This window comes from Canis lupus, chromosome 15 (genome assembly GCF_011100685.1).
Source record: "Canis lupus familiaris isolate Mischka breed German Shepherd chromosome 15, alternate assembly UU_Cfam_GSD_1.0, whole genome shotgun sequence".
Taxonomy (NCBI): Eukaryota; Metazoa; Chordata; class Mammalia; order Carnivora; family Canidae; genus Canis; species Canis lupus.
This window is the reverse complement of record NC_049236.1, coordinates 20958264-21246621: the sequence shown is the minus strand read 5'-3', so window position 1 is coordinate 21246621 and position 288358 is coordinate 20958264. Positions and strand designations below refer to the sequence as shown.

The window sequence follows — 288358 nt, the reverse complement described above, 5'->3', positions numbered from 1 at the left end:
TCACCGGGGAAATTCAAATCAAAACCACAATGAGAAATCACCTTATATCTGTTAAAATGCCTAGAATCAACAAGACAAGAAATAATAAGGGTTGGCAAGGATGTGGGGAAAAAAGGAATACTTGTGCACTGTTGGTGGGAATGGAAACTGGTGCAGCCACTAAGGAAAACAGCATGGAGTTTCCTCAAAAAATCAGAATTGCCATGTGATCCAGTAATTTCACTGCTGGGTATTTATACAAAGAAAATGTAAGCACTAATTTGGAAAGATACATGCAACCCTATGTTTATTGCAGCATTATTTACAATAGCCAAATTATGGAAGCAGTCCAAGTGTCCATCCGTAGATGAATGAATAAAGATGTGGGGTGTGTGTGTGTGTGTGTGTGTGTGTGTATATATATATATATAACATATGTAGTATTAATGCTAAGTGAAATCAAAGAAAGACAAATACCATATGATTTTACTCGAGGAATTTAAGAAACAAAACAGAACAAATGAACAAAAACAAAAACAGAGAAAAAAAAAGAAAATAGTCTCTTAAGTAATGAGAAGAAACTGGTGGTTGCAAAGGGAGAGTGAGTAGGAGGATGGGTGAAATAGATAAAGGGGATTAAGAGTAGCTTATCTTGATGAGCCCTGAGACATGTATAGAATTGCTGAATCGTTCTACTGTACATTTGAAACTAATATCCCTCTATATGTTCTCTCTCGCACGCATGCGCTTTCTCTCTCTCCCACGTATCATGCCTTTCCTAATTTTTTATTGGTCACCCATAGGCCTGTGCCTAGCTGGGTGGGCTCTAGGGAGGGGGTCACTATTCACCAGCTCCCTCCTTGGAGAATGAGAAAGCCCTGCCCTAGCCTTCCAAGTCAGAGATCAAAAGGGCAGGTGTAGACTTTCTCAGGTCAGCATGGTGTAACCAGGTCAGGGCACAGGTAGGGATCTAGAGCCCAAGCTTTCTACCTGTCAGCATAGTTGTGTTTGGACAGCCTTGCTGTCATCCACATTTTGGGCTTGATTGTGTCACTGTCTGGCTGCTACCCAGTGGGGCTGATTTCCCCCACGTTCATCTGTGTACAGGAAGTCCTGAACAGCTGCAGAGCTTCGTCCATGGAGCACCCACAAGCAAATCACTGACAGTGATCTCGTGAAGGACATCCTTGTTATGGATGATAAAGAGGCCCCTGTTGGCAATGCCCTCATCTTCCTTCGACATACCATAATCTTGTGACAAGTTTCTGGTTACATCTGCCAGCAGGCATGTTCAGGGGGTCCAAGGCTCCTTCCCTCTTGGGAGTGTTGATCAAAGGCCAGGTAGGTAAACAGAGAGTGGACAGAGACCCCAGCAGCTTCCAGCCTAACTTGCCAAAGTGCTCAGCATGTTCTCTGAAAGTGATCTTCAGCCAAAAGATGATGTCCAGTGCGTACAAAAAGAGGACCAAAGTATCTCTCTCTGTAGTCAGAAACTTCACCTCCTTGAAGGTGCCCTCCACCACAAAGATGGCTGGAAGTCTGGAGTGGGCTTCCCATGTGTATGTTGTCTGAGGCCATGACAAAGCTCCTTGAACAAGGACGGGTCATGCGGACTAGCAGACTCCTGAACATGCATTTCAGTGCCCCCATTATACTTCAATTAAAAAAAAAAGAAAAAATGCTTTCTATCCTATAAATCATTCTTATTAACACTGTATAGGTATTAACACAAGCCATCCTTTTCTATTTTTACACCTTTTTTTTTTTTTTTAATAAGGAAAGCATGGATCTTGAGTCATTCTCAGGAAATTTCAACAACTCCTCAAGTTAATACCTAATGGCTCATAAGTAGTATCTATAATAACTGAATTATTTTAGAATGATGACCACAGTTACTATGATTTCGGTTATTTTAATTTTTCTAAGATTTTATTTATTTATTTGACAGAGAGAGCGAGCACAGGCAGGTGGAGTGGCAGGTAGAGGGAGAGGAAGGCTGAGCAGGGAGGCTGATTTGGGGTTTGGTCCTAGGAGCCCAAGATCATGACCAGAGCTGAAGGCAGATGCTTAACAGACTGGGCCACCCAGGTGCCTGTTACTATGATTTTAAATGTATGATTTCTAGGTAACTTTGAGTAAAAGCTTTCACAACTATAGTCTGATTTCCATGGGTAGAATACAAGTGATATTTATTTTAACTAATTCTCCACAGCTGACCTTTTTTGCAATGGAGAATGTAAGAAACATCAAAAGAGGGACACCTGGGTGGCTCAGGGGTTGAGTGTCTGCCTTTGACTCAGGGCATGATCCTGGAGACCCAGGATCGAGTTCCACATCGGGCTCCCTGCATGGAGCCTGCTTCTCCCTCTGCCTGTGTCTCTGCCTCTCTCTCTCTCTCTCTCTCTCTCTCTCTGTGACTATCATTAAAAAAAAAAAAAAAAAACTCAATCAGAGAGGATGGTTCCTATAACATAGTCTTAGCCACAGTTGGTTGTTCTTATTTGCAACCAAATTCCCTGATAATTCAATCTTTAAAGGATTATGAGCAGAAAAGTGGCAAGGAGGCATTTGCAGTTTAGGACAATTTGTCTGGCTGTGCTGTGCAGTTTATAACATGAAGGAGGGTGGCTGGTCAAGTATTCTAGTTCTGGGAGTCTTCAATCAGCCAAACTAGAGATGCTAATGGCTACCTACAGTGGTGGCACTGGGTAAGGAGAATAACCATGGCCTTGAGGGACATTGATGGAGAACTTACAAAAATATAAAGGAGTTAGGGAGGATGACAAACAGTGGCTTTCTTCATTCCTGTGAAAAACATTTACTGACCAACTTCTGAATATACATTATGGTATATAGGCAACTATGTGGAAGGAATAATAGAGGGGCAGTAGTTAGGATTTTGTAGAGAGCAAATGGAGTCTCTGATGTCAAGCAGGAGCTTGTGTCAAGCAGGGGCCAGTGTCAAGCAATGACACAAGCAGTTAAGGTACTGCAGCTAGGAGATATCACCCGGACCCGTGTCAGCTGACACCCCAGAACTGATTAGGGGCAGAACCAGAGGAGGTCTGCAGAGACCCAGAACAAATTAAATCCCTTTATAAAGGGAAGGATTTTGGCAGCAAACTGTCAGACTCCCCAGACATGACCCCTCTATGTTTGATCACTTAAAAAAGGCGACTGTCACCAAAGGCTCTGCCCAATGGATCTCCGAACAGAACTGAGATCCTTCACTGCTTGAACATGAGAAGCAGTAGGTGCCAAGAGCTGACCTGGACCAGATCGAGGCCTTAGCTCCACTGTGTGCCCATGGACTGACTTCACATGTGGTTCATTAGCTTCCTGTACCCTTCTGTTATCTTTGTTGTGTGGCTTGTCTTCTGTTTTGTGTGCTGTGTACGAAGCCAAATTTAATCACATAATGAATTGCCATTGAGCTTGGAATCCTGAACCTGCTTTATCATAGTGATTTAACTTTATGATTGAATAAAGTTGAAATTGTGGCAAGACACAACTCATGTGTGTACCTTCATAGCGTGCTCGTGAGAGATTCAAATAAGCAAAAACCTTTTTCAAAGTGACTTAAACAGGAAGGAAATTTGTGCTCATTTATCTGAGAGTTGAGAGATAAGATTATTGATTTAATCTAGTAGCTAAAGTTAAATCTCCCTGATATTTGCTTGACTATTTCATCTTGTTTCTGTGCCTTTCCTTATTGGGATGATATGAATAGGATTAGAGCAGTTTGGAGCCACAAATCTGTGCCCAAAAATGTTTGGAAGAAGCGGGTCATCTCTTTTTGTATCTGTCTCTTAAGGGAAAGTCCCTATTTTCCTACAGGTACAGAAAGCTTCTTCTCCTTCATCACTGTTGTATATTAGGGCATGTGTCCATTCCTGAAATATTTATTGTGGCTAGAAAATTACGTTGTGACAGGCTTACGCATGAGTTCCTCTAATAAGACTGATTAAGGAAAAAATATATTATAGTAATAAAAGGAAAGAGTGTTTATTACAAATAAACACTATTAGCAATTTCAGGGGACAAGATAGTGATAGAACATTAGAGTTTTTTTATCACAAGAGAATATTACAAATAACTTTATACCAATATATTTGAATAGATGAAATGGTCAATTTTGTATAAAAAATAAGTTACTAAAATTGACTTAATAAGTAGAAAAATTGAATAGACCAGCAGCCATTAAAACACTGAACTGGTTGAGGGGGACTGACAAAAACCTTTCCCTAAAACAGGCAGTAGATCCAGATCATTGTATCCATTTTACCAGATGTTAAAGTTATTAGTAATCCTTATACTACCAAATTATTTTAGAAACAACAACAAAAAAACCTATGGAAAACTGTCTTACTCATTTTATGAATCTAATATAGAACATATGGGAATTAGGCAATGGTATAAAAATTAAATTATAGTTAAATCTCACCTTTCAAAAAACATGAAGAAATAATAAAACAGAAATCAAATTCAACCCAGTGTAGTATTTAAAAAGAACTAAAAAATACCAAAAATGTTTATTCCAGGAATGCAAGGTTGGTACAAAATATTTTTTTAATTACCAATTCAATATAAAACACGGATCTATTAGCTGAAAGATCATATGATGAGAAAAAAATAAGTGCTAAAAAAATGGAAAAACTAAGCACCCGTTTATTTAAAAAGGAGTCAACAGGAATGTCTTTACCTGATAAAGTTTAACAAAAAATCTATAGGAATATTATTTCTAAAAGCAAAATGCAAGAATCTTTCAAAACAAGTGTTTTACTATCATTCAATTATTGAATACTGCATGGGATGTCCTAGCCAATATGATAACTCAAGAAAAATAAATACGAAGCATACGAATTTAAAAAGAAGTCACAAAAAAAAAGTCACAAAATAGTTGTTATTTACATAGAACATCCAAGACAATCTTAGCATTCAATCAAATAGAGAGTCCAGTAAGTTTCCTGGGGACAAGATCAACATAATGAAATCATTAGAATTCTTATAAGTAAGCAATGATAAATTAGAAAATGCTATGCAAGACATAAACATTCACAGTAGCAGCACAAATTACATTTCCCTTTAGTACCTGTTAGAAGTAAATTTAATGAAAATTGTGTGACACATCAAAGAAAAAATATAAAATATTAAAATCCACAAAGGTATATAGGTGGATAAATAGATGAGACTCATATTTATACAGAAAGCAGACATGTCCATATTGGCCAGTTTTGGGTGGTGGGCACACTACTATGTGTTATACTACTTGTTGCACCTTACCTTGCTGTATTTTTTGTGTGTGTGTGACTTTTCAAAACAAATCAATAAAAGGAGTTTCATGGTTCTGAAGAGAAAAATACATTCTACTACATGAATCAATAACATAAATTTCCTATAATGCTTTTCAGAAGTAAAAGTTTGACACGAGTATTTCATCCCTAGAACTGAGGCAGAAATGTTTTGTAGAGTGTCTGCCTAAAAACATTTGCTGTTTGAAACCAGGAAATATGGAAGTCTATTCAAAAAGAACATAAAAAATAGGATGATAGGATTAAAGTCTTAAATAAAAACTACCAAAGTGGTCTTCATTAAAATGATTGTCAATACAGAGTCTCAAGTATACAATAAAATTGTGATAGTCTTATCTCATTCAGAGAGCAAATCAAGCTAATGTGACTGAAAAGTGTTTATGAAGCAAAGTGAAGAAAGTTTTGAGGAAAATAATATTTTTCAAGTGTTTTCCAATGTATTTTTTAATAGTCTGTATTTTATTCCTAAGTACTACATTCATTTCTGCTAAGACACTAAATCATACACATCTTCTGTCTGAAAGTTGTACTAACACCTTTCAGTATATCCATAAAACAGAATTATTTTTTCTTCAGGAATTAGTGAAAGACATTTTTCTCATCCTAGTGCCGAATATTATTAGATACTTGATGCTTTGGGATGATTTAAATTACTTTCGATAAGCTCAAGATACAGTTTTACCACATTGCTTCCTTGAACCAAAAGGAGAGAGAATTGCATATTAGCTTTATCTTCTCACTAAACTAAATTAAACTAAAATGGGAATGATACCAATTTTTTTAAACCAAAAAAAGAAAATAAAAACCATATTTGGGGGTCAAATATTGGTATGTATGGGAACCTTGAATTTAGTTCTCCTCATAAGAGCCAGGAGCTTGGAAAATCATTGGGGGTTAAATAGAGGATCCAGACAACTTCATGGCAATGAACTATAAATCCTGAATATTTTCCCACCCGAATATGTATCCTATTGTCTCAACTATTAAAATTCTACATATGATTAAAATCCAATTTAAATTTTATTGTTTCTTAACGTTTTCCCACTTGATTAAAATTAGATATGATCTCTGCCGAAAAGCTGGTTTGGGGGTTTGTGTGAACCATGCTTGGAATAGTACTCTGCTGGATTTAGGAGAAGAACATTCAGGTTATCTGGGTCAAGCCTCTCTCCAATGAATAAATGATGTTACAATGCTGCCAAATAGGCCAGCTTCTGCTTAAACACTGCTAAGTGCTTACAAACCTCAGCAGATACTTCACATGGCCCATCTAAGACACAGTATCTCTACCCCTGCTTCTCCTTACCCAAGCCAGAAAGCTAAGGAAGTATCATAAAAACACAAATCCAGATTTACGTAAGGAGAGACGTTATTGAGAACGACTATTTCATTAGGAAGAACTCATTGGTCACAGAAATCTAGAAGCATCTCAAAATGAAACAGAAAAAAAGGTTTTTCTTGTAGAGAGAGGGGTAAGCAGTAAGTAAAGAAAGTTAGCAAAAGAATGCAGAGTGAGCAGACTGGGTATTGCGTGTGGCTGGACAGACAATGTCTTGTCTTGGGCAGCTACTTCTCCCCCACGCTGAGAGGGGGACGTGTTCTGCATTTTGGTGCTTGCTTAGGGGGCAAGCTGACGCTCAGAACCCTCTAAGGAGAGGGAAGTCGGACTGAAGTTTGGCAGAAACAAAGCTATGATTTAGAAATGGTCAATTATGATCACTGGGTGCGAAACAATAATGTGCATCTGGAAGATGGTTTTGTGATGTTGTCCTGGCTGTTGAGATGAAAGAAGATTATTTCTGCTTTTGTTTTCAGGATAAAAAGGGACCCGCTTGGCTGGCAAACATCTTCCATAGATATGACGCCTACATGTGGAAAGCAATCCAAAGAATATGAAGAAGAAAGCTACGAATGAGGAGAGACGGTAGGAGCCAGATCACTTGGCATCATTGAGTCGGCATAAATGTCTAGACTGAGACTGCTTTCTGCAAAATAAATAAATAAATAAATAAATAAATAAATAAATAAATAAATAAATTTAAAAAAATGCTGTTAGGTTAAGTCACAATTTCTGTTACTTGTAACCAAAGACGATCTTAACTGATAGGAAACACATATTTAAGAATCTAAGCTTTTGGCCAAAAAGCAACGCTAATACATTTTTTTTTTTAAGATATCCAAAATCGCCATTGTACTTTTCTTTTTTTTTTTTTAATTTTTATTTATTTATGATAGTCACACAGAGAGAGAGAGAGAGAGAGGCAGAGACATAGGCAGAGGGAGAAGCAGGCTCCATGCACCGAGAGCCCAATGTGGGATTTGATCCCGGGTCTCCAGGATCGCGCCCTGGGCCAAAGGCACGCGCTAAACCGCTGCGCCACCCAGGGATCCCCATTGTACTTTTCTTGAAAAAGTTTTCACATTTACAAATCCCCAGTCCTGTGGATTTTCATTGATTTTTTTCATACTTATTTTCAAAAATTAAATGAAAGTAAACAAATACATGTATCTTTACAAGAAGCCAAATTTAATGTGCGCATATATATGTATGTGTGTGTCTGTGTTTTCATTCTGCCTTTTACATGGTAAATACTCTATAAATATTTTTGAGTAATTCCATCAAATTTCTAATTCTGACAAATTATACACATTGAGAGGATTTGGAAAGCTCTTTTAGTTTTAGTGGCATTTCAAAACATCACCACTGTGCTAATAGCTACGTGACAAGAATGAACTAAAACTAAATATGGATATCTCTCTGAAAGTCTTTTTTTAAAGTTAATTGAATTATTTCAATTTGCATTAGCGAAGTACAATATTTAAAGAAATCCTATGGTGAAACCTCTTACAAACGTAATGTCTCCTTTACCCATAACTTATCTGCTGGGTTTTTTAATTGCTCTAGACAGAAACTGGAAGACCCCAACATTCGCTGTTGTCCATCATATAAACATTAACCAGGATGTCAGCAAACAGTTTGAAGAGCGTCCAGGAGTCAGAGGAGAGGCAAAGGGTAGCTCAGGACAACTCTTCCAATAAAAAATTCTACTAAATGAGGTGATTTTATCTGGAAGCAGCTTGATTCTACCAACCGACTTTGCTGAGGGTTGGTCTGGGTGCCCCTTTATGGTCCATGTTCATCTCCTAAGTAAATCTGTATCCCTCTTGGTTTACTAAGACCCTCCCTCATCATAGCCATAAAGTTTCACTTTTTGAAGTTCACTAATTCCCTTCTATCAGATCCATGTGCACTTGAGGGTGATCAGAGTTGCAGCAGATAATAAGACCTGACTGGAGACCTGAGGTGCCTACGATGGAGTCTCCTAGGATCTGTAGAATGTTATATAAGGACAATGAGAAAGCAAAGACCAATAAAATCAATAAGTCACAGAGATGGAAAGTATAGCATAGGGAATATAATCAATACTATTGTAATCACTTTGTATGGTAACAGGATGGTAACTACACCTACACTCACAGTGGTGAGCATTTTGTAATATACACAATTGTCGAATCACTATGCTTTACACCTGAACCTAATATTATATGTCAACTGTATGTCAATTAAAAAAAAAATGCTCTCTACCCCACATCAGGCTGTTTGATTTGCTTTGGCCAATGTAAGTAAAACTGACATGTGGTTTTTTTTGAGCAAAATATTAGGATCCTTCATGAGGCTATGCCATTTTTCATTTCAATTTTTGCCTGTCATAGGAGCTTCATGTACCAAGATGTTAAGGCCTGTTTTTCCAACTTGATCCTAGATTGAAGATGTGAAGTAGAGTCACAGCCAAACTGAAGGTAACATGTAACGTGATAAAAAAAATTATTATTATTTGTTGTTGTAAGCCTTTGAGATTTGGGGGTTCTTTGTTATCAATCTAGGCTAAGCTGACTCATACAGAGCATTATTCTAAAATGGTAGGAATAAAAGTTAGAATGTCTTAAAAAAAAATAAAAAAGGAGGCAAAGACCAGATAATATATCCTATTACTGTCATAGTTAAACAAATTCCCTTAGGAAAGATAAACATCAAAATAAGTTTTAAACGTGGCTCTCAATAGACTCATTATATGCTGAATGAGGAAAAAAATAATCTAAAGAGGGATGCTATGTTATTATATATCAAAAAATTATATCTTTCAAGTGTAATGAATGACAGCAAAAGGTTAACATTGCCCATTACTGGTATTTAAAATATATTTTAAAAGGCTTGTAATTAGGAATTCAATCATTCATTCATTGATTTATTTGAGAGAGAGAGAGAGCTTGCACGCATGAAGGGAGGAGCCGAGAGGGAGGGAGCTGACCTCAGACTCTTGCTGAGGGTGGATCTCTACCTGGAGCTTGATTTCATGACCTGGAGATCATGACCTGAACCAAATGCAAAAGTCAGGTGCTTAACCAACTGAGCCACCCAGGTGACCCTAGGAATTCAATTATTCACAAGTAAATGCATCCTTCCCTATTTTGTGTGGCCAAACACAAAATTCATTATATTTTAGATATAAAACATTCAAACATTTTAAAACATTTTTTAAAACATTTTTTGGCAATTCACTTTGAATAATCCATTTTCTTTAGCAAAACTTCTGATCATGAAATGCAAAATTAAGCTTCATATTAGGTGCTAAATAAAAGACAATTCACTGAAAATCTCAAATATGTGTAATACTGAGTCTTCTATCAATGTATTATACTCCTCTTTATATAAGGACACAAAGCAATACAAATTATTGATGGTAAAATTTTATAACATAAAAACTATCACTAAAGCCTTAATTTTTTTAAAAGATTTTATTTATTTATTCATGAGAGACACACAGAGAGAGAGAGAGAGAGAGAGAGAGAGAGAGAGAGGCAGAGACACAGGCAGAGGGAGAAGCAGGCTCCATGCAGGGAGCCGGATGTGGGACTCATCCCAGGACCTCAGGATCAAGCCATGGGCTGAAGGCGGCTCTAAACCGCTGAGCCCCCCAGGCTGCCCTCACTAAAGCCTTTAAATAAAACCATCCTATATTGGAAAATGTTTGATATTTGAAACGCATTCAATTCTGGGCCCTTTCCTGGTATTTATAAGTAATTCTTATCTGGAAGAAGAAATGTGTTTCTTATAAGGTTTTTATAAAGAAAGGGCTAGATTTTTTTTTATTGTTTTTTTAAAACAATACTCAACTATTATATTGATGAAGTTATAGTGCAATTTGGTGCCCTGCATTTTGGCCAGGGTTTTTGACCATAAGAGCTCTGCAAATCAAGTTTATATGATGTTTATTGCCGAGGTCTGCAGATGGAGTTTACGGAGGAACGAGACAAAGAAGAAAGAATTGGAGGGCAACTAAAAAAACCTACCTGTGGAACAATATCTGTATATTTAATATTGAGCAAGGGATAATGCCTCTGCCAAATCTGCGATGTTTTTGCAGATCACCGGCAATGATTTGAGGAAAGGGAACATTTTTGTATATTCTGATTTACTCATTATCTCTTCAATTCCTCTCAGCTCTGATAGCTTTGAGAGAGCTAGCAAAATATGCTATTTGCATTGAATAATTACAGCAGGAGACTTGAAAGTGTAAGCATTGCTTTCTTTCAAAGTAGAGGGCACGTCAAGCCAAATGGGTCATGGGGACTAATCCAAACAGTGTCCTGGCTGGGCTGGCTGGCTGACCCCAGCTTCCCTTGGCTCCTGCAGAGCCCTTTACACTGGGTGATTGAGGAACTGGAAAATAACAACCGGTCTTAGAGCAATTCAGAGTTCCTTCCCATGAACACTAGAGGAATGTAATTTCTTTCTCTGAGGTTGTCAAGATTTTATGGGCAAAACTTTTTTTTTTTTTTTTCTTTTTCTAGCCTCTAGCTCTAAGGCCTGCTCTGTTACCAGTGTAGGAATCAGACGTCAAGTCAGATACCCCAAGACCATCCCTCGAGTTCTCTAGTAACTACTAAGGTGCTGCTCCATGTTTTCATCCGTTTACTCTAAACTCCTCCAACCATTATGGTTCATGATTAGCTCCTTCAAAACTTCCATCCTGGGGCTGGACTTGAGCTCAAGGTCCCTTATAAAGAGAAAGAACTCAGCAAACCAATGCAATTTTAGAGCTGAGAACAGGCTGACATTCTAGAGCTTGCATCACTGAAGCGGGAAGGCTCCATGTGTAGCAGTGTTTCATCTAATAATAATATTGTTTCCTCAAAGAAAAGAAAGTATAGGAAGGCAGTGAGATCATACCGAGGGGAAAACCACAAGTTCAGGAAAAGAGAAAATAAAACAGAAAATCTAAGTAAAGAAGGACGAGACCTGATTTAATGCTAGCCTATCGATTTCTAGACTGCTCATCTGAACTGCATTTCCCAGCAAACTCTTCTTGCTTAAGAATCACAATTCCAATTGATTTCGAAGATTATCTTAGATACTGAGTATGAACAACTAAAAGCTGACTTTAGCTCTCCGTATATTTGGATTTAGCAAACATTTTGTAATTAAGTTCTATGAACAAAATAAATTAATTCTGCTTTGTCAGTCTCTTTTTTATTATGGAAAAACAGTAAAGGGTGAAGTAATATGTAAAATGCCCAAGTATAAACACTTCTAATTCCAGAACCTGTTTATAAAATTGCATTGACCAATACAAATGACATATTTATTTTTGTCATTTGTATTACCCTGCATGGCTTTTGCAACACTTAAATTTTCATGCAGAATTCTTGTTTCTTATATTTTGAGAACAAATATTTTAGTGTTCTTTGCACTGGAAATCAAATTCAAAACTCCTCTAGTATCTTACAGTAAAATTTATTTCTTTTCCTTCCAACACTCATTCTTCCTTACCAATATCTATATGAGACATTATACATATAATTAAATATATAATATTTTTCTGAGACATATGAATTCATATCATGGCATATTAGGAGAGCTCAACATTTTGACAAAACACAAACTTTTTTTGAGAATTTAGAACAAACATTAGTTACCCAATAACTGATAGTCAATAATCTTTGAGATATAATGGCTAATAAAAAATTCTAAAAACTTAAGGCATCAGAAAATGTTTTAAAATGACTACTATTTATGTTTCCTAAAAATATGCTTTATTCAAACAGAAACGTTCCATTCTGTGCACATGAAAAAGTCTTTCCTGATGAAAGTTTAGCATCAAATGCTTTTTACTTGCAGCTTCAAAATCACAAGTGTCTTCAATTTCTCAGTACAGTGGAAATAGCAACAGGAAATGGATATGATTGTGAATTGACCTAGTGAGGATCAGTGCAGGTGTTTGGACTCTCTTAAATGAATGCTCATTGTAAAATTCAAAATGACTAACAAAATAGCAGAAAATGCTAGATTGCTCAGTTTTTTCAAACCTATGTTTTCTTCACATGGATATGGACTTACCATCACTGGAGTTCAGGAGCTCTGAGATACGTAACACAGGCCTAAAAGCTCCATTAAAAGGTGTCAAGTTTTTCATGATTATTTCAAGAGATGAAACATGAGGTCAAAATTTTAGAAGGTTCCTCCTAACTTTTTGGTTTATTTGTTATTACTATTTTCCTTGATTTTTATCCGTTCTCTAGTATCTTTGTCAAGGGGTGATGCTCTGCAGGAAGGGCACAGGACAGCAGGAGTACTCTGATGAATCAAGGAAATGCAGCCACTGGGGCAAGCGTTCTCCTCATTGGTTGCATGGCGTCATTGAGAAAGCCACCCAGTCGCTGGCTTTTTCTCTATCCAGGTACATCTTGATATAGCCATCAACCCATCGGTTCTATATATGTGCTAGGAATTAACCTCTGGCAAAGAAGAGCAAGGCTCTGACCGACAAAAATGGAAAAATCATAAAAGATGACAATAGAAATACATTATTTTTTTTAACTTTTTGTTTACTTCAACATCCTCATTGGAAAACAAAATGAACCATACATGATATTTACTCAAAGCATTCATATTATCCATAAAGATATATCAAAGATTAATTTATTGCTACCAAATTAATCAGGTGTAGGATTTATACCTCTCAGTTCTGCAAATAGATGGCGTATTCAAATATTCATTCATTCATTCATTCATTCATTCAACAGTATTTATGGATAATATGTTGGTTCATAGAAATTCTTCTGTGTGCTGAGCATAAAGTAGTATATCTCCTAATACCAAAGACTTTCTATGTAGAAGAAGAAAACAGAAACTATGTAAGTTGACAAAGAGAGATGGTAATTTCGTAAGTGCCCTGATTGACAATAAAACCTGATGCTGCAACACAGTGCCTAAGATAGGAGGGAAACAACTTTAGAGTATTCAAGGAAGGACTTTCTAAGAAAGTAGCACCTGAGTTGTGCACTTTGGGTTTTCAAGTTCCCTTCTATACCAGATTGCTTTAGGTGCAGGGAATTGGAGTTTCCTACCTATGCATATCTCATAACACCCAGCAAATTGCCTGCTTGGAACAAATGCTTGTGAAGAGGGCAGAGATGAGGAGGTGAAGTCCGTTCTCTATCCCATATTTTTTAGACAAATGAAGGAGAATATGTACAACCAGGAGAGAAAAAATTGGAAGCGCACGGAATCCTCTCCTTCCCCAGGAGGAGAGTGACATATCTAATTGGTTCATTAGGGAGAAGAACCTAAGCCTGTCAATCCCTGCCCTGGTATTTCTTTCTAGCAGTTTCTCAAGATGCACATTTTCTCTGCTTTCTGAAAGCAGTCTCTGCCTCCATCAAGGGGAGGCGTCTGCATTTCTGAGTATATGGATTTTATTCCGAAGGAAAAAATACAAGGAAACCCAGTTGCAGACCCGTATCTGAAACACATTTTCTGTTTCAACTTATTAATAATAAGGCTGTGGTATTTTTAGCTCTCTCTCCTCCTCCATCTTAAAAAAGCAAAACAAAACTCAAGACTGCTTAATGAATGAACAAATGAAAGAGTATACATCAAGTAGAGGTTATAACCCGCCCACTTATCTCGGCCTTCTATGTGGGCTTATTAAAATCACTGCTCTTGGAAGATTGAGGAAATAAAGCAAGAATCTAAATCAGTAACTTCTTAGTAGAATTGCCTCATCTGGCAGCCAAGATAGCCACAACAATGGGGCAAAGATATGTTTTAATTTTTTTTTCTCCAAACTAAAGACCCTCTTAACTTGAAAGAATAGAGGTCTGAGTGCTAAATATCTTTGCAACCAAGATTAATGAGAAGTTACACCAGGGAGAATGCTTTACATACATAAAGAGGTAAGTTCTATGCATTTCTAATCAGCCAAGTATCCTCATTTATTTCAATACAACTTTGTGTGCCTGAAGACTGATATTTGAGAAGCTAGGAATTTTAAACACTTCTTTAACTCATTAAGAAGAACTTATTGGATCTTATTGGGGGGGGGATCTTTTAAGAAATATTTGACATCATCAAAATTAAAGTTATTGAGGAAAACATACAGTAATTCTCAAAAGCAATGTACTTGTTAGGAATAGCTCCTCCAAGAAAATTCCCAGCATCCCATCTATGTCCAACCAGTACATTTCTAAAATAAAGACCATGAGTCACACCGAAGAACTAGAATCCTAAATTCATCAGCAAAGCAAAATACAAGGGAAAATCACTTTGTTTCATTTTAAAAAGTGACATCCAAACCTTTTCTTCTAATTCTCTTAAAGATTTAATGTTTTCTAGTATTATTTCTTTTCCAGAGTGGTCATGTCTTCCTCTATAATAAGCATGAGATGATTTCTGGGAAGGAGATTGTACCAATATTATTCTGTAAGAATATAGCAATTACTTAACAATTTTACTGTCACTGGAAAAAATTTTAAAAATAAAATCTTTGCTGCATACAACTCAACACCCTCTTATATCCCGCAGGACTTTAATTTAGATTTTAATTCATGTATTCCACCCTTTAGAACTTTTTCAATTTCCTCTTCATGAATTCAACATTTTTATTTGAATATACTGGAAGGGAATTGAAGCTTAAGCCATTGTGGTCAGGTGCGATTATGGTATTAACCACCCATGCACGGGCTCACCTATTAATAATTTCTAGTAACAATGGAAACACCACATCATGGAGGTTATTCCATCGAAGGCAGGCTTCCTTCAGCTGTGATCTCACCATCTAATCGCATTTTTCACAAGTTATTAAAAAAAAAACAGTGTTGGCTAGATGGAAGCAGCCCAGAGCTCCACTGAATCTTAAACTATCACAAAGAGGCAATTTATAGTTGTTAGCCACTTGGCATTGCATGAATACCAGATTGTACTAAAACATTACCTCTCAATGGTTCTCATAAATTTCCATACCACCACATGTTGTGTACAAATGGTTACATTCAGAAGTCTATGAGCACCCATCACCGGTTGAGTCTTGGCCTAGGAAACGGGTATTTTGGCAGCTTTTGATCAGAAAAAGTTATCCCAAATTTATCACATTAAAAGGAATTTCCAATGAAGGAAAATTCAGAACTGGTAATACCTCCAACTCACCCATCTATACTTTAGTACATATGGTCTAGGTTCAGCTCATCCTCTGATACCTCTACACAGGAGCACAACAGAACTCTGACCTGCTTGCCCATGGGCTTGCCTTCTGCTTCGTAATGGACAATCCCAAGGCCATTATGCTTTGATACTCTTTTCTTTACCTTCCCAAAGTTTACATGGCAAAAGCAGTTCTTCTATTCTTCTAGTAACACCACTATCCTTTTTTCTCTTTCCAAATAATGATCTACTTTTCCACTCATTACCTACAGAATGAATTATGCACATTTTGAAAATATGAAAAACAAATTAACACTTTGTTAGACTTAGTCTTTCAGACTTGTCTAAAAAATAATAATATGATATATTCTGGTAATTATTCATGTCAATAATGCAAGATAGATTTAGGACTTATTTAAAAAAAAGACTAATTAAAACAGAGTAAATAAGTTATCTTTTACTTGGGAAAGGCAGGGAGGGGGCTATTTTTCCATTCTTCTGGTGTTTGCTTTCTCATGGAGAGGACTCCAAGAGGGGAACGTTTCTAGTCTTTCTCTGTCCCATCATTTATTTCTCCCAAGGTGTAAATAATGACTTAAAATTATTGGTTATTTTGTGATGAAAAACTGGGGAGTTCAGTCACTTCCCCTTCTCCTCTTTGGAGCCAGAGTGTTTACAAACAAACACAGACATATTTGTTTTGTCTCTCTATGCTCACGCCCCAAGCATGAAGGCCTGGCCCCAAAGCCAGAGTTAACTGTGGCTAAGTCTATCTAATTCTCTGCTTCCATATTAAATATCCCACCTTCCTTCAGATATAAGCCACCATCTGCAATATCAGTGTTATCAATAATGCTGCTTTACTCTTTTGTCTTAATATCTCAGTTGTTCAGAACTCAGGCAAGGAATTTACTTTTGTTTCTTAGGCTCCCCAAACCCTAGATTATTTGAAGAACCACAACAAATTAAGTAAAATGTCATGATACCACCTACTGCAAGGGATAACACAAAGATCAATGGAGTAATCAAGGAACTTGACAAACACCCATTCTTTTCTCATGTTATTTTTTTCCTGACCTAGCAGCGTATCATATTAGCATAATATGGCAATTGCCTGAATCACCTGCTCAAATATATAATAGGACATTAATATTTGCAAAAGTTAATTTTATTAACTGCAGAGCAATAAGTCCATACGAGGTAATAGTCAAATGATAATTAATAGCTAACACTTTTGAGTGCTATGTGAAAATAATTCTGAAGACATAATATCTTATTTAAACTTGAAAACAGCTCTATTAGGAGCACGATTATCATCTCCACTTAGAAGTGTTAAAATTCAAGCATAAAAAACCTTTTGGAGGATATAAAGCTCTTTCAAGATTGAAAGCCAAGTCTGTTAGATCTCAAGGCCCATGTATTCTAAAATCATACTGTATACTGTCTCCAAATCATATTTTCCAGAATATTCTGGGAAAACTAGAGAATCACTTTGAAAATAAATGCAACTTCATTCAACTTGTTTTTCTTAAGATTTTATTTATTTATGCATGAGAGACACACAGGGAGAGGCAGAGACCCAGGCAGAGGGAGAAGCAGGCTCCCTTCAGGGAGCCCGATGGGGGACTCGATCCCCAGGCCCCAGGATCACGAACTGAACCAAAGACAGATGCCCAACCACTGAGCCACCTGGGTGTCCCTGCTTCATTCAACTTGTATTTGCAGTTCAAATCTCAACAATATGCTAAAACACAAGTGCATTAATCAAAAACATGGCACTGCAAAATTCATAGATTTTATTAGATACCCATTGTCTTGAAACAAAAGTTTTGCCTAAAAGATAATACGTAAAAGTGAGGGGATTCTTCAGGATTCAAGGAACAGAGCTATAGGGAGATCATGTCAGTAATTGGAGATCCATCCTCAGGACACATAGGAAGGTAAAAACTAGAGGAAGTAGTCCCAACTGCCATGTAGTCAAACCTCATGCAGAACTGAGATGCTTGCTGTTCAGCATCTTATAAAACAACTTCAGCAGCACCTCAATGAACTCAAACATGTGACACCCTGACTTGATGGTGATTCAACAGCTCTGTTTCTGTTTCTCTCTCCATGTGCTGCCTTTTTTTTTTTTTTTTTTTTTCCCTATTCTGCTCCTAACTGCCTTTAATCTTCTCCATGACTTCTGCTTTCTGAAGACATCAATTGCTTCATGGCTTTCCTTACAGATGAGCCCAACTTAGATCATTGGCTTTCTGACTCGTTCAGAGTCAAGCTATCATAGGTTGATGGATTATTGTTTTCATGCTTTTGACTTCACCCTTCTCTAATGCTGTATAACAAGCAATTTTCTTCCTGAAGCAGACTTTCTTCTGCTCATCCTGAAACCTCTTCTTTGATGTCTCATCATGTTTGATCCTAATTATTTCAAAGAAAGACAATGCCTTTGATGATATCCTTACTTGCTTAAGAGGCATATAGATTTGCTCTAAGACACAGTATGTAGCCATTTCATTTAAATTTTTTCTACTCCTGTATCAGTCCATCAGTTTTTCATTTTGTTTTCTTTTAATCATTATTGATGATGTTGCCAGCTGACTAGGGTAGCACGCACTGGTGTTAACATCCTGCACAGTGACACAGTTGTAAATACATGATATAAGCATTATTATATCATAAAATTGGAAGGTGCACGTTGAACCATCTGTGGGACTTTTTTCCTCAGGAAATATCATGTTCTCCTCCACCACCTTGGGTAGTGATACATTCCACCTTCCTGTCCAGAGAGACAGTTGTTAACCTTAGTATCACTTGCCCCTGACCACAGTAAGTGACTCAGGAATGCATTCACCCAAACCAAACCAATCAGAGCCCTTTGCCCGAAGGCTAACAGTTCCTCTTTAGAAAAAATTCTCTAATAATATGCTTCCAATGTTGTTCACTAATCACTATTTTTATGACAGGGGAAAAAATTGCCTACCATAGAAGGAAACAGAATCAGAAGACAAGCAAAAAGAGAGATGGGGGGGAAGACAGGGAATAATTTCTGATTGTGGCCAAGCCCCGGTTCTTTTTTTTTTTTTTAATTTTTTTTTTAAATTTTTATTTATTTATGATAGTCACACACAGAGAGAGGCAGAGACACAGGCAGAGGGAGAAGCAGGCTCCATGCACTGGGAGCCCGACGTGGGATTCGATCCCGGGTCTCCAGGATCGCGCCCCGGGCCAAAGGCAGGCGCCAAACCGCTGCGCCACCCAGGGTTCCCCAAGCCCCGGTTCTTATTCCATAATCCCCCAGAAATCCCCAAGTCCTGAGGTTGTTCCTTTGTGTTGTGAGCTACTCCAGTGCTCTTCCAATAAATCTTTTTTATTGCTTAAACTTATTTGTGTGAGGTTTCCATCACTTGCACATGAAAATGCTGTGATATAGTATCCTTCTTAGACTATCATACATATGTGGTCCCTGATACAGAAAAGCCTGAGTGTGTGTCTCAAATTCTCTCCGGTATAAACCAGCTTTATTTAACAGACTTCTCATTCAAGGTTACTTGAATGTGCCTCTAATTCACCACGTATAACACAAATGAATTCATCCTTTATCCCCCAAGTACTATTCCTATGTCACTTCCTTTAAAAAAAAAAAAAAAAAAAAAGATTTTATTTATTTATTTGTGAGAGAAGCTCAAGCCAGGGGGAGAGGCAGAGGTAGAGGAAGAAGCAGGCTCCCCACTGAGCCGGGAGCCTGACTCCGGGCTCAATCCCAGAACCCCAGGATCGTGAGCTGAGCAAAAGGCAGACGCTTAATTTACCCAGCCACCCAAGCGCCCCCCTGTGTCACTTCCCATGTGTTTTCATTATTCCTTCAGTTTCTCACTTCCTATTCATTTTCTCTGGCATAGCAGTGCAAATTTCTTATATAAACCTGTGTATCTGATTTCTTTCTCCTCTGCCTTCTACATGCCACTTTCCACAGTTATCTATTTATACATCATTTTGAGCAACACTTCTCAACTTCAGATGAAATTTTAAAATCTGTACAGTAAGTCTAAACTTTTCAAGTCTAAATCCAAGGCCATTTTTTAAAGGTAGGTTTTTTTTTAATTTTTAAAATATTTTATTTATTTGACAGAGAGAGAACGTGCACAAGCAGGGGGAGCAGCAGGCAGAGGGAGACAGAGAAGCAGGCTCCCTGACTCTCTGGGGTTCTATATCAGGCAGAGGGAGACAGAGAAGCAGGCTCCCTGACTCTCTGGGGTTCTATCTCAGGATCCCGAGATCATGACCTCAGTCAAAGGCAGATACCTAACCAAGTGAGCCATACAGGTGCCCCAAAACTCAAGGCTATTTTTGTGGCCTATACCTATCATTTCTACCTAAGCTTTTACTGTTTTCTTTCATCATTCCCATAGTTATCCACAAAATGTCCCCTAGTCACATATTTATGTTTCTACCTCTGCACCATCCATTTTACCTAGGATGCCTTCCTATTTTCATCTTATTTTCTAAGCTTTGTCAAGCTCTGTTTTTTCCTTGGAGGATGTGTTTGCCCAGAGGCTAGATAAACTAATCAAGAGGAATCGAAACTAAATGTGATAAGGGAGGAGAAAAACATTCAGATAAATATGTAAATCAATTTACTATGGAAAACAAGTAGCTAAGATATTCAAAGAAGGAAAACATGGTGGGAGGTGCCAGCGAGTCATATGAGAAAACATTGGACCAACAACCATTAATTATACTTATAATCTCAAGTGCAAATATGTATTTTTGTGCAGGTCCCAAGTAAAGTGAATTTTAACTTTTAAGAAAAAAAATAAAATCAATGGGTAGACTTTGTAGAGCTTTATAGGAGGGAAATACAGTGTTAGAAGGACATATAGACATACAAAGAGTGGCATGGTTTTATGTGGCCTAGAAAACCATTATCTTAAGAGGTAAAGATTACTAAAGAACATCTAGGAGATGATTTTGTTTTTTAAAAGAGCAATGATTATCCCAATGAGATTTTGCTATGGGGTTAGAGGTTGGATCACAGGGTTAGTGTTGGAGTTTCGGGTAAAATTAAGATTAGGGCCATCAATTGGGGAATAAGAAACTTCCTCAGAAGTGAGACTAAGTAGTATGTTCAAAGACTCATTTCACTCAAAACAGTGTCTTACAAGTTCTATATTACTTTGCTGAAAATTAAAACTCCCAGAGAGAGGAGGAATTATCCAAGGGAAATTATTTAGAAGCTAATTATGACCAATAAAGAGGATTAAATGGCAAAATGAGTAAGATGCAAAAGTTGAAAATGATGTTAAAATACCATGAACATGTTGGCCTGAAGAGAGCTGGCATGACTGTATTAATGGCAGACACAATGTGCTTTAAGACAGGAAGCACAATTAGGAGATAAAAAATGGTCTCTACATAATAATAAAAATAATACTGAACAGGAAAATATGACAATTTAAAATCAGCATATACCTAAGAATAAATCTCAGAATACATTTGAGATAACTATCTAGAGAAATTAGAAATTCTGCTACCATAGTAGGAAATTTAAAAATATCTGCATACCTCCTTCAGTAATTGGAATATTCAGCAGAGAGTCAGCAAGAATATAAAAGATTTGAACATATTTATTACTATATTTGGTCTGATGATACGTATATATGACCATACATACCAAGATTTAAGACTACACAATTTTTTCAGGCTCACATGATATTTTTATAAAAAATTATCATGTACCGAATAATAAAAGAGTTTCAAATAAATACCAAAAAATAGATAATATGCAGAACACATTCTTAATGATAAAGCACTTCATTTAGGCATACGTGATTTTTAAATAACTTAAGGAGAAAAACATCTGAAAAGTATAAAAATATTTTTAAATAATTCAGATTTAAAAATAATAGAAATTGGAATATATTTAAAATACTCAAATGTAGAAATAATGCATGTTTAAACTTATTAAACAAGCAAGGGCTTTACAACTGTACCTCAGTACACAACCTTTCAAATGATATGAAAGCTCAAAATAATGGATTGCAAATTTTTGCCCAAATTCACTGAGTTGAAACTCCCTACTAAAAATCCATATCTGTATACCAGGAAAAATGTTGAATTTATACACCACCGAGGGCCATAGAAGGCAATTGGCTTCAGTCTAAACTGGATTGTCCCCCAAGGATAGTACTTTGATCTCCTGTTATTTAAAAAGATTTTCCATAATCACTACATATTCCCACATATTCCTTGGGCAGGATGGTTTGCTTGTACTGGGCAACTTGGCACAGTACCAACCCGGGTCCAGTTGAAATTAGTATCTTTAACCTACTGTTTCATTATTTGTGTTATGTAACATATATTATGTATACATTACAAATGTCATTTGTATCTCATATTGCATCCTTATTTAATAGTGAAAATAACAGAATAGGGGATCCCTGGGTGGCGCAGCGGTTTAGCGCCTGCCTTTGGCTCAGGGCGTGATCCTGGAGATCCAGGATCGAATCCCACATCGGGCTCCCGGTGCATGGAGCCTGCTTCTTCCTCTGCCTAGGTCTCTGCCCTCTCTCTCTCTCTTTCTCTCTATCATAAATAAATAAAAATTAATTTAAAAAAAAAGAAAATAACAGAATAAATGGTTTTGGATGTTTTCTATTATACAAAAAGCCTTGTATTAAAGTTTTAGTGATATGTGGAGAAACTTGACTGAGGGCTTTGGATGGCCTGGGAATGCATTTTTTTTTTTCAAGATTTTATTTATTCATTCATGAGAGACACAGAGAGATAGAGAGAGAGAGGCAGAGACACAGGCAGAGGGAGAAGCAGGCATCATACAGAGAGCCTGACATGGGACTCGATCCAGGGTCTCCAGGATCACGCCCTGGGCTGCAGGCGGCCCCAAACCGCTGCGCCACTGGGGCTGCCCCTGAGAATGCATTTTTGTGTACCATTTAAAAATTGGAATGGAATATATGAGAATGTTCAGCCTAACATATTTCCAGGTACATATTAGATATTGATAATAAAGATGCCCATATTAACATTGTATGAGGACAATAAAACCTTAATACAAGTCTAGATACAAACAACTGAGGGGAAAAAATGCAAAAATTTTATTTCTGAGTGTAGGTATAATAATCCTACATAAAATATTGTCAGAGAAAATGACGCAAGGTACATAAAACATAAAAAACATAAAACATAAAAACATCATATAATTAGATTTATCTTATACATGCAAAGATTATCTTATATTTGAAAATCTAACTATGCTAATAGATGTAAGGAAAAAAGAACATAATTGCAACCTATTAGAAGGTACCTGACCAAAAAAAAAAAAAAAAAACTACAGAAAACATTATGCTTAAAAGTAAAACAGGAGAAGCATTCTCTTTAGTCACTAGAAGAGAAGAATCTCACATTACCAATGAAGCAGTTATCTACTGCTGTGAAACAAACTGTCCCAAAACTTTGTGCTGTATGAAAACAATAATTTACTAATTCTCATGATTCTGTGAATTGATTGGGCACAGATGGGATGACTTGTCAATTCCACAGAACTAACTCTCTATTGGGTTTGCTAACATGGCTTTAGTTTGGGCTGAAGAATTCAAGATAGTCTCAATCACATGCCCAGTTCCTAACCTAGGAAAGTTGGGTCCTCTCTCCCTCTACTTGTATGCTTTTCTCCTCTAGGGCCTCTTTCCCTGTTTAGGCTTTCATTCTCTAGGTTCTTTCTCTCCATGTGGCCTCTTTGGTGGGAATGCTCAGGCTTCTTTACATTCTATCTCAAGAATTTCAAGGGAACAAAAGCAGAAACTACAAGGTTCCCTAAAGTATAGGCTTTTGACCTCAGACAACATGATCTCTGCAATATTCTATAACTTAAATTAAGCTAAATGCTAAGCCCAATTCAGTGTGGGAGGAGATTACACAAAGATATGAATATAGAGAAGAATTTGTTCATGGGGCATCATTTTGTATTAATCTATCACAGCCATTTCAAGTTTGTATTCAAGATTTTATCCATCACATTAAATGAGGAGGAGAAGCATGATAAAGATGATAATGATGATGATATTAAAGATTGGGAGGAGACTTATTCAAGAATTACATGATTGTAATTCTTAAATATGCACAGGAAATCTAGGAGAATGAACAAAAAACTATAAAACAAAACCAATACTGCCAATATTGGAATATAAAATTAGTATGTAAAAGTAATTTTATATACCATAAAGAAACACAAAACTTTTAAATTATTTTAAAAGATCTAGGGGATCCCTGGGTGGCTCAGCAGTTTAGCACCTGCCTTCAGCCCAGGGCATGATCCTGGAGACCCAGGATCGAGTCCCACATTGGGCTCCTTGCATGGAGCCTGCTTCTCCCTCTGCCTGTGTCTCTGCCCCTCTCTCTCTCTCTCTCTGTGTGTCTCTCATGAATAAATAAATAAAATCTTTTAAAAAATAAAATAAAAGATATATACATTAGCAAAAAGTCAGCATAAAGTATATAAGAATATCCAGCAAAGATATTCAAGACCTATTTGAGAAAAATGAAATTTTATTGACTAACATTTAAAAGTACCAAGTAGAGAGAGATTGCAAATAGAGGATTCCCAGTATCATAAAGCAAATAATTTTTTCCAATATTAATCTATCAATTTAATGAAATTTTAATGAAAACTACAAGATTTTCCATGAGACCTAATAAGCTAATTTTACAATTAATGTTCAAGAGTGAAAAGCCAAGAACAGTCAAGACAAATATGAAAAGGAAGACAGAAAAAAAGAGAGAGAGAGAGAGAGAGAGAGAAGGAAGACAGACAAGAGTCTTGCCCTACCATATATGAACACCTAATAAGAGATATTTATTAAGCCAATGTGCTTATAGGGATATGTCATAGAGACAAAGGAAAACAAACAGAATAGTCTAGAAACATGCATACATATTTTACAAAATGATAAAAATGTCATTAGTACGTAGTAGGAAAGAATGCATTATGATCTTGAACAATCACTCATCTATAAGGAAAAAATATATAATTTTATTTCTAACACATACTGCATAGGAATATAGCTTTAAAATAGACTAAACATTTAATTGTATAAAGTAAAACATTGAAATGTTTCTGATAAAAGACAGGACAAATATTTTTAAGATTCTGAGTAAACAGGAAGCAAAAAGCACAAGGAATAAAGTGAGAGACAGATAAATTGGATTACATTAACAATTAGAAGCTCTTGCAGATCTAAAGACACTCTAAGAAATAGAAATGACAAACAACAGTACAGGGGAAAGCATATGCGATGACTCATCTGATAATGCATTCTTATCAGAAAATATTTTTTAAACCTTCAGATTAATAAGAAAATGAAGATAGAGGAATGAGAATACAATATGGATAGACAATAAGGACGGGAAATCCAAAATGTCCAACAAATACACTAAGGGTTATTCAGTTTTTCTGAAAATGGCAAATTAAAAATGATTTAGTAAATCTTAAGCCATCCGAAGATTATTACAAGTTTTTAAAAGAGTAGAGACATTCATATTATGCTCATAGAAGTATGGATTTATGCAGTTTCTTTGGAGAGGAATTTAGCAATATAAATTTGAAAGTGTCTAATGGAACCTTCACACATTTACCCTCGGAATATATAGACAAGAATGTTTCTTCAGGTTCATAACAGCAAAAAAAAAAAAAAAAAAAAAAAAAAATGGAGTCCAACATATCAAAGCAGAAGCATAAATACATTTGGACTACCCATACATAGAATGGAAGAGCAAATAACTGTAAAAATTGATAAAATAGAGCTATCTTATAAACACAGATAAATCTCACAGATACAATGTTAAGAGGGTAAAAACAAAAGTAAGTTGCTTGAGGGCTATATAACTTGATACCGGTTATATAAAATTTCAAAATAATCAAATCAAGCAAAATAAGTTTATTTGTTTAGTAAAACTATCTTTTAAATGATTTTGATTAAAAACTATATTCAACACAGTAGTTAGCTCAATTTCAAAAAGATCTTTAATGTTTTGTTTCATAATCTTGATGGTAAGCCCGTGGATGTTCTTATTGTTATCTAGACTTTTGTGTGCATGCCCTTGAAATATGACAAATGTTCATAAATAATGCAGGAAATTTGAATTTGGCAAATGATGACCTTCTATTTTTATTTATTTATTTTTAAAGATTTTATTTATTTATTCATGAGAGACACAGAGAGAGGCAGAGGGAGAAGCAGGTTCCCTGTGGGGAGCCTGATAAGGGACTTGATCCCAGGACGCCAGGGTCACGACCTGAGTCAAAAGCAGATGCTCAACCACTGAGCCACCCAGGTGCCCCAAGATCTTCTATTTTTAAAAAGAAAACAGGGATAGATTTTTCATTCATTTTCAACAAATATTTGAAATATTTTTTCAACAATTACAAATATTGTAATTCCAATATGTGCCAGACAGTGTGCTAAACGCTAGAGAAATATCAGTGAAAAGAAAGATGCCTTCACTGCATACTTGGTATTTATAATCCAAATATTACATAACCTACCGACAGTCAGGATTTATGTGGTTCTGACTCAAAAATTTTTTAGTGGTTAAAGTGCTCGTGGCTTGTGACAAAATAGAACAAATCATACCAGGCTAACTTCATTTATTTAAGGCTAACTTCATTTCTTTCTTTTAAGGGATTCCTCTTAAAAGTACTCTGCTTTGATCTACTAACATACTGTTGTTTTGTTTGTTTTTTAATGGCATGGGCAAAGTTATAGATGATATGTTTATTTCCATTTTTCCACATGCAACTTGAAGAAGTAAAAAACATTAATATGCAAATACTAGTATACCAAATTAACCAAAACTATGTCAAAATTCTATCTTTTCTCCCAAACCACACTGCCTGTCATAAATTTACAAATACTCTCATAGCATGAATATATAGGCTCATATATATACATATATATATACATATATATAAAATCATTATCTAAAATTCATGATTATCAATTGCAGTGGTTTAACTGGTTTGTCCCAACCAGTTCCAACTACGTTGCAAGATACATGCTTACAACAAAGATAGATCCCAAGTTTTCAAATGATTTTCTAAAAGAGCAAAGTGAGTATATACAACGTGTATCTCAGCAAAGAATATATTAATAACTGTTACTTCTGCACACATTATATATCAATGCCACTTTCCTAGTGGCTTGGCTTTTGATCATAGCAACTTATTAAGAAAAATTTTGCAAAGGAGAGAATTGACCCTTTTATTATTATTTTTTTTAAGATTTTATTTATTTATTCATGAGAGACACACAGAGAGAGAGAGGCAGAGACACAGGCAGAGGGAGAAGCAGGCTCCCTGCATGTGGGACTCAATCCCAGGTCTTCAGGATCAGGCCCTGGGCCAAAGGCAGGTGCTAAATGGCTGAGCCACTCAGGTTGCCTAAGAATTGACCCTTTTAGTTAGTTCAACAAAAAAGAAAAGATGTATCAGAGCAGACATTGTGGCAGTGCATAAAGCATTAGCGCCTCTGACACCGAACCAGGATTTGAATTCAGGCTGTCTCAACGCCACAGTCCACACTCTTAACTATGCACCATGGACAGCTGACGTGTTGTACGGCTCCACGTATCCCACACTTACGCAGATAGGAGAGTCTCTTGGAAGGCTTGTTAAAACACAAAGCAGCCCACCCCTGCAGGTTCTCGAGGTCGGGTAATCTGCATTTCTAAAAAGTTTCCAGGTGGAACTGATACTACTGATCCTTAGCCTACGGCTTACGGGGTTAAATTGGCTTGCTGAAGAACTTTAAAGCAAGAGAAACTTTATGAGCCTAGCACAGAAAATTACAATCTCACTCCAGAAAAGCAAGACGGAACAAACCCATCTATTCCAAGATGGAATAAATCCTATGATTACATGAAACCCTTTCCCAAATCACTGTGGTTTATAGCTCAGAGACAACCACAACATGGTTTACATGATAATTTAAAAAGCTTTTTTTTTTTTTTTTTTTGGCCTGCCAAGATGCAGAGAAAAGGCACGCATACTAGGAAGTATTTTCTTATGATGGTTCTACAGTGAAGATGAGGGTGACAAGACAATAAGCATCCAAACTTCTGGAATCTTTTGGGTTTTGGGGCTCAACTCTGTCCACCATCTGCTTACAGGTACAAACTCGAGAACTAGTATTTCATCCAGGACACGTCAGCTCAGGAAACAAAATGGGCATTTTATATTCTAATAAAGCTAAGCTTCTCTCACACAATTTGGTTTCTAAAAGAAGAAGCTAATTTGGGGGAAAAGTGCAGATCTTAGCTCCAGAGACAAGAGTGGGGGAGGTGGCGTTGAAGGAAGCCGGAGCATCGCATTAGTCAGGGCCTCCCGGGCCCAGCCTATCCGGAGAAAGACAGCTGCTTGAAGTTCAGCACCAATTAAAGATTTCACAGGCTTTAGTCACTTTCTTTTACAAGAACATTCGACTTGCTTACTTAGAAAGTAAATCAATGGAATATTTTGTTTAAGGGGGAAAAGAGCATATGCTGCGAGTCTTTTGCCATAAGAAGCAAATATTGGGAGAGATAATTTTCAAATACAATGGCAATGTAGTTTGAAACCTCTTCACCAAGTGTCCACGGGGTGTGTCCCTGATTATTTGTCAGCCTTCCTGCAGTCAAGTTCTCCACTTGAGAACTTGAAGTTTCAGGTCTTAACGATGTGATTTTTCTGGTACGTTTTATCTTCAGTTCTCTGCCACGTCTTGGGACATAGTGATTTCTCAGAAGTTAAAAAGTTTGTTCAGATGTGTTGCCATTTCTGTGTTGAGAAGGAACTCCTCTTGGACCTCTGTTTCCCATATTTTCAGGAACAGTGAAAAACCATATTTCTTCATGTTTCTGCTCATCAAAAATCAACATAAGGGGGTGGGGAGTGTGGAGAGAGAGGGTTTAAGCAATAATTCATGTTTCCAGGCTGTGTTGTTAAAATGTTTTTGTTAGCTCTTGAACCTGAGGCTCTTGCTCTGGGATACAAAATGCTCATAAGTCACGTTTTTATTGATCCATATAAATGCATACCTCACAAGAAGCCTATGAGAAAGTTAATGCTCATGCTTAAAGGAGGGCAACGTAGCTACCCACCTAAAGACCTTCAGTCAAGGGTCTCTTTCCACTCGATTCCTTAGACAGTTCAGAATGTACCCAGATGATTTCTTTTGTAACCTGGTGACAAAGCCCATGAGAGAGAGAGGCTGTGATTCCACTGCATTAAGTCTGTTTTAATTTGTCCCCTGTTAACCGAGCTTGGAATCACTATCAGGAGAGGAGAAAATGCCTATTTAGGAATTATTTGTGCTGACTACTATGTCTTAATTGTCTTTAAACTGCTCTGCTGAAAGATTCATCTTGAAATAAATATAATGATACAAGTTTACATGTGGGAGTCCAGTAAATATTTGTTTTGAGGAGCCTGCGGTATTCAGGACAGATTCTTTGGGGAGTCCCTGGAAGAGCTTTAAATCCAAGAGGGGAAAGATTTGGAGATAGATTTTGAAGGCCTCCTTGAGCCCATGGAGCTATTTTAAGTCATGGCAAAAAATAGCCACACTTCTATATTCAGGAAGTTTCAAAAATTATTTCTGTGCATATTTCTTGCATAAGTACTAGAGGAGAGAATCTAAGAAATATCTGATGGAGTTAAACAAGGACTTCCTGGGATGCCTGAGTGACTCAGTGGTTGAGCGTCTCCCTTGGGCTCAGGGTTTGACCCCAGGGTCCTGGGATCGAGTCCCACATCAGGCTCCCTGCCTGATGTCTCCCTCTGCCTGTGTCTCTCTGTGTCTCTCATGAATAAATAAATAAAATCTTTAAAAAGTAAAAATAAATAAACAAGGACATCTTAACTAGCAAGGAAGGAAGATTTTTCTGAGGAGCCAACTTTTAATTTCTAAATTAATAAAATCAGCTGAGAGAGGGGCAGGTGGAAAGGATAAGGAAAGCCATGATCCAGCCATACAGAGAACATGGGGTGTGAAGCCCATGAAGAAAGAGGCAGTAGAAAGAGTTTGAGACATGGAATAAAAGTCACTGTGGGGTGGAGAAAGCAAGGGCGAAGAAAAGCGTGACACAAGGCTGGGAGGGAAAGAAATTTAAAAAGTCAAAAGAAGAAAAAAAAAAAAAGACAAAAAGCAAAACAAGAACAAAAGATGAAAGTGACCAAAAAAAAAAAAAAATAACAAAAAAGAAAGAGAAAGAGATTTTGAAAACAAACAATAGAGATTCAACAAAGTAAAAAAGAAACAAAAAAAATTAGGCTGGGAGGGGCCAGACCAAGAGGGCTTGTTGGTGACATCGAGGAGCTCCCCACTGTGCTCCCGGAGTGATAGGGGATCACTGAGGGCTTTAAGCAAGGAAATGGTATCACAGTATTTATGTCTTTCAGGAAACCTCTCTCCATGCTACGTGAGTTGATTGTTGGGTAAGAGTGGACGCAGGGAGGCCACGAAAGAGATTTCCTTAGCCCAGCAAGGTGAGGGTGCTGGGCACTGATTTAGTGGGATTGAAACAGATAAAATGCTTGTTTACAGAGGAAAATAGATGGAACTGAAGAACAAGAAGGAGGTCTCAAAGATGAGGCCCACATTTCTGGCTTAAGAAATGGTAAGATAGAGAAGCAAGAACTTGGATCAAGAATGGGGCTTATGTATTTATTGAATACTTACTACGTGCCGAGCACCATTCTAGATACTTGGACCTGACATAGAGCCCCTGGATCCAGCATAGTAATAATGTCTGGTGTTTGTTGAGCTTTTACCAGGACCTAAGCACTCTAATACATACATATTCACTCCACCCTTAATTAGTCGTATATAATAAGGACTATTTTCTCCATTTTGAAGATGAAGATGAGAAAAGTGAGGCATAAAATGTTTAAGGAACACATTGTATGTAGTAAATTCAGAACTGAAACTAGGCACGTTGGCCCTAGAGTTGATAATTTTTATTTTTTATTTTTTTTAAGACTTGAGAAAGGAGAGAGGGAGAAAGAGCACATGACTGGGGGGGGCGAGAGGGAGAGAAGCAGACACCCCACTGAGCACAGGGCTGGATCCCAGGAACCTGAGGATCAAACAAGGGTCATAGGGCAGCTGAGCCCCCCAGGCACCCCATAGCGTTGATGCTGTGAAACACCGAGCTATACCACGGAGCAGAATGTGTCGTTGCACAAGTATGTACTGAGCCATTAGATGCAGCAAAGGCCATTCTGTGCTCTCCAGGTCTCCAGGAAGGACTAGTACATGCTACAGTGGACACTATATGGACACACAATTGCATAGTCTCCCAACTGCAGCAGTCTCATCGTACAAACGTGCAACTTTTGCCAAGTCAAATACACGGGGTTGACACCAAAAGGGAGAGAAGAAAGGAAAAAAAAAAAAACAAAAAACAAATCCAATGTGGAAAAAACAAATTCCAAAAACAAATTTGCATGGAAGTTTTCTGCTGCTGTTCCAACCAACGGAGGTTACCCCCCTCAGGTCGGTGTGAAGTGGGAAAGGTGACTCTCATGTCAACTCAGTTAGTCCCAGTTCCCAAGCACCTCCACAGAATGTGCACTTCTCCCAGAGGTGAGTGTGATTCTTGTGTTAAGGCTCATGCTCCACATCCCCAAATAGAACTACTTCATCAGGTATGCATATGGAGGAACGAAGGCAGCTTGCCTCACTCTGTTCTGAGATATCACATATTGCCAATGTGACACCTTCTAAAGGGACGTCGTGCTAGATTGTGTGGTGGATCCCATTTGTGCTGAAGATTTTATTTTTATTCTCTGTTCTTCTCTGCAACTCCCAATAATAGCGCCTACACCCCTACTCGGTGCCTGTGACTGGCTGAGTCTTTCCCAGTGGAAGCAATCAATATACTTCCCACGGTCATCATCTTCAACCTTAGCCATGTGACTTGCTTTTTGGACAGTGGGACATAAGCAGGGGTGAAACTTCTTACAACTGAATTTGCAGAGCCATCAGATGGTTTCCCCTTGGCTCTCTGATCCCCTACCACAACAATAGCATGTACCAGAAAAGGACTGATCCTGCAGTCTGGTTCCCAGAAGGAGGGAAAACTCGTGGGATCAACCTGCAAGTAAATCGAGTCAACATCTACCATGAAAAAGAAACAGGTGTTTAAACTGCTGAAATTTTGGGGCCATTTATTACTGCAGGACAAGATGGTCCAAATTGACTGACACAAACATCCCAAACTGCTTTTGCTTAAACTTGAGTGTATGAGGATTTTACTTTAAATTCACCTTGAGAACCTTGAGAAATTCACCTTGAGAACCACGAAAGATGAAACTCCAGGTACTTTTAGGGAGTTGCCATTACCCTGCTTCACTCCAGGGCTCAGATCTCATAGCTGAGGTCATTAATGGAAGGTCTACAAGCAGAGAAGTTTCAGCCCCAGAATGATACACCGTGTTCTGGGTTCCCTAAGAAAGCTGAAGATCTTCAGGGGGCCTGGTCCTAGACCCCTATTTTGACCACCAGCTCCAGTAACTCATTCTGAACATTTCCCATTCAGGTCTTCTGCATGTAAGATTAACACCCAGGCGTCCCTCTCATTTCTACTTTTACAGACAAATGTCTCACTGCCTGCCCTGTTTCTTAGGCTGGAAACCTGATTTTGCCTTTTTCCAGAGGTAATGAATGTTTTCACTATGAAGTCTGTGCTAACTCACTGTGTACACCTCCATAAACTCCAGGTCTTCCATAAACTCCTGGGTTTTGCTGAATTTTACTTAGTCTTAGTATCAACTAACCTGAATCCTTGTCAGTAACTCAGCCTTTCTCTGTCTCTCTCTCTCTCTCTCTCTCTCACAACACACACACACACATCCACAGGCCACCAATCACTATTTCTGGATGTTTTCTCCTCTATATAATATCTGGCAATGACAAAAGGTATCAGTAGCACTAGCACAACACACCCGAAAGACCAGCTCTCCATGAACTCAGGATGAATAACCCAAGACAGAGAAGAGATCATGAAACTTTTTTCCCTGATGCCATATAACCTAGTATAACAAGATGGCAGTAAAATGACAATAAGGTCCCTTGATGGGGCTTGAGCACCAATTATCTGAACCCTTGATTGTTTTTCCATATACAAAGTCCAGTAAAGAAATGGCCGTGTAGATTTACCCAAGGAAGGAAGGAATGTGTCCCTAAGAGGACCAATAATTTGAAAGTAAACAAAAAGTTGTAAGGAAAGAAGCCCATCTGAAATTGTCATTTTGACTTGAGCTGTGACAAACAGAGTTCTGCTCACTGCCTTTCGGGACATCAAATGGAAAGAAAGTGACTTTTTCCCTTAGCATTCTTCTAGTTTTCGTATGCCCATCTTGCTTATGAGCTATGTTTTTTTTCTTAAAATTTAAACACCCTCTTCCTCCCGCCCACAAGATAGAATGCCAAGTGCTGTTCTCTAATCAGCTATTGATTTGGTGCCATCTGTTACCTACAAAGCATGATTTCAAGAAAAGCAATGGTGTGGCATCTCCTAGCTTAAAGTGTTCTAGCCAACCTCTTCTTCCAAGTGCTAGACATAAACCTGTTTGTTCCCTGTCTGCCACCCTGATTTATGATTTGTTATTATTTATAATTTATATCTAAACGAATTTATAAAGTATAACAGAAATTTGCAGGGCACCCGAGTGGTTCAGTGGTTGAGCGTCTGCCTTCAGTCCAGGGCGTGATCCTGGGGTCCCGGGATCGAGTCTCACGTCGGGCTCCCTGCATGGAGCCTGCATCTCCCTCTGCCTGTGTCTCTGCTTCTCTCTGTGTGTCTCATGAATAAATAAATAAAATCTTTTAAAAATGTTTTTATAATAGAAATTTGCATTGGGGCAAATAGGTTGAACAGGTTTTTAAACCATTATTTTCCTCAGTCAGGAGGTTCTTATGGGCATGCCAGTCACCCAAGTGAGCTTTCTAATAAACATCATTTCTTGTAACTTTTTCCACTTATTTCTGGCATTGCTAATTCTTCTACCTCTCCCTCTTTGGGTAAAAAAAAAAAAAAAAAAAAAAAAAAAACAATGAAGAAAATCTACACTATTCTTTAATTTTAATGCCACCATTTATTAAAAATAGTGTGCTATTAAAGGATATGCTTTAACTGCTGGTCAAAATAGAAGTTTGCTATGACAGTAGCATAGGAATAATAATTACACTCATTTTAACCATGTAGCAATGAGTGAACTGAACATCTGTATTATTTCACATGATGCAATTTCTACTTTCCTAAATCTTTGGTCTTTCCCTTCTTTGTTTACCTAACCATCTATTTACTTTATACACATTTTCTCTAATTATGTTCCCTTTGTTTTCAAGCAACAGGTATATCGTAAGCCAAAACAGAAAGAAAAACTGGGATTTCATTATACTCACAAACATTGTAATTTATTGGACACTCAGAAACAGAAACCAAAGTACCATGATATCTAATGGAGACCATGACAAGAAAGTCATAGATTAAAAAAAAAAAAGTCATGGATTGAGATGACGATCTCTTTCTCCCAGGTCATAATGTCTACAACACATAAACACATATATATGGAGTAACATCTATGTGCCAGGCACTGTGTGAGCCGCAGAAATGAGAAATTAGACATTAACCAATTATTTAAAATACTTTAAAAATAGAAAAACTCTTCAGGGTAGAAATACTAGATGCAGAGCTCAGTTGAGTTTGAGAGTACAGTAAAGTCTTCTTAGAAATGGAATTGAGGGGGCCCCTGGGTGGCTCCGTCGGTTAAGCATCTGCCTTCAGCTCAGGTCATGTTCCTGGGGTCCCGGGAAGGAGCCCACATCAAGCTCCCCACTCAGCAGGAATCCTACAAATTTCTCCCTCTCCCTTTGCCTGCTGGTCATGCTCTCCCTTTGTTAGATAAGTAAATACAATCTTAAAAAGAAAAAAAAAATGAAGTTGAGGTAGAAATCTTAAGAATAAACAGAAGGTAATCAGGCAAGTGGTGCTAGAACTTTCAATTAGTACAATTGTGTGTTGTCTAAATTGATGTCTGCTTCATTCTTCCCCCTGTGCAGTTTTTTTTTGGCTATCTCTGCATTTTGTACAGACCCAAAATATAAATGACTTCAAATCTGGAAATTATACAAGCATTAGGCTGTTAGAGGCCAACTGTTGTCTCTCAGAGTGAAAAATCTAATGGATTTAGCCTGATCTATGGAGGATTTGGCTAATATTAGGTGATGCCATCAGTCCAATTAACCTGTGGAGAGGGATTAGGGGAGGGAAGGTCTTGAAGTAAACGGCTGTGGTTATCGCCAAGTCTATGCAAGAAGGAAAAGTAAATTGCAGCAGATGAACTGATGGACATAGTGTAGAATACAGATCTTTTTGCGCACACATGCATATGTGGTGCCTCCTGGGCAGTGCTCTGTGTTGCTTCTCCCTGGTGGTGAGCAGTTCTGCATGCCCTAATCCAGCTCTCTCTCTGATTACCGGGCAGCATGTGGCCGGAGCTGAGGTAATGGCCAAAGGCAAGAACAGATTGTGGCTATTGAAATAAATCCAACTTCCTTGGGGAAGGTATTCCTGACCTTGGCTTGACTGGCTATGGTCTCGACCCCTGCATAAAGCACTATCACGGTTTGAAAAGAATTCTGTTGCGTGCTACCCGATGTGGATGCTCACAATGAAATTACCAGGATTGATCTAGTAGTAGATTGTTGCATTCTAGAGTCAGACAGACTCCAACTTGAATCCAAATATGGTAAAATTTACCTAACAGGGTTGGCTAACATGGGTAAGATTCGTCTTCCCTGAAATCGAGATAACAATACCTGCGTACCAGTTATGACTTCTGTGGGATAGCGTATAAAATAGACTACCCACAATAACAGTGGCTTAAACACAGATGGCTAAACCTCTCTCACAAAAGAATTACAGATATAAGCAGTTTGCAAGTGGTTCCAGAAAGTTCTCCAGAACCCGGGATCCTTGATCTTTCTACTTTCCCTCAGGCTCAGCACTGGCTCCCGTCCTCAAGCTGCGATGGTCCATGCAGGCCACTGAGTCATCAGGAATCATCTCTGCATTCCAGAGAGTTAAAAAGGAGAAAAGGAGAGCGAGAGGGTGGGCTCAAAAGGAGGATCTCCCAATGGCCTGAAGTTCCGCACAGCAAATCTGTACACACGCCGTGGGCTGGTACTCGGTCAGGTGGCTGCACAAAGCTGCAAGGTGTCCCTTAGCTTGTCACTCGTGCTCCAATTGGAAGCTAACTCTCACATGGTTGGGTGAAGGTATCCGAGGACAGATGAAAATGATACTCTCTGCTGACTTTCCTGAAATTTTCCCCATTGTCCCAGTTAAGCTACAGCACAATAAAGAGGAAGTTTGCTTCAAAAAAAAAAAAAGTGAATACAAAGGAGATCAGGGGAATGAGACTGGTTGGCAACCAGCCCTCTGCACCCCGATGCTCCCCACAGAATCACAGTGCAGACCGAATGAGCATATTCAACGTGTCCTAACACGTTCAGCTCTGAGCACAGGGCCTAATGCATCGTCAGCACCCCGGAGCCAGCCGACTGCCAGGGAGGTAAGACTCTATCATCTAAAACTTATTAAAAAGGAAATTATCTATACCTCTGGAATATGCTAATTCCCTCCTTCTATGTGTACTGATTACATTTTAAAGGAAATGATTTTAAAAAGTCATAGATTATGTGGGGAAAACAGGTTAAGCCAGCAGTTAAAAATCATGCTGAAAAAAAAAAAGTCATACTTTGGAGGTTGCATAAATCAACACAAACCTCTTGAATAAAAGATCCAAAAGCTCAGAAACTGTAGAGAACTACATATACGGGAAAGGAAATGGTTTCCTTGATTTCTAGAATGTGTCTCAATAAACAACTCAGACGAGATGATAATAGAATGTGGGTTTTTCCTCAATACTTCACAGATTTTCACACAGTTGAGCACAAGTGCTAGTGTGGGCGGCCGACGGAGGGGAAGCAGTGTGTTCCTGTTCTTCCCCAGACGTCTTCAGGCTCTGCTCGCTGCCTCTCCTCCGTCTATTTTCTCCATCCTTCCCCTTTCTCTCTTTTTTCTGCAAGACTCTGGGTCCTTCCCCCGCTCCCTTTGCATCCTCCCCTGGGCCTGCTCTGTTGTGCTACTCTGAGGTTTGAGGCAAATCATAATCAATGTTTTTTCTTCTTTTCTAGAGTATGTACATCATCGTGAATCACTGTTTCCAGGCAAGTGCTGATGCCAAGTTCTCTGAATGCTAATTCTCGCGTTCAGTGCCCTCTCGAAAGTAAAATGGAAATCAACTGCTAGAAACATGTTAGAGATTGAAGACGGGAGTGTAGGTAAGCGCACAGCACGGTAGGAGGCCTGGAGCAGGTGACTGTGTGCTCCCGTAAGAATGACGATCGTCATGAAACTGGGGACAGAAATTCTACTGCCAAGCCTCTGGTATCTGCAAAATATTGTCGTTAAATAATAACTACATTACCATGCTGTTAGGTCAATGGGGACTTTCCACGTGGAGCCAAATAAATAAACAAAAGCTCAAAAACAAATATGCTACCTTTGATTATCTTTTGGGTGAATTTCAGTCCCTGGGAAAATACTGCAAATTGTCCAAAGTCTGTCCTTGTGGCTACGGCCCAAGAGCACTTTCTGTTTGATGAAATACGATGCTTGCTCTCGGCCTTCCATCATTTAGTCTAACTCAGAAATAGATGGTCTCTCTGTTTAGTTTTTTTTTTCTTGTATCTTGAAATTATTTCCTTGTTGTTCATCATTCTCTAGACAGAATAATCCAGACTTTGTCTGGTAATCTATACAATATCAGTCTGCATTGAAAAACCTTTAGTCTAATTAGTGTGGATATGTTTATCCTTTGCCTGACCATCTGACATAAAAGCTCCCACTCATTCCCTTCCTTCCAGGGCACATATGGTGTTTTTCTAATAATCCTCTCCCCAAGGCACTGACATATTTTGACAGATTTTCCCTACCTCTCTCAAAAGCGAAGGTTCTTAAACTGTTTTGGCTGATGGAGGTTTCTGAAAACCTGATGAAAAAGCGCTATTTGGGGTTGGGGGGAGTTTGGGGGGAGGTTCACACATGTTGCTATAGACCAAATGTGTCCCCCCCCGCAAAAAAAATACCTATGTTAAAATCTTAAATCCCAAAGTGATGATATTCAGAGGTGGGGCTTTTGGGGGGGGTTGATTAGGTCGTGAGAGTGGAGCTCTTGTGAATGAGATTAGTGCCCTTATGAAAGAGGCCCCTGAGAGAGCTAGGTTACCTCTTCTACTAGATGAGGATAAAACAAGAAGCCTGGGTTCTGGAAAAGGGCCCTCACCCAACCACTCTGATCTCAGACTTCCAGCCTCTCAAACTGTGAAAATTAAATGTTTGTTGTTTATAAGCCACTCTGTTTACGGGACTTTGTCACAGCAGCCTGAACACACTGAGACCACGCTTACTTGCCAAGTGGTGTTTCTACCTTCCTTTTGCCTGTGTTTTTTCCCTACAAGTCATGCCTTTCAAAGACCAGCCCTTTAAGTCTCACAAACCTTCCAACTCCTTCTTGGGGTCCATGCTCTGATTTATTAAGGTCCACGGTTAGCATTTTTAGACTTCTGAGGGAGGCTGTATACTTCTGGCAGTAGGTTTGGATCAACTGTAGGCTCATTCTGGTTCCCACCCTTTCCCTCCACAACGGTTCATGGTTTCCTTTCCTTACTGAAAGGCCCTGGGGTAGGAGGTGCTAAATGGCCCCAAGCTGGAGTTTCCTGTTTTGGCTGTCTTAGAATTTACCTGAAGTTTAGTATTCTCTTTAAATTATGCTGAAGGTGTTGTTTTGGTATAGGTTTATTATTCCCTCCTTGTTGATCTGTGTTGTTTTAGGAAGAAATCCTAGGACACAGGGACACGAGCAGCCACCCTTGTCTTCAACGGTCTGAAATTCCTCACTGATAATTCTGTTCCCAGTGAAGGGCAGGTTGGAAGAGAGGCTGCAACATGAAAAGGTTCACTTGGAACTATTTCAGTGGTGTAAATAAAATATAATGAGGGCCCTGATCAACTCTGGAGACAAAGATGTGGTTTTATTTTTTATTAAGTATCTGGTAAGTGTGAAGCAGAAGGAAGGAAGAGTGACTGCTAGGCTTCCAGCTTCACCATTACAATCATTGTAGAACAATTTGGAGATCAAGAAGACGGGATGGGGGCAGATTGGGGCAGGTGGGGAGTCCAGATAGAAAGAATGTAATGAGTTTCATTTCAAAACCAGGAGTTGGAGATGCCTGAGAAATATCCAAGAGAATTTGCTCCCTGGGAATTTAGAAATAGAGAGCACACAAAAATGTTACAACTAAAGATAGAAAACTGGAAGTCCATGGCATAAAGCTGATAGAAGGAGCTGTGCTCATGTGCGAGGTTTACCAATGAAAAGAAGGAGGAAAAAGTATAGAGGAGGAAAGGGTGCCAGGATAACGCCCGGGAAGGTGCTTGCACCGCCGGCGCAGGCCACGGAAGAGGAGCCAGGGGAGAGATCTGGAAAAGAGTAGGAGGCAAGCCAGGGGAAACCCCAGGACAAACCCTGTCCATCTTGGAAGTTGGGGGTGGGCTCAGTTTCTTGGTGGAAGACCATGTTGTGAGTGCCGAACAGAAAATAAAGGAGGAAGTGAAGATATGAACACCAAGTTGCTTGAAGACTAAAGATCAATTGAAGTTGTCAGCATTAGGTTATGGGTGATGTTTGCAAAGAACATCTCCTACGGGCTGGTGGGGGGGTGAATGTCAGGCTACAGTGGGTTGAGGAATGAGTCAGAGGTGAAGCACTGAGGGTGGGAAGTGTAGACCTCTCATCGATATTGCCTTATCCACAGCAGGCCCTGAAGGATAAAATAACAAGGGTAGTTGAAATCCTACACCTAGTGGTGTTCTCATAACACTGAGCACTCCTGGCCTGCGACACTTCCCACCATGGGTGCAAGGATCACTTCTTCCACTTTGAACTGGAAGTTCCTTTACGTGGGAACTAAGTATCTACGTATCTAAGTCCTGTCTGTATCATGCAGAAGAGGGCACCTGTGACGAATTCAGTGAGAAATTGTTGGCTAAATGAGTGAGCCTAGACCCAACCGTGTTCCAAATCCCAGGCATAACAGTTAGTCCTGGTTTCCAGGTGCCACTGCCTAGAACGGTTAGCCTCCAATTTGAAACAATGAAGAGATGCCCGACTCGTGGCTTATTTTATGCGATGTGACTGGCAGCCTGGCAGCCTGGGCCGAGGAGCTATCAGGACGCGCCGGAGAGGCCCTGACAACCAGCTGGGTGTGTACGTGCCACTCGGACAGCTCTTCTCTAAAAGGGCCTTGCCGAGCCTAATGTGCTTTACCATTTCTCTGTCGTTGTACAAGTAAAGAAAGGTTTTCTCATCTGTAACTACCCACAGGCACTTACCTAACTTTCTTACTGCTCTCCTCAGTGCTCCCAGGCAAACATCCCCTGAGTCTATTTTGATTAATAGCTTGGTTTGCGTGGAGTGTCTGATTTGCAAGCATATCTCAAAGTGAGACTCCAGCGTGGACTTCCAGGTCTTCTCCACATCAGCTCTGTTTTGAAAGGGAGGCTCTGACTGAGCTAAGGTTCAGAGAACACTGAGCGTGAATACAAGAGCAACAGCATGTACACAGAGCCCAGAAAGGAAGAGAAAACAACCCAGAACAAATGTGCCAGAGCTTGGTTTTTAAGAGGAAAAGAACCAGAGGACAGATGTGGACCAAAATATCCAACGCAAGATTTCGTAATCCTTCTTTGACTTTCACCCCAGGTGTGGCTTCCTATGTAGGCCAACGATTTTTTTTTTTTTTTTGAAAGCCAAATACAGAAGTGCAATTGGAATGCTTCTAGTTATGCTTGTGATCTACACATCTAGAAATGTCTAATTTGGCCAGCTGGCTGTGGTGGTCTTAGCCTTAATATATGCATGACATTGGCTTGGATTCCTCAAATCTCCTAGGATTATCTGGGTAGAGACATGGAAGGCCAGCTACATTTCTCCCTATCATTTTAGCTTCCTCGTTGATCTCAATTCCAAGCTATGTCAACTGTGCGTACAGTTCTTTGGTCTATACTCCACAGCCACACACAAATACCTTTATCTTCCCAAATTCCTCCAACCCAAGATGACAAATATTTCAGATTTTATTCGAGAATTCAGAGGCTACAGTGGGAGAGGTGGGTTTATGTAGCTGCACAGCAGGACAAACAACTTAACATTGACTGTTAGCCATCACTGGCCTTAAATGTCCTTGCATTTACCCACGGAATTTGTGGTGACCATTTTTTTTCTGCTAGGATTTTAGCTTAGCACCATGTTGCTGCTCCTTTCTCCTCAAACCAAACTCACTCGCCCACAGCTCTCAGTAAGAGGTTTTATATCATTTTCTGCTGTGGAACAGTTTAGCTAGCCCTCTGTTTCATTGCAAAACATCTGCTCATGCCCAAAAGGGCCTCATCCTCATATTTATGACCAAACAGGACTCTTCTTTCCCTAGAAGGAGTTCTGCACCAGTCTTTAAAATAATGCAATTTTTCCTCTCTCTGCTACTTCAAAATAGAGCTTGCATGCTAGGGCTCTCCCTGTTATGGAAATTACATACTTCTGTCATCATATTCTCATAAACAATTTAAAAATGGAGATATAAGGATTTATTTTGCCTCTTTTGCTTTTGTTCCCAAAGGATTTATCCTAATCCTTCCCATCTTGAGCTACTCTTTCTCTAAGGAGTCCCAACAAAATGGTTAAAGGAGGAAAAGTGGAAACCTTTAGTTCTGAGCATGTTCCCTGCAGGCCCCAGCCCCCATCTTGGTTCCCTGCATCCAAAAGGCTTATTATACTCCTGTGCTGATTAATTTTATGTGTCAACTTGCCAAGGCCACTGGATGTCCAGACATTAGGTCAAACATAATTCTGGTGTGTCTGTGAGAATGTTCTTGAATGAGATTAGCATTTGAATCAGTAGACTGAGTAAAGCAGATGTAGTTCATAGGATAGTTGCATCATATTAGTCAGATTTATGACCTTGTCATTGGCTTTATTTGAAGATTAAGTATGGTTTAAGGAGATATGTATGGGTACCAACTTGAAAAGGGATGTATTTGTGATGGTTAATTTTCTACATCAGCTTTTTTTAAAGCTTTTCACTAACATTTAATTTTACTCATTTTATGTAAGCAAATTTTATCAACCCAAACAAAAATACTGAGTATATTTTGCATCTGTTAAAGCAATATATTTCTATTAAATAAAGGGTTTTCTGAAGCACACATTTTTTTTAAATTTATTTATGATAGTCACACACAGAGAGAGAGAGAGGCAGAGACATAGGCAGAGGGAGAAGCAGGCTCCATGCACCAGGAGCCGACATGGGATTCGATCCCAGGTCTCTAGGATCGCGCCCTGGGCCAAAGGCAGGCACTAAACCACTGCGCCACCCAGGGATCCCACTGAAGCACACATTTTAAACCAATCATTGCTTAGACTCCACAGAAAGCTGCATTAGGGTCTTAGAATTTCTTCCTGGGAAGACTGTGGTCACAATACCCAACACTGCAAACGATGCACCATTTTTAGTTTCTAAGGAACAAAAGATAAAAAATTAGATTGTATAAAATAGATTGCATTCCCTAAGGTGAGTGGCCTTCATCCAACCAATAGAAGACTGAATAGAACAAAACAGCTGTAGGAAAAGGTACTACTTTGGCCTGACCGCTGAGATGAGACATTGGCTCTCCCGTTCTCAGGCCTTTGACTCAGATAGAACTTAACGTTATTGGTCACCTGGGTCTCCAGCTTGCTAACTACAGATCTTGAGACTTCTCGGCCTCAGTCACATGATCCAATTCCTTATAATAGATCTCCCAACTTGATATATAAATAAAATCAGGTTCTCCAGAGAAACAGAATGAGTAGGCTCTATGTATGTATCTATCCATCCATCCATCCATCCAATCCTCCTGTAGGCAAATCCCCTCTCTCATTATAGGCTATTCAGGACAGATGTACTCTCAAGTTCAGAGTCTATTATGCCTTCTATAACTTCCTGATTTATGTTCCTTTTCTTTTGTGCATGCCCGTGCTAAGAGATACACATTTGTTCAGAGTAATTGTCTCAGTGAGAAAATGCTATTTCAGGGACGCCTGCATGGCTCAGTGGTTGAGTGTCTGCCTTCAGCCCAGGGTGTGATCCTGGAGACCCGGGATCGAGTCCCACATCAGGCTCCCTGCATGGAGCTTGCTTCTCTCTCTGCCTGTGTCTCTGCCTCTCTCTCTCTCTCTCTCTCTCTCTGTCTCTCATGAATAAATAAATAAAATCTTAAAAAAAGAAAAGAAAATGCTATTTCCTAGGCACTGTTTGGGTGCTACACACAAAGAAGTGAACCCGATGGACCGAAATCTTCCCTCACATAACATACATCATTGGGAAAAGATAGAATGAGCAAAACAACTGGTCAGTTAATTACTACACAGTGGTAAGTGCTACAGAGAAAATGAAAAACAGGGAAATGAATAGAGAGTGAGGATGGGAGCAGCAATTTTAAATCGTGTTGTCAGAGGAGGGCTCACTGGCAAGGTGACACTTAGGCAAATATCGGTGTATTTTCCTATTGCTGCTGTAACAAATTGTCACAAATCTAGTGGCTTAAGGCAACACACATTCACTCTGTTACAGTTCTGATGGTCACAAGTCCAAAATCAGTTTCACCAGGAGGAAATCAGGGCAGCAGGAGGGCCATGCTCACCCCGGAGCCCCTAAAGAAGGATCTGTTTCCTGACCTTTTATGGATTCTAGATTACATTCCTTGGCTCAGAGCCCCTTCCTCTGTCTTCTAGGCCAGGAGTATAGTATCTCTGGCTCTGGCAGTCACATTGCTTTTTCTGTATTTACTTTCCCTCTGCATCCTCTTATAAGTACACTTATGATTATATTTAGGGCCCATTTGGATAATTCAGGATAATCCCTTCATCCCCAGATCTTGAATTCAATCACATCTGAAAAACTCTATTGCCTTATAAGATAACATTTGCAGATCCCAAAGGTTAAAAACTGGTTATCTTTAGGGGCCACTAATGAGTCTATGACAGGTAGTAAAAGAGCAAGCCATGCAAATATATGGGAGGAGATCTCTCCATGAATATAGAATGGCAATTACAGAAGTCTGGAGAAATGCATGTTCCCATGTATTCAAAGAATAGGAGGGAAACCAGTATAGCTGGAGTGAAGTGAACAAGCACAAGGTAGCAGATGAGGTCAGAGAAATAATGAAGAGGGTCTAGTGACAGAAGAGATAGGTCAATCACCCTTGTGAGCTCATTTTAATTTAACTTAATTTTTTCCTTAAAGGCCCTATCTTCAAATAGAGTCACATTCTAAATACTGGAGATTTGGGCTAAGAAAATAATGCACCATCACTGAGTGGGACTTATTCTAGGAATGTAGGGTTGGTTTAATATTAGAAAATCTATTAATTTTATATATCATTATATCTAGGGGAAAAATTATGATTACCTTCATAAGTGCTGCAAATACCTTTGACAAAATTCAACACACATTATTTTTAAAAACTTCAAAGTAAGAATTGAAACACAGATGCTTTCTTAAAATTTGTTTGTATGTGTAAGTAAGAAGTAATAGCTTACTTCTTTAACCTATTGTCTTATTTAAAGGGGAAGTACTACATGCATTTCTACTATCTCTTCTACTAGCTGATATTGTACTAGAAATATTAGTCAAAATAATTATACAAGAAAAGTCAACAAGAAACTAGGAATAAAGAAGTAATCCAACCTCTACTTATAGGTGATAGGTTAGTATACCTAAAGTATACTTGAGAGAATCAATGATTCGGTGAAGAAACAAATATTAAATTAACATAAAAAATCAATAACCTTCATATACACATGTAATAAATAGTTAACATAAAGGTAGAAGAAAAATCCATTTAAAATAGCATCAAATAAAATACACTATTTAGGAATAGATCTGACACCAAGTGCATAAAATCTTTATGAGGAAAACTATAAAACACTCCCAAAAGTCACAAAGGTAGATTTGAAAAATGGAAAGACATTTCCTGTTCTTGAATAGAATGCCTCTATATAGAGAGGTCAGTTGATTTATAAAATTAATGCAATCCCTATAAAAATGCAAATAAGCTATTTTTGCAGTTGGATAATTTGCTATTAAAATTCACATGGAAAAACAAACATGCAGGAATAATATGGAAAATATGGCTAAAGAAAATTTATGAGGCGAGGACTAGGCCAGTAGATATTAAAACATACTATTATAGAGACTCTATAATTAAGAGTGTGTTACTGTGCATTTCTAGACAAATAGATCAGTGGATTAGAATAGAAAGTCCATAACTGGACACAAAAACAAATGGAAACTTAATATATGACAAAGATAGCATTACAAATCTCTGAGTAAAGCTGGACGTTTTTAAATAAATGGTGCTGGGTCAACTAAAGAGTCATTTGGAAAAAAAGATAAAGTTAGATCCATATCTCACACCGTAAACAAGAATAAACTGCAAATGAATCAGGAATCTAATTGAAAAATGAAACCAAACAAATAATAAGAGAAAGCAAGATGAATTCCTCTTTAACCTCATTATAGGGAAAGGCTTTCTGTGGCTCAGTATCCAGAGGCAATAAGAAAAGATAGGTTAACTTGACAGCAGTTGTTGGTTTTATTTTTCTAATTTGCATGAAAACAACAACAACAACAACAAAACCATAAACAAAGTGTAAAGAAAACTAACCAACCAGGAGAAACTATTCACAATATATATCACGGACAAAGGGCTAACATATAAATAATTCTTAAAATTAAGAGGAAAATTACAACAACCCAATAAAAATGTCTCCTCAATAAATATGTTAGAAGTCTACTCTGAAAATATTCCACCAAGAATAAACACGTATGCATAAGGTCATTCATTGCTGCACTGTTTGTAGTAGCTAAATATTAAAACAACTTAAATATCCATATATAGGAAAGTGGTTGAGTAAACTCTAGAACATCCACATGATGCAGATCCTATGCAACTGTAATATAAGCATTAGGAAGACATCTACAAATTGATATGGAAAGCTCTCAAGGATATTACTGTTAAGTGAAAAACACAAAGCATAAGATTATGCTACCAGGGGATATATGAAAATACACATTTTTCTGCTCCTTTGTGCAAAATAAGTGCTGCAAGGACAAACCAGGAACTAAAAAGAACAGATTACCTATAAAGAGTAACAGAAATGGGTGGCAAGAAGGGGGGAATTAGGAACAGGGTAGCAGGAAGAACTGAATCACACTTCTCTGAGTTTATTTTTTAGTACGGCTCTAATGTATAGACCCATAGGAATGCTTCACCCACCCAAAAAAGAAAAAGAAAACCATCCAGGATGAGGAGGAACCCAAAATAGAATATAAACACTAACAAATGAACTCAATTATCTGAATTATATGAAGAGCAACCACATTCATTTGCAGGAAGGAAAAGACAGGGAAAAAAGAACTAACCTATATAACTTTGGACGCTGCAAGGTCAAAAGAACATACAGTAGATAAGAGCCAGGTTGGAGTAAGAGGCTAAAAAACAAAGGAAGAAAACTAATAATGAATGCTTGCTGGTGGACTGCCAAGTCAGTATCTTAGTGAAAATGCATGGTTTGTAATATATATACAACTAGATACATAAATATAGATATTTGAATATGACCGAGTTAGTATACATATACGTATTCCTTACCTCTCTCTGAAAATAGGTGAAAAGCAATGACATCCCAGTAACAATGAGCAGAAGAGTGCCTAGATGCGGTTACTAAACACTATCCTTCACTAAAAGGAACCAGGGATCCTTGGAGAAATAGTTGGTTCCAGGACTGGGGCAGTGAAAATATAAGATGAACCTGAAAATTATGTGGTATCAGATAGTATGAAAGTGTTAAAACAAAAATAGATGGAGACTTGTCAAAAGCATAGGCACCAATCTAAAGAAGTTTCTAATGACCAAACCCAGAACAACTTGAGGCCCTCCTCACACACACACACACACAAAAGTAGTATTAGATTATAACCCATAAAAAATAAATATCTTAAAATTAAAAAGGGAATTATCATATGATTCCACTTATGACTACTTAGCCAAAGAAAATGAGGGGCGCCTGGGTGGCTCAGCAGTTGAGCATCTGCCTTCGGTTGAGGGCATGATCCCAGGGCCAAAGATGGAGTCCCACAATGGGCTCCCTGTGGGGAGCCTGCTTCTCCCTCTGCCTGTGTCTCTGCCTCTCTCTCTGTGTCTCTTGTGAAAAAATTAATAAAATCTTTAAAAAAAAACAATGAAAATGTAAATTCGAAGAGATAACATGCACCCCTATGTTCCTTGCTGCATTATTTGCAATAGCCAAGATATGGAAGCAACCTAGGTCTCCACTGATGGGTGCATGGATAAAGAAAAAGTGGTATATATAACAATTGGAATATCAGCCATAAAAAAGAATGAAATCTTGCCATTTGTGACAACATGGATGAATCTAGAGGATATTATTCTGAGTGACATACATCAGACAGACATATGCTATATGATTTCATTTATATATGGAATCTATACAACAGAACAAGTGAATAAACAAAACAAATCAGAAAGAGATTCACAGACATAGGAAACAAACTGTGAGTTCCCAGAGTAGGAGAAGCTGGGGAGAAGGACAAAGTAGGTGAAGAGGATTAAGTACAAACTTTCAGTTATAAAATAAATAAGTCATCGGGATATAGTGTATAGCATAGGGAATGTAGCCAATAGTATTGTAATAATTTTGTATGGTGACAGATGGTAACCAGGCTTATCAAGGGAATCCTCTTGTAATGTATAAAATATTGACTCGCTATGATGTACACCTGAAACTATTAAGATATTGTATGTCAGTTATACTTCAATAAAACAATCAAAAGAATAAATAGTTCTGGAATAATAAAAAAAACCCACAAGTCCATATTGATACAAATCAATAATCAAAGAAACACATTAGGAAGAAAAGATAGCTCTTTAACACAAAATTCCAACTAATAATATAAAGAGAAATATGAATTCATCATTAGCAAACACCACACTAATAACTTTTTGCAGACAAGATCAACAGGCAGACGCTAAAATTATTGGTCAATGTTTGAAGGAAAAGTAGATTTGCACATTCTCAGAGTAACTCCCGATGATATTTATTAATTGCAAAGGAAAGATAATAACTTTACAGTAAAGGAATCCAGCTTCTGCTGGATTATTATTTTATATTTATTTATTATTATTCACTTTAAGCAAGTGATCAAGGTCAACATCCGTAGCAATCAAACACAGCAACATCACGAACCCCATGATACGAGGTCTTGAGGAGCACATATCATTTCTGTGGTATGTTTGCCAAAAACGTATACCTTCCATCCAATTATGAGAAAATTTCAGACATCCGTGAATTGAAGAACATTCCACAAATCACTGATTCATAACCTTTGAAAAGGTCAAGATCATGAAGGACAAGGGGTCACTTATGAAAGATAAGACAAGACTGAGGAACTGCAGGAGACTAAGGAGAAATAAATTTTTAAAGTAGAATGGGATTCTGAAATGGAATTCTAGAATAGATGACATCAGTGGTAAAACTGGTCAAATTCTGATAAGGTCTTTAGCTCAGTTAATAAGATTATAGCAATGTTCACTTCCTGGTTTTAATAGTTGCAGCGTGGTTCAGGACTATAAAGAAAAGATGTACGGAAAGTCTGTGCGATTTTTGCCAATTTTCTGTAAGTCTAAAATTACTTCAAAATGTATTTTTAAACATTGTTGGGCTTTGATTTATCTCAACAGCAATGTCCAAAATAATCTAATTGTTTTTTTCTTTCAACCCTTAGTATTGGAGTTATCCTAGTGACATATCCTAGAAGAGCCTGGTGCTTCGGCTTCTCCTCTAAGTATATACCATGCGGTCACATGGCTACCTAAGGCTCTTGTCACCGTTCAGGTCAGCCAAAGTGCGGCTCTGCTTGGTTGTAATCAAAGAAACATAACTGACACTGACTGGCTAGTTTATGAGAATGATTTTTCAAGTCTATTTTCAAGGTTTAGTTTTTCTATTATACAAGTGGAAAATGTATTGAAAGAAAAAAATTTTAAGTGAGTTCTATATGAGCTTTTTTTCCTTTCATTTCATATAAAATGCTCACATCCTGTCATCATAAGAGTTATAACAAGCCTTAACATTTAGGGAAATTCTTCATTACAAGTACAAGGATGTAGAAAGAAGAAATGGTAATAGAAGACAAAGTTGACTTCTGATGATAATTTTTAACTGCTTTCAATTTTAACATGCCACAAACCAACTTTCTGTCTGATTACACTTGGAAGCCTCTTCGGTACTAAGTCCTATAAATCTAGGAGTGATTGTCAAACAGTGCAAGGTGCTTCCTCACTGGGAAATAACTATTTCCTCATTGTGAATCTTCAACCCTAATTTTCTGGCTTGTTTCTCTCTTCACTCCTGTCTCTGCATCTCTTGCCATCTACTGGGCCTCCCAAACCTCTCTATGGTAGAGACCAGGATTCAACACCATTAATTTTTAAAAATAAGAGTTAAAAGACCTTCTAACTCTGAATCTGCAATAACAACTCCCCTCTTCTGATGTGGATCTGTATCAGAATGCAAATATATTTAATGACAGAGCTAGTTCAGAACTAGGCAAAACTGTGAAGAAACTGAAATTTATCTACCTTTCATATCCTCCTCCTCATTTTTTTCACTCAAATATTCACTTATTTATTTATTTGAAAATTATATGTAGAAAGAGAAATGAGAATACCTCCATTAGAGCTTCATACATTGATAGGAAAACAGATAAACAAGCCAATATGGTAACATATAAGGGCTATAATGTTTATATGAATCATCTTGATTTATCGATTTTGTAATTTTTTTTAGAAGATTTTATTTATTTATTCATGAGAGACACAGAGAGAGGCAAAGACACAGGCAGAGGGAGAAGCAGGCTCCATGCAGGAAGCCCGACGTGGGACTCCAGGCCCTGGCCCAAAGGCAGGCACTCAACCACTGAGCCACCTGGGGGGTCCCAAATCTTCTTGATTTAAACAACAACAACAATCTGAATAAAGTAATAAAGTATGTGCCTTTAAATTAAAAGTATTTTTTTTTTAGCTTAAACCAATTTAAAAAGAAAAAGGAAATGATGGTGTAGACCTAGCAACCACAATTTAAACTCTTATTGAAATTTGTTTTCTTCCTGTGGCACTATTTCTTTTACCTTTCTTGTACTAATCATAGCACTGTGCGCTTTGTCCAAAAGTTATCTTCAAATAACTATTTTCTCCAACACTTTTGTGGTATGCTGTGTATTTCTTCTTGTTTCTTAGCACTTAGGATGTGCTGTCTACACTGAGAATTCTTGATTGCCTGCAAATAATTCAAAACAAAACAAAACAAAAAATCCCAAATCTTATTTGGTAAAACCATTTTGGTTTGATGAATCTAATCAAGCAAAAGTATTGGGTTGGCTCTCATGTTTAATTTCCTGTTTTCTCTAATAACCCCTGATTCTGTGGTGAAGGGCAGAGGAACAAGAAGAACGAGGACTGTTATTTATTTTCACTTGACATAACTCACTTTGCTGTCAGCATGCAATCTATAGCTGTCTGGAAGTCTAGAATAACTCCTAAAGTTCTTTCCTTGGGTTGTAGCAGTTCCTTGAAAGCTATAATTTTCTAAGTGCTGGTTCTGCACTCCTGGGCACTTGCCAGATTAATGTGTTATCTATTGGTCATGGTCATTAAGTGATTATTTTTTGGAATAACAGATTGATGAGTCATCCTTGGATTAAATAAAGAATTAATTCTCCTCTGATTTTTCTATGAATTACTAATCAACTTCCCTCCTTGTTTCTAGTCCACGGAGATGCTGAAACCCATATGTTATAGTCATTAGTACTATTCAATAAATAAGAGAAACAAACTTTTGTTGCATTAAGCTTCTACCATTTGGGGATATTTATTACTGTAGCAGGACCTAGCCTGTCTTTACTGGTATACTGCTGAACTTCATTTTTTTTTTTTTTTTTTTTTTTTTACTGCTGAACTTCATAATTGAGGACAGTGAACATAATATTTTCCCATCTAGGAGCGAAAAGTGAAAGGTCTAGTGGCAAAAAAGAAGAGTAAAGAAACAACTTCATCCTGGATGAAAGTATTCAATCTTTATTCATTCAATGGGTATTTGAGTGTCTCCTACGTACCAATCGGAAAAATGGAGATCAAAAAGGAAGTTGCAGCCCTGTCCTTATTGAGCCTATGTAAAGTGTTATGAAGAAGCCTACAACGCTGCTTAAGTAGATGGTGGTTATCGTGCTCAGAGTCACAAAATGGGGAAATTTGGACTGGTTGGGGAAATCAAGAAAGGCTGACTGAAGAAGTTAGATGTATGCTGAGATAGGACTAAAGAAAATGAATTAGCAAGATACAGAGATGTGAGAAGTGTTCTGAACACAGGGGTCAGCATGTGCGAAGACCTAGTAAGGAAAGGATGAGTGGGAAGAACTCAAAACAAGGCTAATATGATAGTTGGCGAGTGAAGAAGGGATGAAGTGTGATGAGATGAAGCTGGAGGTATAGGTAGTCCATGTTAAAAAGTTTTGTCTTAATCTTAAAAGTGCCGCAGAAGCTGTTAAAGAGTTATCGAGGGGGTAATGGAGAGGAATGTTTCAAAAGAATCATGTGGAGAACCAATTTGAGTGACTACCAGTAGAGATGAGGTTATTATAAGAGTCTAAATGGAAATAGAAATGATGGATTCATGAGAAATCTGAAAGATAAGTATCAGCAAGGCTCAATAATTAATAGGAATTGGTGATAGAAAGAAGTAGGAATCAAGAATAATTCCTAGGTTATTGTCTTGGTTCCCTTCACAGAAATAGGGCAATAGTGACAAAGCACCTGTAGGGGAGGAGAATTTCCCTCCTCTATCCTCCTAGGTTCAACGGCTGGCGTCCATGAATCACTACTGCTAAAAGACAGATTAACAAGAGAAAATACAAGCTTCATTGTGTAAATATGCACAAAACTTCACAAAGAAACATGTGGCTCAAGGAGGCAGCCAGATGACTGAGGTTTATATACCGTCTAGGTGAAACAAAGGAAAAGGGGGCTTGGGGTTCTGGGCTATGAAGGCGAGTTATGGGAAGGGGAAAGAACGAAATGTATCCTAAGTAAGAGTCGCAAAATATAGTATGCACGGAAGTCTCTCAGGTAATAAAAGTTGTCTCCAGGAATAGCTCCCTTCCTGATAAGGAGATTTCACAACAAATGGAAATTTTCTTTACAAAGGGGAAATGTATATTCTTAGACAAGGGAAGGTAAAGAGCTTTTTCTGCCTCAGTTCTTAGTTGCCTTTAACTCAAAATAAATCCAAATGCCAAAGGGGCATATTTTGAGGTAGCATATTCTCGTACCCTTCCTGCCAAATTTAGGAGAGCTAAGGATGAATAGGAGGTACCACTGAGATGTGCAAGAGGAAATGTCAATACTATTTAATACCATTGACTCCGTTTTCTCCAAGACACTTTCTTCTCTTGGTACCTACCTGGTATTGTTCCTATCTTTCTGTAATCTTTTATTAAGTCTGTTTGCCTCTCCTGAACACTAAATGTGGGAATGTCCCAGAGCTCTCTGTCCTTGGACTCATCTCTTTTCTATCTTACCCTCTCCCTACAGGATCTCATCCAGTGGCATGGCTTCCCATACCATCTATACTGTGACGACTTACCCATTTGGAGCTAACAATGCAACTGATGAATTATTGAACACATCTGAAACTAATGATGTACTATATGTTGGCTAATTGAATTGAAATCAAAAAAAGAAAAAAATAGTCTACATAAAGTCAGAAGACTAACACATTTTATTTTTGTAATATACAATAATGTGCCATTAGTTAAGAAAAAAAAGTAAATGAAAGTACTTCCAATCACTGCTTGCTTCAAAAAAGAAATCTCAAATGTTGTGTTATCTAGAAGTTGGCATCTAGTTCACAAAAATTTTATAGGTTTTCTTTCACACGCAAGATCTCTTACCTGTCTACCTTCCACACTCAAACATACCAGGGCTTCTTTTATGGTCCAAAGAAGAGGGAGGGCCTTAAACTCACAAATAAACACACTTTAAAAGGCTATTTGAAAAGGAGTAGTCAGCAGTCATTTGAAAAGTGCTCAAATATACAGTTGAAGATATGGGGGGGGGGGATCACTTTTTTTTTTAGAAGATCAAGAAGAAATATGTAATTGAACATTATTTAAAAGTTTAAGATGACTGAGTAAATACAACATATTATCTTTTTGTTATTTTAGTTTGTTTTAATTTTTGAATTGGTTACATGGACTCCTGGTGATTAAAGAGGACCTGATTTCATAATATTCAGATGTGGTTACTCTGCAGAACTACAGATTTATGGACACAACCTCCCCCTGGGCTTCTCTGCTGGGGTGTATCTCAGAGTCAGCCTGTCGAACCTGAGCTCCTGCTACCCACCAACACCTCCTGCACGTGTTGCCACTGCAAGTAACAGCAGCAGCAGCATTTCACCTTTACATGACCAAAACCTTTGGAGTTGTCATTGTTCAAATTCTCTGGAGAAGCAAGGCACCAATAGGACAGAAAACATATATATAAGGGGATGACATGGGAAGCAAAGGCAAAAGATAAAATTAAGTTTCCTTGCTACCTATGGCCCATTGGCAATCCTTGAAACAGGTAGTGTGACCTTCCTCTAGTTGCTCAGCTGTCTTGACGTGGAAACTTTGCTAAGAGCAAAAGGCGCTCTTAGCTTAACATTACCCCAATCCCCCAGGATCCTGTGAGTCTACTCTAAACATGCAGAAATTCCTTTGGAAACTTCCTTTATCTCTATCCCCCCCAAGATAAATGTTAGCAATCATCCTCCAAGCATATGGTCCACTGATATATATCTGAAGGTTCTCATGACTGAGGTTTTATTAGACAGTGATAAATGACCTTTTTCTAATAGCTAGCCCCTTCAAGGTCCTGGAAACCTTGCTTCCAAAATTCCCTAGCTACTCATGGTATCTTTACCTTCCTCCCAACTTGAAAGTATAAAATCAGTCATTAGAACCCCAATGCAGCCCTTTGTGTTCACAGGTCCTGTCCCCACGCTTTAGTAAAACCAGTGTTTGGCACTGTAGATGGCTCAAGAATTCTTTCTTGACCACCTCAGGTGACATAAGAGGGTTTTGTTGTTGTTGCTGTTTTTAAAGATTTACTTATTTGAGAGAGAGAGAGAGAAAGAGAGAGAGAGAGAACATAAGCAGAGGTAGTAGAAGAGGGAGAAGCAGGCTCCCCACTGAGCAGAGCGCTTGATGTAGGACTTGATCTCAGGACCCTGGGATCAGGACCTGAGCCGAAGGCGACACTCAACCTACTAAGCCACCCAGGTGCCCTAACATGAGAGTTAATTTGACTAAAATACAAAGTTCAAGATAGAAGCAATTAGTACGAGATGAACTTGGATTAGTTTGCAGGAGCTAATTATAAAATGTCTTATGGGAACTTTATGCCAGATGATGGGGAGACACTGGAAATTTTAAGAAGAGAAGTGGCAAGGCCTTATTTTCATTCTAAAAAATAAAACCATAAACTGCAACTTAGACAATGTAGTAGAGGGGGCTAGGGAGAGGAGTTCCTGTAATGATCTTTCCTACAATAAGCTAGCTCTCAGGGTTACTGGATCTTCTTAAGGAGAGAGACACAAAAGGGTCATTAAAGGTGGGAATCCACTCCTACGTTAAATATGAACAGAAACTGTGAGGGAAAAAAGTGATGTGATTATAGGTTTCTAAGTCTGTGTTGCATTGAAATAAAAAGTCATTTTGAAGTAATAAACAAATATAATTGTAACAATGATTTGGGTACACGTGGGAACTGAGGAACTAATTATTTTCCCCTTCTAAAGTGCCTACTGCTGTTTATCAAGTTTGCAAGATAAATGCTTTAATTCATTACATTTACATAAATCCCCTCGCAGCGCCTTCTTTATCAGCGCACTTACAAAACGAATGGATTCTCTAACACTTTCTAACTTTTTTCAATTAACATGCTTACATTTGCAGTTTATTAAATTCAGTTTTTCTTCAGTTAAAGTATCTTATCAACTTATCACCAAAAAGGATTCCAGAATCAATCAGAATTTGAAAACTTAATTTCCGCCCTTATGAATAGAGTCCACCTTTTCTCACCTTCTGCATGAAACCCACTGCTTTCATTAAATCAAATCCAGTAACTTTGCCCTTGGTAGTTTTAGCCTCCATAAAAGAACTGAAAAATTAAATAGCAAGTTGGTATAAAAGCTTGGTTTATCATGAAGAAGACTGAATAATTTTTTTTTCAAAAAAATTAAACTCTCCGAGCATGAGTTTCCCTTGATGTGAATTCTCTTCTTCCTCAGAACACAGAACTTAGTGATTTGTAATTACATTACAATCAAGAAACAAAATTTTGCCCTTATATAGTGAGTATATATTGGAATAATAGGTATCCATATGCGTTTCTGTCCTCTTCTCTAAGGACCTCCTATAAGAGGATAAAGTAGCATTTGAGAACCGGGAGGAAGAAGCAGGAAGATACAGTCATAACTTTCAGCACATGAAAGAACAGAACAGATCTAAGGTGATCTATTGTACAAAGAGCTCTTAGGCACCTTCAAATATTGGTCTGGACAAGAGAACAGATGCTTCTCTTTGGATACAGAGTGACTCAGATTTGATTTATTTGGCTCCTGTTTTTATCCATTTCTAAGCCTTCTTCTGGGTGTAAAACCAATACCACCCACCTGAAGTCTGATCCCCCTTCAGCTTACCTAAATTTTAGACCATTTTCTTCCGAAGTGTCAGCTCCTGACATCCCTTTTCTTTCTTTTCTTTTCCTGTCATCCTTTTTCTTAGAGCATTTACTTGATTCTTTCTCTGACCCTTTGAGACACAAATTTTTTACAACCTGAGAATGCCCTTCTCAGACCTGTGAGCCTCCTTTTCGAAATGTCATCATCAAGAAAGAAAGAGAGAGAGAGAGAGAAAGGTCTCAGTCTCCCAGTCCCTGTGGGAGGACTAACTTCACGATAAGCACCTCTTGGCAAACTCAGAGGGCCCAATCACATGGACCTGCACGGTCCTCTACTACTTCGGCCCTCACTCCAGCGCTTAAAAACTCTCTCACCTTTTGTTTCAGTGAAACTTAGTTCATTCTCCCTCTCCTATCGCAATGACTTTGACTCTTATTATAATCGTCTTGAATAAAGTCTTCTTTACCTCTAGAACTCCATCGGGTACAACTGGGTTTGACAGGTCACAGGCTGATGTTGTGGAGACAGTCACAGCCCTGTTTGGGCATAGTTTTAAGGGTTACATCCCCAAGGGCACCTGGGTGGCTCAGTGGTTGGAGGTCTGCCTTCAGGGCATGATCCCGGGGTCCTGGATTCGAGCCCCACATCCGGCTCCGTGCATGGAGCCTGCTTCTCCCTCTGCCTGTGTCTCTGCCTCTCTCATGAATAAATATATAAAATCTTTTTTTAAAAAAATGGGTTAAGTCCCCAAAGGAACAAGAGTACAAAACTGGAGGTTTAGAGTGTGTGTGGCGGGTGCGTTAGTTAGGGAACATCTTTCCCTTGGTTTCCCCTTCTCATCTGCAGGAGTTCCTGTAGATAACCCCCTCACCTCTAGTCCTCCATTCCCCTCCCCTGCCTGCCCCTCCTCCCCTGCAGGGGATGCCGAGTGAATTGTTGAAGAGGCAGCCTTGAGCCTCAGAGATCTGCTGACTATAAGGCCAACTTGGCCTGGCAGCCTGAGAAGGAGGAAAGTAAGCATTACATAAGTGTTTGTTAAATTGATCAACTGAAATATAAACAAATAAGGTTCAAACTCAGGCAAGAAGCAGGTAAATCATTTTTGACACCTTCAAATGCTATTTTTCAGGTCAGTGCTTACAACAAATTGAAGATACTACACTTCTAAATTCTGTTTAAAATACTTAAGGAGATTTAATTAAGTTGCTCAAGGAGTCGGTTAAGAGTTTAAATCATTAGACTTGAGCTAATCAATATTAATTAAAGAATAAGTAAAAGAGTCAGGGTGACTGTTCTTTCCCAAATATATTTTTTAGATTTATAAATGACATGATAAAACTTGCAGAAAATACCTTAAAGACCGATGGAAAATGTGGTTTTAAAATTTGTAACCTTAAGAAATTGTCAATTTAACTGTAAAATGTAAAAGTGTATTAACTGACAAAAGGCATTCTAGAAACTCACACAAACTATTAAAATAACTTACTACTAATTCCAATGTCTCAGGGATTATTTTGAACAAGCAGGACTGCAGATATGAATGCCACTAAAAGGTCAATAAAAGGATTTTGAATATTGACGATGAGGGAATTATTTGTATAAACTTCTTTAAAAGATTTTATTTATTTATTTATTTGAGAGAGAGAGAGAGGGAGAGAGGGAGAAAGAATCTTAAGCCAACCGGGCGCTGAGCATGCAGGCTGCCACAGGGCTCGATCCCAGGACCCTGAGATCACAACGTGAGCTGAAACCAGGAGTCCGACGCTCTGAGTGAGCTACCCAGGTGCCCCATCTGTATCAACTTCTTTGGATAGTTTTTTGAAAAAGAAACCAGCCATCAAAAGATATGGCCCTTTAAAATAAACCTCCTATATTCTAAAATAAGAGATATTAGTTGCTGTTTTTAATCTCTATTTATTTGAGCAAGCACATTGTTAAAAACAAGACGACAGGCCAAAGGTGGAGCCCTTTATGCCCCCCATCCCCACATCAAGACTTAATCAGTTTCAGCTCCCCCAGAAATGGAATCTTAAGCCAGTCAAATCCACATCACCTGCTCAGCATGCTGGCTGGGTAATCTGCCTCAGAAGATGTCATGATCCCTTAATGGGAAGGGACCTTGCAATCACAATCCCCTTCTTTGTCTAGGAGCACTTCTTGCTCCCACTCTGTTCTGCCTATGGAAGTCTTGCATTCTGGACAGTCCCTTGGAGCCCCTTCCTGTCCCCTAGGCTGCATGCCGCCTGATTCATGAATCACTGGATGAAGCCAACACCATCTCTAAAATTTACCCAGTTGAATTTTTGCTCTTTAACAACAACATAAAATTTCAGTAGGTCCTCCATTACCCAGTGACCCAATTCTACACATGGGTAGAATTTTAATTTTTAATGTTGTCGAAACAAATGAAAACAGAGCCACTTAACACCAGGAATGAAAATGGAGGTGGCAAAGGCAGGCACATTAAAGAAAGTAAAATTTAACCTTACCTAACAGAAGTTGCAGAAATTCATGGCTTTTTTTTTTTTTTTTTTTTTTTTTTTGGAAATCAGTAGAGGACACGTGCCAATCCCCGGCTGCCAAGTCTGTTCACGCAAGCTCTGGACTTCCTGGTTTCCCTACCTCAACTACCCTGATCCAAATAACCAATCCTGATCCAGCAACCAATCAGCGGGAAAGTCGAACAATTTCCACATTTGCTCTGTAAAAACTCCTTCGTGTGTAAGCAACTCAGAGCTCATTGTCCCATAGTCTTGAGTTTCGACCAACTCAGTGATCATTGTCCCCATAGTCTTGAGTTTTGATCAACTCAGAGCTCATTGTCCCCATAGTCTTGAGTTTCGACCAACTCAGTGATCATTGTCCCCATAGTCTTGAGTTTTGATCAACTCAGAGCTCACTGTCCTCATAGTCTTGAGTTTCGAGGATCGCAGTTTGAAAACCTTGCAATAAATTCATCTTTTTGCCTTACTCAGTGTTCAGAGCTCGGTTTTTGATAGTGTTTTATGGCCGCGAGACACCTTTATACCAAAAATAAGCATGATACAATTGTGTGGATTTAGAGAACTGCCACCTAACTTTACTATTTTAAATGTTTGTACGGGTAGAAGGCATTATGCTAAGTACCTTAACCTGACCCAGTATTTCTATTCTAGTTGTATTGATACACATACAAAATAATACTATTAAAAAAAAAAAAAACCTGAAATAGGAGAGCTACTCTGTGAAGCACAGTAAGATCACATCTCTCACCGGAGTCCCCAAAGACTCAGGTCGATTTGCTTTCAAGTTATATAACAGGTAGGCATTGATATGGCTGTGATGCAACTGTGATGTTTTATATGTAACTAAATGCCCATGGTCACATATGTGACTTCCCCGGTTGTCAAACTGTCCCTATGGGAAAGAGACTATATTTCAAGAAGATTTAATTTACTCTGTGAGCATCAAGAAATCATTTAGTGAAAAAACAAATGGGAACTTCCTCTACTCAGACTTATGATGCAGGTCCTATTGCTCTGAGTAAACACATCACAAAGGTGGTTATGTCCAGTTGTCAAACTGTCCCTATGGGAAAGAGACTATATTTCAAGAAGATTTAATTTACTCTGTGAGCATCAAGAAATCATTTAGTGAAAAAACAAATGGGAACTTCCTCTACTCAGACTTATGATGCAGGTCCTATTGCTCTGAGTAAACACATCACAAAGGTGGTTACCATGTGAATGGATGGAAAGATGAGAAAGCTACTCGCAACACATTCAAGAGGAAGAACCTGGGGAGACTTCTCAGAAGCTAAGTGAAAAATAGGTTGGGGTTTAAGGGTAATTAAAGAGAAATAAAGTAAGCAAGAATGAAAAATGTGAGGAGGTGAGGAGGTGACAAGGCCAAGTGGAAGGAGATGGTAGACAGAAGGCTTTTGCAAATGGCCTCAAGGGAGGAGAAGAGCTGGAAGAGGAAGGTGGAGCAGTGAAATTCCCAGGAGCGAGTTTGGTTGCTCCCATCAATAACAAGAGGAGGCATTTCTCTAGGCCATTCCACCACGGAAGAAGAGAGGACGCTGGAGGAAACAACATGGCCCAGGGCCAATATGTTTCACCTGGCAAGGGTTGACCTGGCCCTGTGAGCTGTTGGGAAGAATGGCAGCTGAGGGAGAAATCCAGACCTTTTTATTTTTCATTAGCTCAATAAAAACCAGGACACAATCAGCATAACAAAAGGTGTGCGGATCACTTAATAGAATTCTACTGCGCTCATCAAAGGCCCTTCTCTCTTTAGAAGTCTGTTAGAGGTCTTACAGAGCTAAGGAAAGGCATCATCAAAGGAGCACTTGCCCTCACCTGCGTTAGGGAAAGCACAGGCAGGGCCACCTGCCGGATATGCCAGGAAGTGCAAGGAGAGAGGTTCTCCATTTGAAAATCCCTCCCTTTGGGTTTGCAAAAAAAAAAAAAAAAAAAAAAAAATCAAATTCCCCTTAGCAGAAGTCATTCGGGTTAAAATGTAAGTCAGCTAGCTAACAGGAAAAAAAAACTAGACTTATTTTTTTAGGCAGGATCCTCATCTCTAACGGTAATAACACTGTAGATGGTAATGTGGGGCCATCTTCTCAGCTTTTCTTCTTTGTAAAGAACCCGAATTAATAGGAGTCGGATGGAGAGGAACATTTTGCTACTGTGAACCTGCCATCCTGATCATGGCTCACTGGACGAAGGAGGAGATGGGATCCAAGCTAGGACCATCAGGATCTTTTGCTTAAGCATTTACACTGGCATACACAGAGATTAGCAATTGCAAACTGAGATGAAGGAAATAGCTCTAGGATTTTTTCCTCAAATCTGAATTACGTAGGCACCACTTTTTTTTTTAAGATTTTATTGATTTATTCATGAGAGACAGAGAGAGAGAGAGAGAGAGAGAGGCAGAGACACAGGCAGAGGGAGAAGCAGGCTCCCCATGGAGAGCCTGATGTGGGACTCGATCCCGGCACCCTGGGGTCATGACCTGAGCCAAAGGCAGATGCTCAACCACTGAGCCACCCAGGTACCCCATACAGGCATCACTTTTAAGTGAGGAAAATATGGAATTCCAGCACGATCATAACATTTTTTTACAACACAATGTAATCATCGATAAGAATAACCTTATATTTGTATTTATAACCGCTATCCATTTATAAGATCTAAGTTACAAATATAATCACAATTATAAATCAACAATAGTCAAATTAAGATAATAAAGATCATATGAAGACAATGCTGTTTTGCTTAAATTATGGAAAGCTCAACATGTTGTGATAATGAGCCAATTTTCCCCGTGACTGACCCTAAGTGAGATAGTACCTTTGAGGTGATGGGTTGATGTTACAGACCCCATGTCATGTACCCCTTGTTATAAAACGAGTTGACTTGGTTCTTTTATCAATAGCCCTCATCATTTAGAGCACCACTGCCTTTCTGGAACCCCATTAGAAACATCCAAATTCGGGCAGCCTGGGTGGCTCAGCGGTTTAGCACCGCCTTCGGCCCAGAGCATGATCCTGGAGACCCAGGATCGAGTCCCACGTCGGGCTCCCTGCGTGGAGCCTGCTTCTCCCTCTGCCTGTGTCTCTGCCTCTCTCTCCTCATGAATAAATAAACAAAATCTTAAAAAAAAAGAAACATCCAAATTCCAGGTCTTAAGTGAAGCACAGGAATTGATTTGCAGTATTTGGTTTTAAGATGATGGTCCAGATGATTCAGAATGTGTTGATTTCTTAAAAAATGATCGTTGCAACAAACATCTCAAATATATAAATCCAAATAAAAGTAAGAAAATATATCCATGTTTTCCTGAGCCTTTGAAGGCTCATTGCTCCAGAGCCACACTGTCTCGTAGAACCTTCTAAGATAATAAAAATCTTCTGTATCTGCACTCTCTGATACAACAGCCACCGACCACATGTGGCTATAGAGTTACTTATAATGTAACTAATGTGACTGGCAAATTGAATATTAAATTTTATTTAATCTTAACCAATTTAAATTTAAATAGCCATATGTGGCTGGCAGCTGCTGTAATGGCCAGCAGCTGTACTTTTTTTCTGACTACCTGTCAAATGTTGGCTTTCCAAAATATTACTAAAACAACTTTTTGCATAACGAATTACTCATGCAATTTAGTAGCTTAAAACAACCAGCATGTAGTTGCTCGCATAGTTTCCACGATGCAGGAATTTGAGAGCAGCCTAGCTGAATGTTTATATGCAATATTGATTAAGAATATTAATTATAATTAAATGACATCAATTCTTTCATGCATGTTTCATGTAAGTATTAAAACAGAGCATAGAAATAGTTTGCCCTAGTCATATAGCTGGTCAGTGACTGAGATGGGATTTGAATCCACACAGTCTGCCTCCAAAGGCGAGACTTCTGACTGCTACACTCTTGGGCTACTCTAAGGGGGACAACACAATCATCTCCAAACTTCCCCCTCTAAGGGGGACAACACAATCATCTCCCTGTGCACAACACAATCATCTCCAAACTTCGTGCCCTGACCTGTGGAGCCTCCACAATCTAGCCCACAACTTTTAGCTAATCCCATAACTTTAAGCCTCATCAACTCCAGCCTCCCCTCCCACGGCCCCCCAGAGTACAGGGCCAGCCTGCTTTGCACCCCCTCTGCACCTTCATGCCTTCTAAAACTGGAAAACCTCGGGGAATGAAGGCAAGCTCTCAGAGAAACCAGCGCAGGGAAGCAGCCGGCCTCCCAACTGCCAACATCTGAATTCTGAGGCTGTAGAATCCAACTTTGACAATGTGATCCTTCAGACTATTTCATAAGTGTTTATTTAGACTCTCCGCCCAAGAACAAGGAAAAGAAAATTTAGTGCCGAGCTGTGTGAACATGGTCCGACTCTTGGATAATTTATTTTTTATGACAGATTCCATTTTCTGCGGCTGGCATGATTACACGGGAATGCATTTGTCCACTGGGAGTACATTTGTGTCTTTTGCATGGGCTAACTCAGTGGCAGCATTTAATTTGTGCAGTATTATTCACTTATCAGCCCAAAAGACAGTACATGCTCGGAATCACTAAGTTATTGAAATGTTATTACAAGAATCAGTCTTGAGAGGCAAAAGGAACATTAGTGTGCAGCTTGAGATTGTCTCATTATCTTTAAAGTGCAGATGTCATTGAGATGATTAGTTTCCTGGATAAATTTAGGCTTGAAGAGGTGTGAATATGTGCTGTGTCAGAAATGTTGTGCTGCGTATTATTTATTGCACAATGCACCTGTTGGAAACTGAGAGAAGTGCAGAGTGAACCTGGGTGGATATACCTGCCGTACGGGCTGGGATGTAGTCCGTTGAACAGTGCTCCTCTGCAAGAGATCGTCACTTGTCAAGTCTCTCCAATGGTCCTAATGGTGGAACGTGGCCCAACGTTGCTAGAAATTTTGATTTTAAGAGGAACCAGATTTCTGGATATCGATATGAAATACCCCGATGTCTGAATGTTGGTAAGCGTGGTAGGCATCTTTCTAACAAGGACTCCTAATGACTCTCTTCTGTTATGGTCCTTTTCCCTTAGAATGTGAATGGGATCTGTTACAGGAATGAGCTACTATTACTCCCTTGACTGTTACATTACGTGGCAAAAGGCTGATTATCTAGGGAGGCCCAATACCATCACATACTATCAAAGGGAGAAAGCAGGAGAAGGATGCCACAAGTCTTTGCTGCCCTTGAGGCTGTAAAAGACCACACCAAGGACTGAGAAACATACAGATGCTGAGAGTTGCCCCAGGCTGATAGCCAGCAAGACTATGTGGGACCAACGTCCTACAACCACAAGGAATTAAATTCCGCCAATGACTTGAACAAGCTTGGAAAAGACTTCTTCCCCAGAGTTCCCAGGAAGAGCTCATTGCAGCCAATACTTCCATTTTGGTCTCGTGAGACCCTGAACAGAGAACCCAACTGAGCCCAGCTGACTCATGACTAACAGACTCTGAGATAAATAAATGGGTGTCAGTTTTGGTTGCTACCTATGTGGTCGTTTATTACCCAGCGATAGAAAAATAATATTTTTATTATAAATTGTAAAATAATAGTTGTAAATTATTTTACAAATAATTGTAAGCAATTAGAACTATTTACAAAAAGCGTTAGTAGGTCAGTTAGTGCGCATCTCCGAGGCATTGGTTTGCAGGCTCTAGTACAGCTACTGTGAGGTGAGGCAGTTCAGAGGGAGGAGGGTCTACAGCGGCCCTCCCTCTTCTAATGGAACAAGCTGTACTCTGTGCTTCTTGTGGTCATCCCTTAAAGGGTATCGTAAAAGAAATGAACTTTTGATTTGACATGCAAATAAAAATGGCCACGATTTGGGTGACGGGCAAAAGCATATGTGTGAATGCATTAACTGAGATGATTCATTGGCTTTGTGGGTATTTTCTGTATTCGGTTAATGATCATTGAGGTAAATAAAGAAGGGAAACGTCCTGAACCTTTTTTCCTAAAAAATGAATTGGGGGTAATTGTTTCTTTTGAACTCTCTCTTGTCGGCCTGTACAAATCTGCTCCATTTATTCTTGATCAAGGGTGTATTTTTTAAAAAATAGATGGTGACTATTTGCACCCCTAAAGGTTCTCCACTTGAATACTAGGTAGTGAATATGGGCAAGTGCAGGAATTCCGGAAGAGGTAGTTTCTGTTTTGGCAAACAAGTTTTGGAAGGTTATCCCAAGTGGCTCTGGGAATAAATTTGTTCTCCTTGCGTATGTAACATCCTTTGGCTAACGTGTTTCTTGAATGTAAAAATGACTAATCAGGAACACCTGTGTGGCTCAGTGGTTGAGTACCTGCCTTCAGCTCAGGGTCCTGGGATCGAGTCCCCCATCAGGGTCCCCGCAGGGAGCCTCGTCCCTCTGCCTGTGTCTCTGCCTCTCTCTGTGTGTCTCTCATGAATATATAAATAAAATCTTTTTAAAAATAAATAAAAATTACTAATCAGTAAGTACCTTCCGTTGCAGGCCTTAGAAGGCTCCCCTGACCTATTCAGCAGAGTCAACTGAACACCGAGCGTGTTCAAGATGCGTGTTGTGGATAGAGAGCCGAGGACAACGCTGGCTGAAAGGACGCGCTGGCTCCCTGGCTGCCGCTACCTCACTACCTCCTTTTCTTTTTTAATCTTTCTGTTAAAAGATGTTACCCAGATTTCCTGGCTATGCACCCTGCCCCCCTACCATACCCGCAAATACCAATTCAAAGTCAGAAGACAGCTAGACTTGCTCAGTGCGGGTGAAAAGCTGGGGAACGTCAGTACACCCCCCACCCCATACCTAGTCCAACTGTTTGCAGAGCCCCTGCCCAGGGATGCTGGGCAGCTGGATTTGCACACAAGCGGATTTGAGACCATTCTGCTCTCTTTGGCAGAGAAGTGTGACCTGCTGCATATCTTACCCAGCACATAGGTCACTCTTGCTCTGGGCAAGTTCACGTGAAGGGCTTTTAAGAGCAGGCTGGGCCTTGGAGAAATTTTGAGGGTAACCTGGCTAATACTAATAATCTTTACATGAGATTTTTACAAGTGCAACTGGTTTGGCCTCTGGTTCATCACCCTCAGCCCTTCACACCCGCCCCCCCCCACTCTTCCTTTGCAGCATACTAGGCCTTTATTTGTATAAAGCTCTTACCCTGGGGGTGGAGATTGGGTGTGGACCCTGCAGGTCTTCCCAGGTGGAATTTCTATTCCCTTATGGCCCAAGGCAAAAATGTGGGGAGAGGAGGAAAGTTTCCCTTTCATTAGCACTTAGAAAGTCTTTAAAATCAGCCATTTGTTTACTCAGTGGAGTCCTGAGATAATGGATGTTCATGAAATAAAATGTCTTAACCATAGAGACCAGAGATGATTTTTACTATCTGTTTGGGAACGCTAAAAACTTACATAATATAACTACCACACTATAATTGTTGTTTCTTTCTCTTTTTAAAAAATTTATTTATTTATTCATGAGAGAGAGAGAGGCAGAGGGAGAAGCAGACTCCATGCAGGGAGCCCGATGAGGGACTCGATCCCAGGACTCCGGGTTCATGCCCTGGGCTGAAGGCAGGCGCTCAACCGCTGGGCCACCCAGGCATCCCTATCATTATTGTTTTTGGAATTTTCCAGTTAGCGTCTTATGCACGTGCACATGAAATAAGGCCTGCATTTAGCTACCTTTTATTTGATTGAACAGTAGGACTTATTCTGGGATTCCTCTTCCTCTTCAGTTTAGGTCCTACTTTGTATATGAAGAGTAATACAATGTAAGAATTTTTTTTTTCTGATACTTTCCGAAAATTGGTTTATACTACTTTGTAGAGATATCTGTATATTATTAACACATCATAACATGCCAGAATTCTCAATTCCTTGACCACAAGATCTTTTTTTTTTCTTTTTTTCTTTTTTTCTTTTTTTCTTCAAATTAACCCTTGGGTTGATTTCTCAATGGAAGGTAACAAAGTAAAATTGCATACAGCATTTTCCTATGGTATGTTCAAACTCCTGTTCCACTTTTGCCTTGTTGATGTTAAAATCTGCAACTTGACCTTTCTCTGAAATTAATGGTCACACAGACACTATAGGTCAGGTTCTAGCAGTATCAATATTTGCTTGGCCGGAAAAATGTTTTCATCTGTTTGCACATGATCTATTTTCCAGTTCTCTGAAGGTCCTGCATATCTTTTTGCAATTCATTCTGTGAGGAGGAAATTTCCAGAGCAGACTGCAAATCCATGGTGTCCTGCAGGAGTGTCACAGGAGTCACTCTCATGTAGTTACCACACCAGCTGGTCACCTAGAAACTTTCCTCCCCACTATTGTTTTATGCTAGTGGCATTTTACTTTCAGGCTGGCAATTAATATAACGTTAGTATCCATTATAATTTCATTTGATAGGATAATGAATTCATTTCACTTAAACCAATAATAATTTTGAATAGTTAAAAAGTATAATAATTTCAAATTTTGAGTGTGCCACCGGTATGACACGCATCTTTTTCTCAAGCTAGTTAGTGAAACACTTGGTTGATAGTGAAAAAAAGCAAACAGCTACAGAGGACAGTGTAAATATTTAAAAAAAAAAAAAAAAGGCTAATGACTGTGCTACCCTGGCAAGGGGACTACTGTGTTCTTTATAGACAGCCCTGTGGCTTCTGCAAATGAACCAAATTTCTAGTAGCAGCGCTTAAAAAAAGATGTAGTCAGGGAAATACGGTTTTTCAGATCTTGGAAAGAACTAATCACTGAACTTTAGTATATAAGAAAAAGAAAAGAAAAACATTATATTTGAGAAATACCTATATAGGTTTCAGGGTTTCTAGGAAACCAGATTAGCAATTAGAACGACGTTTGGTGAATAGCACATGTGGGCAAGAAAAGGGAGTCGTCCCCGAGGGATATTTTATGCAGATTAGGAAAAGCCCTGCTGCTTCTCTCTCATTCAGTAAGCAAGTCCATTTTTAGTGTATTGGTAGGTATTTTTCTCTTCTTCTGTCTCCATCTCTGAAAACATTCTCTCTTTATATTTATATATATTAATATTATTGATAGCTTTGCAGTGAAATTCTGATCTTGCGTTGAACTCATTCTGCTATTTCAAATATCTTTGAATGGTTACCTTTCTTCTCCTTCCTCTTCCTCCTCCTCCTCCTCCTCCTCCTCCTCCTCCTCCTCCTCCTCCTCCTCCCCCTCCTCCTCCTCCTCCACCTCCTGCTCCTCCTCCTCCTCCTTCTTCTTCTTCTTCTTCTTCTTCTTCTTCTTCTTCTTCTTCTTCTTCTTCTTCTTCCTTTTTTTTTTTTTTTTTAATCTGGAGAAGAGAATCATTTCCTGCCAGGCAAAAGGATAACTTGAGGTAAGTTCCTTCCTTATCCAAATGTAGGATGAGGAGGCATTCTTTTGTCCTGGGATTACGGAGTAAGAAATATATATAGAAATCTGGAACTCAATTTTTAACTTGATGGTAACCATCCAAAATTTAAACCTAAAACTCCTACCCAATTTTTTAAAGAAGATTTTATATATTTACTTGAGAGAGAGAGAGAGAGAGAGCAAGCTAGAGAGGAGGAGGAGAATGGGGCGGGGATGGGGGATGGTGAGAGGGGAAGGGGTGGACGGAGAAGGAGAAGCAGGCATCCTGCTCAGCAGAGAGCCTCATGCAGGCTCCATCCCAGGGCTCCTGGGGCCCGACCTGGGCTGAAGCACATGCTGAACCCACTGAGCCACCCAGGCACCCCTCATGTTCAATTTATATTAACTATTTTTGGAGCAACTTACCTATGTGAATCTACTTTTTAACTATTCAAAAAATTTTTTTAAAAAAAGATTTATTTATTCATTTTAGAGAGGGAGAGAATGCATGTGCCCTGGAGCAGGGGAGGGAGGGGCAGAGGGAGTGGGAGATAAGCAGACCCCCTCACCCCACCCCTTGCTGAACAGGGCTCCAGCCCAGGGTCCTGAGATCATGACCTAAGCCAAAATCAACAGCTGGACACTCAACCAACTGGGCCACCCAGGCACCCCCTTAACTATTCATTTTTTAATTCCCAATATAGATCAAGTTCTTCTGATAAAGGCTGTGTCCAGATTGACATGTGCTATACGTGTAAAATACATGCTGGATTTCAAAGGCTTAGTTCCAAATATAAAATACAAAATATATTAAAAAATCTTATTAAAGATTTAAAAAATCTTATAAAGATCTTATTATAGCTTGATCATTTGGTGCAGTGATAATAACAGGCATCATCGGTTGGGATGCTAAAGTACATTGTTATAATCAGTTTCACCTGTTTCTTCTACTGCTCTCAGCATGGCTTCTGAAAAAGTTCAGATTGTGCATGTGGCTCTTTTTACCTAAGTTCTGCAGTCGCCCAGAATATGAAGCCACACAGTGAGCAAACACAGTCCTTGAGAGTTTCCTTCCCCTGAGAAACCCCTGGTATTGGAGAAGGCCCTCCTTTAGCTTCTAGGTAGTGGCCAGACTGGAGGGGTTATTCTCAATCACCAGGAGCCTGAGGCTGGCTGTTCATTGCGCTTGCTTTTGGTCTCAAAAGTCCAACTAATGCCAGATTTCTGGGTAGCATTTCACCATCATTATCTGAGCTTCTAGCTCACCGGCAACCAGCCAACGGGACTGCCCTGTGCCCACACTTTGTAGGTAACCCATGCAAGGGCCAGACTAGGGAATGAGAGCAGCTAACCAGGACAGCCATTTGCCTTGGAACTTGCAGCCCACCTTCAAAGAGGGGCAGCGGGAGTGGGAGATAAGCAGACCCCCTCACCCCACCCCCTCGCTGAGCAGGGCTCCAGCCCAGGGGCCTGAGATCATGACCTAATGATGTTAGGCAAACGATCATTCGCCTGCACTCAAGCACTTTATGGGGGATTTGGTCCAGCTTCTACACCTCGGACACCACCCTCTAAAACAGCCCTACTCAGCGGCCTCACATCGGTCACACTGATTAGGACCGAACTGAACACAACTATTGAAAACACAAGCGCTCAAGTGTTCATGGATGGGCTGTGACTAGACTTCGAGATTTTTTTACCACTCCCTGAGAATATGGTTTCTGGGAACTGATAAATACACGTCACTTGCATCACGATGTCGAGAGTGGCTGCTGTCCTGCTACACTGGGGACATCAGTTATCCATCAGCATCTTTAGAGTATAAAATCTAGATGAACGCAGATAACAGGTTAGTCATCCCTGAAACAGTCACAACACATGACAGATTTCTGACTCTGAAATGTTTTTTTTTTCTTCCATTACACTCCTCTTTTATAAATGTCGCATTAAATGGGCGGAGACAAATTATGCAAATTGAAAAAGACCGAAATGAACTCTCTGGAGTTTCAGTCTCAGTCTTCCTCACTTGGTCAAGATCTTTCCTGTGGGAAAACATCCCAAAATGAAATTCACAACTTCACTTCTCATTTCTATGCTGAGGATTCCTATTTTGATCTTTTCAGCCCCCACCTGTCTTCTAGGCTCTAGCGCTACATTTCCAACTGTTTTATCCGTTCCCCCCAAACCCCACACATTTAAATTGCACTATATATAACTGAGTCATGTTCAAAAACTTGAAAAGCAGAAGGAAAAAGAAAACTTGGTAGAAAGTATGTAGTACATTACATCTAAAGGGAAAACAAATCCTAAGCGGGAGGCAGTATTTTGTCTCTACTGGATTACACAAACCCTCAGGTTATCCACTTCCTTCCCTGGTCATCAGACAGCTTCTAATCAATCTGGCTTCCCAGGAAGCTCCTCACCTGTAAAAGTAGTTCTTGAATTTAATGCTTTTGTTTTACAGATGCTAACATTCTGTTGTTATCTCCACATACAGATATTTTTATTAAATATGTGTATTGAGAATACACTATAGTCTAAGTCCTGAAATTGCATGATAAGTGGCATTAGAGAAGCATATAAGATCTATACCTTATTATGTAAGATAATGATATGTAATGCCTAGAAAAGCAAATAAAGTGGATTCTTGACCTAGTCTGAAGGACCAGAAAGGCTTATCCAAGGTAATAGCATTTGAGAATGCATAAGGGCCTTGGGGTGAAAGGAAGTAAAAAGAATTATTGTGAAAGAAATACTGTTCCAAACCCAGTTTGCGATAAAACCTTATTGCTTGATATAATTAGTAATCTCCTTATTGAATAAACTAGAATTCTGAGAATTGCTTAATTATTTATGGGATAAACATTGGTCTTGGGAAACCGATCACTCATGCTTCCGCCTGACAGTCAAGAGTCTGCAGACCTTGAAATAAACATTCTTTTTTGCCTAATCTATATAGTCCATGCATGCCCTCTACTAGAAGAGACACTCCAGCTGGCCCACTAGAGGTTGTTCCCACGCAGCAAGATTATAATCAAACTGGCACGTGCTCATAGCTAAGTTACCTAGGAAGTTGTTATGGTCTCAAGAATTACTTCTAGGTCTACAATTAGGTTAATATCATGGAGAACAGAACCACAACGGAGGCACTGGGTCTGGTGAAAAAGGAAGCCAAGGGATAAGCCAAATCCAATGGAGCAAGGAATTATCCTTCGGTATTTAGATCTTATTCATAAACACAAAATATAAAAAAGATGCGGGGGTGATCGCATTTACATTTTATAAAGATCAATCTTTCTATGATATGCTATCTAATGGGAACATAAATGTGAGTCACAAATACAAGCAACATATTTAATTGTAAATTTTCTAGGAGCCACAGTAAAAAAAAATTAAAGAGAATCAGGTGAATTAACTACAATACTATAGTTAATATAACTCAATACATCGACGATGTTTTCATTTTAACACGTAATGAGTATAAAAAATTATTTACTAAAAAAAAAATTATTTACTCCGTTCTTCATCACCTTCACCTCCATCATGTGTTATCCTAGAATATTAAGGTGAATTGTTAAAAGTTCGAGTGACAATGGAAAGGCTTTAAAAAAAAATTTTTTTTTATATTTTATGGAAAACGTGAGAACTTTCATTTTCTTCTAATAAGATCATAGTTCAGAATGTGCTATGTTTAATTTCTGTGAATACGTTTTCTTATTGATGAACTCCTGCATAAATAAAAGATAATGGGTACTTCATGAGGAGATCCTCCAACATCATTATACAGATCATTTTCACTAAATTAAAAATAATATTGCATCCAGAAATGCAGTATTTTACCTGTTGGTGCCTCCTTCCAACCAAAAAAGCAAAACACAATTGAAGCTTCTTTTAAACATCTTCATTTTTCAAAGACATAGAATCAACATTTTTGAGTGTGGCTTATTTCTTATAAAAATTTTGGGGTTTTTTTCAATGTGAAAATCCAAAAGGCTGAAATAAAAGCACTTGAATTTCTCCAAATTCAAATAGGATTCATTTGATCGTTTAATTCTATCAGTGTCTGAAAACACTCTTATGAAGAGATAGTATAATAATCCCATTTTACAGATGAGGAAACTGGATGAAAGACATACTTTTAGCAAGACTCTAATATTACCTTGAATATAGTTACAAATTGAATCCTGAGAATATTTGTCATACTACTGATATAATTAACTTATTATAATGACAGTGTCTTACAGCAGCTAATATATATTCAAAGTTTCCTGAGTGCTAGGCAGTTTTTTTAAATGCTTTACGGATCCAAACCTAATCCCCCAATTGCCCTACAGGTGGATACCCTTACTAGCTCCATTTTTTAAAAGATTTTATTTATTTATTCATGAGACACACACACACACACACACACACACACACACACACACACACAGAGGCAGAGACACAGGCAGAGGGAGAAGCAGGCTGCATGCAGGGAGCCCGACGCGGGACTCGATCCCGGGACCCCAGGATCATGCCCTGGGCTGAAGGCAGCCGCTCAACCACTGAGCCACCAGGCGCCCCAACTCCATTTTTCTGAATGAGGGAATTACATGAAGAGATAAATTCTTAAAAAATTTTTAATAAATTGAAATGCTTCCCACATTGTCATTCTCAAGAATGTTTGAAAATAGCCTCGAGCATATTTTATAATTATTAGTTTGTAATAATGGTTGTAAAAGCAGCTGTAATTAGTGGAGGGCTCTGTAAGCGTTGGGCACTGCTCAAGGCATTTGCATGTAATGACCCACTTGATGATCATGGTGATCTGCTAGACGGGGATTCTAGTACTCTCACTATTTGAGAGAAGAAAACAGGCAACAGGATGTGGGTAAATGGGCCAGAGAAGAATGACAGTGGCAGGACTCCTATCTGCAGCCTGAGAGTGCACGTGTCAAAATTGTATTCAAGTTAGTGCTTACCCAGAGAGGCTGAAATGGGGAGATTTCCCTCATTTCCCAAACTGTGAATGAAGAAACGAACGCATCAATTTTGGCTGACTGACCCATTTTAATGAATGCCTTTCTTTTCCCCCTTCTACAACTGTTCTAATTTAACAGTTTTCCTGTCCTAAAAACCAAAACCCTGCTTGTATCATCCAAATATACATTCTAATTACTGGAGTTGGAACTCAAGGTATTTAAAAAAAAAAAAAAAGCCTAATTTTAAAGGGAGTTTTCTTTTTATAATCTCTATTAAAAAGTTAAGCAGCACCCAAAAATTACCCTGCCTTAAATAATCTTCTAGAGCTAAAAGTTTGAGGATTTAGTGAAATATAAAGAAACATCTGATTAGTTGATTTAACTAAGTCACATCGACATTCTATTTTATATCAATTCGTATTTTATAATCCAGCACTAAGACTAGTGAGAGTTTTCTAAAAATTCTTACTGTATACATTTCATTAAAAAAAAAATATGTCCCGGGCCTTAAGTTTATGTATTTACTAAAAGCTACGTGGTCCTTTCTATAGAGTATCTAAAATAAAAATTCACACATATCCCCATTGATGGCGCATTAATAGTTACAAGCACCATTTTAAAGCTTGAGACTTTTGGTGCACAATCATTCAGTTTCTCCCCATATATGGACGCCACACCTTGTTGTCAATAAATAATTCCACTTTAATGGCAAAGTAATAATTTAAACAGATACAGGGTGCACATTTGCAAAAAAATATATGCAAGCTGGTTTACAAGCTAGAGGAACAATAAACCAATAGAAAATACATCATCCAGTTAAGTCCATTGACACCAAGTACTTATTATTGGGGCTTTACAAAGACTACAAAACTTTTCAGATGATTTATTTCACTGTTTCTGCCTATTTACATGATATGTTACATCAAAAATGTACAAAATATAAAATGTATACAGACACATGTTTCACAAACTAGTTTAAGTTGTAAACTAGGTGAACCTACTGGGATGTATTGCAGGAATTTGTGTTTATGATCATGTTTGGACTGTGTTTCTCAAAAATGGCAGGGAAAGATTAGCAATTTTTTTAGATCACATATTATACAAGGGCAACCAGTCACTCATCCAGCTACATATATTGATGTTTTACAACAGTTTTGATCCATGTTCGAGGCTTCAAAGTCAGGGTGACAATTCTATGTGCATAAATTCAGTTCAGATTTCCCTTAGGGCAATAGCACCGTGTAGGACCTGTGGACTTAGTGACACTCTGAAAACTGCACAGATGTCTTGTGCTGTTATTGTTCTATAGCAACTGACCCACGGGTGGTCACAGAGAGTAGCACCAATTGCCCATCCTGAAAGCAACACATCTTCACACGCTTAGAACACGTCTACACCATGGCCTAGCCCTTCGGTTCTAAAAACTCAAAACCCGTCCTCTGTGAGCGGTGGTAACTTCTCCAATGATTCCCATCGGTTTTCATGCACTCTCTTTAAAGCCTGCCACAACAGATGCACTTTCAGACTTTTTTTTTTTTTTTTTACTTTTCCAAGAATGTATCGGCTTCATGAACAGTTTTGAAGCATGCTCACTCTAGCACTGATAGCTCCTGCATAGTCATGACAACTGTAAATACAGGACAAACACACCAGATAATAATAGCTTGGAGGGTCTGCATTCTGTATTTGTTTGCAATGTACAGGAAATCTCAGCAAGTGAAACACCTCTTAACACCGACAGGATTAAAATACATTTTTGTGTGCGTGTGTTTGTTTTGATTTGTGCAAGTTTTTAAAATTATTATTTACAATACCTACCCAGTAGACTGTGCAAATCTAACCTTCTCTTACAGTATAAGCGCTTCCTCTTCCACAGTGACTTCACTGCTTCAGTGTTCTTTAATGCTGAATTTCTCATGTACAATGATAGCAATCAAAACAACATGCTCCAAACTAATAGTAACAGGAATCATAATCACAAAAAGAATAGGGGAGGAAAGCCAAATAGTTGTGTCCGTGTTGCATCTAGCACTTCCAGCTCTGCGGGATGAGATTTCCAAATCTCCCTCCTTCTAAAACACCATTTGCCTAGAACTGGATGGAATTTAGCCACATGTCTTAGCTTTTAAGTGACGGTCAAAGAGGGTTTCTGGGTTACTTGGACATTTTGGAGGACAGGCAATCGATTCTCAAGGGTAGAAAAATACTGATTTTTCTCCTATCCAATTCTTCCGGAAACAAAACAAAACAAAACAAAACAAAACAAACCAACCCAAAACAACCAAACCAAAAAAACCCCAAAACAGATATATAGAGATGAGAGGCTACTGTGTGAACTGGTGTTGCTTGGTTATAAATGAAAAGACAGTGGAAATCACCGACGGTTTAGGATTTAAACCAACTGTTAAACTGTTGTAGAAATCTGTTTTAAGGCAGTGAGACAGCACCATAGGAAATGTTCCTTCTTTCACTGAAAAGGCTCAAACAAGTAAAGCCCTAAGAAAGCCTTTTGTCAGTGTTGACTAATAATTGGTATAAAACTCTTGTTCGGGGAGTGGGCCGGTGGTTTCAAAAGACCACTGTGGTAAAAACAACCTTATAAAACCTGTGACTCATAGACGAGGAAGGTGGTGGAGCACATCATGCGAACGTGGCAGTTAAGAATGACACTGGCACGACTCCAGCTTGCCATAGCAGTGTTTTCCTGGTGGTCGCACATTTCCGGCTGTGCTTACGGAGGACTGGCCTCTTGGCTTCGTTTTGGAATGGGGTGAGCGCACGACACAGATCCCACTGGGGCCCTGTGACCAGCACCGTGTGGCACAAAGGACGCTTGGACGAGGAAGCAGGGGCCCTGCTTGGGGGGGTGGTGGGCGGTGAGAAGGGCCCCTCGAGGAAACAAAAGGAAGGGACAACAGAAGGGCTGCATTGTAAACTTTTAAAGAGGGACAAAATAAAGTCCAGTCTGGCTATCCCACGTGCACTCTATTCGGTCGCCCTGTCATGAGGGTCCTTCCCGGTTGAGTAATGGAGCCGTGCAGGGCCCCACGGATATAAAAACGCCTAGAAATAAAATAAAGTTAAGCTTCCATTTCCGTCGAGCATCTTGGCGGTTCGGGCTTCCTCCTGCTGCCTCCTGGGAGACCACAGCTCTGGGGCAGGGCCCTCGACAGGGCGCTTTCGTACTGGCAGTGGTGTAGGGACAATACTTTGCCTCTCAGGCCTTTGGAAAGAGCGTCAGTCTTTTCCCCTAACTTTGTTCACCCTCTAGAGGGTCGATTCCAGGGACGAATCCAAAATGTCTTCATGGTGGCTGGTGCTATCGCTGTCACAGCTTTGGGTGCCCGAGTAGTTGGCTGCTTCTTGGAGTTTCATTAGCATGTTCATCTGCGGAAAGAGAAAGACACGTGGATGTGGCAGCGATGCGGGGAGCGGCCCTGCCTTCAGCCCCCTCAGCCCGCGGCCCTGAGCCCTGCCAGGCACCCTGACCTCCCAGCCAAGGGCCATGGGGACATGACTTTGACTTCCAGCTGTCGTCTGGGGCTCCTCTACCGGCTCTCCCACGCACACCCCCCCAGCAGCAAGCCATGGGGCCAAACGGGGCCTGGAGAGAGTGCTTTGATGGGGGCTTGTGACCCAATGGGGCTCCGGCGGGGAGCCCGGGGAGGGCTCATCCCAGCTGGGTCTGGGCCCGCTGCTGGACGGCGAGAAGCTGACAGCAGCCGGTGGCACCTGCAAGCCGTGGACGTTCACGCACACGCTCCCCCGGGCCGGGGTGGGGGGCAGGAGCACACTGCACCGCACCTGCTGGCTCGGGGCTGGCCCCGGGGAGGGGCGGGGAGCAGGCCCTGGGTGTCTGAAGAGGGAGAGGCAAAGAATCGCTGTCGGATTTCTGGCTAAACTATAATTGATAGATCACTGAACACAAAAGCCAGCTTCTGGAACAAGAGCAGCTGCCCCAGGCTCCCAGTTGAGAGGACGGTGGTGATGTTTGTTCCAGGGAAGGGGACACACGCGTGGAAGCACCCGGGGAGAAGGGCAGCCAGCTGCTTCCATGTATCACAGAACAGACGGCGGCCGCCTTGCTTGGCTGCTGCTAGATCCGCGGGCCCACCGTCAGAGAAAGAAAGATGGTTTAAAAGCGGATTGTGGAAAAATTGTTCGACGGTTCTAGAAAGCGCAGGAAAACCGGCACACGTCTTCAGCAAGGGAAGAAGACGTGTCTTCCCGTCAAGGGTTCCTATTCATTGTAATGATCTTTATATTGTTGAATGCATAGTAATTTTATTATTTGATAAAGTAATCCAAGTTGTTGTTGTTGTTTTTCCAAATTAGAAAAATAGAGACTCTGATCCAATAAAAACAACAAAAAAAAATAAATCTCTCTCTATATATATTAAAAAAAGGATTCTTTGGTCATGTGTTAGGGCCACGCGTGCTTGGGTGCTCAGTGTAAAATGCGTGTTCAATAAATGCTCGTGAAATCAATGATACACTGGTAATCCCCAATTTTAGCATGCGTGCCTTTCTAAAAAGAGGCTACGGTGATAGCTGAGTCTTAAGGTCATTTTAATATTCTTCAGGACAATATTTTTCGACACAACGATTAGTCTAACTCTGAATTTATTAAACGAGCTGCACACAGATACGGGATGGAAGTCGCTGGGACGACCTCTCAAACCCAATGAGGCAAAAAGCCAAAAGTCTCCATCGGCACCTGCTCCCCCCCCCTTCTCTCCTTCTCCCTCTCTCCCCCTCAGGCCACCCCCCTCACAATTATTTTGCCTCCCTCCTTCGTGATGCCAGCTCCTCCCTCATTAGTTGCTGGCCGCATGTTCAAGCATTTGGGTGAAGATAATTTGTAGAACACGCTTGTGTGCTGAGCGTCCTCTTGCTTTCCCGAGAGCAGTAGGCATTGTGAATGAGGTCCCTCTGAAGGGTCACGCTTCTGACCTCGGTCACGAATGCTGGAAATCACTTGGACGCTGAGTGTTGTAAAAGTTTTATGGTGTGATGCAAGTGTCACTAAAGTCTTAATCTTTGCAAATGGTGCCATATAATAAATACGCTTTATTAGAATAAGTTCCAAGTCTCAGGTTCCTAATAAATGTGCGCACGGGATTTAGTTTGCCTTCTCACGGCGTTGCTTTGTGCACTCAGGTCCCGGGGGATTACAGAGGGGCCAAGGTTACAGATGATCCAACTGTCACTGCGACAGATCATTATTCTCTGCAAAACAATGTCCCTCCTCTCCTCTCTTCTCCTCCCTCCCCTCCTCTCCTCTCCTCTCCTCTCCTCTCCTCTCCTCTCCTCTCCTCTCCTCTCCTCTCCTCTCCTCTCCTCTCCTCTCCTCCTCTCCTCCCTCCCCTCCTCTCCTCTCCTCCCCTCCCCTCTCCTCTGCATTCTCCACACCCAAAGTCATGTATATAATGTCTATCATTTGTAACACGCTACGCAGGTCCTTATCACCCCTGCTATTTGCCAATCTGCTGGGCTCCCAGCTTCCATCTTCTCTTCTTTAATCTGTCTTCTGTTCTATTACCAAAGCAATGTTTATAACCTGCAAATCTAGCCAAGGTAAATCCCCTGCCCAAACACCTCCAGTAGCCCCTCATTATCTGTGTGATCAAGTTTTAGCTTCTCACAAAGATAAATAGGCCTCGGCCTCTAGTTTTTCTTGCCCTTCTTATTCTAATCCCGCCATTCTGCATAGAGCCCCTGAAGTCATCATTTTTGTTATGCCGTTCCACGGTTCACCTGCCACTTCCTTAATTTTGGATGTTCTCCATGTAACCACACGAGGAACTTCTATTCACCCTTCTAGAGGCAGCTTAAGAATCTCCTCCTTTCGGAAGCTGTCTCCTAATCACTTCCTCAATGGACTCCCTCTAGTATGACTCTACCACTATTTTACTGTCATTTATATGGGTAGATGGCTCTCTCTGCTAATGGACTGTGAGCTTCCTGAGATCAGAAATGATCTTTTATTTATCTTCTGGCTACCGGGTCTTAGCTGAGTACATACTTATTAATAGTTGTTGAAATAGGGGATCCCTGGGTGGCTCAGTGGTTTAGCGCCATCTTCAGGCCAGGGTGTGATCCTGGAGACCGGGGATCGAGTCCCACGTCCGGCTCCCTGCATGGAGCCTGCTTCTCCCTCTGCCTGTGTCTCTACCTCTTTCTCTCTGTGTCTCTCATGAATAAATAACAATCTTTTAAAAAAAAATACTTGTTGAAAGAATGAATGAGTTTGTTGATGATGAATAAAATACTGTGAGATGCACCAAAAACTTGTATCCTTGTTCATATCCAAAAACATATTTCTGACATTAAATAGTGGATTTTTCCCAAATATTTTTGATTTAGATTGGACTGCAAATATATTTTCACTTGATGACAGTAATTATAGATCTATAACAAAATAAAAGCAGATAGAATATTTATTTTCTTATCAGAATGTCCTAAAGATTTACTTTTTGATAAGCCTTTCGCTTTTTAACATATCATAATCCCTGTTTCTTAACATATTTAGTTGAGCAGCTGTTTAAGAATCAGATATTAAAAAAAAATTTTTTTTTTGATTTGACAGAGAGAGCGAGCGAGTGAGCACAAGCAGGGGGAATGGGAGAGGGAGAAGCAGGCTTCCTGCTGAGCAGGAACCACTCCCAGGCCCCCTGGACCCCTGTCCCCCCCAATCCCTGTTCATACGGAGCTCAATTCCAGGACCCTGGGATTATGACCCGAGGCAAAGGCAGACGCTTAACCAACTGAGAGACCCAGGTACCCCAAGAATCAGTTTTTTTAACCCCAATTTCCACTCAGTATGGGAAACTCTGGAGCTCTTTTCCATACTAGAAGACAAGAGCATTCAGAGCCAGGGAAGAATGCTGGATGGGTTTAGTTATCAGGACTGTGGGAATTGGGAAGTTGAGGGCATTCCTTAGTGGTCTCTTACTCTATAGTGTAATTCTCAAAACAAACTCTATAAAGCCTCTCCTTACCTGGAACAGATACAGTAAGTATATCAACACTGCAAAGTGAAGACTAGAAGTTATAAAATTCAGAGGTGATAGCTCATACTTGTACCCTGAAGTCTATATTTGCTCTGTTAAATTTTAAACCATTCTATCAGCAATTAATTAGTACTTGCTCCCAATTATGCTGCATCCAAACCAATTCCTCCACCACTGTTAATTTTAAACTATGTAGGAGCTAAAGGGCCAGCTACCTGTTATAGAAATAAAAGTCCAGGTTCTTAAGGATTTTATGGTCTAGAGTGAAAGTCCAATATCAGAAGTCCTATATTAGAGTTCTCTGGAATCAAAGCAAGTCTATGTATATACCCCCATGACTCTATGGAGCCCTTTGAAATGTTTAACAAACTTTTTTTCATGTGTGCATTTTGCCATGGAAAAGATCTTAAAAATCTATCAGTTTGTTCACATGTAACCCTCAAAACATTAAGACTGGTCAGGTGAGATGATAATGTATATATGTTGGGTTATGGGTATAGGAATATCCCATAAAATACCAAGTCATTTTATGTTCTTGGGTATTGTCATAGGTTATGATTTTTAATCATTTCCTTTTTGTCTGTTTTAAATGACATAATGGCTGTTATTTCAGTATCTTTTCTTCTTGTATTGATTGTGCAAGTCCAGTGATTTCTTTAGCCATAGAATGGTAAGCTAATAAACGCATTCTAACTGACCCCAATCTATACGGGTTCATCCGTACATATGAAAAAATACATAAAAAATAAAGTCTTCTTTTTAATAACACCACTTAATAGTCTCAGAAAACTCATAGTTTGGAGTTTTACTGACTTTTTTTTTTTTAAACTCATAGAGAGAGAGAGAGAGGCAGAGTAACAGGCAGAGGAGAGGCAGGCTCCATGCAGGGATCCCGACGTGGGACTCGATCCTGGGTCTCCAGGATCACACCCCTGGCTGCAGGCGGTGCTAAACCGCTGTTCCACCGGGGCTGCCCGTTTTACTGGCTTTATTAAACCAAATAGAACTGCAAATTAAGCAAGAGAGGCACAATCAGGGAGAGTAACTTCCCTTTGATTTCCAAGTCAGTTTAGTCTTCTCCACCATAGGCAACAACAGACTAATGGTATATCTAGTCAGATTAGTTGATATATGTAAAATATTCTTTAGTTCTCCAAGTATACATTATATTCTTTTTTTTTTGTAAATTTAAGAATGGAATTTGGTTTTCTCTTAAATACCTAGTGAATTGAGTCATGTAATGTTGAAGATTTATTAATTTATTCATATAATTTTCTGCATAAAAAAATAAAAATTATGGTCATAGAGTTCAGCCTGGTTTTAGTGTTTCTAGGTTTTTAAGCATATAAATTTGGTCTTTCGTTTTAAGAATTTCACCCAATGAAAGCAGGCCAAAGGCAAAAGAGTTAAAGTTGACTATATATATCAGAACAGCCCCAAATACTACCGAAGAGAAATAGTTTTAAAACAAATGACTGAATATTGATGACCACACACCATACTAAGATGATATTAGAAGAATCATACATCAGTTTCTTACCAGAGGATCCCCTTCTGTGTCATTTTGTGGAATGTGCTTTGAGGTTGTGGCTTCCTTAGTGGATATGCAGCCCTCATACCCAACATCTTCTGGTCGCAACTGAAGTAACGCTGGACCATCCTGAGGCAGAGACGCTGAACTCCATGGGTATGTGTCAAGCACCCACTTTGAGGGGTCTTCCCAAGGTGCCCGTTTCCCATACATCTAAAAAATGATCACATGTTTAATACGTATAGAATACATTTCTATTCAGTAAAATAGTTGGCCGTTAATTGAGTGATTCCATTGCACATTGAGTTCTTATGGGACTTTCCAGGTAATTGTGTCCATATACAGTTTTCCAGATTCCAAATATATGTCTGTCTACATACTCTCTTTAACCTCGAAGGAGAAGCAAAATAAAGAGGAACATCTAGAATAGATGGTCAGCATTTGGGCGAGAGTAAGAGGGAGGTTTATTTTAAATGCATATAGAAATCACTGCCCACATTTATCTTTATTAGTAATTCTATAAACCAAAAGAAAACTCAGTTGAGAAAGAAAAGTTCCAATGATGGAGAATTGAAAAAAGCCACGCTAGACACTAAATAGAGTTCTCTACTAAAGTGCACTTTGGAAAAATGATAAATAAAATCATAGACCTTTTCTCTGCCAACCTCACTCTAACTCAAATTTTCTTTGAAAATAAAAATACTTTCTCTGATAATCATTTTCTTTGCATTAATTTCCTCTAATAATCTCATTGCTTCCTGTAGAAACTCTTTTTAGGTGTTTATTTATAAGGCCAGAGGTAAAAGAAGAGGAAAAATGGGAAATGAAAGCATTAATGTTGTCAGGATTCAAATGCAAGCAGAGTCAGTAAGAAAGAGAGGAGAAAGGCTAGTTAAAGTACTGGGAGTGAAGTAGAGGGGACAAGATGAATATAAGTTATGTTAAAAGGTTCTAAGCTGTGGGCACATGGCTGTGGTTAAGCATCTGCCTTTGGCTCAGGTCGTGATCTTGGGGTTCTGAGATCGAGTCCCGTATCAGGCTCTCTGCATGGAGCCTGCTTCTCCCTCTGCATGTCTCTCATGAATAAATAAATAAAATCTTTTACAAAAAAAGTTTTTAAGCTGGAAGCAATCTTGAAGCCAAATTAGGCAGGGCACACTGAAGAGACAGAGGTGGAATGGACTTTGTAAACAAGGACTTTCTTTTCTAAAGAAAAGCTAAAATGAAGAGAAGAGAACAGTAACATGGGCAAACTAGTCCTTTGATGTACTTCCCCTCTGCCTTGACCTACTCTTTTGAGGCCAATTCTGGTTACCTGGTGCCTATTTGGTCCCAGATAGCTTACTGTGAGGTGTTCTACATGGCTCATTGTGGTTCAGTGAGACAAAAGCAAAATGGTGGACACTGACACCATGAAAGGCACACAGATTGCTTTGGAGTTATCTTTTGGGTTTCTCCAGGAGGAACTGAATGAGTTTGTGTCAGCCTTCCTTGAGAAAGAGAGAGAGAGAGAAAGAGAGCAAGCGAGTGAGTGAGTGCCAGGTCCTGATATCTGTGTATCCCTTGGGAGATGACGGCAGGGGTAACAGTTCTCTTGTTTTGGAGCAAAAGTTTTCCCTCAGTTAAGAACCTACTTTATAGAGCTATAAGATATAGGCTGCTTTACAACTTAAGCTAATCGAAGGAAATGTGTAATTCTTGGAAAGTAAATGTTACAAAAAGAACATGCAGGCTAGAATCGACTGATGCCAGCCTTTTAAAGATTCATCAAGGATAGTAAAATTGGAATTGACCAATAAAATGCCAAATAGGCCCAATTCTGTATTTTGGTGTAAAATAGGTATTATAGAAAATAATTGAAAGAATATTTAAATATTAAAATATTATAAAATATTGTAAAATTATAACATACAAAATATGTTAATATTTAGAATACTATAAATTGATTGTTGACATTTCAATAAAGGTAGAATCACCAGATTAAAAATCAGAATCCTTTGTATCACCAGTTTTTTTTTTTCCAATTAGAACATCTGCCGGAGAGTATTCCCCATATGTTTCCTCATCAAAGCATTCATTTGAAAAGAGATTTTCTACTCCTCTCAACTCGGATGTTCATCTTTGCAATCAGGCTTTGTTTTTTCACTTCTTGCTCCAATTCAAGGTTCTTTGTTACCAGTAGATTCAAGGGAATAGTTCAAAACATACATGATTCCTTTTCTTCCTTTTCTTACAGAAAACATATATGGACGGCCCCAGGAATATCACCTACCAACGGACTTGTGGCGGAGCACATCCTTTAGTAGCAATGAGAACTGTCCACCCGCTAAGGGTTTTCCTGTCTTACCTCTCCTGTGTTCTGGATGTCCCCCCTACACTCCCTACATCGTGGCTGATTCAGCACTTACACTATCTTGCTCCTTAACATCTAGAACCACAGCAAGAAGCAAGACATTTTTAATCCCTCTTCAAAATAGTTTTGTTTTAGTCTGGGAAACTGATATTACTCTAGAGGTTATACTTTTGCTTGAATAGAAGCTGTATAAAATTATCATTCTCAGGACAGTGTTTTATAAATAATATTAATTTAATTGTTAAAAAAGGAACCTATGCACTTTTAAAAAATGAGATTTAAGAGCTAAGTATTCTTAGATATTACTGTTTTTGAGTTTGTAAAATCATCTTTTTCTTTATATGTACGAGTAAACAAATATGAAATAAAGAGGATTTTATATGTAAAGACTTGGATGATAGCTTATTAAATACTGAAACTATCTGAAGAGGACAAATAATTTATTTAAATATTAGTTTTAAAAATTATGACTTCTAGAATGTTATAAATGTTATAAATATTCACAAATTTCTTTTTCATATACAGTGATTGAAATTGCGAGACTCAACTCACATCTTGTTGTTGATGTGAGTTTTGGAGGAATCCAGAAAATGGATACGTTATTCTTAAAAAATAAAAATCTTTGGTATAGTCTTTTATTTTGTTGGAACTAAAAGAGAATAAATGATCAAGACCCATGTTAACATGCCTGACTTATAAGATAAAGAAATGTCCAATTAACTAGCTATCAATTGACTGCTATTACCTACAGCAGTAAGTTTGTTTGGCCTTAAATGGGTAGTTGTTAGAACAAAGGTTTTCTCCTTCTCCTACATATTTAGTCTCAGAACAGAATACGTAAATAAATAGTTATATACTAGTTGATCTTTAAAACCTTACCAGCATCTTTATATAGCTCATGCCTTCAGTTTTCTGTTATAAATACCCAGAGAAAAGAGCATTTTTTTTTTTTTTTTACTTTAAAGGACGATTTTGCTTGTTTTTAAATAGTAAAGAAAATTGAGTACGATACCTGAAGACCTTCTCTCACTGCTTCTAGAATGTAAGGTACCAAAGAATAGTTCCAGAGGTCCATGAACCATACTCTAGAACCTTCTACATCCATAGGGCAAGGAAGGAAAAGTCGGGGACCTAAGAAGAAGCAAACCATTTTGAGAACCATTACGTTTAACCTAAACACATAAATAGCCAGACATCATTTTGAGGGATTTAATAATATGTCTTACAGGATTCTTAAACAATTATAATCTTGACCAGCTTGATTGTCACAAAGTATGTTTTACTGGAGACTCAATCTACTGAACTCTCCTTCCTTTTACCCTAAAATCTTAATCTAGAACGTAACATATTAGAGTTAGGAGAAACCTTAAAGGTCATAGTCTAGTTAACCTGCCCCATTTTATAGATGATGAAACTGTGCTGAAGTAAACTGCCAAATATAAAATATGTCATTATTTGAAGAGTAGGACTCAGCCTTGGCCTTCTGATCTCAAATGTAAAATTCTTCTTTTTCATTTACTTTGTACCTTTAGTGAGAGTACATCTTTATGATCCATCACAATGGGAAAGAGACTTTTATACACTCAATTTAAGAAAGATTAGGAAAATAAACATCTTTATGGCAGCTAAAGAGAAGTAATTCAGTTTTGCCTTAATGAAAAATATGAAACACTTCAATTATCCATGAAACACCCAAATTACTTCTAACTATAATCTTCTCTCACAACTACGTTTGATGTGAGCCATTGGCTAAAATTTGTTTTTAGCATAAAAAGAAACTTTAAACAGATACAGTGTATTTCAAATGTTTACTTGATTTTTAAATATTTGTATTAAACTCATGTGATTTCAGTCAAACCTTAGTAAACCACAATTGTCAGCCAAAATGAATCTAATCAGACTTATAAAGCTTAGAAGAAGGCAAACTTTCAGAAGGAAAAAAAGAAAACTTAAATCTTTGGAAGCCTGAAAAAAAAATTAGCTTTACTTGTTATTTTCTACCATCCAATCTGGCCATCTTTACCACATACTCTTAGTTCCTGGAAAATGGCATATTGCAGTTTTGGAACTCACCAATGGTAACATCAGAAGAACTGTGTGTTTCCAAAAAACTGTTGAGATGATGCCATGTCTTAGGAATCCAATCTATAATTTTTACTAAGTCATTATTGCGTATATTCCTTTCTATTTCCATCTCTATCAGTTTCCTTCGAAGATATCTACCTAAAAATCCTTTCACTGGTTCTGTGTGGTTTGCGCAGAGCACCCACCTACAAAAAGACCAAAAAAAAAAAAAAATTCAGAAATCTTTGAATAAATTAAGTTTGGAGTCCAGAGTATTCTCTTTTCCAATATAAATTAAGAATATTCCTATTTCAATTGATGGCTCATTTTAATGATCAAAGGGTTAGGAGATCTATTAGCATTAGAGGTAGACAAAATAACTAACTTTTTAAGCTAAAGAGAAGCTCATGTGCGTCAGAAGTGAGTGGGAGTATACACGCTGAGTACTCTTTTGTAGGAGAATCACAAATCCTGAAATAGGAACTCTTCACATTCCTCACACTTTGAAGAAAAGTGCTCTACTTTAGCTGGTGACATAGTGAGCAGGACCAACATTTCTTTCCTTTTTCTTTCTTTCTTTCTTTTAAAGAAACACTTCTGATTACAGGTGGAGGATTACCAAATGTCTGCTTGAGGAAGTGTCAGAAGAAGTGAGAATTATTTTCACACCACAGGTCACCACTGGCAGGATGTGTCAATGTGCAAATGGAAAAACACTAATGTAACCGAAAGCAAACAGAAAGAGACAACACAACAAACAAACAAAACATTTCATTTCATTTCTCTTTACCTGAAATTGTGATGCAGCTCTAGATTTGGTGATGAAGAAACTCCCTGATTCATTGTTCCAATAATATATGGACTGGAAAACAAAATAACATATGCAGATGTGCTGAAGGTAAAAGATATCAGTCTATTAAAATGGTCTTAAAAAACAATTTAGGTAAATATGGATACTTCCATTTTAACATTAGGTTAGAAGGGTAATTTTGTAATGCTAGATTGAAAAATGACAAAGATCATTGAGCTGGAAATTTTGATTTGGGGCTCTAAATTCAGCTCGGGCATCCTAGGAGAATCATTTTACCCTCTGAGCCTGAGTTTACCCATCTATAAAATAAAAAAGTTAGATAGAATAATCACAGAAAACTCATTTCACTCTAACATCTTATGACTCTTATTATTATAATCAAATTCATTCATTTTTCCTCTTTTATTATTTCATAGAGATTTTAAAGTTTCTCAATGACATTAGAAAATTTGTATTCTTGTTTCAATGCCCATTTCATGATCTACTTTTAACATTTAAAAAATCCCTAGTAGAGATTAATTGGGATATTGCATCAGTAAAACTAATATTTAGGTTGTTCTTATATGTCCTTCCTTTAGAGGCCATACTATAGTGAATACTTAGTGGGTTTTCAGATTTCTTTTATACCCTACTTCAATCTTTGCTTTCATTATAAATAATTAAAAATTAGACTCAATAATGGAGAGAGATATATCTAAATGCATTAAATTTATCTTTATAGGAAGGCTGAATTCAAACTTTGATGTGGAGGAAAAAAAACAAAACCAGAGCTCTAGACCTTCATTTTAATTCTTAATTTCTTTGATTCAAACATTCTGTCATTGATCTTGGTCTCCCAGACCTTCAGCATATCTGCAGAAGCTAATGCCATCATGTAAATTATGTTTTCATAACAGTTGCCTGGGACATAATTGCTGAATGAATAAATAGATGTTCCAAGAAATGCACAGGGATTTTTTGGGAAATATGTTATAATATTAATGAAGTCTTTAAAAGGTATAACGACACAAGAAAACAAATCTGATGATTTTTTCATATTTCATCACTCAAAATATTTCATAAGCATACCATTTGTTGTATTTACAGTTGAGAAAACCATTGAAGATATCACTCAAAGAGCCCACATGATGAAGATTATCAAGAATTATTACAACAGGGAGTTCTACACCATTATTATCAGCACTGCACTGTTCAGCCAGGTTAGCTAGATACTGTTGCAACTCCTTGAAAAAAAAATAAAGAAAACAAATACATTAATGATTGAGTTTAAACCACTGGCAAGCAACTCACAGTTTAGGAACAGTACACTTTGCCATCCAGTATCTCTGATTAAAACCTACAGGTCATTCCACTGATATAAAACAAAGCAAACACATATAATGCTGAGAGGATGTATTTTTTAAAGAAAAGAGCTAAGAGAAAAGCCAATATAGAACAGCTGCAGCGAATATAAAATTGTGAAAACAAAAGCATGTTTCTCAGTTGTTGTCTCCCTTTAAAAAAGGCCAAAAAAAAAAAAAAAAAAAAAGCAAGTGAGAGTTTTGGATATGAGCTCTTATAACCAACCACAAATACGGAGACTTCATTCTTGCTTTTGGTATTACAATGATAAAAGTGGATTTTAGCAAACCTTATAATTTTCCAGTATAGAATAAATCCAAAATGGCACACCTAAGTTTCCACTAATACTTTAAATGTTTTAATTGCAATTCATTTCAGTAGGGTGCATGAAACCATAGCCCAAGGATTTGGATATAAGTGTGGTTATTTACTTATTTATAACCTGCATGCAACTTCTGTGATTTTAAACAAAGACAAAATTTGTTATATTCACTGGGTCACTTGACATTAGCATTTAGCATTTCTTGAGCTTCTTCTTCTTTTTTTTTTTTACAGGTATTATTCTTTTCTAATAGCTTTTAATCTAAATATGATAACCAGTTTGCTGATTGACTGCTCTCACAGATGGGTAGGCCAGGAACACAATTAGGTTTCTTAAAAATATCCTAATCAGTAGAGCATTTCCATAATATTTGCATACTTACAATGACATTTTCAATTTGTAAATCTTGCTCAGGGTTAAAAAACAATTCCATGATTCCAATTTCTGGAATCTGCCAGGTGAATATGTGAACCACTTACCCTAGATGCCACCTCCCTCTGTCTGTAATACTAATTATATTTTTATTTTTTCAAGATTTTATTTATTTATTGACAGAAAGAGAGAGAGCACCAGCAGGGGGAGTGGCAGGCAGAGGGAGAGGGAGAAGCAGGCTCCTTGCTGATGGGCTCCATCCCAGGACCCTGGGACCATGACTTGAGCTGAAGGCTGAGGCTTAACCAGCTGAGCCACACAGGCGCCCCTATAATACTACATTTAGAACTAAAAGCAGAGAATGATAAAAACATTGCCCAGGGTTTTGAGGCATTTAGTAATATATTCACTTAAGTTTAAATATAAAATTTATTAGAAAACTAATGCACTTTTGATCTTACATTGAACCAATCATACTGAATAAATATAACCTAAATCAAAGAATTCAGAAAAATGTTTAAACTAATGAATGCTCTGGAGAATTTCATTTATCTTAGAACACAAAAAATGGAATTTATACCAATAAAATAACTATATTAAGTCATGCATTCATTTATAAAATATTGACCGCCTATCTTCTATGTTCATAGCTCTAGACAATCCCCTGAGGTGTATAAAAATAATGAAGCATTGTTCAAGTTAGTAAGTTTAATGCTAATTATGAACTGAATCAACTCCTTCTGGGTATAGGGGTTAAAAAGTATTCCTTTGTAGGCATTAAGATTATCACGTTAGGCACTAAAATTTAAATATGATAAATCATATGAATACAATATCACAGTATATTAGGAGCTATGAGAGGCCAGGAGAGGAGATTTTGCCTAGGTGGTAGGTATCAAGGAAAGCTTTCTAGAGAAGGAAATGCTGGAGCTTGGGAGGGTGGTAGGTACATACATAACTAATAAATGTACAAAATACAATGTAAAATATCCCTTGAGAGAGGTTAAACAGAGACTTGGCCTGTAGGAGGAAGGAGTAATTCCAACCGGGGGATCCTGATGAGGTGAGGTGAAATTTGAGATGAATTCTGAAAAATGAGTTGAATTCCAAATGATAAGTATGCAGTTATCGATCCTTTCAAAACACCGTTAGCAAGTACCTGTTATGTTCCAGGTACTCTGGCACTAAGGATTCAGAGATTATTTCTCCATTCCAAGAATTTAGAGTTGAGAAACAGAAAGGCAGGTCAATAAATAAATGAAATGCACAAAACACTATACAGAAACTTAAGAGAGGCACCTAATCCAGACTTGTTCAGAGAACAGGGTACTGGGGACAAACTACTGAAGTGCAAGTAATAAAGAGTGAAAGCTGGAAGGTATGAGCATGTGATGTGTTTGGGGAAATGAAAAGCATTCCATTGTTGCAAGAGAAATTGCACATGGTAGTGCTGGCTGTAATGAAAAAGAAAATAGATCTTGAATCCATGCACAAAAAGTTGGATCTTTCTATATAAACAAATGTGAACCATTGACACATATTTTTTTTTCAGTAGGGAAAGAGCAAATTTATTTATCAAAGGAAACATAAATATGAAGGAGATGATGGTTAATTAGAAACGGAAAAAGCATTCAGAAGCTTATTGCCCAGAATAGAGGGTTATGTGTGTGTATAAAAAAAAACAAACAAACTGTGATTCACGGTTAAAAAAAAATTAAAAAGGCATACATCACAGATTTTGTTCAGAGCATGTAAACCTTACTTGTACCAATGGGAAAGACCTGCTGACGGTAGGCTTATTTGCTATTAACCTTTTATTTTTAGGAGTAGGTAATGTTTTGATGCTTCAAAATGCAAGAAGAGCTTTTCAAATAGAGGGGAAAGAATAATCAAAGGCATAAACACAAAAAAGATGTGGAAGGAAAGAAACTAGTAGCATATGTTTTGGGAATATAAATAATGTTAAGTAAATTGGAAAGAAGAGTTTGTAATCCTGAATGATTTGAAAGGTTACTGGACTTTTCCTGTTGGCAACAAAGAAACATTGAATGTTCTGTCTGGAGTTCTGAGTAATGTAGTTAGAATCATGATTTCAAAGTGTGGTAAGTATATTGTAGAGGAGGAAGAGAAACCAGTCAAGAGAATAACAAAATTGTGGAAGCCAAGGAACATTACGGGACTAAAAGGATAGTAGAGGCGTGGGGAGATTTTTGACCCAGTATGAAAAGCAATAGAAAAACGTTGCGGATTTAATGCAGTCAGACTTTAATAATGAAAAGATATATTTTCCAGGAGGTGAAGGGATAAGTCAGAAAGAGAGAAGGATGATTTAACAGAAGTTGTGAATCAAGAAGTTAGAAAATCTCAAGAGATAAAAGAATGTTAACTTTGATGGGAGGGTGGCGATAGAGATGGAAGGAAGAAGATGGATTTGATGTTTTTTAGAGTTGAAACGGTTTTCTAAACATGTGTACTTAGCATGCTAATAGAAACATACGTGTATGCTAAGGGAGGGGCCTACTATTCAGGAGAGTGGGCGTGGCTAACGGGGTCCAATTGGAGTCAATACACGATGACTCCAGGGGGGTCATCCAGGCGAGAACAGAAGAATGTTGGGTCACGGTTTCATTTACTGGTAGGTGATGGGAAAATAGTGGGTGAGACTGAGAAGGAGCTTGCTAGAGGGTAATAAGGAAATAGAGAACGATAATCATGAAAATTAGAGGAATTTCTGAAAGGGGAAGATTACCTATAACAATTTGCTATACCTAAGCAATAAAAGAGAGAGACAGAGAAAAGATGCAAAGGGCACTGAACTTGGTAATTAAGACATCACTGAGTGATTCTGGAAAAGTAGGGCCATTTGATTCTATCAGGATTCTCATCTTGAGAAGGGTAGTAGACCTCTTTGGGAGTCTGATGAAAGCTACGGACCAGGTGTACGTGGCAATAGGCATACACAAATAATTTTGTCATGTAACTTAAGAGTTTTTCTCGGATCCCTTTGAAATCACTTTATGATCCCCACTGTAACTTAATAGAGGTTAAATCTTTGATTGAAGTACTGATACATTAGCATTAAAAGTTTCATGTCTAAGATCTAATTAGGCAAAAGAAAACAGGTATATGCACCAGATGGACACTGATAATGAGATGAATCCCATACTTTGAAAATACACAGAGAACTCAGGAGTCAGAAAAGCTGTTGATCATTGCCTTCTCCGGTTTTGACTGTAGACATATCAAAAATGAATCTGCCAAGACCAGTTTTTTGATCTTTTCCTACCCAACATTCCAAGTGTTTTCAGCTGGCCACATATTATTTACTAAATCCATCTCTAGCCTTCTGGGCCTGCTATATCAAATGTCACAAAGTGTAATCGCTTATGTGTACTGCTCTTGATCAAAATATTCCAGCTGGCAGCTTGAGGGAGGGCTTGAAGAGTAGGAAGAGGGACAGGATGCAAAACGCAGAGCAACCAAACACATAAAAAGATTTTTTTCATTTGATGGTTTTATTGTTCTTTTTTTTTTTTTTTGAATCAGTAAGTGCTTTTTTGGCTTTGTCTCTTCAGTGCTATCTATGGCGTAGCATAATGCATGTCAGCCACTGCACAGCTTCATTTTTCATGGACGGGATTTATTAGTTCATGCCTCATTCACACTTTCCGTTAGTAGATCTACACAGCTAGCAGCTGTCCCTCAGACAATCTCAACTAGTCATCCCTATTCCTTTATACCATTCTCACCTACCGCCGCCCACCCCTCATCACAAAAAAGCAGAGCAATAATAAACAAATAAAAACCACTGTGGATTTTCTGACAATTTGGCAAGAATTAGGCTAAATTCTCTAGCAACAATTGTACCCAGCACTATTGACAGCTCATTCATATCTTACAAACAGAAAGAAACAATAAACATCTGTCAGTTGTATTTTGTGCTTCCTTGGTGCCGAATGCCACATGATGTGTCCCTGGGTTTTTTCCTATTACTGCCTCCTAGCATCATTAATTCTGTTCCAACACTCTTGGCAATGCTTTATTTTTCATTATTATTTTGTAATAGCAAACATTATACTGACCTATTTACGACACAAGTGATTTTATTCAGAAAAAGAAGAAAATAAAAGTGTTGGTACTATTTGGTCATATTTTTTTAAGGTTCCTATTATAGTATTAAGAACATCTCCAAACACTAAACAACTTTTTAACTGAAATAAAAAGAACCTGTATGTAACAGTATATTTGGGGTGAGGCAAATTTTATAAGTGTAAGTAATTTTGTAAGTGTAAATTTTATCAGTATAAATTAACCAACTGTATCATACCATGTTCAGCTACATCCTAATGAAGCCCAAATCTGTCTACTTGATTCAAAACTTGATTTTAAGTGATTCTCAACTTTGTCAAAATGACACGGTTTTCTGTAATACATCTATTCTTCTTTTACCAACCACTTGCTTTTTTTTTTTTCCCCCACAAGGAAGTCACTTCTGAAGAGCTGTCATGCCAACATTGGGGGAAGTCCAAGGAACACACGGAGGATGGCTAAGGGACATAATCCTTTCATCATTCTGGCTGAGAAAAAAAAGAATGGTGGTAAAATGCTTTTTAAATAACATTCTGAGGAGACTCAGAATTCACAGGAGGCATTAAACATGTAGGCTGAAGCAAACCAACGACTACGCTCTTAGTACTTCTGCTTAGAGAAGATTCAAATATTCAGCCTCAGGTTACGTGTCTCTATTCAGTTGAAATGAGAATGGGTGAGTCAATCACAATTTGAATGCTGCCGTGTTCCAAGGGAATATTTGGAATTCAGGTGCTATATTTGTTTAATTTTTAAGAGGTCCTAGCATGTTGTTTGTACTTCATTGTTCTTGAAAACTACAGTTTTAGACAAAGGTCTATGTGTGTGTTTGAGGGATGGGTCCATATGGGTTGTGATAGAAATCTTTATTGAAAGCAATTAAACGTTAATTACACATCTTATTTCTCTTTCTTTCCCTCTCTCTCTCTCTCTCTCTCTCTCTCTCTCTCACACACACACACACACACACACACACACACTCTTAGCTCTTACCATGATCCTACTATTTTTCCCATATTACAGCTGGGAGAACCAAGGCAAAGGAAATTCCACAATCTGCCTTAGATCCCACAGTTGGTCACTGACAGGGACTTAATAAACTCCATTAAGAACATTTTTTATTGAGAGACAATTGACATACATCGTTGTACAAATTTAAACTGTATAGCATGATTTGATTTACACCTATTGTGAAATGATTACCATGAAAGATTTAGCTAACATCCATCTTCTCTTATATATCCCATAAAAAAAAAAAAAAAAAGAAAAGAAAGAAGAAAAAAAGGCCAAAAAATTTTCTTGTGACGGAACTCTTTGAATTTACTCCCTTAACAACTTTCCTATACATCATACAGCAGTGTTAGCTATGGTCATCATGTTGCCTATTATATCCCAAGTAATTATTTATCCTGTAACTGGAAGTTTGTACCTTTTTAAAAAAAATATTTTATTTATTTATTCATGAGAGACACAAAGAAAGAGAGAGGCAGAGACACAGGAGAAGCAGGCTCCATGCAGGGAGCCCGATGTGGGACTCAATCCTGGGACTCCAGGATCATGGCCTGAGCCAAAGCAGATGCTCAACCACTGAGCCACCCAGGCGTCCCAAGTGTGTACCTTTTCACCATTTTTCTACAATTCTGGTCCCCCATCCTCTGCCTTAGGTAATTTTTTTTTTTTGAGATTCCACACAGTGAGATCACAGTTATTTGCCTTTCTCTGACTTAACTCACTTAGTGTAGTGCCTTCCAAGCTTATGGATTTTGAGGCAATTGGTAGAATTTCCTCGTTTATTTATGGCCAGATAATATTCCACTGTATGTGTACATACACATATACACATACATATTCATCCATTCATTTCTTTATCCACTCACCCATCCATGACACTTAGGTTGTTTCTAGGTCTTAGCTTAGCTAATGCTTCTATGAACATGGTGTGTTGCAGATATTTTTTGAGTTTGTGTTTTCACTTCCTTTGGATATATTCCAAGAAGTGGAATTACTGGATCATACGGCAGTACTACTTTTAATTTTTTGAGGATCCTCCATTCTGTTTTCCATAGTGGCCGTACCAGTTAGCAATCCCACCAACAGCGTACAAGGGTCCCCTTTTCTCTACATCCATACCAACATTTGTTATCTCTTATCTTTTTGATGATGGCCATTCTAACAGGCATGAGGTGATATCTCACGTGGTTTTACCTTGCATTTCTCTAATGACTAGTGATATCGGATATCTTTTCATGTACCTCGTCTTCTCTGGACAATGTCTATTCAGGTCCCTTGTCCATTTTTTAATTGGGTCACATGTTTTCTTGTTATTGAGTGGCATGAGTTTTTTCTATATTTTGGATTCTAATCCCTTATCAAATATATATGATTTGTAAATGTTTTTCCCATTCTGTAGGTTGTCTTTTTCACACTTTGCTGATGGTTTCTTTTGCTGTGCAGGAGTTTTTAGCTTGATGTATTCTCGCTTGTTTATTTTTTATTTTGTTGCTTGTACTTTAGGTGTCATATCCAAAAAATCATTACCAACACCCATGTCAAGAAGCTTTATTTCTATGTTTTCTTCTAGGAATTTCATGGTTTCAGGTTGTATATTTAAGTCTTTAATCCACTGCAAGTAAGTTTTTGTGAGTAATGTAAATATGTGTCCAGTTTTTTTCTTTTGCATGTGAACATCCAATTTCCCAGCATCATTTATTGAAGAGACTCCTCTGAGTATTCTTGCCTTCCTTGTCCAATATTAGTTGATGATATAGGCATGGGTTTATTTCCAGGTTTTTGATTCTGTTTCAGTGTGTCTGTCAATTTTATGTGTCTACTGTTATGACAATACCATACTGTTTTGATGACTATATCTTTATAGTATAGCTGAAATTAGGAAGTGTGACGTCTCCTGCTTTGTTCTTCTTTCTCAGCATTTCTTTGGTTATTCAGTCTTTTGTGGTTCCATATACATTTTATGAGTTTTTTTTTTTTTTGGCTTCTATAAGTCAATTGGAATTTTGATAGGAATTGCATTGACTCTATAGATAGGTTTTAGTAGTATTGACATTTTAATGACATTAATTCTTCCAACCCATGAACATGAAATACATATCCATTTATTTGTGTCTTCTTTAATTTCTTTCATCATTGTATTGTAGTTCTCAGAGTAGAGATCTTTTATCTTTGTAAATTTATTTCTAAGTGTTTTATTGTTTTTGATCCTACTATAAAATGAGATCAACTTCCTTATTTCTTTTTTAGAAAATGCATATTTGTGTATAGAAACTGATTTTATCACATCCTGCAACTTTACTAAATTAATTAATTAGATCTAATAGGTTTTGGAGAAGTCTTTAGGATTTTCTATATATAAAATCATGTCATCTACCTATAGAGAAAATTTTACCTCTTCCTAATTCTGATACATTTTCCTCTCCCACTTCTGCTCCCTCTCCTTTTCTCCTTCTTCTTCTTCTTTGCCTGATTGTTCTAGCTAGGACTTCTAGTACTATGCTGAAGAGAAGTGATGAGAGTAGGCATCTTTGTCTTGACCACTGAGTCATCTAGGCGTCCCTAATTTGTTGAGTTTTTATGAGCGATGCACTTTGTCATATGCTGTCTCTGCGTCTATTGAGATGGCTATATGATTTGTTTTCTTTCTTTCTATTAGTGTGCCATATCGCACTGATTAATTTCTGCATGTTGAACTATCTTTGTATACTAGGGATACATCCCATTTGACCATGGTGAATGATCCTTTTAATGTGCTGAATTTGATTTGCTATATTTTTTTTTTTTGAGAACTTTTACATCTATACTCATCAGGGATACTGCCTACAGTTTTCTTTTCTTTTCTTTTCTTTTCTTTTCTTTTCTTTTCTTTTCTTTTCTTTTCTTTTCTTTCTTTTTTAAAGATTTTATTTATTTAGAGGCAGAGACACAGGCAGAGGGAGAAGGCTCCATGTGGGGAGCCCGACGTGGGACTCGATCCCGGGTCTCCAGGATCAGGCCCTGAGCTGAAGGTGGCGCTAAACCACTGAGCCACCTGGGCTGCCCCAGTTTTCTTTTTTTTTTTTTTTTAAATTTATTTTTTATTGGTGTTCAATTTACTAATATACAGAATAACCCCCAGTGCCCGTCACCCATTCACTCCCACCTCCCGCCCTTCTCCCCTTCTACCACCCCTAGTTCGTTTCCCAGAGTTAGCTTTTCTAGTAGCATCATTTCTAGTTTGGGTAATAGGATGATGCTGGCCTCATGCTGGTTCAGATACTCATGAAGTATCCCTTCATCTTCAAATTTTTGGAAGAGTCTGAGAAGGATTGGTATTAATTCTTCTTTAAATGTTTGACAAAATTCACCAGTGAAGTTATCTGGTCCTGAGCTTTTCTTCTTTCTCGGGGATTTTTGTTTACTGATTCAATCCTCTTACTAGTAAGAGGTCTATTTAGATTTTCTATTTCTTCCTGATTCAGTCATGGTAAGTTGTAAGTTTCTAAAAGCTTTTCCAGTGTGGTGGCATATTGTTGTTCATACCATTAAGAATGTTTTGTTCGCTAAACTACGTGTCTGGTTTATTTCAAGAATCCAATTCAAATTTTGTGAATTGCATTTATTTCTGAAAATTTGTAGGCCTGAAGTTTCGGAGAGACTGGGTTAGTTTAGATCATCTAAACAGGCTATCTTTGGAAGAATAACATGACCCAGTATCATGGATTCCATCAAGGTATTGTCTATAACAGATGCAGTTTCCTAAGAGAAGCTGAGGTTGAATTGATTGAGAATGTAATGAGTACTTACAGGCAAAAATATTCTAGTGTTAGGAATATGTTAGGCATTCACTACTTTCTTTTTAGGATTCTTTGTTTTACTTATAATATGTGAAAGTACTGGCTAGGTTTTATAGCCCCCTCATGCCTATTTAATAGCTGAGAGTGTTCAAGCTGATTATTATGGTACATTAGGCCTTAGTTGATGGCAAAATGAAATACGGTTCAATTTCCTAAGGTTCTGAAGCAGAAATCCTATAGAAGTAAAATGTAAGCAAATTGCTACTCCCAGAATTTCTGCCTAGATTATTCTAATCATCCCCACATCCCCATTGTTGTAACACCCCAGTTAATTCCCACCTATTTAATATGACTCAGGTCAAGTATTGACTTTTTATAAAGCCTTAATTCTTCCAGGAAGAGTTCTATTTTCCCCTCTTGCTTCTACAGAAGAAAGGATAGACCTTTTTCTACTCCAACCCTTCCCAAATGGATGTGTAAGAGAAATCAGACAATAGAGACTGTCATTTTCTTCTGTGTATCCCCAATGATTGGGAAGTATCCGATCACTGAATGTTACTGAATAGCCGTCTTGCTTAAATTCACAAAACAGGGTTTAGTCACCCACCAAATTTTAGTTTTAGTCAAAAAGATGGTGTGTTTCCATGTTCAAAATGGGTCTTACACAATCTTATATCTTAATTGCTTAAAACAGTTATGGATAAAGAGCAAAGGTTCTCTTAGGAGTTTGCAACTTACCTTACTTGACTTGTGGTCCACATTAAAAGTGGCAATTGCATCTTCTGTTTTTTTCCTCCCAGATTTTGTTATTACATATTCAGCAAGTTTGTTTGCTAAATAGGTCTTTCCAGTACCACTAGGTCCTGAGAGTATAATTCTGTGATGCTCCATCAACAAGTTAAAGTACCTTTGGGTAATTGGTTTAGGAATCAGTGTATCAAAAACAAAACTGTCCAAACTGTTTTCTTCTACTCCTGAAGGAAGAAACAAAGGGAATAATAGCATGTCTTATTGTTCTACAGAAGTTGGTATTTAAAATATAGTGCTAACCCACAACAGAGTTTTATGAGTCATAGGAATGCAGGCCTTGTAAAATGCCTTTCTTGGTATTTCTATCTTACAACCACGTGTTGCCATTTTAAGACAAAAAGGCAGAGCGAACATCCAAATGAAGGTAAGCTATTTCCTTTTGTTCAGGCTTCCCTCCCCTACTTCATGTTTCCCACTTATGTTTCCAGAGAGAACTGAAAGAATTACTATAGATTCTATTATAATATCTTTCATCTCTTTGGGGGTGGTAGGTTTGTAGAACTTAAATGTAAATAATAAAATGTGTATTTTTTTCCTTTTTCTTCCTATTTTCTCCTTCTTTTCATTTTCTTCTATCTCTCATTACAAATCCCAGCTGTACACTTAAGCTTTTGAAGAACAGAAATTGTGATATCTGGCAAGGAATTAAGAAATAAAGCAACAGAATGTCCTTTTACTAACCCAAGCACCTTAATCACAAAATCAAATGTTGGCAAATTCCTCTATTAATCTAGTTTATATAGATGGGCTCTGACTCTTTAACATATATGAACAAGGAATTATGGAGACAAGTATACTTTAGATATTCCGTTTGCCTATAATTAATCACTTCATCCAAAGCAAACAGATTTTCTTACCCCCAATTCCTAACATCTAGTCTCTATCCCCAGTGGATATTTATTGGGTATGCATATTTTAAAATCAAAGATACAGTGATGAATATATTACTTTTTGATATGCAATGAATTATTTGAATCCTCCCTAAATGAAAGATGATAATGGAGAAAACTGAGAGATTTGAAATTCCCTAAATCGCATTCCTTTTTCTTGAGTCTTGGAGAATCTTCAAAATTACATCCCAAGTTTCACATCCCAGAAATCAAAGAATTTCATTTACTTGGATTTTAGTGTTCTTAGTAAGATTTTAGTGTTTTAAAAGTAAATAATTGAGGTCTCTTTTCATACTAAAACTATCAACATGGTTAGCATAGTTTCCAAATATGAAAATGTAAAGTGAAACTAGAAAGGAAGAAAGGAAGAAAGAAAAAGAAAGAAGAAAGAGAGAAAGAAAAAGAAAGAAAGAAAGAAAGAAAGAAAGAAAGAAAGAAAGAAAGAAAGAAAGAAAAAGAAAGAAAGAAAAGAAGAAACAAGTTGGCTAAAACAATACGGTTGTGTTTTTCTTTTCATTTTTGTTTTTACCTTTCAGGTTCACAGTAATGATGTTATTATCTCCAACAAGGTATCCACAAGGCAGCAGTTCAGGCACTTCTAGGCTATGGGATCTAATTAAATCTCCTATACAGTAGCTAGCAATGCAGTCAGAGCTCAGACCAAGGCTAGTGGATGTATCAATTCGGAACACATATTCCTAAAATGATACATACAAAAAAGGAAGTCAAAACAGAGATTCAACTTATCTACAACAAATACAAAACTCATGGGGATATGAAGCTGGCTGTCAAGACTTTTGGAATGGATAATAGAAGAATTATTAATATCACACAGCAGCAAATAGAGAAAGCTTTTCTTACTCCTTGAAATGGAGGCAAGGGAAAGCATATATGTTTACATTATTAAAGCTAAAGGAAACATATAAAATAAAACATAATCAAAAATTAATATCAAGATACCTTGTGTAACTTACCTTAAAGAGACGTCTAATTACACCATCTAAGACATCCCACTTGGTTTTTCCACTAACACCAATGGATCCTATCAAATATGCCTGAGACTTCTGATCCTAAATAAGAATAAAAAAAAAAAACCCACAATAGAATCCAATTATATATCTTGTTTTATTACCACATTCTCTACTAAAATATATTAATGTACTAATGATTAAGATTCAAATGTTTATTAAGCCTATGGGTTTTATTATAACAGACATGTATGGTATAGTATATAAAATAAAACATACCCCAAACAAACTAAACAAATAAATGAAGTAATATTAAATTCAACAAGAAAGAAAGAGATGAGATGAAGTGGAATGGTTTGGAAAACTGATTCATGACCTGTTTGGTAGTAGGGAAATAAGTCTTTTGCTTTGATGCAGTGGGTGCATTCTTGAAGAGAAGCAGCTTGGTAGAAGGGAAATAGTGGCAGGTATGGAAGAGAACTATTTCATATGAACCCTAGAACTTCATCTCACTCATTTTGTGATCCTATCTTTAAATCTAAAATTCAATTTTTTCATTTGTTAATTTAGATTGTATCTAAAATTGAATCTGTCTTTTTTTTAAGATTTATTTTATTTTAGAAAAACAGAGATAGAGGGAGGGAGGGGAAGAAGGAAAAGGGGAGAGAGAGGGAGAGAGGGAGAAAGGGAGAGAGAGAATCTCAAGCAGACTTCTCATTGAGCATAGAGCCTGACATAGGGCTCAATCTCACGATCCTGAGATCACAACCTGAGCCAAAACCAGATGGACACTTAACCAACTGTGCCACCCAGGTGCCCTTAAAGTCTAATCTGTCTTTTAAAAAATGAGTTATCCGTAGTAGCATGGCATTCACATATTTATAAAACAGTTCCCATTTTGAATTTATCAGAAAATTCACTAAAAGAACATGTCAAGGAATCCTACAGGACTCATTTTATCAAGCAAAGAATCCTTTTTCAGTATAAAGAATGGTCCCAAATTTATTATTATTTTTTTGTAGGATGCGATTTTGAGGACTTTCTACATACATTGGACAAATAAACAATTCAAGATTTATAGACAGTGGAGCCTCTTTTACAATGACTAGAAATGGTCACGTAAAGTAGTGCTCATGATGCCAGTATATATAATTAGCTGGTTGATGTGTTACAATCCTGAGTCTAGTTGCCAACTGTATTCATCCTTAAGAGGGTGATAGAATAATCACTGAATCAGATATTAGGAGACAGTGACTATGCAACACACAATATCTGCTACCTAATTTAAAAAATGTGACTTTAGGTAAGTAACTTGGATACCTCAGGGCCTCGATTTCTTCATCTGTAACATTTACCTCTATAAGGGTAAATGATTATTACCATTATTTAGATATAATCCAAGTTAGAAGCCAATACCTTTTTCAGAAAAAGTTAAGAAATTCACAGAACACCCTTGTGATTTTTTTTAGTACTGTTATGCACTGAATGTTTGTGTCTCCCCCAAATCCAAATGTTAAAGCCATAGCCTTCAGTGTGATGATTTTTGGAAATGGGACCTTTAGGAGAAAATCAGATTAGGTCAGTAGAATGGGACTCTCATGATGGGATTAGTGATCTTATAAGTAGGAGAGGAGAAGGAGACATTTATCTTTCTCTCCCCAAGTACACACACTTTAGAAAGGACATGTGAAGACATATCAGAAAGGTGGTTTATCTGCAATGCAATGAAAGACTTCTCACTAGGAACCAGATCAGCCGGCATCTTGATCTTGGGCTTCACAATGGTGCTAAAATAAATTTTTTATGTTTAAGCCACCCAATATGGTATTTTGTTAAGGCAGCCCAAGAAGACTAAAAACAAAAAACAACTTTCATTGTTCAAAGACATTGTTTTTTAGAATCATTGTAAAAAACTAAACTTGTTTCCCAGTATCACTGTAACTCAGTCAAAATGAATGCTCATACAATGTAAGTAGCTGGTTTTAAATCAGAGATAGTTTAAGCTTCACTGAGACTATTACAGTCTTTCACATGAAGACCCACTTGGGAAAATCAGGCATACATCTACAGCTCAAGCAGAAAGTTTGTGGCATTGGAATTCTTTGAATATTTTCTTGGGGTAAAAATTCACAAGTGCTATGTTACCTTTCAAACTTCAATACTTCAATTATTTTAAAATTCCAAATAAGCAAAAAAAAAAAAAAATCCAAAGAAGCTTTTGTTTTTTGCTAGATAGGAAAAAATTCAGATTCTTACAAATTTGTATTCTTGGCCACTCAACTACAAATTCAGCTCGAAATAATACTTTTAGTTTTAAAAAAGGACTTGAATCACAATTTGACAGCAACATTTGATTCCAGAAAAGTTAAAATGTTTTCCTTATCAGCTAAGACTTTGCTTAAAAATGATATATACAAGTTGCATCAATGGAATTGTCATATGAAGTTCAGTAAATACATCTTTCCAATGCCTAGAATGTTCATATAGCTTATAGGCTCCTCTTTGTACAAAAGCTATATTGACAGCTCTGGTAACACATTACTACACATCATAAATATCACCTGTATTTTACAGGTAACACCAAACGAATTTAGACAAGATGTTTATGTCAAAGAAAGCAATGTTCCTTTTTTGAAGTTATAGGAATGAGAATGGTTGACAACCAATATTGTCTTCTGTGAATGAACGGGATGCATTGAGACACATTTCTACCTATATGATGGTGTCATTTCTTTTGAGTCCCTAACTTTCATGCTTTTATAACATACTAAGCCAATGCCAAGACACACGCTGATGACAGTATATTTACCAGGAGAAATATTCAAGTATAAAATACATTTGATTCATGGTCACACTCATTCTTTAGTAATAAAGAATTTAAGATTAAAGACGTACCTTTGCTCGGCCGTAGCCCTTGCTTATGGAGACTATAATTTTTACACTGCGGCCGTCTTTGTGTCCAGTTCCATCACCAGCATCATCCAGCAAGATATCTACCAAATTTTCAAAGAAACACACACACACACACACACACACACACACACACACACACACACACCATGCACACAACAGAGTCACATTAGCTTGGAATTGTTTATTGTCATTGTTTTCTCCCTCATAGTTTTATGTCTTTCAGTGGAAATATTTGGCCTTTTGGTTTCCCATTCTAGCCTAACTGGTTTGAAAAGTCTCAGCTTTCAAGAAGATGAATTAGTGTGGTTGGGCAGAAGGTTTAGTCGCAGAATTTATTTCTGTCTCCAGAGATCGTCACCCACGTGATGGGCCATTGCCTTCAGATGAGGAAATAAGGAGTTGCTTTCTCTATTATACCCATGTCTGAGGAATACCTGAGTAATATTCAGTTATCGTTGTAGCTGTGACAAACGAAAAGCAATTTGATTTTTCCATCCAACGTAAAATATCCAAGCTCAATACCCATGTAAATTACAAATGCTAAGGGACTGAGATTGGCTGTCAACTGAAATTATTTTCAAGCATTTGGCACACATCCAGCTATATTACTGCCTACCTTATATCTATAATTATTAGGGACTGTTATTGAATTTCAACCATAACATTAAACTTCCCTATAGGAGTACATTAATTATCACTCTCTAGTACCTTCATGCTTGTAGTTTTAAAACCAAAATAGTATTTCTAACAATCAGCTAAGACTTACAGAAGCCTGACAAAGCTAGCTAACCTTCAAAGCACCAGTCTTTAAATGTAATTAAAGATTAATTTTCAAAATATACTATATGAGATTAACGTCCATTTTGGATAATTATTAATGTCAACTATTCCACATATGTTTTCCTTTGACAATAATGTTAGTATAATAGGGCCATGTTGAATATGAATACAGTGCTCTGTGGACAAAAGAAACTCAGTTATGTGCTAAAGAACACATGTGTCTGGTGACAAGGGGCCTCAATTACTCTGACTGTAAATTCATAGAGATAAGGGCTGTGAATGTACTAGCAGAGAAACGATAACTTAATCAAATAGCTTCTGAAAATGGAATGGTTCTATTATCTTAACAATTAAGAATATGCAATTTCACAAAGGAAGGAGTAAAAAAACATGCCCTAAGACCATAACAATAAAAAAAATCAACAAAAATCAATCAATTCTGTTGATTCTATTTTGCTATAGAAATAGCAAAAATTTCTATTTTTGCTAGAAATGTTTAAATCATCAAAGATAATCCTTTCACTAGAAATTTAATTATTTTACCAGATTAATATGCTCACAACCTCTCACCTTTTTGCTTATCTCAGTCAAACTAGAACTCTTCCTAAGTGTCATTTATCCTCTTGCTCTTTTTCTTAGAAGTATAGAGTGGCTTACCGTGGGCTGCCTACATCTAAATTTCTGGTCGGCTGTGACCAAATTATCTCTTTAGTACTTTGCTCAATTAGTCATAAATGTTCATAAATACTCAAAGATATTTATTAAACCTAAATGATACCAGGAACTGTGCTGGGCATTGGGAAAGAATACCAAGGTGAGAAGCAAAACAAGTTTCTTGCTCTTTTGGAGTGTACATTCTCAACAGGGTAATTTCAGAATGTGTTAAGTGCCAGAACTAATGGGGGTGAAGCAGTGAAACAGAGTAAGCAAAGGAAGGCTGCTTTACATGGCTAGGTCGTCCTGGAAGGCATCCTTGAGGAGGTGCTCTTTAGAGATAAGACCGGCAAGTAAAGACCTAGGGAAAGAGGTCCAGAAAACAAGAACAAATGCAAAAGCCTTGATGAAAGAGCTAGGTGTGTTCAAGGCTCAGATGAAAGCTCTGGGGGGTAGGAGTGTGGAGATCAAGCTGAGGGGGTGGGAGGAGAGTAGCAGGAAATGATATTGAGGTGGGTAAGGGCCAGGTCAAGAGCGGCCCAGTCCTCCATTGCAAGGCATTTAAGGTGATTTCTGATCTACTTCTTTGCTCAAATTTGTTCTGGAACATGTTATTCATTTCATGTTACGCTTAGTTTTAAAAACTGTGCTTAAAATATGGAATTTCTTCTGACAGCAGTGAAGTAAATGTCACCATTAACGAACGAACAACCGTCCTTGGTTTCTCACATGTGGTTATTTACAGTAGAATGAATATAGTAGGGAAAAGGTCAGGCACTGGATTCCTACAGACCTGGGTTCAGATATTAGTTCTGTCCCCTACTAGTCACATGATCTGGAACAAATTATTATTGTCTCTTTCCTAAGTCTTGGTTTCCTCATCTGTAAAATGGCCTCAAACAGCACCCACGTCATAGGGTTGCTGAGACCATCAGAGATCATGCCTTTACAGCATTTTATCCTCAGTGTTTAACAAGGTCAGCGGTTCTAACCATTATTCCTTTCTCCATGTGTTTATTATGACTCTTTTCTCTTTGCAGGTCAGCGGTTCTAACCATTATTCCTTTCTCCATGTGTTTATTATGACTCCTTTCTCCATGTGTTTATTATGACTCTTTTCTCTTTGGTGGGGAGGAGCACATCATGACTCACTCTGTCTCCCCTTCTTCCCAACATATTGATAAGAGGGATCACCTGTGAAATAACTCCACGAAAAAAAGGGAAAAATAGCAAATTTGAGGTAAGGGCTTTCTGTGGGTTGGTTTTGTTTTGTTTTTTTGTTTTATGGAAAATATGTTATGGTCCTCTGTCAATACTCTGAAGGAAGAATAAAAAGATCTGCCATTCTGATTATAATCAAGTGAAAGTCTCACATACACACACAAAATGAAGGTTTTTCAAGCTTCTGCCTTTACTGGATGTATAGAAATACAGAACTAAACATTTGTCAATTATTCACTCTCCTGCCTACTGCTCTCCTTTTTTTTTTTTTTTTGCTCTCCTTTTTTAAAAAAAAAAAAAATCATGGACCCTAGAAAGTGTTTTTGCTAAAAAGCTCCAATGTAAAGGTGCTTCTGATTTTTAATTTTAAAGCCACTAAACAAGAGGGAAGGCAGTGAAAACAGTATCCTAGTCATGTGACTTAATTTTTTGTTAGTTCAGATATAATTATCACTAATGATAAATAATTAATGAAATAAATATTAAACTGAAAATAAATAATTAAATGGGTAATTAAAAAGTACATTTTTGAAGCACCTCCAAAAAATCTGCCCCAAATTCTGAATCACAGACATCCGTATTTTCAGTCTGATGAACACCGACATTGTCTATTTCATTTATTTAGCTTATACTTATCTTTCTGAGTTTTAGTCTTTCCTGGACATGAATTTCAGTTTCATTTTTATTTGGCTTCTATTTCTAGCATACGATTCTTTTTTTTAAAGATTTTTATTTATTTATTCATGAGAGACAGAGAGAGAGAGAGAGAGAGAGAGAGGCAGAGACACAGGCAGAGGGAGAAGCAGGCTCCATGCAGGGAGCCCCACGTGGGACTCCACCCCAGGTCTCCAGGATCACGCCCTGGGCCGAAGGCAGCACTAAACTGCTGAGCCACCCGGGCTGCCCCTTGGCTTCTATTTCTAAACTATCTTCAGCACTAACTATGCCTCTTTTAAACCTTATTACATATCCATGAGATGAAACAAGATCATATAACAAGCAGTGAAATCCTGCCATTAAGCCACCCCGTAAGGCACAAGCCCATGTCTCTTCTTAGGAGTCAAGCCAGGATAAGACAGTCACTGACGGCCTTTGGCTGTGGACCCTCACTCACTTCTCCATCAGGTTCATCACCAACAAGCCAACATATAGCATATTGCTCAGGGCTCCCGGAATCTATACATTTGAAGTCTTCGTTTTTTCTTTTTGAGCATCTTTTGAAGAATTTACATGATAACACATTACAGACAGTTTACACATCCAAGTTACTATCACAGCCTCAATGTTCTATTTTACCAAATGATTTATCATTTTGTTTAATTGTGACATCTCTCTGTTTCTTCCTGGCTACTAATGTTTGTTTTACTTGATACTTATTCTCAGAAATCATTCCCTTTCCCAAGTACCTGCCAAATGTCATATACAGTGTGTTTCTGAATTTCAGGGAGTTCCTACTTGTCTTTTAGTTCCCACTTGTCTTTTCTAAGAAGAAAGCAAGTTATACATTTGAGCCATTCATTTTACACTATGAAGGGCAGATATAACAGTAGAATTGTCAATATTCTCACTTTTTAGAAAAGATGTGATTAAAAATGTCATCAAATTCAGCATGCTGTGTCTCTGTGTCACTTCCTCTTCTATATTTTTGTGTAATTTAAGACAAGCCGGAAAGAGCTATATAGTTGTATAATGGCATCAAAAGTTACCCAGGAACATGTATATCATTGGTTTCCAAGCGTCATCTGGTGGCTGTGCTCTGCAATTACTACAGATCTTCGCGTAAATCTCTCCTAAACTAAATCTTAACCACCTAAAATGATTCACTGCCACAGGAGCATTTACACTTGATAACTGAATAGTTTGTCACATACTAAGACAACATTATGTCAGATGATTCTATTTGCAGTGAAGTAAAACCATCATTAGTTGAACAGTAACAGAATCCAGTGAGTTCTTTTCGTTTGTTTGTTGAACACTTAATAAAACTGTGCCCTGGGTGATGTAGTGGCTTTATGTTCTCTCTAGGCAACATCATGCAAGATCATCTGGTCAAATTCACCAATAGATCCTGATACACTCATAAATGGGCTTTGTACACTGAAAACACTCTAAAATTGCATGCGATTACTAGTATTATACTCATAAGTACTAATGATCACCCCTGAGGATATTATTTTTTTTTATTGTATTTGTCATCATTCTGGAAGAAACTTCTCAAGCACGTCATTTTTTCACATGACACGAAAACCATATTCTCCTAAGTCTTTCACTCTTTCACGGAGAATGCTCTTTAGACGTTGTAACAAAGTAGAATAAATTTTTTAAAAAAGAAGAATGGGGCTATTTCTGAGAATTAAGAGTGCTAACATTTTTACGAGGGTAAGGTGAGAACAGGGGTGGGTGGGCTTCTGCAAATCCCAGCCCCTTCCCCTCCCACTAAGTCACAGGCAGGTGTGTGCACAGAATTACCTGAGGTAACAGACTCTGTGATGTTCAGATTGTTTAGAGAAAGTCCTAACGACTGCCGTGAAGATGAGGAGGATGTGCTACTTGAGGACTCTGATGGTGGGCGAGCAGGCTTAGCTGTGTTACCAGTTTCTGCTTTCAACCGGTCATTTTCTGCCTTCAGCATTTCAATTTCATTCTGTTGTGAGGATAGAAAACATGAAAAAAAAAATCCAGCTAGTTTGAGTGAGAAAATGGCACCAACTCTTTTATCACAGCTGATTATTTGGTTTATTTAATTAAGCATGTGGTGGTATGTTTAATAAACAAATATAAATTATGAAAACAGGACTTTCTCTACAGAAGGAAAACCAACCTATTCTCTTTCTAACATTCATATATTTATATATCCACAAATACAGAGGCACTAACCATTAGAATTTTTTAAAAGTATTTTTAAAATATACCATATATTTGAGGAGTCTTCCAGGACTTGATCCCATTTGAATCAAGAATAATAATGTTTAGAGAGTTTATAAAAATTTCTCGTTTTATTTTTTTAAAAGATTTTATTTATTTATTCAAGAAAGATAGAGAGAGAAGCAGAGACACAGGCAGAAGGAGAAGCAGGCTCCATGCAGGGAGCCCAACATGGGACTCGATCCCGGGTCTCCAGGATCAGGCCCTCAGCCGAAGGCAAGGGCTAAACTGCTGAGCCACCCGGGCTGCCCAAATTTCTCGTTTTAAATGTACTGTTAACATCTCACAGGTAAATAACACCATCTGTAATATTCGGAACTCACAGAGAGTTGAAAACCAGAGTAAAACAGAAACAATAGGAGTCAGGTGATTTAAAATTACTTCAAAATCCCAACTAACATCTGAAAAAGTTTCTGTTCCTTCATACTGGGGCATTAGGCTCATAAACGCAACCAAAACCTTTGGATGAACATACACAGTGGCAGAGAAATCTGCTCAACAGTGAGCTTTCATTTTTTCCGTCATCTGTGGTAGCAGGCGATTACCAGTTTACAATAATAAAATGAAAACTTAGGCTGAGCACAGACTGGTTCTGAAATTAGCCTTCAGATGCTTCCCCGAAATACAAAAGCCTTACTTGTACAGATGGCATTCTACATCACTTTTACTTCCATATTTAGAAAGCTTGTGTTAAATTCCTGTAGTTTCCTCATTGCTTCCCCCCCTCCCCCCCACTCTTCCCAGTAGAAAACAGGTAAGGGCAACTGAAAGTCAGATTTCAAAAGAGCGGAGAACAGCCAACACCAAGGTAAATCATGGAAAAGTGAAGATGGGAGGCTTGTAGTAGTTGCTCGACAAACTCCGCTCTCAAGTGAATCCAGTCACTAGGACAAGGGTCTTGAACGGCCCTTGAGTGCAACTGGCCAGTCTCGGTTTGACAAAGCACTCCAGTTGGTATGAAGAAATGAGGTGCAAAGATTGAATAAACTAAACTGTTTGTTTCCACAGTGGGCACAAAAGGGAGATTTGTTTTTAGAATAACCAAGAGTGAAAAGAGATAGCATTTTTAATGTCTCTCGTTGGCCCCTGGAAGGTGTTTCGCTACTGACCTGCATCCGGTTCATGGCTTCCCGGATCTGGTCAAGATGATGAGCAGAGCTGAGGGCCTCCAGTCGAATATCTGTTAATTTTAATTCCTTTTCTCTGAGCTCACTCTTCAGCTGCAGAATGATCTCGGCCTCAGCCTCTGTGCATTCACAGATCCTGAAGAAGGAAACAAACACAAAATCAGTCCTGGGGGGTAGGGGTGGGGGGAGCCAGAGGATCAGGAAAAGCAATGATTCTTTTAAGGCTGAACTGCAACATTATCCAGCAGCTAGCTACAGAGGTTCTTTGCTGCTGGCAAAACCTAAAGAGAAGGATAAAGAGTTTTACAAACGGTAACACATTCACAGGTTCAAAACTGAAAGCAGTAGCTTTTTTCTTTAATCCTTTCTTCCTATTTTTCTGAAGTTTAAAAACAATGATTACTGAATACCAAGTACTCTTCAAAATATCCTTGTTGTTGATATTCGGGGGGCTGCATAGCATTACACTCTCTCATTCTACCATTTTTTAAGAGACTTACATCTCTATTTGCGACTTATGAAATATTCTTTTTTAAAGCAGTTATGATGTTCTTAAAACATTGATCTCTCTCTTTTTTTTTTTTTGAAAAACTGTGCAAAGAATGACATTATTTGCCACGACACTGTCTTCAAGTTACCATGAAAAATCCAATATAAATATTGTAGAAAGTAAATCAGAGAGATTAGTTTTGGACATTTAAATAATGGATGAGTGTTACATAATCCTCCTGGTAGGCTCAGCTGATTTAGGAGATCAAAAAGCTAATGAAGCTAAATGACAGGTTTCAACCCATGGAAGCAGGCTCGTCGAGGGCTAATTGAAGGTCATATACTTTACTTCCTTATTATTTTGTGGTTATTGTCATATTGTGGGCAGTTTTGCAGGAAACATGGTGCAAGAACCTGTTTTATATTAACTAATAGCTTTCCCATTTGAAATGTGATGACTACGTCACTGGTTACAAAATGATAGTGCTACGTTCCTCCTCCCTATATACATGATGAAATTATCTGGGACACACAAGCATCTTAAATGGTCCCATCAGTGGTTCTGTCCTACACGAGTCCTACATTAGTCGCCGTCGTGGGCATACAAGGACATTTGATTTAAATAATATATAAAGCAGAGGGCCACCGTGTCACAGTGCATGTTCTGCATTCTAAAGGTCTCGTTCATTCTTGTCACATCGAATGGTCAGCTCCTATAAAAATGCTATGCCAGACTGTCTAAGGGAATTAAAGACAAATGGATTACAGCTAGGTTTTAGGAAAACAAGCTGGACCCCAAAACCAGAAAGACAGAGGTGGTTTTTATCACTGAAATGCATGCGAGCGATTTTAGAAAGAGCAAAAGCAAACACTGCTTAGGTTAGGACCTGGATCTTGGCAAGTTTCATGCATCACACGCCGTTTTACCGGGATCTATGCTTGTAGATCACAGGGCCATTTTGCCGTTTCTTTGGTGGCCAGACAAGGGGTGACCTGCATTGAACGCACAGTGAGACAGATACATGGACAAGTGCAAGTGAAAAGAAAACTAGACTCAGAAAAGTGGAGAATGAGATCACAAAAGCACTCAGATTCTAAAATGGGAAAAGTGAAGGAGAAACCAAAGCTTTCCACAGTTCTAGGGAGATCTGAAAGCGACGGGCACAGGTGCTGTTGCCACCGTGAGAGCACAACCCGGCTGCATTTAGAAGACAAACATGGGCCCGGCCCCAAGTTGTTTTATAAGAAGACTTGAGCATCCTGCAGACCGAGGGACTTACGCTGAGGCCGACTGTGAGGGCTTCATGGATGTGGAGCCGCAGTCACCCGCACCATGGGGCACTTTAGGGGACGCTGGCAGGGAGGAGTCAGTAAGCTCTTCAATGTCCGAATGTGAGGAAGGAGGCTTGGTGGACTTTTTCTTCCCAAAGGCTTGCTTGAATGAGCTTCTCAGCTGAAAAGAGGACAGAAATTACCTGTCTTGTCTTTTTGCAGTTGGAGAATTTTGCTTTGGGGCGTTAGTTTGCAGGTGCCATCCTAGCCACTGCCTGGGGTCAGTATGTACAAGCAGAGTATTAACAGCTGCAGCGCGGTATCTCTAAGAAAAAAATGATACCGCGTTTGGGGTTTTGTTTTATTCCTATATTAATCCAGCGCAGCGCAAACACGGAAGGCTTTTAAATAGTGCAGGGTCAAGGGCACGGCTGTCAGAGCACTCATTTAAAACTAAGTACCTTGAAGGGATCTCCACTCCCAATGCTTCTCTCTTCAAGGCAATTTGTTTTAAATGGCCACTTTAGCGCTACAGTCAAGTCATGTCCCGCTGACAGTATAAACTTAAAAAGCAAAATGAAATCAAATTCACCTAACACTTCATTAATTGTGATTTTCTATTCAAATTTTCAGTTCCCGTACCATTCAAAACCAGAATCGGTCTCCCCTACAGCTCTATTCAGAAAGTGGTTTTTACCTCTTCTCTTTAAAATTTGAGATTAAAATGAAAAGACACAAAGAAAAGACATACAAGGTAATCTGTTTTTAAAAGGTATAAAAAGCCTACTGCCAAAATGAATAGCATTCATGCCAAGGTAGGGTATTTTTTATAGATGCATGCCAAACTGCCCACGGTTCATATTCACCTCACTTCCTCTAGAGTTCACCTTGCAGAAACATGAAAGAGTGTGGAATTACAAATCAAGGGAATGAAGGCTGATCAGTATTGTAAAATATTACCTGTATAAACATTTTTTTAAGACAAAAAGATATTTCTTTCATTCTTTATAGTAGGCACTCCAGTAAAATCCTCTGATAGTTAGGTTTTGGATTTCATCAACAGCTGTCCTTATTTAAAAATCTACCTTTGTTCCATGGTATTAAAAGAAATCCGTTACTGCATGGTTATGGTTTCTAAACATTTTGCTGTGATAGCATCTTCCCCTCAGTTTTTTAGCAACTGCTTTGTGTTATCATAAATTACATCCTAGTAAATGTAAAGCACTGCTCTGTTAAAGTGCATTTATGTAGCTCTGCAATATCCCCTTGTAAAAAAAACAGAAAGCAGACACTAATAATGTAGTTGATTTCTTATGAGGTGAAGCTTTATTCACACTATGCCCCGTTGAAGTGGGTGGGGGGAGACTTTCAAGGTTTCTTCTTTCCTTTTTTTTCATGATTCATTTCTTCTCTTCCTCCATCCCCATCAGTACTGCCACCACCCCCACCCCACCCCCATCTTTTCTTTCCTTATCTCCATAGTAAACCCCTGCTCTCTCAGGGCTTATGAACAGATGTCATCTTATTTCTCCTACAACAACTTTATAAAGTCAGTATTAATTATCCTATTTTTGTAGATGAGAAAAGGTGGGCCCCTTCAAAAGGTGAGGCAGCGTGCCTCAGGTCCAACTAGTAAGTGGCAGAGCTGGGATTCAAACCCAAACCTAGTCCTGGTGAAAATATACGCTCCTCAGCACCATGCTGCCCTAATTTTGGTGATGAGGACAGTGTTCCAGGGGCCAGTCACTTGAATGAGACTCTTTGTAAACTGATACGGATTTCTAAAGCTCAAGGGTTGGGGGAAAACCACCTGACTCATGGTGCAAGAATAAGCTTCAGCATGAGATGAATGACCATGGCTTACCCAGTTTTTCTTTTTCTTTTTCTTGGAGTCAGCATCATTACCACTACCAATGCTGGAATGGCTTGTGGCACTGTTGATACTAGAAACACTCTCAGAAGAATGCTGTCTTCTGATGCGGAGATCTAGCAACAGATAGAGAGCATCACATTAGCTCCTAAAGACCTTCCCTGTGAACACATATGACTTCTAGGCTTTCTGAGAGGAAGTCCGCTAATAAAAGTCAACATGGCTTTGTACTGATGATTTCAGTGCAGTTTTGGTTTTATAAGTTTAATAAAGTACAACCTCATTTGCTTTAATTAACTGGGTTATCGGCATTAAGATTCACTGGGTATCTCATATAGGTCTGTAGCACTGGTGGTTTAATGAGTTCTGAGTTTTATCCAAAAATGAAATCCTATGCTAGTGATTTCTACTGAATACCTGGATCAAACAGATATTCCAAAGTGATTTATTCCAAATGATTACTTCCAGGGAGTAAATGGAAACTCATAAAAGCATGAGAACTAATTGTGTCTTTTTAATATTAGTGCTTTGAATAAAGCTGCCAAAGCCAAATATATTAATTTTCCATTTCATAGAATCATACCATGATAGAGCCAAAACAAACCTTGGAAGTCACTTAAGCCATTCAGTTCACAGATGATGAAATTTAAGTGCAAAAAAGTAACTTGGCCAAGGTCAAAGAGCCAGTGAGGGGAAGGTGCTCAAGAGAGAAAAAAAGGAAAAAGTTGGGGATCCCTAGGTGGCTCAGTGGTTTAGAACCTGCCTCTGGCCCAGGGTGTGATCCTGGAGTCCCAGGATAGAGTCCCACATTGGGCTCCCTGTATGGAGCCTGCTCCCTCTGCCTGTGTCTGCCTCTCTCTCTGTCTCTCATGAATAAATAAATAAAATCTTAAAAAAATAAATAAAAAAAGGAAATAGTTTAAAAAAAGAGAGAGAGAAACTGCATTTACTGCATGTGTAAACTAAACAGAAAACATATTTAAGGCAGTGCAATTCTTCTATCATAATCCTGCCCATGACTTGGAACAGTAATGACAATAATAATAATAATACCACATAATAGTAAAGCTAGCTTTTACTATGTGTTTACTCTGCCCTGGGATTATCTAATTTCATTCCTTTTTTCCCTTTTAAAGATCTTATTTATTTGAGAGAGAGAAAGAGGGAGCATGAGTGGGAGGGGAGGGGCTGACAAAGAGGAAGAAGTGGACTCCCTGCTGAGCAGGGAGCCTGATGAGTAGATGAGTAGGGTTTGATCCCAGGACCCTGATATCATGACCTGAGCGGAAGGCAGGTACTTCCACTGAGCCACCCGGGCACCCCTTATCTAATTTCATTCTTAAAGCCAAGTGTTGACATAAGTTTGGTTACAGAGTAATTTTATCAGTAATTTTATCTACATAGCTGTAACACAGTAGAGCCAATCTGAGACCTAGGCAGATTCTAACGTCTATTGTGCTAATTGCCATGTGATATGGGCTTGCCATGCTTCTAAAAAGCATGTACTGCTTCTCTAGTCACACAAGATAACTTGAAAAAAAAAACATTTGATATTTAATCACGTTTTGAAGATATCCATTTACTCTATACAATCAGCTTATAAGATTTATTTATAGTTGTTGAAATTAAAATTTTATCTACTTAGTGTGAACTGATATTCAGTGTTAGTGGAGACTAAGAAATTATAAAATTGTTTTGGTTTGTTTTAAGATTTTATTCATTTATTCATGAGAAAGAGGTAGAGACAATAGGCAGAGGGAGAAGCAGGCTCCCTATGGGGAGCCTGATATGGGCCTTGATCCTACAGACGCTCAACCACTGAGCCACCCAGGTGTCCCAGATTTTTAAGGTCAAATCTGCCTTAAAGCCAAATTTATTACTATATTTAATTGGCATCAATGAAAATTTGCTAAGCAAAAAAATCTCAGTGGAACTTCTAAGATGTCAGAAATTACCATATAGCTTTCAAAAAGTTTCCATAGAAACAATAGTATAAAATCAAAGCCTTCCAGTTGATTGATTTATTTAACATTATAACACCCCATGACAAGGAAACTATAACCATTACTTTCAAAACATATAATAAATGAGTACATGTGTGGGTATATAATATATGTGTATGTATCTCTATCTTTATAGTCATATAGGTACATATCAGTAAGTACCTTAATTTTTCCATTAAGATAATAGTATGCTGACAAATTTTAGAGGAGGGAAAAAAACTACTTTTCAGAATTTGTAGATTTTGGCCTCTTAAAAGAACTTTAAAAAGTAATGATGAGAATATTTACTGTAGTTATATGCCTAAAATATTACCAACATAAAAACTTGAACAAAGGCATTTATTTATGTGTGCTATTTCGATTACACAGTAAAGAGCATAGTATCCCTTAATCTATGAATATGGAAGTTATATGACTAAAGAAAAGAAGAATATGTTGATATTTATTTGTGTTTTAAATTTCTGCTGCAGTTGGCTATAAGCTTTTGTGATCAAGATATATTTATTTTCCTAGTAGTGGACTTTGACAGATAAAGCAATTATACTAAGTGTTAAAGTACTCCAGAGTTTTTATACATCCAGAATTAATAAGTTGTATTTGACTTTGATTAACTCTCAAAACTTAAGAGGATGGGTAATTCTTATAATTGAAAGTCAAAAGTTGTCCTTGGAGGTATTATTTACCTTCAGTTATGATGGGATTTACCAACAAAGATTAGCAAAGGAATGGTTTCAATAATATCATGGAATGAAAGGAATGCATTTTATTCTTCTCTATTCCTTTCTAGTGCTTGTATTTGATTCAGTACATGTGGCATCACAGAGCTTACTAAAGAATGGTTGATCAAATGGATAACAATATGAGTGAATGGAGAAGCTTTCTCTAAAAGTCTGTATTTCAGTTAGGTGTTTGTTCATCCATTCATTTCCTCTTCCTACCCTTCATACCACTACGGCCCCCCGTTCAAGCTATCACTATCACTTACTTGCTCTACAGCAAGAATAGCGGTCCAACTTACTCACTTTCAAACCATCCAATAGATAGTAGCTAGGGAATTCTTTTTAAAAGGAAAACATCATTACTCCCTTAAGACTTTTCAATAGATTCCCATTTTAATAAGAAGGAAAACATTTCAACTCTTAAACAGGGCCTAAAAGTCCCTCAGTAATCTGGTCAGTATTTATCTCTCTAACCTCATTCTACTTGTTTTACGTTTCCTCATTGTAACGGTTTCATAAGGAATTAGTCTATTTTCTATCTCAAGATTCTTCTGGAATATTCCTCTCTCAATATTTACCATATGAGTTGATAACTATTCCTTGATCTCACGTTAAATGTTGCTATCTGGGAAAGGCCTTTCCTGACTCTTAACCTCTAGTAGGTTCCCTGGTACCCTTGCTTTCTATGGCACCTATTCTTGTCCATTTTAGAACTTATGACTATTTTGGCATACATATTCAGCTATGCCAATGATCACAACAATTGTTTATTTTCTGCTCTCCCACAAGACTAAAAGTTTAATGGAAACAAAGATTATATCTGTTTGGTTTACCATTGTATACCTACAACCTTGTATGATATGTGGTAATCAATAAGCACTTATGCGTAATATTATTCATATTATTCATTTAACGTAACTAAGTTTGCTTAACATTCCTAAAAATGTATTCATTGTTGATAGAAATTTACTATGTGTTTTGCTGAACTGTTTGGTACATCTCAAGGAAAACCTATTCTATGTTTATACGCAAAGGTAGTGAGTTAAAAAACAATAGTACATTTTGAAAAGTAAGAGTAAAATTTTCCATTACTTTACTTTTCATATATAGTTGTATACATGTATCTGTATATAAAGTTATATAGAGATGTTTACATCTCTGTGGCAGTGGGCTGCGAGCCCTTGAGTAGAGGACTTTTTTTTAAATCTTTGTTATTCAAGATCTAGTAGAGTGGCTAGTATATACCAGGTATTCAAATAACATTTGTGCATGAGTAAATAAATTCATTATATTATAGATTGCTATTATTTATCAGGCTTTGTAGTAAATGTGACGCACAAATAGAAAATAAAGTTACATTAATTAATTATGTGATTTTTTGTCATAGTTTGATCTGTCTAAAGAAGTGCTGCCTCACTCCAAAAATATATTATAAGATTATATGTTACGATTTACCTAACATAAATATGTAAAAGTCTCAAAAACCAAATCTCAATGAAATCTCAGATTATAAGCTTATAGCTCATATAATCACTTTAATAACCCATGAAAAGATAGACTGTTATCTTTATTTTCTTCATGTGATGTCAATGGTTAATATAGTAAGAAACAGTTTGTGTTCACTGAATTTCATATTGTTTTAATATTACAAAAACCTAATCTAAATATCCCATATACACTTATAATTATTTGTCTTTACTAGTTTTAAATCTTGTAAAAATATTTTTAATCTTTATTGACCAATTTGAATATTAATTGTTATCATTTTACTCATTTTATGCACTCCTCCCACATTTCTGAGTAGAGGAATTCCTTTTTTCAACTCCACTAGATATATTAGGCTACCTGTTGCCTAAGATAAAAGGAATCCTTCCAGAGAGTTTTACTTCAGTGACTTGTACTGTGTTAAAGAAAAGATTAAGCCTTTTAAATTCCCTTCTGGACCTATTTACGACATGAAGATTTAGAACATAAGCTGCTTTGTTATAGCTCTAAGATAAGCTTTAAATATGCAGTAATTTTCCATGTGGCATATAAATCAACTCCCCCACATGGAAAGTTGCTAAATTCTTAACAGAAGTAGCCCCTAGAAAACCAGTTTTTCCTTCAATTTAAGTATATCTCACTTTGTATAATTTTTTTCCTAAGATTTTAAATTCAAGTATTTAAAAAATATTTTATTTTTTTATTTTTAAAGAAGATTTTATTTATTTATTCATGACAGAGCGAGAGGCAGAGACATAGGCAGAGGGTGAAGCAGGCTCCATGCAGGAAGCCCCATGCGGGACTTGATCCCCAGACCCTGGGATCACCACCTGAGCCAAAAGCAAACGCTCAACTGCTGAGCCACCCAGGCGTCCCCAAAAAATTATAAATTAAAATTCCAATAAGCCCCTTTTATGTTTAAGGTACCATCACAGCCACTTAGACTGAAAAAAACGAAACACTCTACCATTGATCAGAAAGAGGTAGACCTTAAATAAATTAAGGCATTGAAGTATGATACAAACTTTGATAGAAGTACAGTTATTTCCAAAAAAAATATCACAAAGGAACTTTATCCAGTGTAAGGGTCAAGGAGGCATACTTAGGCCAACTCTTTTAAGGTCTCAGGAAGTTTTTACACTGAACAAACAAGGCAGAAAATTTTAAGTAGAAATAAACAGAACATACAAAGAACTTTTAGAGAACTGGAAGTTCAGGATACCTAAAATATACAATATAACAACAACAAAAAAAAGGCGCAAAGCCCAAGGCCTAAAGCAGTGTCTAGCTAATAATAGGCAATCAATAAATACCTGCTGAATGAACAAAGTTGGTGAAGAGAGATTAAGTCATGTTAAGAAGTTTATATTTCATCCTAAAAGCAATGAGATACTTGTAGATATATGCTGTTGATAATTGCTTTGGTTTCAGTGTGAAAAACGATATAAAATGATAGAAGATGAAAGGCAGGAAGGACGTAGGAATTTGTGGTCATAGTTCAGGGGAGCAATGAGAGATGGTGATAGCAGGGTCAGAGAAACAGGCCAGACCCAAGAGATATTTAATGGGTGGAATCAACAGAACTTGATTTAATGAATGAGTAGAGGACGATCTATGAATGACCTCTAGATTTATGGCTATATGGAAGGATGATGGTATCATTTACTGAGGCAAGAACACTGAAGGCATAGCAGGTCTAACAGGGAAGATGACAAGTTCAAATTTGGAGATGTCGAATTGGGTGTGATATACAGACATCCAAAGATAACCAAATGGAGCTCTCTCTTGGGCACTAGACTTATAGATCTGTAACTCAACAGATGAGCCCAGTCTGGAGAGATCTATTACCAGTTACCAACACATAAAAGATAAGCATAGCTAGAGTATTAGATGAGCTTTATAGACTTTTGGGTAGGATGAAGAGAATCACAATGTACAAAATCGTAAAGGAAGAGAGCTGAGGACTGGGTTCTAAGAAACATCAATATTTAAGAAATGGATACAAATGAGTGAACCTGCAAAAGAAATTTTGAAAGAGATTTCAAAGGAACAGGAGAAAAACTAAGAACGTTAATGTCACAAACATTAGAAGAAATGAAATGTGTCAAGAAGGATGGAATGGACAGTCAGCATCAAATGCTACTTAGACTGTCAAATACAATAAGAATTTTACATGTTATATTGGATTTAGTGTCCTGTAAGTCATTATGGGTCGCGGAGAGAACAGTATTGGTTTGGTGGTAAGAGAACCCACACTCCAGTGGTCTGAAGTGTGACTGGCTGCTGGAGACATTAATAGATTCTATCAAATGGATTTCTCCTGGAATGGATTCACCTGTAGATGGAAAAATACATGACCGAGCATTCAGGATTTAGAAAAGTATTTTTCTAGCTGATGAAGAGCATCCTGAGTGCTGTTGAAAAGATTAGGATATGAAAAAGTAGAGCCCATGCAAAGGAAAATAAATGACAGGACATGAATACAAAGCATTTCTGCTGTGGGAAACTAAGGAGGGTGTGGTGACAAATAAGATTATTTTATTATTGTTTAGAACTGATGAGGCATAATGATAATTAAAAGCAGACTTTTAGTCTTTTTTTCTTCCTGTTTTTACATTTCTGTAGAAAAGTGTACCTTTTCACTGCCTCCATCCAGAACGAGCTGTTCCTCATACCTATTATTGATATTTTACCATATTGACTATTTGATTTTTGTTTTCAGACCTAGATTTTTATACTCCTTACAGGGTGTGTTTTGCTTGAAGTCAGACATGACTGTATTAAGAAACCTCCCCATCCCCACTTTCACTAAATAGAATGGAGAAAAATGTGTGTATGACTACAGAAGCAAATTCCTTAAGCTTAATTAGAAATTATTGATAAGCAAAGCTACTGTTCTTGAATTCTGGGATTTTGACTGTATTAATACCAATTTATTCATATTAAACCAAGTGCCCTGAGTAAAAGCAGCTTCACTCTAATAAATAAATAAAATATATCCCTATTATTATTGGATGAAAAATGGCAATATTTCCAAATATACCTTTGGGAGGGTGGTCTGGACCATTCAGGGCTCCCTGAATAGCTGCCTGGGCAGCAGAGTTCTGGGCCTTCAGCATTTCAATGGTTTCTCTTAGTTCTATAAGTTCAGACTCCTGTGAAACAAATAGAATTTAGAAGTTTTAATACCTAGAGAAAACAGTAAAATGTCCTTGTTCATAATTCACAATCACATGGGTTTAATTTTATGTAGTACTAACATCCTGGGAGATTTGGATGCCTGATGACCCCATTAAGTCATATCTAACAATTCTTATTTGCTTAAATGTACAGGAAAACTAAATATATATATATATATATATATATATATATATATATATATATATATATCTTGGTTATTCTCTTATAAATGTGATCTGAATAGCCTTTATTCCTTTCGAAGGATGGCAATTAAAGCTGACCAGTGCAACATAAAGCAAGATATCACACTGCCCATTTTATACCAAACTTATTAATGCCATCATGGTTACATCACCTCGCTAGCAGAACTGTCCAGGTGCATCACATTGCATTTACTGTCAGCTGGAAACGCTGAATTCTTGTTGAATAGAGGACTTTAGATTTTGTCTCACTTACTTTGCACTTGGGGAACGGATTCTTTATATTCAAATATAAAAGCAGAAACTGAGCCCTAACTCATTCCTACCAAATGTCATCTTATTAAATTCTGCTGGGCAAGTCAAGGTCATCTTAGATTCTGATACTTTTCATCCAGTAAGATTCCTAGATTGGAGACCCAATTTTACCAAGCCAAAGCAACACAGGGATTTTTTTTTAAGTGAATAGAAATACATGCAATCTACATTCCTTAAATAATACTAATTTACAAAAAAAAAAAAAAAAAGTAGCTTACAAATCAAATTGTCATGAAACATCTATTTTCTTATTGAATCCAGAGTAACTTTAAGATGTGTCCCACTGAACATGTAAATGTGATCTTTCACAGTTATCGAAGTGAATTATTTTACCAGAAATGACTATGAGGAAGAATGAGGAAGACAAGACATGTGTCTCTCCAAAAAAGAAGTAAAGTATTGTTTCAGCGTGGGCAGTATTTCCATCAGGAGCTTGAAAACAAGGGGTATTCAGAATTCTTGGCAGTGGTGGCAACTCTAAAAATTAGAATTCTTGTCAGTTTCTTAGAGGGAGAATTCTGAGGGAATATAATGGTCATTGATCATTTTCTCTAGCATCTTTGGCAGAAATCAAAAGAATCAGGCTCAGGTTCTTCCCTCCATGGTAAATAGGTTACTCCTACTCTCCACCTTCCAGAATATATGTAAAGCAGTAAGATCATGACAATTGCCTTTGTAGGAAACTAATTTAGATGTAAAAACATCCAGAGACTATTCTAATCTTAGACACTTAAAAAAAAAAAAAAAAGGACAATGCTAATTGAAATGATAGTCAAGTTTGGAATAGATACCTAGCACATCCTATAACTTTTTGTTGGCCATCTGACCTATTTCTAGTAGATCACAGATATTTTTTAAAAAAACCCCTTATAGATTTCTAATAGTTTATAAGTCAAAGAATTTCATAATGAACAGTCAGTAGCAACCTCTTGCATTCACAGCTGGGTCTTCAAGTATTTGACTGTAATTTAATTTGCATGTATCTATCATAAAAGAAAAATACCATGTTTGTGGGAAACTTCCAGGGCCACAATATAAAATTCAGATCCAATTCATCATAATTTTTCAGTCTCTCCAAATTCTTTCTGTAATTTTGTCCCTTGCTCTAATAATAGATAACTTTTCCAAAACTTGATATATTTTCCATTTAAAATAAATCTCTCAACAGATAAAATGTTTACTGAAATTCATTCTGCTTTTACCAGAAAATTATTCACAAAATGAGCTCTATAGCACACACTTAGCAAATCATACAATTTAAATAGCAATTTTACAACATATAGACTAAAGTACATGTTAAATTTTAATTAAAAGCAGATTTTTCATCCTTGAATTTAAAGTCACTAGTGCTTGTACTGTAGATTAAAAAATCTGCTAGAACACTGGCCTTACGTTGAAAGAAGAAACATGGAAATGAGATCTCATAAAAGGTCTAAAAAATACAGCTTAATTTTATGAGTAAGCTGACTTATTTCAAAGTCTAAACTTCAGTCTTTTCTAGAGAAATCTCAAACTATTTTTAAAAAGATTAGAAGTGAAATGCTCAAGGAATATGGGTTTTTTAGAAAACCACATTTAGTATGATAGAAGAATCATAACTTTTAAAACTAGGTATCTTTTCTTTAAGGATTATTAATTTATTTGAGAGAAAGAGAGAGAGAGCACACTTTTATTTTTTTGGCCACGGTGGGGAGTGTGGGTCAGAAATATAATTAGAAGTGAGTTCTAGAAATAGCCAAATATAAAATTGTTTGATACTATGAAATATTTTCATTTAGTCTCTATGTTTTGAAGGTGACCAAATGGACAATACTTCAATTTTGAGACTCTCAATTAAACTCTCAGAAGAAAACCCTGGAAAATGTATATGCCATCAAGATATGGATTTAAAGCCATATCATACTTCTAATGCAGTAGCTTCCAATTTCTACTCTCTTCATTATATACCGAAGAGAAGCTGGGGGCTAGGATAATTCTGTACAGGATCTTGGGAATAGATTATCAGATCATACCTTGTTGATATTTTTCCAATTTTCAAAAGTGGGAATTAAACTAAAACTTCGTTCACCTACAATAAGCTATTCAGATAATGATGCCGCAAATGTCTGCAGATCATGTAAGATTCGAGTTTTCCATGAGAGATTCTTGTGTAAAAGAAGCCAGATGGAGTCAATATCTTTTCTAACTGCTTTGTGCAAGTCTCTAAACTAAACAAGTTACCAAGGTCAGACTTGGAACGCTTCAAAATGAGATGATCAAATACTTTGTCGTAACACTAGCCTTACTTGGTGTCCTTTCCAACCTAATTTTCTAACTGCATCTGACCTCTTTCCAAATTTCTCCTGGACACAGGCCTTGTTGAAAATCCCACAAATTTGGCAATAAGTCTCATCAACCAACTGGACCTTCTGGACAAGACTCTTAAAAATTTCTCCTAAATCTGTTTTTTGCTTCCTTACACTGACCCTGAGTTAATCTTACACTATCTAGCTGTAGTTTCTTGAAACACATCCCACTCCCCACACCCATGTGTGTGCCTTGAAATATTGTTCTTCTATTGAAAGAACTCAGCCAGCCCTGATTCTAACAAAATGCAGTAAGTTCCCCAAATCCCAGTAGTGCAACTAACTTGATTCCACGAACAATATGGATTCAAATTATCCTATGTTCTAAAAGGCTAATGAATGTATTTTCCAACTCTAGTGATAATTTTTTAAAAGATTTTATTTATTTGACAGAAAGGGGGGGGGGGAGAGAGAGAGAGAGTGAGAGAGAGAGAGAGAAAGGCGGGGGAGTGGCAGGCAGAGGGTGAAGCAGGCTCCCCACCGAGCAAGGAGTCTGATGTGGGGCTGGCATCAAGACCTGAGTTGGAGGCAGATGCTTAACCAACTGCTTAACCCAGGTGCCCCATGACTCTAGTGATAAATTTTAAAAAACACTTCTACTTTTAATCTGAACTGAGAAAAGTTAATGTAAAGACCCAATTCAACTAAAGTTTTAGCTAGTTCTACATTATCCATTTCCAGGGACTTGGATTTTCTCATTTTTAATATTTAAGCTTCTATTTATCTAGTCACCAAAAAAAGTAGCTTCACAGGGGGAAGAATGAGCAAACTCTGGACTTTACGGTTGGCATAAGGATCAATATCTGAGCTCAACGACTTAAACAAAAAGATATTCCTCTGCTGTGTCTGACATTCTTTTTTTTTTTTTAAGAGAGGGAAAGAGAAAAACAGAATAATCTTAAGCAGGCTTCACGCCCAGCACAGAGTTGGACGTGGGGCTCGATCTCACAACCTGAGATCATAACCTGAGTTGAAATCAAGAGCCACCCAAGCACCCCTGTGCTCAGACATTCTAATAAGACGAACCTAGTACACCTTAGTATATGTTCTAATTGCCTCTGGTACAATTGCTGGAGGGAATTAATTTGGAAGTCTTTTAATTATCAGTGAGTACAGCCTTAGTACATTCACCTGGATTTAGCAGTAGTTCTGAAAAAAAAAAAATTCATTCATTAAAATACACATTTGTAGAATTCTTGCCTTTTGATGACTTGTATTACAGCCTTCCTCATCTGGCATTCTATAAGAAAATAAAGTGCTGAACGATCATTTGAATGGCATTTTTTTCCAATTCTGACACGGATGGTACAAAGTTTGCACCATTCCAAGTGCAGAGAAGTTACTTTATCATTTATAATTGATATCTCAGGGCATTAAGTCTTAATTTTCTCAAAGAATCTTGGGGGAGAAGCGCTAATAAAGGGACAAGGACTACAAATGTAGGTATAATTATTGATCAGACTATGTCACTGTCATAATCTGTTGAGCCTTAGGTTAGGCATAGAGCAATACCTAAAGACAGCCAACAAGGATTCATGACAATTATCTTAATTTTTCCTAGTTATAGACTTACTATTATGTAACATGAGCTTTCTAGTGGTTACTGAGGATGCTGTTAAACTATGGGACCGATCTTCATTAACTTTTATCATATTAGTCTAATGGCAAAAGCCTTGGAATGGCTCCTTGTTTTCAAGGACCAGATTCCTTAGACATCTTTCTAGCCTCAGTTCCACATTTCTCTCTACATTCCTTCTTTTTCCCTCTTTTCCCCTTCCCCTTTTCCCTCTATGTCTCCCTCTTCCCTCTTTGCTGCTCAAGCTCATGGTGCCCCTTCTTTTATAACATACAGTCCCCCCACTTTCCAAAAATTAATCTTTTTATCCTCCCAGAGCCCAGGGGAGTCCTTTATGCCATCTCTACTCTGGAGCCTAGGTGAAGATGCAGTCTCCTGTGAGTACACTCAGGATACTCCTATACTTCCAATAGCACCCCAAATTTTCTGCCTCCTGAGTTATTCATACATGTCTTTTCTTTCTCACCAGATTATAAGTGTATAAAAGCAGTGGTCTGGCAAGATAATCAGGATTACAGATTTGGCATCTGGGAGCAGGGAAAGATTTTAAGATACTATTCAAGGAAGTGGACTTGGTCTATACATGAAACTAAAATTTTAATACAGTTTTCAGACTATTAACGCCATATGGTTGTTGAAAATCATACTTTAAAGCCAGAAGAAGCCTAAAGACTTGGATTTGAGTCCTAGTTTTATTTACATTTGAGGGTTTGACTCCCAGTTTCATTAACATTTCTCAAGTATGTAACCCAACCTTGACTTCTGTTGCTTCCTGTGGTAGCATCCCACCTTCACTTCCCAGTATCTTCACTCTCAACATTTTCAGTGGTGCTTATCTTTACCTGAAATCCTGTATTTTTATCATAATCTGTCACATACTGGAATATAAACTCTATTTTATGTTATAACCAGTTATAAACTAGGACATAAACAGTGTGTGTGTATATAAAATGCATATATTATATGTAATATATTATATATGTATATACTATATATACATGTGTATATTATACACACATATATGTATTTTTTTCACTGCTGAATTCTCAGTAGCTAGAGCAGTCTCTCCTACACAGTAGAAATTCAATAGAACTTTGGTGAATGATTAAATGGACAAATGAGCCTTGAAACTCCAAGAACAGAGTTTCAAAAACCTCTGCTCTGTATGCGCTAATCTTTTTCCCAGGATTGTTGGATCACCAGAGAGCAATATACCCTTTTATCTCAGCTCCCTGAAGAAATGACTTTACTGAAATATGATTAAGTGTTATGCCCTCAGCTTTTAGAGAAATGTCTATTTCAACGGCGATTTTGTCTTTTGTTATTCCATGACCCCAATTTAAGAAACTTTACAATAAATTTGTCCTTGAGTTCAGTGCCAAAAAGTTTGTCTCTTCGATCTAAATTATACTCTTTCTGGTCAGAAAATGAGAACTAGACATGCCAAGCAATCTCCCTTTGTGCCTTAGCTTCCCTGACATTCAATTCCATTCAGCACTTTGCGGTAGTAATTACATAGGCTCGGGCATCTTGCTATATACATTCTTCTACTTGTTTTCACTAGATCCTGTTATTGAATCGTGCCATATCATATTGCAATTAGTTTTATGATTCCCAAGGCCACCTTGGAAATAGACAAGTTTTAAATCTCAGATTAATAACATAAACCACTTCCTAACATCGTTGTGTGCATGCAGCTTGCAACGAGACAAGCAATCATTTTATTTTCAGTTAAAAAAAGGCAAGGCAATTTCAGACATCACGATATCTTCTGAGAAAATTTTATAATTTTGGCAATGTTACTTTATGGGTAATGTGCACACAATGATAAAATTCCACGCATTATGCAGATGTATTTAAAAATATTCAAGGCATTATTCATAGGCATTAACAAATGCAGAGTTTTCCAATTTCCATGAGAAAATGCACTCATAAATATAAAAGAATTGTAGGCAATATGGGTCGCTAAAAAGCATTAATTTTGACTTCTTAAAGATATTGAGACTTAAACACTAACCATGATTTCAAGCTATGTTCCTGGCATATGGCCAATGATGAATTTGATTTATCCCATATTTTTTTAAGAGGAAAAAAAGGAGAGAAGTGCAAAGAAAGGTAACATGTGTTTGCCTGTCCACTGTCTGTGGTATTGCATAGTATCTTACAGCGATTCTACAAGGTTGTTATTATAAACCTGACTTTTCAAATGACGAATGTGAGGGTTAGTGAAGGAAGATTCTACAGCTCTTAGGAAGTTCCCCCGAGATTCTCACTCAAGCTTCCCGGGCTCCAGCCTTCACACGCTTTCCCACTTGGCTGCTCTACAAGACCTCGGCATCCTATTTACTAAGCTCTTAGGTTACATAGTGAAGTGGTATGATGAAAGATGAAGATAAAATCCCTTGCTCAAAAGGCATTTGTCATCTTCCCTTACAGGGAAGATCCCCTGACGGGGATGGACAGTGTTCTCTTTCAGGGGTGGGGGATTCTCTGAAATAGGAGAATGAAAAGGTGAAGAAAATAGAGTTTGCTAATTACAGCAGGCTATCACAGGAATATTTGATTTTCTCTTTAGTTTAATTGGGCTGTTCATTCAGGTTTTTTTTTTTTTAATTTAAAAAATGGTAAACTGACAAAATGGTAACACACACTAGTTCTCCAATGCTAATGACATACTTTACAGAACTGAAGACAAAACCGAAGCCATCTCTAAGGATAGATCTAGGTACTGATTCTGAAAATACCCAAAGCTTTTTAGGTTTTGCATCTCTTTGGAAATTAGACGAAAACTGTGGCCATCTGCTCATATGATGCACATATGCAGTTTTTACGAATGTTTCCATACACTTTTAGAGACTTCATCTGTCTCTAACACCCATCCAAGGACTCAGGTGAGGGTCACCGAAGTCACGGCAGAGAGGGAAGTTACTGGTCATCCCATGGAAATGTCCAGATTCTTTCTCGGCGAAATGAACTTTTTTGATTATGTCTGTCTTGTGAACTAAATTCTCTGTTTCTTTCTTTTTAGAATTTCTTCTCCCCCTCCCCTCCATAAAATGGATGTGACTTTATTTTCAAGTTTTTGATATGAGTTAACTTTACTTTTCAAAGACAGCACCCCCAGATGCCAACTAGACTTCATTACTCCCAAGTGACACAAATCTTCCTGTAGCATTCCGTATTTCTAAACTTCAGCTCAGGGTCAGTGTTTCAGGCTCTTGCCCACAGACGTTGCAACAAGAGTCCCCTGACTTTAGAGAGTCCTCGCATCTCCTCCAGATTTTCTCCACCGGTATCTCCGATTACTGCCATGGTCTCTATCTGGGCTTACAACAGACCATGCGTTTGTGAAAATGCTTGTCAGAGTGCAATTCTTGTCAACTGCATGACAAACTGTTCCCAGAATATTCTAACTCTTCTCATATACGACTGTTTCTCTTTCTTAACATTTGGTATTCTTTTAATAGGTCCAATCAGAAGTAAAATAATAGACTGCCTGGAAAGAACTTGTGTGTGTGTGTGTCCTAATATGGATCAAACTGAATCACAAGTCTTTAAAATCTGAAAAGAAAAAGTATTATCTTGCCGTTTTCCAATTTAGAATGGAATGGATCCCCTCCAGTATTACGCTTAAGGAGCTGCAGGTCATGCATTGTTTAAACATCCTACGCAACTTGCTGTCTTATTTCAAGCCCCTGTGGTAATTCGTGAACATACCTTCTGTTCTGCTGTCATGGTTAGACTCTGCAGCCGGCCAGTCATATTCCCTAAGCTCTTTTCAAAAGCTGCTACGAGGTGAGCCTGTGAACAAGATGGAAGGAACACATTTTAAATGTCAGAACCTTGTATATGGATGGATGGATGAAAACTCTTGATTTTATAAAATGCTCAATTTCAGGTATTCAAACTTTTTAAATACTATGACCATCACCGTTAGCTTTCAGTGATGACTCTCCCTTAACATAAATCTTTGTTTATCATTTCTAAACTTCAGTTTAAATTCCGTCTCTTGACATTTAATGTGAATTCAACTTCTGAAAAGGGATGGTATTTTTCAAATAATAACACCTTCTGACTTGCATATCACAGAGGACTTGACACCCAAAATACAGAACACACTTCTGAGGTGCCAAGTTTTTAGACTTAAAGCTCAAGAGGAGGTCCCTGCAATAGTCAATGGACAAATGTTTCTCATTTTTATACCTCCATGATGACCTTTGAAGATATTGTTCGCTCCTTTATTGTACCGATACTCTCCTTCTAGTGTCAGACATCTGCTGACAGCTATAACGTTACCTTTCCTCTCTTCGTGCTTACAAAGAATGGTATCAGAAAGAGTTGTCTTCACCTTCCAAACTTTTTACAATAAAAGGGCTTTTATTGCTACTTTATTCCCTTCAACGAAGGAAGTGCAGGTAGGCCAGCTAGAAATAATATTCAGTCATATTTTATTTAAGTTTTCATGGCTTTCGGGTTTTCTTTTAAATCTCAGGGAGTTACACTTATTGCAGTATAAAACCTGAACTCTTTTTTTTTTTTTTGATAAAACCCAAACTCTTATGATTAAGAGGTATTTGACAATCTTACAGCTCTAAAATAGGCCAGGTTCTGTTGACATGCCATTATCTATCAGCTTCACCCACAGAATATTAAGCACGAAGAGGTGCTTCAATCTCTCACTGTTGCTTGAGGAGAACTACAGGTGTGTTACCTTAAACCGATCTACTTTTATTGTGCCCTTACAAAGACATGACGATAGAATTTATTTTACAACCTACATCGATAATAAACTATGTGTGTGTGTGGGGGGGGAAATTTGGCAACCGTTGGCCAAAGATTAATTTTTGAGAGAAAGGAGGAAAAGGACTTACTAAAATATATCACCTTGTAACTATCACAGAGCTGAAAAGCTGAGGTAGCCATTATCACATGGATTGCAGGAGTCCAAAGGATTAGGGCACTAGAAATTTATTCCATTATTCGTAACAGAAAGAAGTGTATATTCCACTACTGGTAACAGCTAGAAGGTACAAGTCCCTTCCATTATGATCACGATACAAAGGCGTCCTCGTTCCTAGCTCTGTGCTTATCCTGTGCTGCTCCCCTCCTTTTCCTGACACAATACAGAGAAAGATAATTTGTGGAGGATACTTCTTCTATTAATCTTCAGTCCTCCGATACAAACTTTTATTCTTTTTCCACTCTCTCCTGCCTCTATCTCATTTTCCCACCAAATCTCTCTCTTTCTCTCTCTCTCTCTTACACGCACAACCATGAGAATCATACTCCAAGGTTAGTTAGCAGATTTAATATGATAAATAATACTCTTTTTTTCAAAAGAAAAAGGGATAGTATCTTGAGCTTAAAATGTTTTCAGTGATAAGGAATATCATTGCATCAGGCTTCATATATCAGAAATTAGCTTATGTTCCATTCTCTCTCATATGTAACCTTTTTATTGTAAGAAAATTTAAAAAGAGAACAAAAGCATATTAAATCATATAAACCATATTAAAAGTGAACAAAATGAAAAGGCACAGCTCATTGTTTTCTCGCACAGTGAACATTCATACACTCACCAGCCAACTCAAAAAATAGGACAAGTGAAGACCCTAGAAATTTTCCCTTATCTTTCTTACTACTGTCCCCTCTCCCTTTCCACAGATAAGCACTTATGGTAATGATTTTCTTACTTCTCTTTTTAGTTGCATCCCTAAACACTATATTTTAGCTTTGTCTATTTTTAAAACTATCAGAATGGAATCATATGGCAACAATTTTTTTGTGACTGTTCTCCTTTTCTTAACATTGTGTTTCTGAGAGTCACTCATGTGGTGCGTAGCAGTAGTTAGATTTTGCTGTAATGCATTGCTCCATGTGATTTATAATATATTTGCCCAAATATAATATATTTGCCCATTTGCCATGATTTATAATATATTTGCCCATTATATACAATGGGTTACTAAATCCTAAAATAAAATTGCTCATTTTCTCTTAGAATAGTGAAAATTCTGGCCGAAAACCACCATTAATATTTACTAAAAGTAATGCAGGAATCTACTCAATATTGCAATTTTAATTCTCCAAAACAACTGTAAGGCTTAATTATTGGATATATAAACTTGAATGTATAAACTTGGATGAAAATTTAAACTTTACCTTCTTTGCATATTTTCTCAGTTAAACAAGAGTTAAAATATGGCAAAGAAAGTAGGAATGTGAATATGCTGAATAAATGTACTGCCTGTATTTTGTAGCTATTAGTTAATACAAAATGTTCGCTATGAGAATGTCAGTTTTCAATCTTTGGAACATTGATGTTCACTAATTATTCATAAGAAAATGTATAACCAGTTACCAAAGAACATTTTGAGTCACATTGTTCTTCATGAAAAATATGCTAGAAATGTGTCAGTGAAATACTGCTTTATTTAAATTTATGTTGCCTTGGCTTCGGTTATCAGATTAACTTTGTTACTTTGAGTTAATACAAGGTTAAATTTCTCACCAATTGGATTAATGGAAAGAGTACAAGAAACAAATAATAGAAACCATTACTACCAGTGATGATCTTTCTCACCTCAATGGAGAGAAAATGAAAAGCAAAAGCAATTGACAATAGGACATTAGATCTTATCTGAAAAACTTAATAAAATGGTGACTTTTTCTAAAATTGTGGATTTTTAGGGGGATTATTGATCATGGTTTACTTGGTTTCGACTTTTCTCTTAGTAGCTGCATAATTTTCAAGCCAGAGTAAAACTGTATCAATATGATAATGAATATTCCCTGACTTGTGTTAGGTGAAGACTGTCAAGGGAATAAAATAGACACAACTGAATATTAGGTAAGGGAAGGTATTTCTAATATACACTGTCTTTAGTTTTGGAATTCTATAATATAATCTGAATATAATCTGAATCTTTACATAAAGAGAATTATTGTGCTGCTAAACAGTAAGATGAAAGATTATGAAAAAGTGCCAGCATTATATTTATTCACCCAGAATTTAATGACAGTCCATCAACCAGAAAAAAATATAGAGATTTATATGGAGATGTATATAAAAGTGACTTTACATTTGAAAATCAATAGATGAACTGAAAAGGACTCTGAAGGTATCATAAATAAGGTTTCACATTTCTTTTACACAATATTAAATTGTTCCTTCAGTGTTTGTCATTGTTAATACGTGCAAAACTGTTTTCTGTGAAAGGAGATACAGAAAAACGAGAGTAACTGCCAGAATGTATAAAAATATTAAATATGCGACTCCTGGGGGGCTCAGTGGTTGAGCGTCTGCCTTCAGGGCATGATCCTAGGGTCCTGGGATCGAGTCCCACATGGGGCTCCCTGCATGGAGCCTGCTTCTCTCTCTGTCTGTGTCTCTGCCTCTGTGTGCCTCTCATGAATGGATAAATAAAATCTTTAAAAGTAATAAATTTAAAAAAAATTTAAAAACAGACATATTAAATAGAACAAAAAAACAGGACACAATCCTAAACAAAAGAACACCTGAGAGATTTTTGGCTAAAAGACCTATGTGTTGAAAGGCAAAAATAAATAAATAAATAAATAAATAAATAAATAAATAAATAAATAAATAAATAAATAAATAAATAAATAAAAATAAAAAAATAAAAAATAAAAGACCCTCTGTTTTGTGACATATTCATTCAGTGGTATCTTTGAAAATGGTAATAATAACTAGCCTTAGTGCCTACTTCTAAATATGTAAGAGCTGAGATTCATCAACAAAATATATTATCATGCCAACAAATGCTTAGCACCTGATTTGACAGTAGGAAGGTGTGGGTGAGAGGCTGGGAGGCTGGCTGACTGTAGGATATGGCCATACATTTGCAGTTGCTCGCTGGTGGGATCCTCTTTTCCTCCTGTTCACGTGCTGTATTGATTTGGGGAGGTCAGGCAGTAGCACCTGCCAACATACCCTCTTTCCTTTCTAAAGACATCCTAGTAGAAAGTGCTTTACAGAGAGTCCTCCCAGGGCTTTATGTAGCTCTGTGATCAGAGAATCTGACAAGTGGATGGGAAGATTCACCGCATATTCTACTGAGGTTTACCCTGCCGGTCAAACGAAAAGTGAGTTGGCTGGGCACCTTTTTAATTTACCACTGCTGTGTTTTTTTTTTTTTTTTTTAAGATTTATTTATTTGAGAGAGAGAGAATGCGAGCCAGGGGGAGGCAGAGGGGGGGAGAGAGAGAATCTCAAGGAGAATCCACACTGAGCATAGAGCCTGACTTGGGGCTTGACCTCACAAGCCTGAGATCATGACCTGAGCCCAAACCAAGAGTAAGATGTTTAACCAACTACCCCACTCAGGCACCCCTACTGCTGCTTCTTTTAACAAAGTGGGGAAAAAAGCATATATATATATATATATATATATATATATATATATGTATTTTTTTTTAAGATTTTATTTATTTACTCCTGAGAGAGATAGAGAGAGAGGCATAGACACAGGCAGAGGGAGAAGCAGGTTCCATGCAGGGAGCCCGACGTGGGACTTGATCCCAGGACCCCAGAATCACACCCTGAGCCGAAAGCAGATGCTCACCCACTGAGCCACCCAGGTGCCTCTGAAAAAAGCATTTTAATAGAGAAGCAGGTAAGTTTCAAATTTAAAAATTAAAACATGGATTGTTGTGTGGATTCCATATAAATATAATCATGTCAGAAAAAAAATATAATTATGTCAAGCCCAAACACAGATCAATTGACAGATCAATTAACAACACAACAAAAATTCCCCAAAGTAAGGAGAATCATTTTAGTCCTGATAGAGTGATTTATATATTGAGTAAAAAATAAATTATCTGGATACTTAAATAATCATTAAATAAAAAGTTAACAGTTAATGATATTTTCTACAGAACCAAATCCATTGTAATTCATCCTTATAAAAATCATGGCTGTTTTACTACTTCACTTCTATACAATAATGCTCATTGTAGTGATCTTATGCAGTTTAAATAAACTAAAACAATACAAGGTTTACTCCTACTTCCAAAAAATATTACAAGATTAAAAATAGTTTTTGACTTAAAGAGTTCTGTACAGAAATAATTTTATTCAGTCTTATGACTGACTTAACTTCTGCACATGTATATTACATGTATATATTACATACATCAATAGATATTAACAGATATCTGAATTTGTTAATTTGGATATCTGAGCATATTCTCTGAATGAAATTTAAATGCAGTATTTTTTAGAACTAAGAAAAAATAAAATATTAACTAAAAAATCCTTTGATGGCTCATTATGCTCTATGGGAACTTAAGTGACATTATAAATCAAATGCCAAAGAAAGTTCAAGATAATTTGCAGTTAATAGATAATTCATGAGTAATTCAAATTTTTAAATGTACAAAAAAGTTTGTATATTTAAATATACAAGTTGACATAGATATATAAGACGGCTGAGTGGTAATCCATGAGTTTGTTTTACCCAACAACTCCTGAAGGTATATTTTAGTTGTTTGCAATGTTCTTTACTGTTAAAAAATAAAGTTGCTAGGTATAGTTTTTTGGGTGGCTTTGAGGTGATTTAAGAAGATTTATAAAATGCATTATGAAGTAAAAAAAAAAAGGCATGCAAAATAGGATATAACTTAGGCTCCCATCTGTGAGCAAAAGGCACAGTTAAGATAACATAGATGTGGGTAGGGGAAGCTGGAGACATTTGGGCATCTTCTCTAAGACTAGAACTTGATAAATAAAATCACCTATTTGACACTACTTGCTCTAATTCTGTATTCATTCCTTTTTTCATTATTTTCCTCGAGGAAATATTCTATGCTTTTTTTCCTAATCACCCCTTTCCTCCATGATATTTTAATACCATAGATATGATGGATACCTGTCCATGTACTCTATGAATAACTGTGCTTTATGCATAAAAAAAGAGTAAATTTTTTTTACCACCAAAACCAATTTTCACCCTCTGGTGGTCATATTGATGCTCAGCTGAGACTACATGAGCCAAAGTCATGAAAACACATCAGTGATAATCAGTGTGGCATGCATGACTGGAGCAGAAGTGGTAGGCAGCCAACGGCTGTCACTCTTAAAAAATTTTTGCTCCTTTCCCAAACAATGGTACAGAGTCATATTTCAGGACTGCTTCCTCAGGTTAAAACTTGGTTGCTCCTCTGTATGTGTGTGTGTATGTGTGTATACAAGCCTTTGCAAGTGTGTACTGCATATATCTCTTCAAAAGATCAACACTGAAAAGAAGCATAAGAAACCAACCATTGAATATTACGCAGTCATAAAAAAGGATGGGATTGTGCCTTTTGAGACAACATAGATGGATATTGACGTATTATGCTAAGTGAAGTGCAAATGAAAGAAAAGAGAAAGACAAATGGCTGATTCCACTCATCAATGAAATCTGGAAAAAAACAAGCAAACAAAAAGTAGAACCAGACCTATAAATATAGAGAACAAATTGATGCCTGCCTGTGGGAAAGTGTCGGGCAATGGGCAAATAGGTGAAGGGGAGACGGAGATCCAGGCCTCCAATTACGGAATGAGTAAGTCACGGGAATAAAAACCAGAGCCTAAGGAATACGGTCAATGATAATGTAATAGTGATGTAATGGAACAAATGGCAGCAACTCTTGCAGGGAACACAGGATAGTGTATACATTGGTCAAATCACTAAGCTGTACACCTGAAACTAATGCAACACTGTGTGTCAACTCTACTCCCTCCACCACCCAGGCCCCCAAAAAGAAACCAACAACCATGTTTAGGAAGGGTGTCTGAGGGAAAAACAAGTATATGTTTTTTATTACAGACTTTTTTTTAGTTTCAGTTTTCCTTTTTAATATAAGAGGCACATAATGTAAAGCTTTTTAAATGGCAATAGTTTAAAAATTGTTTATGGAATTTAAAAATTCCGTAACGTATAGCAGATGTTTATTATTAATGTCTGAATATATAAACCCATGCAAGAGACATTTACACAATAAAAATAAAATCCTTCAATTTTAATCGTTAAAGACATCTATAAGTATCTTGACCATCCAAAGAGTAGGGTCTGCCACTGAGCCTTCCTCGTTGCAGATAAATACAGCCCAGTGTGTTGGCATTTACATTGTCATTTGTCCTTTGGGTACAGATTAAGGAATGTAGACTGAGTGTTTTATACTCTTATTCATCTAGTCTGGTATAAAATTTATAGTTTCTTCTGAACTATTTCTTTAAGAATTCTTCTTAGATGGAAAATATGGGTTAAATAATTCTGTTGTCTCTTCCAGTATTGCCTAACAATTCTCTAAAACCTGCTATTATTTTTAACGATCCCCCAAAATCTATAAAAATAGGCAATCCAAAATTAATTGTATCCTCCCAACATTGAAAAGATAAAATCAATTCAAATACAGTCGTAAAATGAATACACTGTCAGTGAAATGACTCACTTCTATGCTGTGGAAGTTGTATGACACAAGAATTTTCATCCTTAAAATCTCTCTTAGTCAAATCATACCCCGTGGGCCTACTACACCTGCTATGTCTCTCTTGCTATGTCATGCTTTGTCTGGGACATAGAAAACCTCAATGGAGAGTAGAGATCGGTGAGGCAGACGAGAGGCCCAAAGCTACATGGTTCAACTGAACAGATTAGTGTTGGATGAAGGTGGCAAGGCAAATGGCAAAACAGCGGGAGCTTCCCTACCCCTCACTGGTGCTCCTAACACTACTGTTCCTCAGGACCAGGCACCATGCCACGTGTTCTGTATTATTCTCCATCTATTCTGAGTATTCCCTGGCTCGTGGAAAGATATTCAATAAATGTTAATACTATTGATGACCACTGGCGTCATTTTTGCCATTCTCAGGTGGCCAAACTGCTGTGAGAAGGCTGCCAAAATTTTTAAGAGAACTACCTCTCATTTACAACATAGCTCAGATACTCAAATGTCATGCTAAGTTAATTTTTTTTATATAATTAATTGGATGCTTAACTAATTGCCCAGTAAATTGTGAAGAAGGCAGGGCACATAGAATATTTTATCGTCCAGAGTTAATCACTATCAACCCCCAACCATATTGTGGCTGGAAAAAAAAAATCTATGGAGAGTAAAAAAAGACATAAGAAATAACCCTTGTAACTGTGACTAATGTCTCCAACCTTAGAAGAAACAAAAGGCCTTTTAACCACATCAGTTTGGGTTTACATTTTAATACTCAGTATGCAGGAAAGTTTACCTTCATATGACTGACTGAAGACTTTATTTTTGACCATTTAAAATTTGTATATCTGTTGCTAAAGTTATTCCATTTACTACTTACATATCTGTTTAGATATATCGAAAAATAATCACAAGTGACTTACGTTTGCTGAGAGTTGAGATGTGAGGGTAGCAACTTTTTCTTGTGATGCAACCAGCTCTCGCCGCAGTTTGTGGATTTGCTGAATATAGTTTAAAAAAAATCAATTCAATATACTATATTTTTACTTAAAACTAAGAATTCAATCCAAGAAAGTAAATGTTATATTTCGCTCATGTAACCCCTTAATTAGTGTATCAGCACAAATTCCTGAAAAAAACAAAGAAATGTGAACACTAGCTACACAGTAATAGTCAAATGCCCTTATTAAGAAGAGTGGTAAAAAAAAAAAAGAAAAAAAAAAAAAAAAAAAAAAAAAAAAAAAAAAAAAGAAGAGTGGTAAGTGACTGTTCAAGGTTAGGACCCAAATTTGCAAATTAAAGGATGTTTGCTTGCTCTCTTGCCCCATCTGCCTGACTCAAGAATCAAGTTTATTTTCTCTATTAATTCTCCTACTTCAGGCAATTTGTGGTAACAAAACTCAGGCAGTAAGATCTTTTCTTTTTAAAAATTAAATATACATAGACACATTTTTTCTGGGTCTTCTTTTAGCAAAAAGTACTGAATGTTCTAGCATGGCATTGAGCATGGAGTTTTAGCAAAAATACTCAGTTTTTTTGGTGTGTGCTTATTTTAATTTTCTGTAGTTTGGCAACTTCTCAGAAGCTGTGGAATATCCTTTAGTCACTGAAAGATGGCTCTAATTCCACAAGTAATGAGTCCATATTTGGAAATAATTTTATTAGCTGGAGTTTCAACGGCTAACACTCAAAGAACCCTTCCCAAATCTTTCTGTAATGCTTTTTATTCACAGAGTTACTATTAACTCAGAATAGTAATGCTTTATAGATTACCTATAGTTTAAAAGTAAGCAGAAAAATTAGTAATACTGTTCAAATAAGATAAGCCAACAAAATTAATACGCTAAAATGTCTTCTTCCTTAGCTAAGTTCACATTGTAATAAAACTGAACCAGAAAAAGGAGAGTATTTCATATCACATTTAAATTGTTAATATAAGTATTCTCTGCAGTTAAACCTGAATGTCTCATGTTGCTAAAACATGTAAACACAGATTAGTAAGGGTAAAACATTTACAACCATCTGAGGCTAAGTCTGTAAGTATATTTCTGGTCTCAAGGGATTTTAGTTACTCAGATGCCAAATATTCTACTCTAATTCTTCTCATTTCTGTGAAAAGAAGTCTTCTATTGTTGTGGCTGGACATTTGGAATACTATCTCAGTTTGAAAGAGCATTCTTGACATAGTCCATTAACTGTCTTATTTTTTTCCCTCTTGTGGAAAAAAAATGGTAGTCAATATTGCGAGAGTCAAAAAGGAGCTGTGAACTTTAAGCTGGAAGCAGAGACAGTGGACATTTATTATAATCTCAGCAAATGTGATTCCATTTCACTCCTGTTTTTTTTTTTTAAGAGGTTCACTAGCCCCAAATAGCACTTGACTTGCATTTGAATGATGATGACCACAGATAGTCCCAGAAAACAGACCACCTATTTTATCTTAAACCAATACAAATTCAAACAGCCTTTCTCAAATTAATAATCTCCATTACATTACATAATACTTTACAATGAAATCTAGGAAAACTTAAGGTAATGTAAATTATTTTTTAAAGAAAACCATGACCCATTAGGGGTAGGAATGATACAAAGGGGAGTCGGGTAAGTACTAATCAGGCAAATAGGCAGCATTTGAATACCTCAGTAGTCACATTATGACCAAATTAGAAGCACTGTCCCGTCCATGCAACATAAATAAAATAGTATAGTTTTTCTTTTAAACCATATTTACTTTTTTGGTCTAGATCATCAGATTGCTATAACCAATACTATTTCAATATTTTAAGCATAGCACAAATTTTACTTTAAAGGCAAGGTAAGGCAAGGAGTTCCATTGCAAAGGCTGCTGCCAAGACACTGGTTTTCTCTGTGGTCTGACTGCCTCAGTGTCAACCTATCAAATAGTCACTTCCACACCTTGAATAAAGGCCTAATTAAAGTCCTGCTCTCCTGGGATAGGACAATTCTTTTACAAAGGGAAACCAAAAGAACACTCTCCAGGTTGCAACCTGACCTGTGCATGATTGCGACAGAGTGTGTATTTGTGAAACGTGTGTGGTCAGAACAATGTAGCATGCTAGACATAAAGTGGTGGTCAGAACAGCAAAGTCCTGGCATGAAGAGATAGGCTGGGATGCTGGGACCTTCTGTTGTGGAGATGTGGTGCCTAAGACTCAACACTACATTAATCCTATGCAGTTAGTCTCATAGGCATTGGTGAGAAGAGACGACAATAAGCGAGAAAGACCACACATCCATTCATTCATTGGGTTTAATGAGTGCTTACTACTGCAGGCGATGGTTAGTTGTTGATATAAAACCCCATTCTAGAATGTGAGAGGAGAGTTTGCTTTTAAGAACTTCTTTTCATTTTCTTTATGAGGAAGCACCCAAGACCATTTATCAACTAGAGGATCGCGTCTATCAGCCGTGCTGGAGAGCTATGCCTCTGTATCACAGAGCCCTCTACTGGTAGAAGCATTCATCACAAGTGTACACAAAGCATCAAATTCAAAAATGCTACAAATTTTACCTCTGAATGAGCCTTTTCTTCAGCCTGTAAAAGACAAAAGGCAAAAATTATCTATAAATATAACTAATGTCATTTTGTTCCACAAGTATAAATGAGTAATTTCATTGTATAATTATACTGTATTTTCAAAATGTTACTATGATCCAATATAAGACTAGTAAAATACATATTATTATAGTAAAATACATGTTATTTTATCATATTGTTACAAATTATTATGATAGTGATATTGTATTTATATAATTATGATATTATTATATTATTATAACAGGAACCTTTAAGATTACAAAGGAATGCTTCCTTATATATACATGATTCACTGAAAATGTAGGTTATTTGATTCATGGACATATAATATGCCTTAGAAGCAAAGTTAGAATTGAAGATTTTATTTATTTATTCTTGAGAGACACACAGAGAGAGGCAGAGACATTGGCAGAGGGAGAAGCAAGCTCCCTGCAGGGAGCCCGATTTGGGACTCGATCCCAGGACTCCAGGATCATGACCTGGGCTGAAGGCAGACAGATGCTCAACCACTGAGCCACCTAGGTGTCCCACAAAGTTAGAATTAAAAGAACATGTTACCGTAAGAGTCAGACCATAAGCAACAAAAGCAAAACAAGTCATAAAATTATATCTTAAAAAAGATGAGTGTAGGAAAAAAGGAAACATTACATTTTTTTTTCATTCATATTATAGAAAATACACTCCATGCTCTATAGAGATCTTCAGGCAAGACTTAGGTGTCGGAGTTTTATTTTGGCTTGGATTTAAACACAAGCACACAAACCCTTTTTATGATTTACACATCATAAAAAAAATAAAAATAAAGCCAGAGGGAAAATATTGACCTTTACTGATAACCACAGAAAATCAGTTTCTATCTTCTTTTATTGTCCCTAATGATTATTAATTAAGTTTATGGAGCTGCAAGCCAGCAAAGAGTAAAATGCCCAGTGTCAAGGTGGAGATAAAAGTGGCTGACAAACATCTGGGTTATACACATTATGGAAATGAGGACTGCTATGAGAGCTTGCAGGCTGTTTTGGACTCAGTTGCAGAAAATTCCCAGCTCTGTTTTTCTTCTTTTTGCTAGGCTGAAAAATGCCAGAAAATGAGTTATGTGTGCCATTATGTTTGGGAAGCTCCCTTATTCTGGAAAAAGCTGGAGAATGAATATCGCTGAACAGTACAAATCTGCTCATTGCCTTGAGGTCTGAAAGTGAAAAAAAAAAAAACCTTATTTCCTATCTCTCCTTTGGGGACATTTCCCAGTTAACTGATGCAGAAGTACCTGAACTACTTTTTCTCTTTTTTTTTTTTCTCCAGAAAACATAAAATAAAACAAAGTAAAATAAACTTAGATATTTTTATGCAGAAGCATTTCTGGAGTATTCTCTTTCCTGTATTTTCTCTGCTCTTAAAAATAATGTATAGTTAATAATAATGTGTTAAAGTAATAGAGTGGTTAAATAGTAGAATCCTAATAGCCTGTATAAGAAAACTATGTTTTAAAAATAAATGCTAACACGAAACTTGAATATTTTACAGTTCAACTTTAATTTTTAAGGGAAGATTTTATTTTTTTGATTCTAATAATATTAAGGTGTCAGATGTAGTCTGTTTTTGAATCAGAAGTAAGGAACTAATTTTAAGATTAGTTAGGGAACTAACCTTAAGATGGAAATTTCATCTTAAAGCAAAAGAAAGCTGGAAGTTGTCTGCCTTAAGACAAATGTGCAATTAACCAGGACTATTTGTTTTCCCTAGAACTTTGCATGTTCATTGCTACTATATTCTGTCCAAATGCTGCTTAGGGCCTGTTAGGATTATATGAAACTGATAATAAATAATTTGAGTATTTTAAAAAAGCAATGTTTTCTACTTAAAAAATAAAAAGGCTATCCATCATATCTTCTCATTAAAAAAGCCTTGAATAAGTTATATATATTACTCATAAGCATAACCATTACATATTAATTCTGTAGGTATCGTATATAAACTCTTTTCTTGTTGTTTTTTCAGAACTCTCTTTTTCCTTAATCTTTGCCTTCTTTCATACCCCATGACTATCAATACCAGGTAAGGTGTTATCATAAAGTCAAAGCAGTGAGGCAGAATTTTAATATTGTATTTCTTTCAGCGATTTAGGCATGAGATAAAAAAATGATGGAATGTGATTACTTGCCATTTTTAAATGACGGTGTTGAACCAAGCCCAGTGTCCTAAAGGATGGTACACAGTATAAAACATTTTGTCTAAATACAAATATATCAGATGACTCTTTATTCTATGAACCATCAACCTGCCATTCATTCACCCATTCAAAGTTACTTAAAAAAATTCCTTCTTGTATTAGCTGTAGGTTAGGAAATACGCTAATGAACCAAACATGGCCCCTACCCTTATTAAATCAATATAAATTAGATTCCAAGTACAAAACAGATCTAATAAACTTTTTAAGACACAATCAGTCAGAAAGAACCTATTTATTGCAAGGCTAAAAGGGCCAGGAATACAAAGAATAAAAAAAGGCTCTAGAATTAAAAAAAAAAAAAAAAAGTCACACAGCCTTCCTTGGCTAATGTTTATCTCTCTCACTTTTCATAAAGATGTGAGTAATAAGAAGTATGTCTTTCCTATAAGAAAAGTAACAGCACAACAATAACTAAGAACTGAAACTGAGGAAGAAAAGAGGTAGAAGAAAAGAAGAGGTGGTGGGGTCTGGAACCAAGCCTGGGGAACTCATGCCAGCATCTAAAGGGGTTGATGCCAAGAATCTGTAAACCTGGAGGAATTTAATCTCAGTGTTGCTAGATATTCCGATTACATTAAAAAGAATTTAGCAATTTGCACTTTTAGATAAAAGTTCCGGATTTCACAGCATTGGCTTGGATTTAAACACAAGCACACAAACCCTAAGTTTGCCAAAGGTAATAAGTGGCAGATCAAACTAGGCCTGTGATTCCCAACCAACATGCAAATTCCCTGAATCTTTCTGCTCAGAAATTCCATAAGGTGATATACTTAATTTTATAACAAGATACTTTTGAGAAATTTACCAAACTATAAGTGGTAGAAGCTTTAAAAAAAATGTATAGGTGAAGAATCTGTACAATGAGATTTGTTAAATCGATGATTTTATAGGTAAATGTTTTTTGCAAAAAGCCATTTTATTAGTTTAACTTCAAGTGAAATACGTACAGCAAAATATATAATTCTGTAAGTTGTATAAGTGATAATGTTAGAGGAAACATGGTTTATACTCACGGTTCATAAGAGCAGTATTTTGCCTAATAAAAGCAGATAGAGCCTAATATTGTTCTTAAAAAAAAAAAGGAACTTCGCCCCCCCATAGACACTTAAATTATTTTATGAAGTACCACCATGCACACCTATGTTAGTTGAATACTGCATAATCTCAAAAGATGCAATTCACATAGACTATGGTATAAACAGTGCTCCTAGAACCATGTAGTATACCATAATTTTTGTTATTTATGGTATACAACATTCCTGGTCTTCTCTAATAATTACACAAAACCCATGTGACAGATGGGATAGATCTGACTGTTGTTTTCCAATTTCATTTTACAGGTATAGTCCAAAGAAACCTAGCAATTTGCCTGATGTCATACAATAGCTGCTGATAGAGTTAGGCAAAAATGCATATCAACTGAATCCTGATCCAGTCTTTAAGAAGGCATGAAAAATAATGATAAATTGCCTTTTTACTTCATGGTTTGAAAAGCACTTTCACAGATATTTTCTCATTGTCAGTGGACACTCAGTGCATGATAATGGGGGACGGAAATCTGAATGACTCCTCATTATCTTTGATTTTTCTCTTTATCAGTCCTTCAAATATGCATTTATTTGAGTTGTTTAACTCTAGGTTATTTATGAGTTCAAGAATATAATTTCAGTCATTTTCTGTACAATTAAATTCCCTAATATCCTAACAATGTCACCTTTCACGTAGCTTGATCAACCAACCCATTCTTTTCACACATAAGGGTATATTTCATTTCTAAAATTTGGCACGTGGGTATGCATATATAGTCATTTTGTTTTAATCTCTGTTCCCATTTTATATCATTCCCTTACTATAATCTCCTCATTTATGCTTTCTGATTATCCTTACCACTTTGACATCTACTCTTACTCCTCAATCTCACAAGCCTGAGATTATGACCTGAGCTGAAATCAAGAGTCAAATGCTCAACTCAATGAGCCGATCTACAATTTTTAAAATGTACCTGCTTTGTTCTCTATAAGCCTGCAATAGCCAATATAGTAGCTACTGGACACATGTACCTATTTAAATTTAAATTAATTAACTTAAAAATTCAGTTCGTCTTGTCATACCAGACACACTGCAAATATTCAACAGCCACATGTGGCCAGAGGTTACTATATTAGACAGTGCAGCTATAGAACATTTTTATTATCACAGAAAGTTCTATTGGACTCTGGTACATAGTAATTGGCCATCTGTTTTCCTTTAACCCATGTGCCTTTTCTTCTTAGTCTGTCTCAGGCTGAATGAAGGCAGTTTTATCCAAACACTGTTTTTGCATATATTTAAAAATACTATAAACATGCTGCATCTCTTGATTCTATGCTATACAGAGACTTCAACCAAAATGGTTTAAGTCAGAGCACATCTCCTCAGCAAGCAGTGGCACTGGGCCAATTAGGAGGGACACTAAGTGTGAACACGTTTCTTTTATGTGTTGTTTCCCCAAAACATTGCACCTTTCTTACTTCTTATCCATTTGCCTTCAATTTACTGCCTAAAGAAGTAAATTGAAGCAATACTGATTTCTTCATTGACAGAGTGTAATTGGCAAATTTAATCATTAAAAGGAGAAATGATGGGAAAAATATTGCCTTTCCCAATAACAATGTGATCTTGAGCCGTAAATATGCAAGATGAGCTTATAAAAGGAGGGCCCTACTATTTAAGCCTAATGAAATGAGTGAAACAATTAGTATTGCTTGTCATGCTTAATTGCTCAGTGACAGCCAAGACTGATCTTTTTATGAACCTTTCAGTCCTGGACTCAGGATTATTCACAGTGCTCTAGTCCCAGTGAGATGCAGTAAACTAAATACACCTCACCCTCACCTGGCATGGAGTCCTCTTATAAAATACAACTTCCTAGAGATCTTTTTTGTTTTTATGCATAGGGAAAGTAAGTTGAAACACTAGCATTTTTCTCTTTTTTAAGAAATAGTTTTAAAAATCACCGTCTATTTCAGAAGGTAGGTTTTTTGTTTTGTTTTGTTTTGTTTTTAAATCTCTAGGCCTTTTTGGCACAATCTTCTCAAAAAAGTGAACTTGAAAAATTAAAATAATAAAATAGAGAAAATACCAGAGGACAATTACCAGTCATGGTTCAGAGATCCAAACAAGGAAAACTAGTCAATATTATGAATTTATGGTACAGCATAGAACAAGGGCTCAGGCGTACCCCAATAGGTTTTACGAAATTCAGTGCATGAAAAAATGCACTCACTAACTTTAACAAGTACCCCAAGGTCCAGTGAAGGCACATATAAGTAAGTGGGCTGCAGAAGGGTGCGGTAGCTCCGCGCATTACTTCCTGCCCAACTTCTGCATAAGTATCAATCTACTGAGTCGCGTGTGTGCTTGGCAAATGCAGAAGCTTTCTCTTCACAGTGGATACTTACTGTTGAGTAAAGGGAAGACGTGCTGGAGACCAGTGATAACGAAGAGCCGTGAACTGGAAAAAGCAAAAAAGAACAAAAGGTGAAATACTGAAGTCTGCTCAGAAACAGCGGGCCTTTGCTGGAACGTGGCCATTAGGGACGTAAAATAGTAACAGCTAGACAGAAGAATCGGAGAATGATTTGGCTTCTGGAGGTCAAACAGTTGAGACAGGGGAAGGTCCCATACCTGTTCCTCTAAAATACCTCCTTCATCATGTTGGATAGACCCTCTGAGCGTGCTGTGTGCTTATTTCAAGCTGTAGTAAACTTCCACAGAATAAATTACCAGAAAATGATAGAAACCTAAAATAAAGTGGCCATGAACTTTACACTTTAAGAAAACATTTTATGTATTTTATTTATTTAATTTCCTTTTTATACAACAAAGATCTATTTTCAATGTTTTTCGCCATATGCTTTCAGGGGAATAAGCATTTAACTTAACTTGCTATTTCAACATTATCTGTGATGAGTTGATTATGCCCTTTTAAATGGAGAATTATTATTCCTTTTGTAGTTTTAGTCCTAGAAAAATACTTATTTCAAGGTGGTGTCTCACGGAAATGAAGAACGGAAATTGCATATTTTTATCGGAGTATACCAAAAATACCATCTTACACAATTGATAGATTGTCTTATATCTCTGCACATCTAATGTGTTAAGCCCAAAAGGTGGTAAAATTATGCTTAATTATATTTGTAGAAAAGTCCTTCTGCTTTTCACTGTGGGGTAATATAAAGTTATTTCTGCATATTTACCCATTGAAAAACATTAGTTGGGCCCACCCAATGAGACAGGCCATTTCTAGATCCTTGGACTATAAAAATGATAAGACCATCCTAGGAGCTCAAAAAAAAAAAAAAGTAGAAAGATATACAACTCAGAAGACAATTACAATAGAGTAATAAAAACCCTGTCGAGAGCAATGCAAGAGGTACCATAAGAATACATGGGAGATGCTCACAACCTGGTCTGGAGAGGACTGGGACAATCCTGTGTAGGATTGTGGCAGTGGGGCTCAAAAGCAAGGGATGAATTTGAGGGACAGCAGCAAGAACTTGTTTAAAACTGACTAAATATAAAAATGTGGGTCAAAAGAAGAATAAAGTATAATCCTCAGATTTCTACTACCCCTCTGTGAGATGTGTAAAATGTTAGTCATCTGAAGAACACAATACAAACAAAATCCCACATTCTTCCAGCCTCTAAACTAAGATTTTCAGCATGGGGTACAGAGGCAGGTGGACAACAAATCAGGAGATTCCATTTTTGGTCCATTGTTGCTACCTACTATTCATAGGTCAATGACCTCCTCCTAGTCTGTGGCTGTTTCTTTATCTTCACCATAAGCATTGAGCAGAGAAGGCATCAATAAAGCCCCTGCTATCTCGCTAGCTCAACAATCCCTTGATGGTAAACCACAAGATAAGACCTGTAATAGTTCACTGTTCAATGTATGGGCATCAAAGAGCCATTGTGCCCACTCAGCCTGGCGTTCAGCACTTTAAATGATTGAATCTTCATACACAGAAGGCCAGACTTTCCCAGCATATGAAAAGTATTCTATCTGTAAATGAGGCACCCTAGATGAGCCATCAGTATGCTTAGCAAATTATTATTTTTTTAAATATTTTATTTATTCATGAGAGATAGAAATAGAGAGAGAGATAGAGATAGAGAGAGAGAGAGAAAGAGAGAGAGGCAGAGGGAGAAGCAGGCTCCATGGAGGGAGCCCAACGTGGGACTTGAACCTGGGACTCCAGGACACGCCCTGAGCTGAAGGCAAGTGAGGGCACTGAGCCACCCGGGAATCCCCACAAATTATTTTTTACAGTATTATAAGATGCCTGTCCGTGAAGAGAGTGATAGAACCATCTCAAAAAAACAATGACTTCACATTTCTTATCAGTTTAACTTTGTCTATCTACCCTGCCACAATCAGCAGACTCTCGGGATATAACCCCCTCTCCATCACACTGAGCCGAGGGGGTTCAGTTAATATCCCAAAAGGTAATGGCAGTGGTGATCAACCGATTTAATGCCAGTAGTTTAAATGTACAGTGGTGGCCTGAGAACATGAAATCGATTTTCACAGCTATCTAAACTTTTAGTCAGAAGAGGCTTTACGAAAGTAGGAAGGATAAAGAGAAAGGAACAGAGCTACCTCCTAATTTCATTCTCATGACAAACCTGTGAAATTATAGATGCAGGAACTAGCACTGACTAAGTTAAGAAACCTGGTCAAGTTCATACCACAGATAAGTGGATGACCAGAGGCTTAACACTTAGTATGTTTCAAGGTCTGGAGTCCTTTCTTTTACACATAATTATTAAAGACTAGGATAGTTGGCTGATTTCATGTCTGATTTTATTCTGATCAGTTTAAACTTTTATGTTTACCTTTATTTTATCCTTAGCTGATATGCTTTATAGTATGTGTGCCACAATTTTCCTTTATGGCTACTTTAAAAAATCTTCCTCTAAATCAAAGAGGAAAATCTCTCAAATATTGTCAAATTTCACACCTTAGTTATATAGCTTAAAAAATTACATACATTTGAACATCAATGAAGCCTCCTGAGTTTTTCAAATGGAACTATTATAAAGTATTCACATAGAACCTGTTGCATTGTATAAGGAAATGAAACTTCTAAGGCAAGAAAGTAGACCTGATATGAATTCTGATATGATATGCTAACAGAAACCAACAGCAGAGGGAGTTTCTGAGAATACAAGTTGGCAACATGCAGTAGTTTCGTGAGATCATTTTTCTCGTTTATGTATCTGTATAGTTCTTTAAGGTGTCAAACAAAACATTTGCTCTGATATTTGACACATGAGGGCAAATAGTCTCTAAAATAATGAGGATTTCTGTATGGGAATGTTCGATTTGTTCTGAGCTGTCCTATAGGCAACTATTAACCTAAAGAATTTCTGGCATATTTCCAAATGCATAAAGAAACAGAAGGTAATGCAGACTAAAACTTCTTCAAGCTTCAGGGCTCCCTAAATGAGAGTTATACTTACTCATTTATTTACTCTTCAGGAATTCTTGTGATGGCGACTGCTGTGACAGTTTTCATCTCTGAGTTAAATAAAGCAACTCCATCTTTATTTCCCCCTACGCCTACCTTCTTCCATGCTGTCTCGGAAGGAGCCTGAATGACTGATGGCACGTGGCCTTTCTTCCAGAGACGTGGCACTGCCACAGAGCTGGGAGTCGTCATAGAGATCGAAGGAAGAGTCTTGGGCTGGGATGCTATTGGAGCGCATCATGCTGGGCCCAGGAAGGTTAAATTGAGACAGATTGGTTGGGCTCACTGAAAAACAAAGCACACATAGCCTCATTATTCTGGGGCTTGGGTGATGAAAATGGTAGGCTGCTGGAGAGGGAGGATGAGATCCTAATTCAACGGAAAGGTGAATTCAGTGGGTGTCTCTATCTAAGGTAGGCTGACCGTCTGCGTCTGAAATGTTCAATAATAGTTTCCGCAGAGTCCCTCTTGTCTCCCAACACTTCCATGGCCAGCAGAATGGCAATGACTAAAGCAATATTAAACAAAGCCGCCAAGCAACCTCTCCTGTTGATGCTCAAAATACAACAACATGGTAGATCCTGCTGGCGATTATGAAGAAAAGACTTTGTGTTTGCAGGTTTCTTTTCGAGAAAAATGCATCACTTTTATAGAAAAAATAAAATCGAAAGGGAAACACAAGAAAACTAAATTTCCCAAGAAGACCCTTCTGAAGCTTCCAGGCAAAGACTTCCAGTCATTTTGAGTTCTGAATTTATGTAAGTTCATGGTCAATACCATCATTATTATCAGAGTTAGTTTATACAAGAAGAAAATAAAATTTTTCTTTAAATGGAATGTAATATACATGGTTTCTAGAGCTCATCCAGCAGGTTAATGACACAATTCTCTTCTTCTGTGTCTAAGACCAGAGTGCCGTAGTGAGACTGTCAAATGTCACAAACCTGTTATGTTTTCTGAGCAGTACCTCATGTTCACCATTTGAAATAAGAATTTATTTACTTAGTGCTCATTGTCAAAGAGTTCTGATGAGACTTAACTTTGCAGGCCAACTGATAATCATGAACTTAAAAAAAGATGTGGCTGACTGAATGTACAACTGCTTTGGAAATAATACTGTCTTAAAATATGGAATAAAAGCACAGCACAAACCAAGAAATGTATTTATCATAAATGCTCATATTTAAGAAAAGTAAGCTGTTACAGACATGTGAAGAAGTAGGCAGGAACCTTTTACGCTATCACAAAAGCTGTGAGTACTTTCAAAACCTCAGGGAATTTATGTTTTTGGCTCAGAATTAGTCTGATTATCATTTCAAATTTTTTTTGATAAAAAAATTTTATCCTATTTTTTTCCTTTGACACAGGCACTACATTTCTTTTTAATATAATGGCTGGCTTTCCAAACAATGTAACATAGGAGTCATACATTGAGGCAAATGAAAGAGAATTTCTCCTGTTTCCCAGGCACTGTGTTGGATATTTTATAGGTATTAATGAATTAATATACAGAACAACTCTGTGATAGAGTGGTTGTGGATCAGAATGAAAAAAAAAGGAAGAGAAAAAGGAAAGAAACACAAGATTTAGAATTATATCTGTGTGTGCAAATGTGAAATGCGATAAAGATTAAAGAAACCATGGATTTGCAAAGTGTGCAATCTTTTGGAAAGAAGAAGAAAAGAAGGAAAATGAGAAGGAAAGAGAGAAGGAAAGAAGGACGAATGAGGAGAGACTGGGAGAGTGAAGTGACAGCAAGGGAGGGAGGGAGAGAGAGGTATCTTTTAGGCACAGTCCTTCAGCCAGCAGTGCCTAATTCAATTTAATTGCTGATTGACTGCCAATAGCTACACTGAAGGACATTCTAGACTTGAATGTGTATGTTTATTTTTTTTATTTTTTTATTTTTTATTTTTTTGAATGTGTATGTTTAAAGTACCTGCATTGGAGTAAATTGTCCTATTCTATGTCTACAGTTTGAATTGTCTCTTTGCTAAATGAATGAAGTATTCAACACATTTGTAAATGTTTTATGTCAATACGTATCCAGAGGTTAGGAGGTCATTTCTTTCACTATTCGTCTTTGCATAGTAGTTGCAGAGCTATCCAAGTAAATTGTCCTTCTATAATTTCAAAACCTATGACTTGACTCATCCAAGAAATAGAGGATTGGCGTGAATTTTAAAGTGAATAGTTTGCATTTACAAACACTTTTGATAGCTTCTCCATTGAAGCTATACCCATACTATTTAAGAATGTTCAGTTAAGTTCATGTCTATGACAGGTCTACTTTTTTTGGTACTGTGGTTGAATGGAAAGATAAATATGGCACGGCCTTGACTTCAAGAATGGCTACAGCAGAGGTGACGGAAGGGCAGAAAATTTCATATGTAAATAAATCAAGAAAAATTATACAATAGAAGACAAAATATGACAGAGAATTTCTGCAATGGTACACAAATTAGCACAGGGCTTTTGTAGTGGCTTTGTTTCCCATCTGCTTCAGGCAAATATCCCAATCTCTACCCTTCAGTTTCTTCATGAATTATAATTTTTAAAAACAGCAGAATAAATGACCTCGTGACTCATTCAAAGCTTAGAGACACAGTCAAGTTCTAAATAGGAAAGCTATAGATGTGGCAATATATTAGGGAAAGGGGGGCTACTGACTTTGTCTTAAATTATATTTCAGAGCAAAGCCACTGTTTTTATTATATTCTTTAAAGATTTTATTTATTTATTCATGAGAGATACAGAGAGAGGCAGAGAGAAAGGCAGAGATCCAGGCAGAGGGAGAAGGAGGCTCCATGCGGGGAGCCTGCCTGATGCAGGACTCGATCCCGGGACTCTGGGATCACACCCTGAGCTAAAGGTAAAGGTAGATGCTCAACTGCTGAGCCACCCAAGTGTCCCATCACTGTTTTTATTAAATTAAATGTTGACTTGTGGGATTTGAGGAGAATGGAACTGACAGAAATATGGAGTGGGTTTTTAAATACCCCAGGGTCTCTCCTTGACTTTGCTACTATATCTAGACAGACTAGCGAGTTTATGATATTGTTTTAAAATAAGAATATTCATATAGAAGCTGATTTTTAACTTATTTTGTGGAAGCTGAGACTATCACTAGGCACTAGGTAGAGATTCAAGAAAATTTTATTTGATTTTTTAAAAGAGGAACTTCAAAAGTATGATATATCTAGATTCAGAAAGTTTCTGTCATGTGTGAGTTTAGAGAAGCTAGATATGTCATAAGAATTTAACTGATAGTTGAATTGAGCCAGAGGTAAATGTCTCCCATCTCTGAGATTCTATGCTCTCATGAGTATAGAAGAAAGGGATTAATTCTGAAAAGTTTGAAAGGTGAATATGGAGAGGGGAACAGGAGGGCATTCAAGGTGGAGGAACCTCTGGATGCAAAACCATAGAAACTTCCCATATAAAGCTGTTTAAACTACTCTGTATGCAAAAAGGTCTGACAAATATATAGAACTCGCAGGTTAGAGGCAGATATTATGACTTCTACACACTAAATCTCAAGTAGAGTGAAAAATGAAGCTGAGTAATTGCTGTCACTCATGGGAAGATGACAATGAGTCTCACCAGGTTATGAGATGCCTTGCAAGGACTATGACCAATAGTAAATAAAGTTTCAATCAAAGATGTATTTTATTTACATAAGTTAGATTCTGATTCATATTCTTGAGTGAAATGGGTTTCTATTATAGGCATCATACATACCAGGAACTACACAAAAACCACAGTTTACTTTGGTAATAGCTCCTGCTACTCTACTGACGATGATGCACCTACAGTGATCTTGAATTTGTTTGTTATATGTGACTTCTTACAGCAATATTTCTAAAAACTTTATGTATTAACATATTTTAAAAGGTAGAAAGGATAAAGAAAACACAGGTACTGTAACTGCCAAATGTTAGTAATAATCACTTCCTGATCATTCAGAAGAGATAATGACCAAATTGGAAACAAATGATGACCAAAGTGAACTGCGGGACAGTGCTATCTATCTATATTCAAGTTAAAATATTCCATTTGATATATTTTTAAAATTTAGTAATAAAGAAATCTTTACTTATATTTAATAATACCCACTGTCTTGCCTAGTAAGTATAAATTCTGTTGATTGAAGATACAATAGAAAGTTTTTTGTTTTATTTTTTAAAGATTTATTTATTTGAGAGAGAGAATGAGTGAGAGAGAAAGATACAAAGAGAGAGAGAGGGAGGGAGACAGAGAGCCTAATGCCAGGCTTGATGTCATGACCCTGAGATCATGACCTGAGCTGAAACTAAGAGTCAGATGCCCAACTGACTGAGCCACCCAGGTGCGCCACAATAAAAAGTTTTAAAAAATAATTTCTTTTTTTTTTTAATTTTTTATTTATTTATGATAGTCACACACAGAGAGAGAGGCAGAGACATAGGCAGAGGGAGAAGCAGGCTCCATGCACCGGAAGCCCGACGTGGGATTCGATCCCGGGTTTCCAGGATCGCGCCCTGGGCCAAAGGCAGGCGCCAAACCGCTGCGCCACCCAGGGATCCCAAAAATAATTTCATGTTTTTAAAACTGGTCATTTTTTTCTGTAAAATAACACAGCATAGAGATCTCAGAACGCTTGATTTGAAGCCATGTGCACTTATAAAATTTGGGTGGGCACATGAGAGTGTGTTAACATGTCTGGGAAGGTCTTCCTTTGTAAGTCACAATGGGTGAAAATGTTGGATAGTAGAGGCAGTAGATCAATTTGAAATCCACTGCTATCATCGTGATAATGTAAGGCATGCTTTCCAATAAAAATGATGAAGTAGCAAGGCCTGTTAAGTCTTATACTCTCTTGAGTCTTAGTGCACATAAGATCAGTCCCCTATAATATAAGCTAGGTATTATGGATCCATTTCACAAATGAGGAAATTGACTTTGTTAAAGTCAGACATAGTAAATGGTGAGCATTTTTTTTCCCAAATAATAATGAACAGACGGATTTACTTAGAACAATATAAATAAGAATATAATGGGGTAAGGATTCAATTAGTCAGGGGTGTCTGGGTGGCTTAGTTGGTTAAGCATTTGACTTTGGCTCAGGTCATGATCCCAGAGTCCTGGGATTGAGCCCCACGTTGGGCTCCCTGCTCAGCAGGAAGTTTGCTTCTCCCTCAGCCTCTTACCCTACTAGTGTTCTCTCTCTCTCTCTCTCAAATTAATACAATCTTTTAAAAAAATGATTCAGTTAGTCAGATTAATGTCAGGTATTGAAAAGATTGATAAGAGATATAAGATAACTAGCAAACTCAGCATCCCAGGTGGTTTGGGTTTGTCTCAGATGTTGTGTAAAATTAGAGCTTATTTCATATTTCTATGACACTATAAAAAGATATTCAATTCATTTTTTGAAGTCAAAATTTTAAGCTTCTTGGTATGTTTCATAATTACAATTCGAAGGAAGTAAAAGCTATACCATCCGTTGTCGTTATGAGACAAAGTAGTCTCATTCTGGCGTGGCAGTAAAAACTTGGTGTTTGTTAGGAATTCCTTAGCTTATATGGAACCATGACTAAAATAATTGGTTTTTATTGCCAAAGCTTTATTCTGTAAACAATGAAGAGTTACCAAGAGAAGAGAAAAGAGCCATGAGTGTCCTATGGGACTGAAAAAGTTGAAACTATGAAAGGATTTGGACAATCAGTAGGTCCATTATTAGAACAAAAATTTCTAAAGTAAAACAAAAAAGAATAATGAGACTACTTGATATGTGATTTTATAGAACAGGAATCTATTTTTAAAAGCACTGGATCTATTAAATTATAACTGGCATGTTTAGACTCCTTTCATTACTTTGTCACTCTTCCCTATGTTTTCTGTGACATTTATACAAATGATTTTATATTTCATACAGATGATGCTAAGCACAAAGTAACCTAATGGCTAACTTTGTCATTTTTTTTTTTCATTTCACTTATCCAAAAATGTTCACAGGGAAAACTCAGATTCATTTTAAGGAGAGTTTTGAAATGGTATTAATTTTGATCAGTTGTAAAGATGTGATTTTAGAGTCATGGAGTTATTTTTTTCTTCTTAATTATTTATATTTTCTGTTTTTCTACAATATTTATATTTTCTGTTTTTCTACAAAAGTATGATAAATTTTGTTAAGGACTTAAAAAAAAACACTTTTAACAAAACCCAAGAGATATTTCATTATTTTTTTAAGAGGACCCTGAGAAAACGCCATAGGCTTGAAGTCAGGTGTTCTGAGATCTATTACTGCCTCTGCCCCTTATGAGGTGAGACCCTTTCTTTGAGAGAAATGACCTCTCTGTGCCTCTGGATCCTAGACTGTAAAATAATAACAGTAGTACCCATATCAAGTTGTCATGGGCAATAAACTGCATATCATTTGGAAAGTATTTTGTGAATAGCCAGCCAACCAACAAGTACGAGGTACTATTAATGTGTGTATCTTTTCTTTAAGCAAACAATTTTTATGGATACCAGAGCTCCCGTGAGGGGCAGGTGGTGAAAAGAACAAGATTAAATTGTGTTTAGAACATTTTACCCAGGTTGGAAAAGTGGTATTTTCCTGTTGCAGAAGATGACATAGCAGAAGGGGAGAGCAGAGGGGACTGGTTGCCAGCATCCTGCAGCCCTCCAGTGGAATGGGAGCGCAGCCACTCTTTGCCCTCTTCTTGGTTGGCCTGCCGAGATGATGGGGTGTATCTGCAAAACAGCACAGCTAAGACACTGAAGTACGTCTACAAGGGCAAGGCAATACCAGGACAAGAAAACAATTGAGAGGAGCTTACTATTCAGACTGAACAACATTCTCAAACAGATTGAATCTAATTATAATTGCTTAGTTCTTCCAGATGATCTGACACCATCTGTTTGAATCTCACAGGAAAAAAAAATAAAGGATTTTGAAAGGAAAATTATGCTTCTGTGAGATATGTAGTGGAAAATCATAAGCAATGAGCAGACAGCCAAGTTAATTGAGAAGGCCTCAAAAGCACAGTGCTTGGAAGGATGTGAAGAGGGTGAAGGCACAGACTAAATACGGTAGACAGTGCTAGGCCAGGAGCCAAGGAAACTGGCGTGATGGCCACAGAAAGGCATAGGAAATGGAACACAAATTGACAGATCTTTTTTTGAAAAACAAAAAAAAGAAATGAAAAAAAAAAAAAGAAAAACATTAAAAAAATTATTTGGCTAAAATGCCACTTGATATCATGTCTAGATTTTTTTTTTTTAAAAAAAGGAAAAAAATGGGCTCACTTTGGTGGAAAGTAAATTTCTGAAACAAAATCTTGAAATGGAATAACTGCAAACTATTTGCTATTACTAAGGGACTGGCAAGAAAAAGGATAACAGGGAAAGGCCTATTTGGCCAGTGCTCATTTTCACCAGAGTAAGTAAATTCTTGACATCAAAGAGCATTTAACTCACTATGTTCATACGTGTTTCACCTCTCTTTTTTGTTCATTGTATATCCTCTCCTCAGATAAAAGTGTACAGTAAAGGAAGGCCATGGATTAAATTTTCATTTTAGTTTTTATGATGAACTGAAGGATTATTTTGAGACTATTATGTTAGACTAGACTAATTGATATCTAAATTGACCAGCACTCCTGATAAGCAGAAATTAAAACTCCTGAGTTTTTACCAAAAGGACTCTTTAAAAATTCATACCTTAATTATAGTATTTGTCCTCTGATGATGAAAATATATTTTTTGAAAATTCAAATTAGAGCATCCTTCAACCTTTCAACATTAACGGGCCACATCTGTAGATTATATGGGTTGAGGTTTTGCAAGCATATGCCTCCAAGATGCAAAAGTTAGGGAAGTTAATTTTATTTTAATTTATAGAAGTGAGTACTGGGATCTACCAAAAGTTGCTGCCCCCCAAATAATGGTATTTACATTGGATTTAATTTACTTAGTCTGACCTCTACTGGTATCTCCAACAGGAGGCTTATCTCACCAATGCCTCAGGCCAGAGAAAACATCAGGATTAAAAGTGATGCCATCTGTGATGGCAAACGAAGGAAGAAAGAGGGAGAGAGACAGCACACAAAGTTTACGTAACAACAGAGAAAGGCAGCAATTGTGCTGAGAGAAATATATACCTTAGTCCCTTTTTGGGTAGTGTATTTCTGTCAAGCTGCATGCTGTTAAAACAAAGAAAACCCCTAAGGACATAATGCAAACAAAATCTCCAAATTACACATGCAACAAAAATGGTTCTCTAAACTTCACAAAATAAAGTTTTTGTGACAAATATTTAGTGCTTAATTTATTGGAAAAGGCCAACAAAAGGGGACCGGATGTTCATTGTTGTAACACATTCGATGATAATTTAGTGACCGGATTATGAGCAGGTGGATTAAGTCATTTGTTGACATAATTCCCCAGTAGATTCTATTTACCTACTGCTAGGGTAGCTTTTGCTTCCCTGTGCAGCTGACTAGATTTTGGCTGTGATTTCAAATTCTGGAGAGTCCGAGGTGGAAATCAGATAGATCTGCTCTCCCTCAGCTAAACTGACAACTTTCAATGGACAGAGGAGATATAAAACATCCTTTAATACTCAGTTTTTGTTTTCATATTATTTTTAATAAAAACAAAGGCAGATCTATTCCATTTGCATAGAAGGACAGAAAGTAATATATAATAAAATATCTGCTTGAAACGTAATGTTTTTGGCACCATTTATTTAAATATTTAATAGAATTAAACCATGCCATCCTTTGGAGATTCTAAGTTAGGTATTTAAAAGGCTGTAAGTTTTTTATCAGTTTCCATTTTAAAGAATTCTCAACTGGTCATAGAAGAGGGATGAAAGGATGTGTCTGGAGAAAATGAGAAATGGCCTCTCTAAAAATAGAAGAGGGTGTCAACAACTAAGTGGGACAAGTATAGAGCTTTCTGTTACAATCTCTGGCATGTGAATAACCAAAGAATAAAATTTATTTGAATTTCAAGAATGATAGCTCTCTTCCAGTAGAACCTCCAATGATCAAAATTAAATACACAGGATATGCATAATGGGTATGATAAAACACAAATGCAAACACATTGACTTGAAAATTAAGCACTCAAAATCAAAGCTAAAATGTTTTCTTCTGTGTGTACTCCATTAGCACTGTAGTAGAAAGCAACCAAAGGCATTATATGACTTTACTTGTTGGGAATGTCTGCATAAGGTAATTACTCCATTATGTAGAGGCCAGTTCTAGTAAATGTTTTGACTACATAAGGTTTTTAGTAGTGTGCATCAGCAAACAAAAAGGAATCAAACTGAACAAATATGAAAAACCTATTAATATGGTCACAAGCCATTTTAAAGATTATCTTTTTCATGTGTGCAGATTTATTAAAGCTTCACATTGCAGAGAAAATTGAAAATAAGCAGTTTGCCAAAATATCAATTGTATAAAATGTGTATGTTTATATCATTCAGACAATTTAATTTAAAAAAAATGGAAAAAATACATTTAAATTGACCAATATAACTTAAAACCTTTAAGTAGAAATATGTTTGATCTGGATACTAGTGGTTTTATAATGTAGACACTTTCCACACACCTTGAAAAGTCACATACTCTTATGCCTACAAGGGCCAGGCAGGCAGGGGGCAATGAAGGAGAGAGGGAATTTAGCCAGTCTGAGGTGGTCAGACCCCATCTGTTCAAGGCCAAGAGATGCTCTACAGGATTGTGAAGGCAGGGTTGCTCCACTTGATATTTCAAAACAAGCCTGCAATTTGTAATGTTGGTTACTACTTTAAATTACTGTTAAATAATTATTGTAATATGGTATCATTATGTATTATTGCTTTAAATTATTTAATTTAATTAATTAGAATTTATAAAATGTTTTATAAAATAAATGTATAGAATTAAAAAAATTACCTTAAATTACTTTAAATTAAATTAATGTTTAGTTATTGTTAAATAATAATTATTGTTAAATAATATGGTTAGGGTACAAAAAGCAAAACAAACTAAATAACTGCAAACTGGTTACGGCTCAAAGGCCACCAATATTTGGAGCAGCTAGCGGGAAAATTACTGAAGAAGTTTTGTGATTATTCATTATTTTATGACATTTTAACGAAAAGGAATTTGAACAAAGTTAAAAATATTTATGGAAAATTATTGATTCAATAATATTAAGATATGAATATATCAATAAAATTTTTTGAAATTGTAGATCAACAGGTAAGTCGTGAACTTCTATACAGCCCCAACATCTCACTCTAATTACTTTCTTTTCAATATTTACATTTTAGCACACTTTTTGTCAGGTATGGCTCTTTGGTTTCCTTAGCATGCCCAGCATTCTGCTGACTGCTTAATTCTAATTACGTCAGGATCTCTGATAGGACCTAATTTTCTCTTCAACAGATCATACACTTTTTTGAATGTACTTTAAAGGATTAGAATAAATTACGACTGCCTGCAGTTTTGTTCCCAAGAAAGAAAAAATGCAACTCTCATATCAAAAATTATTTCAATCTAGTAATTTCCTAGGGGGAACTAAAAAATATTTATATCATATATTATATCTAGGAAAGTATTTTTATTTTTAACAATTTAATATTCATCAATATATTTCACTAAGAATCCAGGATAAAATATGCATTTACTTTAAATTAGCCTACGGTTTATTTTAGAAAAATTGCTTATCTGGCTATTTTTAATACTGGAACACTTTCATTTGTAAAGCTGGTCTATTTCAAAAACTGACCAACAACAAGAAGATTTGCTTAAAGAAAATAAGTGACTGCATATTTGCCAGTGTATTTCTAAGTGAAAATGTATATTGACTTCTGCTAAAATATAGATAAAGTAAAAAATTAGCATTGCATTTGTATCCATAAAACTCAATTTTATCATCGGGTTTGATTTGAGGGTTACGTGGTTACAAATTGTTCCTTGTTTATTTTTCTGATTTTTTAATATCTAAATGCCAGAGAAATGGGTTGATGGCTAAATGGTCAACTTACTGCAGCCAAATATATAATTTAAAAAAACAGTAATCTGGAGGGTGATTTGGGTTAATAAATAATGACCTATTAGCAGTGTGATTATAAAATTATTATTTGGATTCCTCCCATATCAGTATACAATCAAAAGATACATTCATAAAACTATAGATTGTTAACAGACTTTCAGCATAATTTGATTTACTTGTTATAAGTTTTGAAAATGACATATGAGGGTGCCATTTACCTTCAAGTATGGAAATTCAAATCCAAGATGCTGTAGGAAGCCTAGCTTCTGAGATAAAAAATTAAACAAAACAGTACTTACAGCCAATGTTTTTGTGGCTATAGTTGCTCTTCATGTATGCTAGCTACGATAATAAAACTAGCAGAGACATAGATGCAAAGGCCTCTAGTTTAGTCTCTATCTCTCAACTTTGTCTTGTGTCTCTTGGTCCAGTTTTTGTTTATGCAGAAAAATGTTATTTTGCAATAAGTAGCCCACCATAGAAACTATCAAGCATAAACATTTCAGTTCTAAAATTCTTTTACCAGGGGGATGTCTCATGGGCATGGGTGTCCACATCCACGAGGGGACCAGGAGGTGCCGTGGATGGAAGCAATGCTTTGCGACACTTCACAAAGGCAGGACAAACAGAAGAGCAATGGGGGAAGTGTTAGGTTAATGGGACAACTAGTGCAATGCGATAAGAGTCTAGGTGAGAGGTTTAGTCAAGGTTTTAAAAAATAATTCTGGGAGTAAGGCTGGAAGTCTGGAAAAGAGATGATGTTATCCCAGTAATAGATTGAAGAAAAGATTAGGGAATGATATCAGGCATTTTCCAGGGCCAGGAGTGCTTTCACACAGTAACACAACTAAGACGTGTGGCCAGGAGTGTTTCTAAAAGCCTTAGGTCAACAACTTTAAGGTTATCGTGGGGGAAAAAGTGTCAACTTCAGGACATTTTCCAGGGGGAAAGAGTCAGGACCATAATACGTGAGAAAGGATTTTTAGGGTGAAAGAATCTAAAGACATTTTGGTTAATATGAGACTTTCTGGTAAATATATTTGGTAAGACATGCCTCATTATGTGTTTCCCATGGTTAAGTTAAAAAAAAAAAAAAAAAACCTCCTTAAACCAACGGGAAACACATTTATTTTCAAGGGGCCTATTAAAAATATCACTGATGTTATTAATTTTCTCTAAGAATTCCTATCTGACAATTGACTTTTTTTTCCAATTCAACTAGGATTCCCCAGTGACCTTTTTGCTATTTTCCACAGAAGTGCTAATAAAGTAAACTTAACATATCGCTCAGAGCATAATTGTAGAATCCATTTAAATTTGGTCTTTAAAAAATGCTTAAATTATCATAAGAAGCTATTGCTGTCTTGGAGCTTAGGCCAAATCATTAACATGTCTTGAGAAGACATCATTTAATACATAAATACAACGTTTTGAATTTTATTCAAATTGCCTATTTGGTATATACGTATGCATTCATATTAAAAAACTTAATTATACAAAAAAAAAAAAAAAAAAAAAAAAAAAAAAAAAACTTAATTATACAAATATCCTATTCTTAATGGCTTTTTTTTTTCCTTCTACGAACTTGGTAATAAGAGCAAACAAAAGGCCCAGTCTCCTTAATCTTCTCTCTCTTCAGTTTTATGGTCCTTTGCACAGTGGCACTCCCAGTGACATCAAGGGGATTTAGTGGGGGAGGAGGGAGGAGAGAGTGAAGACTTCATCGATGCCTCTAGAAAAGCTCACCTTTCTGAGAGAGTAGATCTCACACTACCCGTTCTCATGAGCAGGCTCTGCACCTCGTGAGTGCCTGTGGTCAGTCCAGACAGGGAGCCATGGTGGCTGAGGGGGAGGTCAATGGACTCAGAGCTCGTATGGAGGCTAGTCAGGGACTGGTAACTCGGAGTGTCCTTGCTGCCGGCAGAGGAACTGCTCAGATTGGCAGCCCACACGAGACCACCTGAGGTGAAAGAGTGAACCGATGCTGGGCTGGAGGCCAACGAGTGACTTAAGCTTATAACATCTGTAGTTAAGTCTGAGGGTTTATTGAAGAGAGGGCTGCTGCTGCCACTCAGCCCACCAGCACTGCCCATGCTGCCCGTACCAGACGACGGTGACTCCAGACTGCCTTGCCGCGCTAATGTGGTACTAGGACTGGGCATTACTGAGGAGGATTTCACACCCTCAGTATTAGGTGCAGAGGCAGATTTGCCACCTGCCTTGGCACCAAACAACCTAAAAGAAAAACAAATAACAACTTCAGTTGTTCCAAGACACTGATATCCACATTTAATATTTAGGGTTACAGTACACAGAGCCAGGTGTGCTTTGGCGTACCACGCTGCCAAGCACCTCCTGTCTCTATGTTAATGAACTTTATAAACTTGAACTTCTTAATCTAGTGCCAAAAAAATCTCACGTGTCACCACAAGGGTAAGCCGGTACTGGGCTGACACCCAGGTGGTGGGGGTGGGGGGGAAGGGGGGGCAAAGCAAAAGTAGATCAAACATGAAAATCCTTGGCTTTCACAGTTTAAGTGACCATGAGAATCTTTGGAGAAAATTAAAGAGTTGGAGCACACTTGCTGTTACCTATTTACAGATCCATTATAATGAAACAACTTCTACGCATTCGGTATATAATACTTAAAATTTTTCTTTCTTTGTTTTTTTTTTTTTTTTTTTTCATTGTAACGGTTCATTCAAAATCTAAAAGGAGTGCTTAAGGCAAGGTTTAGGAGGTAATGTGACCTATCTGGTGGCCTGAGTGACTGTCAGAGAGCCGTTGGTTAGAAACAAGATTGGACACTATTGGCAACATGTTGGTTTGTGTGTATTTTCCCCAAGAAAGACCAAAGGGTTTTATGTCAGTTGCCAGTGCTATTCAAATACACATTTATAATAGTGATTTGAAACATCGCTGGTGCTTAGATGTTGGAGTTTCGTTCAGAAAACATTTTAGTTTTGTAAATGAAGCAGATGGTATAATCGAATTTATGTAAATATGGAAATAAAGTGATATGAAGTAATGGCATAATGATTACCAGCTAATTAAGTTGCAATGAAATCCATATTTCCTATAGTGACATATTTTATGACGAATATGAGAAATTGTTTCATAGGTAATGGGCCACTGGAGGGCACTATTGGCTTTTACTTAAGCAACAGAAATAATTACTCCCACTACAAGCCATTATTCTTTCCAGTGAGAATCAACATTTCAAAAAGCCAGTTTTTCAGAATTAATATTTCTACTGAGGAATATAACCTCTAGGTTTTCAAACAATCATGTATCTGGGATTGCTTAAAACGTACAAGTAAGTGTTACAAGACCCCTTACTCCCCAGTTATCAAGGTTCTTGGTTTACTTATCATAATAAAAACAAACATTAAAAATACGTAACACGTAAGAGATTATAAATCATACTCTATCATTTCAGGGGCAAAGAAACAGACCCAGAGAAGTTTAACCATTTGTCTCAAGTCTTTAACGGTATGTATTTTCCAGCCACTTAAAATATATTCGTATTTTAATACCACAAGTTCTCACAGCAGAACTGCACATACTGAGTACCAAAGACAGTTCCTATACAGAAACCAAGTTATGCTGCTTATCAGAGTCCTATCAGAGAAAGCTGATGAAGCTACAAAATCTCACCCATTCCTTAGTCGTTAGCCTATTTGCACCATACAAACGTTTTCAAGTTCTGTCCATATCATATCTTGATTTTCATTAATATGTCAAGATACGGTACAGCATTGATCTGTCCAATGTAATCTCTTACATGAAAAACGATTTCATCTACATTCATGATCATCCGCTCATTAAGAGCCAGAAGATCATAAACACTGGAAATTAATACCAAGAGTTATGAAGACCTATTTTGTTTTATTTTTAACTGTGGAAAGAAGAGTTGAAAACCTAGGGAAATGGAACACGCGATTACTCTATTTTATCACTATCCCCCAGTACTGCCATCTGCTTTTAAGTTTCTTATAAATGCTGGTTGTGTTGCTAATATTAGAACAATAGTGGAATTGAGAAGTTTGAGCATTTCTCAAATGAACACCAATTTTTTTTTTTTTTGCTAGCTAACTGTATGATCAGCTTTTTAAAATCCACAGTACTTAGAAACTAAATAAAAGATTCTAAGATATATGTACCTTAGAACATATATTTAGGTGATATATCTATATATTTAGGATATAGGATTTAGGACACACATAATAGTCTATATATATATACATAAATGGTTCGCATGTATCCTACAGTATAGCATTTTTAAAATTTTCCCAGCATCATTTTACACATTCTTACCTTCGAAACGTAGGTGAGGCAATGTCAGGATACTTGGATCCTGGCTGCCTGAGCCCTTGCGTCCCACAGGCACTGGCAGAGGTAGGGCTGGATTTGGGGGAACCTGACAAAGAGACACTCTCTGAATCTGAGACTGCTACTTTTTCCTTTTCCTTGTCTGTTTGGTTGACAGTAACAGGACTTGAGCGCCCTGACCCAATCTTAGTAGGTTCTCTGAGTTTTGAGGTGGAGGCCCCAGCTGACTTGCTGCTGACATTGGAATCAATACTGCTGGTGCTGGACCTGTGTCCACCTCGGCCGGGGATGCCACTTGTGCTTGATTTTGAAGGGCGGGGCAAGCTGCGGTACTGTAGGGAAGTCTTTGAGCTCACATGCAGCACACCATCATCCTGATTCTGTGAACCGTCCAGACTGGTTTTTCTCCCTGCATTTGACTTCCCACCAATGGCAGCAGATTTGGGGATTTTACCCAGGGTTGCTGATCCACTTGTTATTGTGGCTCCGCTGCTTGTGATCATAGTAGACGACCCTACTCCACTTGGTTTCTTAAATCCGAAAGAGCCAGGAGCAGCTGACCTTCCAATGCCCGAAGGGGGCTTTTTCCCCTCATCTCCACTGCTTTTTCCTGCATCTGAAGGAGACCTCTGTAGAGATGATCCTTTTAGAGGAGTTTTGCCTTTCTCAGAAGCTTTGGCATCATCGGTTTTCCCTAAGTAATGAGAAATACACAAATATACATGCCTGCACATTACGATTACATAATAACCTTTCTTTAAACAATGTGTAAACATGTGAATACGTCTCTGTATTACTTCAGTTCCTAAATACCCATTTAGACATCTTTATATTACTTCAGTTCCTAAATACCCATTTAGATCTAGATAGGTATGTGCTTTAATATATTGTGAGGATTGAGTACAAAGCTATGAAAATAATGGCTAAAGGAAATGTGATGAGTGATGAAGGAGATAAAGTGAAAACACATATTTTTGCAGTTTATTACTGTCTTAAACCTCACAACGCTCTCCCTTTATCAGGACAGCACTTAATCTTATCAAGCTAAGTGCTCGAAAAAGAATTTATTTGACTATCTGTAAGATGCTTATATTTAGAGTCTCCTGGTACAAAACTACTTCAAATGGCACTATTTAAAATTAGGCACCATTTTAAAAATAGAAAGAGCATCTTAAAAAAATAAAGATGGTACAATTTGGCAGAAGTCTTCCACTCTATTGTTTCATAAAGTAAAATTCACAAATGATGTTTCATATCTCTAGAATTCCAACCCATTAGATTAGTGTGATTGGTCTTGATTCTCAGTGGTAGTAGTGAAAATTAGTGGAATACTTCACATAAATATTCCAAACTTTCATAAGGAAGTCAGAGGGAAAGCAGTCTCATTTTTATTAAGCAGATTTCTTTTATTTCCACATGAACAGAAATGACTACGGCAGAATAGAGACACTCAATAGCCCCAAATTATAATGGTGCTCTCTAGAGAATGCCTAGATTGTGATATTCATGTGGACTTGCAGGGTAAAGTATGTGACATTTACATGGAAGAAAATAACCATACAGAGAAGAATATGATTTAATTAAAAATAAAGCTATTATTAAAGAGAACAAAGATTGAATGGAAACCATAAATTAAAACATTTTTGCATAACAGCTGTGAAATGACAAGCCTACCGGGGGTCTTGAGTGCACTTGTGCCAGCTTTCTGCCTGGATGGCGCTCCTCCTTGGGCAGACATGCCTCTTCTCCAGGACCCCGTCTGTGAGATGGACAGGGATGCTTTCTGTCCCGTCTTCTCGGGGTCTTCAGGAAGGCCTGAGGAAACACCCTTCCACTTGCCCCCACTATCCACATGGCTGTCAAAGTCCTCTTCCGGTTTTTTCAGCTCCTCAGTAGTATCCCATGTCTCATCTGTTGTAGAACGTTTCTCCGAATCTGTCTTGAGCTATGAGGAAAACATTACAAAGAAACTTTGTGCAGAAAAATCTACAATGTGTGAATCGGCCTTGAAATGTACTTTTGGATAACTGATTAAAAAAATGAAGCACTGATTTCTATTTCAAAAGAAATCCAATGACTCCTATTTTTATCTATGTCTTCATTTAAGTTTCATTAATTTTAGCCACATAATTCTCACTTGCACATATTAGAGAATGTCAGAATAAATATGTGCAGAAAACCCCAATTAAATGCTCCTGAGAAGGAATTTTCTATGTCAAATTTAACAAGGGAAAAGAGGACAAGATAAAACTTAATTATCTAATATCCATTCTTGATTTACCATTCTCAAGAGATGTAGTAATTTATTTCAGAGATCAATATAAAATTAATCAAGAACTATCTAAAATTAGACAATTAAAATAATTTCTAGGGTTAAAAACTATCAGTATTATAAAAGGAGAAATGGTAAAATAAGTGTTTCAGGGAGGCTTGTAATCAATGGAAAAAATACGTATACACAAGCTTCTAAGTTTATGCAATTATTTCAGATTCGGAGGGTGTACTGTATTTTATTCTGATATACAACAGATTGAGGGAAAAAGCTGGCAGAAGCATTAGAGAAAGACAGCAGCCACTTCTCACCTGGGTGTTTTTCCTGGAGGGGACAGTGATGTTGGAGTAAGAGCTGACTGAGGACGTGGTATTCAAGTCGTCAGTGCTGATGTTATCCAGGGTGTCACTGAGACCACTGCTCACAGAGCTGCTGTCATCCCAGCTAAAGGCAGGACACAGAGCAGCAAGGAAGTAAACACACTTGCACAAGGCAAGTCACCTATATTTCCATATACATGTATTGGGAAGATAATACTCATTTTTTTACTCTCATGATGGAAAAATTATTGACTTTTCATCTTTGGAGAATCATAGTAAATAAGAATTGAATGATGTTCTGAGGATAACCTTATCTGATATTTGCAAAGAATCAGTGTCTAGTGCAGATCCAGGTTCCAGGGGAGTATCTAGAGAGTGAATGAAAACACTGCTGCAAATATTGCATGGTATCAGGAAAGGATAAGACCACCAATTCCTTTATTTTTCCCCCTGGAGAAAAGCAACAGAGCATATAAGAACTCATTCTTTGTTCTGAACGTTAAGAAAAGCCAAACTGTGCTTTAGTTAGGAATCAGAAAGTCATTCTTCATTCTTTCTCCTCCCTCAGTAACTACTTCTAATGATTCACCAACTCTTGGACACTGAGTTTCACTTCTATCATATCATCGCTCCTGCCATACCTTACAGTTTCTGGCCCTGACAATAAGTAATAACCTCTTATCTGGCCTTCCTGCCTTTGGTCTTTCTCAATACAACTTCATTGCTATATCTGGGCCAATGATCAAAATGATCAAAGATTCACATCTGGTCAGAGACTTCTCTTTATCAAAGCCATATATTCCAAAATAGAATGCACCTGCCTCAAAGGATGAACAAGGCAACCTATTGGGCCATAAGAAAAAAAAAATCTGAAATTCTGAATATATTTGTTAGATACATTTAAAGAAGAAAAAATAAAATAGGCTACATTAATATTCATGTGCAGGCTAACACGCTCACGGAGCCAGTGTGTCAGATGATGCAGAAGAAATGTAGGATAAGCAGGTTAAGTTGAATGAGAATGGCAGCTCCAGGATTCAAAGGGGTGGGACACAGTTCTCTCATTTACTGGCTGGTTATCAGTCTACTGTGATGTATTGCTGCTTACTTGTGTTCTATTAAACAAATTCATGCACAATGGGATACATATATTAGATACAGATAAAAGTTAAGTTTCACAAAATGGACAAGTGTCTTTAAAAACCTTGTGCAAAAGAATATCCTTAATGAAAGCATAAGCAAACCACAGAAGTATGGTGGTGAACTGATACTTTTCCTACTCTGTTATGTGTATTTGATAAGTCATATCATAAATTCAAAATAATAGTAACGTATTGAGATGACATATGAAACCAATAAGAAATGCAATTATTTAGAAGAAAATAAAATTTGAATTTATAGTAAATAGTGTTAATGATGACCCCTCCCTAGCTGCATATTTTGTGATATTAGTTACTGATAGCATAAAACATCATGATTATAAAAGATATTTATAAGTCAGATTATCAATAACAACTGTATTTTCATTGAGATATCATTAACATATGACTTTATATCAGTTTTAGGTGTTCAACATAACGAATGACTTGATAAATGCATCTGTTACAAAATGACTACTACAAAGGTTTATTTAATATGCAATTGTTACAAATTCTTTTTTGTGATGAGAACTTTTAAGATCCACTCTCTAAGCCCACAGGGTGCACAAGGCAAATGATTTCTCATAACAATTGGCTTGGAAAGCAAAAAGTGGCCTACGTTCATGAGTTCTTGCAACCAGGAAGAGCCCAAAGAGCATTGAACTGCTCCTGGAGAGAAGGCATGGCAAGCAGCTTGGGGACACACAGCTTGGAAATAGTGATCTGAAGAGCACCTGGGGCACACAGTGTAAAGGTTATCTGCTCTTTTTGGAGCATGTCCCACAAAGGTATCATTCACGGAGAGACCCCTCCAAAAACAAAGGAACTGGCCAGCACCATTTCCCTTCCCCTATCCCTTAACACAAGCATAGGGCAACCCGTGGAAACCAGTTCAGTACCCACACTTGCTACCTAACATGCTTACACCAAGCTGTTCCCCCACTCTACTCACATGCTTCATGGAATTGACCATCACAGTCCCAGTGTGAAGGGCACACTGGATGAAACACTTGTCCAGGGTCCATGTCTTTTGACCCTGGAGTTTTGCAGAGCCTCAGTTCTGGAAGCAGTGATGACAGCTCTCATTTCACAAGCATACCAAAGCAATATCTAGCTAAAACTCAGCAAGGTCAGGCAAAGGACCAAACATTGCCCCACAAGCAATGACAGCCTCTGCAGATGACTGGGATGAAGGATAAAGTGTCCAGGACACAACAGCAGAGCACATGCAGCTTACATTCAAGATACTTCTTGAAGTCATCAAGCCCTGGGGAATAGGGAACACCACACTGCAGGAGGCTATACCCTGCACCACACTATAGGCACTATTCTTCATAAGGATAATTACCTTCAAGAGCAGGAGATGCAGCGTACTTTTCTAATACATGGAAGTAGGCACAGAGACTTAAAATGAGAAGACAGAGGAATCTGTCCCAAGTGAAAGAACAGGACAAAGCCACCACCAGAACTCTAAGTGAAACAGATATAAGAAACATACCTCATACAGAATTTAAAGTAGTGATCACAAAGATATTTGCTGGACTTAAGAAAAGAGTGGAACACATCAGTGAGACCCTTAATACAGAGATAAGGAATAACAGAGCAGAGGCGAAGGGCTCAATAAATGAAATCAGAAACACACATGATGGAATGAACTGCAGGCTGGATGAAACAGAGGAATGAATCACTGACCTAGAAGAGAGAGTAGTGGAAACTAATCAAGCCGAACAGAAGAGAAGAAAAAGAATTATGCAAAATGAGAATAGACTTAGAGAACTCAGTGAGTCCTTCATATGTAATTACATTCATTTTATAGAGTCCAAGAAGAAGACAGAGAAAGGGAGCAGAAAATTTATTTGAGGAAATAATAGCTGAAAGCTTTCCTAATCTGAGGAAGGAAACAGATATCCAAATCCAAGAGGCACAGAGAACCCAAAACAAAATTAACAATAGCAGTTTTAAACTAAGACGTATTGTAATTAAATTGGCAAAAGATAGTGGTACAGAAAAAGCTTTAAAAACACCAAGAAAAAAGAAGACAGTTACATACAAAGGAAACCTCATAAGGCTAGCAGCAGATTTTCAGCAAAAACTTTCCAAGCCAGAAGGGACTGGCATAATCTGTTTCACGTGCTGAATGGGAAAAAATCTGCAGTCAAGAATACTCTATCCAGCAAGGCTACCATCCAGAATAGAAGGAGACATATAGAGTTTCCCAGACAAACAAAACTAAACAAGTTCATGACCACTAATCCAGCCCTGCCAAGAAATACTAAAGGGGACTCTGTAAGCGGAAAGGAAATACCAAAAGTGACAGTATGAAGGCAGAAAACACAAAAGCAAGAAAAATGAACATTTCTATAAAAAGTCAGTCAAGGAACTCAGAAAATAAAAGAATATAAAATACATCCCCGGGATCCCTGGGTGGCGCAGCGGTTTGGCGCCTGCCTTTGGCCCAGGGCGCGATCCTGGAGACCCGGGATCGAGTCCCACATCGGGCTCCTGGTGCATGGAGCCTGCTTCTCCCTCTGCCTGTGTCTCTGCCTCTCTCTCTCTCTCTCTCTCTCTCTCTCTTTCTCACTGTGTGCCTATCACAAATAAATAAAAAATAAATAAAAAAAAATACATCCCCATTTACCTAAAACGTGTGAGGACATATGTTCAAACTTAAGAATGTGTTCAAACTTAAACAACAATCAACTTAATATAGACCACCATTTGCAGAAGATATTAAATGTAAACCTAATGATAGTCACAAATCAAAAACCACTAATAAATATGCAAAGAATAAAGAGAAAGAAATCCAAATAGATGACTAAAGAAAATCAGCAAACCATGAAAAAGAGAAAGCCAAGCAAGGACCAGAGAAAATCTTCAGAAACAACTACAAAACCAGCAATAAAATGGCAATAAATATATCTACCAATAGTTATTTTGAATGTAAATGGACTAAATGTTCCAGTCAAAAGACAGAGTATGACATAAATGATATAGAAACTAAAAAATCAATAGAAGATACCAATGACCCAGATGTTGGTTCTTTGAAAAAAAAATCAATAAAATTGATAAATGTCTAGCCAGACTTATCAAGAAAAAAGAGAAAGGACCCAAATAAATAAAATTACAAATGAGAAAGGAGAAATAACAACCAATACCACAGAAATACAAACAATTATAAGAGAATATTCTGAAAAACTATATGCCAAGAAATTGGACAACCTAGAAGAAATGGATAAATTTCTAGAAGCATATAAAGTATCAAAGCTGAATCAGAAAGAAATAGAAAATTTGAACAGACCAATTACCAGCAATGCAATTGAATTAGTAATCAAAAAAACTTCCAATAAACAAAAGTCCAGGACCAGGTGGCTTCACAGGTGAATTCTACCAAACATTTAAAGAACATTTAACATCTATTTTTCTCAGACTATTCCAAAAAATAGAAAAGGAAGGGAAACTCCTAAATTTATTTCATGAGACCAGCATTACCCTAATAACCAAACCAGATAAAGAAATCATAAGAAAAGAGAAGTACAGGCCACTATCTCTGATTATCATAGATACAAAAATCCTCAGTAAAATAGTAGCAAACCAAATTAAAAAAATCATTCATCACGATCAAGTGGGATTTATTCCTGGGTTGCAAAAGTGGTTTAATATTTGCAAACAATCAATGTGATACATCACACCAATAAGAGAAAGGGAAGAACCATATGATCATTTCAACAGATGCAGAAAAAGCATTTGAGAAAGTGCAACATCCATTCATGATAAAATTCCTTAACGAAGGAGAATTAGAGGGAACATACCTCAAGATAATAAAGGCCACACATGAAAAACCCACAGCTAACATCATACTCAATGGGGAAAAACTGAGAGCATTTTTCCTCCAGGGTCTGGACAAGACAAGAATGCCCACTCTCATGACTTTTACTCAACATAGTACTGGAAATCCTAGCCATGCAATCAGACAATAGAAATAAATAAAAGGCATCCAAATTGGTAAGGAAGAATTAAACCTTCACTATTTGCAAATGACATACCATATATAGAAAATGCAAAAGATTCCACAAAAAAAAATTGTTAGAAATGATAAATGAATTCAGTAAAGTTGCAAGATACAAAATCAACGCACAGAAGTCTGTGGCATTTCTATACACCAATAATGAAGCAGCAAAAAGAGAAATTAAGAAAACAATCCCATTTTGAACTGCACCAAAAATAATAAGATACTTAGGAATAAATCTAATCAAAGAAGCGAAAGACCTGTACTCTGAAAACTATAAAATACTGATAAAGAAATTGAAGAGGACACAAATAAATGGAAAGACATTCCATGTTCATGGATTGGAAGAAGTATTGTTATCATGTGCCCCAAACAATCTACAGATTTAATGCAATCCTATCAAAATACAGCATTTTTCACAGATCTAGAACAATCCTAAAATTTGTATAGAACCACAAAAGACTCCAAATAGCCAAAGTGATCTTGATTAAGCAAAGCAAAGCAGGGAGCATCACAATTCTGGACTTCACGTTACATTACGAAGCTGCAGTCATAAAACAGTATGGTACTGGCATAAAAATAGACCCACAGTTCAGTAGAACAGAATAGAAAACCCATAAATGAACCCACAATTATATGGTCAATGAATCTTTGACAGGAAAGACTATCCAATGTGAAAAAAAATACAATATATTCAACAGATGATATTGGGAGAATTGGACAGTCGCATGCAAAAGAATTAAACTGGAGCACTTTCTTACACCACACATGAAAATAAACTCTAAATGGATTAAAGACCTAAATGTGAGACCTGAAGCCATAAAAATCCTAGAAGACAGCACAGGCAGTAACTACTTTGACATCAGCCATAGTTACTTTTCTTCTAAATAGGTATCCTGAGGCATGGGAAACAAAAGCAAAAATAAAAGACTAGGACTACATCACAAAAAGGTTCTGTGTAGTGAAGGAAATAATTAACAAAACTAAAAGGCATTCTGCAGAATGGGAGAAGACATTTGATAATGACATACCTGATAAAAGGTTAGTATCCAAAATATATAAGGAACTTATAAAAACTCAACTCCAAAAAAGGAAATAATCCAATTTAAAAATGGGCAGAAGGCATGAACAGACATTTCTCCAAAGAAGACATGCTGCTGGCCAACAGACACATGAAAAGATGCTCATCATCACTCATCATCAAGGAAATGCAAATCAAAGCTACAATGTGATACCACCTCATACCTGTTTGAATGGCTAAAATCAAAACACAAGAAAAAAATGTTGGCAAGAATATGGAGAAAAAGGAACCCTTGTACATTGTTGGTGGGAATAAAAACTGGTGCAGCCACTGTGGAAAACAGTGTGATGGTTTCTCAAAAAGTTAAAAATAGAGCTATCCTACACCAAGCAAAGTAAGTCAGAGAAAGACAAATACCATATGATTTCACTCATATGTGGAATTTAAGAGACAGAACAGATGAGTAAAGGGGGAGGAGAAGGAGGAAGAGGAGGAAGAGGAGGAGGAGGAGGACGAGGAGAGAGAGAGAGAGAAATCAAGAAATAGACTTTGAACTATAGAGAACAAACTAAGGGTGACCATAGGGGGCGTGGGTGGAGAGATGGGTGAAATAGATGATGGGGATTAAAGAGTGCATTTGTGATGAGCACCAGGTGATGTATGGAAGTGTTGACGCACTATATTGTACACCTGAAACTCATGTAACACTGTATGTTAACTAACTGGAATTAAAATATAAAATATAAAATATAAAAACTTCAAAAAATATAATTTTCTTCAAATTTTAAAAGCCTAGTGTTACTTCTGGATTCCAAAATCTTCCTCCTAATACTGAAATTGCTTTCACAAAGGTCAATTAACCCATGAATTGAGTGCTTACTATGTGTCCTACTCTTCTAATTACTTAATATGTATTTTATAATCACCAAATAAATATATGAGGCAGGCATTATAAATATTAAGAGGTTCAGGCAGGTTAAATGACATGTCTAAGAGTCCAGGAATTATGTCCCATGGCTTGATTAGCATTATGCTCCCTGTCTCCCATCTTTTCACCCCTTCTCTCTTGAAATATATCAATTATGAGTCTTTTCAGATTCAGTCTTTACAAGTCCTTTGCAAGGTTCACAGAGTCCTCCAAATCCTTTTTTTCCCCGCTTTTTTGGGATTCCTCTGAATTCCTCAATATTCAGAAATTAATCTTATCTCACCTTTTACATTCCTCCTTGGAAATTCCCTAGTCTTCCACAACTTCAATATCACCTCTATGATTAGGACACTTAGATTCACATCTATAACCAGACTTGTTCCTATCGGATCAGCATTTCTAGCCTACTGCTAGGATATCTTGTCAACATCTCAAAATCACTCTGCCTAGACTATATCATTTCCCTTTAAAAATTATTCTCCCTTTCATTACCACACAGTTACCCACATTACGTATTAATCTTTCTGTCGTAAAATCTAAGTGTTATTGCCTCTCTTCTCTCATTTGGCTCCATTCTTACTTACATTGTCTCTAAGCCTTGAAAATCTTCCCAGCTACAGGTAACACAGCCATCCTTTTGTTCCACATATCCACTGCCTCTGCTTGTCTTTCCTTCCATAAAAATTATTAGTAAGTATCTGCTTTTATTCATTAAGTGATGAATAAATTACAGTCCCTCTCCTTGAAGAACTCTGTGTTTATTGTTGAAGACAAATATTTAAATAAATGATGACAATAAAATGTGGTAATTGTAATAGAACTGCATGTTAAATGAATGGCAGGGCAGGGCTACTATCACTTATTTGAAGAGCTGAAGAATTATTTCACAATGGGAATATTGTAGCGTGATCAGATGAAATCTATGTTAATCACTGTATTGTAGCATATATCACCTGTTAAGTGATGTGTTTTTCTATATTGTTGATCATAATTTGGATTGCCTGAAGTCAGGGAGTGTATTTGATCTTTATAATCTTAGCACACATCAAGATAAATAGATAATTAGTAGATGTTTGTTAAATGAATACAACTAAATTACTGCTAAATAGATAATTAGTAGATGTTTGTTAAATGAATACAACAATTTTACTTTTGAAAATGTTCCTTCTATCCAGTAATGTTAAGTTAGAGTGAATCCAATAATAAATGCAGGTTTTGAAAAAAAATTTGTTTGACATATTTCTTTGCTAAACAAACTTTAAAGGAGCAAACTTTGATTGATGACAACATTATTTTCCTAAATTTATCCTGTGATTTTGACTTTCATCTTTGATTTTGTGGATACCAGAATTCTCCCTAGCTACGATGCAATTAATCTTGTTTATTATGGCACACTTAATTAAACTGAAAAAGCTTCATAAAAATAGGGTTTTTTTTACTGAAAAAAAATGACGATTTACTCACATAATTAGCTCTGAGGTCTCAAGCCTCATCAATATATTTTTTCCATCCTTTCATTTTTAATTTCATTAAGATGTGCTATGAATTCTTGCTGATATTCTTTATAAAAGGGCAGCTCTTTTTCTCTTCCAAGTTACAGATCTGTCACTCTGCTAAATTTTTCTCTACAATCTAGGACAGCTCAATACATTACAAGACTGTGGATCTTATCCACATAGATTGCATATATACCCTGGATTGTTTCCAGTTTTTAAATACTATGAATAAAACTGTTAAGAACATTCATACACATTCTACTTATGTGACATTTTAGAAGAGGCAAAACTACATATATGTAGGATGATCAGTGATGGCCAGTGCTCAGAAGTATGGGAAGATTTGTAGTGGCCATACAACATAACTTGATGCATATGTCAAAACTCAGAACTGTAGGGAAAAAAATTCCTGTGTTAAAGCCCAAAATACAGCCAATTACCCTGTTGGTAAATTACAATTTAGATATACACTAGATTATTAACTATTCTAAGAGAATGATTTCCTGGCATGCCTTTTATTATGTATATTTTAAATGCTCAATAACTCAATGGGGCTAGGGATCTATTTTATTTATCGATCAGTGCATTTGTAGCTCTGACCCCCACATGCACCTCTGGATTCACACTTAGAAGCAGACCTGCTTGAAAACAAATGTGTTCTATGTTTGAGGTCATTTTTTCTTCCTGCTTTTTATAATGAAGAATTCTGAAATATTAACTAAATTATTTTATTATTTTTAGAGGGGGGTACAGTGGGAAGGAGAGAGAAAGAGAGAGAAAGAGAGAGAAAGAACAGGGGGTGGGGGGAGAGAATCTTAAGCAAACCCTGCACCCAGCGTGGAGCTGAACAGGGGGCTCAATCTCACAGCCCTGGGATGATGACCTAAGCCGAAATCAAGAGTCGGATGCCCAACTGACTGAGCCACCCAGGTGTCCCTAACTAAATAATAGTTAAAATAAGTTTTCAGATTTAAAACTAACACCAGAGGAAAATGATAGTCCTATTTGTGGGCAATTTTTCAACAGCACAGTCCTATTTTTAGTGTAGTAGCTGTTCACATAGCAGGTATTCAATCAGGCTCTTCCATAGTTCATATTGCCAGCTCCACTGTCCTACTTATACATGAACATGTAAAACAGAGATTTTCTTTCAATAAATAACTAGTTCCTATACTTTAGGCACTCAAAAGTAACCTCAACCTCAATTTTCTAGCTCATTAAATATTCCATTAATGAAATAAATGAACATGTGCATTACTACCGATTCCTCTGGAGGTACTATGTTCCAACTCTAATTCAATTCCAATTATGAGAATGTTGTCTACTAAGGTGACATAAGTTTTTATTTTATTTTAAGATTTTATTTATTTATTCATGAGAGACACAGAGAGAGTGTCAGAGACACAGGCAGAGGGAGAAGCAGGCTCCCTGCAGGGAGCCCAATGTAGGACTTGGTCCCAGGAACCGGGGGATCACAACCTGAGCCAAAGGCAGATGCTCAACCACTGAGCCATCCAGGTGCCCCAAATTTTGATTTCTATAAAAAAAAACTTTCTTAGTCTCAATGTTTTAACAATGTTTTTTGTTAGCTTATTTTATTAAAAGTTAAAATAAGAAATAGCGATATAAACAATGTATATTTTCTTGAATCCGTGATTATATATCATATGGCTATTTAGAAAACATAACTATGGATATTATAATATTTTGTCAATATGTGAGTATTTCTAGGCCAATGCTGTTGGAACTGCCTGAGGTATGCCATAGTGTTTCCTCCAGGTACAAGTATGTCTCACTTCCTCATTCATTATGATCCAGCGATATCCACCTTCCTTATACTGAGAGTAATTATCCAGAAAGACTCTATATCACCCACGTGAATAGATTATTATACATGCTTTAGATCCTTGATGCCACTCCCACTTATGTCTCAGTCCCCTAAGACATCACTTTGACTTATTGGACAGGTCTTATAAGCCAAGTCCTAAATCCTTCCCCCACCACCCTCTCTGAATTCTAAATTACATCTCATTTACCCTTTGTCCTATTTTCAAGAACCTCAAGAATACAAAAAGTTTTAAAACACTGAGAAAATAAAACATTTTATATATTATTTAAATGCAAATTCTGGAGTCATGTTTGCCATTTATAAATAATGTAGATGATGTGAAGTGTTCACTGCAGTGCTGAGACCTGTGGACATTCAACAAATATATACAATGACACACTTGATGTATTTAGGCACTGTCAAAATTCTCATGGGATAGACACATTGTTCTGTTCCAACCTAAAAATTGGCAAACCTTTTAATAATAATATATGATAAAGTATAAATTCTAAGGGTTTTATTAAATATTTCTTAACACTAATAACAACCATTTTACAAAGAGAAAAATGAAGCAAATTTAGCTATCCATGAAATAAATCATTGTGTAAAAACTTCTGGATATGCTTATTGTTTCTAAAAGAAGATACATATCATTTGCATAACAAATGAAAGCACCACTTTAAAAAAATCCTATTCCAAGATATTTGTTTTCTATTTCCATTACTTATGGCAATGTAAATAGTACACATAAGGAGATACAGATATTTTTAAAAATCTGTATTTTGACACAATGACATTTATAATAGTAACTTAAAAACACTAAGAATCATCTGTGTAGGCTTTGCACGTTGGCACCATTAATTGATATTAAATCAATTAATATCTCCTCAAAACTAAACAAACACAAAACTCCTTAGACCTATGCTATACCTTTTTTTTTTTTTTTAAATCAGCAAACATAATGCACTACCTGTCAAGTTTGAGCATTGCAACCACTGAAGTGTAAATTCTGTATTACTTCAGGGTCATTGACAGAAAGCAATATAGTGCATTTCAACAAAGATTTGTTCAGCATTTCCCTGGGAAAAAATATGTTATTATCGAGGAAAAAAAGAACAAGTCATTAAAAGAGACTTCTGAATCACAAAAACTTAAGTATATATCAACAACATGCTGAAAATAATTTTATTATTTTATGTTAAAAATATTCTCTTGGGATGCCTGAGTGGTTTAGTCTGCTGTGCCCAACTCTTGATTTTGGCTCAGGTCATGATCTCAGGGTTATGAGATCAAGGTCTTAGTTGGGATCCCCACTGGGCATGGGACTTGCTTAGGATTCTCTCTCCCTCTGCCCTTCCCCCCTAGTATGCATGTGCACACATACTTTCTCTAATATATATATATATATATATATATATATATATATATATATATATTAGATGAATATATATGAATATATATTCTCTTTATTTTATGAAATAAATATATGAAATATATTCATATATAATATATATGAATATATATTCTCTTTATTTTATGAAGTAAATATATGTGAAATACATTCATATATATAATATATATGAATAAATTTATTTTGTGAAATGTGTATGATTTTTTAAGAGTAGGATTTTTTTTCCAGTTCTAGGTATAGTTTCAAAAGTGTTTCAGCCTGCCAGTGTTCATTAACTATGTAATATAGTAGAGTTTGAGTAGCAGGTGTAGAATCCAGGTGAAATGTCATTTCCTCTATGAATCCTCCTATGATTTCCAAGCAAACTTTAATTCCTTCACGTCTGTATTTGCTACTAGTGTGCTTCTATTGTACTGCAGTTTACCTGCTTAGAGAGCTCTTTTAGCCACAGGATCATGGTCGAGGGCAAGGAAAGTGGCTTGTCTCTTGGAATCTCAGTGCCCAGGTTGGTATCTGGCCCATGAGAGGGTCTCAACATTTGAGAAATCAATCAATGATCTAGTCTTACATAATCAAAAAAATCTACTGCCTTAATCTGTGATTCATTCACTCATCCTCACTCTTAAATGGGTAAATAACTTTGAATTATGGTAAAAAAAAATCAATGGAAAAAAAAGAGAAAAACCAATGAGAGAGACCTGCTGAGTTTGGGTGAAGAAAGAACAACCTCTTTGAGAAGATAATTTTAAAGAAGCATTACACAGACAAGTGAAAGGTGAAGAGAGGCTATCTGTGAAAGTGGTGGAGGGGAGAGCATTAAAGGAGGAGAAGACAACAAGTGTAAAGACCTGGAAGCAACAAAGGTCGAGGTACAGCAGGCAAGGGGAAATGCGGAAGTTCTGAGATTGCAAAAGTAGGCAGGGCCGGCCTTTGAGGGATCTTACAGACAAGGTGGAAAAAATCCAACTTTCTTAGAAGTACAATAAAAAGTCATCAAATAGTTTTAAGTGGTAAAATGATATGAGCAGATATACATTTTTAAAAGTATTTTAGTATGATGAATATATTAGAGGTAAGGAAGAGTAGAAGCAGGAAGTTCAATGAGGCTTCTATGACATGCTTGTTTTTGACCAGGGGATACATGTAAATTAAGAGAAGGCACTTTCAAGATAATTTGGAAGTAGAAATGGTAGGATTTGCTCTTGGTTGGTGTGACCTAATAATAAATATATTAAATATAATTAAACCCAGGATACCTGATACAGAGCTCCTAAAACCTTTGTAATTCCTTGAGTGATAAGGATACTAGGATCATCTTCTGTTCTAATATTTGGTCTTTGATTCCAGTAACTAACACAAGGCTCCTCAATCTCTTGGAATTTCCTGAGTGATAGAAGCATCACTTGCTCTAATGAGGGAACCTTTGGTTGGCTCCTGGATAGCCCATTGATTTTTTTTTTACCCCAATTCATAATTATTTGCACATTTAAGTGTTAGAATGAGTGAATGAATTTCAGATTTAGGCTTACAGTGAACACATGGTGGTGTTGGGGATATGGTGTGCTGTGAGACGGTCTGGAAGTTCTGTGCTCCTTCTCTGTATTTGGCTCTAAGTACCTCCTTAATTGGCTGTTCAGACGATGTTCAGTATCCCTTGGCATATCCTTTATAAGAAACTAGTAAATATGAATGCTATCCTGAGTTTTGTGAGCCAACCTAGGAAATTATCAAACCTGCAGAGGGAATCATGGGAACCCCAATTTGTGGCTGGTAATTCAAAAACACAGGGGTCCTGGACTTGCAACTGGTATCCAAAATGGGCGAGTCTTACTGGACTCAGCCCTTACCTTCCGGGATCTGATGCTCACTCCAGGTAGTTTAGAGCCAGCCAAAGTGAATTACACTGTGGGACAGGCAGCTAGGGTGAGAAAATTGGTTGGTGTGGGAAAACCCCAAACATTTGGTGTCAGAAACATTCCACGAGTAGAGATTTTTCTTTTATTTTTCTTTTAGTTGGAATGTGGTAAAAAAGGGGGGGGGAAGACTACAGACCCCTTGCATACTTTCCACAGGTCATAGAGGCACAAATGGATTTTTGGAAAAGTAAAAAATCCATCAGTAGGGGTCAAAACATAATTTTAATTCCAAATTCAGCCTGCACTTAGTACCATTAGTTTCACATACCAAGGGAAACTGATACGAGTTTACTATATTATAATTTAAGTCTACAACTCTTGACAAACTGACAATTCATGAAAGCAGAAAGTTAAAATCTGTCCATATTATTTTTAGTATGCAGAGAATATTATGTATTTATCCATGAAACATTTATAGAGACTACATCAATACCACGTGGGTTCTGAGTAAGGAGAGCAATCAATAAACTCTCTGCACTGAACTTTTCATTCCCTTTTCTTTTCTCTAGAAAACAAATAATGAAGATTTATTCTATTGTAGCATCAGATAAGGTAAGATAAATGAAAAATGAAAAGCCCTTGTTCTTTATAAAAGAAAGCCCTAGGTAGATTTGGTTAAATGTGATGAATGATGTTAGCTTGAAATGAATTTATGCAGTCAGGCAGATTTTTATATTTTAATGGTATCTGAGGCAGATAAGAAACATCTATTTTTGTTTTTATTATAATATGAGCTGAAATCACAAGAGATAAAAGGATCTTACTGAAAATTACTTTGCTGGAACACATTACTAGAACAATGCTTCTGTAATTTTGCTAGCTTCCTCCAGTGTTCGTTTTCATGATGCTGTTATATAGTTGAAATAGGTACAAGTTTATCTAGAAGTTTCTTTTGAAAAAAAAAAGATTTTATTTATTTATTTGAGAGAGAGAGCAAACATGAGCGGGGGGGGGGGGGGGATGGGCAGGTGGAGGGAGAAGCAGACTTCCTGCTGAGCAGGGAGCCCAACATGGGCCTCGATCCCAGGACCCTGAGATCATGATCTGAGCCAAAGGCAGATGCCCAACCAACTGAGCCACCCAGGTGCCCCTATTTAAAAGTTTCTGTGAGTGATAAGTTGAGAATATAACATATAACATGAAAGGTAACTCAGGGATTAAGATCCATTGGTGTCCTTTCATATCTCATAACAATTTAAAAATCAATATGTGCTCATTATGGAAAACAAGGCAGTCCATAAATATATAAAAGAGACAAGGTTAATCATCTGCAATTCCACCCCAAAGTAACCACCACCACCATTTTGATGATTTCTGTCCATTCATTTGCTGGATGTATTATATGTACAGATACCAATTTACCTGGTTGAGACCTTCCTGATTATTATATTTGTCCATTATTCATTTTTTACTTATCTTATTTGACATTATAATGATCTTTAATGTCCTTAAAATCTTTCTGATATAATTATATCCTATGAACCATTATATATTTAACCATTTTTGTTTTAGGAAATATGAAAAACTTTATAATTTTCTTACTATTCTAAGTAATGCACAACGAATACCTTTGTACATATATGTTTACATAAAACATTACATTCAGTATTATTTTTCTAGGATACATTCCTAGAAAGAGAATTAGTGAGTCACAGGATATAAACATTGGAAACTGCAAATGCAAACATTTGAAATTGCTGCAGATGCAGCATAACAGTTGAAGAACACATCATTTTCTATTCCTGCCAGTCAAACACAGTGCTAACCCTACAAAATCCTAGGTGATTTCGGATAATGTGGCTTTCTTCAGTAATTTGAAAATTGCTCAATGTAATCTACATTGATCAAATTTTGAGATTATGTTTTCTATAGATTTATTGGCTATTTTTATATCCATAAATCATCTATGTCCTTTGTGTATTTTTTCAACAGAGTTTAACTTATTTGTACTAGATTTTTATATATTATAAATTATTTCAAATATTTTCCTCCTCTGTTTCTTGGCCTTTACTCTATTTATTGATTTTTTTATATTTTAATATATAAGGTTCAAAAATTTTTTAGCCAACTCCATCAATCTTTGCTTCTATAATATCTTCTCCCAAGAAATTCTGTGTATATAATTTGATGAATATTCCTTCCCTTTTCTGATATTCTATTTTTATGATAAGGTGAGAAACCTTAATAACTATTTCTTTCTATTTATTATTATGGCTCACTTATTAAGTCTTAATATGTGAGACATTCTAGGATAATTTTAATGATTATCAAATATGTTCCACTGACCTATTTTTTGATTTCCACAGTAATACCATGGTGCTCTTAACTCTTATAATGATGCTCAAAGTTTATTTTTTAAGGCTCACTACAACTTAAAAATATATATTTAACTAAGAATTCAAGGCTTTTAAAACCCTTCTCAAAATTATAGAAATTAGGTATTATTCTAAAAAATTATTACTATGCATAGTTTTACTCACTAATACATGAAACATTTATCAAATAGTTTCATTATGGAAGATACTGAGAATATAGAAATCAATATAATAGTATAGAGATGTGGTTTTTACTTTAATGTGGAAAATGTGTAATCCTTCCTTTCGAGAACTCACAGGTGATTTTTCATATCTGAACATTTAGCTACAGGCATTTCACTTAATAAATAGCAATCATAGCTATTAATCCTCAGCTAAATTGTCTCCCCTCTCAGAAACCTTCTTTATCACTTGAATTATTTTTGGCATTAGCTGTTTCTTTCAGAAGAACAGAAGTACCCTAATTACTATAATTTCAAGGTTGCATGAAAAGAGAAACGTTATGTAGAAATAAAAGAGCTTAGATAAACCTCAACAATTTAGCTACAGGCCTAACTGAACAAGGTTGAAAATGGCAATCTGTTTTGTGTTATCTTGCTTGAAAGAGCTTGCATTAAAGTAACAAGAATTCACTGAAATATTTTTAGTTTAAGAGAAAAACATGATTAACAAAGAAATACTTTTGCCCTGAGATATCTAAAAGACGTAATATAAAAACATCCCAGATTCCTCCATTTTAAAACACTGGGAACACTGCCTTCATGAAGAACATTCCTTAAAAAAGTCACTCTAGTGAGTGAAGATTTCTAGAAGGGGTGAAAGATAGTTCACAATTAGAGAGATAGTTGCCAGGAAATTCACGTCCCAACACTGGAAAACAACAGATGGCAGCAGTAACAATGAAAATTTGCAGCAGATCCTGTCTGGCACGCTTTCAAAATGGCCATTTATATTTCCTATCACAAACAGCTAACTGCTGTCTCCTTATATTGTGTGCACGGATATAGAAGAAAAAAGTGCAAGACTGACACTTGAATTGCCTTCACAGGGAAAGGAGTAAACCTGAAAGCAAGGCTGGGGTGACGACAGGCCCCTGGCCAGGTGTCTCAGTTCCCTGAGATTTCCCAGGCACCAACCCGCTGTCGAGGCTTTGCCTAAACTACCTCCAGGTCTGCAATGCTGCAGCCCCTCCTAGGCCTCCGTCATATTTCCCACGCCTTTTCTCTGTGTTTCTGAGTCCTGCTTAGTAACTCTCATTTGGTTGCTGCCTCCTTCCAGATGAAGATTTCTGTCCATAAGCTTTTGCTGCTAATCCTGGACCATGATACCTGATCAGATTTATTTGTATTCCTTCCAGCAGGACGTGAGGATTCAGAAAAGGTGGCGCTTAAATGATGAAGCAGTGGTGGGTCAACAGACCATCTCTCACCCCAGGCAAGCAAAGTGGAGTCAGGGCACACCCAAGGAGAAAGTGAGGCTAGAAGAGAAACAGGCAAGAGCAAGAGAGAGAGAGGTCGTCGAGTTCCAACACCGTGTAGAACAAGGGGATTTATAGGAGCTAGGAGCTGAAAAGGCTCAAACAAACAGGAGAAAAGATGTGATATCCAGATGTGATTGAGCACTGGGTGTTTACTCTGTATTTTGGCAAATTGAACACCAATAAAAAATAAATTTATTATTAAAAAAAATTTAAAAATTAAAAAAAAAAAAGACTGACAACTGGAGCATTCAACTAAAACAGGGAGCATTTGTATTACTAGAGCAGACACCAACTTTCCAGGATTTGGTGAAGGCAAACAGAAGGGCCTGACAGAGAATGGGGTAATGATGGGAAGAAAAGCAACTCCTTTCCTCATTAGTTTGTGATGCAGGTTATGATGTTATTCCTTGTTCTTCTCAAAGGAGAATGGGGGAAGCTGGATCATTGGTTGGGGCATATCCTGAGCGGTGCTGATTCATAGGACTGATCTTGAGAATTTTCTCTCTTTTCCGAATCGTAAATTTGATACCACCTTGTGTTAGCTTCAGGAATGAGATATATGAAATACTCGTCTCAGGCCAAAATGAGCTAAAATATGAAGATCAAAACAGAATTTTATCAGTAGGGTTTATACCAATCTATTCCATCTCCTATTCTCCATACAGGTTCCTTCTAGAGCCGCCCACAGCCTGTGTAGCAGGTGTCTTTACGTAGTTCCATGGGAGCATGGCTTTGAAAGTAGTTATGGTCTAGATTTCAGCTACACAGTCATTCAGCCATCGTACTTGCGTAGTATACAACCCGTACAATCCTGCATGACCATCTGGGGTATTATCATGGAAGCACCTGCCCAAGACACAAACATAGACTTCTCCATCTTGCATAACCTTAATCTATATCCAGTTGGTCACCAAACTCAATCTGATCTGTATTCCCTCCATTTGCACCTCTTCATCCTCCCTGCCTCTGTCTTAACTAATGATCTCACTGCTTCCCAGTAGACTATTGCCATCTCATAATTGTTATGTCAGTCTCACATCTGGGTTTTCAGTGGATCCTCCAAAGAGCCAGAATGAATTACTTAGCATGGTTAGTAAAATTTAGCATGGTACAAAGACTCTTCAAAGTCTGTGGTTTAGCCTAGTTCCCCACTGCTTCCTTGCACACAATCATATTTAGCTACTTTGACTTCAAGCATTCCCTCAGTTTGATGAACTCATGAGTTCATCAATGCATTTCTCTATGCATACATTCCTCCCAGACTGTTGCCATGTCCTCAGTTAAATTGTCTTCCTTCTCAAAAACCTTCTTCAAACACCTTCGGCTCTTACCTGACCTTCTTCTGTATTCTGAGGGTGTCCAATTCACATGTGTTTCATTTTCATTATAGTACTTTCTCACCAAATTGATATTGCTTATTTTATTTATCTACATTTTTCATTGGGATGTCATCTGCTAGAAGGTAGTTGTGGACAGACTTCTGATTACATTAAAAGCTTTGTAAACATTTATGCAGATCTGTATTTGTCTACGTATGTATTTATATGTATGAATAAGTCCTAAGTTACATCAGTACTAGGTTTACAGAAGATTGGGGGGATTTCATTCTCAGTAAGCTAAACAATTACAAGCCTTCTAATCTCTGCTTATCACCTAGACAAAATCTCTGAAAATAAAATAATTTGATTTTTTCTTCAAATATTAACATATGACAGACTGGTTTGAGTCCAGCGAGAATTCCAAAGAGGCAAAAGGTACAGATTTTGGCATTCCTAAGCCAAAGTCTTTCCACTGATCTTCCTTTCTTTATCATACCTCCTCCCTAGGCGGTCTCATTTAATCTTATTACAACATACTGCAGTTTCTTCAGTTCAGTCCTGTATGAAGTAGCTAAGTTTTACTGACTAACTGAAATACATAAAGACAAGTATGTCCAATACTAGAATCACTGCTTAACTCACTCTACAAAAGATAAGTAGAAACTAGGACTAAGTGAATTACAAATATAACTCTCCCATCTGTGCTCACTCTAGAGGATGGGCTCTTTGAGTGGAGTGCTGAAATGAACACCAGGAATACTTCATTTGTATTTATAAACCACATTCATTCATGTTCTTTCTTTCTGTCACCCTAACTTTTCCATCAAGATTGAGTTTGAATTTATTGAGGAAGTTTACAAAAGTCACTTCCAGCAACGGGATTATCTTCTCATGAAGCCTTTTTTATAAACTGAAAGGCTCTCTGGTCTCATATAGTGTGCAAGGTACTAACAAAGCAAATGTGTAGTATGACACACTTTGCCATAATATCAAGAAATATTTTCTAATATGTTTGATGTGCAAGACACTATAAGTGTTATATGCTTCTGCTTTATAATCTGGCAGTTAAAAACACCTTTACTTTTTCTTCAATCTTCATCATATTCTTGAGTTTTCTTAAGAATGTAATAGGACATACCTGTAATCCTGTATTTACAAAGTGTTATAATTATGAATTAAATACTTTAGGATGTTCATAATGATATGGCAAGGTTAATGCAGTCCTCAAAGTTTCAATATGCAATTTGCAGTCATCTCAGTAATTATTTGTAGTTTACTAAGCACAAATTTTTTATTTGGGGAATTATTTTCTTCTCATTAAAATGTTATAATATGACATCCATTGAATCATTTCAACTAAAAGCAAACAGTCCATTATTTAACAACCTGGACATAATGTTAAACATAAGGCATTTGAAATTAATATTTTCTAGTTACTTCTGGGATCAAGGACAAGCCAGCCTCATTGCTGCATGTTAGAAGGAAATTCTCAGCTGGCTCAAGACTTCACAATGATCTCTCCAGTGTTTTTAATAAACTCTTCAATGAAGGGGGACAGAATGAAAAAGTCTAATCCTCTGACTGTATTCAAATTGGTACTTTAGAACTTCTTAAAAAATAAAATAGGAATAAAATGATTATTACTTTTAAGACCTATTTCAGTAAACATTTCTTTGAGTATGCTCTGGAATTAATAGATCTCCTAATGTAAAAGTAAAAGACGATTTCGGGTAGGGAATGTTTACTGGGAAAGAAAAAGCTTGTCTATTTTTCCACTTAATGCTCTGCTGTCCTTTTGTTTTGTTTTTGTTAATCCCTAGAGTCCTTTTGTTTTGTCAAACTGAAGCATCAAGTTTATGGCCTCTAATCCCTACAGCTTTTCCACTGTTCTGCAAATCTTTATGCCATGGTGATGTGTGTTTTAGTTCCAAATATATATCTGGATTTGTTGTATTGCTTCTATCTCAGTTTCGTACACTGTTAGATTTCGAGTACTTTAGATTTCCTAATCAAACCTTAAAATGCCCCTTCTGTTCTTTCATTCCATCCTTGATTTATTGAGCACTTTCTTTATTCCAGGCTCAGTACTAACTGCAGATTATAAAAGGGTGAATAAAAATTGGATTTCGTCCTCAATAAGCATATATAGGATGGAGACAAAGATAGATAGATGGTAAACCTCTGTAACCGAGAACCTGGATTTTCACTTATTTTCAGACAAATAACAGAAGAATAAGAATGCATCATGTAAAACCTATCTGAATTTGCTTGTTCTCACAAAAAGCAGTAACAGGTTTAACAGCAGAAACTTGAAAATGTTATTCAATGTATCATATTCATTGTTTATTGCTACATAATTTCTTCTTTCATGTATTCATTCTTCCTCCAAGGATTTGCTAGGTGCTTACTCAGTAGCCTATAAAGATGAACAGAACAAAACCAGCCACCTAGGATATGACCAAATGAAAATTATTCCAGAAAGTAGACCATGACTTGGCAAGTGTCTCTGGAGGATTTGACCAACTAACAAGGTAATATTTAATCAATATGTGAAAGTCAAATACACATCTTCTGTGTGCTATGTAACAGGGAGAAACAAAATGTCGGCATCTCCTTAGAATGAAATAGCCTTAGAATTTGGTAGAAGGCCCAAATGAATATGGATGAAACAACTTGGAAAATAATAAATACTTTCGAAGGGTGAGTTTCCTTCTTGCATTAGAAAAGTACTATCATACCAACATGAGCCCATGTTTAAAGATGTATTTATTTCATACGCTACAATGCTCCTTCAATATAAGCCAACTATTTAAACTGACATCTCTCTGGCTTTTCATCTCAATTTCCACCAGGTTCCAATTTGCAATGTCATTTAAAATAGCCTTGAACCTGAATGTGAACTTTCCATGAATTCAGGAAAGCCCATAGAAATCTAGGGTATGTAGAATTTGTGCCCTGGTTTATCTTGTACATTATTATATTCCCAACACTTTGTATACATGAATATTTGCTGGAAGAATAATAAATGAATGCAGAAGGCTGAAAAATACTAGGAAATTTAAAGCACTATTTCTTTCTTACCATCATGACTGCTTTTTAACTTAGAGTGAGAGCTATTTTGAGAGGATGAAGCATAATAGTGCTTCTTTATATGATGCCAATTAGAACAAAAAGCCAAAAAGGAAGAAAAGGAGAAACTGAATGAGAAATGTAGCCCATTAACAGATGAATTACTGCTATACTATGATTAACACATTGTTTTACCTTATTATTTATTTTGAGTTAAGTTTTTGGTCAATTGAACCTGCTGAGCAATGGGCATTTATCATGGGATCAGTCGCTGAATTATTAATTTTCAACAGTTTAAAAACTATCAGCACTAACCAAAGAACAACTTATTTTAGCAAGAAAGGGCCAATAATGCACCTCTAATGAATCCATCAGAATCATCTTCTGAAGCCAACTTTAAATTTATAAAACTAAAGTTTTATCTTCAAAGAGCTTTTAAATAAATGTCGAAACATCAATAAAAGCAGTAGGTATTATTTCTATGATCTTTACCACTTCAAGTGCATATTTTCAGGAGAGTCTTCTCAATTAACTAGGTTAGTAAATCAGTTGTATTTCAAAAAGTCATTTTTCAATGTAAACTGCACACTTTTCAATTATATTGTGCCACTTTTCAATATAATAGTTACTTGAATAAAAACCCAAATCTCTTTAGATATATTCTCTCTCCTCTCTCTCTCTCTCTCTTTCTGTCTCTCTCTCTCTCTCTCTCACACACACACAGGGCAGAAATAGCTCTGACACTTTGCAAGATACTATTCATCTTTCATTTTTATTGTTAGAGTTTGAAAGTGAAAAGATGGATCTCCTGAAAAGACTTATGGTATTTTCACATCTTTTTAAAAACTTTTATCTCTAAAATCAATGACTTTTAGAAATATGAAAGCAACTATTATAGGATCTTCTTTATTACTTTAAAGATAGGTCATAAAGACAGTTGTATGATGTGTCCACCATAGCAGTTTTTGTTTTAGAGAAAATTTTAAAACATACATGGCTTTTGCCTACTTTTAAGAAGAATATACAAAGGAAGTGCCCAGGGTGACTCTATAATAAAGTTCACAGTATACTGACCACAAAGATCTATTTCATGTCAATGGTTTCATGATCATTGGGAAAATCCTGAAAAGCTCATTCAACATATACTCCATATTAATCTAACAGTTTGGAATTATTTAAGACACAATTCCCATAGTGAGATTTAACAGGCATCTTTAGGGGATCCCTGGGTGGTGCAGCGGTTTAGCGCCTGCCTTCGGCCCAGGGCATGATCCTGGAGACCCGGGATCGAGTCCCACATTGGGCTCCCTGCATGGAGCCTGCTTCTCCCTCTGCCTGTGTCTTTGCCTCACTCTCTGTGTCTCTCATGAGTAAATGAATAAAATCTTAAAAAAAAAATTTAAAAAACATGCATCTTTAGGCAATGTGGTTAATGTTAGTAGCAGAGGCTTTAATTTCAGACAAACTTAAATTAGAATCTTGGATAAATTTCTTAACACCTGTGAATTTTCCATTGCTTAATATAATACCATCTATAATCATTTGCAGCACAAGAACCAAAGTAGTATGGTTTAAGAACATTTGCAAAATAATTCAACTTTCAAAACATCTATTGGACAGTCCTGTGTAGAAAATGAAGTGGCCATCACTTGATGCAAGTCATAGTGGAGATACAAGAGAAGGAGAAACACACCTATGTAATAATTCTAATTTTGCAAAAAGGTGATGGAGGTGAATTAATAAAACAAGTAAACAAAATCATATAAAAGTCAGACAGTGCAGAGTAGAAAGAGAGAACTTATACCAGAGTTTGAGAGATGGATAATTTTTTAAAAATCTTTTTTTAAAAAAGATTTTATTTTTCGGGTGCCTGGGTGACTTACTAGGTTAAGCATCCAACTCTTGATTTCAGCTCAGATCATGATCTCAGGGTTATGGAATTAAGCCCCGCATCAGGCTCTGCTCTGGGTAGGGAGCCTACTTAAGGTTCTCTCACTCTGCCCCTACCCCCACTGTCTAAAAAAAGAGATTTTTTTTTAAAGATTTTATTTGTTTATTCATGATAGTCACACAGAGAGAGACAGAGAGGCAGAGACACAGGCAGAGGGAGAAGCAGGCTCCATGCAGGGAGCCCGACGTGGGATTCGATCCCGGGTCTCCAGGATAGCGCCCCGGGCCAAAGGCAGGCGCCAAACCGCTGCGCCACCCAGGGATCCCAAGAGATTTTATTTTTAAGTAATCTCTACACCCAATGTGAGGTTCAAACTTACAACCCTGAGATCAAGGGTTGCATGCTCTACTGACTGAGCCAGCCAGGTGCCCCAGAGATGGGTAGTTCTGAATAGAAATAGAAGGGAAAGCAAAGGAGGCATGGAAGGACTAAAGATACCAGGCCAGCTGGAAATCAAGACATAAGCTGAAAAAGAATAAAAGATGAGGTTGAATAGGTACACTGGAGCATTTGGGATCTGAACTTATTTTTTATTAGATGACATAGATGTAGTGGCTAAGGAAGAAGGGTCAAATAGGATAGATGTATACTGGGGATCACAGGTATCAACCGACATATGGTCAGGAGGGAAAAGGGAACCAACCTCCCATGTCACCTAGTATCTCATCATAACTTCAGAGTCATAATTTCCACTCTTAACTCTATTCCTAACTGGTAGATTCAACTTGAATATTGAATTCGATTAAAAATTCATTCATAATGCTAAACCTAAAACCCATCCTCTAAGATAATAAAATAACTGAAATGAAGTATATTTCATCTCAGAAATAAGAGATGGAAACTAGATAAAGAAAACCTTTGGGAAGATATACAGTATATTGGGAAAAAACAAAAAAACAAAAACAAAACCAACAAAAACCACCACCACCACCACCACTAAGTACTCATGGGACTTATGATGGACTATTTTTTCACAAACCAGAAACACCAGTATGCCTTGTTCCTTTAATATGTTAAGATGAAGTTTAATATGTTCATCTAAATGTTTTATTACAATTATGACCTCACCATATAGTTTAGCATTTGTCTCTTTCTTGTTTGTTTTACCTGTTTTAGCTTCATCACTACTTGAATTGAAACCTCAGAGGGAAGAAATCTGAGTTTATAAATGGGTTTTCTATAAAGCTGTATTGGGTTGTGGTGATAGGGAAAATGATAAGCTGGTTGATCAAATTACAAATAGAAATGACCTTCCCTGCCATCTCTGCGGGGTATAGTGCACAAAAGTGCCCACTATGCCAATCTCAACATGTATAGCAGATAGAGTCCATTCATAACCCAAATTATAAGAGATCAATAAGCAGCTACTAACAATGAACTGCATAGTATCTTATGAAAGACCCAAAGCTGAAAGTACTAATCCAAATGGCAGTAGGAGATGTTCGAGTTTGTAATATGCATAGATGTGTTCTTGGATCCCATCTTTGCTGATTAGTTTGTCTTTGGTCCCACTATGTAAGATTTGGTCCAGCTCATGCTGATTCTGGGTAATTTTCAAATTCTCTGGGGACCCCTGAAAAAAGCAAGCAGTTGCTGCCTAAGAGAAGGAAGACCTAGAGAGTTCAGCAGTCATAAGCTCTGTTGCATTTACATGAAGTTCTAGGTAAGAGGATTTTAGTTTCTTCCTGAGCTCCTCCTGAAAGAAGGACAGAAAGAGAAAGAAGTGGGATAAAGATCTGTTTGATTTTCTCTTCTGGAGAGGATGCTATTAGCATCGTTGGTGAGTTTATATTCTAGTGCGGTTTCAACAAACTCTTAAAAGAAGAAAAGAGTCGCAAAACTAATGTGATCATTGGGTCTTCCCTCTTCATCTGCCTTGTTGAGATGGTATTGTTTGTAGTGAAAATCCATCCACACATTCTATAATAACGGCATTTTATTCTTTTGTTGGAAAGATGTTTGGTAAGAAAAGGATAATTGAATAAATTTTACATTTTAACCTGTTATATTTTGTCCATAATATGCTATATATTTTTCCTCACATAATTTCAGAACCACTAATTGATTTTAATGTATTTTATATATTACATGAATTATATACCTATAACAAGAAATATTGTTATTGCTATCATCATAAAAAGATTTATACGTTAAGCGAATAACCAACATATAAAATTGAACAAAGTTTATGTCCTATCTAGGTAAAAACAAATATACATATGAATTAAGGCTGGAAAATAAAAGAAAAAAGTAACATCAATTTTGTTTTTAGGAGCTGTGGGTTTTTTTTTTTTCTATTGAGCAGAAGCTTCTATGATATCCTATTACTTTTACAATAAAAAATAGTTTGTTTAATCATGTTGATCTGTAAGTGGATATTCAAGTTACTCTTTATTAGGAGTTCATCTGTAAAACTAGGGAAAAGAGATATATCCTAATTAAATAAACAGTATCTATAGGACTATAAAAAATAACGAGCGTAATTCTAAAATACTTTGCGTAATTTACAAGGGAAAAAAATCAAGAGAACAATTCATTTTAGTGTTTGTACTTTATGAACTATTATTTCTAGAAACAGAAGGGAGACCTTCCACTCTGTGAAGAATCTTCTTGACCATTGCTAGAATACTGCTGTCATCAGATTGAAAAATAATCAACGTAAAATCCATGTTAAATCCCACCCAGGTCACTACCCCACTTCCTAAATACCCATTTCTTGGCTGTGCATTGCAATTTGGAGGGAGGTCACATTGGTAAAGTATAGATGCTTTGGGGTTCCTTCTGAATATATCACGTATCTCCCAAACTCATCTGAGGAGTACGGGACAGACTACACATGTGGATACCAACAAAATCTTTAATCCTCCTGAGGCTGTTGATTTTCAGCTAGGTCTGATTTCTTGAATTAGATCATACATGTCAAGGTTTGTTACAAAATCAGCTCTCATCGAAGGTTTATGTATCTTGGCAGCTTAGCAAAGAAATCCCCAATTTCAGTGAGATCAAGAGAACCATTTTTAGAAAAATCACTGCCAGACCTGAAGCTAATTTCCTCTAATTCTACAACATCTGTAAGCCTCATAGGGGAGTCTGGGTTTTAATCAGCCCTGCAGTCTAACAAATGGCTAGTGATGCTTAGAGAAAATAAACACCAAAAACCATTTCACAGGAAAACCACAAGATAGCATAAAAGAACAATATGGGGAACAGGCTCTAGAACATACTGTTTCATTGACAACTTGAAGACTTAGGAGCATTTCATTCAAAACTAGGAAAAAGTGTGGGTGTCACAAAGGGAACGTTCTTCACTAAAAATTATTTTTTTTTACTAGTATAAAAGACGGCCAGAGAAATCACTAATATCCTTAACACAGAGACATCTTTCAATGGCAACCATATTTCAACGGGAAGTGATGGGTAGAGAACGAAATGCAAAAATGAATCTAGGCCACAAGTGGGCTGCAGAAATACTAAGAGTGAAATAGATCTATCTTTCCAAGTGCTTAATCCTAGCCAATTTTCAAGACCTGCCTTTATTATTTCTTCTAGCTACGTGAAATAGTCCCCTTGGTGGTGTTTAATTCCTTTACATTTTTTTCATCACCATATGATTTTTCATTAAGCATAAAGCTTAAGAAGTTGAAGGTAAACAGTAACAACATTGTCCAAACAGGCTTTTGTAATTCCACTGTGATAAAAACGCCAGTAGCCTAAACGTGTACACTGCACTCCTGCAAGGGACAAGAAGCAAGCATTTGGGCGTAATGATTCTAGAAATAAATATGGTATTACTCAAAGTGCTGCATACATGTTCTTACTGAATTTAGTTCTAATTTGCATTTTGCACATAATTGGCTAATAATACAAATCCCAGGCATCCTTGTTAAATTGTCAAATGAATTTTTAACACTAGTAAATAAAGAACATATGCTTAACGGGAAGACTTTAAGGAAAGCAAAGGTAAACAAAGCCAGAGTTAATGTTTTCTTTTTGTAATCCTGTTAACAATACTACTAATACTGACTTGGTATTCTAAACAAGCCAGGAGCTGCCTTGACATCTTACAGGCATCACCTCATTTGAGCCTCTCAACCATCTGGTGAGGTAAATATCGTTACTATTTTCCAGAGAAGGAGGCAGGTTTAGAGAAGTGAAGTCACTTGCCCAATCTGAATGAGTTACAAAGTGGGGAAGGTAAATTCGTATCTTTGACCCCATGAGCCTGTGTTTTTAATTTCTATGCCATATTGTCTCTCTGATAAATTCTTGTGATTCTGAACCTATTGCTGAGTGAGTCTTGGCGACTTAACAGCGGATCACCAATGCACAATTCTGTCAGGATGTGTTTTTACTTCACATTTGAGCTTGGGTTTTTAAAATCTGTGAACCAGGCTACTCTGTGTCCTACAGTCATACACTTCACCCTTCTTTGCCAAATATGTGTTCCCAAATGGTCTGTTCTTGGCTCTATTCAAAATTCCCAGCCCTGACCTTTCCCTAAGTGCCAGATTTTCATTTCAAAATGCCTGCCTGACGTCTCTGGATGTTCAACCCACACAATATGTATTTCTTACTAAATTCATCATCTTCCTTCCCAATCCATCCATTCTACTGGTTTTTCTATTTCTGTCCATTATTCTGATAACCACTTAGGAGGACAGAAACCACTATGAATTGCCACTACAGCAAATGGTATTATTTATTCACAAATATTCTATCCCCCTTCCCTTTTTGACCTTGGCCATGTCATGTGTTCAGCCAATAGGATGTATGCAGTTATGACATTTCCTACATCCTTTAGGGAGCAGCGCACTGTTTCTATCAGTTCTCTTGTCCTTTCTCTCTGTCTTAAGAAAAGGTATCCCAAACAGAGGCTACTCCTTCAGTCTAGATCTAGGAGTGAGAAAACAAGTCAAGCCATAGAAAAACCAACCTACAGTTTGGCATATATTAAAAACAAGGAATAAATGATAGCCATGGTTATTAGGGAATTATTTCTTGTTACTGCAAATATAGATTTTTGTCTTATTCTCTCCTTGTGATAAAATTCACTGCAATTTACATTAGTTCTACATTTGTAATGTATCGTCTATCTATTTATATACCATCACTACCCTTATTATGTTGACTATTACCCATCTCTGTGATGACTGCAATTCCTTATGCTGGTCTTTTTCTCTAGTTTCTGATCTAGAGGAGAGTGAATCTTTCTCAAATGAAATTTGATCATTTCATTTCCCTATTCAAATATCATAAATGATTGTCCAAGGTTGGCGGGGAGGTCCATAGAAGACTAGGTAAGAAATGTATCAAATAGTACTGTAGGTCCAGTCAGAAAAGCAATGAGAAATAACCACTGGATTTATCAACATGTGTTTGATATCAATGGAAATCATTCTAACCCTATTACTTTAATACGAACGGTTTGGGAAAAGTAGAGTAGATTTAAGGGACAACAGAAAGAGAGGAATTAGAGACATCAAGATAATTAAAAAAAAAAAACCCTCTCTTCAAGAGTTTTGATTTTTTAAAAAAGGACAGAGAAAGACAGTAGGCTCAAGGGCAATATGGAATTTGGTAAGGGGACTTTTGCTTTGTTTTCTCTGGTTTGCTTGCAGCGACAGAGAAACTACAACACACTGGTGTGCTGATGGGAATAACTTAGTGGAAAGAATCAAACAAAAATTGATGATACAGGATAGCTTAGAAATAAGGGAACTACACTTAACAGAAGAGAAGGGATAGGACCCAGTGCCTAACTGGAAAATTTGGCCTTATTTAGTAGCTGAGACAGTTCCTACGAGTACAAGGAGGTAATACAAGTGAGTTGTAAGGAAGAAGCTAGCAAGGGTGATGAGAATTACATTTGGATTGCTTCTGTTTTCTCAGAGAAATTTTAAACATGCTAATTGAGAATCAGAACGGAAAAAAGAGATCAGAGGTTTGAGAGGAAAGAACAAGCATGAATTATTTGCCAAGAGACTGGAAGAGTGAGTGGACCAGGGAAATGTAGGATCTCTGGGAACACCAAAAATCCACTTGAGATTACCAGTCCTGAACTTGCTGTGAAACTAGTCTGCATGATTTTTCAAAGTTTCTCATTACATTCAGCTGGGAAGGTGAAGAGCAGATGAAATGTTGGGCTTACCTAAAGGCTGAAGTTTTGCAGTCAATTAAGTGAAGAGAGGAAGGGGCAGAAGGGTATCTATATCCAATGAAGAGATTTTTTTTTATGGACCATGGACTCTAACCTGTACAAAGAAAATGAAGATGCAGTGAAAGTATGGGATTCTGATAAACTTGGAATCAATGGCTTGCAGGTCCTGGTTGGATATTATTCGTGATATTGGGATAATAAAAAGAGTGAACTAGAAAAGTAGGAGTAGTTATTAAAAATATGATATTCAAGATTGTTTCTTTTTTTCTTTTTTTTTTTTTTTCAAGACTGTTTCAGTGGAGAAGGTGAAGCTTTTATTAACAACCAGTTCTAGGAGGTGACAGTTGGGAGCATGTGGCTAAGCTCAAGTGGAAAGCAAGATCATTGGAGGATAAGGTGTCAAGGTTCTAAGAAACTAGGCTGTTTCAAAGTGTATGCAGATGCTGACACCATATTATGACAAGAGTGGTATTCGAAAAAGTGACCAAAAAGGAGTTAAAATTTTGAATAACTGAGGGAGAGTGGCTTAAGGTTCTTGAAGTGAACACCATGGAGAGGCAACAGGTGGAGGAAACTACTGGTGAGGACTTCAAAATGATGTTTACAGGGAGAAGAAGGAGTGAAAATGTGCTCAAGGAAGGAGGACACTTACCTGTATGGGAGCCCAGTGATAGGGTTGTGCATGAAGGACTGTATGGAAAACAAAGGCATGATGGGAGAGGCAATTTGCAATAAAAATAAGGTGAAGGATGTAATTCAAGAAGAGATTACTGATAGAGGCGATGTAGCTGACAGTGGATTTGAATTCTAAGACAGTAAAATTGTTCCAGGTATCAAGGAGGTATGGAAAATGGAGTTTAAAAAGGCGGGATTTATAGAACTACACAGCTATGGGGATATAAGTATGAGGGAGAACCTTTTAATTAGCACATTAAATGTACGTCTAAAAAGTTGGATACATGTAAACGTGAAGTTTGTAAAATAAATACCTTCTGTTAAAATGTTAGCAGTAGGGGAACCACATTACACTTGGCTTTTGTTTAATAATAGAAATCACACACAGCATGTGTGAAACAAAATATCAAAGTATTCAATACATAATTTATTACGCTCAAGTTAAATCTTACCAGGAAAAAAAAAAGAGTTAACTCGACCCAAAAGAACATGTTTTTCTTAAAACTTGTGCACAGACATTTTCAAAGCAGGTCATTAATTTGACAAACAGTTAAAATAATTCATTACCCACACATTTATACTTGAAAATGTGTATATGCCTGGGAATGAGCTACATTAAATAGCACCCAGGGAAATAGCTAATTAACGTTCTCATCTTTAAGAAATTTGGCATTTTAAAATGACAAATTATCTTTGCGGGGGCACCTGGGTGGCTCAGTCAGTTAAGCATCCGACTCCTGATTTCAGCTCAGGTCATGATCTCAGGGTTGCGAGATCAAGCCCCGGGTTGGGCTCCATGCTCAGTGGGGAGTCTGCTTAAGATCGATCCTCTTTCTCTCTCTGTCTCTGCTCGTTGCCCCCACCCCTCAAATAAAAAAGAAAAGAAAGACTGTCTTTGTGGTGTGGTCAGAGGTGAAAACACACAGGGTGGGTGACAAAGGGAAAGGGACCAATAGGCATGGAGGACTCAGCACGGAGACGCCGGACTCCAGGGAGGGTAACCAGTAGCCCTGGACCCTTCTCCTGGGACACAGAGAGACAGCATCACCTCAGACAGGACTCTCTCCCACTTCAAGATCTGCCCCCATCAAGTCTTCCTATGTGTAAATAGGTCTAGGCCGGGAGGTTCCAAGAGAAAGCGGCAAGAGAGTAAATGACTGTTGACCATGAGCAAGACACTGTCAGGAGGATCGACAGCAAAAGGGACACTGATGACAGAGTACACTTGGCTTACTCATCTCCTGCCATTCACAGCCTATAGCGGGTTGCAATCAGCATCTTGAGGCCCTTGAGCTGCGCTGGGCACCAAGAACTATCTGCGCCCAATCCATCCTGAGCCTTGCAGAGCTAAACACACAGGCTCATGAGCTGTACCCATCTATTTGGCAATAATAAAAGGCTTGCTAGTGTTGGTTGACTCGGACCAATGGATATTCTTTCAAGAAAAGGACATTCCTTTGAATCTGAAAAATCAACCTCACTCTTCCTTAACATATTATAGTGCTTTACAGCTTCTAAGATATTAGAGATATTATGAGGGTTTAAATAACTGAATGTTTCATATACACATTAAACAAAGACCCCTCTAACTCGATAGGGTTTTCTTTTTTTTTTCCTGAGGGAAGAAAAAAAATCAAAACCAGACTTCTTTCTTTTCTACCTTATTGCTTTTCCTCTCCATACCTGCTAGCTTTGTCACGTACATACAATCTCTAAAATGCACCATCCATTTATGATTACTAAATTGCCCATGGGTGACAGGATTTCGAATTAGCCTATTTGTTATTATCCTGTGCATGTGCTCTGCTAAATAAAGTCATAAGACAAACAAGTTTGAGATAATTAGATGCTGTTGATTGTACCTGCAGTATGCACTTGACTTTCATGATTAATTCTGTGTTGAAGACTACACACACCGTACACTGTGACACAGAGCGCCGCAGTAGGAGAAAAAAGTCCAGAGTCCCTAGTGACAACCAGGACCAATTTCAACACTATTATCTTACTAGGACTCGATATTGTGGAAAACTTCCAAGGCAGCAGCCAATCAAGGGTTATGATCTATTTTAGATAAAAACTAAACTATAGTGGGAAAAGGGAAAAATCTAAAACCATAATCAATAGTGACACCCACTGTGTTAATGAGCTGCTGTTATTACAGTAACAATGGAGTCAGAGGTTAAGGAAAGTATCTCTTCAGAGTGTGGTGACGAGGTCTTTAATCCAAAGAGAATATTTATGCAGGTGGAAATTCATTTTAAAAGCATGTTCCAGAGAGAAAACATTTAAAAGTTAACTTTAACTTTTCACTCTATATGTCACACAGACAACTTAATTTTACAAAAGGGTTCCTGTTGATCTTTAGAAAATGAGAGAAAGAGGCCTGTTCTGCTCCTGCTGCCTGCTTGTCAAGGGGATGGGATACTCTCCTTTCCTACCCTCTACTAGCCCTCTGCACTATTATACCCCAACCCATACCATGTGAGTGTCTAACTATGGGAAAGGTAATTTTAAGTGAGAAGGATCTGAGCTATGACCTAACCTATGACATTTCCTAGTCAGAAATGTCAGACAAGAAAGCCCTCGTGGGTACAGCTGGCGATTCTACTGTCAACTGGATTTATTCATGTGTGTTTGTGTGTGCGTGTGTGTAGGTAAGAATGTGCTCATAAGGTATCAGAATACAGGGACACCTGGGTGGCTCAGTGGTTGAGCTTCTGCCTTTGGCTCAGGACATGATTCTGGGATCAGGGATTGAGTCCCACGTTGGGCTCCCTGCAGGGAGCCTGGTTCTCCCCCTGCCTGTGTCTCTGCCTCTCTTTCTGTCTGTGTCTCTCATGAATAATAATAAATATCTTTAAAAAAATAAAATAAAATACAAACTGAACACATTAAATACTGTGTGTTCAACCTCCACACTTCAGTTACCTTATTTGCAAAATGTAGAACATGATATCTTTGATTATTAATTCAAAGCATTTAGCACAGCATCTCTTCTATGGTCAGGTGGATGTAGGTCCCCTCCCCTTGTTGCCATATGTAGGGAAGGGAGTCCCCCTGACTTATCCTGCATGGAAGTGGTGGCAATGCCCTTTGGTGGACAGGCATCATCAATTCTCTGGCGTTCTCTTTGAAGAGGGTTCCATTCTAGAGGTATGATCAGTGCAGCCGGGTATCTAATCATTCTCTAACTGAAGAAGTCTCATGTTTCTCTTCTTATTTGTAGAGAAGGGAGGGTTTTAAAGAATCCACTTGGGGCATCTGGGCGGCTGAGTTGGTTAAGCATCTGATTCGTGATTTCACCTTGGGTCATGATCTCAGGGTGGTGGGATTGAGCCCGGTGTTGGGCTCTACACTGAGCAGGACACACCTGCTTGGGATTCTCTCTCCCTCTCCCTCTGCCCCTCCTCACAGTCTCTTCCTTCCCTCTAAAAATAAAGATCAACTCAACTCTTTTTTCTGTAAAGACAAAGTGGAATTGTTCTCAGCGCTATATGGTGCTTTTGTATGTTATCATACGTATTTTCTACAATAAATCTATTGAAATAAGTTTGAAATGGATGAAGCAGATATTAACTACCAAATGTCAAACAATGAATACCAAAAACTACTGCCTTCTTTTGCTGATAAAAAAGTCATCAGTCATGAAAATAATACGTAGATCAAATGCAGGCAGGCTAACTAAGACTTCAAAGAGAGAGGATACCATGCTTTGTTTTAAAGCATATTTTTAAAAATTGATGACTATGGGCTAATTTTTCTAAAGACAGTATCAGGTAGCTAAGCTATAAATCTAGGTCATTATATTTAAGAACCTCACACGGTATTTTCATTAAAAAAAAAAAATCTCATAGAATTCCTGTACTAAGCCGTCCTTACCCTGGCTTCAAGACTCAATGGCATACAGGCTGTGCATGCTGTGACAGCTCTAAGCTACAAAAGGTATGACACTTCCTAACAACAAGGCACATTCACAGCTGGGGACTTCAAATGACAGATTTATTTTAGAGTCAATTCTGTCTGCTGCTTGGACACAGGAGGATGTGATTTGTGTGAGTCTTATTCTTCATATATTTATGGAACCAGAGGGTTAAGGCCCTTAACCAGCAAAATATTTATCGGAAATATGATCAAAATTAATATTTTTCTCTTATAATTTATTTTTCTAAATATTGCTGCCCATTTGTTAAAATGGTTAAGCACTCAGATGATGGATACTATGCCCTACTTTCTTCTGGGTGTTTTGTAAGGTTGAGGCAGCAGGTCTTACAGGGTCATCTTTCCATTTTCTCTGTTCAGTTCTATGTGTCTGTTATGCTGCAGGGGAGCTGGGAGAGAAGCCACGGCTTTAACTTGAGAAGGACAGGAAAAGTGAGGCACAACTCTGTCCTTGTACTTGACCTCCTATTAGCAATGGGGTTTGATGTCGTACAAAGAGAATGAGGGTGTCCCAGTTGAATGTAGGTCACTCCCCTCCCCCCGCCCATGTCCCAGTCGTAACCCCCAGCGCTCAGGATGTGACCTTATTTGGAGATGGGGGTCTTCAGAGTTACTAAGTTCAAGTGAGGTCATTACAGTGTGCACTAATGCGACCTGACCTGTGTTCTTGTAAGAAGGGGAAATCTGGACACAGACACATACAGAGAAAGACCATGTGAAGCCCAAGACAGACGCCAGCAAATACAAACCCAGGAGGGAGGCCTAGGAAACGTCCTTCCCTCACGACCCTCAAGAGTTAAACCTACCAACACCTGGATTTTCTACATCGAGCTTCTAGAACTGTGAGACAGTACATTTCTACTACTTTAGCTACCCAATTTCTGGTTGTTAAGGCAGCTCTAGCAAACACGCAGAGAAAAAATGTCAGGCCTAAGAACAGCTTGGAACAGGAGTCAGCAAACCATGGCTGTAGACCCAATTCAAATTGTAGACCCTGTGAGCTAAGAACGTCCTCCACATTTCTTCTAAAAGCTCGTGGCAACTTCCCCCCCCTCTCATCACCTAATCACTTTCTTGATTTTACCTCTTACCCTGCAAAGCTTAAAATATTTTTTGCCTGACCTTTTTCAGAAAAAAATTTGATGACCTTTGATCTGGATAAGAGCAAGTCGAGTTCACTTTTAACACTGCCATTCAATTATTGGAAGTTCAGTTACCTTCACTGAACTTTCTTAGTTTCATTTATAGGATAAGCCTTTTCCACAACTCTCCTGATCTCACAGAATTAGTGTCAAGGAGTAAATAGAAACTGACACTGTGGAGTAACTTGAGAACTGTAGAAAGGTCTCTCCACACATAAGTGCAATTTTTCCCAGAAATATAAATATGAACTATATAGACACGAACTTTCAAAAGTCCATACTTTTACTCCATAAATTTTCTAAACTCGGGGATCAGTTCTGTGCTGAATTCTGAATTCTTCAGAATTTCTGAAGAAAAGTGACCTTTGGATTCAGGTTTCTGTTCAGGTCCTGACCTCAGGGTCGTGAGATCGAGCCTTGCATTGGGCTCTGTGCTCAGTGGGGAGTTGGCTTGAGACTCTCCTCCCTCTGCTCCTCCCATTTTGTGCGCTCGCACCCCTCTCTCTCTCTCTCTCAAATAAATCTTAAAGTTTCTGGTTTGAGTGTGTTGGTCAAAATATTTTTTAAAAGACCACTTACAAAATGTTATATGTCAATTATATCTCATTTTTTTAAAAAATGAGGCAAATAGCAATATTCTGAATGATATGGTTTCAAAAGACACTCACACATGATAATTTGATTCTATAAAGTCTTCCAAAGTTAACATACTTAGCTAAATGCTTCTCTTTGACCTATGCTTTTAAAGAAAAACTTTTCCACAAAATAAAGCATAAATTCATTCTTCATTCATTCATTCACTCATTCATTTAAATACAAATTATTGAGTCTTAGCCATGTATCAGGCTCAAGTGCTACATGCTGAAAAGATCGTCAGATAGGATATGTTTCCGCCAGGTGTACAGCACTCTACAGTACAGATGCACAAGGTGAAACGAGGTTTCAGGACAACATGTATATTTTGTAACAAGAACTGCACTTGAAACTAGGGGTACAGGGATGAAGAAGACACAGTCCCTATCCTTGGATACATCACAGACTTCTGGGAGAGACACACACACTAACAGTCTTTAAAATCATATAATAAATTGTAGAACTGAAATATACCTAGCGCACAGAGATGGCACAATGGGCCTGCCAGGGCTTTGAGGGGAGGTCACTGAGGAGACAGCACCCGAAGTGAATCCTGCAGAATAAGCAAGGATTATGAAGGAAGACAGAATGGGTATTCCAGGTGGAAGCAAAAGCAGGAAACAGCAGACTTAGTTGAGGGGCGGTAAACATTTTCAAAGTATAAACTGGGAGGCCCGGCAAGGCATGAGGTGACGTAAAGCTGTGAGCAGAAGTTAGGACGCCCAGGGGCACCTGAGTGGCTCAGATGGTTAAGCATCAGCCTTGGGCTCAGGTCATGATCTCAGGGTCCTGGGATCGGGTCCCATGTGGGGCTCCCTGTTCAGCCAGGAGTCTGCTTCACCCTCTGCCTCTCCCCTCCTCTGGTTCTATCTCTTTCTCAAATAAAGAAATAAAATCTATTTAAAAAAAAAAAAGGAAGAAGAAGCCAGGATGCCCAGGTTTGGGGCAGAAGAAGGGAAGGAGGACATGGGTGCACTAGTAATTTTATAGATAAAGCATGTTAAGATGGAAGTAAAAGACTTAGGCAGTTAATGTGCTTCTCTGGCTGTAGTGAGCGGTTCAAGAATGTATATATGATGAGGTCCTCATATGTCCGATCCTAGTAACCCAAGAAGCTTGCTTCTCCCTCCCTAGACTCGAACCTGGATTATGTAGGAATGAGAATAAGCTGCCCTGCTGAGGGCATTAAGCCCACCTATGCGAAATACCACGGCCAAGCCAGGAGATAAAGAAAACTGGATCCTACATCCAGCCACATCCAAACTCCAAACTACCTAAGGACTCTTCAGCTATAGGAATAATACAGGCCTTTTTTTCTTAAGCCAGTTTTGGTGAGATTTTCTCCACTTACAATCATAAAAGGCCCAAGTGGGTAACTAGTCATTATTAATACTTCATGCAATTTGTAAATATAAAAATAAGGCTAAGAGAGGCCAGTGGCTTAGCTGGGAGATCAAAACCAAGAATCCAAACTTGAAAATCCTTTTAAATAACCGATGATGCTAACTTCTTTCTCACAATACTGTATTTTCTCCAAAGGTATACTGCGCTTCTGGTGATTTGAGGACTTGTGGCAATAAGCATGTGGTAGAAGTAGAAGGGGAGGAAGTAGAGGGTAAATGATGGTCCTGATGGGATGGACTCACACCTGGTTGTTAGGGGTACAGGACTAAGGGGGGAAACTGGGAATCTCCACGTTTATCATACAAACCTTATTTCATTACTTTGTGGTCAGCCCTCAACTATATCCTGTGTCCTATCAAGATGCCGTATTTTTCCCTCCCAGAGAATAACTTCAGTCTTTTGCTACAGTAGAAAAGGGACAGTTGCTCAGTTATTCATGGGTTGGGCTGGGAATCTGATTGCTTCTTAAAAAAAAACAAAAAAAACAAAAAAACAAACCTTTGATCCATTTCTTTCCATTTTTACTTCACATTTATCCCTAAATCCCAAGGCAGCCAATCCTGAAATTCCCAGGACTTTTGGGTGCCTGTGGTGTGGACAGCACTGCTTCTGGACTTCACCCACAGTGTTCACAGTGTGCTCAGTGCTTTCCTGGGGCTGCTAAATCAGTCCCCATTCTCCCTCTCTGTTTTGCCACTTTCACAGCTTTTTTGCTATTGTTGTCCCTGTGTATTCTGGCTCCTGTGGCTTTATACATTTAAGGAAATCTTTTCACTAACATATTTGGAGAGTTTTTAAATAGCATTAAAGCTGGTATGATATCTGAATGTGAAAATGTTTCTGCTGTAAAATCAAGAGCACCAACATAGTCTAAAAATTTAGTAGTTAATTGGAATCTGAACAGCATTTTTTATTGGTTTTTACTATGATCAACCTGTTTACCACTAGCCAGTCAAGCTGATTTAGAAAAGATCAGGAGACAACTGAATTATCAAATCAAAACTGAAGCTGAAAAAGATTTCAAAAAATACCATTTTGAAATCCACTTGTTTTCCTTCACCTGTCCAAACTTATTTTTATTCATTTATTTTTAAGTAGGCTTCACAATCAGCATGGAGCCCAATTCAGAGCTCAAACCCACGACCCTGAGATCAAGACCTGAGCTGAGATTGAGTCAGAAGCTAAACCAAGTGAGCCACCCAGGTGCCCTACTTTAACTTTTACCTACCGAATATTTGGGTTTTCAAGTGTACATGGATTGTACAAACCATCTGGGATCAGAATAAAATACACCGTTAGAGAAACAAATATAGGGTTTTATTCTGTAAGAAATAAGGTACCTCTGGATATTTAATTAAGTTTGAAGGAGAAGCACAGTTTCAGTCAACAATGCTTATGTCAGCAGCAAAATCTGGCTTACAAAATATTGTAAAAGTACAACAAATTCACGAATCCTAAGAGGTACAAAACCTTAAATATATACCTGAGATTTAAGAAAAAAATCTAAAACAAAAATATTTTATAGAATTTAATCTTGAGGAGTGAGATTTACATGGGAAAATAAAATTAAATTCCAAATGTACATACACACACACACACACACACACACAAAGATGCAAACATATGCATGGATGCATGTGAGTCATCCTCTTCTATAAGTTCAATATCTGACTTTTTAGAAAACAATACCTAGATATAGACATACAACCAGGTAGGTAAGATTCTGCTAATGCCTTTGCCAATTCAATCAGAAATTTGATGAATGTCTTAAATTTAATGGTTGGTTACACAAACTCCTTGGATATAATTCATTCCATATGCCAGAAGAGCGTACAGTCATTACAAGTCATAACTTAAGATAATATTTAGTACTATGTGTATTGCTTATTATGTAAGTTAAGAAAGCAGGATAATATATCGTACAGATGGTGTAACCCAATCTGTATAAATGGAGAGGTGAACATGCGTTGGAGGAAACACATCAAAGTAATACTCTTGGTTTTTTGAGGGTGTGTGGGTAATACATTATTCTTAGATTATTCTTTATGCTTATATGTATTCTGTTAACTTTCCTCAGTAAACACAGAAAAGCTTTATACAATAATAAAATAACTATTTAACTCAGATAATAAGCACTCATTTGTAATGAAAACACATTTGCAACTTATCTGAAAAAACATATGGAAGCTCTGTTAATGCTTAAAAATTCAGCTCATTGCAAGTAACTTTAACCATTTCAAACACAAATTAAGTCAAGCAAGGAAAAAGAATATAAGTGGAGCACATGTGATTCTGTTAGCAAGTCCATGCCACCCACTCTATACAGCTGGAGTGAGGAAGATGCAGAATTTATCAGCTGCCAGCCGGAAGCCCTCAATTTAATGATCCCAAGTTGAATGTCTCACCCCATTAGTTGGCCTGTTAAAAAAAGAATTCATCCCTAGTTCTTGCAGGAAAAAAAAAAAAAAAAAAAACTCACACAAGTGTTTCATGTTATAGATGCAACTTCTTAAATCAAATTAAGCAATTAAATTAGTTGATACAATTTCTACTTTACTGCTCTTTGTGTAAAAAAATCATGTACTAGAAAAAAACCCACATTGCTTTTCCCTCCAAATAAATACTTTTAATACTTTTATATATATAACATGAATATATTTCTCCCCTTTCCATTTTTCCAATGTTTTCTTGAGCCTGTAAGAAATAGATATTTCAACGGACATTAGGTATCAAGAGTATGATAGATTTTATATATGTAAAGAGAACAAAACACTGCTAAATTGCTTTACTCATACTAGCAAACTAGCCAGCATTTTAGCAGCTCTAACACATTTGAAAATATTGTTTTTAGGTTTATCAACAATCTGCAATAGAATAGATTATGATTTGTATATTGAGGGAACTTACTGACATTTATGAAATTGAATAAAATAAATCTGTTCATATTTTATAGACATGTTTAGATCAAAATGGAAAAATAAAATAATGTATTAAAAATCAGACAATTTGTACATCCAGGCATGATAAAAGCTTTTATCCAAATTAATAATATTATAAAGAATAGTAAGGGCACAGGAACTGGGTTCAAATTCTACCACTACAGTTAATTAACAAAGTGTTTACAGGCAAGTTTCTTAATCTAAGAACTTTTTGCTCATAAAACGGCAGTAATAAAACCCACTTCACAGGGCTGTTGTACAGGTAAATTGTAACAAGGTATTTGGGTAACATGGCATGTTAGATACACATAACTAATCCTCATTGCTGACACCTATGGTAGCTAATTTTTATTATGACAACCTTAGCTCCTCCTTTTCTTCCTCATTACCACCTTCATGAGACTGTTAGTAAATTGTTTTGAAAGGAGATAAAGTAAAACTACCACATAAATAAGAGTACTGGGGATCACCTCTTCTGTTAAAGGAATATTCTATAATAGAAAAGTTTAGCTTTGGCCAAGTTTAATGTCAGGAGCAATCCTTCAAGAGATGGTAAAGCTAGAGCTTAGAGCCACCTGCATGCATGTTTTGAAAAATATTGAAAGGTATCCCGAACAAAAGTATCTACAGCTTGGGCTCGTTGGATTGTCCAAGTATCCTTTCAATCTCCTTTTTAGATTTTCTTAATCCCTACTCTCATTCCCTTGAATCCCCTAAGATGGAGCACAGTGCTCAGGAGAGGCTGAGTTGTCAATAGTGTTTCTGGAGTGACTTAATCCTATCAGGGGTATCACTTAAAAGCACTGGAAGTTTAAAAGATTATTCACAATGAGGTCAGTTATTTCTGAGAACTGGAACACAGGAGATAAGTTCAGCAGCAGTTCAAAGGCCTGCAGTGGTGAGCAGGGCATCAAAGTGAAGTTGGTAGGGCAAATAAATTTTTTTCTACGTCTCTAATATTTTTGCACCGGTCTCTTTCTACTTAAAGAAACAAGAACAAAAAAGGCAGGCCATTTTATTATGAAGTGAAATAATTATATTTACTTTATCTATTTCCAACTCAGCCTATTAATCTTTTTTTGTGTTTGCTTTTAATTACGATGGAAAGCCAGTAAGCTAATGAAGGAAATACTTGAGATATGGGACTATGCTGATTCTGTGATTTTGCTAGAACAAATCAACACAGAATAGGATGAATTAGGAGAGTGTACACACACTAATGACAAGCATCATGAATCTGACCCCTCGAGATATTTGCTTGATAGTTTAGGAGAAATCACTTCTCCTATGTAGAGAAGTTGAGGAAATAGCAAAGGCCTCCCATCATTAGAAGTGATTCCTTATGTGATTTTGTGAGAATCTGCAATGACTCCCTTTGTAAAGGCAGGCAGCACAGTATTCTGTACATTGATACCAACTGTAGATTTAGGGCGAAGGGTTCCAGAATACACCACTGTGAAGAGCTGTTTTTTTTTTTTTTCTGAACTGCCTTTATTTGCCTAAAAGTAGAGCCTCCCTAAATAATTCATAAATCATAAATTCCCTCCCTGGGAGTTCTGTAACCAGAAGAGATTGACTCCTGTCACCAGAGATGAGAAGGACAAGAAACCCCCTAGACAGACATTGTCACAAAACTGTCATAGGTCTCATCTTCTAAGTGTTCTTTTATTTTTCCCAGAAGTCATTTTTTTTTAATTTTTATTTATTTATGATAGTCACACAGAGAGAGAGAGAGGCAGAGACATAGGCAGAGGGAGAAGCAGGCTCCATGCACCGGGAGCCCGACGTGGGATTCGATCCCGGGTCTCCAGGATCGCGCCCTGGGCCAAAGGCAGGCGCTAAACCGCTGCGCCACCCAGGGATCCCAGAAGTCATTTGTTTTCCCACGAACGCCCTTCTCCCACTCTCATTTCATGATTAAGCAAGCCAATCCTAAGAATTCTCAGCACAGAAAGAAAATTCTTTTCCTCTTTTCTTTTCTTTTTATTCTATCCATGTGAAAAGATGTATATTAGCTGAACCTATTGTGGTAATCATTTCATGATACATGGAAACCAAACCACCATGCTGTGGACATTAAACTTATACAGTGATGTATGTCGATTATTTTCAATAAACCTGGGGGGAAAAACAGATGGTATTAAGTCCAAATTCCAATTGCCTCCTCGAGTCACATTCTCTGTCAATTCCCACATACATACGTGAAACAAAGACCTCACTTTTTAAAAAAAAATTTTTTAATTGGAGTTCAATTTGCCAACATATAGCATAACACCCAGTGAAAAACCTCACTTTTTTTATTGATAATTTCTTCTGCAGTGTAATTTGCAGGCCCCCAAATCATAAACCTAAGAGGAAAGAGGAAAAGTCCTCGACCACCCTCAATAAGGGATTTAGTATGACTAGTGTTTCGTCCTAGGCTTCCCTTAATATATTGAGTTATAATGACTGACAACCTGAGGGCCATGTATCATCATGACAGTCCCTTAATACCTTTTGTAAACTCTTCCATCAACTGTGATTTCAGCATCTGGACAGCAGTATAACAAATCAAACCAATCTAACAGCTCCATACAAAAATAACAATTTTCTATGATGCACTATGCTTTTATATTTTCAAAAGATCATGATTCAACACAAAAGATCTGTAAAAACATGAATAACTAATCATAAATAAAAACTGATAAGTAAAAACTGATTAGTTTACAACTGAAATGAACAATCACTATATTAAGGAATATATTTTGGATAACAATGTAATAGATAATCCAGGATGGGCCTGGATTTGTGGAATTTTGTTCATATTCCAAAAAGAGTTTATTACTTGGAGATTTATCTTCCTTTTCCTTGAGACTCATTCTGTCATTATATTGACTTGATGTTACGTGGATAAATAGCCTTAATAACCACATTTTAACTTCTATGACCATTCTACTTGAGTAACTCAGGCTATTGCTTGTACCTTGCTCGATCATCCAGGAGAGCACTATTTCCTCAAATGGTAAACTTCATACTATTTTATTTTATTCTTCAGTATAAACCTTCTCCAATTAACTTCATTTGTCCATGGAGTTTACATTGTTGCTTAGTTCCTCTACTCTCCATTTCCAAAAATATCAGTTAGCCCTATATGTTCTTCACTTTTGTGGAGGAGCTGTTTTCTCTGCCTCTTTAATGGTTCCTCTCCCCTTTATTCACTCTTTAAATGTCAAGGGTTCATTTTCGGGGCTTCTCTTCCTACTCTCCATCATAGATACATATGTGCTCTTAGCCTGCACAGTGCTGATTCACATAGTGGTTTCAACAAAATTAATTAGTTACCACCATAACAGACATCAGGCCAGCTCCACTGAGGGCGGCTAGTGCTGGGAAACTGGCCTGACATTGCCCTGTCTTGCGCTGCAAACTTGGAAATGTGCTCACATAGTTTTGCCTCAATTACTAGGCTGGCTTCTCATGACTGGTGGCATTTTCTTCCTGTACGGCTGATACCATCCCAGCATATCTCTGTGGGAAACTTTAAGGCACAAGGAAGTTTACATGACCATACATGAGAACAAACACTGTCTCTTGCTTTATAAAAGCGTCTCTGTAATTTCCTACATTACCTGCCATTGAAGAAAATGTGTATCTTTATCTACTGATTTTACAGATCTGTTAAGACAGTTACCAATATTTAAAAATTAGGTCATTTCTCACAAAAGTTGAGTCTTACTTTACTTAAAGAGGCAAATGGTCCTGCAGGCAATCTTTAGCCCCACCTTTCCCCACTTCACCATTTCCCCAGGCAGCAACATCTAGAGCTAAGGGTGGCAGCCCTCTTCCCCCTCTTTAGTCTGGTTGTGTTTAACACATCCCTTCTACTTCACTCATTTCATGGGAATCTTCCCGATTCCTGAAGGATATGAGCCTAATACTGTGCATACTGTATATAATCAGGACTTTAATCCAGCATTTATACAGACACTAACCTATATGAGAATCACACAGTGGGATGGATTTAATTGTGTCCCTCTCCCCTCAAAGTCTTATGTTGAAACCCTAACTACCAATATGACTGTATTCGAGGATGGGCCTTTACAGAGGTAATTAAGGTTAAATAAAGTCATAGGGGTGGGGCCCTCCTCGGATAGAACCGATGTCCTCCTAAGAACAGGAAGCTATGTGAGAGAGATCTTCCTCTTTCTCCCTGAGGAAGCACAGAGGAAAGACTGTGTGAAGACGTAGTGAGATGGTGGCTGTCTACAAACCAGGAAGCAAGTTCACACCAGAGAATGACTTTTCCAGCACTGTAGTCATGGATGTGCAGCCTTCAGAACTACGTGAAAATGCACATCTTGTTGTTTGAGCCACCCGGTCTGTGTGTTTTGTCATGGGAGCCTGAGCAGAGTACTCTACACAGATCCGACCCCTGGGGAGCTCATCTTCGTTCACCTGGACTTCTGTGGTCCCCTCCTGAGCTGTCTGCCTACCTTTGGGCCATCTCTCTTCACTATTTGCAGTAGATGAGCTATTTTTAAAATACAAACAGTATAACACAGGCTCTTGCTTTGAAATTTAAAAAGAAAACTAATTAAAACTAGTAAAGTAGCCCCTTACCACGTATAGGTCCAAACACTCTAGACCAGCCCCCCAGGGCTTTTGTCTGTTGTCATCCTTGCCCACGTTCCCAGCACACTAGCAAAATCACATTATTAATGGGTCTGACTCTCTTTTTGACCAAACCCAGGCTCCTCTGAGGTCTCTTCTTGACTTGGTCTTGACTTTGACCCATTGTTGGGCCTGCCTAGCCCTATTTTCACAAGAACATGGCCTGCTCGGGCACGTTAGAGAGGTTCCTCCGCCTGTGGTATCTGGCTGTAGCCCTCAAGGCCACATGTAGCATCTGATAACCCTGATGTCTTTTCGGCAAGAATCCTTAGTGGGCTTAGCAAGAATCCCCCCCTACCCTTGATGTCTTCTCTTAGTACTTTTTCATTCACTGACCTCCCTCATTGTTGGCTATGAATCCCCACTTGTCCCTGTTGTATTGAGAACTGAGCCCGGCTGTATACTAAGGTCTCTTCTCCCTACTGCAACAGCTCCTTATAAAATCTGTTTTCCTTACTTTGATCACTGCCCACTTCTGGTTTTTTGTAACACCCCCTTAAACTAAACTCTTCCATGCTTCTATGCTCTCCACTCCCACATTTCTTCAGATTTCTCCCAGGCCACATGTCAAAAAGTACTACGCTTTCTTTATGGCTCCATTTAAGTCATACTGCTTTCTGAGGTCTTTCCTTATACTCAAAGGTAGGAATAATCACTTCTCTTTGGGCTGCTTCTAAGATACTTTGCACATACATCTATTATGACTTAATCAATTTTATTACCATTTTATTTTTTGCTTATATTGTTCTGACCTTTAAATTCAGGGCCTTTCATCTTTATTCCTTTGTTTTGTTTTTATCCAAGGTGCTACTATACTGTCATGCATGCACTTAGGAGGTGATTATTTATTCATCAAATATTTTTTCATATTTGTTAATACTAGCAGGGAAGTTAGTGTCAGGACAAGAGTTAATAAAAACCAAAACAACTGTCTCCCACCTTCCCTCACAAATTACCTTTTAAATATAGTGTAACCCAACTGTGTAAGTGTATATGAGTTAGGATTGACCTCATTACAACCGGAGCCAAATGGATAAAGCCCACACATTTTAACTGTCTATGATGAACTTATTTGTGAGGCTCCCAGAGCATCTCTAACATGTCTACAAGGATTAGTCCCATTCTATAATCTTTTTTTTTTTTTTTTTTTTTTTGGGCAGTTTAGGAAGGAAATGGGGCTGGTGTTGGATTGATATGGAAAATGAAGGAACTGCAATATCTTTAAGTAATAAAACACTTACAATACACTACAGTTATCTGCTGAAAGCCCTTCTCTTTTCTTTGGGGCCATTTCAATCTGCTGGGAAAAAGATTTCAGCTGTTCTCTATTGCCCATCCCATTTTAACTAGACTTTGATCAAAGGGGAACCTTATAATCTGCACTAAAATAACACAAGCAATTCAAACCCATTGCTATCCTACTCAGCTGGCTACTTTGCTTTTATGTAATGTATTTTCACTGATCACAGCTTATAGAAAAAATGTCTACAAAATATGAAAAATTAATAAAACACTGCTGGGTTTTTGTTTTTTTTTTTGCTCTTAAGCTTTTTGTCAGTGAACTATTACAAGCCTTACATTTACCAATTTACTAAAATGAACCAAGCACTAATATTTTTCATACTGTTAAAAAGAACATTGACTAAAGTCACTGGGAAACTGTTAAGTACAGGAGGTAAAAGACCCAAGTCCTTGTACTATTATATCCACTAAATGAAGGCATTAGGCAAAGATCAGCATTTCTTAAAGTATCACAGGAACAAATTATTACAGAGAAAAATGTGGGGGAATCAGTGATAAAAAAGCTTTTAGGGAGCACTGGATTAAATCAAGTTAAACAGTTTTATTTTGAAGTATGGGACTTTTTAGTATCTTTTTTGAGTAAAACTAAGCAAAGAGGTATTACCTTATAGCTATTCTTGCTTATCCTCTTTGGAATGGATATCAGAATTAAGAAAGCTTTATGAAACAACACCCTGTACAAAGATATTTTTAAATTAACAGCAGGACTTACACAACTAGAATATTTAATACTATGCATTTTTAAATTACATACATCCCTAATCACTTCCTGATATAGGATTTTGAAAGAGCTTCAGATTTAACTATAATAAAAGACAAACTCCTATCTCTGCTGATAGCAGGATTTTCCCTATGACCTTATTGGTGTTTAATATATACAAGTTACACCAATAAAAAATAAATTTATTATAAAAAATAATATATACAAGTGATTAAAGTGGGTTTTGTTTTCCTTATATAATTCTTTCAAAAACGCAATTTTCAGAAGCTGAATCTAATGAATGGAGACAATTTCTTTCAGGGACAACATGTCATTATTTAACCTAATCTAAAGATCAGTGACACTGTGATTTTGACACTCTCTTTCCTTCGACAGAGCACAGCTAGAAAAGTGAATAAAAACTTCAAAATGTCATTTTTTAATGTTTAAATGTTTATGCTAAGTGTTCATGTTTTCATCAACTTGGCATATAGTTGTTAATTTTAAGGTAGTGACTTGCCAGCTTTAGTATCCACCAGAATCACCTGGAGGGCCTGTTCAAGCTCAGATTGCTGGACACAGTCCAAAGTTTCCCCTTCAGTAAGTCTTAGATAGAACTAATCTGCATTTCTATCAAGTTCCCAAGTGATGCTGCTACAGCTGCTGATTTAGTGACCACACTTTAAGATCCTTGCATTCACAGGTCCCAATTTACTAGACACACATCTGGGTTTTCCCGTTGGTCTGCAGTTCCTCAGCCACTCACCAGGTTGGAACCTTAGAGGAGCAAGGAGAGCTGGGTATCCCAACTATCTCTAAAATACTGATTCCTTGGTTCTGCTACCACAGCCTCAGTTCCCAAAAACCAACAGACTTTCCCCCTCCTTTAATACTTTCCATTTTCAGCTAAGAATGTGTAGGTCCTTAGTTTCAAAGTATAGTCCACACTGTGGATTTCATCCCCTCGAATCACTGCTTCCTGTTTTTCCACATAACCCCTTCCCTCTCTTACATAATATCCTTGCAGTATGTTGGCTCTGGCCCCATTTGCCTCTCGACCCTGTTGGACTCTATCGCTAGCCATACCCGGATATTCAGTAGTAGTTTGTATTCATTCCTTTGTTCTTTCACCCCATAAGCATTTGTTAAAGGCTCAAAATACACTGAAGTGACAAAAATTCTGCACTCGTAGCCTGACATTGTAATGGAGGAGATATAAGATAAGCGGGTAAAGAAATAAGCAAGTATGCTATACTCAATGAATGATGAGAATAATATAAGGTGATGGGTAAGAAAGTGACTGCCCATCAGATGTATGTTAGCCTCTCTGGAATCATTTCTCTGAGAAGGAAACATTCTGCTGAAATTGAAATGCGACGGAGGCAATAATGCAGTGAATGTAGAAAGGGCATTCTAGGCAGAGGAAGCATCAATCCAAGAGCAGAAACAAGTCCAGGGTGGCTGAAGGAGTCAGGAAGGGAGAATAGTTGAGGAGCTCAGGTCGGTGGTGAGGCGGCAACATTTTTCATAATCCTTTTGTAACTACATGCTTCTCTCACACACACCTGATCTATGGACTGGGATACGTCTATCCTAGTCTCCCAGTGGAAACTGTCCTCTGGCCAACAGGAGTTAAAATATCAACAGGCTTATTTAAAGAGTATTTAGAGCCCCAAATACTTGTCTCAGTTGTCTTGTCTTGTTCAGTTCAGTTGACGGCTGCCATGTCTGTTCTCACCCCAGTAGTTCTGGGGTTTGATTCTCTGGAGAGGTCTCTGAACTACAGGACATCAGGCACATACCCAAACTCCTAACCCAAGCCCTAACCCTAACCCTTCGAAGAGGTCTCTGAACAGCAGGATACCAAGCATATGCCCTTACCCTCACACTCACCTTGACCCTAGATCTGAGAGAGTGGCCTCCTCAACATATGACAAGGAATGCTAAGAAACAGCCTACTTATCCTGGAGAAGACTCCAAATATTTAAAAATTGATGGTATTTCATTTTTTAATTTAAATTTGATTAATATATAATGCATTATTAGTTTCAAAGGCAGAGTTCAGTGATTCGTCACCTGTATATAACACTCAGTGCTCATTACACACCTGCCCTCCTTAATGCCCATCACCTGTTACCCCCTCCTCCCCACACCCCTTCCCTCCTGTATTTCTGAAAATGGTGTGAAGGTAGACATCAAAACAGATTATCTATTTAAAGAGTATCTAAGAGCCCCTAATCTCTTCCAAAAATATATCTACAGCATCTGACTGAGGAGAAATGGATGGCTAATATCAGGATTCAAGCCTTTGGTTTGGCTATGTTAAGATGCACAATGAATTGTACACAGTTCCTATTTCAGAACATGGATACATTAAGTCACAACTTCTACCCTCTTCCTCAAAGCTGGCTTTAGTAAAGAATCACTCTAGGTACTGATATAGCATAGGTTTGAAATGGCAATTTCTTCTTGATGAATAAAGTCAAAATTTTGAATGAAGAGAGGGCAAAATCAGGTCAGAAGTATGTCTTACAGTATTATTTTACAAGAACAATATTCTCTAACAGCAGTGATTCTGATCAAACTGAAAAACAACTTCCAGGAAAATAATAACTAGCATATGAAGTGCGCAAGCATGCACACACATACACCTTTAAACAATCTGAAACAATTACATACAAAACAGAAATTAGCCTAAAGCGAGAGTTGTAGGTTTTCAACAAACCCCTCAAGAAAAGCATCAAGTTTATTGTACCTGATAATTCGAATTATGTTTCAATCTTTGTATCGTTAGCCTCCGGGTAAATCCGAGACTATCCAAACCAAAAGGAACTTATCAGCCAGAGTTCTTTTCAAGGAAAGAATATAGTCTATGTTTATCATTTTGCTTTTACAGATATTAAAATTTGCTGCCATGCAACTGAAAGTTGTTAAATATTCTCACCAATGCAGTATTATATAGGGCTCAGCAAGTCTTTTTTTTTTTTTTCTCAGCAAGTCTTGTAAGAAAAACCACCTTAGTATTTAAAATATTTAAATATTTTAAAAAAATAAAATATTTAAATATTTTAAAATATTTCAAAATAATTATTATATTGAAATAAAAAGTCTTTTGATTTATGTTGTAAAACTCCTAGGGTCTCGCTTATGCACCTGGTTTCTGTGGTTCTCACCATTGTACATGCTGGTGGCATTACCTGTCTGCATCCACTGTCACATCGTGAACTCCTCTCTGGATGACATCCCGGGAAGTGGCTGTGTCTGGTATTCGGTTCAGACTTCTAGTATACAGGTTGAGCCCTCCATCTGTCATGTACCTGAAAATAAATGTGTAATTAATCAACAGAAAATTAAATGATCTCATCTGTGTAATTTAACTTCATAAACAGTGTTCACAATTTTCAATAATTATGCAAATATGCTTTATTACAGTTTTTCTATATAAACATTTTACTCACCAGGAAGAATGAGAGTATTTTTCAAGTTTATTAGGAAATCAATCTTCCTTACTACAACAAATAAGTAGACTACATAAAACCTTCACTTCCACCCCCCTTTGTTATCAAAATTTTGAACAGGCTGCAAGATCATTTCTCTTAAGTAAGAGCAAGATCACTTTATTTTGTAAATACCATTTTTGAAGCACTGAAGGTCACAAGAGTAAGGGAATATTGCTCAACTTAAAATTAATCTATTTGGTAAGTAAAATGTATGTTACCAACTGGCCACAATGATAAAATGATAGCCAAGGTGCATTATATGTTTAAAATGTTGCCAGGAACTGTTGTAAATAGTTTACAGGCAGTAACTATTGTCACCACATTAGAGAAAAAAAATAAGCACAAAAAGGTTAAGTGACGTGATGTTACTCTACCAGTTACGGCAGAACTAAGAACTCAAGTCTAGAAAGCTGGTCCCAGAGTGACCCCAACCGCCACAGGGAAAGCCGGTCAGCAAAGTAAAAACAGTGACAAAGCAGGTGCACAAAAGGAAGCAGAGACACTTGGCCCCTTGGTCTCAACTTCACAGCTTGTCTGTGGGCTCCAAGAGATATTCTTGCTTCTTTATAATCATGTCCCTAGCTTGCTCAAGCAAATTCGAGTGTATTTCGCTTTTTAAACTAAAAAAAAAAAAAAAAAAAAAAAAAAAAAATAATCATGACCATATTGAAGACTGACCAAATAGTCAAAGCTAGGATTATGAAACTGGCTAATGACTGCCACGGTCAATAAATTCTGTCCTTACTAGTTGAAGGACCTTGAACAAGTTTCTTAAATTGTGCCTCGATTTCTTCCTCTGAAAATGGGGAGAATAAAATCTGCAGAGATTTTATGAGAATTAAAGGAAAAATACACAAAGCTCTTACTTGCTATTCACAAAGTCTCTTCCACATACTTGGAGGAAATGTATGAAATTTATATACAAGACAACACTAGGTCATGCTGCATTATCCTTATAAGGTACTCTACACGGTTAGTTTTCTTGATTACTCAAGAATTTAATCTCACCAAAACTGAAAAATAAAGGACTTTGGCTCTAAAATTGAACATTGATATACTCTTGGAATGAGAAATACTACATAGAATTTAACTTTCTTTTTAAATAACTAATTCATGGTTAGGAGCATCATTAAATTAAACAAATAAGGAGGGAAGGGATATTTGTCCTTCATGTGTTTTCCTTTGTCAGCTGCCACATCTTGGTGGTGTCTGTGTTTCAGGGTTTATTCTTACTTTCAATTCCTTTTTTTTTTTTTTTTTAAGATTTTATTTATTCATGAGACACACACAGAGAAAGAGGCAGAGACACAGGCAGAGGGAGAAACAGGCTCCCTGCAGGGAGCCCGATGCAGGACTTGATCCCAGGACCCCGGGATCATGCCCTGGGCTGAAGGCAGTTGCTGAACCACTGAACCACCCCGGTGCCCCATTTCCAATTTCTTACTGTATTTCCCACACAGTTCTCAACCAATATCTAAAAGGTTTTATTGTCTCTTAAGGTGGCGTATGTAAAATTCCTGACAAAGTGTTTAGTGGCAAACGTTTTTTCAATCACTTTTGAGATTGTGTTTTAAAAGGTTGAGGGTAGTTGAAATTTTCTCTGCAGATAAGTGAAATACTCCCAGCCTCCTGCTTTTTTTTTTTTTTTTTAACTACCAACTTGCTTAATCCTAAACTTAACCTTGGAGAAGTTATAACAATGTACACATGTTATGTTTCACGTATGTCTCTTTGGTCTATCTTCATCTGTGTATCTCCAAAATTGTTTAGCACAGTGTTTTGTATACAAATGAGGGTCCACAAATATATTATGTTCGTCCAGCTGAATTCAAAAGGCTTCCATATTGTAAAAAGAAAGCATCAGAGCTGATTTCTGTATCTTAACCCATGATGGTGATGCATGTAAAAAAGAAATAAGATGACAGATTACTTCTATTAGAAACATAACCTTTTAGTTATTCAATACTTACAGGAGAGTAAGGTCTATAAACAAAGGTTAACTGCTTTGAAAACTAATTTTCAAAAGGAAAAAAACATGTTTAAAACTTCAATAAATTAAGAAAAAAAGCTTTTTTTTCAGGAAGCACTTAAAAGGATATTCATTTTTCTTGGGTCCTTCAATTTTCCAGTTAATATCAAATAGGTTTACAACAGATCTTAACTGAACCAAAAAAAAAAAAAAAAACAACAAAAAACCTCAGTTATAACTCCTCCTTTTACACAGGCACACTCTGATTTGAATGTTGGTAGGGCATTTTGATTACAGAACCATGAGTTTGTTATTTAAAAAACAACATACAGTATGGAGGCTCCTCAAGGAGTTAAAAATAGAGCTACCCTACAACCCAGTAATTGCGCTAATAGGTATTTACTCTCAAGATACAAATGTGGTGATCTGAAGGGGCACCTGTACTCCAGTGTGTATAGCAGCAATGTCCACAACAGCCAAACTTTGGAAAGAGCCCAGACGTCCATCGACGGATGAGTGGGTTAAAGGAGAGGTGGTGTATATGTACAATGGAATACTACTCAGCCATCAAAAAGAACAAAATCTTACCATTTACATCAACATTATACTGAGTGAAATAAGTCAATCAGAGAAAGAAAATAGTATGGTTTCACTCATATGTGGAATATAAGAAACAGTGCAGAGAATCATAGGGGAAGGGAGGGAAAACTGAATAGGAAGAAATCAGAGAGGGAGACAGACCATGGGAGATTTCCTAACTATGGAAAAGAAACTGAGGGTCAGTGGAGGGGAAGTGGGCAAGGAGATGGGGTAACTGGGTGATGGGCATCAAGGAGGGCATGTGATGTGATGAGCACTGGGTGTTACACGCAACTGATGAATAACTGACCTCTACCTCTGAAACTAATGATCTACTACTATATGTTGGCTAACTGAATTTAAATTAAAAGAAAAACAACATACAGGCATCGCACAAGTAAGACAAATTCCTGACTTGAATTTTTTCTTGGTAATTCTTTCTTCTTTTTATTCTTTCTGAAGGATTTAAAAATCTATATATAAGAACATGAATTTTACAGTTATTCTAAAAGATTATGCTACAGTCTGAGAGCTATCAGTGGTAGGGGATCATTCTGAAAGAATAATGTAAAATTTTAAGAATGATTTCCTAAACTTCAAAACTGTCAGCCAAGATGGGTTTATTAAGAAGACATAATAGTCACAGGGAAGATTGGTACAAAAAGTTGAAAAGAAACTTGTGAAGATTACTGACAAAAAATAAATTATTTCAAAGTCTTAGAATAATTTTAGCCATGTTCAAATTCTATAAACTGTAAAATAATTCCCATAAAAAATAGTCTCACAAAGCACTTCCTAATTCTTCCTCATTTCTACGGGCACCCTGATCTTTCTGTGTAGGCAATTTGCATATGTATGGCATGCACTTTAGGTGTCTATTATCCAAATTAACATTTCTAGGCCATATCATTCCACCTTACCCTAAAGTAAGGTATTAAACTGCTTCCAAGGCACAGATAGGTGGCTTTCTCATAAGCACCTCAAATAGAGCAAAAGCTGAGGATATATTAATTTCAGCACTAAAGATCATGCTCCTTTTGTTGTGCACAACAGTGGCTAAAAGGAAAGACATGATATACATATTAATCATAGTGACCAGGGATTATGAGGCCATGGATGGATGCAATGGACATGAACGAAGAAAAGTTTGCTCGTCCAAATGAGCTTGAATACCTGAGCTGTTTTCAAATCACTACCACCAGGGAGAGCAAGAGCAGAGGATTTTGTCTCCCAGGACACCTTTGGCAACTTCTGAAGATGGTTTTGTTTGGGACGGAAAGGTGCAAGGCCATCTACTGGGTAGGGTCCAGGGACTCCTCTCATGCCAACACAGAAACCCTGGTCTTGAATGAGACACAGGCATTATATTATTTAACAGTTTCTCAAATAAGTCAGGTAATTTGCAACCATTATTGAAAACCATTGAAAGTTTGGAGAATTGGTTCTCAAATATACATTAGTTGAAGGCTCCTATTAAAATCCTCGAGAGCATTAAAAATAATAATAATATAAAAAAAGGAAAGACACCATCCACCTAATTGATAATCTAGACATACGACTCCTTGTCACTCAGTACCCTCAGCTGTTATAAGACGGAGTCTGTTCAAATCCGTGAATCTGCATCGTTATGCTCTAATTATGTCTGGAAGTCACTGAAATAGACAAAACTTATAAAAATCTTATTTTTATATTGTTCAATCCTGCTTTCTCAATTAACAGAAATATATATATATATATATATATATATATATATATATATATATATATCTACCACCACAGTAATACCATGCTTTCCAAAGAAAAGGGAAACACATACCTTTGCAGGTGTATGAGGTATAAAAGTACATATCAGATAATAATAAAAATAATATCAATTTTCATGCACCTACTACCGGGCTTCAGAAATAGAACATTCCCTGTGTCTTCATCGTCCATATAGGTTCCTTCCACTCACAGCCCCAAACCTCCCTTCCAGAGATATCTGCTGCCCTGGATTGTGTAAGTATTCCTTTACTTTCCTTTATGGTTTTGCTACATAGGCATGTATTCCTAAAAATATATTATTTAGCATCTCCTGGATTTGAACTTGCTATACATTGAGTCAATCTATGTGTAATCTTTTTGTGACTTCTTTCCTTCGCTCAAAATTACATTTTTTCAACTATCTATTTTCATGTGTATCATTGTGTTATTCGTTTTATAGCTTTACAACTCTGTTTACAAATGTACTATAATTCCATTTGACTCTTTGGACATTTGAGTTGTTTTTCGTCTCTGGTGCCGTGAACGCTTGTGTGCCCATACTTCCCTGTGCTCACAGGAAGAACTTACCTAAGGTCTATATCTAGAAAGGAAATCACTGGGTCGTAAGATGCCCATACCCATATTTAACCTTACTAGTCAATGCTAAATATTTTTCAAAATAGTTTCAGCATAAATACCTACTTGCCTCTAGGTGAGAATTCTCATTTTGGTTTGGTTTACAAGTTTCGGATTACAAAGCAGGTTGGTCATATTTTCACTTTGTTATAACCCATTTATGTTTTGTTTATGAAATGTCTGTTTACGTCTTTTGCTCATTTAAAAATTTTTATTAAGTTTTTGAAATTTAATTCCAATCTAGCTAACATGTGGCACATTGTATTAGTTTCAGGCGTACAATACTCAACAATACTATACATTCTATACGTTGCTCAGTGATCATTATGGTAAATATTCCTTAAGTTCTCTTTATGTATCTCTCCCCTCCCCCACCTCTCCTCTGGCAACCCTCAGTTCTTTTTTAGTTAAGAGTCTGTTTCTTGGCTTTTCTCTTTTCTTTTCCCCTTTGTTCCTTAAATTCCACATATGAGTGAAATCATATGTTATTTGTCTTTCCCTGGCTGACTTATCTCACTTTCTTTCCCTCATTTCTCTATTGGATTCAGTGCTATGTTTTGTTTTCCTTTTTTCTTTCCTCATTGATACTAATCCTTTATTTGTTATATGTGTTGGCATATGTTTGTGGCTTCTATGAGGTTTCATCCTGACACTTTTCTCCTGCTTGTTTTTATGTGAAATTCATTTTTTTTGCAGAATAAAAAGAAACAATGTAGATACCTTTCCAATTTCACATAGTAACTGCCTCTATTATTTTTGTATAGTGTTTTAAAATGCAATACGTAGCTTTTTGAGATTTTCGGGTTGTTTCCATCTCTTACTTTCATTCAGACTTTCACTTTTACCTTTATTGCCATGTCCTCTTCAATTTACTTCTACTCCCAGAAGATGTCTGTTGGTGTGGAGTCCTCTCCTGGAAGGGAGCTGTGGTTGGGCAGTTTAAATGAATTCATAGGAACGAGACTATTCTAATTCCCTTCAGACATGACCTTCTGCCCTTATTCTCCCTGGCTGGTCAAGTGGTCAAAACTCCTCCCAGTTTCAGCTGCTGACTTCAGATGCCCTTTGTGTTTTCTAGTCAGTTTCTCGGCCATTTGGGGGTTCTCCTGTTCTGTTACCAGATGCCCCAGGGCTACCTCTGTTTCTTCTTAAACAGATGTTGACACCATCCTTTGGCTCTTGGATGTTTGTCCCCAGCTGCTTATACTTGGGGGCTGAGATGATACTTTGTCATCATCTTTTATGTGTAAACAATGATCATGATTTTTTGGCTTTGCTGTCTAGTTGCTTTGTCTGTTTTTGTGGGGATTTGGGAAGATTCACAAACTATGCTTGCACCATAATTTACTAGAATCACACATTGACATTTTATATCAGCCACTACATGTTACAATTAGCTATTTTTTTTAAATGACATGAACACACAGGCTTTTTTTTAAATCTCAAAGGCACAACAGTTCAGCATCTTCTTTTAGATGAGCGCAGATGATATTAGCTATTATCCCCTAGATCATACATGCTAACTAAAAAAAAAAACTATACTAATAATAAAGATTGCTGTAAATCTCTGTTATATTATAGAAAATCAACATCCAGGAGAGAAATGTGTACATGTAGACATATAGACAATCTCACAGGGTCAGTATGTCATGATGGTTAAAAGTATATAGACTGGAGCCAGACCGCTTGGGTTCAAGTCCAGCACTGCATGTTTTAAGAATTTTGAATTCCCAGAAACAGATTAACTAATTTTCTGAGTTCTAGCTAAAATCACTTACCCCAGCCATGCCTCAGTTATTTCATCTGTAAAATGGAGATAGTAATGATATATTTACTTCTTACAGTTATGGCAAGACATAAATAGCATGTCGTAAAGGCTATGCAAGTGTTGGCTAGTATCACCAGCTACTTTTCCATTAGGATGTCCACATTCACTAAATATAACTCTCACATCTTGAATACGAAATTAGTAGGAACATTATGATTAGGAAGCTCTTATTTGTTATGTAAACTCTTTCAACCCAACATTTTAACCCTGCCCTTTCCAATGTTAGACATGCTTCACGTCATCAGGTGAACCGAGGGAGGATCAAATGAGAATAAGGATAAAAGTATTCATGTTTCTGTTTAAGAAGATCATTCCTCAAAATTAAATTACTCTGTGTTTGGGCCATATGACTTAAGTAGAATTTTAGGTTATATTCTGACCCAGGTGTTAATACTATGACACCTGGAGATAACTTCAATTCCCACCCAATTAAAATATGTAACTTTCTCCCCAATTTTCCAGCATGTTCCTTTTTTTTTTCTTCACAAACGGAGACTTTCTCAGAGACTCATTATAAGTAAGAGGGCTTCCTCTGACTAATTCCTAATTACTGGCAGATTCACATCCCCAAGTGTTTAAAGTAATTTTAAAATGAGAAGAAAGAGATAAGTCTTTACATGCTTCAGGAAATTTTGAATTCTCCGAATGCTGATTAACTAGTTTTCTGAGTTCTACCTAAGGTATATGAGAAAATGAAACTCCATTCCCATTCACTTCACATTCCTTGTGGTTACGTGAGGGAAAAAAAATCTTAAATTAAACACCTTCATTCATTACTATGCCTTTTGAGTTCTTTGTCCCTTTAATCACTGAAACATACTTTTAAAAATTGGGAACAGAAAATTAACTCTGTGACTCAATTTCTTTCCTGAATTGTAGCACAGACGTTTCGATGCCCTTCTTTTTCACTTAAAACATCATCAAATTAAAATTCCCCTGGATTGTCTCTAGCCCTCTCATCTTCCTATCTTTTAATTCTAGGCTGAAGCATGGGGCCATACCATATAAATGCCAATAACTTTTCTGTGTAAACTGGTGAGCACTGAAGTGCTGCACACCCCAGGGTATCCTCCCCATAATAGCCCCTAATCACGGTTGGGCTGTGACCAGCCATACTGCCTGCTGATGATGTCTAGTCACCTTCCACCCAGGGGACAAAACTCTGAGTCATTCTTTAAACCTCAGGGTTCTGTACTCTGCCAAGGGAAAGAGAAAGTGTATAATGCCAAACAGGTCAACATCACCAGGGCAAGTTTTCATGCAGGATTTTTTGTATGTTTTTTTTTCAATATACTGAATATGGATGACAACATAAAACATGCAGACCACTGATGCATATTTAAATGAGCTCATCTGTGAAACTACCCAAGACTTCATTTGAAAGACAGGGAACAAAAATGAATAGAAGACTGAACTGGGTTTTCACTGAGGCATGAAACAAGTAGGAAAGACAATGGACATAACTTTTTTTTTCCCCTAAGTGAATTCAGCAGAAACTACCCAGCTCTCATCAAACAATGTCCTCTTCCTTCTGGGCCTACAGCTGAACCATATTTCCTGGCTTCTCTTATAGTGAGATGCGGCCATCCAGCTGTTTTAGGAAAGGGAATGTGTGTGGAAGTCATACTTCCAGGAGCCACTTCTAGGCCTGGTACAGATGAAATATTCTCATGCCATGGTCCTTTCTCTCGTTGGCTACCTGCTGGTTGAGTGTCAATGTGGGTGTGACAGTGGAATTCCTTACCGCAATCTTGTTCTCCTACAGGCTACATGTGTACCTTCCCAAATGAAGGTCAGAAACCCCAGCGAGGGTTTTATGTGAAGGAGAAATGAACTCTGTGTTAAGTTATAAGATTTTGAGATTCCTTGTTTACAGAAGTTACTGTTAACTAATACAGATAGAGTCCTGGAAAATACAAAATGCTTCTGAGTATAGGTATGCCTGTAATATACATCATTATATATAGATTCAGTTGTTTTAAAAAAAATTGCCTTAAGAAAAAACTGCTAATCTAAGAATGTATACACACATACTTACAAACATGTGTATCTATTGGTCATTCATTCATTGGACAAGTGAGTACCTATAAAAATATAAACAACACTAGTGGGTGAGTCACAGGATGCTTTGTCTATATCACTCACTACTGCATGCACATTCGCAAAATGCTGTTTGGCACCTAGGATAAACTCAGAAATACATTTTGGATACATACACACACACACTTCAGCTCAGGACCCTTCTCTCTATTCTTTTCCCAGAAGTCCTCATGTCTCCCATAAATTCTACTATCTTCTAGATGAGACCACACTTTCCATCATATCTCTACCCTGGATACTACTTCGGCTTTTTCAGCTTATATCACAATCACTACATTTCTGTCTGCATTTCTGACTCTACATCCATTATCTCCCTTCTGCTTTCTCAAAAAAAAAAAAAAATAGTCTCTCTTTTTGCTTCTTTTTTGTAACAGTATAATTTCCTATCTCTGGTGCTTACAAAATGGGCATCTTATGTGAATTCTCTGCCTCTTTCAAGCCATTGTGAGTAGCCTATCATTATTTCTGTAAATTTCTCCTTTGTGGTATCTCACATATCAATTTTTCCCTCCTTTCATCCCCATCAAGGCTATTCCCATATTTCTGGCCTATAGACCTTGGATGTGAGGTTTTGCAGTAGTGTCAGAAATCTACCACCAGAGCTTCTCCTCCCAATCCATTTTGCAGATTTCCCCTAAAAGGGACTCTCAAAAATCATCATCATGCCCTATTCTGTGACTATTAGATAATCTCCCTTAAGAAACAGCGCTTTCAGGACACCTGGGTGGCTCAGCAGTGGAGTGTATGCCTTCGGCTCAGTACGTGATCCCAGGATCCCAGATGGAGTCCCACATCGGGCTCCCTGCATGGAGCCTGCTTCTCCCTCTGTCTGTGTCTCTGCCCCCTCTCTCTCTGTGTCTCTCATGAATAAATAAAATCTTTAAAAAAGAAAAAACATAAACAGTGCTTTCCATTGCTTAGAGTACACAGTTTAAACTTCTTAGCATAATGTTATTGAAGCCTGTCACAAGAGACCCTATCTCTCAAAATTAAGGATTCAGATTCCATGAATCTCAATTAAGGGAAAGGTCACTGAGTGTCATCTAATCCCATTGTCCCTCTGATTTTGAAAATTATATTTTAGTCAGGCTCACTAAATGGCCTTCTTTCTACATCATTTATACTTTTCCTACAAAAATTCTCTTAATACAGTTCCCTCCTCTATAGCTATTTAAATCAGAAAGCGTAACTAAAGTATTTCCTTTTCTTATTCCCTCCTATCTCATGCCTAGGTTTAGCACTTTCTCCATATTCTAAGGTGTTATGTGTATGAAACTTTTGAAATTACCCACATATTGCATTGTCAATGTCCATTGATTTCTGATTTAAATTGCTCCCAAGATATGCCTTCTCTCTCAAGATGAGCATTTTACATGTGTATAAATAAATACAGTCAATCTTCATTATTCACAAACTCCATGTTTGCAAATTTGCTTACTTGCTAAAATTTGCAAATCAATAATTGCAACATTTTCATGGTGCCTCGTGGAGAGGCACAGAGCAGCAACAAGTCTGAGTTGCCCCATAAGGACATTCCCAGCTGAGGTCAAATAAGGTGACATTCTGCTTTCTTGATTCAGCTCTCCTACTGCCAATGTGTCCTTTTTACAGTCCCTTTAGAGCCACATTTTCCACATTTTTGTGCTTTGTCTTGGAGATTCTTCTGTTTAAAATGCCCCCCAAGTGTAGTGCTGAAGGGTTCTTGTGTTCCTAAGTGTAGGAAGACTGTGATATGTCTTATGGAAAAGAATGTGTTAGATAAGCTTCTTCAAAGCATGAACTGCAGTGGTGAGAAGGCATGAGCTCAATGTTAATGAATCGACAGCATGTACTAAAAAGGAAGGTGGCTTTAAATTGAAATACACACAAAACAAGATTATATTCTGATGAGTTGATAAAAATGTTGTGACCTAAAGCTCACAAGAGCCACATCTGTCTTTCCCCTAGGAGCAATGGTTCAATATTCATTAATTTGGTGTATGTGGCACCTTCATTGAATGTAACTACTGCGGGATGCCTGGGTGGCTCAGCGAGTGGACATCTGCCTTGGGCTCAGGCCATGACCCCAGGGACCCGGGATCGAGTCCCACATTGGGCTCCCTGCATGGAGCCTGCTTCTCCCTCTGCCTGTGTCTCTGCCTCTCTGTGTCTCTCATGAATAAATAAATAAAAATCTTAAAAAAAAAAAAAGGAATGTAACTACCGCATGAGATTGACTTCCTGTGTGTGTATGTGTGGATTATGTGTATAATGTGTGTATATATAGGTGTGTATATGTTATATTTATGTATATAATTAAATCTTCATCCAGTAGTGAATATAAAAATACACACATATGCTGTCATTTAAAGAGATGAAGAAAGAAAAAAGAGGAGGATGTAAGAGAGTAGAAAGACTGGGTTTCGAAAAGGGAGAGGCGGGAGAAAAAGTTCATGCCTTAGCTGTTCCTGTGTTGCCATCACGTTCCCTGAGCTGGGTATCCCCTCCTAGGTGGTTTTTAATATGTACAAAAATGATAACAGTAACATCCACACATTAGTATGATTATTAATGATAATTCATGAAATTATGATGCTGGTGACAAATTTACTCAACACTCAGACTGTGACAGGCTCTGAGTTAGTACAATTTTGTGGGTTATTTTCTTACTTCCTAGGAATTTTGTGGAGATTCTGCAATCGTATCCCTAATTACAGAAAACAAAAAAGCGTCTAACTTAAGCTGCCCCTCCAAAGTCCACTGATAGCTAATGGTAGAAAGGAATTTAAATTGTCTGACTCCAGTGGCAACTCAACTACTGCCTACCCTCACTGACCACAATCCGTCTAAGTCTGCATTGCTGGGATCTCGCCATCCGGGAAGGTGGCACCAGGCAAGCTCTGGATCGCAGGGTATCAGAGCAGAGCTACACACTGATCTAAAAGCTCTTCCTGGGGCAGCCCTGGTGGCGCAGCGATTTAGCGCCGCCTGCAGCCCAGGGCGTGATCCTGGAGACCCTGGATGGAGTCCCACGTCAGGCTCTCTGTATGATGCCTGCTTCTCCCTCTGTCTGTGTCTCTGCCTCTCTCTCTCTCTGTATCTATGAATAAATAAATAAAATCTAAAAAAATAAAAAAAAAAAAAAAAATAAAAGCTCTTCCGTAGGCCTGTCACCTTTAAATAAGCTTTTCTGTCCTCTCATGAATGAAGTCAGGAAGGGTTACTCTTAAGAAGAATGATTTCTGATACTGGTCCTCTCAGGTATACAAGGACAAAAAAGTAAGCCAAAACTCCTAAATTTGAAAACATGAAAATCATAAAATTGATTTGGGAAGCTTTTCCTTGCATTAACAGAGCCAGGGTTTTGAAGTCAGATATATCTGAGTTCTAGTGCCGGTTTAGCTCTTCCTTAGCCTTATACAATTGTGCTCAGTTAGGATCAGTTTTCTTATCTGTATGGAATTACTATTAGTAATAGAAGTAGTTTTATTTTTATTTTATTATTTTTATTTTTTATTTTTTAGAAGTAGTTTTAATAGATTATCCTATTGCCTCCATTGGGGCTCATCCTCAGATTGAACTAAATATTCCTCACTGCCAAAATCTTTAAGAGTTTCTAATCATCTATATATAATCATAAATAAATAAATAATTAATTAATTAATTTCCTGTTTTTGGAATATAATAGAAAGCAGAAGAAAAAGGCGGAGTTTTTTTTTAATCTGATACCATCAAAAGAGATTGAAACTCTCAATTCTAAAATGATTTCCCTCAAATTAGATTGGAGGTACATAAATGAAGAATGCTTAAAGATATTTGTTCTTCAAAGAAGTTAGAGGCAGCTTTGACAAGCCATATTAAAAAAAAAAAAAAAAAAAAGTCCAGCAGCTCAGCTAAATTCCTCCTGTCCCCTTCCCACGTCTTTCACTACAAAATCTGTTACTTAAGAAGCATGTGAAAATCACTCTGAAAAGCAAAGGCATATTTGTTTCTCTGAAGTCATAAGAGAAAAATTTAATAGCTTACAATGAAAAACGATTTTACAGAAGTCTTAGATATTTTACTTTTCACAAATGAGCAGAAGAGGGGGCCTGATATACCCCCAATAACCTTCCATTTGTCACGGTTTCTAATGACTCTGTGAGCTAGCCTAATTACTCCTCCTCCAGCTAATGCATCTCTGTAGACCACCGTCCCTGTTCACATAATGCTGATAGAGATAAAGGCTGCTTACCCACTGTTGATGTCATCAGCCCGGAGACTTTTCCCAAGGATGTCACCATCACTCATATATCCACCAACGTCAACTTCAGAAGACATGTCCAGGTCACTGCTTGCTTTCTCACTCATGTCAATTTGTGATAGATTTCCCAGTCGAGAGACAGCTGCTCGACGGAGAGGCGTCGTGTACATGAACCTCGAGGGGTCCGTGTGGATGAATCGGCCGGTGCCACTGCGAGGGTAGCCAGCCCCCAGGGAGGGAGCATCTCCAGCCTGAAGTCGAGGACATGCCTGACCCAGCCTCCAGGTCATGGGAGTGGGTCGGCCTGTCAGGTTGGGTATGGTTCTTCCATTCACTTCTGTTGTCACAGTGCTGTCAAATGTTGTCTCCAGGGTGCTGTCAAACAAATGAAGAAATAACTATAATTCACTTGGTATCATAGACCAAGACTATGGTCTACAGGAAAGGCTAGAGCGGAGTCATTTCTTAGAAGTACATCATTTGCATGCGAGTCAAATTAAGCGTTCATCATGAGATGCAAAACACCTCTGCATGTCAGTGTGGGAAGGGGCATTCATTTGAAGTCTGTTGTTTTGCATTTCTGCTTTCAAAAGAAAGGCCATCATCAATCATTTTACATGAAACAGAATTTTGTTTCACAGTTTCAACAAACCCTTAACCTAACCCCAAAGGCTTCCCAGAACCATCCTGGAAGTTGAGTACAATTATGTTTCATGGTCTATCCCTCCCCCATCGCCGACTCCCTGCCCTAGATGCATCCCTCACCCCTGCCCTAGATGCATATCAACTGCAACTTTGCTTGCCGTCTGTCACAGGCACGGAAATCTACTTAGTAGCGAAGGTGGTAGTTTCAGTGGCTAATTTGGTTTGAAAGGGACACTACATGGAAGAAGAGATGGATAGGAGAAAAAAGTCCCTGGGTCTGTCCTAAGAAGTCACCAGATGAATGTCATGTAAAATTGAAGAAAATAATAAGGAAACTAAAATTCTTTCTTTATCCTTATAAGAGGTTAGGTGCTTGGCTGTTATTTTTTTCTTTATATATAGAACTGAGAAAAAAACCTGTGGCTTATCTGGGTCCCACGAAGACTGGACATAGTCTCCTCTAAATTCTGCCTCAAATCTGCTATGTTTTTAACTGTTCTCATTCTTCTTGTTTCAGGATCTTCACCTAGAAAAGTAACATAATCATAAATTTATTAGTCAAGACATTTACTGGTCTTAGAATAATTGTCTACCTAGATAAGTAATATAAATTCCTCTCCTTAAAAGTAAAATAATAGGTAGGGGATTCCAAATGCTTACTGCCTGAAAATTATGTCTCCTTTCTACAAATAAAATGTGAATAGAAACAAACGTAACATTGGAAGTAATAATGGATAATAAGGAGTGACGATAATACAATAATACTTTGTAGATTCATGACCTTAATCATGTAAAGTGACAGTGATTAATTCAGAAATATACTACACAGTACTCTCTCTTGCTGAGTTTAATTTAAAAATCTGGAATTATTTGGATTCTAATTATCCTCATAATTACCTCTTCCTAGGTATAGTCAGAATAATAAGATAAACTTACCTTGTACAATTACACACTTGGATTCTGGGGAATAAGAGGCCTTTTCTTACAGAAGCAGTACCTTTGTAAGTCTCCTATTAACATTGGATGGCTTTGTTTTTAAATATTTGTCACTTTTTATAGAGACTTACAGCATCCACCTAGATGCTTGAGTTCCAGGAGAGGCTCTAGCATCTAACCCCATCCTGTGTTTAACAGGCATGAAACCAGCAGCTTTGCCAGTGTGACAAATGCTAGCCTTGCACAACCACTACCTAATCATTTGGAGGGAGAGGTGCCATTAAACCAGTCTGATTATGGACATGTAATACTCCCAAGCGAGTGGCCATTTGAAACTGGTCTATCTGGATACTGAGAAGAACACGGGGAGACAGTAGGGGAAGTACAGCTTATCTTCTGTTCAGTTTGGGCTCAGAAGGATGTCCAGTGAAGAGACACTTTAGTAAGAAAGATGAAGGAGAAAAGAAGGGAGGTAGGGGAAATGGATGGGCTAAGGGGATCAGGGGAGGAAAGGTACAAGAAGGAGGGGGGGGAAGAGGAAGGCAAAAGAAGGGGATAGTGGGAAAGAGAAGGGAACAAGGAAAGGAAAAACAGAAGGGAAAGTGAAGGTAGGAAATAGCATCGATTAAACTTCTGTATGAAAACTGTCACACGGAGAAGTCAAGATGCATACCTACAGGCTATTTCAAGAATGTACGTAGATAGTTAATGTGTTCATTTCCTTACATAGAATTCATGCCAGATTTAAAAAAATACACAGTAATTACACTCACTTCACCTGTATAATATAATCATAGAATTGGCAGGGGTTTCAAAGAATGCCCCACCTTTCCTCTCAGCCAGTGAGGGAACTCATCTATGACTCCCTTGGGAGGTAGCCATGGGCCTCTGCCTGAAGCCTCTAAGATTGGAAAGGCATCGTCTCCAGAAGAGATGGCTCCTTCTGCTATTGGATACGTCTCATTGTGAAAACATTTCCGAGGATGAATAATTTGCCTGCCTTTCATTTCCATCTGCTGGTCCTAGGAGCTCTGAAGGTGACTGAACAACTCTATACCACCTTCACCACAGCAGTCAGAGACTAAAAGACACCAACTGCTCATTCCCCAATTTTCTTCTTCAGCCAAACATCACTGTGTTGTTCATTTTTCCTCATCCTGGATGGTTGCCTAAACAACCACCATTCTGCTGCCTGCCTGTGTCTACTTTTTAATTGGCAAAATATTAGAATGATTAAAGGAGGTTTAGCAATAGCATTATTATTTCAAACTTTAAGAATACAAAAAACGTCCTTAGATATATTGTCAAGATAGAAAAATAGGTGTTGAACCCTCCTCGTGCACATGGCACAAACTTCTCCTACACTAATTCAAGTCCTGCAATCCTTAACCTTATCAATTACCATCACTTTAAAACTCAGAGCTGGTAATGACCCTTGAGATTCTAATCATAATCCCTTGGAACTTTTCCCCACCCTTCTCATAAATATAGCAGCATATTTGAGAAGTGGTGATAAAGAAGCCCACTTTTTACTTCCAAATAATCTGGTACTAAAAGAAGATAAGAAGGAGTTTGTAAGGAAAATCCTAAAGGGCAGATGACTTTTACTGGAGGGAGGAGGAATATAGTTATTGACCTTACACAGATTGTACAATATACCATTACATGTCCCCTGGCCCTGGCCCCCTCCCCTCTGTGAGAACTTGCACATTGCGCTCAAGCTCTATCTCAACCATTTGTCAACTGGCATAATACCAAAAACATTTATATTTGCATTACTTTCCATATATTCTTAATGTAAACTATAGGAACATTATATTTTCAGAGATTGCATTTCAGTAGATTTTTTTCACATCTTCTTCTATTTATTTTTAATTTTTTTAAAGTAAGTTTATTTATTCAGAGATTTCATTTCAGTAGATGTTTTTTCACATCTTCATCTTCTATTAATTTTTTATTTTTTTAAAGTAAGTTTTATTTATTTATCCACGAGAGACACGCAGAGAGAGAGAGAGAGAGAGAGAGAGAGAGAGGAGAGGCAGAGGGAGAAGCAGGCTCCATGCAGGGAGCCCAACGCGGGACTCGATCCCAGGACCTGGGGGTCACACCCTGAACCAAGGCAGATGCTCAACCACTTAGCCACCCAGGCATCCCCTTCATCTTTTAAGTGTTTCTTCTCCTGGGGTTCCTAGGCGGCTCAGTTGCCTAAGCATCGGACTCTTGGTTTTGGCTCAGGTCATGATCTCACGAGTCATGGGATCGAGCCCCACGTGGAGCCTGGAGCCCAGGTCAGGCTCCTTGTTCAGCTTGAAGAATCAGCTTGAAGATTCTCTCCCTCTGCCCCTCACATCCACATGCGTGTTCTTTCTCAAATACATAAATATAGATCTAAAAATACATAAACAAATGTCCTTCTTCCAATCCAACAGGCATCTTAGATCCTTGGCTTTTCCAGCAGAATCCATTTTTGTTTATATAGCTTCTCTCGTATTTCAGAACCACAATTTCCTTTCCTCCTTTGGTTTCAGGCATCACAACACTCACTCATACAGCACTGCACTGTTCATGACAATCAGACAAATGGATCTTTTCCTCCCAGACCTTACTGAGCAAAACATAATTGCTGCTTCATTCATGTTATGAAGGATAACATGATTTGTCATGTTATGCAGTAAATTTATTGCAGTAAATGTTCTCAATGACCCACAAAAGTCAAAATACAACTAAATACACTTACAACCCCCTGAAGGATTACCCAAATCTGAAACATCCTATAAATTTGTATCCAAATGATGTCTAGAAGATTGAGGGAGAGGTGGGAGTCTCAACTGACAAGGCCAAATGTAAAAGCACAAGTAAAATGTAAAGCACGAGTAAAATAAAAGCAGAAAAAAAAAAAAACCACGTATGATAAATTCATTTAGTCATGAAAGTGTTGTATCTTCTCTCACTTCCATAATCTCCAAGCCACTAAGGCTCCCTTGGGACCTACTCTCTGCCCCACTTAGAGAGGACACTTTACAAGCCATGAGAAAGCAGTTTGCAACAATGTTAAAAACTCAAAGCGGATTCCAGAATGTACCATTTTGGAAAATGTGTGTAAATCTTTACTCTCTTGACAGTCAGGAAGGAGGCTTCTTGAGGAGAAACAGTGGCTTCTACATTGTTTTTGCCTCGGACAGAGGAGCCACATGATCTGTGTGGTCCTGCTCTTAATATTTAGGCTTTACTTATCTACGTTGTAATTAACACTGCCAGCACTATCATCTTTTAATAAGAAGTCAAATTATCTGTGAATGAACCTGATTCACAGAGAATTATGTCCTCTACCCCAACTCCTTGGCAAATGTTATTGTTTAGAGTACAGCTGCCTGATTTATTTTGAGAACCCTAATTTTGTAGATGACCCCAACAGTCATTTGGATGGAAATTTTTCAAATCTTCTTAAGCCAGATACTTGGAGCAGAAAATAGCAAAAAAACTATGGCCAATCACCTTTTAAATAGTCTCCTGTATAGCCATAGCACAGACCCTGGTCTAGTCTAGTAGGATACTCAAGATTCAAGAGTTGAACTCAAGGAACCCTGCCTAAAAATTAACTTGGAAGAGGCCATTTTGAGTCAGAAGCAGAACCTAGGCAGGCACATGGCAGAAATGCTGCAATTCCTGTGTGCTCTGGGCTTGGATATACTTACCCACGTAACACGCATCATTATTTAGGAAACTGCATTGGAGCGCTTCATTATCCTGATAGGGTTATTCATGTCACAACTATCTGACTAAATAAATTCTTCCTTACTTTCTCACTTGCATTTTTGACTACTGGCATAGTTGGGGAGGGGGAAGCCTTAAAAAGAATAATCCCATAAATATAATAAGCAGCTGCTGAGTTTAAGAATCATGGAACACACAGGCTTCTATTGAGAGATTACCCTCTGACAGTAATGCTCCAAGTTATTTATGCACAACAGGCATATGTCATGTATACACCCACGTACAGCATGCTATAATTTAACAGAGCAACCAAAAAATACTGCCAGGGGACTGCTTTCTGTTCATATCTTTGAGAATACTTATATAAAAGGTCCTTAGAACAAGATAAATGCTACTATTTTACAGCGAAAGATGAATATTATTTGATTGTACTGTTTCAGAGGATCAAAAAGATAAGAAGGTTCTTCAGGAGTAAGACTCCCTCTCTTGCCTTTGTACTGCTTAGAGGTCTTTTATGAGATACAGTTCATTATAGAAATCGCACAATGGTGAAGAAGTAAATCTCCTATGTCTGAGCACCTGGTGTATTCAGATTCAGAAATCACTCTTCCCACAACTGTGGAAACATTACTCTCTTTAGAGCCAAACTGACATGACAAATTGCGCAGTATTTGCCTCTGCTGTCTCTCTAAGCTTTCTTCTTCTAATGCTGGCTCACTAAGATTCTGGAAAGCCTCATAAGACCTCTTGCAACAGGAGGGTCTACACAGAGAATAAGAACACATCTACATTTAGCTTCCGTTGTATGAACAAGAAACAAAGAGATCACTGGTCAGGCTTAAGTCTTTCCTATGTGAGGAGTCTTATAGGAAGTTTTCTTGTAGACACATATATTTGCAAAATATGATGCGGTCAATGGCTTAAAACTTAAGGATTTTCGAGGAGAGGACTGTGTGATATCAATGTACTTTGGTAGAGCACTCAATTAGGGGTAACAAGCAGAACACGTACAGTCTGGCTATTCAGGGAGGTAGTAAAGTCAAAACTGAAACAAAATACAAGAATCACTTTAGATATCTTCCTATCTAGTTAATGAGAGATCATGTCAGAAGTTATTTAAGACTTGGGTCATCAAAAAGGCCTACTCTGTAAAGTATCATAATCACCTACACAGTAGTTTAGATAGTTGCAATGTGAATTTTTTTGCCAAACACCAAAAAACAAAAACAAAAACAAAAACAAACAAAAAAACAGCAGCGTGTGAGTGAAGCTGTCAAAAGATGCCTGTGCGTTTCTGCGAGTGTTACTACCGTCTCGGTGCCTGTTGTGGGAGCCCCCGGGGCAGCAGCAGAAGGCCCCTAGACACAAAGTTTGCCCCAGAGGCCCTTGGCTGCTCACCCCCTCTTTGTGGCGGGGTCACCTCGCGGGAAAGTAGGCAGACGTCTAATTCCCGGGCAAGCATCAGGTCGGCGGCCCTAGGGCCCGGCACCCCTTTGCGGAGGCCTGGACCGGCCGGGAGCGGCCGCGACCCCAGCCGCGCAGGGCGGGCTTTACGGCTGGGTCTCAGAGGTCGGCTCTGCAAAGGAACAACGGCAGCAAGACGCTCACAAATCATAATCATAATAATATAGAGAGAGAGGGAGGGCGCGGCCCAGGTTGTGGCGGCCACTCACCCAGCAGGTCCGCGCCCAGCGCCTGCTCCAGGTCGCCCAGCATCGTCAGGATCACGTCGGCGTCCAGGTGGGCCGCGCCCTCCCGCAGGCAGCTCTCGCCCTCCTCGGCCGCCCAGCTCCTGCCCGCGCGCCCCGGGCCGCCCTCGCCCCTGCCGCCCCCCGGGGAGCGGAGACCCGGGGTCGCGGGGTCCTGGGCCGCGCCGGGGCCGGGGCGCGCCCGCAGCCAGGACGCCGGGCTCGGCGCCCCGCCCGCCCTGGCCGCGCTGCCGAACCAGTTGGAGGGGCGCGCGGCGGCCCTGCGGTCCCCGTCGGCGGGGCTCATGCCCGGGGCCCCGGCTTCCGCGGCCGCGCAGCTCGCCGGGCCGCCCCCGCCCCCGCCCGCGCCCCCGCCCCCGCCCCCGGCACCGAGAGCCCCGCCGGCCGCTGCATGGTCGCCGCGGGCCCGTCGCCGTCAGCGGGGCTCATGCTCGCCGTGCGCACGGGGGGCGGCGGGGCAGAGGCCCCGGGTCAGCACCCCCACCCCCGGGCCCCGCCAGGTGAGGCCGCGGGGCAGGTGCTGGTCCCCAGGTGAGGCGGCGGGGCAGGTGCCGGCCGCCAGGTGAGTCCGCGGGGGCAGCCCGGCCCCCAGGTGAGTCCGCGGGGCAGCCCGGCCCCCAGGTGAGTCCGCGGGGCAGGTGCCGGCCGGCAGTTCCCCGTCGGCGGCAGGTGGCGCAGGCGGCCCGGGTCGCGGTCCCCCCCCGCGCGGCCGCAGGGCTCCGCCGCCCGGCAGGTGCGCATCCCCGGGCCCGAGCGGCCAGCGAGGCTGCGGGATGCGGGACCGCGGCCGCCGCTCTCCCTCCGCCCCCGCCGCTCCTGCGTCTCCCGAGCTCCACGGGGCGGGTCTGCGGCGGGGCTCCGGGGGGCGGGGCACCGGGCCGGGGGGAGGCTGCGGGGCGCGGGCGCGGGCGGGCCCCCACGGCAGCGGGCGCGCGGCCACCCGGGCGGAGGGCGGAGGCCGCCGGCCACCCGGACCACGCCCCCCGCCCGGCCCCCGACACGCGCTCGCGCTCTCGGACTCGCAGGACGAGCGATTCGCTGCCGCCCGAGGGCTGCGCTCGTGCTGTAAACGCACAAATCAAAACCCAGAGTGTAAAGGGCCTAAAACCCGCAGCGTGACCCTCCCCGCTGGCGCTGGCGGGCAGGTAATGCGTTAAAGGGAAAGACTTCACCTCCTGCTCGCGGGCTCGTTATTCTGAAGCTGTTTCAGGGAGATCCCAACAGGACAATAAAACCCCAGGTTTCTTCCTGTAGGAAACAGCCAAGAAAGGAACTCGAGAGGCTTTTCCCCCAATATCTTCACTCGAAGCATATAATTAAAAGTTGATGGCCAAGTATGCGGGAGATAACGATGTGACAAAAAAAAAAAAAAAAAAAATATATATATATATATATATATATATATATATATATATAACGCACATTATGGTTTTTGACACTGAGCATTTTTTCTGGTCTGAGTCCATAAATCTATTGCAGCAGCATCAGCTCTTTGTCTCTTCATATTTTAATAAAACCAGAAAACCTAGATGATAAATTTATTATATTTTTCTTGGATTGGTTGTATGTTTTACACCAGCGCCCTAACATTTTGATATTAGGAAAACTTTTAAAACACTTATCAAGTCTATTCGGGGACCATATATGTACCACTTAGAGCTAAGGACAAGAGTCTTTAAAATTTCTTTAAGGTTTTCTGCCCATAAACATGCCCTATGAAAAGGAGAGAAGCAGAGAGATACATAGAAGTATTTGTGCCACTCCAACTGCTAAGTCCTTATCATTTTCTGGACTAATATGATTAAGTTACTTCTGAGTTTTCACTTCATATTGCCTACCTCAAGTAGGGTAAATGCCCAATTTCTTGACTACAAATAAATTAGCATTAGAACATACACTGACTATCCTTTACATATGATAATAACCTACTTTGCAAAGCTAATTAATTCTTATGCCCAGGCCCACGGCAGATCACATCTAGGTTTGCTTTACACACATATATAAAAAGGAATTAAATGAAAAGCAAATTTTTACAACTATTTATCAAAGAAAATTGCAATTAAGCGAACAAACCTGTGAATGCAAATACTGATTCTCAATTCTTCAGTCTTCAAAAATAAATGTTTTATATAAATATGCTTAAATGAGGGTACAAATGTCAAATCATAGAAACTGATGATTATCCTTTTAAAAACATCATTTACAAAGTGTTTTTTAAAACCTCAAAATGCCACCCCCCTCTGGATTCCTAAGCAATACATTTCTTTTTCTTTATTTGGAATCACTGTGACCTAGTGAATCACCAGCTCATGAGACTACAGTAAATTTATTGACTCTATAAAACTAATTTGTCTGACACATATTACACTAAAGTACACATGGAGTGTCTTGAGAGATTCACAAAAAAGGGAATTCTTATGCTTTAGACATCAAAATAAGTGAAAGCAATAATTACATCCTCCTCTATACAAAGGGGCTCGTGTACCAATCAGCTTCAACCAGTGGCTCTCAAATTTTAATGTTCAGAACTCTTGGAGGACTCATTAAGTTCTAGCTTGCTGGGCCCCAGCCCCATCCCTACTCATTCAGGGTCTGCAAGAGGCTTGAGATACTGCATTTCTAACATATTTCCAGGCAATGCAGATACTACTGGTTCTGAGACCCCCCTTTGAGAACTACCAGGCTTAGACTAGTGTTTCTGAAATGGGTCCCCCTTAGGGGACATTCAGCAACATCCACAAACATTTTCAGTTGTCACAACTGGGGAGTGTGGTGCTTCTGGCATCTAGTAGGTAGACACCAATGATGTTGTTATACCCCCTACAATGACAGGACAGCCGCCTACAACAGAGTTATGCAAACTACAATGTCAGTAGTGTCAAGGTGGAGAAATTCAGGTGTAGATTCAGTTATGTTGAATTTACAAAAGTTTTAGAAATTCTAGTGGTTTACAAAAACAAAGATGTGCTTTTGCTCACATTACTGTCCACTCTGTTGGCTGCGGCTCTGATCCAGGTATCACTTATACTAAGACCCATGCTAAAAGAGCAATGCCAGTCTTCAGACATGTTGATCTTATGACAGAGGGACAGGATATGAGAGATCCAAGCATTGACTCTTAAAGCTTCTGCTCAGGGATGGCCCATGTCATTTTTCCACTTATATTTCCTTGGTCAAATTAAATCGCGGGGTCCATCCTGATTCAGTGGCTAATCCTCCAGTAGGGATGGAACCCAGGAAGAGGCTGGTAAGGAGGAACTGGTTATTCTGAAGAAATGATCCCAATAGAAAACATCAAAAGGGTACTTTTGTTTCTTTACAGAAGATTATTGTTATCAACTTGTAGCTACAGTAGTTTTTCCCTTGGAACTACATCATCAATTCATCAGTTTACCCTGAATGGCTGTAAGGAACCCATTTATTGCTTCTCTAGAGGCAGCTATACCTGCTTGCTCTGGAAGTGCATTCATATATGGGTATAATTCTACTTATTTGTATTCACCCATATATATGCGTATGATTCAAGGTGGAGGAAGAAACTTCAATGCACAGGAGATGAATATATATAATCAATACTAAAAATGAGAATCACTCTTATTTTGCCAAGACTTAACATAAGCACATAAAGCATAAAGCACAGCTGTTATAATGTTCTAAAAAGGAATGCTTTTCAGCTTTTTAGTAAACATGATTATAAAGCGGCTATTTAAGTAAAAGATCAAAACTGATTTAAATTACCTGAGCTTGATTTCCTAATCTTTCTAAACATCGAAGAAACAGGCAACTTAAATGATCATTTACAAAAGTTTTAAATACCAGATACTGACCATTATTCAAGACAAAGTCTGGTAAGCCAGAAAAAAAGAACCCATGGAACCATTAGCTTATGCTGCTTAATCTAAATTCTCACTTTTAAAATGATTTCCCAGATTTGTCCAATTCTTTTATTACTTTTTCACAAATGGCGTGCCAGCCTTGCTAATACCAAGTCAGCGTGGCACTTTCAATATTTTTCAGTTGAGTATAAATTCTAGATAAAGGTTAAAAAGTGCATTAAACAGATGTTGTACGTTTTGGTAAAAAAGCCTTATGCACAAAAAAGGGGGCAAGGGTGAACCTATATAAAAACAAACAAAAACCAAAACAAAACCAAATCCTAAAAACTTTCCTGAATGATTCCAGTAGACTAAAAAGCAAAGCTCACTTTGCATTTGGCAGGATCTCTTGGCACTTGATGATAGGGATGGTCTCTGAGGCCAAATTCTTTTTGTCAATGAATGTAAGAATGAAATCCAAGCCAAAGCAGTAAAATCTGAATCATCGCCCTGGCTGGACTTACACTATCGAGGTAGTGGCATGAATCTTAATTTTTTTTTTTTTTTTTATGATAGTCACAGAGAGAGAGAGAGAGAGAGAGGAGAGAGAGGCAGAGACACAGGCAGAGGGAGAAGCAGGCTCCATGCACCGGGAGCCTGATGTGGGATTCGATCCCGGGTCTCCAGGATCGTGCCCTGGGCCAGAGGCAGGCGCTAAACCGCTGCGCCACCCAGGGATCCCGGTAGTGGCATGAATCTTAAAAGGATAGGCTGGAGGCAAGAAGCTCACTCACCCGTTACCATAAATTGTTTAACATATTCCACCTGACTGTGATAATTAACAAAAGCCCCATTATTAGACTGGGTAAATATCACTAGGTCTCCTCCCTTAGAAAATGACAAATAATAGAAAATGTGAATGATATTAAAGACATCAGAGGGATAGAAGGTCACCAAATCGTAAAAGTCCTGAGCTTTCTCCAGTATGCCATTTTAAAGTCACTCATTTCTGATACGTTTCTTCACATCCTGTGTCTTCACACCATAATTTAACCTCATTTTAACTTCCACTATCATTTAATCACAAAGACAATGTTTTTTATGACTTCATAAGAATTACTGTGTAGATGAAAGCATAAACAGCTAAGCTTCCTGGCTTCATGAATCTTTCTAACAAACCTGCTTTTCAATGTGAACTATTCAAGTTTGCTCCTTACCAGTACCACAAATCCTCACGTCATGCATCTCGCAGGTCATGCAATAGGGATGCTTTTCATATTGTTTAAGTATGAAAAGGGATTTTCCCTAGGGAGTGTAACAGAAGAGTGCAGGGGAGGGAGGGATAATTTTAGGCATGGCTTGCTCACAGGGGCTCAGACATTTCCTACAATGACCTTCACCTCACTCTCTCTCCTGCTCTCGGTTCTGTTTCTCAATGTTTGTTTCACTTGAGGGTGAAGCTAACTGCCAGCAGCTCCAAGTTGCTATTGTTTAGCTTTGGGTCTAGTGGAAAAACCACATCTCTCTTCTAATAGTCTTAGGAAAAATTCTGAGATTTATTCTGATTGGTTCTGACTAAACTGAATTGGGTCAGATGGCCATTCCTGAACCAGTCACTGTGGTCAAGGGAAAAGGTGGTTCTGATTTGATCTGCTTGGGTAATTTCACTTGAACCACTTAAGCAGTGATGGATAGGACAATGGTTTCCTCCACTAATAATAATGATAATTATGATGATAATGATAATAATAATATCCTTATTATTTTTAATAATAAATTTATTTTTATTGGTGTTCAATTTGCCAACATACAGAATAACACCCAGTGCTCATCCCGTCAAGTGCCCCCCTCAGTGCCCGTCACCCATTCACCCCCACCCTCCGCCCTCCTCCCCTTCCACCACCCCTAGTTCGTTTCCCAGAGTTAGGAGTCTTTATGTTCTGTCTCCCTTTCTGAATATCCTTATTATTATTAGCAGATGGGGCAAGGGATGCTGGTCAGGCAAAAGTATACCAGGACCTCAAGGTATATTTACCATGAAGCAAATAGTTCTTAAGATACAGAGCTTCTGACTAGATTAAGCTCCTTCCTCAAACACTACATGCAATTTTATATTTCTATTTTTATATTATTTTCAGGCTCCCTCAGATAGCATAAGTTTCAAAAATTCTTAAGACCTGGATCTTATCCTGCCAAGGCTAAATCCATCTGAGTTCCATATCATTAAGGTTAATTCATTTGGAGAGCAGGACAGAATTATTCCCCAGTGAGGCCCCAGCACCAACCATTAACAGTAAGAGTTCACCAGTAACAACAGCCCTCCTGAAATTTCCCGTTGTAAAAAAAACAGTGAGCTACCAAGATTCCATTGTACTTAAGAAAAGTTTCCAGTTTTATAATAAAAAAATTAATGAAACTAATAAGTAGAATTTTTTTTGTATTGTTTTCTTTGAAGTTGTTTCTTTCTGGAATATTATTTTAAGCCTTATCTAACTCTTCACAGCTAACTTAGTTGTTCTCGACCATCTAGTAGTTTAAGTATTTGTGGTGTTAAATACTAACACAGGAGGGCTCATGTCCTAGCCCCGTTTGTTTTCCCCACCCTTGGCATGCCCAACATGTATAAGGTACCAGGTGAAGATGACTGAAAATAGGGATGGAGGACTAAAACTCTATCTCACATCAATCCTATAAGTTTATTAAACATCATAGTCATCTCACAAAAAAAGGAAACCAAGGAACAATTCAGCTCAATAAAGGCAGCACAAAGGCCAGAAGTATGTTTTTCTACTTCCTAGAACATTTCACCTCCCCTATTTCGTATTATCTTTGAAGGAATATTCTGTGGGCTCAGCAATAATTTCACATGCTTTTGCGGTCCGTGTTTCTCTAGCAGCCAGAACATAGTAGCAACAACAGAAGTTGGGAGGAGAAGAAAAAAGGAAAGAAGAGGTCAAGAGAAGTTTTATTTTTTCAAATTAAAACTAGAGAGATGTAGCATCCAGAGGACTACAGAGAATGATCTGGAGCAGAGGGAGATATTAAGGAGGTGGAAGAGAAAGTAATCTGAGGAAAGGTGGAAAGAATGGGTATAAATGTTGCATGTAGGTAGATGTGGTGGTAGCGGTGTACAAAATTCTTTTCTCTATTTAATTTTTTGTAGTGAAGCCAATATCAAGGCCATTAGTTAAGAGAGAGGGTGGAAGAGCTGATATGATAAATTTGAGAAGAAAAGGTATAAAATTGTCATCTAAGAACTTGAGAGGGAGAAAAAGAGAGAGAGAGTAGACTAGAGAAATACAGGATGATTGCTAGGCAGGATTAAATATTCATTAAATATTGAGGGTCATACAGCAATTGCACTGCTGGGGATTTACCCCAAAGATACAGATGCAATGAAACGCTGGGACACCTGCACCCTAATGTTTATAGCAGCAACGTCCACAATAGCCACACTGTGGAAGGAGCCTCAGTGTCCATCGGCAGATGATGGATAGAGAAGCTGTGGTCTATGTACACAGTGGAATATTAGTCATTAGAAACGACAAATATCTACCATTTGCTTCAATGTGGATGGACCTGGAGGGTATTATGCTGAGTGAAATAAGGCAATCGGAGAAGGACAAACATTACATGGTCTCATTCATTTGGGGAATATAAAAATTAGTGAAAGGGAATAAAGGGAAAGGAGAGAAAATGAGTGACAATATCAGTGAGGGTTACAAAACATGAGAGACACCTAACTCTGGGAAATGAACAAGGGGTAGTGGAAGGGGAGGTGGGCGGGGGGTTGGGGTGACTGGGTGATGGGCACTGGGGGGGGCACTTGGCAGGATGAGCACTGGGTGTTATGCTAAATGTTGGCAAATTGAACTCCAAAAATATAAATAAATAAATATATATATATTGAGGGTCATAAATGTAAAATCAATCACATCAACATGGGATGTGTTTTTCTCCTGGTTCATTCACTGCTGGTATGGAACAGATAGAGGGTTGAATGTAACCAAGCCTGTGATTTCATCAAATGAATTGAGAAGGGAGCAAGAGTAAAGGGTATATGCAAAAGTCAAACTGCATTCAGTTACCACAGGAATTCAGCTGATTCTGGGCAGGGAAGAAAGAATAGGCAGTTTGATAAGGGTCAGTAAAAGGCTGTGGGATCAATATTTAGATCCCATTTAAATGGGTTTTTAAAAATAGGATCCATATTTAAATTAGAATCTAGAAATCCTAGTAGAACCATTGGTAGAGTTGAAACAAAAGAAAGAGCACTGAAAAGTCAAGAGGTAAGCAGCAAGAATTAGTGAGTTTATCGAGAAACTGCAGGGTCTGATAATGCCCAGATCGAGGGTAGGACCATGAACATTAAGGAGCTGAGGAGGAATCAGAAGACAAGATCACTGGAAGAAAGGCCAGGGCATGCTAATCATTCTGTCATCACTGGTCTACCTGTATACTCTCACCTAGGTTCTCCCAATCACAGTACTCAATTTGTAGCTTACTAATCATAAATGAATATCATCTTCCAGGAAATCTCAAGTTTGCATTAGAGAAATTTTTACTATCATCTTAAACAAATAATAGAAATGACCCAATCAGGTAAGACTCATTTCACCATTTACTTGCTGTTTTCTTTATTATGTTCCTATCTAAATCACAGATTTAAATCTATGATTCTACAGAAATAATTAATAAAAATGCAAAATAATACTACACCTCCTAATAAATCCATTAAATTATTATATTATGTTAAAGTCTAGTTCATATTTTCACTTCCAAGTGTTATATTTAAACACATCAGAACATTACATGGAGATATTAACTGAAAATATGAAAAAATGATCAAGTGGTGGACAGAATAAAAAACTGGAGAAAAAAATCATATATAGATTATTTACTTAATCAGAGATACTCAGTGATACACTAATTTCAGAGAAAGAATGTTCCTTTGTGAAATTCCCATAAAAATTAGAATTCACACTGTACTAAATGCATTTTGTCCTACATATTTGAGCTCTCATATTTCATAGGCATATTGATACATAATTGAAGACATTCATGAATAAAGAAATGTGTGAAGTATATGAATCTTCATGCCACACCAGGCTTTAAAAATATCTAGTCACAATACAGATATACATCATCATTCTGACTGTGAGACTATCTGGAGCTATGAGAAAGCCAAAACTTCCCCCAACTACTTGAAAAATCTGTAACTACCATCCCGATAGCTATGTCTTGGCATTACTTTTTCTACCTTTGCCCAGCTCCGGCCCATTGTAATCTTCACACAAAACTCTTGATGCCTAATGATACCGCTGATAATTCTACAAGGACCCCTCATGATGTTGTGCTGTCTATGTGGTCAATATCTACTGGTAGATATTGCAGAATTGGCTAACGCCTGCCAAAGTGTTCAAGTCTGCCAAAGTAGAGAAGTTCTTTAACCCACAAATTTGTGATAGGGTTATTTTCCGGAGCTTCAGCCCAATACTCTGGATCTTTGGAGTACCATACAATTTTTTTAAATTAAGCAGTTTTTTTAGTTTTTTTTTTTTTCTTTATCTTCAGAATATACAAGGGCTGGCCAGAAGCTTATTGGAATAACCGACATACCTCTACTTCTATGAATTCTTAAACTTAGATATGTTCTTAAACTCTTTTCCCCATTAGGAGCTTATATTTTGCTGAGTTTTCTTAGTTGCTCATGAATACAGACCTATATAATAGAATTACACCAAAGCCCTTCCATATATGCCTATGTTTATATGGGTCCTGGGGGGGGGGGGAAAATAAAACTAACACCGTGGACTAACACAGTGAAGTTTGTTTTATAGACTTAAAACTCTGATAAATTGTGTCTGGGGTATGTATATATTTTTATTCCCTATGTTACTTATGTTATGAAATATTTCCATAATTGGATTTCTTTCTAAACACACATTTTGAAGCCATCATGTAGGAGTGTTCTAAATAGCAAAGAATTGAAAAAAGAGGGTTGGATTAACCATGGAACATTTACATTGACATTTGACCCTTAGCATTTTTTTAAATCTCCATATATATTCAAGGTCTGTCTTATTAACAAATAGAAGGTTCTCCAGGTTTTCTCTGATTATATAGAACTTGACTGAGGGCAATGAGAACTTAAAAATCTCATCCTGTAAAAGCACTACCATTCTTTACAAAGTTCTTCACAGAACAACAAAGAGATCACCTCAAGCAAAGTAGCCAAATATCTAAGAATCTCTGAAGCACAAGATGTACACAGTCCATTTATGCTTAAGAAAAATCAATATAACACAAACACAACTTAATAAAAAGACTTACAGAGAGATTGTAAAAATTCTGAGGTTTGACCTACCCATCAATCAACCAGGTCACTTACCAGATATCTCCTCTAGGCACTGCTTAGCAGTTTTATTATACGACAAGTCCATCTTAGTAGGACTGGTACAGGAGTCAGCAGATGGTAAAGAGGTACCTTCATTTTCTGAATGTGATCTGAAATTACCAAAAAGATAGAAACAAATAGCAATTGTTGTCACCAGTAACTCAAAGTTCTCTAGTACAAGCAGAAAACAGCATGTTAAAAGTTTACTATTAAGGTAAGTATGCATTTCCTTATGATGGAGACATTCCAAAACTAACTATAAGAGAAAGTCCTTATTTTTCATATATAACCCAAGTAGGAGTGAGATTAATAAATCATATTTCTTAGACTTTTCTGAACTTGAAAGCTTTTAATTACCAATAGTTTCATTTTGGAGGAAGCAAAAGACTTGAAAAGATCCAACTTTCTTTCTGCTATTTTAGACAGAGTCTGGCTAAGTTATGTTCTTGTGAGAATAACTAATAAAGTTACTGAGAGCACCCCTAAAATTATTTTTTCCATGAAAATTCTAGACAATATATCCTAAAATTGAAAGTGTAAGTAAAAATAAATTTCAGGAAATTAAGGTCCATCAAAACTAAATTTCGTCTACTTTATGTTTTACATGTTTATGTGTGTGTGATTAACATGTAGAGAGTAGGTCTAATCAAGTGAAAAGCACACAACAGATGGACTGAGTGTATTTTGATATTCCCATCTTTCTTCATGCATTGCTTCTTCCTTTTATGCATAGGCAAATGTTTTAAGAGGCATGATCTTTCCTGGTACGGCTTCAAAATCTACATATATTTGATCCAAATTACCACATCTTAAAAAAATCTCCAGCATGAACTACTAAGACACAGATGGACGCAAAACAGTAGAGCATCATATGCTAGACTGTGTCCTTTGGAGATTTCTCATTTGCTTGGAGTCCCGTTTGTATGACTGAGTTTGGACCATGGCAAGTGGTCACTACATATTTCTTATTTTTAAAGACATCTAGGGGGAATATTTATATGTGAAAGAAAAGTTCAGTATGTTTTTTTTAAATCAATTTTTACGTAACATTACTTTTATTCTCAATCCTGGTGCTGAGAGGAAAAAAAGTGTAATCACTGACACCAAAGACACTTTATATTGAGCTGAGAGATGTAGAAGCTCTGAGCTCATTAGGATTTTAAGAAGTCATGGAAAACTTTATGCTGTATGTATGGATATACATGTATATACAGGAATTGATCTAGAAAAGAAAGAGCTATGTAAAAATTCATACAAATGGTCTCTGTGGATTTCTGGCAGACTGTCTTTATTTTATTCTAACTTAAGACTGAATTTAAAAGCACGTCAAAATTAAGAAAAAGGATATACCATTCTAGTGACAGGGCATATCATAAAGGCCAGTAAAGACCTTAACGTTGCTAAAATCAACAAAACACTGTAGCCTTCACCTTCCTTGATATCTTGGCAGCATTAAGAACAGACGACTTATTCTTTTCATGAAATTGTCCTACCCTGGCTTCTATGACAAAAATTTTCCAGGTTGTTCCTCATTCTCTCTGGATGCTACCTTTCTCCTCTTTTGTTTTCTTTTATGCAATCATTAAATATTGTGGTTCTGGGTAGTCAAAAGAAGGGGATACAGAGGCCAAAAATTGTGAGTTCCTCAAAGCAATATACTAAATTTTGTTCAGTTTTCACTGTAGTCTCTTTAGATCATCCGAAACATATTCATTGTATTAGTCACTACCGAGCCACACATGAATCCCAGATTCAAACTCTAACCCAGCATTTTCCTTTGAATTCCAGATGTGTATCACAACCGTTTCATCCACATTACCACTTGGTTGCCACAAGGTTATCTCAAACCCATCATGTACAGAATTAAACTTGTGATCTTTTCTCTATAAACCTGTTCCTTGTTTGCAGTATCCTGGTGAAACCTTTAGAGTTTCATAGGTATGAGGCTGTGCGTGGTCTGATCTCCGTCTGCTTCTCGAGTGTTATCTTGCACAGGACTGCTCTTATCTCCCTCCCGTGGTCACAACAGTCTTCTACCCACTTCTCATAGCTCCCTGCCTTAACAGAGCTTTTACACTCTGTTATTTTCCATCCCTCTTTATCCAATTGAGTCTCTCCCTTCAAGTCTCAGTTCAAGTAACTTTTCAAGAATCATCCCTAGTTTTTAAGTAAAGTCCCAAATTAGAAGAACCTATCGCTCTCTGTATCTTTTTTTTTTAAAGATTTTATTTATTTATTCATGAGAGACACAGAGAGAGAGGCAGAGACATAGGCAGAGAGAGAGGCAGAGAGAGAGGCAGGCTCCATGCAGGGAACCCGATATGGGACTCGATCCCGGGTCTCCAGGACCATGCACTGGGTCAAAGGTGGGCACTAAACCGCTGAGCCATCCAGGGATCCCTCTCTCTGTATCATACTTCATACTCTTGAAATGCAAAATCTGTAATTATTTGATCAGTGCTTCTCTCCCAAACTAGACTTCCATGTTTAAGCTCACTGTTATATTCCAGTGCCTAGCCCTGGTCGCAGCAAATAATTGGTAAATAAAAAATCTTACTAGTAATGATGATAAAATATATTATTGAAGTATAGTATATGGAAGGAAGCATGGTATAATGGTGCATGCACTGGGTTCCGATGTAAAACTTGGCCCTGTAACTGAATAGTTATTAACTCATGTGACCCTGCTAAGTTACTTAGCCTCCCTGAACCTCAATTTGCTCATGTATGATAGCCAAGAAAAATAGGTGCCTTGTAAAATAATTGTGAACTCAAGCATCATTATTACTAAAGGCCTGGAAAGGTACTCTCTTGAGGCATGTAGGGTTCTGGTCAACATTAAAATGTGGGGAATTCATCTGGCTCTCTGTGTAGTCCATTTCTTTTCTTCTCTGGCTCCCAGGTTCTCCTATATCTCTATTGACAGCCCCTCCCTACTCACTGCTAAAGCCCACTACAGTTGGTTCTTCTATTTGGCCTACTTTCTTCCTGGCCACTGTACTTCCCTGACCTGTTCCTTAGCCTGCTGTCTCTGAATGAAGGGAGAAAATCCTCTGAAGCTTTCTAAGGATTTTTGTTACTTGCTGAAAAGTTTAAATGGAGAGTATGTCGTGAGACTAGAGACCTCAGGGAAAGCTCACTGGCTGCTGGCCAAGAAGCCTTAGAAAGGCAGGGTGCCTTGGTAAACTGGCTGTGAGCCAGGGCTGGCCTATGGTCCTGCCGACTCAGTATTCAAACACTCATCTCTCAGAAGCTGAGTCACACTAAGTAGTTCACCGTGATGGCTGTCTAAAGCCCAACGCCAATTGGTTTTTATTAGAACATGATTAGCAGCTGGGACAGGAGCCTGAAAGCATGTGGTCATGTTAGTTATGAAGATTCACACACTGCCTCCCTCTAGAAAAATATGCATGGAGCAAAAGCATATTCAGAACATGTATTGAGAGTAGAAATTTTACTTTGCTCTGAACAGATTTTTTTTTAAGGTTTTATTTATTTATTCATGAGAGACAGAGAGAGGCAGAGACACAGGCAGAGGGAGAAGCAGGCTCCATGCAGGGAGCCCAATGGGGGACTCGATCTGAGGACCCCAGGATCATACCCTGAGCCAAAGGGGGAACCTCAACCACTGAGCCACCCACGTGCCCTGAACAAACAGATCTTAAAAAGTATTGCTCAGGAGCTGACTGCGGCTATCTTCCTCAGGATATGAGACCCAGTACTCAATGCCATCAGCCATCTCCACACCCCTTGTCTGAGACTTTTATAAAAAGGGTGCACACTTCTGAGAGCTCAGTCTTGTCTTAGAAGCCTTTGTTTTATTTTGTTTTATTTTTTTTAATGTGTCAGTGTGTATTTCTGGCTAATTCCCTCTTATCTTTTCACTTTAAGTCACAACAGACAATCTTATTTACCTTGTTTTCAAGTTCTTTGGTGTATTTTCCATGGTATTCCCCACACTAGCAATGATAGGGAAGCAGATTGATCAAAGAAAGGAACATGGAAAGGTAAAATTTCAAATAATTATAAAAAGGACTTAGAAGACAGCTTTGGTTTGTATATACATGTAAATGAGTCCAGATCTCTGTTCCACATATGTTACAAACCATCCATTTCTCCAGGATTTCCATTCATTATTTGTTAGGGAAGAATCAGATTTTAACTCCAGTCTCCAGAGGGGCAATCACTGCTAACTGGTAAAGATTTAACTTTTATACAAATAATCAAAAAAGTTCAGTTAAGTCTCTGAAGACTCCTAATATGTCTTCTTTTTTGTACATGTTTCATTCTAATAAAATAAAAGGATTTGGAGTTGACCCATGAAACAAGAGTTCAGAATCCTAGTGTTCTCCAATCAAAGGGTACATTTTGACAGAGTGGATACTAAAGTGGCACCACTCATTGTTCCCACATAAACTGATACTGCATTTTCCTCATACTTATTGGAAAAAGAAAAAAATAGGTGTCATCATGTTCCTTTAAATTATTTAGAAGACTGGGGTGCCTGGGTGGCTCAGGCGGGTAAGCGGCTGCCTTTGGCTCAGGTCATGGCCCTGGGGTCCTGGGGTGGAGCCTTGCTCAGGGCTCCCTGCTCAGCGGGCTGTTTCTCCCTCTCCTGCCACTCCCCCTGCTCGTATGCACACGCGCTATCTCAAATAAATAAATAAAATATTTGTTAAAAATAAAATAAAATATTTAGAAGACATGCACTGTGCACACTAACTACTGTGCATTTACAACATGGTCGACATGTTACAGAAACCCGTGGAAACTGTAAAATACAGCATTGCAAAAACACTAATCTATTTAGAGCGCTAATAAGCCAGGCTCTCGGTGTCAGCACTAACTTTTACTAAGGCGCAAAGTGGTGAAAAGTCTAGACTTCACCAATGATTAGCATAAAAGCTATTTCCTGTTGATGTGCACATACTATGTGCCAAATACTATGCCTGGCATTTTAACTATGGCATGTCACTTCCATGTCACAACAATCCTGTTGTTAGGGAATGGATGTCTGCTTCCTCCCCCAAATTCCTATGTTGAAAACTAACCTCCAATAGGATAGCATTAGGAGGAGGAGTCTTTCTTTGTGAGCTAATGAGGCCTTGAGTGGAGAGCGCTGATGCCTGGGCTTCTGGGCTTCGTGTTGTTAGAAAAGAGACCTCGGAGAGCTCCCTCACTCCTGCCAAGTGAGGGTAGAGTGAGGAGATGGTCACCTAGGAACCAGGAAGCAGGCTCTTGGTAGACATGTAAAGTGATAGAATACTTTGATCTTAGACTTCCTGGCCTGCAGAACCATGAGAAAGAAATATTTGCTGTTTAAGCAGCCCAGTCTATGGTATTTTTGTTACAGAGGCCTGAACAGATCAAGACACCTATAATGTAGGTATTATAGATAAATTTAGGCTTCTAGAGGTTGAATAATTTGCCTTAAGTAACAAGCTGGTAGATAATTATCCTGTATTTGAACCTGGCTGCCTCTAAATACTTTTAACCACTCCCCTTCAGTTTAACACCATCCAAACGCCCCAGGACACTATCTCAGTGCATTTAAGGTCTCTTTAGCTGACAGATACCTTGATCACTAAGTTAATAACACACAATATTTGAATATGACAATATCTATTGGTCTACCTGAAATTTTCTTCTTTACTCTTTACTAACCTTAAATTTTTACTCTTAAAAAAAGAAGCTACTATACATACCACTTCACGGAACTCAACAATAAGTCCTAGATACTATCAACCTGCAAATTTCAAGTTTCATAAATATGAGTGTTTTCTTATTGGTTTAAAAATATATCCTTCTGTGGACTCGTTTTAATATGGATATAGTCACAAATGTGAACACAAATAGAACTCGTCAGAGACAGCAATATTAACTAATGGTCTTATAGTTCCCGATTCATAAATCCAACAAAGGCAAAGTATCTTTCCAAAATCACCAATGGTTTTGCTTTCTTCTTTCCTTTATGTTGGGAAGGTGTACAGGTGACAGCCAGGGCCAAGGACAGAAATCCATCATGGTGGAGAGTAGTTCAGTGTGGATGGGAGATTGGTTAGACTCAGGTGGGTTGAGCAAATAAGAAAATATATTGAAAATCATGGGATCCAGGTTTCTCAATCGACAAGAGGAAATACAAGTATGGAAAGGGAATATACATATTGTCCTCAATTTATGAAAGGGTTACATTCCAATAAGTTGAAAATATGAAAATACCGTAAGTTGAAAATGAATTTATACACTTAACAGACCGAACACCAAAGCTTAGCCTAGTCTACCTTAAACGTGCTCAGAACACTTACATTAACTTCAGTTGGGCAAAACCATCTCACACAAGGCCTATTTTACAACAAAGTGTTGAATACCTCATGTAATTTATTGAATACTGCACTGAAAGTGACCAACAGAATGGTTGTATGGAGGCTGAATAATTGTAAATGCATCAGTTTTGGACTCTTGTGATTGCCGGCGGACTGAGCTGGCTCCTCCTGCTTCCCTGCATTACCCGAGAGGGGATCCTACTGTGTATCATTCACCTGGGCCAAAAATAATTTCAAAGTATGATTTCTACTGAGTGCATATTTGCTTTGACACCACTGTAAATTGAGGATTGTCTCTGTGTGTGTATATATATCATAGATAGCTCATAGATACTGAGGAAAAGAATGATATAAGAAGTGTGTGTACCTACATGGATTTACCACTTAGGAAATATGGGAGCAGTGAGATCTTGGTTTCTAAATGCCACTCTCTACTAAAAGAAATTAGGGCTCCTTAGTAAGAGCTACAGCCAAGGTAGGGAGAGTACAAGATGAGCCTGGAACACGTTGAGCCAAAAAGAAATGAAGTTCTCAAGTAATAATGGGGCAGAAGCCAGCGTAAAGGGGATCCCCATAGCGAGATCTGAGAAAATATAAGCATAAATATAATCCTTTGAATACAACAGGAATCCATTAGTCCATACAATCTGAAGACAGAGGGAGAGAGGAAGGGAGAAACGTATCTCTTAACAAAGAAAGCCAAGGCATAAGTGCACAAGGAAGGTGCAGGATTAGAAATCATTTGACCTCCATTAAAGTAGAATATTAATTTATGCAAGAAATCTCAATGGATGCTAAAACTTATGGGTAAAAATAGATCAAGGAGTCAATTCTTTATAGAGTCTCAAGATATCTTCCCACGAAAATACTTATTAAATACAAATGGGGCATAGTAATTCGGGAATGAAAAACCGTGGCAGACATTATCTGAATCAAGGGATCTAATTTACCACCACCAAAATGGGAAGGAGTAATATTGTTGCTACCTGATAGGATGCCATGGAAAGAACATGGCATCATTTCTGTGATGTTCTAGACAAAAAATACAGAATATGCACCTAAACATGAGGAAATATCAGACATTCCCACCCAAATTAAGAAACATTGGACAAAGGTCTGTCTTCAACACATCAGTGTCATGAAGGTCAAGGAAAGACTGAAGAACTGAGGGATATGACATGACAACTGGATTCAATAGTCATCCTCAACCAGTCAAAGGGATACCTCTCTGGCACAATCAGTGAAACTTGAATAAAGTCTCCGGGTGCTCTGAGTGAGTATATATGGGAGTGCTTTGTACTATTCTTGCAAATTTTCTGTAAGCTTAAAATTTTTCCAAGAGCAAATAAAATATAGAAAGAAGAAACAGCAGTGGTTTGATTGGGCAATCTGGCAGTAAAGCCTGGAAGCCAACTACAGAAGGTATTTGATAAAGCTTCTCTGCTGAGAGAATGCCAGCTCTTAGCACTATCCCACACAACAGGCCCTCTTCTAGTGGTGTCTGGATCCCATTTTCAAAATACTGCTGTGTGAGGGAGTTTCAACTGCTACCCGATGCAGAGATCTGTATCAGACCTAGCAAAAGACAAGCTCGCCCAGGCAAGCATTCACTACGCTGTACTTTGTACTGACGACCGATTATGTCCAGCTCACATAAAACCAAAATTGCGGCATAATCTGCAACGGTAGCTGCAGGGCTCAGAAAAGCTTTGACTTGCATGACGGTTATCTGCTCTACATTTCAATCTTGGTAGATTCACAGCTCCTCCTACTCAATTTACTGGTTCAACAAATTAGCCAAACTTAAAACCCTGTGACTAAACATTTTCAAAATTAATGTTTTGCATTCTTTACCTTTCACAATGTAGTATATGCAACTGTCCATTTTCCCCGTCACTTTCTGGGTAAATCTGAAATCTTGCAAAAACTGGTTACAACAAAAATTTCTCCTGAGAAACCACGATGCTGTTGTATAAGATATATGAAAGAAAGAAAGCCTCTAAATTCAGCCTCTAAATTGACCTAATTTTACAAATCAAGTGTGCAAAGAGGGTCTCCTCTTATATTTAATTCATAGGTTTTCTTCTCTGTATAACAATCTCTTGTCTTATCTAAGGGTTGGGTTCTCTGTGTGTGTGTGTGTGTGTGTGTGTGTGTGTGTTACCCACACTCCCGATTCTGCTCCCTTTGCTTTTAGACGTTTGCTTCATGTCCAATGCACTGTTTTCCTGGCATTTACTACAAGTGGTCAGAAAATAAGAAAAGAACATGGACCTCAAAATAACAACTTATGTATCTGGTTAACAGCTGTTTTGAAATTTATTGGGATTTAGAAAAAATGCACAGGTCTTTCTTTTCTCCTTAATTGGGTATTTACCTCACTATGGGATTTCATATATGTTTGCAGTCATGAGGAATATAGCTCTAAAGTGACGAATACAAAAGCAACGTAAGAAAACTAACACGTGGGAAGAGGAGAGCTAAGGTAACATTTTTTGAACTCCAGGAAAGGAAAACAAGTTTGAAGAAGACAGCATAAAGGGCAGATGTTGATGCTAGAACATATAGAACAGGAACAAATAGAGCTTCCTTTCTTAACTCTGCTCCTCCCCTTTCTCCTTCCTTTCTTCCTGTAATTGGGACCCCTCATTCAAGTCTAACAAAGCTATGGCTGCAAGTAAGGAAGTTTCTCCCTCATCTAGCCATCGGACATGGTCTGACCTATGCAGTCCTCTTCCACTACCATTCTTCACACACATGCTCATGTGCACACACACACACACACACATGCTAGCACACGCGCGAGTCCAAGTGCCTGAGACTCAAGAATTTCTATGACAGGCTCCAATCAACCTTCATTTTCCAGGAAATCTGTTCTACTCGCTGACTACCCTACACATCTGGTGTTTATCCTGTTTATAGGGTTCATTGAGTCTTAAAATTCCTTTCCTGTCCTCATTCCTGCATGCCTAAGTCGCACTTATCTTTCAGAACCCAGCTCAAGTGCCACTATCTCTGATTCTGATAGCTAGGGGCAATTTTCCTTATTTTGAAGTCTCAGTGTATCAAATCCAGTTCACTGCTAGAGAGCTTTACCCTTCCTGCTTCATTTTGTAGCCATCCTTGAGTCACTCTCTTGCCTACTATGTACACTGTGGATGATGGAAGGAAAATGACATATGGACATGTGCTGTTTCACTCTGCCCTTGATGCCTTACCCATTGTAGATACTTAGTAGGTAGTCATTTAGAAAAGGAAAAAAATAAGTGAATAAATGTCCTGAAGAGAAGTACTTCATTCTTTAAATATTTTAAAGCTGTTTATATTTCAATTAAGCCACCTCATTTCTAGGAAGTAAGAGATTTGAGAATTTTCCCTATTCCATTGTACGTTTTTGCTAATTTTTCTATCCTATAGCAGGTGAGTCTAATCCAGGTGGAGGTGTTCCATTCAACGATTTTATTTGGTGTCTATTGTGGGCAGGTTCTGTTCTGGACATTATGCTACTCAATAAGAAACACAAGACTTGCTCTCAATGAGCTTACATTATAGCTGGAAATGGCCGAAGTCACACTTATTAGTTTTCAAAATAATAGCAGATAATGATAAACTATGAATAAAATACAAGAGGATGATGTCATATAATTCTAGCAAGATTCCTATGAAATGTTTCTTTGGACTAGATGGTTGGAGAGGCCTTCTGTGAAGAGGCAGTATGTAAGCAGAGATCTGATGCAAAGAAGTACCCTGTTTTCTCTAGAAGAGAGTCATTATAGGTAGAGAGATCACTAAGCAGGATAGGTTACTTTGTTGAGACACACAACAAAGGCAGGGGTTCAGTGCACCACAGAGAGAATGGTATGAGGGTGGTTTGAGGGCCAGATTACGTAGGCAAGGTGTTTGGGTTTCATTTTTTAAGTGTAATGTAAATCTGATAGATTGTCTTATGATTTGGAATGACATATATAATTTATGCTTTTAGAGGGTTAGAGTCCTTGCTGTGTGGAGGATACTACTGGAAAGGGCCAAAAGTGGAAGCTGGAAGACTCACTGGAAACTGGGTAAGGTTGGTGGTGACGTGGCTTGGACTAGGACAGGTAGGGTGAAAATGGAGAGAAATGCTTGACTGAGGGTATGTTTTGGGGAGACAGCCAATAGGACTGGCTGAAAATACAATGTGTAGGGACAGGGTGATTGAAAATGAAGAATATGGCTTCTTTCCAAATTTTCTTTCTTAGTCTCCCACACAAAGAATCATGCATCCCAACATCTAGTCTCTGTAGTTTTAGTTACCAGCACTTGCCCAGGACTTTATAATCTGCCTACTACATGTTCAGTAAGGCTTGGATTGTAGAATTATAGAATGTCAAATTTGGATGACGCCACAACATTCTCCCTTCTACCTGACAAATTCTGTCTTATGCTTTAAATCTCATCTCTTGCTTACCTCCTGGAAGCATCCACTGACTCCATCCTCATGTAAGACTTAGGGAAACCTTCTACATTATTTCTTGCATATACTTTTATAATAGAAATGATTTTTTAATCTTTATTATGTTTTATCATTATCTCCTATAGACTCAGCTCCTTGAAGGCAGAGGATTTTTAGAAAAAATCTTTGTAACTCTTATTACATAGTATTTGCAGAACGAGTGATGAGTACATAAATGAATAAGTATTTCATGCTTTCCCTTTACCTAAACTATGGCAAGTTGTCATCCTATCATTTCTTAATTATCTGTGGTAGTCACCTTAATACTTAACAAAAGTGGCCTACTACATTCAAATAGGTTTAAATATTGGGAACTTTTGACATTAAATTAAAAAATTCTTTCTTAAAATTTTCACCTTTGATTTCAGTTATCTCCACTCATTAAGTCGATAAAGATATACTAAGTTCAAGACTACTTTTACCACATTGTAGTGATAAATGAGTTACAAAAACTTAATATAGAACATCTTTGCATTGTATAGGAAGTAGGACTAATACGAAATCCATCAACTTCCAGAGCTCAACATTATATTTATAGAATTCTGACATTCAATTTGTAAGAAAGAGTACTATGAAGCATATATTAGAGTCCCAGAAGGAATAATTAATAACCCAGCCTGACCTAGACACGGGCTGAAAAAAAAGGGAAAAAGATCAGCCATCGATCTTCCCATTTTATAGAAGTTATTTATCTTTAAATATCAAAAATATGTATGTTTATACATATACACACATATATATGTATTTTAAACTTACACTCCTTAAAAGCAATTAAGCATTTCCCATCATAAATGAATTCTGATTTAGAATTTTCAATCTACCATTCACATTTTTCCACTCAGAATCTTTCTAGTAACAATACTTCTAATTGCTATACGTGCAGAAAGAAATGTTGAGCAAAGAAAGTCATGTGAAGGGTCCAGGCATATTTCCGTTCAAAGGCAAACCCCTGTTAGCCCTGTGACTTTCGGAGATGATTACTATTCTGACTTGAAATCTCTGATTCTTCATCTCTGTAAAATGGAGATAACATTCTTTTCTCATGAGTTTATGATATAGTGGAAATGAGAAAATGAATACGAATCTTGTGACATACAGACTTGCATGGGGTACTCAACAACATTACAAAGTAGCTAATTATTACTATTATCTTACTGAATAATTAGCAACTCCCGGAAAGTCTGTCAGGCGTCTTGCAGGACGGGGTTGGAGCAGGCAAAGTCAAAAATACATCAGGGGTCACATAATCCAAACAAAGTGACTCTGGGATATAAATATCTTTCACTGATGGTTAAAAAGCTTAAATACTGACTACCCTACCTTGAGGAGATTCACATGATCATTTATAAAATTATTCTGATTTTATAAAAGACTCCCAGCAACTATCGTCTCATCTATAGACTATAATGTGAAATTTTCTTACTGGATGGTTTTATTTCCAACCACCTGTGTTATTCATAAGAGTACAACTCATTGCTGACATCTGAATCTGGCTCTGTGCTAAAGTTCCTACATGGAGTTGCCTTATTTAATCTTTGAAACACCTAAATAAAGTAGATACTCTTACCCACCACACTTTACAGGATTATAAACTGAAACTTGGGGGAGACTGTTCACTATGTGGCAGGTACTGTCACAAGCCCTGTGTAAATATTAACTCACTTAATCTTCGAAAGAGCCTTATGAGGCTACTTCTATTATCACTCCCATTTTACAGATTAGGAGATTAAGGCGCAGAGTCTTTAAATAGTTTACCCTGAAGTCACATGGCTAATAAATGACATTATCAGGATTCTCACCCAGGCAAATCAGCTCTCAGGGTCATCTTCTCAGCAACACAAGATATTATTTCTGAACATTAGTAGAACCAGCGGACTTCACAGTCCACACTCTTAGCTGCTTGACTATATTACCTCAGTTTCATAATCTTCACTTTAAAAAGGGCAAACAGAAACTCAGAGGTTGGACATTTGGCAAGGTCATACAGCTGGTCCATACTTGGACCTGTGAGCCGTGCTCCTTCCTCTTTTTAACAGGGAGTGTTTTATCTTTCAAATGGAAACCAATGAAGTTGTACTCCCTGGATACTTTACGACCAACAAACAAGCCTGTTGCTATTTCCGGGAAGATGCTTGCTAACCTCGCAGGTACAGTCTTTCTGCTTAGATTTGGACTTTTCTGTGAGATTCATTTGTGATGATTAGAAATGACTGATGCCTCTACAGAATAGATTTGAGATGCACGAGTGGGCTGAGCAGGACATATTTAAAACTATGATTTTTTTCTTCCGTATTTGAAATGTGGATTATGATTTTGACATCTTAAATTCTCATTTGTCAGATAGGGACTCTGGAGTTAGAAAGAGCTGACTCCCATCTGATCCAAAGAAAAAGGTTTTAAATGAATTGCTGCTGCTAAAGGCAGAAAAGCAGACTTTAAAAAGAGCTGAGATGCAATAATTAGAAACTTGCTTTGCCGAGGATATAAAGCACCAGAAAAGCACTTGCATTTTTCACTGAAGGATAACAAATCATTATATTTATTTTCTTTCCTTAAAAAACCCACACATTTAATAAATTTAATATGCTTTTAAGCTATTATATAATATTGACACTTACTTAATTATACCAGGTCCTATTTTCTATTCAGAAAAATTTCTCACCTGCTATTGAACTGCCAACCTACCAAAAGGGCAGACATTATTCCTCCCTAAGCATCTCTCACCAGAAAGACAGTGAATAAAAATGGAGACAAAGCAGCAACTGATGTATTTCTAATTGATTAAAACAAACCAGACAATAGGCACAATGCGCTATTTTTGTAACTGTATAGTAGAAGAAATATTTTAAAATATGGCATTTATTGGTATACTTTAATCCTTATAAAATAAGTAAGTATAATGCACAAACTAATAAATGAAGTACAAATACAATAATTATGTAGATGATTATTTTTGCCTCGAAACCTATGCTTATAGATTTTATTCTGGGAATGTAATGCCTTATAAACAACATTTAACAAACACAATGTGCCAGAACATATAGTAAACATACGCACTGCCCTATTATTCTTCTCACCCTGTTAAATAGATATTATTCTGCCTATCAGGCAGGTGAAGACAATGAGGCTAAGAGACGTTAAGTAACTTGTTCAGAGTCACACAGCTGGTAAGTGCCAGACCAGGGCATTGAAGACACATGTGTCGGATTCCGGAGTCCGCCCCTTTAACCATCCTGACACACTTTCTCCCAAGGGTGAAAACAAAAATATCTGTAAACTCTATAAAACTGAGACTTATTTTAAAGGACTACTAATAAAAACAGTAGGAGGAGGGGTAACAGTAATAGACATAGGAGAGAGTCACGGCATCTGGGTTTTACTTCACCTTTGAGAACAAGTTAACTTCTGAAGGCCTCAAGTTTTTTTTTTTTTTTTTTTAAGATTTTATTTCTTTATTCCTAAGAGACACAGAGAAAGAGAGAAAGAGAGAGAGAGAAGGAGACACAGGCTCCCCATAGGGAGACCGATGTGAGACTCGATCCTAGGACCCCAGGGTCACGCCCTGAGCCGATGCAGATGCCCAACCGCTGAGCCACCCAGGCGTCCCTAGAGGCCTCATGTTCTTAAAAAGAAGGGTCAAGAGGGCAGAAGAGGGGAAGAGGAGAAAGGACAAGGCCAGAGCATACTAAATAACGGTTTTCTTAAGAAGTGAAATTCTAGGTGTGCGTCTTGAGGATGCCAATGTTGCAGCGCGCCTAGGAAAGCGCCGGTGTGGCCTGGCCCAGGACGGAGGGCCACCTACCTGTAGATGAACGGCGCCACGGTGGCCGTATTGGGGTGGCTGTGCTGCTGCTGCTGCTGCTGCTGTGGGAGCTGGACGGCGCCTCCGCCCGCGGGGGGACCCTGCGCTGCCGTCCCTGCCCTCGGGGGGCGCCAGGCAGCCGGGGGCGCCGGCCTTCTCGGCCTTCTCGGCGGCGCTGGGCTTGGGGGAGCCCTGGGGAGGGCCCCCCTTGGTAGTCCTGAACTTCTCCGACTCCTTGCTCACTGCACTGCCGGGCGAAACGGTTGGCTTCGCCATGGGCACCTTGGAGCCCGGTTTCGGAATGCCACTGGAGGAGGGGATTAAGCTCTCTTTCTTGGCCGCTGTCGTCTTGCTACCCTTTGGGATCAAGCTCGCAATTTTTGAGGTCTTCTTTGGAGCCGTCTCTGTCACCTGATCCTTCTCATCCTTGACTGGTTTTTCAGTGCAAACTTTGTTTTTGTCCCTGTTCTTCTCCTCTTTGTCCTTTGGCTGCAGCAAAGACTTTTTATTGCTGAGATTTTTGCTTCCAGCCTTCGGAGGGGCTAGTTTAGGTGATGCTTTGGGGCTGCTACTGGTTGAGCCACCACTATTCAGACCACTGTTAAAACCTTCCGTGTCACCAGACTCAGAAAAGGCATCGTCATCCTTCCCACCATCACTGGGGCCTGAACTGGAGGACTGGGGGGGGCGTAAAGCAGTCCGGGCGTTGACCAGCTTGAATTTTTCAAGCATGGATTTCTGTCCGGAAGAAGTTGTTTTGACCCCCTCCGAGACAGGGGGCTTCAGTCTGTCTGCAGGGGGGGTCGGGGAGGTGGCCGGGCTGGACTGCTTTACCGCCAGCATGGTGGAGGTGGCGCTGTGCTTGACATTCATGGACTTGCTGCGCCAGGGCTTGCAGGCGCTGGGAGAAGGGATGGCAGAGGCAGGGGGCTGCCCAGCAGTGCCAGGGGGCTGCGGGTTCCCATTTACACCTGAAGATGGTTGAGGCCCTTTGGAGGAATCTGGACATGAAGAAAAAAATAATAAAGAAAAAGTTGATCACTTTCGATCATTTACATCATATCCCCGAATACTTCAACTACAGACACAGGAAAGTATCTCTCCTGCAACCTGAAAGCAGACATGCTATGAGGCATCACTTCCGTGATGTGGTTATTTTTATATCATATATCAAAAATTCAGGATCTGAGAGCCACTGATTTTGGAAAATAACTTTTTCTTTTTCCCTTCTAAAATTACTCTTACCCAAATGAACTCTGCTAGTCATTGCTATCTAAAGACAAAACACTATCCTTCCCGTAAGCAATTCTTTATATTTTTTCCAATTATTGCTGTAGCTCGTAGCAGCAAATTGATTCCACATAGCCTTATAAAAATATGTTGTATAATAAATGTTGAGAAGGTATTTTAACTTACAGGGAGACTAGCTTATTGTTCTCTGATTAAATGTGCTTATGAGTCATGACTTAGCTCTTAGTTAATATTGTTTACTTTTATTCTTATAAAAAAGCATTGAAATTCAGGCTTATATGGCTCAGATAATCTACTGATATGTAAATATACATATATACACACACACACACTGTGTATATATATACATAGTTGTATATGTTATACATTTACACACAATATATACTTATATCTAGATATATTTTTATATATATATAACATGTATTACATATATATTACATAAATCCTTATAACTACCCTACAAGGCATGTATTGATATTATCATCCCTATTTTACAAACTGAGGCAAAGAGAAACTGCATAATGTGTTCAGGGTCACCCAGCCTGGATTTAAACACGATTCAGAGCTGGTGCTCTTAATCAACACACCTCTTATCTCCTGAAGTGATCTGAACAAACTTTAAGTCCTAATAAAAACTCAAGCTACTTTTTGGGGGCTATGGATATAGGGCTTTGTCCCTTAAGGACTTTATAATGCACATGTTTACTTACTTTCAGCTCAGAAATCTCATTATGGTATGAACTGTTCTATGGACTGTTCTAACACTGATTAATACCTGATTACAAGTCTCATCTTCAAGTATGAAAAACTAAATCAAAAGGAGATTTTACAACATGGCATAGAATAGAAAAAACTGAGCTTGGAATTTAAAGACTTCAATATAATTGTTAATTCACATTGGGGAGCAGGAGAATTTACTTTAGACTTCATCTATCATAAATGCTTCCTCTTTCATCTTTTTTTTTGAGACATGAGATGATCAATGATTAAATATTTACATAAAAGCAGCATTTAGCACTGTTAACAAACTAGAAATTGACAAATAGTTGCAGAGCTATTTTTGATGAAATGTCCAATTGGAATATTTTATAAATAATATCCTTCCAGAGATCCCTGGGTGGCACAGCGGTTTGGCGCCTGCCTTTGGCCCAGGGCGTGATCCTGGAGACCCGGGATTGAATCCCACGTCGGGCTCCCGGTGCATGGAGCCTGCTTCTCCCTCTGCCTGTGTCTCTGCCTCTCTCTCTCTCTCTCTCTCTCTCTGTGACTATCATAAATAAATAAAAATTAAAAAAATAATAATAATATCCTTCCATCCTTCCCATAATATTCAGGAATTGGAGCCCATTCAATTTCATTAAATATTTACAACTATAAACTACAACGTTTTTAGTTGTAAATGTTTTCTTCAAAATGCATGAAAAATGATACATCACAAGCCAGTTAGTACCAAATGCTACTTGTAACAATTTTTTTAGAAAAGGAAACTAATACACAAAAAGAGAAAACAAAGAAATTAGAGACACGAGAAGAGGTTAAATAATTATTGGTTGAAAATTTGTGTGAATTAAACTTTTTTTTTTTTTTTAAAGATTTTTATTTATTTATTCATGATAGTCACACAGAGAGAGACAGAGAGGCAGAGACACAGGCAGAGGGAGAAGCAGGCTCCATGCACCGGGAGCCCGACGTGGGATTCGATCCCGGGTCTCCAGGATCGCGCCCTGGGCCAAAGGCAGGCGCCAAACCGCTGCGCCACCCAGGGATCCCTGAATTAAACTTTTTAAAAATAAAGTGTGCCTAAAATGATACAATAGATTTGTGAAATTTATGTTAAAAGAATAGACAAAATTAATAATTTAATATCTATTTAATAATTTTTTTCTACCAAATTTTTATTTACATTCCAGTTAGTTAACATACTGTCTTAGCATCAGGTGTAGGATTTAGTGATTCATCACTTACATAAAACACCCAGTGCTCATCACAAAAGTGCCCTCCTTAATATTTGTTTTAAAAACTGGTATACCAACATTAATTCTAATACTCTTTACTTTTCTGCAATACCATATTTCAACTGGCAAAAGTTAATGTAAGACTGTACATGGATAGTCTATGTTAAAATAGAGTAGTTTACTGAAAAGTCAAAATGCTTACATGGTAATATTTAAATTGTACAGCCTATCATGATAAACTGATGTTTTCCAGTATTCATGTAAAGTCTGTAATTGTGTCCATTTCTAGAATATTTGTAGAAATCCATTAGGTTTGTACATAAACACTAAGGTGTTCTGAAAAACAGTAGTATTGACTAATTCAAGACAGACAAATCCAACAAGCTTCAAAGTACCCAATGTCTCAAATACGTTCACTCTCTGTTAGTGAATTTCAAGCTTTTACTCCAATCTCTTTTAAGTACAGGTAATTTCAAATTTCTTCCACTTTCACATTAAGATCCCTTTCAGAGACCAATAACATTTTGTCATAATTTGAATCATTCTCAGTAGCAGAACGAGCACAATGACTACATGCAGTTAGAAATGCCTACCAAGTATTTCTTCAGAACAATTCCCATTTATTGGTAAGGTCTCAACTTTGACCTTACTTCTTCTGGAAGAAAACCCAAAAAACGAAAAACAGGCCAAAAACATTATCCCCACTCCCATTTCTGATCATCTCAGCATCAAGTCTGGATTCGGGGGCTCCTTGACATTTTTCCACAGCTTATTGTTTCCTCTGTTCTAACCATTAGAGGGCCAGCGTATGTCTGCATCTTCCACTACACTGGATGTTCCATTGAAGCAAAGACCATGCCTGTTATTATGCAGAGAATGCCTAACATCCTAAGTGTTTAACTTAATAGAGGTTCTGAAACTTGAATGGGTACAGGAGTGAGCTGGGGGTCCTGCCCCTACACACCGCATTGTGAGTCAGCAGGTCTGCTGCAGGGCCCTGGGATTTTCCATTTCTAAAAGCTCCAGATGATGACCGGCTGCTGATTGCAAACCATGTTTCGAGTAACAAAGGTTGAACAGACTCAGAAATCATGGCAACATTATCAGCTCTAAAGAATGTTTCTTAGGACAGCACCCGCTTTGGTGGAATTTGTTAAATGTTCCATAGCTGTGCAGCATGAATATTCTTTGCCCTTTGAATCTCCAGAACCTTGGCCAGTTCTGTATTCACTGGAGGCCTGGCAATTTGTGGTGAGGGAAACTGAGGACGAAAGAAGCCCATCAGGTTTTCCTGATGACCACGTATTTAGTGTGTATTTTCAACTCGATTAAGAAGTCAGGAGACTATGGGGCACCTGGGTGGCTCAGTGGTTGAGCTTCTGCCTTTGGCTCAGGTCGTGACCCTGGGGTCCCAGGATCGAGTGCCGCATCGGGCTCCCTGCATGGAGCCTGCTTCTCCTTCTGCCTGTGTTGCTGCCTCTCTCGTGTCTCTCATGAATGAATGAATGAATGAATAAATAAATAAATAAATCTTTAAAAAAAAAAAGCAGCAGTCAGGAGACTCCTATTCCTGCGTGACTAGAGCTTTGGTGGGAAGGAGAGAAAAAGGTAGAAGAGAATGTCAGGATGTTTCATAAGTGTGCTGCCATTAGCTAGATACAGGGCTGCGGCGGTTCAAGTACAGAGGAGGAATTTCAACATCACTATACTCAAACATGAGACAGGAGGGACTCCGAATTACAACATCCACATCCAAACCATAGTCACTGTCACAGCAACAGCTGTAAAATCGTTCTCAGATGAGTACACACATAGAAGCCACTTCTTGAAGCTCAATGCTAAATCTGTCCCCAGCCTGTCTCTATACAGCAGCAGTGAGGTGTTTCAGGTCTCATTAAGAGGGCAAATCATAGTTGCTGTGCATCAGGAAAGCACTGGAATAATAAGAGTCTCCCTGGGCTCCTCGCAGTCAAGGTTGCCCAACAGCAGCAGCTGAAATAATAGTGTGGATAGCTCCTGCCAAGTGGGTGCTTCCACAGATTCTAGTCTCTCTGTGATTTCTGCGTTCAATATTAAGTAGCCTGGGCTCACAGATTATTTCTGAATGTTGATAACTCAGCTTCTGACTACAAATTAGTTGTTATCTGGGTATGAGGAAAGGACCAGATATCTAATGCACTTATTGACTGGTTGATTGATTGATTGATTTTATTTACTTATTCATGAGAGACACAGAGAGAGAGGCAGAGACACAGGCGGAGGGAGAAGCAGGCTCCACGCAGGAAGCCCGATGTGGGACTCGATCCCAGGACCCCAGGATCACACCCTGAGCTGAAGGCAGACGCTCAACCACTGAGCCCCCCAGGTGCCCCTCTAATGCATATATTTAAAGGCATCGTTGCAAATGGATCTGGCTTGAATTTGCAGAGCCTGTCTTGGCCTACAGCCCTGCCTTCTTGTCTCTAACCTTTCAAGAGAAATTGCCTTCCACTCACTCTCCTTTCCTTCCTCCACATCCCCCCATCATCAACTCCACTACAATAAAATAATATTATTTATCAACAGCTCACTTTTTCCAAGTACTTTGATACACGGCATCACACTGAAAGTTCTTCATACATGAGATCCCACGTAAAACCCTAATAATCTGCAATATGCTTAAGATTTCTCTTGTTACAAATGGGAAAACTGAATCTTAAAAAGTGAAAGTAATTTGTTCTAATTCACAAAGATCGTATAACTGGGATGCTGGGGTGGCTCAACGATGGGATCCCCTGCATGGAGCCTGCTTCTCCCTCTGCCTGTGTCTCTGCCTCTCTCTGTGTGTCTCTCATGAATAAATAAATAAATCTTAAAAAAAGCAAACTTAGTAAAACTTAAAGAGAACATCAAAATTGGAGCTTAGGTTTTTCTGACCCCGAATTTTGGAGGCTTTTCACTCTGTCTTTTTTCTATATCTTCACTGTACACCCAGAAATTCTGCTAGTGTGGCTCTGCAGAAAGCCACATGTTTATCACAAGACTGAAGCTAATTGGGTAGCTCCTTGAAGCAAGGTGTCCTTCTTCCTCGATGAGTGAATACAATGGGGAGAATATGATAAGACACCCTCCCTACTTAGTTCATTATATACAAACTCCTTGGGCAGCCTACCCGCACCATCCTTCTGAGCTGATATAAGAATAGATTTTAAGATTTTATTTATTTATTCATGAGAGACTCAGAGAGAGAGGCAGAGAGAGGCAGAGACACAGGCAGAGGGAGAAGCAGGCTCCATGCAGGGAGACTGACGTGGGACTTGATCCCAGTCTCCAGGATCAGGCCCTGGGCTGAAGGCAGTGCCAAACCGCCGAGCCACCCAGGCTGCCCCTGATGTAAGAATAGATTTTAATTCATGCTTAGGAAACATGTAAATTGACAGAGTTAATTTTTAGTTTATCTCATCTTACCAAAAATAAATAAATAATGCTGATGACCTGGGAAAAATGCTAATCTAGTTGTAAAATTAATACATATCAATAAATGTGGCAGTCACAACAGGCATATGGAAAGTTTAGATAAGGACTTTTCTCTGTGGAGCTTCAGCCAGCTTTAGAGTTTAGCACCATGTTGCCAACAGCACTGTCAGCCTGAGAAAAGACACAGGGACCTTCCTCAACCCATTTACCTCTTCTTCCTTGCTCAATAGTACGATGCCTAAATGCAAGCAAACCAGCTTTCAACTCGCAAAGTAACAACAGAATGACAATATACAAAGGAACAAAAATGATGTCAACAGCACCATTCATTTTAAAATATTCAATGTGTAGTAAACATTGCATTCTCCTGTATCTCTGATCTCTGCTAAATACAGGGCAACTTCAGTATCACAGGTCATTGTGAAAGGAAGGAAGGAAATGATCTATCATTGTGACCACGGCAAATAGTTACCTTCGACTCTCATTTCACAATAACATGTCAAAACACATTTGAACATTGTAAAAGGTAAAAAAAAAAAAAAAAAAAGTAGCATTCAAATCCAAGAACGTCTTGTTACCAACTGACCCCTTGTCCACACCTGACCACATGATGTTTACTCATGCAACGTCTCAATCATCGACTGTAGGATGACTTAACAGAAACACGGAATGCTTTTACAGGGCCCCCAGAGGTGCTGTTCCTTCTGCCCCTGCTAACATTGTACCACTCGCGATGTTACAGTGCCACTTTGTGGAGTATTGTGCAATTCAGGGGAGCTTTCATTCACCAGCCCGCTTTTGGAAACAGAGTGTAATTTAGGTACAGGCAGGTATATAACACGTGTACACCTCAATATGTGAGCATTTATCCATAGGAAAACAATATAGTCTCAAGTCTATTTAATTGTATCACCTAATGTATGTGCCCAATTATGTTACCTCATGAAAATCCCTAAGATTAGTCTGCAATTTTCATTTAACACTTTATTTTAGGCTTATATAAGTCTCAAGGAAATAAAGCAAAAAGTCATGGCAAAACACATAATTAAATCACTACTGATGCAATATAATAAGTAAAACATATTTGCATTGCCTTGAAGAGAAAACAGTTGAGTTCTTGATGCTACAGTAATTTCAGAGCAATTAAAAAAAAAAGTACTTAAGAACCAGATAGCTATGTTTTAGCAATCAAAATTCCATGACTAATGGAGCATTCACATTAACTTTATAGTTTTAAGAAGTTCAACTGTAATGTTGCCAAATTCTCGATATCAATTCCAATAAATCTATGTTGAGTGGAAATGAAAGTGAACCCTTGCGCAGCACAGGATACCTCATTAGGATCCAGGAGAACAGAAAAGACATCTCTTTAGTAGATGTGAAAGTACAAAGTAAGAATCCCTTGGGAGAAACAATAAAAATATGGCAAGATGCCCTCTAGCACCGTGGCACGTTTCTTAGCAACGTGGAAAAACAACTCTCTGCTAACAAAACTCTGTCGAGCAATAAGTATTTACAAATCTTAATTCAGAAACTGAATTCCGAATAAAGCTGGGGATATTTATATTCCTAATAATATTAAATTGTGTAGCTTTTTTCTTACTTAATACCCAGATTTTATAAAACAAGAATGATTTCTTAAGATAATGTGCTTCAAGCATACAAAGTGTCTAAATGAACCAGGGCATCGTCTTCACATGATCCTTGATTTCCAAGGAATGGGTATTTAATTTTTCTTTAAAGAATACATCTGTGGGGGCACCTGGGTGGCTCAGTCTGGTAAGCCTCTGCCTTCAGTTCAGATCATGATCCAGGGGTCCTGGGATTGAGCCCTGTGTCTGGCTCCTGGCTCAGCAGGGAGTCTGCTTCTTCTGCCTCTCTCCCATGCTCTCTCTCAAAATAAATAAATATAATTATATATATATATATATATATATATATATATATATATCTGTCTATCATGTACGGGCAAATTGGTAACTGCTGGTGTCAGAACATATTATTCATCATCAGTATCTGAGTGGCAGGTCACCAAGAGAAAAAATTTTGACTCTCGGCAGGAATTCTTCTCTACACAGAACATAAAGACTCCTAACTCTGGGAAACGATACTAGGGGTGATGGAAGGGGAGGAGGGCAGGGGGGTGGGGGTGAATGGGTTATGGGCACTGAGGGGGGCACTTGACAGGATGAGCACTGGGTGTTATTCTGCATGTTGGTAAATTGAACACCAATAAAAAATAAATTTATTATTTTTAAAAAAGGAATTCTTCTCTACAAACAGTGCTATCTTCATTTCACCACTCGTTCTGGAAAATCTGTTCCCACGTTCCATTTTAGCAGAAGGGTGCCACGTCCTTGCCTCCAACTGTAACACTTCTTTTTGCCTTCTCTGCAAAGGGGCACCTATGGCCACTGACACTTTAATTCATCTGGTAAAATGGTGAACCGATCACCCTGTTTTGGGAATTGCATTATTATTAAAATGACATTCGATGTGTCTTTCGAAGTGGCAGCTTGTGACTCTCTTCTGATTTCCTTTCACCAGTGACACAATTTGCAAAATAAATCTCATACACACTGCCATCCTGGTGAAAAGCTACTGTGCTTTCAACAGTTTGTTTTTTAATAGGGAAATGAAATGGTTTTCATTGTGAATAAATCTTTATAGTCTATCACAAGTTCTAGAGCTTTTCCAAGTGGTTCATATAACCACTCATCACCCAAGACTTGTTAAAGAAAGTAGAAAGTGCATTTCCACTTAAAAGCATTCCAGGAACACATTGTGTGGATAATTTGGTTAATCCTTCAGGTAATATACCTTAATTTGTTGAATTTAAAAGTTACACTTTCTAAAGGCTAAAAAAAGGAGTCGTAGTTAGTTAGAATACTCAAGTTAGTAGTTCCTGAACTCTGTCATTATAATACTGTAACCTTTGAAAACTCTTAGTTTTCACCTACTCGATCTTATCCAGGGTATGTATGCAGACCAGTCTGTGACAGAGATCAGCTTGTCAGCAGAAGGAAGCTTCTATTTTTACACCGATCACGCTACCACTATAAATATCTATGTCAAAAAAAATTAAACATTTTTATAGAAAAAGGTACACCCTTTAATAGTCTACAAAGTAAGTTATACATTGTTTCATATGTGATCTTTATCATCATTTGTTTGCTCTTAAAATCTAAGATAATATTATATATATATTTTAAAGATTCTATTCTTTTTAGAAAGAGTGCATGAGTGGCAGAGGGGGCCGAGGGAGAGGGAGAGAATCTCAAGCAGCCTCTGCGCTGAGTGCGGATCCCAACACGAGGCTTGATCTCGTTACGCTGAGATCCCGACCTGAGCTGAAATGAAGTCGGACACTTGACGGCCTGAGCCACCCGGGTGCCGCACGATGTTTTAGAAATATAAACTAGCGTGACAGAATGATTAATCTAGAAGCACTGGTATTGGGTGTATTGATAAAGTTGTAACTCCTCGTTAATAGAAAATGCATGTGACGATCATGAGACAATTTATGCTTCAGTTATTATTGGCAGCTTTCAGGTATCTAATGCCTATATTGGCATTACTGTAGCATCAAATTCAAATGTTTTTGAATTTTTAGTTATTTGGCAATTAACAGTAATGACTATGCTAGTATTTTGCTGCAGATGTGGACCTAAGGAAATCTGCTTTTCTGAGTCAAAAACCTTATAATGTATGTCATCTGTCTCCACCTTGTGGTTACTGTAAATATTGCTACTACCTGATTTTGCACTGTGTCCTAGACACACACACAGAGATGTTGAATGGCTATGGAAAAAACAAATGGCTCGTCTACCTTGAGATTTCCACGTTTTGACACCAGGAATACAGAAAACCATTTCACATGACAGAAAACTTCAGATACATTGTTATATCAAAGTGTTAGATCACTAAAGTACTTGTGAGTCTCTCTGCCAATGTTATTAATAATTTCTTGCAAAAATACTACGCAACTGTAGAACCATGTAGTTAAACTGGATATATGGGGGATCCCTGGGTGCCTCAGAGGTTTAGTGCCACCTTCAACCCAGGACATGACCCTGGGGTCCTGGGATCGAGTCCCGCGTCAGGCTCCCTGCATGGAGCCTGCTTCTTCCTCTGCCTGTGTCTCTGCCTCTCTCTGTGTCTCTTATGAATAAATAAATAAAACTTAAAAAAAAAAAACCCTGGATATATGAAGTCCAGTCAGCACATCTCTATGTCTACATGAACTGTCCCTTACAACTTCAGAGCACATACAGACTCTGTGTGACACTTTCTAAGAAAGTCGCAAAATGAAGAAGAAAGTTTTCCTGAGAAATTGCTGTCTCCCCTTCCTTCAGGAAAAAAGCAGAAGTGTTCATCAAATTCCTTAGGTTCCTAAATTAGAAGTTTTAATCTATGTTTGAAAGACAAACTCCTAAACTTCCAATTATACATTATTTTCTTCTTTTTCCATTCAGTTCAAGAATAGGGAATATTACAGGGATTAAGACACGCTGCTTTGCTCTCAGGAATTTCTGATCTGTCCAATTTTGTTTTAATGCATGAGAACTATTCATGAAAGTGTCCGATTCATAGATTATCTGTCATTTCATGTCAAAGTTGGAGAAAGCTGTGTGATCACATTGTCTATATGAAACAATTTGAAATGATCTAATTTGAGCAAAAAGCTTCCTACCTGGCTGAACTTGCCAGCTGTCCCGCCAACTAGGCACGTTTGTTACTTTTGAACTTCATGTTGCATGAAGTGAATGGAAAGTGAAATACTGAAAAGGGAAGTTAAAAGTCTATGGATCTGAGGAAACTACCTCAAAAGCCAGCCAAAGGCCTTAGTCCCTCACACAGTCCCTCTGCCTACAACAGTCTAGGTTCTTGATGTGCTTGTGGTTTCGATGGAAAATGCACTCTCTCCACGGACCATGCTCCACAGTGCAAGTATCAAGCAAGCACCTAGTTCAGTACACACTCTGCACAGCACAGAGAGCTGGGTATCATCTAGTTAATATATAATTTGCCTTTAATACAGATTTCCATGAAGTGTCCTTTCCTCCCAAGGATTTCATGATTTGGTATTTCTATTCTGCACTCTTTCAAGAAAAAGAAACAGGCAGGAATAATTTGTCTCTTTAGGGGAAAACTACGGTCACACTAGTTCTGTGTCCTGCTGCTATCAGAGATTAAATATCCCTCCTAATTATGTCTCAATTTTTTGAGGCCCAAAACACTATGGCATTTATGTTGACTGAAACTAAAGCATCAAATAAACTTAACATGGATTTATGATTTTACAATAATTGTTCATAAAACATGAGAAGACAAAAGAAAATGCTATTTTTTTTGAAAATGCTATTTATATGCAAACCAGGAGGAAATGTTTCTTGGGAAACAGATTTTGCACCTGGATATATAATTAGCCACTTTAAAATAAATGAGTTTACTTCCTTAAAATGTTCTTCAGGTAAGAAAAGCCCCGAAGAAAGCTGGAATTCAGGAAGGGGCAGTTAGAAAACCTGAAACCACACAGATCACGACTTCCATTCCAAAAGACATTAACACCGCTCAAATATTGGACTTAGCATGTAATTTATATGATGAATACGTTAGACTTGTGCCATAATGATGTAACAGGCAAACACTTACCTTTTTCATTGCCATTTGTATAATTTGGAGGCTTGTTTTTGTCAATGCTGTTAAAGCTCTGACTTCTCCTATTTAAATTAGAGGCTCCTTGGACCTTGCTGCTGCTGCCTGCAGCTGGCACCCTAGAGGGACCTGGAAGCCTGAAATAGTATAAGAAAAATTACATCATTGTTGTACATTACAAGAAGATAGGGGATAGCAGGTTCTGATCGGGGAAGCTTTAATGGAAAAAGCACTAATACATGATGTTCTAAAATCTATTTAGCAGAAAATGGTGGTTTCAGTGATAAAGAGCTACACACAGCATTAGGAACCTTCAGAAAAATCGTTTCACTTTTCAATAAACATGCCCTCAAACAATATTAATAATATAGAGCAATTAGAAATAAAGCAACCTTTAACTAAATAAGTCATACTTACCATACCCCTGATGAATAACACTTTGACTTGAAAGTACTATAACAATTACACGAAAAGCAAGAACAGAAATGTATGTTCTTGGGGTATTATCACCTATTTGCAGTTGTTGTTAAGCTGGTCTTTTGAATGTATGGGACATTTGTTTTTATCTTAGATAGGGGTTTCCTAAGTCAAATTGATGGTAAGAAGAATAAAGTTACTGGGCAGATTGCTAGTAGCAAATGCTTATTGCATATCCAAGCAGTAAACTCTTCTACTTCAAACATGGTGCAGAGACTGCAGCCATTAGCTTATATTTTACTGGTCTGCCTCAAATTTTTTTTTCTTTAATCGTTTTGCCAAAAATAAGCACCTAGACCTTAGCTGGCTATCTTATGAGTGTGTCCAGCTGATCACAGATGTGATATGATGAGAAAGGATACAGGTCTCAGAAGAAGAAAAATCTCTGTTAGCAGAATGACAATGTAAAATATACCTACAGGGATGGAGATTTCAGCTAGCCTTTGGGTATGATGGACAGGACATGAGGAAATACAGGCAGACTGGATTAAAATTAGGGGAAGTTTGACAGGAGGCTGTGATTTGCAGTTATTTTATATGGACTAAAATTAAATACCACTGTGGACCATTTATGTCACTCTTTAAGTAGTTTCCATCTTAAAATTTCAAGTATTGATTATTTCATGAATTGTACCTAAAATATGCAATCACTATATTTTATTCTACACCATTAACATACTATATATGTAGAATAAACAATCTGAGTGAATTAAAAATGAGCAATTAAGAACTAACATTGGCATTCTAAGTCATATTTAACAACATGATACTAAAGGATGTTATCATCATTGCTAGCATTTGCTGCCACCATGTGAATGTCACTGTGTACTGCTCTGATAATTTCTATTTTAAAGGGAAAAAATCCAGAACTTGTAAATGAAGCACTGAAATTTTTACTGTCCTCTACACTAAATTTTTAAAATGAAAGTGTTTACATCTGTTAAATGTAAACATTTATCACAAGATCAGTTAACTAATTTAACTCACCTTCGTAACTGATTATTTCCATAGATTATTAGGAAATCAAACTCTTAAATACTATAGCTATTTTTTTTTTAAATAGTAACAGGTTTGCAACAGGGAATGAACATCAGGAAAACACAAATACCAGCTTAAAAACAGAAGTGCTGCTTTCTTGGAATAGTTAATAGTTTCAAAATGTTAACTGTATTTTGGAGTTTAAATACATATGGCTAATAAATAGTTCCTTCAGCTATTTTGCTAATTAGAAGTTGTGCCACGTACAAGATTGGAACATTTTCCAAATGATTCCAGCATTTGACTTTTGCTCAAATGGATCTACAGGGTCTGTAAGTATAGCCCAGTAAGCACAGACACCAGGAATTTTGAGTACCAATGACTGCACTCTGCAGAAAGAACTCTATTAATTAATTTGGCCAAATGCCCCAATCATAATAAATCTGAGAACTATTCCTGCAGACTCAGCTACAGACTTAGAAAGTTCATTCCAAACTCACATGTATAAACAAATGTTGTCACACAACTTGCCCTGCTTGCAATGAAATGCGACCTGTTTCTAGAAAGCAATTAAATGCATCTTAATCTTTACTGTGACCCATGAAACCAAGTGATCTTTAGTTCTTAGAAGAACAAATTAAAACAAATTAAAAAATCCATTTGCTCTTCTCATTACCCTAATTTGACAGGCAGCCAGAGCTCCAGATCATTCATCAAAGTAATAAAAAGAGAAATGAGAATGAAGCCAAAAAAAGACAGAGAGAGAGAGAGAGAGAGAGATGTTCTATTAAATCAAAGTACTTAAAGTATACTTTATATGCATGAGTCTTAGAAGTGGTAATAAAAAATGCTTCCTGTACACAGCAGGTCATTGTTATTTGCACATCTGAATTTATATCATTTTTCCTACTTTTAATTAAATACCCTTTAAATTTTTCCCTCCAGAATCATTTTAATTACTATGGAAATGAACATAACATTGAAAACCAAGGCAAGAAGAAAAGCACATACCTCACATCAAGGCATCATAAGCAGTCCTTTTGGTCAGACATTGCATGAATATGGTACAGTTTCAGAGCAGTGATTAGGAAGCCACCACAGAGATACTTCCCCCATGTGAGAGATGGCACATATAATCACATAATAATTAGGGGTGCAAGACACATTTGCTGTGGCTCCACTTGGCTGCACCATCATGCCTTCGGCAACTTTTTTTTTTTTAAATCAAACACTTTCAATACTCATTTATAAATCAGTATTTCCAAACAGCACATTACACAGTCATCTGCTACAACAGACTGTCTTTAAAATATGTATGTCATAAAGAAGCAAAAATTTAAACTATTACAGATAAAGGAACAGACCAGGTTAACTTAGTGACCTGGTGCTAACTTCCCCACAAAAATATGCCAATATTTCTCAATTCTGCTTCAAAGTGTCAGTAATTCATGCATGCCCATCTCAAAAAAACAATTACATTCTTGTTGTGTAACTTCCAGATTCTGTAACCTGGAAAGAATGGGGCCTTCAAAGTAATGTTTTCCTTGACTTTCTCTACGCCTAGAAGCTAGACTTCAGCCCAGTCATAACAGTATATATAACAAAACTAAAACAGAAGAAGCCAAAACCCATTTAATGATCTAACACAGACATGCTCATCCCCGAGAATGCATATGGAAATCCACTTGGAAGAATTCAGTCTTCTAAACTTTTTATCCAGAAGTATGTAATTTATGAAAAAAATTTAGAATGATAGGACAAAATATCACTGGGCAGTTACTTTAGTATCACTAACAAGCAATAAATTAGAGATATTAACTGACCTAGTAGGCTTTTTTTGACTGGTTGCAATTCCACTGTGATTAGACTGAGTTGCATATCTGGCTGCCAGACTGTATGAGGAGAAACAGAGAAATTGAATTAAAGAGATTCTTTGAACATGGAAAGAAAGCACAAAATTACAAGAAAACTATGAGTTAATGAAATGCAATTGGAACATGTATAAGCATGTATAAAGAATAAATTAATTAGAAAATTATGATAATGCAACATATAGACCATGACCTTTGATTAATGAACACACTATGAAACAATGCAGTGCACCCCTTGTAATAAAGTGTGTAATCATTGACTTTAAAATTATGGCTGTGTGATATTGGTCATATTATTTTTAGTAGTATTTCATGTCATAAAAAAAATTCAACCTTTGTAAATGACAAGGAAAACTTCCAGAAAACTAAAGTTTGACTTTACATAATACAAATATCTCTTTCTCAAAAAGGCTAAAAGGAACAGAAAGAGTATGAGGGTCACTATTTTCTGTAGTAAACTCTTCTAATTTGCTGCCTTAACCAAAATATTATTTCAAAAACCAAATGACTAAAATATCTGGTTTCTGACAAATGTACCATTTGATCTCGAGTCCTAGATAGAATGGTTTAAAGAAGCGAACAATACATGACGTTTTTCTAAAGAAAAGATCTATGTACAAGCTAAATGGAATAAATTGGAGTTAGATTTTTCAAACAAAAACCTGAACAACTATTAATGATAACTTCTGGGCATTCTTGAATTATTGTTCTTAATAATTTTTAAATCGAAATCTTTGATCAAAGACACAAAAGAAAGCATTATTTAAACTGAGTTCTAAGGAGCCGTGAATATTCTACAGACAAAAATGAAAATTTGACTTCCAGTGAAATTAAGCTCTGAATTACCTGAATGTTCTGAAATTAGTGTTTTGAAGAATATGGTGAGACCCAATTAGACCTGAAACATGTTCACATATCCTGTGATGGTCATGGATTGATGCCCAAGTGGAGAATCACTTTTCAGGTGAATTGTGAGGACTCTGCATGAACCCAGTTGTTGCGAACACACAATTTCTGAGGTCTCCAGGGAAACAGGAACAACATGGGAGTGTCAGAATCAGGGTAAAGGGGTTAATCAGAGCCCTGCTATATTTGATCCAAGTGCTTTGCTGCCAAGTATGGGGCATTTTAGTCAAGGGAAGAATTTCTTAGGGTGCTGACATGCCTCCTAAGTTAACTTCTGCTCCACTAAGCCAGTCTGTGGTGGGAAGATATTGGGAGCATGAAGACCGTTAAAAAATGCCTGGATAGAAAAGAACAACATCCTCATACTTAGGGAGCTTTTCCGAGCACTTTTTTTTTTCACATCTGGTATGTGATATATCATTATTTGCATATAATAAACTCTGTCTCCTAACGACACTGGTCCGAGACAATTGAATCAACTGCTTCAGTAACAATGATACCAGAGAACAATGTATAAATAAAACCAAAGTGTCTGAATGAAACGAGATATTACTTTAAAATCTAAATTTAAAATACAAGCACCCCAAGGGAAAAAATATTTTTGCATGTGTGAACCTCTCAGTCTACTTTGTCAACCCTGGAGAAAGAGACCTATGTCAAGGTTCACTACTATGTCTTATCCTGTACTCTCCAAATTGAACACAAATATTAGCCAGAGAAATGACAAGGACACAGTGTACTTTCCTTCAGGGACCTGAAGCCATCTCATGGGGTTTTCTTTCATGATTTTAAAGAAGTAGAATAATTTCTAGCATAGAAACGAGGTGAGGGAAGAAAATCTAGAAAGGTCAACTGACTTGCTAAGATCGGTTTAGTTTTATGGCCCATGTGTATTTTCTAGTTTATTATGAGAGAATAATATTCTACATGTTGCCTAGATTTTTGTATCAAACCCTCATACTTTAGTCCTTTGAAACTTGGCTTCCATTCTGCTTCTCTTGCACTTGTGAAACTGTTATGTGAAGAACACAAGAGTTTTATTCAATTCTCACCACACTCTAACATCTTTGTATTTGACCCATACTGCTCCCTCTGCCTTTTTGGAATCTCTCTCTTTCATAGCCTGTAATACCGGTGAGCTCACTTGATTTGCCCACCATCATTCTTATCCATTTTCTCTTTCCTTCCCCAGGTCCTTTTACTTTATCAAGCTCTTAAAGGCATGATTCTTCATATGTCCTCTCTCTTTAAACACTTGTGTGCATTCTTTCACTTAGCAGTTCATTTCTTACCTAAGACTTTAAATAAAAGCGACTATAAACTAGAATTTCTGTGTGCATTGCACTCCCAACCATCAATATCAACTGAGTAAAAGATGTCCATTTCCATGATCTTCAAAGTCACCCCATTAAACACCATTTTCCTTCTTTGATGCTCCAAGTCTTCATCAGATACTTCCTCTAATTTCTTGATTTCCATTCACAGGATCATCATTTTCTTTAGTTCAATGGGCTTGAAACCTCAGGAAGTTGATGCTTCTCTTTATCCTTTTAACTACTGCAGATATGCAATCAATAAGCTGTCACTCTCCAAATCCATTTGCATTTATGTTCTCTTCTGATTTCCTTATTTATCACGCTAACTCAAGCCCCCAACACTTGTCGCAATGTCTCTGGCTCCTTTTCTTTTTTTTAATATTCTCCTTGACTCTGCCTCCACACTCAGTAGAAAACCACTATTTTCCCCATGGTGCTTGTAATACTGTATCTCAAGTTTCAGATTTACAAACAGTCTAGTGACAGAGTAGGTGACGCAATACAGCTAATGCAATTTATTGGTAAAACAGACACAAGGGACATGTAGACACAGCTCTGAGGCAAGATGGGGTAGACAGAGTCAGACCACCAGTAAACTAGGAATTTTCAAAATATCTGGATTGAGGATTGTGTTTTTTTTTTTTTTTTCCTGGAAAGACTATCAAAAGAGACTCCTTCGAGCTAACGGGTGGTAAAAACATCAGAAACAGAACCAAAAAAGAAATAGACATTTTGAGACTCATTGTGGGTTTTACCAAAAGAAGTATCTGCTCATCTATTTGATACAGTAAAATACTAAGGGAATGCTTTTTATTTCCTTAATGTGGAAGACAAGAGGAGGAGACTAGAGACAGTCAAGTGAATTCAAAAAAATGAAACTCATCTGGTGTTCAACACACAGAAAGATCCAAGCTACTAGATCCTTCTAATCTATCTTCAGTGCGAATCCCCATGTGGAACTATACTATCCATTTATCAGAAGGAAAGATAGTTTCTCAAAGTAAACAGATCCTGAATTTTAACTTAACCCATTTTTACTAATTGCCAGACTCTTGCCACTCAAAGTGTTGTCCAAAGACCAAAAGAACTGGCATCACCTGGGACTTCTTAGAAATACTGAACCTCAGGTCTCAACCCAGAGAATCTGAATTTTAACAGGATTCTGATGCACAAAAATATTGAAAAAGCTGTGCTCTACAGAATACCCACCAATCTCCAAACTTGAGAGGAAAAACACTTACAGTTTCTAAAGTCAAACAGCATAATCTAAACATCTCGAGTCACGTCTCATCATCTAACCTGCAGCAGCTTTGGATACTGTTGATATTCTCCTTCTGGAAATCCTCATCTCACTTAGGTGTCCTAATGCAACAGCTACCTCTCCTGTAGCTACTCCTACTTCCCAAATATTGGTCAACTCATTCTCCTTATCCCCTAAATTTTTGTACAGTTACCATGAGTATTTTCGAACTGTAATCCTAGGCAACTGCTAACCTATCTCTCTATTCTTTCTATCTCAGATCTACCTTTTTATACTCAAATCTCAAAACTAAATTCAAAGTTTCTTCCTAGAAGTCACCTTGAGATTCCCTAAATACTATATCCAGATCTATCACCTCAATTTCTCCCAGATATTCCAAAAACGTTCAAAACAACTAATTCTCCTTCTTTCAAACCACCCCCCCCCATGCTGACTTTCCTCCATAACTTAACCATCACCATTTTCTCCATTGAACAATAAGGAGTTGTCTTTATCATTACTTATCATTTTTTTCCCCTCCATGTCATCTCTCTCACAGACTCTTATAATATCTCTTCACTAATTTCTTTGTTATCAGTCCATTTTTATTCCCGGAGAAATCAAATCATTCGTCTCACAGTCGACAGAGTAAACTTTCCCGTGGAAGAATGAATGCCAACTTCTTTCTTTGAAATTGCTGTTGACCCCCCGCCCCCCCCTGCTCCCCTGCCCATTGTCCACTGGATAAAACCCAAGCCCTGTGATCTAGTTTACAGCACTTCCGTATGTCTCCTTAGATCGTTACAGCTTCATCCTCTCTGCATACCTCCACCCTGTGTGCTCTCCACTGTCACCACACCTCTGCTCTTGCCTATAGCCTCTTCTCCCATGGGTCCATAGCTTTTCTCATGAGGTTTCCTTCATCTGAAATACCAGTCCTCTCTTCCCAACATTATAAAATCTTACTGCTAGTTCAAAATCTTGCTCAAATGTCACCTTCTTGCTAAAGAATCTCTTAAGTTTCCCAGAGTTAATTTTGTCCTTCCCTGGTCCACAGATCTTAATTTTTCTCTAATTATTAGGTTAATATGAGAATTTATCATGGTAAACGGAGCATGATTGTTTTGTTTACTGGGACAGGAATTATGTCCACTACTCTCAGTTCCTTTCAATGGGGTTAGTATGGGTTCAATAACTAAATAATTAATGGATATTTACTAAGTAGTATTATCAAACAATTATTTGTTATACCTCCATTTTTAAGCAAGGGGTATTGTTTTAAGAAAGGATTTATCAGAAATATACCAAAGGAAGGAACAAAAAGAATTCATCTTTGTTGTGCCCTTATTAAGTGGCGCACAGTTTACATTTTTTTCATTTATTTCTTATAATAGTCCTGCATACGGGACACTCTATTCCTGACTAGAAATATGAAACTAAGGATTTTAAACATTAAGTTATCTGTAGACATAATACATCTTAAAAATAACAGTATTTATCATTTTCTTGCAAACTGATTACTAATTATAATATTTTAGTGCTTCTTTTTCTATTAACTCATTGTCCTGTGGATTTGTGAATATTTCTAAGACACAACAATAACAATAATAATTTCAATGCTGCTACAAAACAGCAACTCTTCCAGTATCAAATAAATCTATTTCAAAAGATACTGTTTAGCATTCAGATACATAATATTAATAATTTCATTCAATGGGTCAATTTATGTAGAAATCTAGAACAGGCAATAATACAATTTGAAAGAGTAAGATACTTTCAGTATCTAAGTAACTCTCCTCAAAAGTCTTCCAAGTAAACATCACTTTTTAAAATTTTAAGCAACATTTAAGCAACATTTAATCAGGGCTAGGAAATGGCACAATAATTATAAACTACTATTCTCATGCCCACTGCACAGATGATTAATCAATCAATCAATCACAGAATCATTTTCTACTAAGCCCTGTGGTAGCTTCAAAATCCGAGGCCAGGATTCAAACAATCCTTATTACTCAAAAGAATTAGAATGAGAATAAGAACTTATTTGAGTCTTTTCTTTATTGTCCCATTAAAATATAAAATGTGAGTGGGTCAGTACAGGGTTTTTGTAGAAGATTCTATTTCTATTATAGTTATTCTAGAAGTAGACTTCCATGTAGAAGTACAAATTATATAATCTTATTCCTTAGTTTTTATTCTCCAAAACCAAATTGAATTCAGACATAAAGCACACATGAATCATTAAAAAGCACCAAAACATAGTATCTCAGCCTCACACAACCTATCATTCTTTATCTCCATTGGCTACTACCAAGTTTCTTCTTTAACAAACTCAGTTGAGACAGTTGACATTTGAATTGTCTTAATTTGTGTTTAATTATGATAATTAAAAACATGTTTTTCTTATTTGTTCAATCTACAAATACCTTTTTAATACCTTCTGCTTGCCCAGGCTAGAACCAGGAGAGCCACAGCAACTTGCTATGGAATTCGGCCTTTGTCCTGATGCAATATAGATTACTAAAAGTTTTTGACTGCAAAATAAGTGTTAAATTCTCAGATTGGAGAGTTCCTCTCTTAGATATGTAAAGGAGGAACTGGGGGAGGAAGGAAGCTAGAGCATTTAGTACGAACAAATTTCCCATTTAGGAGACCAAATGGGAAATCACTGCTATAATTCAGGCAACATTTGATGAGGGTCTGAATGGAGACAGAGGTAGAGGAAATACAAGTAAATGATTAATGAGAGAAGTTTTAATGGTAGCTGTAAGAAGTGAAGAAAAGGGAAGAATTTAGGTTGGCTCCTGGGCCTCTCAGAGCTTGAGCTGCACAGTATAGTTAGTTACATAGATGCGGAATAGGAAAAGGAGACTGAACATCCGTGGTATAGTGTATGATGAGAAAAAAAATCATGAGTCGACTTCTAGATTATATCAGTAGTTACAGGGTGAATAAAGTAACAGGATATACTAGGAAGATGGCTATTTAGTGGTGAGTAAACCCACCTTTACAGAGGAACTAAAGTAAAGACCATTTTGTGATCTTATTGTAACGGTTCTCTTATAAAGTACATAAACACCTTTGGGTGTTGAATGAATAAATAAATAAGAAACTGACCCCACATCTCTCAGGTTTTCAAAGTGGCAGATAGATATACTGTGAAATTTGATTCCGTTCTGTATTGTTTATTCTAATAAGCACATATTTGTTGATGTAATCAACAGATGAATGAATCATTAAAGACTTTAATTGACTGCCTCCATGTATTGGCACTATGCTAGAAAAACTCAACTTGGAAAAATTACACTTACACATGCATGATTTATGTTGCACTGTGAAAAGTATTACCCTTAAAATCATGTTTACTAATTCAAACTCCTTTCTAAAAAGTGTAGTTTGATATTCAATGGAAACTGAATTTACTGCAAGCTTGCAAAGAACAATATAAAAATATTCAGCAGGTATACAAAAATGGTACATTAAAACTTTTTTCTATGAATTATTCAACTATAGTCAATAGTAAAAATCTAGTGTATTGGATAGTAGCACAGAATTTAGTCAGGTTGCTGTACCTGAATCTGAGCCTCACTGTTGCTGTTCTCTGTGCCTGTTTCCTCATCAGTTAGATGAGGATGATAACTTTACCTATCTCAAAGTTCTTATGGGGCATAAGCTGTAAATCACATAGAAGGCTCTTTGGCTTAAATAACTGCTGTAACAGTTAAAAAGAAAATTCAACGGATTCAGATGTACATTTGAGAGTCCCTGAATGAACTAAGCCCCCACAGGAAGCTCTATAAATATTCTGGTGAATTAGGAACAACATAACCTCCTGTTTCTCAATCCCTATAATGCCTCTGCTCTTTTGTGCTTCGTCTTCCCAAGACCACCTCTTTTGGTCCTCACCATCAATTCTGAGACCATCTCTTTTGGTTCTCACCATCATTTACTCTAAATCTCATACGAATGGACCTCTCAGTACAGTAGTTGAGCTTGTAACTCTGGCTCTCAGTCTCTAGATTTATAATTACTTTGGGACCACGATTTATTGAAAACAAAGATAATGAAGTCTCCTTCTCCCCAAAACATCCCTGGATACTACTCAGTCTTGTTTCCTGACCTCAACAGTATGAATCCTTGTTGGTCCCAATAGGACATCTATGAAACACCATCCTCAGAGCAACATGCACAGAGTGACTTTCAGAACCTATAATTCTCAACGCTGTACATAATCCAAAAAGTGTCTCAAATACAGATTTTAATAAATATTTTTGCTTTATAATATATAACAAAATTTAAAATAATTTTGTTTATAATTTTGTTACATAATAGAGTGGTTAGATGAAATATAGTTTTGATATGCTTATAAAACACAGTATATTTACTTTAATACTTCCACCAGAGTTTTGTTTTAAGTTTGTACTCTAGGTTTTGCAACTAATTTGAGAGACAAAGATAAAATGTCTCAAAAAAAAAAATGAGGCATCTCTCAACAACAACAAAAATAATTTGCCTTGAAGAAGATTCCAGACAAGCTATCATAAACTCTGAATATACTGCAAAACAAACAAAAGGGACATTCTCTTGTTTGCTTACTTTACCCATAAATGTGGTTGCCAGAGTTTTGCTCTGAGACCTTTTTTCCCTCCAGCTTTATACTTTTTCCCTGAGTAATCCCTTCCACTTCCATTGTTTCAATCAATAAACAGGGTTAACAATGTTCCCATGTCTGTATCTCTGGCCCTGAGTTCTCTCCTGGGATCCAGTCTACCACCATCTAGAAGTCCCACTGAAATATCAAATTCATGAGGGCCAAAGGTAAACTTTTTTCTCTCCATCTCCTTTTCATCTGTTTCCACTACTGCATTATTTTTTTCCTTACTGAAATATATCACTATCCAATGAGTCGAAAAAACAAAAAACAAAAACACAAAATGTGATGTTTTCTTTCACCCTTACCCACAAACAGTCCCCGAGTCCATTTTCCTAGTCAGCACCTCGTGCCTATTAACATTACACTCTTTACTTTCCTACCACTTTAGTTGCAGTGCCCCTCCCACTCCTCTCCCTTGGCACCAAGTTCGTGTTCCTAAGTTATAAATTGCATCATTTTTCCTCTGCTAAAAAAAATCTCCAAGACAATTGTCCTTTACATTCAAGAAATGATTCTGAGCTCCTCTAGGAGAGACATAACATCCGAAGCCTCCATAAATTGACCTGGGCCTACTTCTCTAGTCTTCTCTCTCACCATACCCTGTGGCAATTTAAACATAGAGCGATCATAAATTCTTTGACATTCCTTTCATTGAGAGGTGGAATCTTGGTTCCACTGACACTCTCCTTGAATCTGGGTGGACTTGTCCTTCCATCAGCCAATAGGTCACCATGTAAGAAGTACAACGTTCTTGTGACGGCCGTGCTGGAGAAGCTTTGTATAGTCACTATTCCAGCTAAGCTGACAGACACACTGAGTGGAAAAATTACCTCGGGAGTGGATTCACTTGCCACAGATGTTTTGTCTCTCAGAAGTTTGTGACACCTCAGCCACTCCACCCATCCTTTTAAAGGTCCCAAACGTGGTGAAGCAGAGACAAGCCATATCTACTGTGCTCTGTTTGACTCTTAGGCTCACAAAATCCATGGGTATGATCAAATGGTTACTGTTTTGCACAACTATATTTGGGTTTGTTTGGTTGTTGTTGTTTTTTTTGTTTTTTTTTTTTTTTTAACAGCAATGGATACTCAGATTACTCTTCTACTAACAATTTTTCCTTGTAATATCCTTGCAGTTTTCTGAATGTAAATGGCATTTAATTCATCAGTATCCTTATCTGGGCTTTTTCCTCTAACTGGGGTCACTGAGCAACTGTTCGATTAGTCAGCATACCTGACTGAACTATCTCTTTAAGTATCTAGGTCTTCTATTACATTGTCAGCAATTTGAATGGTAAAAACATCAGCATTATCTCAACCAAACATCTAGCATAATTCTTGGCACACAGTGGGGGCTGGATCTTTATTTGTTAAAAGGTCACAGCTGAACTTTCAAAACACCAATGAAAAAGAACACTGGACTCTAATGTAATATATGAAGAATCATTAGGAACAATATCGTCTTTCATTAAAATCTTTCATTTCATTTCCATATGGTATTCATTGACTGAGCCCAACTGCACAGTGACTGACTCATCAAAACATAAAAATCATGGGATCCCTGGGTGGTGCAGCGGTTTAGCGCCTGCCTTTGGCCCAGGGCGCGATCCTGGAGACCCGGGATCAAATCCCACATTGGGCTCCCAGTGCATGGAGCCTGCTTCTCCCTCTGCCTATGTCTCTGCCTCTCTCTCTCTCTCTCTCTCTCTCTGTGACTATCATAAATAAATAAAAATTAAAAAAAAAACATAAAAATCAGGAACAAAACAGTTCTTCTTAAGAAGTATGTATTTAATACAAGTGTAATTGGATAAACTGCATTTATCAGAACAAGGTAGAGTCTGAAGGCAATTTTTTGTCTGTGTAGGTTCTTTTAACTCCTCACCTATATCAAGAAATTGTATAGAAAATTATTTTCGAATCACCCTTTATTCCTCACTTGTCTGTTTACTATTAAGTCTTAGAGCCGGGGGATCCCTGGGTGGCGCAG

The 288358-nt window shown here is 37.7% G+C and overlaps 1 protein-coding gene across 5 annotated transcripts; it reads right to left on the bottom strand.

Moving 5' to 3' along the window:
* Window positions 1-73314: 73314 nt before the first annotated feature.
* On the bottom strand, window positions 73315-262737 carry NAV3 (neuron navigator 3). Of its 5 annotated transcripts, XM_038558518.1 has the most exons (32): window positions 262608-262737; window positions 247985-248100; window positions 231837-231945; window positions 230766-231149; window positions 217395-217514; window positions 166769-166901; window positions 165860-166130; window positions 164171-164879; window positions 161600-162088; window positions 156964-157005; window positions 155394-155554; window positions 148913-149101; window positions 145742-145794; window positions 140045-140068; window positions 137436-137513; window positions 128776-128859; window positions 120486-120597; window positions 113230-113351; window positions 112232-112252; window positions 111374-111546; window positions 109587-109740; window positions 108022-108196; window positions 102880-102977; window positions 99991-100086; window positions 99546-99714; window positions 98055-98290; window positions 87474-87628; window positions 86385-86456; window positions 85604-85800; window positions 84543-84661; window positions 81187-81390; window positions 73315-76020 (listed from the first exon to the last, which is right to left on the bottom strand). In XM_038558518.1, the coding sequence occupies exons 2-32, from the start codon at window positions 248034-248036 to the stop codon at window positions 75901-75903; spliced, it is 5121 nt and encodes a 1706-aa protein (XP_038414446.1). In that variant the 5' UTR covers window positions 248037-248100; window positions 262608-262737; the 3' UTR covers window positions 73315-75900. The 5 variants fall into 5 exon arrangements, with proteins under 5 accessions (XP_038414446.1, XP_038414448.1, XP_038414449.1 ...); XM_038558520.1 differs by lacking the exon at window positions 112232-112252; XM_038558521.1 differs by lacking the exon at window positions 156964-157005.
* Window positions 262738-288358: the final 25621 nt, after the last annotated feature.

What these genes read in the sequence shown, in the direction of transcription:
- NAV3 (XM_038558518.1), bottom strand. Translation starts at nt 248,036, where the DNA reads ATGGACTTGTCGTATAATAAAACTGCTAAGCAGTGCCTAGAGGAGATA. An exon ending in CACAGAGTCTGTTACCTCAG is followed by an intron (nt 102,978 to 108,021) that starts GTAATTCTGTGC and finishes AAAATTTGGTAG; the next exon opens with ATATCTTGCTGGATGATGCT. An exon ending in TTCTTCTGATGTTACCATTG is followed by an intron (nt 84,662 to 85,603) that starts GTGAGTTCCAAA and finishes GCTTCTTCTTAG; the next exon opens with GTCCCCGACTTTTCCTTCCT.